Genomic DNA, 217,503 nt, shown 5'->3' with positions numbered 1-217,503 from the left:
ACCTGACTATCTGATTGTGTCTAGCCAGATCTATTATTTGCATTTATAAAGCCTTAATAGTTGAGGCTGGTGAACAACTGACTTCCTTCTTCTGCTCATCCTCTGCAAGAGACAGAAAACCTTTTAAGACTCAGGGTGAAGGTTTTGCTCAGTTCAAACCTCCAAAGAAAAATACATTTCTCCACAGAGCCACATTACCATTAAATGGTCTCTCTTTGTGCCCATTGTGTCATGTGCTAGCAGTTGTGTTAGGGGCAAATTAATTAACTTTGGGGGTTATAACTGATCCTTTAAAGGGTATAAATATCTGGGAGTTTACCAGTGGCAAATCTCCAAGGGGGCGAGGTGTGCCGTGCACCGGGCGCACGCCTGGGGGTGCAGAAAATTGCCCCCAGGCCCCTTCCCCTTTTCCCCTCCGACCTCCGCAGCACCCCCCACGGTGCCCCCATGGAGAACATTCAAGCAAGACCTGAAGGCAGTGGCGTACCTAGGCAAACTGGAGCCCTGGGCAAAACCTGAGTTTGGTGGGCCCCCCCCCCATAGGCGGCCACCCTCTCCCACCGTGACCAAACAATGATTTTTTCCACCAGGTCGTTTCAAAGTCACCATCACATTATAGAACCGTGGTGGCGAACCTTTGGCACTCCAGATGTTATGGACTACAATTCCCATCAGCCCCTGCCAGCATGACCATAGCTTTGTATCCCCTGGACAAAACTTCACAAAACCTGGGTGGTATCAGTAAGAGACTCTCCTGATGATACATCCCAGGTTTGGTGAAGTTTTGTTCAGGGGGTCCAAAGTTATGGACCCTCAAAGGTGTAGCCCCATCTCCAATTAGCTCCCATTGGAAACAATGGGGATGGGGCACCCCCTTTGGGAGTCCATAACTTTGGACTCCCTGAACCAAACCTCACCAAACCTGGGTGATAGCATCAGGAAAGCCTTCAGAAACATCCCTGAAATTTTGGTGCTGCTAGCCTAAAAGCTGCGCCCCCTGCAGGCCAGAAATGGAAAAAACACTGAAAATACAAAAAAAACCACAAATGAACCTGCATTTTTGGCGCCCACCACAAGGTGGCGCCCTGGGCAACTGCCCACTTTGTCCAATGGGAGGAACGCCTCTGCCTGAAGGCACTGAATATTGCATGGGAAGAGACTGAAACACTCGCCCAAGACCGGAAATGTGGAGAGCACTTGTTGCCTGATATGGGAGGATCTAACTAACTAGAACTACTTAGCATGGGAGGATCTAACTAACTAACTAGCCTCCAAGAAAGTGGAGAATTACAGCACAGGCAAGCAATGGTAAACCACTTCTGAATGTCTCTTGCCGGGGGGGGGGGGGGGCTCCATGAGTCAGCTGTGTCTTTACAGCAGAAAAACCAACAGGGCAGTCTTGAATAAATGTATACCCTTCTAAGCCCAATAAGAATGGAAAGGTGTAACTTTGTATAGGACTGCACTGTAAAAAGGATCTGTTGTCTCCTATAGAGAGAGAGAGAGAGAGAGAGAGAGAGAGAGAGAGAGAGTGTGTGTGTGTGTGTGTGTGTGTGTGTGTGTGTGTGTGTGTGTGTGAGCTATAAGGGAATGAGGAATACCGTAGTAAAGTTTACTCTATCATTGCTACTTCTGTGTTTTAGAATAAGAATGTGATTTTGACCTACTTCTTCCCTCTGGATCCAAACGTTTTTGAGTTAAGAATTTAGTATTGTGCATATTCCAATTCTATTTGTTTGCTGACATTTCAACCAACTGGACCCCTGTAGTTAAGCATTCTTTTGTATACCCATTCTGTCAGGCAGTTGTGCTATGTATAGATTAATCTGCATTCATACCTCTCAACTCACAGTGAGTAACCACATGTTTCTAAGAAATAAAACAGCAATAATAATCAAATAACTGCCTACACAAACATTTGTGAAACAAGTGAAGTAGCATCTAAAGGTTACCCATGTCTCCTTTTACAATTAAAATGAATTTATTAACATTAGCAATGGTACAAAAATAAATGTCAAATCACACTTTCAAATGGAAATGGTAAATCTTCCCGCTGCCAATTGCCATTTGTCACATACTTTAAAAACATACAACAAGACTGGGACATGCCATCTTGGTTTTGGTCCATTTATTCCTTCACCCTGTACTCTTTGCTGAAAGAAAATAACAAAAAAAAAGGATGGAGGCATACTAAGATCTGGTCATGTAGGAGGTTTTACTGTCTTACAAAAGCTGATGCTACAGGGTATGCCATTAATTCTTTTGGTACACCATCATGCCATGAGTTTCATTGTTTTAAAACCAGTTCAGATCTAGACAGATCCAAAGTATCTATTTCTGCAAAAAGAACCCATAGTATTTACATGGCATTAAAATTGTCTTTGATAGCACAGGTTGTGTAATATTGTAGTTTTATTGAGAAATAACAATTTAATAAGAGGCACTAGAATGTCTACTGAAAAAAGAGGATTATAATGCCTATAAACATTTATCCTGCACTAACCATCTGCTACGCATCATCATGGAGTACATGAAAGTGAGGGATATGCTCTGGTCCTTATCTTTAAAGTCAGTAGCTTACCCCCAGATGAATATGAGGTGAGATGAGTGGCTATTGAAGACAAAGGTCCGGGTTCAACTGAGGGTCAGCAGAAGGTGTGTGGATTTCCCCCTTATTTCCCACCACCAGTATGCCCTTTCAAACTCTTGAAAAATGGAATTTCTACGCAAAGTGCCATGTGTGATGAAGGAGGGCAGACATGCATGGCTTGCTGTCTACTTGGGTCTGACAACACCAAAAATCATCTTTCAAGAGATCAAAAGAAATTGCTGGATGAAACAGGGATGTGGGGAAAATCCATACTTTCCAGTGCCTTCTACTGATGGCTAGTTGCAACCAAGTAAGGATCTTTTTGGTGCTCCATTTGTGGAATTTCCTTCATACATCAGTTCATGAAGCAGCTACTTTGTTGAAATTTAGGCATTCCATTAATATTCTTTTCCCTGCCCTTGACCACATGTTTCTAAGAAATAAAAGGGGTGAACTGTGAATCCCCCCCATCTTTGCTTTTGTGTGTTTTGGATTTAGTGTAGTTGCTTTTTGTTTTGTACTTGTTTTCATTTCATATTGACTACATTTCATAGTATTTATTTATTGGATGGGGGTGAGCCACTGCAAGATGTTTTAAATGTTTTAAATTAATAAAATGTTTTAAATTAATAAAGCAGCAGAAACACCAGCAAGAGTGAAATCAACTTCAAGACTGAGAGATTCATTGCAAAATATGCCTTTTATAAAATGGAATAGAGAATGATCATCCGGAAAAACAAAAGAAGCTAGAGAGACTCTCATGAGAGAGATATCATGTCAGTCTTTCAAAAGAACAACAATAGAAAACTCTTCAAAGGCGTGGGTGAAGAAAGTGAGGGAAATACTTAAAGGTAACTTACAAGCAGCCACGTTCCAACTTGTTCCCTATTTCCTTTTATCAATTTAGGATAGTGAAACTATAAATTAATGTTAAAGCATGGCTGGTCTTGTCACCTGTTTCAGACCTTGATTCCATTGCCAATTCACTGTTGATGTGAGAACACACATCACCATAATTAAGAAGGTGATAATTATTGTCTTAATTTAAGGGATGTTGGAGGTATTAACAAAACTGCCTGCAATGGGTTATCAAATCAACAAAAGAACAAAGACTCTAAGGAATACTTGGAGAAATGGTTACCTTGGTTTAAATATTTGAAAGGGAAAAATAATCAAATAATTGAACTAATAGAATATTAACCAATAAATATAGAAATATAACATGGTAAAATTTACATTTGAAAGACTAACATAAACATAAATATATAATCAATTTTGATTTCATAGAAATTAAATTCTTATAAGTACAAGTACATTAAAGATAATTACACATACACACACACAAATTAACCTACTAACAAATTCTTCTTTCTTTACAGATGTGAAACAACTGAGGCCGTTTCCGCACGGGCGGAATATGGCAGCCTGGGGACAGCAAAAACGCCGTCCCCAGGCCGCCATTCGCACAGGGGGCGCAGCTGCATCGCAGCCGCACCGCCCTCGCGCTGCCCAACCGGCGCGAAGTCGGCGTTTCCGGAGTGCGCTGGGAAGCACACTTTCCCGGGAACGCCGGCTTGAAGCCGCTGCCGTGCGAACGGCAGCGGCTTCAAAGCGCCTCCCCCCCACTCCCTCCCTGCACTTACCTTGTCCCCGGGCCTCTGGTGCGTCGCCGGCTGGGGTTCGAATGCCCTGCCCCAGGACGCTTGGGAGCAGGCCAACAGGGCCGGAGCGCTGTCCTCAGGCCTCAGCGACGTGCCGGAGGCCCGGGGACATGCCGGGTCGGCCGGGCGACGGCCTGATATTTTAGCACTGTTTGATATAAATAACTGTTTGATATAAATACATGATTTATAAATAATGTTTATATCAACGTTTGATATAAATAACTGATATGTTTGATATAAATAACTGATTTTAACTATTAGATATTACGCAATAATGTAGTACAATAGTAGTGATAAATTTTTAAGGATAAACTATTAGAAGTTTGGGAGATGATATAATTAATTTTAGACTAATAAGCTGTAGGGGAGGTCAGGGGAGGGGTTAAGTGCAGAGAGTAGTTAGAAGTAAAGGAGGAGATGTTAGTACACTTTGCAGTAAGATATGATTTTATGTTGGTTTGTAGCTACATAAGATTTTCCAACTTATAGTATTGGTGGGGAAATGATACGTTTTGCCTTCACTAGTCTTGATAGTTGATAGAATTTTGATATAACGGAATGACTTAACGATGGTTTTCTTATTGTACATCTCCCTAATTTTTGATGAGAACTTATGTTTAGCTTCTAATTATTCTATATCACAATGTTTTGTTTTTGTTTTTATTGACCCCTTTTGTATTTTAATTTTGAAAACTAATAAAAATATTTTTTTAAAACTGCCTGCAATGCATCCTTTTCATTGAAACCACTGTGCTCAACTTAAATTTCCTTATGCTTGGTCTTATCACTCTCACCAAAATGAATAAATTTTCTTTAGCAGTGCAGAATATATTGTTTTTCCAGCTATAACTACAAGTTTTTCTGTTTTGCTGTCATGTCACAGCTGTCTTATGGTCAGCCCATAGAGTTTTCAAGGCAAGAGACATTCAGAGGTGGTTTATTATTGATTGCAGTGACGTACTGCTAATGGGGACATGGGCACCAGGCGCCCCACAACCATGGCCTCTGGGCGCATGCCGTTTTGTCATGAGGGAGGGGCACCAGGTGCCGGGTGTGGCAGGAACTATTGGTATTAGCCTGGGTGAAAGCAATTATATACACACACAAAACTGGTGGAAGGGTTTATTAAGAGGCTTAGTTGAAAACCCATTATAAACTAAGATAGGAATATCTTCTTGAGAGAAGAGTTCCAGTGTACCTGTGAGTCTGGGATGTTGGGATTTGCTTTAGTTTCCCTCAGTAGAGAGTTTATGTTTTAATTTGAGGTTTTTCTAACTGAGTGGGCTGTGTGAGGGTACTGTGTATAAGTATTAAGCCAGTGTTAGAACCCTGTATGTGAAGAAGCCAAAAGCCAGAACCATCTGTAAAGTTAAAGGAATTGTACAATATGTGAAACATCTAAAAGACTATAACATCTAAACTGAAATGAAATTGAATAATCCTATTAAGTGCTGTGTGGAGAAATAAACCTCTAAACCTCTGAGCCAGCTTCTTGTGTATAGTGTATATATATTTATCCTGTCTCCCGTCTTATTTGTCATATCAAAATCCATCTCAGAATAATTATTCTTTCTTTTCCCATCTCCTCTATCTTTTAATAAATCTTTAATCTATTCAAGTTTTAATCTTCTCAAGTATTTATTTTAGAGTGCCTTAGTGAGGGGTGTACCTGGAAAGGAATAAAGTCAATGGGCCTCCTCCACCTTCTGGGTGTGTTACAGGACTTAGAAGTGCTTTCAACCAAACACTACCATTTTCTGAAGTACCTCAGATCTGAAGGGGAAAAGGCAGAGAAACACTGATAGGACAAGTCAGTGAGTGGTTCCCTGCCTGAAAAAGATAAGGTGTGTGTTGGGGGTGGGTGGGTGGGTTTGACCATCTCAGAATGGTGGCAAGCACTGGGATATGTATAACACTAACTTCAGTATCCTTATTATAAATAAAGTTTTTTAAGTTGTGTGAGGAAAAGCAAATAAAACCTTTATCAGAGGTCACCTGATAAAACATAACTGTGAACCTAAGCAAAAGAAATTTTAAAAATACAAAGGCCATTTCTGCATGTAGTACTTATTTTGCAGCTGTTTGCTTTGCAGTGGGGTTTTCCTGTAGTTTTTGATTGCACAAAAATTATCCTCCTGCAACGTGTCCCTAGCCCAGGGGTAGGGAACCTGCGGCTCTCCAGATGTTCAGGAACTACAATTCCCATCAGCCTCTGTCAGCATGGCCAATTGGCCATGCTGGTAGGGGCTGATGGGAATTGTAGTTCCTGAACATCTGGAGAGCCGCAGGTTCCCTACCCCTGCCCTAGCCAATCCAATCCATCATTTTTCTCACCTGCTGCTTCCTTGTTGTTTCCGTGCAACCTCATTTGGAAAGGTTGCCTCCCACCTTTTTTTCATGCCATCTTTGGTCTAGCGTTAGTTTGCTAGATTTTGTCAATTTCTTGTCAATTTCAATGGTGTGATAGACCTTCAGCGTGAAGGGGAAAAAAGCCCTTCTGAAATGGTGGCCCAAAGAGTGGGAGGAAATGCTGTGCTATGCGGGAACCCATAGACAAGAGAAACATTTGTTCCAATATACAGCTTAATATAACTTTGTACATTAATACCAAAACATTAAAAAAAAACATGTGATAAGGACTGTAAATGCTCTAGAAGGAAGGGAATGGACCAGTGAATGAGGAAAAATTGGGCAGAAAAAAAGAAATGAGTCCAATCAAGATCCTGAAATCTTTGAGAATCCTGGGAGAGGTTCAGAGGTGGTGAGTGCAATTCTCAAAATACATCCCTCACAGTATCACTTACAAGCACCCATTTTTTAAAAATCCAGAACGCTGAAGTTTTCCTACAAATATTTGCCAATTTGAGTTGAAACTGCATCTAGCTACAATCCATTGTTTATAACCTAAATACATAAATCATTGACGAGATAATGAAAGCAAACTGAATGTTTTCAATGCTCCTGTGGTAAACGATATCACTACCAACAATCCCATTTCAGGTCTCCATCCATTCCCCAGGATGGGAAACATTTCCAGCACAGTCAGACAGGGAGACCAGGTGGTCAGACACCAAGGGATTCCCCATCTAGGGGTAAATAGGTCACATGACTACAGGGTTCAGAATGTCATTTTCCAGACTAGTTATCACAGTTCTTTGTTGGTCACTCATCACTCAGAATCACTGGGTTCAATCTATAATAAAGTCTGGTTACCAGTTACACTTTTGCACACATGTAAGTTCAGGATGCTTTCCCTTTCCCTGTTGTTGGGGGATGTTTGGTTTGAAGTCCTTGACTTTGGGGATCAAATAGTTAACATATGTAGCTTACCCTTTCTATTTCTCATGGAGACATAAGATCTATGCAGGGCAGAGGGGCTCTAAGTAATCCACTAGAAAGCCTGCTAGCTTTTTCTCATATATTACCAATATTACCTTTTGGGAATGAGGGGCAGAAATATGAAAAATTTAAAAAAAATTGTAAGGCAAAGTGAAATTTTCAGACCATTCTCTTGTAATTATGTTATAGATCAAAAGAAATAACAAATAAAGTTTCTCAAGATTTTTGAAATTTGGAGAACAGTAACATTCTAGAATTTCCCCTTTGTAGTCATGATGTTATATGATTAAAGATAGTATATAGTAGTGGTTCCGAGCATGGTGCTGACCAATGTGTTTTCTGGCACTGTTGTGGAACCTCTCAGCATTTGTATGATTGGACCTAGCTCTTATGGCAACCGTTTTATCATGGCATCCACCACCTGTTCCAAAAATTCTAATGGTGCCTACCAGTCCAAAAAGGTTGAGAATCCCTACTATACTGCATGGAATGCCAATTTGGGCAAATAGCAACTTAGTGTAAGTAAGAAGCTGTAGAACATGAAGTTATTATTTCAAATATCAAGTGATTTCCAAAACCTTTTGACCTCTGTTAGAGCAGTATTCTCAACCTTATGGATGTGCATAGTCTATATATACTTAATACATTATCTCACTCTGAACAGTGACAGGAAACAAAAGAACCCACTTCCTTGCATTTATTTTATAAAATATCTACAGCTCTCACAGATATCATTAGCCTTATCAGTCATCATTACGTTTTATACAGAAATATCTCTAACCCGTCAAACTACATTCTAATAAAAAGATAAAGGGCACCCAAGAAACGGCTACAATTCCATATCTATGTCTGGCCTTTACCTGCCAGGGAGATCTCTCAGGAGCCCCATTATTATGCTTCATCCTCTTTCGAGAAGGATGAGGTAAAATGTAAGAGACTACTCCTTTTTTTAACCACAAGAAGTTCCTTCTCATACAGGTATATCTTACATTGCATTTGCACAACGTCTGTCTCTGCATGCCATGCATTTATACTTCACCAAGCTAAATGGTATAAATAAGTAGCATAAAGGAAAGGGTAGGTATTTTCTGCTTTAGTTTGATTATTTCTTTCAACAGTATGAACCTTTACCTAGGGCCATAATGCAGTCTCTTTTAGTTTTAAAAGCACTTTGCTAATAGGGTGTTGTGTTCGATACAAGTCCAATGCCCCTTGGGCAGGCAGAAATTGTTGCATTGTATTTTTTTACACTGAAGTATCTGAGGCACTTACAGGCATATATGTAAACATTCCGAAAATGCTGACCCTATTCTAATGAAAGAAAAAAGGGTCAAGAGTATCTGAAAGCACCTAATACAGTTTCATAGGCAAACACTGATCTGAAACTGGAAAAGTGTGGATCTTCAAATATAAAATAGTTTACTACAAGCTGTTTCAAATCCAAACATGGAAAATATCTATTTTGATTTTTTAAAATTGTTCTAAGCCGGGGTTAAGGATTTTTTAAAATCTAACACTGAGGTTGTGAGACAATAGCCTAGATTATATGACCATTTATCAAATGGCAGTACAAAACAGAAGATTAAATACCAAGTTGGCTTAGTTACACTCTTCTTTCTTTTCAGAGTTTTAAGAATTACTGAAATGGCCCAGATGGTTCCATTATAAGGAATGTAATCAAGACAAGATTAATTATCTGACATGCTATGAAGTGTTAGCTTTTGGAAAAAATACCAGAGTGTTACTTCAGTTTAATTCAATTCATGTAACTTATTAGAGACATTTACTCACAGCAAAGAGGAAAATCAGCTACAACAGACTCCATGCTGTTCATTATATCACATTCTGCTTTAAAATAACCATACTAAAGAATAAAATAAAAATGATAGCTGAAGTTCTACACCTAAAATTCTTATATACACTCTGCCCTTCAATTTAACATTAGAATTACCGTATTACATTTATTTATAAAAAGAATGTATTAAAACATATGTGTACATCTGAAAAAGCAAAAAAATACGGTAGACAAATATAGAAATATTTGTTGGACAGATCAAGACAAACTGGGATAAATCAAAGGCCATTTCCATTACACAGGCAATATTTTTATTGTGTTTAATCCATCAATTGCAGCAACATTGTTATAAACTAAATGAATATCCAAAGGAACTTAAGTGTCAACAATTCTTCAAGAATGCTTATGTTCTAAGTTTGTCCTGGAAGGGAAAGATGAAAAAACAAACAAATCCCCAAACAAATATACAGTGGCATAAAGTCTCTTTTTATGGCCAATTTTCAATGCCTCCCTAAAGCATTAAGGCTACTGAGGCATATCACTGCAGATTATGTATCATCTCCTCTTTGGCAATGAGATGTGTTGTTTTGTTAACTAGAGACATCAGTGAATTGAGCTTGTGAGACCAGTCATTGAGTAGGTTATTTGGGTCCTTGGGTTTCTGAAAGTTGATAATTCCCGCCAGCCTATCTACTTTTGCATAGATGGTCTTATTCACCACTAAGTTGGATAAAAACTCCTCAGATTCCTGTAAAGCAAGTGAACAACACTAAATTAGGTACTTAAACTAAAATCCACACACCACAATTTAGTGCTTAGAAAAGACCAAAAGAGCTTCCTGCAATTCAGCCTCACAACCCATACTGTTATTAGTCCACATGAGTCTTGCAACCCCAGGAATAGACTCTTTCACATTTAGAAAGGATTCCTTGGAGCCCCTTCCAAAATATGGAACCACAGGAATATCTTCTACTCAGCACCTTCTGCTAATAAATCATGGGATTCAACTGATGCAATCTGAAGACCAAAATAACATGCTTGATGAAAATCAAATCCCACTGAAATAAAGAACATGATCCAGCCACTTCAGTTTTGCTAAACTATGTATCTGGTTGTTATATTAGACACAGTCCTTTATAATACTGACTCTGGCACTGAAATTAAATGGATGACATCAAACACAATCTGCCAAATAATAGTACAAGTCTAGAGAAATTTCTTGCATGATGCAAGCCTATGAGATGTACTAGCAAATTTTCAACATTTTGCTGAAGAAGTTAACATGTCCATCTATTAAGATAATCTTGTTGTATTAGGAAATTCAGAACCCACACATTTATTCCCATATTTCTAGATGCCCTGGAGACAAGGGGAGAATCAAGAACATTAATTGTATGTATAAAGGGAAAAGATTTAGACATAGGAGAAACAGGAAACAGAGAAGATGGGGTGGACACAGTGGATTGAGGGATGTACGGAATAAAGGTTCGTTTGATGAAGAGATACATGGAGTAGCTGTGGGTAACAACCTCCTAACTTAATAAAGTTAGTAAAGTTAAATTTTGCAGTGTCCACACCACCCTTTGTGATTGAGACCAGCAGACTTCAAGGCATTATTCTGAACTGTCATTGTTCACACTTTTTACCTCAAACAAAATTACCAGGGAAATCTTAGCACCACTTACATCAACCGATAAATCCAGGAGTTGTGCCATCCTCTTCATAGTAATTCTGGTATAATATTTTGCCATTATTCGAATATTCTAAAAATAAAAATTAGAATTTAAGACTGAGGTCAAGCAATCAAAATGTCTTCACAAACAAAAAGTAGTAAAAGAACCAGAATGTGCTTAGGCTCTGTAATGGTAAATAGCTTGAAAAAAGAAGTTATTTAATTTCAAGATTTCAGAAAATGCTTACAACATTTTCAGATTAATCATATTAACACCAGAGTTAGTAATTAGCTCACCAGAGAGATCCAAGTAAGGTTTATATACCCATAAACAAACACACACACAAAGCAGCCTCAATCCTCAGTGGGTTAAAAACTTATGAAAGTATTTATAAAGAAAAGTTGATATATGCAATACATCCAATTAAACTGGGCTTTAAAATTTGCTAGAATAATTTAGCTATGTTCGGACTTAAGCAAAGGTTTAACAGATTAACAAGGCAATACATAAGTTGTAATCAATCCTATTTAGGAAAAAACCCTTTGTGAATAGGATGAAAATAGCTACTAGTAACATTTCTCCCATTCTAATTAATGATCTTAAGCTTACATGCTCCACAACTCTGTTTTTCAAATCCTTCCATCGTTTTTCACCATCCTCTGTATAACCAAATACATCGGTTGCAGGGCTTTCTAGGGACCCTTCCCTCAATTCTTTTCCATATTCATCAACTAAGGCAGTCCAGCGCATCAACTCCATAGTAGTAAACAATTTTAAAAGATCTCTGTTAAAAAAACAAAACATTCTAAATTATACTATAAGATCCTGCATTTAAAATTTCTGCAGGCAGCATTAGTATATTTCTGTAACAGCTTCTTTCAACTACTTAATCTTCTTGAAGACAGACAATTAAATACTAATTCCCAGAAAGGAGTGCATCCACACAGTCTTTTATTTGCAATTTCATATGTATGCATACTGCAAAATATAAGCAGTATCAGTTCAGATGAAATGGTTATGCACAGAATTGTGAATGCCAGTTCTTACTTGTACATACAATAACAGAGTACAAACAGAGGCATTATGTCAAACACTGGAATGCTGACAGCTCAAATATATATATTTCAAAATATTTAAAATAAACTGTTTAGACATATTTAATCTCCATAAAGAATGCACATTTTTCACTTCATGTGACATTTGTCCACGGCCATTTTCTGGTACAGTCTCACACTAATCATGTTGTTATAACAGAATAGATGACTAGAGAAAAGTTACATACTTATACTTCGGGATGTCTTCTAATTTTTTATCACTGCTTATTCTATGCACCAGATCAGACTGTTCATTATCATAAGGTGATAGGATAACATAAAGAACCACACTCTTCAGTGCCTATTTGAAACACAGAGAAGAAATTTGATTGTGCAGGAAAAGAGTATTATTATTAGGCATACCAGAGTGAATCACAAAAGCAGCAAACCAAACTACCTTCGGTACTGTTTTGATATATTCTGGGGACTCCCCAGGTATGCAGAAATATGACTACATAAAACAAAACAAAAAACTCATCACCCTCCCCTCCCAACACTCTAGGACAAGGAAGAACAGAATGCTGAGAGCAGTTAAGCCTCATGAATGAGGAGGGAAGGTAAAAAACAGAGATCTCTTTAGAACAGGGGTCGGTAACCTTTACCACCCAAAGAGCCATTTGGACCTGTTTTCCATGGCCCCAAAGATCTACCGAACCGGTTCGGCCCCTCCACTCACCTTTCCTTCCAGCGCTGCTCTGGAGGGCCACGCCCACGCTACCCTCCGACCTCCAGGCAACGTGGAGCCACAGTATAAGGCTGAAAGAGCCGCATGTGGCTCCAGACAGAGCCACAGGTTGCAGACCCCTACTTTAGAACTTACAGAATCCTACAGAGAATATTTGGGTTTGAGGGGGACACAGCCAACTCATTTAGCGTCTCCTGTGATTTCTCGCAAGGCACCAGCTTGTTCCTTTTAGTAGCTCTACCTCTAGCAATTTCACACACCACATGACAATCAGGCTGGTTGGCATATTTACTGGACCAGGACTGCAATGTACAGTGGAACCTCGGTTTTCACTGCCTTCGGTTTTCATCCGTTTATTTTTTTTGTTTATTTTTTCAGTGAAAAATTTGTCTCGGTTTTCATCGATTTGCCCTGGTTTTCATCGATTTGCAGTAAGGTGCAGGGGTTTTGTGGAGAAAAATCACCCGGACAAAGCTGTTGCAGCCCATGTCTGCAACTTGTTTAATGACAATGTCTTGCCCCATTTCAGGCAAATCTTAAAGAGGCGTCAGAAACAGACCTCTTTGGACAGCTTTCTGGCGTGACATTGGTCCACTGGCTCTGAAGCTTGTCCTAGTGTTATTGTTTGTTACTGTTTTCAGCATTAAAGTTTATTCACCAAAAAAATGTGGTTTTGGTATGTTTTTTGGAGTGCCTAGAATGGATTAATCGGATTTACATTGATTCCTATGGAAAAGTTTGCCTCGGTTTTCATAGAGTATTTATCGGTTTCGGTTTTCATCGATTATTTTCGGATGGATTACCAATGAAAACTGAGGTTCCACTGTATTAGTACTTGATCAAATGCACACATAGTCAAAATTGACATGGCTGCAACTACAGAGAAAACTGCAAGCTTAAAGGCCTAATTAAGAAACTATCTTGTTATATTATTATTATTTGCATTTTACATTTTTGCATTTTGATCACACTTTTGCTGCAAGGACCTCAGGTCATGAGGTCAGCAGGGTCTGCCCTGATTACTATTTGGATGGGAGACCACACAAGGAAGTCCAGGGTTGCAATGCAGATGCAGGGAATGGCAAACCACCTCTTAACATATCTTGCTCAAAAACCCTAGAGTCACTGTAAGTCTCCTGTGACTTGATAGTACTTTCCACCACCACCCCCAGACTTTAGTACAGGAGTTGGAAACCCCAGAAAAGTATACACAAGGAATCTGGCAAAATATCTCATCTTCCTCCCTATTCTGAGGCAAAGGAAGGAGGAAGATGCAATTTCATCCAACACACCCCTTGTTAATGCAGTGTATGTTGGTAACAAGAATACCTCAACCCCAAAAGAGAACCAAAAGAGCTTCAGGCAAATGGTGAAAGATTCTGTTTACCTGTTGCCATTTGTTGCTTTCGGACTGAATGCAAGGAGTATCATAAATAGCTCTGTAGTGCTTACAAATGGAAAGATATGAACCTTCATGCTGATCCAGCTGAATCATTAAATTGTAGTATTTCAGTTTTGGTTTCTGAAATTTCGAAAAAAGTAATGTTAATGTAGACATAGTAAACTTGTCAAGCCTTTTCCGCAAGTGTTAACAGATCTATTTATAGCATATGAGTATAACAGCAAAAAAAAAAAAGGCACAAAACATACCTCTGTGTTTTCTTCCTGAAAAAATTTGGTGTTAATTTTCTTGCTAATAATTTGGGTTCGAATATAGTCTTTCACAGCCAGACAAAGCCTCATCTGTTCCAAGATGAATTCCACACGCTCTTTTTTTTCCATTGATCCATACGTTTCCACCTAAAATGCAAAACATATTCAATAAATTATATAGCTAACTTACCCATTTAAAAATCTTATACGTAAATCATAAGATGTGTCTTAGCAGTCTGTAAGCACTTGGAAGGGAATAATGTGATCACTGAAAATCAACGTGGGTTTCTCAAAGGCAAGACATGCCAGACTAATCTTATCTCTTTTTTTGATAGACAGACTTGGTAGATGAAGAAAACGCTGTGGACGTAGTATACCTTGATTTTAGTAAGCCCTTTGATACTCTTGCAAGTAAGCGGGAAAGATGTGGACTAGACAATGCAACTGTTAGATGGATTTGTAATTGGTTGACTGGCCGAACACAAAGAGTGCTCATCAATGGCTCATTTTCATCCTGGAGAGAAGTTTCTATCAATGACTTGGATAATGAAATAGAGGGCATGTTAATCAAATTTGAAGATTATACCAAATTAGGAGGGGTAGCTAATGTCCTGGAGGACAGGGGCAGGATTCAAAATGATCTGGATAGAGAGCTGGGCCAAAACTAACACAATGAATTTCAACAGAGATAAATGTAAGATTCTACACTTAGGCAGAAAAAAATGAAATGCACAGATATAGGATGGCTGACACCTGGCTTGACAACACCACATGTGAAAAGGATTTGGGAGTCTTAGTAGATCACAAACTGAACGTGAGTCAACAGTGTGCCAAGAAAGCCAATGAATTAGGAATATAGTGTCTAGATTGAGGGAAGTAACTGTACCACTCTACTCTGTACTGGTTAAACCTCACCTGTGTTCAGTTCTGGGCACCACAATTTAAGGATATTGACAAGCTGGAACATGTCCAGAGGAGGGCAACTAAAATGGTAAAAGTTCTGGAATCCATGCCCTACAAAGAGGGAGCTGGGGATGCTTAGTCTGAAAAAGCGAAGGTTAAGGGAGGACATGATAGCTATGTTTAAATATTTGAAGGGATGTCATGTTGAAGAGGGAACAAGCTTGTTTTCTGCTGCCTCAGAGACTAGGATGGGGACTAATGGATTCAAGGTGCAGGAAAAGAGATTCCACCTAAACATTAAAAAGAACTTTCTGACTGTCAGGGCTGTTCGACAGTGGAATTCACTGCCTCGGAGAGTGGTGGACTCCTTTGGAGGTTTTAAAACAGACTGGATTATCATATGTCAGGAGTACTTTGATTGTGTGTTCCTGCATGGCAGGGGGTTGGACTTGATGGCCCTTGTGGTCTCTTCCAACTTCTTGATTCTATGATAGCCAGGAGTTTTGCACCACAGAAATAAATCCTAAATTACTGTGCAATCTAGTTTCATACTTCAGTTAAGTAAACGTTTCATGTAACTTTGTGCATGGCTGTTCTCAGAGAAATTCATTAAAAGGCTTGGTGATTAAAATCCTCCCCAGAAGTTGGATTCTGGGCTGATGTAAGAGGGAGGACAAGAGAAAGTTGCACCAGCAGAACCACTAGTCTGGATCCAATCAACCTACCTGCTTACATTACATCCAGATTTCTGTAATGTGGAGAATACCAAACATCTGCTCAGTCATGAGTCCAATAAATGTTTCAAATTGCCAGTTATAATACTTTTGGGGCCTTATGAAATTTGATAGTGACCTCAGAATTTAAAGGTGTTTTACTAACTCTGTTGGAAAACTTTATTCCTCTCAATAAAAACACCTCTCGATAGACAATTGGTGGCTAACGAATAAAAGAACCCTTTCCAAACTGTTTTAATTGTTTGGAACTAAGCAATAAAACTAGGCAATAAAAGAAATGAAGTAAAATAATATCCAATTTTATCAGTTTCATAAATGTAATTCTGACTCCTGAGCAAACTCAAAGTTATAATATATGCTCTGAAAATTTGAAAAGTAAAAGCTGTGTTATCCAGTAATCATAAAGAATAGAACTGCTAGTCATGCAATTGTGCTTGATACTCAAGTTTCCTACTGTGCCCAATCTCTACCTAGAGGAATCCACAGCGATCAGGCCCCTCCAAAGGAACACCATGGTGACAGGTCCTATGCTTGACTGGACCCATCCACCTGAGCCATCTTGCACAAATGGTCCAACTGGCTGGGAGCCCTCCAGGAGAGTGGGCTCCCGAAAATTTGAGGCTGAGGAGAAAGGAGGCATTCAAGGATGACATTAGTTGGCATTGCCAGTTGCCAGAAATCTAGCTCTGGCTGCAGGAAGCTAGCTGGCCAGCAGAAGAGGTGAGAATGGGGCATATGTTATGTCTGAAGTGATCAGGGTGTGGTGGCTGAGAGGGAAGAACTTGCCCTGTGAGCTTTGTCAGCTTACTAAGTGTTCTGTATAATCAAGTGCTGGATAATAAACCTTTTTATTGTATATTGCAAGTTTCAGCACTAGAACAGAATCTATATCTGCAGATTGGGAAATATGAAGTATCTCCCTCATTATCTCTTTAAATCTGTATTGTACAAATCAGCTAAAGAAGCTTAACTTGTCCTAGATCTTGCCACATCTGCTCACAAATCTGTTTTCAGGTATCACTGTGAACAGAACTATGAAACTAGCAATCTTTGCTCCAGGTGGAAGCTAAGCTTCTGTATCACAGACAAACACTGTAGGTCATATCTGTTAATATATTATGAAAGACAACTGAAATGTAGTTTTTTGCCAAGTGGCCAAATGATAAAACTTTATGTAAAAACAGATACAACAGTCAGTACTTGTAATAATATTCTTCACTTTGTGTTAATAATTCCTGGACCAATACCTGAAGTTCTTGCAAAATTGAGGCAGCTTCTTTTACTTCACCGTTCTGTTCTTTTATGGTTGCAAGAGTCTTTGTCAGCCGAGCCCTCTCAATTTCAACATAGATCTGAAAAAATAAATAAATAGGTTTCCCGTATTTAAAGTGCTCAAGAGTACAGTGAGCTATATTAGAATGGTCCTTCATGCATAGTTAGAGCAGAGGCCTCCCCACAGGGATACAGAGCATCTTATAAATTGTATGGTCAGAAGAATCTGAAAGAATAATCGCGTATTGGGGTGACTGCTTGCTGACCCAGATGCATTTTCAAAATGCAAAGAAGGAAAATTAAGTCTGAAGAGACTGCCATTCAAGCTCTTACTACAAAATAAATTTACAATATGATCTTAAGCAGAGTTAAACTCTTCCAAGATTACTGACTTCAACAGGCTTAGAAGATTAAAACTTTGCTTAGGATGGTACAATTATTTATTCATCATTAGCCTACATGCTACATACACTACAAGCCACTAATATATGAATGTGAATAAACATTTAAAATGAGTATTCTCACTTCCAAAGGACTGTTCCATCTGTTGGTCTCCTAATTGAGGGCAAAAATGAATGGATCGCAACAGTTCATACAAGCTCTCTATTAGTTACAGCTCAGGAACCCTAAGCTATAATAAACACAAAAGCAAACCAAGGGCCAAAGATTATACAAGCACACTTTTCTTTGTCCTTATCGGAAATCTCCAATTAACTCTCCCTTATAAACAAACTGGTGGCTTGAAAGAGGCTCTACTGTCTCAAGGTAACTGTCTCAAGGTAACTGTGTGTGTATCCTAGGAATCAGTTCTAAGAATAACCAACTTCTCAGCTCTGGAACAGGGACAACTTTTACCTTTCCTTCTGTAACCATGCGCAGTGTGTCAATTAATCGCAATTTGATTGGGAGATCTGTGATCTCTTCAACATATGTGCAGCACTGCTGGACCATTTTAGCAACAGCCTAAAATGAAACACAACAATAACAAAATCCCATCATGTCACATCACAATCCTGCATAAATAGCATTTTTACTTATTGAAGTGTCAAACGGGTGTAATTTTTAAACAAAGTACCCATTCATACAAACATCTTTGCTGACATAAAACTGAGAAAACTTTATTTGAATCCAAAGAAGTGACCAGTAGAATCTGCTTCTATTTGGAGATGGAAATCACACAGAGCAGTCATAACTCATACTACACAAAATGGCAGAAATATTCCAACTGCTCTATTTTAGCAAGGCAGAAAAGTACAAAGTTTCACTAGCAATGATTGAATCTGCAGCACAAAAGCATAAAACTCGCCTATCTGCTAACTGCTTTAGAAGAATTGTGTTTGTTTCATGATTAATGGATAATATATTCAGAATTTCTGTAATAGCAAATCAGGCTTATTTAAATTTACTTGAAATAAATTTAAAATCTATCTAAGTTTAACGTACAGGTACCACATGTGGTGTTACTAAAAAACAACTATGAACACCATAAGATTTCTATATACCTGCCATTAGGAGGGCTTTCCCCAATGATACCAGTCTTTTGGTACCATGTAGGTACAGCTGCTACAGGAAATTTAAACATTCTTCAGGCAAGATGGCTTTTTGTTTAAACTGACAGAATACAGTAAAAATTGAAATTTTACAGTATTTCTGTTGGTATCATATTTCTCCAGCACTCAAGCAACAGTATTTAGTTGATGGAAACACACAATTCTTTCACCAAATGGCACCATCAATGCCAAATTCACTGCTGTGTGAAATATAGCTGAATGCTTCTTACAAACACAAGTTTCTGATACATAGTCTCATCTTTTTCCAAATGGAGCAAGCTTGCTGTAAACTGCCTCCACCTGCTGCACATTGCCTTCATTCTAGTCTTAAACTTTTCGCCATTATGTTTTTTCCTTGTCTTTTCATCCTTTCTCTGTTCATCTTATCCGAATGGGAGTCAATTTGTATATGTCATATCTTAATTTACAAAAATCTATGAAATCTTTAACGATATTATATTACTTCAAAAGGAGCTGCTGTATAGTACTGTGCTTTATAAACACTGTTTACAGTTGGTGACACAAATTCAATACCCCCTTCAAAAATTCAGTGAAAAATATTTCATTCTCTCTCCTTACCCTACTATAGAGTCCAACTGCACATACAGACATGACATTTTGCTGCTTGGAATTTTGCATTCAAACCACATCCTACATTGCTGAATACAGAACTCAATACAGAACTCAAGTGGATACATAATTGGAAGAAGGTGGAAAAGCTCTATGGTCTCATTCATTAACTGCCTTTTTCACCCAAAAGACACACAAGGCAATGAATTACCCATAAAAATCCACAATGATGCAACTGAGAGAAAAAATTATAAGGCATACTAGGCAACAGAGTCATTCACAGTCAGTTTTAAATATTCTTTCAAAAGAAAGACTTTCTAAAAATTTAGCCATGAAGTAACAATTTTGGCCTCTTAGGGGCTTGCTGCAGAGCCATAGTACTACTACAAAAATTATGTTTGGTTGGTTGCAGCAGAACAGGTTAAAGCTTAATCCATCGAGGACGGAGATCCTTTGGCTTGGCCATGGGGGCGAGGTTGGGAATTTCCAGCCGCTGGTGTGGGAGGGGGTCTCATTGGCGCCAACCTCCTCCGTTCGCAGCCTGGGGGTCCACCTGGATTTGTCTCTTTCAATGGAGACCCAGGTGGCCCATACAACCCGGGTTGCATTCTTCCATCTTCGTCAGGCCTGATGGTGGGCTCCCTTCCTCTCCCGCACTGACCTGGCCACGGTGATCCATGCAACAGTCACCTCCAGGTTGGACTATTGTAACTCACTCTACGCGGGCCTACCCTTGCATTTGATCCGGAAGCTACAGCTGGTCCAACATGCGGCGGCCCGCCTGCTCACAGGGGGCGCCTTTCGTGATCATATCCAACCTGTGCTGCGTCGCCTGCATTGGCTCCCAGTTGAGTTCCGGATCATCTTCAAGGTATGGGTGTTGACCTTTAAAAGGCCTTCACAGCGGTCTGGAGACCCTGCGTACCGCCGGGGACCGCGTACACCCCATATATGTCCCTTCCAGGCCTCTGCGCTCGGCAGAGGCCAATCTGCTGCTAGTCCCCGGCCCCTCCATGATGCGGCTGGCCTCCACTCGAGCCAGGGCTTTTACGGCCCTGGCCCCTGCCTGGTGGAACACCCTTCCTCCAGCTGTCCGGGCCCTGTGGGATCTTGGTGAGTTCCTCCACTGGGCTTTTGGAGTGTCCGGCCGCTGATGTGCCCCCTCCCTCCCCCCTCTACTCTAGTTCCTGTACTAGGGTCCCTTTACCACCTATAGGATCCCTTCGCCCCCCCCTTCGGGAAAGTTTTTAAAAATTGATTTTGTTGCCGACAAAAATGCCAATTTTGTTGCTGTTTTTATATGTTTATCGCTGTATTTATTTTAAATGGATTTGATTGTATGTTTTAAACTGTTGTTCACCGCCCAGAGCCCTTCGGGGGTAGGGCGGTATAAAAAAACCTCAAAAATAAATAAATAAATAAATAAATTATGTAAAGAGAAGGACATCCACAGGTCTTCAACTAGTACTAGAATCCCCATTATGTAATAGCCAACCCCCACAAACAACCTAAGGCAAAAAACCACAGGGCAAACCATAGGCTGCTTCTCGACCTTTTGGCTAAAATCAAGCGTAGCATATTCATAGGGCAAACATTCCAACAATCCAAAAAGGCTGGAAAAACTCCTGGCCTTCTACCAACTTATGACAATTCTATAAATGAGTACCCCATTGCTTTTAAAAAGCATTTCCAACCTTGACACTTTAATTCAACAGCAACATTTCCCTTGGGCATCCCACGTTTGAACACTGAACATAGTTCATATGTGCTTTTTCATACCAATATGAGATATACCAATATATGTCCCTATGATATCGACCATGTCTCAAAACCATTATGTGTGGCAACAGACAGCTAAATCACAAACCAAGAGCTTAAATTTCTCCAGTATGTGAAGTCCAAACATAATTTCAGATTGACCTTTTTTTTTTACTAGAGTAGTAAGGAACCAATGACATACGAAAAAAGAGGACATTGAGGAAGTTTATTATGGTTTCCTTAAGCAGCTTAATGATAAGGCAAGCAGTCATCTTGACACACACCCCTAGACTTTACATACTAATAGCCTTCTTGTTAACTGACACAGCTAGCCATCTTTTTAGAGACAGCAAGTAAAAAATAGCCAACCTATGTAACTGAGTAAACCAACTCTTCTAGACCACAGAACTGACAATAATTTCCTCAGGCACAGAAGGGGGAAAAAGAACAAATTAAAACTGAAATGTTCTTTGCATCTTGCACCAATATTAGATAAACAGAAGTGGGGGCCTGTAATGTCTTGTGGGAGACTCATTTTTCCTGTATCCCCCTCCTCCAATATTTCCTATTTCCCTCCTCCTGGCAGCCCCTATATCCTCTCCACTTTCTCATCTCTCATTCACACCAACCAATCTGCCTTTTATCTGCCAACCCATCTTCAGCAATATTATATTATATTATTTATTTCATTCTCCCCCTTTCTGTATGATGATATAACTGTTGTGGTCAATTGATCCATAAAACAACCTCATACAGCAGACAACAGTATCCAGTCAACAATAGCAAACAGGTCCATACATCAAAGGAACAAAGGGATGCCTAAGTCTAAGGTTACATAGACTTAGGAGCAAAATATTACAACAAAGGAACAGCTGCTTGAGATCTCTGGTTTTCAATTTTGAAAACCTCTGCCAATCAGGACTCAAAGCGGTTCATATCATTCTCCTTTCCTCCATTTTACCCTCACAACAACCTTGAGGGGTAGATTAGGCTCAGAATGTGTGACTGGTCCAAAGAGAGCATCATGGCGCAATCACGGCCTGAAAGTCTAACCACTACATATATTGGTTTTAATGATGTGTCTGCTGTGTATGTTGTGCAATATTAAGGTGTCTCGTGATTACTGCTAGACTGCATTGCCTACTCCAGGCTGGAGTTGCCAATTTTTAAATGCAGAACATATGATTTATAGTTGAAAGTGTATTTGTGAACTTTTGTGAACTTATCGACGCTAATTCTATAAACTACATTTCCCACATCACAGTTTGCAAGACAGTCAACGGCTTTCCGAGTTAAGTCAACCAAAATACACCTACTTTGGCTTTTTTGGATCAGATTTAACTATTATGTGAACAAAAATGGCTAATTATGTTGAAAGTACAAAATTCAATGGTACTGGCCATGAGAAACTAAAGCATCAGATATTTCAGCAATAACATACTGAAGCTTGTCTAATTAGGAAAAAAGAAGTGTCATTAGGATTGATCTCTCAAACAAGTTACACAGCTACGAAGGGTAGAAAAGAGGTCCTTCTTTTTCCAGCATCTGATAAGCTTAAGAAAATTTAAATGTCTCTCTAGCATTGCAGAAGATGCCATCTCCTAAAGTCATTTTAGCAGTATTCATAAAAGCAATCGCTATACTGATAAGTCCATAGTAGCAAGGCCAGAGTCATTTTTCCAGTCACCTCATTTGAAGAGGTCAAAGGGTGGGCAGATACACGGCAAAGGGGAAAATATGATTGCATATGTTCTAGATGCTAAAATTGACTACTGTAAGCAGCTTATGTGTAGAAAGTCACCCATCAGCAACTAGGTCACATTTGTTCAGGAAACTTAAGACACAAAATAGCCATACTAAAACAACGTAGGAAGATAATAACCTCATACTTCATTCTGTCAGAGATTTTACCAATAAAAATAAAACTGTGCCAAGAGAAAATTAAATATGGCACTACAAACATTTATGTGAGTTGATGTATTCCTAAACTGATTTTAAAATCAAAGCAATAAAACGATAAATAATTCAGCTTTCAGCCATGGAGCAAGAAGACTAACATAGAAGCGGTAATGCAATAACTAATAAGAGCTCTTAGTCCTCTAGCTCTAGGTACAAGCCAAAATACAGCTGCCAGTGGCAATCAGACTTTTAACCCTGGCAGCCAGCAGGAAAAACTTCTGGCTTTTTCTTCACCATATAATTTTAAAAGGTCCCCAACAACAAAGGAAAATATGCCAAGTGAGATGCAGCATCATTTTCATGGGTTGGAGGAGGGGAGTAATCACTGCACACAGAGGCTCCCATTTCCACCACCCTGTAAAATCCACTCATTGAGCATTAGATGTAAAAAGGATGCTTTCACTTTGCCCCTATCCAGCAGCAAGCCTTGCCTTAATGACTATTAGGACAAATGAGCTCTGGCAAGGGTAGCCAAAATTTCTGGACCATAGTTTTTTGGATCTTCCCTTTTCAGTGTAATCTTACCTGTTTTAATTGACTTCTTCTCTTTGACAGAAGAATAATATTTTCATTAAGGGCATCCCAATCTTTAGCTTCATAACACATTTTTACTACAGCAACCAAAATGCGAGATGTAGACACCATGTCAGAAGCCTAAAGAGAAAAACAAGTAATTTATTGTAGAACTCAGTACAGTTATATTGCTAACATTTCTGAACTGTAAAGAACACTATTTTAATCTAGAACAGGGATTCTTAGCAGGAGCCATAACCCCAGGGGATGAATCTAGGCAGGGATTTAAAACATCTGGAGGGGAACTTAACATGGAGTTGGCTGGTGGCCATCATTCAATGTATGCTGGAGATATCTGTATCATATGTTTATACCTTCAAAGCCCCCATATAAATATGACTTCCTTTTTAATTTTTTTCAGTTATGGCTTCAGCAGCATTTGATAATAATGTTGCACACTTGGTAGGGGATTAAAGGTTAAGAAAGGTTATTATTTGATAATAATGTTGCACACTTGGTAGGGGATTAAAGGTTCTTAACCTTTAATTGGCCATGCTGGCAAGGGCTGATGGGATTTGTAGTCCATGAACATCTGGAGAGCCACAGGTTGCAGACCCCTGGTCTAGAACAATTGCCATTATTGGATTTCCCCACCTCATTCATAAGGATGCCCCGGCAGGACAGAAAAAAGAGTTAATTGTTATCATTTCAACCTTCCAGAGAGGCTGCAAGTACAATAATATGGCTAAAAGGTATTCAAGGGTGATTAACTCCCATTACATGATCCTGGAATATAGAGAGAGTTGAACAGTCAAATACTTTTTTTAAAAAAAGGAAGAACAGTTACTTTGGGTATGTCACTTACAGTTCGGGTCTGTTTCTCCAACGACAGCAATGTCTCAATCGCTTCCTGAAGTCTTCCATCCTAAAATAAAAATCATATTGACCAAAATGAGAAACTTTTAAATTAGAGAATATCTAGCACTTCAAATTCAACAAGCATTTATCAAAGTGAGTTACAATTTGTCATCCTTGATTTAAATGTCTTAAAGGCACCTTGAGCAGCTGCACAGCAGAAAGGAGGGACACAATCTATATATATTAAAAGCTAACAGTGTTTTTGTTAGTGGTAGTACAACTCAGTAACTGTTGGGCCAATTCCTCTGAAAATTCCCAGCCACTATAGTCAGCCAGGTGAGAGTGTTTTTAGATGTTCACATACCTAAAATTTCACACCTGGCCCAGCTAAAACGCCTTTTTCCTGGTGCTCCATGGTGAAGGACATGCAGCTGCCTGTGTGTAACTGTCACCCTTAGAATGTTCACTCAGGCGGCCAGATATGAGCAGTGGAAACAGTACATAGGCAGTAACTCCAATGCAAGTGAAACACATACACACGAGGGAGAGGGAAGGGAGGGATTGGGAGGGAGGGGTGGCATGCAAGGGGAGAGAGTGAGGGAAAGGAAAGGGACAGAGGGGGAGGCATGCAAGGGAAGAGAAGTGAGGGAGGGAAGAGAGTGAGGGGCGACATGCAAGGGACGGGAGGGAGGGGCCAGGCACCCTAGATTCCCTGAATACTGCGGTTACAGTTAAGAAAACCAGGCACGCATTACTCATGAGTAAGCTCGGTAAAGCAACCGTGACATACTTTGCATGGCTGCGTCGTGCCCCTCAGAGGGTTTCCTCAGAAGCGACACCCATTGCCACCAACCAAACTTACTCCCAGGTAAAGTATCATGACCAGCCAGCCTAGATGTGTGGGAGGGGTGTTCTTCCATTCCCCGCCCCCCAAGGAATGTGGGCCCACACATCAATGACATTGCACAGTATCAGGCTGCGTGTTTGCATGAGCATGTACTGCTGCCCTTTGCAATTGATTTGCTGCTACTGTTCCTTTCCCATTTCACCACAATAAGCCATAGTAACGCGTGGCCAGGCCCTGCTAGTATTCCAAATAATAAAATCATTATCTCAACTGTACAAACCCAATTATGAACTAAAGATACTGGGTCTTCAGCTAATTCAATCATGACTAAGACCCATTGAAAACAAGGGGGGAGAAGTTAGTTGCAACCAACTTCTTCGATGGTATACGCCACTGATAGGGAACCTTTAACAGTCAAAGAGCCATTTGGACCCGTTTTCCATGGGAAAAGAAAACACTTGGAGCCGCAAATAATTTTTGACATTTAAAATGAAGATAACACTGTATATATTGGGGGTTTTTTTACCTTTTACTCTGTTCATTCTGAGAAGCGCATGGATGCGTCTGGCAAGGATGGGGCCAGCGGCTCGGCCTCGCCGGCTGCCGGGAAAGCGCCCGCCCCGTTCCAACGGGGCAGGCGAGAGGGGAAGCCCGCGGCGCGGCCCATCCGGCTGCGGGCAATTGGTGCGCCCGCCCTGCTGCCTGCCGGGCGGGCAAGGATGGGGCCAGCAGCTCGGCTCGTGGAGCTGCAGTGCAAGGGCAGAAGAGCCGCATGCGGCTCACGAGCCACAGGTTCCCTACCCCTGGTATACGCTGTATAAAAATTGCGGTCTTTTAATGGACATAAATAATCCTTAATTGAAGTTTGTTAAGTTATTTGCTCTACACCAGGTTTTTGGAGCAAGGTTTGGAAACTTGTCAGTACTGTCCGTCCAAATTAACAGTGGAAGTCTTAGTCTCTTCCTTTTTAAAAGGACAATTGGGTAATTTCTGCTGAGTTTCAGCAACCTTGCTGAGCAGCTCCTACCAAAAGCCTGCTCTCCCTGACAAGAAACAAACTGAGGAAAGTGGGTGATCCATCCTGGAGACAGGAAATCTGGAAGATGTTTAGTCTTACCTCCTTGATGGACAGATGGAAATCACCCACGTCAAGACGATCTCTCCCTCAGAGAGAGAACAGTAGGTTCTGAATGCTCAGGATTAATCCAGATCTGACGTCTTACTGATTTTGAGGAAATCGGTGTTTCCTCAAAAGGAGTTGTTGAATAGATTTTTAAGGAATTATCCCAAACAGTCTCAGAGGAGTACAATCTCACAGACTGGCACTGTAATAATGATACCTCCATCAAAAAATTTAAATCCTGAAGAGTATTCAGATATGGAAGAGATCATGGGAAAGAAACAGATTAATTCTGTTATAAGTAATCTGGTACACCAGACCCTTTCTGCTGACCTACTAAAAGTGGTATCTACCTGCTTTGGCTGTTACAGCTGCTACGGGGCGAGCTGTGGGGCTTGGGAGAGCTGGAGCAGGAGACAAAGCCCAAAACTGATTGGGAGATAAACCCCAGTTTGTGAGAGGCACAGCAGCAGCTGTATTGCTGCCTAGAGAGGGGGATTGCAGCCCTGGTCACCGTTTACATGGGACTGATTAGGGAAGTCCTGGATGAGCGACTGAGACCAGTGGCAGAGGTCTCGAATGTCCAACTAGCTGGTCGGACCTTCCTGTAATCTGGTTTTTTTCGACAACAACAACAGCTCTGCTCCCTGACTCAGCCACCCAGTGGTGAGAGAGGTGGGACGGCTGGGACTGGAGAGAAGTCTGGAGAGAAGTATAGTAGGTGCCGAGGGCTGCACCTCCTGAGTGAAATCCAACAGGAGAGTCTCGACCCCTTCTCTTCTACTGAATGCAACAACAGCAAATTCTGGATGGTTTTCTCTCTGCTGAGAGCACTGAGAGCCTCGTGATTCACTGTTCTCCCTATAAACTTGTAATCATTCAGGGACATCAGGAGTTGGTGGCAGCAGCTCCTGTTCGGTTTTCAGCAGTGACTCTCCTCAGACTGATGACTTCGTAATCTACACCCCTCAGGACTTTGCCTTTGTAATTTACACTCCCCCCAGGACTCTGCCTTGAAGCCGCTACCATCAGTCCCTCATGGCTGCAGCCCCCCCCCCCCCCGGTTAACCTATATCCTGAGGAATGAGGGCAGTGGGGATCAGGTTTTCCCTGCTTCATCCTTGGTGTTGATTAATGCCAGGTCCATTAATAATAAGACCATCCGGGACTATCTCGGGGCCCTGCAGGTGGACCTGGCTTGTGTCACCGAAACCTGGGTGCACGAAAGTGAGACGGTGGCGTTGGGTGAAGCCTCGCCTCCAGGCTTTGCGTGTATTCACCAATCTCGAACTCAGGACCGGGGCGCGCGCGGTGTAGCGATGTTCATCCAAGATTCGATCCCCTTCAGGGCTATCCCTGTCCCAAGGATCACCGGATTGGAGTGGGTGTCCTTGGAAAGGTTGGCTACTTCCTGGTGTACTGGTTGCCTAGCGCACCATGAGACAGAATGCTACCTCTGCTTTCTTTCGGTGGCTTCTTCGTGCGTTACAGATTTCCCTGAACTTATTGTCTTGGGTAAATTTCACTTATCCATAATGTGAATACTGCCCCTCATATTACCAGTAGCTGCTTGATCCGTGCCATGGTGGCGAACCTTTGGCATTCCAGATGTTATGGACTACAATTCCCATCAGCCCCTTCCAGTATGGCCAATTGGCCATGCTGGCAGGGCCTGATGGGAATTGTAGTCCATAACATCTGGAGTGCCAAAGGTTCGCCACCAGTGATCTAGTGTCATCCATGGTGACGCTAGGCCTCTCCTTGATAAACTCTGGCACCACCCATGAGGCTGGTCACGCTTACAGATTAATCCACGATTCAGGAGTTGTACTAGATTCTTATCCCCAAATTATTAAGCGCCACCCGTTCCAGCAGCTATACCTAGAAAGGTTCGGATGGGCTTGCCACGCCAACCCTGTCTAGGCGACAGGCTGATTCATGTCCGCCTGCGGAGACTTATGGATCCAATTGGATTCCTGAACGCTCTGCGGGATCCTGAGCCCCCTGGCACCCTTGATGAGCAGGTGGAGGACTAGAATTCCAGGCTCTCCGATGCCATCGAGGTGATTGCTCCCCAGCGTCCTCTGTGCCCCCGTTCTCGGCTGGCCCCATGGTATACTGTGGAGCTGCGCCAAATGAAACAGGAGCTCAGACGGCTAAAGCGAGTGTGGAGGAAGTCTCATGATGAGGCTGCGCGAACACCCTATGAGACGTTTATGAAAGTCTACGAGGACGAAGGCGACGAAAAGGGAGTACTTCTCGTCTTCTCTCGCGTCCGCTAGCTCCCGCCCAGCACAATTGTTTTGTGCAATTTGATTGCATACCTCTTTACCTGAGGGTTTGACAAATTCTCAATTGACTCTTAGCTGTGAGGGATTTATGAGCTTTTTTGCGGATAAAGTCATGTCGCTCCACCAGGACTTCCTGGCACTGTTGCTACAATTAGCGAACTGGAGGCTCTGTTGCTGTCTTCGAGTCCTTACTTGGACCGGTTTTCCCTACTCGCTGAGGCCAATGTTGACAGGGCTCTAGCTGCTGTTAGACCTACTACCTGTCCTCTGGATCCGTGCCCCTCCTAGCTGATTAAAGTGTGCCGGGAGAAGCTGCGACCCCACCTGTTGAATGTCATAATCTGCTCCCTGCTCTCCTTAAGGGTTTCACAGATTTGCTTAAATATCTATATGCCCTAGACCAGGGGTAGGGAACCTGAGGCTCTCCAGATGTTCAGGAACTACAATTCCCGTCAGCCTCTGTCAGCATGGCCAATTGGCCATGCTGGTAGGGGCTGATGGGAATTGTAGTTCCTGAACATCTGGAGAGCCGCAGGTTCCCTACCCCTGTCCTAGACTTATCATCTACATGAAGATGCTTGATTGAAATTAGAAGATATTTTACAGAATATTAAGTATGAATAGCTAGACACAGAAATAATTCTCTGGGTATATAAATGCCCACACAGGGTCAGACCATGTAACAATTAGTAATATGTTGGGATATGGTTTAGATGATGATGCACTGCACAAATGATCGTCTCAAAATAATAAGGTAAATAAATCCAGCCAAATTTTATTCTATTTGGTGTTTAAATATCAGCTATTTTGATTAAATGGGAGCTGTAATGACATATATCAAAGGGTTGGTTTACCTTTGTGTAAGATAGGGGAGCTAGCTATATAGATTGCATATTTGTGTCTCCTGTTTCATGGTCAAAACTGGCTTAATTCTCACTAGGTATCAGAGGAGAAAGTGATAATCTTCCTTTGAAATTGGTGCAACTCTCAATAATTGCCAAGTATAGAATAAAGGGCGCCCTCTTGGATAAGAGAGGCCTTCAATTAGTCCATAAAGCTGGACTTGGGAATTGGACATCTGGTTCTAGAGGAGGAATACTAAATGTTCGAAACCAAGTGAGAGAAAGTGATGGCAGCAGGGCAGCAATATTCTAGGATGTAGTGAACGATCTGAGACCACTACATTTTCTTCTAAATGTTCAGTAAACATCCTTCCAGACTCATACAAGACCATGGGGCAGATTGTATGGCAACAAATATAAAGTGGAAAAATATATTATCTAGGCACAACAGGAAACCTATAGTATATCTGAGGAAGCTGGTTTAGCTTTATTAACCCAGAGGACATGTGCATGTAAAGTTCCGCCAAGTCACAGCTTATTTATGGGTTTTCAAAGCAAGTGAACAGAAGTGGGTTTCCACTGGCTTCCTTCACAATATCTTCCTTGGTGGCCTACCATCCAAGAACCAACCTTGCTCAGCTTTCGAGATCTGAATTGCAGCCACTCAGAGGGCTCCTCTACCTCCCATTAAGAAGCAATGGGTAAACCTGACCTCTGTCTACCCATTACTTTCAATCGCAGGTAGATCAGGTCTACCCCATTACTTTCAATCACGACCTGTCCTCAACCCATTGCTTCTTAACAGATGCAATTCTTAGATGATGTCTCTGTAGCTATTAATATTTCTCATTTAAAACAACAAAACAGAAAAAATAACACGTGCACAGGATCACCAGGAAAAACAACTTTATTCATCAACTTCTTCAAGTGAAATGGCCTTCAGATGAGCTGTAAGCAGAGGAAACTCCTGAAGCTGACACAAAATGGTGGGCACGAGAACAGGACAAGGCAGGCCCTACGACCTCTATGGAGCATTCTACCACAAATAAGATTCAGAAGAAGTGGCAGATGAATTTGCAACTCTACTTAAATCTTTTAGTAGAAAAGGGTATAATGTTGTACATGAGATAGCCTCTCAATTTTTTCCTTCCTACTTTGGAATCAGATAAAGTTTTAGTCCTGTTCAGAAAGTGTCCTAGAAATATATATATGGACATCCCACAGAACTATGTAAATATTTTAAGTACTTGGCAACACATTTTAATGAACAACTTTAGTTGGAAAACTCACAAAGAGATGGCTAAAATTATGGTTTTACCAACTATCTAGCAAATATTTAAATTTTTCTAAGTCAAATAGCAGTTAGCCCTTAAAATCCACAAGAGAAATAACAGCTGCACAAATGTGTTTCAGGTCTGAGATTTTGGTAACAGGAAATATTGCCCTACTAGAACCTCTGCAAAACGGCTTCTTTAAAATGCTTCTATTAGCATCTCCTGGAACTCCGGCAGCTATTTTGAGAGCCAAAGCAGATCTCACCTGCACAGAATCTATAAATAAAAAAGATGTTCCAATACTAGTGGAAGTTAAATAATATGGTAGACTCTAGGTCAGTGATGGCGAACCTTTTCGAGACCGAGTGCCCAAATTGCAACCCAAAACCCACCAAGTGCCAAAGCCCAAATTGCAACCCAAAACACACAAAGCGCCATCATGGCAATTTAACCTGATGACAAGCGGCAGGACTGGTTGTAGTCCTGCGTGCACCCCAAGTCCCGCACGCACCGCTCTGCACCTCTCTAGCATCTCCGCCTCCTCTGCCCCCCACTCGGGCATCAGCCACCCAGAGTACAGGCACCAGGCCCACCAGCCAAGTCCTCCCTACTCACTGCGGGGCGTTGTGCCCAGCAACTCAGGCCAGCCTAGATGTGTGTGTGGGGATGGGGGGGGGGTAATGAACTCTATGCACGTGCCCACAGAGAGGGCTCTGAGTGCCACCTCTGGCACTCGTGCCATAGGTTTGCCATCACTGCTCTAGGTTACCAAGAAATGCCGGTTTGAGCAGCTGAGATTTGGGTGTGGCGTGGGAAGCTGAACCCATCTGCCATGTTAAAAAGAGACAACACTTACTATCCCCACAACCAGCTGTTTTTATTGCTGAGCTTTATAAAATCTTCAAAAGCAGATCCAAGTCATACAAACATGGATAAAAGAATAAATACCCACTGCTGATCTTATTATTATAGTTATTTTAAAAGATGTCTCTAGTTACTTATATGAAATCTCTTTTCCAAGTGGGAGGAAAGCATTTACAGAACTGAAGTTCCAATAGACGTTAAAAGTGTATTTGGAAGAATGTATCTACAAATCCCCATTAAAGAACAACTACCGTGTTTCCCTGAAAATAAAAAAGTCTTATATTAATTTTTGCTCCCAAAGATGCGCTATGTCTTATTTTCAGGGGATGTCTTATTTTTATGTGTTCTGTTCGTCGGGCATGCTTCCAAACAAAACCTTTGCTACGTCATACTTTCGGGGGATGCCTTATATTTCGCACTTCAGCAAAACTTCTACTACGTCTTATTTTCAGGGGATGTGTCATATTCGGGGAAACACGGTATGTACATATCAAACTAGTTGCACTGAAGATTTAACCCATTATATATTATATTTTCTATTATATTGTTCATTATATGATTCTCTAAGAGAGAAATGTTTGACTTCTTATCTCTCTCACTGAACTGGTTGATTATCACGGTTGATATAATTGTTTCTCTGCTGCCTGATATAGAAGTATTTCTTATCAGGTTGCACCATACACAATCACAGCAAAGAAAATCTGAGCCAGGTCTGTGAGAAAAGAGTCCCAAAATACAGTATTCATGCTTATGATTTTTATATTTCATTCATGAGTTTAATCTAACATGATTTTTAGCAACAATTGTAACATACCATAACAATAAAATGATTGCTTTTGCCCTAAAAATTGTCTTTCAGAGAGAAATAACTGCAGAGACTGTTTTAGGATATTTGCTTTTGCTATTACCAAACTGCCACATAGCTGGTTTATAACAATCTATTTTTTCTACACAAGGTAACCCATGCTATGAAACTTTTCGCTGTCAAATATGCTGACAACCAATGTTATGGATGCATTCAACAGGTGGCTAACAAAAGCCATGGTGGGGTCACATATGTACAATAGTAGTTTCTGCAGAAAGCAGAAAAATTCTACAGTGAGCTACTGCTCACATCTTGGGATTAGATTTATATGATGCAGAACGCTGTGAACAACAATTATGTGTAAATGAATTCAGTGAGGGTCTCCCCCCCCCAAAAGCATCAAATTACAGAAGACGAACTGATTAATTTTTCTTACACCTCTTATGGTCTCTTACCTACTTGAAAACTCCCTACCCGTGAATATGTCTAACGCCTTCTCTACCTCTTCCCAGTCTATTCCATCAAACAATTTTCATCCGGTCCATCCCATGAAGCTACTCTCCCTAAACAGGCCAAAGGATCAGGTCAATAAATAGTTGGTTACAGCCGAGAAGGACAAGTTCAGCCACTTGGATTTAGAGGGAGAAGGTGCCCTTCTCTCCCCCCCGCCCTTTTCTCAGGGGAGCATCTGAGGCACGGGCGGCGCCAACCACGCAGTCAGTAGCCTCAGTTTATATCACTCAAGCTGGTTTCCTGCCGCCCAGGGGTAAAGCTGCTTCCACCAAATGGACCACCCTGAGAGCACCCCCCTCTCCCGCGCATGGTTCGGCCCGCTCCGCGCTGCAGTGCCTGCGCCCTGACCGGGCGGCTGTTGTCTGCCGTGAATCAAGGGCTCGCGCGGCCTACGTTGGGCCGCACCATGACTCAGTCTCTTCCGTGGGGCCCGGCGCCTTACCTGGGCCATCTGCTCGCACTCGGGCAAACGCTGGTCCACGGTCGCGCTGTAATCCACTTCCATCTTCACAATGCGGCCATCGGCCCGCTCAGTACCGTCGTCCGCCATGGCGAGATCCCGACCAGGCTCGCGCCCCCCCGTCGGCCTCTCACGCGAACGCTCACTCAGGGAACCAGTCAGTCATGCAGACTCACCGGAACCGGAAACTGGCTGCTGCACGACGGCCCGCCCCACCCCGGCACTGGGATCAGGCACTGTAGTAGACACCCAAAGAAAAAGTGGCAATGATGCGCAAGAGAGACGAGCAGTGAGGGCTCCCCGCACTCCAAAGTGAAATAGAGTTCCTCCGCAGAAGAGGCACATCCAGGAGTTTCATGGTGACGGATCTTTATGTTCCATATATACATAGACATGCATGCATACATAAGCCTTTATTGGCATAAGATACAAAAAAAGAAATCAATAGAAAACAGCTATAGCAAAAAAGAAAGTAAAAAGGGTAAAAACATTAACAATTCATAATTTCAAGAAGAAAATTAGCAAATTAGCAAAATTTCAAGAAGAAAATTAGCAAATTAGCAAAATTTCAAGAAGAAAATTAGGAAATTAGCAAAATTAGAATGATACCTCAGGATTGTTCAACAAATATGGAATTTTGTAACAATCTGGTAAATGTAGGCAGTGCAATAAGATAGAATCCTTGTATTTCAGCCTGATTTTATCATATTTGGAACATTCAAATAGTGGATAAATATTCATGTTCCAATGATACAGGATACTTGTTGCAGGAGAAAGATGGGAAGAGAGGAGAAGATCTAAGTCCGTATTATTGGGCTTCTTGCTCATTTCCGGGCAGAAGGAAAGTACTTCACAGAAATGTCTGGTTTTTGTTCTTTACACATGCAATGCCCAGGTGCTTAAAAATAACTTCATGTATTTACATTCTCACTTTATGTTTTATGATACCAGCAGCACAGACAAGGTGAGTTGGTGGCATGGCTGAGCAGTGGTTCTAGCTGTAGCAGGTTTGCTCGTCCTCCAACATCCATTGTACCAGGTGGCCACCTGAGCTCATGGGGCAGTTATTGGAAAGGACTTCTTGGCCAGAGACCAACAAAATAAATGATGAGAAAGTCTGTGCGGTGTGCTATAGAATAAATGACAGAATAAACTATGAGGAAGTCAGTGCTGTGTGCTGTGGAGTTTATTTGAAACTTTTTCCCCGCCTGTACTGCACAAGCAGACAGCCACGTTCCTCACGAAATCTTTATAACCGAAATAATAATAATAGGAAAAGGGATGGGAATATCAGAAAAGCACATGTGGAGTTTGCCTCACATCAGTATAAGATGGTGACAATAGGAGATAACAGTATTCATCTTAATTTTCTCTTTTCATCATGTATTTCTTTTTAAGAAGTGATCTAGCTCCTTAAATTCTACATGTTGAACTGCACAAAAATTAATGTTACACTGCAGTTTTTTTGATACTGCACAAAATATTTCAGTTTCAGCACATTTGGACACCAAATTGGGATTATTTTCTCTCTCGGTGTGTATAACCTTATGCTTACCTACGCTGAATTTAGGCTAACTGGCCTTTAATTTCCTGGTTCCCCTCCGAACTTTTTTTTTTAATGTAATGTTTGCTACTCTTCAGTCTTATGGCACAGTGGCTGAATTTAATGATAAGTTAGATATATGAATTAGTAGATCAATAATCTCACATTTTAGTTCCATCTCTTGGGTACATACACCAGGACCTGGAGACTCACAATTCAATCAAGATGGGGGGCGCACCACACCATCTCCAAGGATGCTCCATGAAGTGTAAAAAGCAGCAGGGCAAAAAAATCCCGCTGCCACCCAGAACACTCCATTTGAAATAACGACTCCATTTGACATACCACATGTTATTGTGGCATAAGTAATCAGCCTGTGCGGGGGTGTTCCTGGGCCAAAAACTCCGTGGAAAGCCCAGTGGAAGCTGACTAAGGTCGGTTCTGCTCCCAGGAATTCCTCTAACTGGCACAGCCTTCAACCAGTGGACCTTTTCAGGTTTGAGCACTGTAAAGATGTGCAGTGCCCTCCTGCTGGCATGTTTGTTTGTTCCACTGGTGTAAGGGGGGCATAACTCCATTGTTGGTAAAATCTTTGGAAGGCTTTCAGGCAGCCAGGGATTTTCTGGTGTTTGCTGCTGCACCGCCTGGAGGCCTTTTGGAGGCAGTGTAGCAGTGGTGTTGTCCCCACCTTCCAGAGCCTTCTGAATTGGGCTGTTAGTAATTTAAATATTTTTTAGCGTAAAATAGGGTACTATTTGTGCTGATTTGTGTTGCACACCACCTTCCTTGCTGATGTGGAACTTGTACATCCTTCCTCAGGAGTTGTCTCCTGCTTCCATTTGACCTCCCTCACTGAACTCCCATGATCAGCTCCCCTGTTAGAAACCTTGTTCCAAAGCACTGGAAGCAAATTCTGGGAAACTTCCCATACACATTAACTTTCTGTTGGGCCCCTACTTTAAGGAATGGCCTGCCTGAGGAGATCAGGAAGGCTCCCATGCTTCTGTCAATCCATAAACAATGTAAAGCAGAAATGTTCGGGTGGGCATTTATATAAAGGTAATAGGGCTATATGATAATGAAATGTTTCAGGAATGTACTTGCCTGAAGAGAATGGAACTGTGGGTTATACCAGTGTGCATGATATATATTATTTGTTGGCTATGTGTATTCTCCTGCGCTCACTGCATTGTTTTCTACTTACATATACCATTTTCTGCATTGACATACCATGTCTAATATTTAATGTTTTGTTTCAGATTTCTGTAATCCTATTATATTGCTTACTAGTTGTTTCATCCTATTGACTGCTGTGTAATCCACCTTGAGTATCAGTGAGAAAAATGGGCTATTGAAGCAGTGGTTCAGAAAATAATTTTTACACTTTATACTAACCATATTAGCGAACTTAGTTTAATACATTATACATTCGATAGTGCTTAATAACTTGTGCTTGTGCTTAAACACAGATAGTTTATACAATATATAGTGAACAGTGAGATGTAACTTAAATCTCTACTTTGCTTTAATTGTAGTTCTTAAGAGTTTTAAAGTGTTTATTTGTAGAAGCAATCAATTGGTATTTTTATAGTATTGTTCTAACATAAGAGACTGCTACTCCCATCTTTCAAGCCATCTGACCAGGAATAAAGATGCCTTTATTGCCTGCCAATTGGGGAGGCCTGATGAGTGAATCACATCCTCCAAATGCTGAATTGCGGGCAGTATATTTGGCAACATGTCACATTGTTCCAACCTTTAAGGATACTTCATAGACTTTAGGTCTCTATTCCTTATTTTGGATAACATCTCCAGGTTCTTCCTGTGATAACACTGTGACACTGTGGCTAGTTTCCTGTTTTTATGGCATTCTTGGCCTTCACTAAGCAGTTGTTATTCTTTTGGGTGACAGGGCTGCCCTCAAGATGCCCAGGGAGCTCATTACCATAGTGTAATCCCCTGCTGTAGGTGCTAAATGCCCACCTCTTTTAGATCATGTGACCTGTGCGATGGTATGTGATGGGCTAAACCTGTATTTAAATGTAAAGGGTTGGATCAAAGTGATTTAATCATTGATGTACTAATGATTGATGAATGGGCAGCTATATAATGCAGAGCCTGAAATATATTCATTGTTTCTGTCTTGGTCAGAAAACCTGTTTTCGCTGCAGCCAAAATAAAATATTTTATTCACCTCTCATCCCTGGAGTCTCTAATTGGGTCTGGGGTCTCTGGGGACCTGATCCTGATTCACAAATTGTGATATTACTATTAATAAAATAAATAGATCTTTCAGGAAAGTGAATCTGGAAAGATGTGCAGCAAAGCCAGTAAAAATCTGGAAGGCTGTCAGAACTATGACAATGTCATGCTGAAACCAAAATAAAATCCACCGTGCTTTGCGGGAGGGGAGAACCATGGAAGCAACCCTAGTCATTGTATTTAAAACAAAGGGTTGGAGAGTTTCCTGGTTTTGTGCTCATCTTTGTTTTCCTCCACGTAATTTGGAATGTTGTAGTCACCAGTATGCATTAAAATACGACTAGGCATTCACACTAATAGTCCTTTCTATGTAAACAAAGGAGATAAAGTAAGTAAAGGAAACTCTGCTGTCCAGTCTTATAAATGTCAGGAATGTAACAGAACAGCTGGAATGCAACTGTAGATTGATTTTGCATGGTTCAATCAATTAATGTATCTGATCAAATCAAGTTTAATGCTTTTTGTTTTTTTACAAGAATCAATGAAACATGGAAGAGGGACTGAAAACTGGTTAGGGAGCATGTGGGCATTCAGTCCAACTGTCTGTGTGTCACGATTTGTTGTTTGTTTGCAAAATAGCTGAAAGAGAGCAAGAATGTATTGGTTCCTTAGCTTACTGACTTTCAGACACCAGAGAATGCAACATAGCTTAAACAAAGCAAACATTTAACACTATCTCAATAAACTGGTTCCTTAGCTTTCAGATCCGCTGCCATGTCAGTCTGATATTGGTATACCCAGCAATAGACTTTCTCTTCCCTTGCTTGCACCTGGAAAATCCAGATATAACTCAAGTTGCTTAAGTGTTTTATCTTTTTTTTCTCCTATGGCCACCCCTCTCCTTTCATGGAAAGGTCCTCTTTTTCCACTCCAGACAGTGCAAATTCAGTTATTTGCTCTTAAAGAATAAACATCATTTCTTTCTGTGGGGCTTTGTTACTGGCTGGCCTGTCCCTGCTCTTTGCAGAAAAGCTGTCTCAAAAGAGGGCCTAATTTGGGAATTAATACAGGCACTCACGGGGACCAAAATGGGTCTCATTTGTGTAAGTGTTCTTTAAAAATTAGTCTTTTTAAACTATTTGAATGGAATACAAACATATTAAATATCAATTGGAATTTATTGTGCTGATTGGAGTAGCATTCTTTTCGAATAGTATTCCTTTGGAACCCAAAATTGTATTGTTGTGCTACCTGAATGGAACAGTTGAAGTAATACATTCTAGAATCAGTTAGAAATTGGTTACCGGTATCTGCATTTATCTCTATAGCTGCGAATTGGGGCCGGGGGAGGCAGAATCTCCAGTGTCAGAATGACTGAGTTGTGTTTTCAGAATCAAGTTAATGACACAGTTAAATTATTTTTATTGGCATCCAATTGTGTACTGTGTACCACAGATCGATTTATAGAGAGCTTGGTTCTTGTTTGTTGCTTAATGTATTTTTCAACCTTTGTGAATTATGGTGCTTGTCTTGTTTATACTAAACGAATACCCAAAAGCATACTGAGGTCTGCACTTTACAGCAGAATCCCAAGCAGAGTTATACCTTTGTAAATCCACTGTGTTCTGCACAGTAAAAACAAATCTTTCTGTTTAAAGCCTGATTGTTTGGTATTATTTTCTTACCAGTCTTTATAAATGTAACTGGGCAGGGCCAGATACAGGCCAGATATGCTATATTGTATATGCTTATTAGAGGGGAAACAGTCTGAGCTGGCAGAAAACTGTATTGATCTGGTAATAGATATAAAACCAGTGTTTGTCATTGAAATAAATTTTACAATTTCCCCCCACAAAATTCAACAGTTATATCATTGTGTACCATATGTTTTTGGAAATTTCTATGGGTCATTAGTAAAGTTCTATTATTTTTGGTTGTCTTTTCTTTTCTTTTTTGCTACCTGGTGAATTGCAGGGCACAGAAGATTATGGAACCGGATACCCAAAAGCAGACATAGTAAATAAATATATGCTAATGTAGTGGTTGTTTAAATTCATAGATTTTGTAGAAAAACAAATTCATATGCAGTTGGGTTACAGTTGCAATACATAGCATAGAAACTCTGTTCTCATTAAGAAAATCAATGCTGATTTTTACAAAATCATGTATATCTATCTGTACTAAGTATTTGTAGAATAAGAACTGGTTTATGAGCATCAACACTGTGCAATTTTTCTAATCACAGAGTAGTTGCAATCTCATGCAAGTCTGTTCCTCTAACACTACAATGTTTAAGAGAGCAGGTGATGAACTAATTAATTTCATTTCTACCCAGCCTTTCTCTCCAATCATGCCCCAAAGTGGCTTATATTGTTCTCCATTTTTTCCTCATGACCCTGTGAGGTAGGTTAGGCTGAGAGAGTAAAACTGGTCTGAGGACACCCAGGCCCTTTCCGCACGGGCCATTAACAGCGGGTCCCCAGGCCGCCGTTTGCACAGGGGGCACAGCTGCGTCGCAGCCGCGCCGCCCTCGTGACTCGCTGCAGCCGAATCCACTGCCTTGGCGTTTCCCCAGTCTTCCGGAGGCGCGCTTGTTGGGGAAATGCCCGGTGCTCCTCGCTCCTGTGCTGTACCTTGTCGGGCCTCTGGCGCATCGCCGAGGCCTGGGGACACGCCCCCGTGCCCTGCGCTGCTGGAGCAGGTAAGCAGGGCCAGGGGGCGTGTCCCCAGGCCTCGGCGACGCGCTGGAGGCCCGGGGGCACGCTGGGTCGGCCAGGCGCCGGCGCTCCGCAGCGCCGGCTGCCCGGCTCCTTCTAGGACCGTCCATGTGAACGGTCCTAGCGTCGTCGGGTCAGCGTCGAGTACGCCGACCCGGCCACTTCCGCATTCGTGCGGAAACGGCCCCAGTGAGTTTTCATGGCACAGCTGGGGATTTGAAACTGGGTCTCCCAGATAATAGTCTGATACTCTTAACCACTGTAACACACTGGCTCTCGTGGCCAATTCTTTTGTCTCACTGTGCACAACACAGGTTGAGGGTTGCTTATTTGCTTTAGGGAGCTAATCCACTACAAATGCTAGTCATCGAAGCTCCTATTTCTGCATAGGGGCAGCACAGGGATCATGGAAGGGGCTTTGTTATGACATGATAATCTCTGCACCCTGTGGCTTGTGGAGGAAGCCAGCAGCTCCTAATTCTGGCAAAGTTTTGCCCCAATTAGGAACATATTAAGAAAATTCCCTCCTTGTTTTCGTGTACACACAAAACAGCTGAGTAGTATTTAAATGCCTTTGCCTCTCTATGGGATGCTGTGGTAGCTACTGTTGTGTAAGTATTTGCATGTTCCATGACAGTACAGGAGGATCAAGATGCTATTCTAGTATACATTTAGTCTGACTTATCATCATCTTCATCATCATTGTCATTATTATTAGATTATAAAAATGGAACATGAACTGGTTATTGAACAGGTATTTGTATGGTATTGTATTTTTGTTTGTTTGTTTTTTGCAGTCCAAGAATAACTTATTGTCACATGAAAAATGAACACAAACTGAAAATAGATTGCACAGCATACCACTAACATTCTTGCATCCAAGTTGTAGCTTTATTTCCTGTGTAGTGCTATGTTTAATTCAATTTATTTTATTTATCAATATTCCACCTTTCTCCCTCTAATATAATCAAGCCTAAAAAAACTAATAAATATAATAAAATTGCACAGATTTCTTTTTTTAGTTACCTAAAGTCATATTTTTTGTTATTAGTTCTAGAGAAGTTCATAAGCATTTTTTGCTTTAAATTTGTACTGGATTCAGTACAAAGATGGGCAGAAGAATGCAGCTAGTTTGAGAGGTTTATGTATTCACTAGATGGCAGTGTTTACCTGTTTGGACTCTGGATTGCAAACTCTTAAAATGCATATAAATAGATCAAAAATATTCAAATTAATCTGTGAAATAATTTAATGTTTAATACAGATGTTTTCATATTTTATGAAAGGACATTCAAAAGCCCTTGGTAGTGAGATGCAGTGCTGCTCTGGCGCCGCCCTGCCTCCTCCAAGAGGGCTTTCTAGCGGCATGGGGAACAAAAAATGTTTTTAAAAGCCCTCCGCTGCTGGTGGAAAGCCCTCCATAGGTCTTACAGGACTAACGTCACCAAAAGGGTTGTGTGAGTCCAAGGGCAAAGATGCCGCTGCACTCCCAGCCCTAAATTCTGGTTGAGAGCTGCCCCTGGGAATGCCCTGCGTTGGCCTGTCCCCAAGCTGGCATCCAATTAAGATGTCAGTGCAGCCCCACTGTAGCCCAGAGTTCCAAGTTTTGTGACGATGGGACTGAAGGTGGGCAGCTGCTGGTGCATCTGCCTCCTCCATCAAGGTAAGTGCCCTGGGAAGGGCAAACACACCAGTGCAAGGTTATGCCCTTTTGCTTGCCTCAGGTCTGCAAATATGTCAACATAACTGTTGTAATATTTACCTATTCTGTGAGTCATCTTTCAAACTTTTCCCAAAGGAATAGGTAAACACCATGGTTAGTAAGTTAGAATGATTATTAAGAATATGTTCTGAATAAAGTACTTAGTTTGGGTGTACGTGTATTTTCCCCACTCCCCCACAGCATTGTGATGTTTCTGTGTACCTGTTAAGTCCTTTGAATTCCCAGCTTTCATTTTTTAAAGTAAATTTCTAGTCCTTTTCATTATGGAGATATGCTATACCCCTTACATCTACTGTCCTTTTATCACCTTAGAAGCTAATTGATTTACAGATCTGGAGCAGCACAAAAAATGTTTGTTCTTCATTTTTTTAGAAGCAAAGGATAAAAGGAGTGAGACAAATTTTGCTACTGCCAAAGCAATCTTAGGATCATTATCTCTAAGTAAATGAAACAGAGATTCCAAAGTATAGGGAGGTTCCTGAACCACAGTAAGTGGCTTAATATAGTAATCCCTACAGAACATAGAATGATCTGTCAATCTTGTTAAAACCATAAGGGCAAATTCTATCAGAATTAGGCTTACTCAAAAATCATCCTTGAAAGACCAAAGAGCGGGGTGTCAAACTCATTTGTTTCGAGGACAGAAATGTGATTTGGTTGTGTGTGTGTGTGTGTGTGTGTGTGTGTGTGTGTGTGAGAGAGAGAGAGAGAGAGAGAGAGAGAGAGAGAGACACCACCCCACCATAGAGTGTCCCTCCACAACAAAAGGGGCTACAAGCTTTTTAAAAAAGCAATAAGAGGATGAAACACGATTATGCTATAATGGTATACATTGTCAATTTTAAAAAAGGAAACTGAAAAAGCCCCCGATGGCACAAGGAATGGCTGCCATAGGAGATTGAGGCAAGGAAACTGTGGAGAAGCCACTGTGCAATTGAGCAATTTCCTGTGTGGTGAATATCATTATTGCATGGATCTAGAATGGTATGATAAATTTTCCCTGTGCATTAGACAGGGAAACCAAAGATCCAGGAATCTTCAGCATCCTGCAGCTGTACTCATTTGATTGATCCAATTCTCCATTTGTGAAATGTCCCACATTTTGTTTAACTATGTTTTATATTTGGAGCAGGATTTTTGTTGTTGTGTCTGTTTCCATTGGCTGCATATTTGTTATAAGTATCTATGGGAAAAAGTAAGGTGAGACACTGGTATTCTGAGTCTGTGAACATATATTTATCTTTACATTTCTATAAATGTTAAACATGAAGGGAGGGGGGCAATCATGTCCTCAGTACTGAGTGATGGGGAATTGACCCCCCCCCACACACACACACACTCATTTTTCAGGTATAAGTCATTCTTCTGATGATGCTATTTTCATGGCAGGAAAAAGTACTGGGAAATTAAACTGTGGGGAGGGGGGAAACACACATCTCCATTCTAAAATGTATTTTGTTTCTTCAGCTCTTAGTATCTTTGACTAAGAACACAAGCTCAAAATGCATCAGGTAAATTTCTATAGTTAACCAATTTTCATTGGCACCTTTGGAAATTTCTAATTTTTTGGAGGTGGGGGAGGAGCTCACAGCCCAGAAACCATGAGTGTGAAACTATTATTGGTTTTTCTGATAATGGGGAATTTCTGTTTATGTTATTTATAGTCCGCCTTTCTCTCAGGGACTCAAGGCACAGAGTGAGTCTGTGCAATTAACAAAATGGGTCATTCAGAAACATGGGTCATTTCAGAAAAATGGGTCATTTCAGAAATCTGGAACCAACGAGAAATCTAAAAGATAGAACTGAAGCATAGCATATTATTCATGTGACTCATTAAGAAGTGCAAAAATTATATAATGTGATCCTATCTACAGTTAACTATACACAGCAGCATAGACCACAATATCTAATAATGTAGCCAAGTAAGCTTGTAAACAATTTTGCACAATACAACTCTATTTCCTGTACAAAAAAGCCCTTTTGTGTTGATTATATAAGCTCCAATTTCCCCCACATCTACCCTAATATTGTACAATATCAAAGATGCAAAACATGAAACTACATACTTCTATGAGACGTGAGGCAGAAAAAAACTGATCTGGCTTGTATAACAGAAACATGGCTGGAAGAAAATGATGTGTGGTATTTGGTAGGTGTGTCCCAGCAGGCTTCATGTGTAGGAGCGAGGAAACAAATCCAGTTCACCCGATAAGTATCCCTCACTTATGCGGAGAAGTGCAGAATAAAATCTGGTTCTCCAGATTAGAGTCTTCTGTTCTTAGCCACTACACCATGCTGGCTCTGTTGGTTTCTATTCATAGTTCTGATTCACATTTGTTGTGGATTTGAGCAGAGGTTATGTTTGTTGTTTAATTAGATTGGAAAGCACCCTGAGGCATCCAAGGTTGGGGGAGGCACTCAAACCACTGATGACTGGACAGTCCCAGAGGCCTGGTAGAAGTTAATTCCTCAGAGCTGAATATCAGTGCTTGAACCTTTGCAGTGTGAGGGGGTGGGGTTGATGGACAATATCTCTCTGCATACGTTGGCTACAGTTAATGAAAACTAGGCATGGCTTGTGGCTGTGTCAAGCTTAGAGCCAATGTGTGTTGGCCAAATCCTGGCAAACCCAGTGGGCTGACTGACACAGTGGGCTGACCCTCTTAGGAAGCTGACACAATTGGGGGGGGGGAGTTTAATGCATAGTTCAAATTGTAATTTTTTGGGGTGTGTGGATATGGAGCAAAAAGCCTGTAATTAACTTGTACAATGGCTACTCACCATCTTTGATGTGCCTGGAGGAATTTTATGGTTTCCAAACTTTACTGCTTCTTCAGGTGTGTTTCCTGCAAAAAGAAAATGTTGGGAAAGAAATGATTATGTTACTTTATTTTCTTTTTCTCTTTTGGTTTGACTGGGTTGTCATGTTCATGCATATTAATAGTCATGTAATTGCCAGTATTAGTCATTCTAGGATTCAATAAAGATTTCATAATATCGATAACCAAAACAATGCCATGTTTGTGGTTCATTAGCATGATTATGGATGATGATTAGGTGTATATTTGGATGATGAGTAATAAGCCTATGTGCTTATTCCCAACAAGAACAATACAATTGTCCCGAAGGGATTGTGATAACAAGGAAACATCCTCTCTCTAAGGATTAATTACCCAGACCTGCCAGTCAAGGTTTTGGCCTTAAGGAGAAAGAGTCTAAGTGGGTGTTGCTGGAACAGTTATAATTGCTTAATATGTTCTTGAAGTTGCTCCAACTTTTACACAAGCTTAGATCTTGACATCATGAAGACACTTTCCTTTAAAGCTGCATTCCGTTAGTTGGGAGACAGTAAGTTTTTGGTGTCTAGATTAGATGTTAAACTGATATGCAGTTCTAGATCATCTGTGATTCAATTCATGCCAGTTCTTCTAGTAGTCCTTCAGGTATGAGGCCATCTTTAGCAATAGATAATCGTTTTATTTTTGCTATCTTTGGGAGTTGTATTGAGAATATGTGGATAAATCTCCATATGAATCACTGAAAAGGTCTGTCTTGTCCCACAGCCCCATTCTTACTAGTAGTGTGTTAACTACTTAGCTTGTGGAAGGGTAGACATATGCTGGGTTTTATTCTTTTGAAGATGATCACCATGAAAGGAAACGTGCAGCATTAACAGCTGAGCATTTGACTTAAGGACTTGATGTCTGGGTCTAATTTTCCTTAGAATTGTATTTATTTTGCTGGAGTGTGGCTATGATTTCCTTAGTTTCTTTTGTTTTAAGTGAGATCATAATACCTTTATGGGTTTCTGTTCAGTTATTGCTGGTGTGTCTGCAGTTTCAGTCAGGACTTGGCCAGGAATTTAGGGTTTCAGACAGTTTGCACAATTAGAGACTGGCCCTGCTTACAGGATGCTGCTTTCCTTATTGCAATGCAAACCAAAGTTTCCATTGCTAAAGTAGAAGATATAACTGAACTATAAGTGTGTTATATTCTTGGTTTGTCTCATGTTGCACTAGTAATATTTAGTTATTCTGGGACACAAATTATTCCGTATGGATTTGTTCCCTAATCCATTTGAAAAAGCTTGTGCAACTGGGAATACTGAATCAAATGCCTTCAGTTCTATCTACACTGTCATACAACACAATGTGTTCATTAAGATGCTATATACAATTAAGATTTCTAGGACCTTGTTCTAGGACCTTGTTCACCTTCTTTTGGCTAAACATGGAATCTTAGCTGTCAAGAGGAGGGTATCAACATCCATTACTGTTGCTTGTTGGCATGGAGCATATTCATTCTTGTGATATTTGTAATTATTAGCAGGAAATGCAAGAGACATAGTACATAGGCAATGACTGATAAATATATCTGGGCAGAGCAAAATTTTTAGTAGTTTGCAGGGATCTGGGGCCTTTGAAGCTCTGTGTTGCTTTCCAAGTCTAGTAAAATACAATAAAATTACTAAGTGAAAATTTGAAAACATTCGAACACAGTGAAATACTTAAGAAAAATGTATCTACTCCAGTTTACTTGTTAACATGTGTGCTAAAAGTGAATGACAAGAGGCAGAGTAATGGCCTTTTCACTTGCAATTCTACTGAAGGTACTAAAGTATGACTGCTGTTCAAATTCAAGAGACTGTTTACATGAAAGGAGAAATGGGTGAAGGTGTGAAATCCTACTGCTCTCTGTCCTTCTGCATTTACTCAGGGCATAAGTTTCAGCGCAGAGAATTTGCTCTTTCTAAAAACCCATGCATATTTTCATGGCTTAATAAAATGGAATTAAAAACGCTAAGTGCTTGCAGAGTCTCCCTTTCCACATGGCAGTAGTGGCGACTGTGCTTCCAGAAGGCCGTTTTCCTTCCTTGCATTTTTCCTGCCCGAGTTGCCATCGAGTCCCACCCCACAGCAATACAGGGTACTATTTGCTCGGGGGTGGAGGGTGGGGGACGGGACCTGGTAATAGAAATAATACCGATGTACCATTATATGAATATGCCCAGTCAAAAAAGAAAACTCTAAAATAAGTCCCCGGGCGGCTGGCGCTCGAGCAGAGAGACACGCTGTTTTGTTTAAAAAGTCCCCTGCTTCCCCCTTGCCGCTTCCCCATTGGTCGCTCGGGGCCACCCTCCCCGCTGATGTCAGCCGCGCTCTCCCACCCTCGCGAAGGCGGCCACTGCAGCTGCGGCCACCAGACCCGAGCTGGCGGGGCAAGCCCAGCCCCCTGGAAGGCTCCGAGGTGGGCGGAGTAGCGGAGACTCAGCCCCGGGTCTTCCTGCGATGCCCAACGCAGAGCCCAGTCAGGCGGAGAGAGGCAGCCCGCGAGCCTTGTCGACCAGCCCGGGCGGGAAGGAAACGTTGCCAAGCCTTTTGTCTGCGGGAGGCAGCATCTCTGCTCGCTGGTGACAGCCCCATTGCGGGCTGCTGCCATCCGCGCTCCTTTTTGTCCAACGTCTTGGTAGTAGAACTGCAGGATTTTTTGGGAGGTCTGTTTGCTGAAATCCCATGACACCCGCGGGCTGACTTTGCACGCATCATGCTCTCGTTCGGCGCCTGAGACTCCTTTGTGCGAGGAAAAGCGATCACATGATCCCCGTTTGAAGGCGAAGACCGAAGGGATCGCGTGGGTTTTTCGTGTCTGTGGGGCAGCCCTCTCGATGGTGCCCGGGGGGCCGGTTTCTGCAGACGTCGCCGCCGAGCCCACCTTCTCCCGCGGGGGGCTGCCGTAGAAGGCGGGTTGGGTTGCATTTCGGTTTTGCCACATCCGGGGCGCAGAAAAAGCCTCACGTTTCTCCTCAGCGGCGGCTCGGCATTGAACGTGCAGGAATATGCTCATGAAGGAGTACCGGATCTGTATGCCTTTGACAGTTGAGGAGGTAAGCGAGGGCTTCCTCGAACCGTTTCTCCCCTGAATGCGACTCGAATGGAGTGGATAAAGGGCCTGTTTGTTTAATGGGGTTTCTGTGATTCACGCAAATATGTCTTTTTTTAAAAAAATACCTTTTTTTCAGCTAAGGGAATCATATTTCGCTTGTAGTACAAGGAAACAGTTCGTAAGTGAAAGCAAATACTCCGATTGACCGTGTCATCAAAAGTTATTCAGGTTTGTCAGACACATATGCAAACATACTTCTGAGGGGACTGATTTGAGTTGAAACGGGTTTTTTTTTACTCGACCGAAGAAAGCTTCAACATGAAAGCGTGCTTTGCATATCTCGACTTGTATTTTTGTAAATAAGCTCCTTCTGTAGTTTACCGGTAGATGTTTAATTTAAAAAAAAAGTTTCTTGGATATAAAGGAGCGTTCCCAAGTAGACTTGCTTTTTCCGCCAGTAAATTTCTTAATTTATCCATTCCAGTAATAAGATAGTTTGTTAATTTGTGTACATAACTGTATACATTACAAACCTTTAAAAAAAAAGGGGGGGGAAGTAAACAAATAAGCAACCGATTGAAGAGGGAGAAAACGTGAAACTGAATATATTGGTTGTAATTGATAATGTTTTTACTTGTAAAATCATGCAACAAGGTTAGGTATTATATTAGCAATGTTTTAATACATTCTTTATTGGGGAGAAGTTATACTGTTGATTGTATAGCGGCTCTTAGCCTCCCTTCTAGCAAGTGGAAAAGCCTTAAATTTTGAATATGAATCTCAGGGCGATACAAGATACTTCTTCAATGTAAATGAAGGCAACTCTCATAAAAGTTTTGTTTCTGCTTTATCTTTTGGCAATGCACAAAAGACATTTTAACATGTCTACAGTCCACAAGGGGGAGCTTTGAATACATTTTGATAGACCTTTAAATACATTTTTGATAGATCTTTGTTCTTCCTTTTGTCTTTCTATTCTTTATGCAAAATTCAACCAGTTATAAAACTGTTAATGGATTAGATTAGGTACTACCTAAAAAATTGCATATGTCACAATGTTCTTATATTGAAAAAAGATTTCTGTGCTGCCATGGCTTTGTGCTGTCGGTAGCAAAGTAGTACAATACACCGATGATAACATATTTTAACACAATAATAAGTGACAAAAATAAGATTTTAGTTCTCTGATGCAGTCTCTTTTACCTCTGTGCATAATTGTGGATAATCCTCCTTTAGTCCATCTGAAAGATAGTTGTGAATCAGTTGGTCCCTGCTGCATGTACGGGGTATTGTAAATGTGCATTAGTCTCTTTCCTTCTCTACACTCCCTCCCCACCAAACCAAAGCTCTGGAACTAAAAAGGGTCTTGCAAATACATCCACAGAAGTTACAAGGCCACAAAAATTGTTTCCTGCCTGCATACCAACATGTATCCATGTTAGCCATTTGTAGAATATCAGCAACCTGAAAGAAAAAGAAAACCCAACTATTTTTATCTCTAAATCTTTCCCTGCTTGGTGTAGTTGCACAACATATACACAGGTAAGTGGCTATTTACAAGCTTGGTTATATCACTTATAGTTAAGTGGAACAAAAATTGGAAATATAGCTAAATGTACAGGTTTTCTGAAAATAAAGGTCAGTTTGAGTATCTACTCAAGTTATGAATTTCCATATTCTGTTTCAAAGCTGCATTTCAAAGTCAAATGCAGAGTTGTTCCAGCAAAGATTTGGCAAGCATGCTGCTGTGTGGAATTGTAGAAACTATTTCCTTTCGTATTTCAAGAATGGTTTAGTGTTAAATGAACGTGCTTTGTATTTGCACTTTCCTTTCTTCTTTCTCTCCCACTTGAATTCCCATGTACATTTTAGTTTGTCAATAAACCATATTTTGCCATTATTTGAGGAATAGGCACATTATGTGTCGAATAAACCATGTTTTTTTTTAAAAAAACTCCAAACAACAATTAAACTATAATTTACAGATTACCAGGCAAACCTGCAGTTTGCCTGTTTTAAATATAATTGGCAAACAATGACTTGTAGATGAACAGGAAGCAGGAAAGAGGAATCCCAAGTGCGCAAGAGTTGTTCATGCAGTGTGAAGTCTTTTATCATTGTATCTTAGCACTGAGCCATTGTGTCCCAATTACATCAAAATAACAGTCATCTTCAAAATGACATTGGCAGTTTTCCTCAACTGACTTATGGGATTTCCTTCCTGGAAAATCAATGTTTTAAAAAAGGTCAATTCCCTTTTGTCATGTGCTGTGATTGAGTATTAAAAATAGAATGACTTTTTTTGTCTCTTGCAATTTTTGTGGAGCTAGAAGTTCAACAGCATAAGTTATCTTCCAGCACCATCAACTTTACATTCTTATGCATGTTGCCTGTTGCCCTTACCTCAGTGGTCAAAATAAAGAGAATGGTTCCTCCATTTACCCTATTGGAAAAGCATAGGTATATTGCATCAGTACACATGGATCTCCCAGTGGAGTCAGAAGTTGCCCTCTGGGGCCATTTCATGTCAGAAAAAAATGACATTGGGGAAGGCTAATATCTCCTGTCCCTTTCTACTTACTATGGGCTTAAAAAGGTCTAATTCCATTTCAGATTGCACTGTAAGACTGCAGCAAAAGAGACATATACATCTAATTTAAATCAGTGTGACTTTCTTCTAAGTGCACATGGTATGGCTATACATTAACCCTAACAAAGTCTTCCCATTTAATGTCTTCCTTTTTAGAAAGTTTTATTTATATACTAATAATAAAGCATTAACAAGTAAATGTTTTCAAACTTGAAGAGGATGCAGATTAAATAATGGGTTTTACTTTTTTAAAAGTTAGATATATTCTGGTCCCTTAAATAGCTTTAAATATAAGTGTTAAAGTAATACAAGCTAAGAAGCTGAAGTTTACACTCACAATTTCTTAAAACTAAATCCCATTATACCTATTTATATCTGTTTTCTTCCAAGAAATTCAGAGACATTTACATGATCCTGCGCAACCACCCTGTAAGTTAAATTCATCTGAAAGAAAATGACTGGCTTTAGGTCAGTTGGAATTCTGTTGTAGTCTAACACTTTAACCGCTACACCCCAATGGCTATAACAGACATTTATTTTCACTGTAAAAGAATGTACTGGGGCAAAATATGTAAGATTTGAGGAGAAGCATTGTTGATAAGCTGAAAGAGGTTGTGGCTAAGAAAATTATATATTGTATAGTAATTTCCTTTCTGTGTAATGAAGAAACATTGTTCTGCCCAGTAATTATGAGCCTTGCTTCTGGAAAGTTTTGGGCCCTTGTCTTCAAGTAAGTGATCTTGCTTGATGTCCTTACATTTGTGTAGAGAGAGTCAAGCAGAATACTTAATTGTTCCCTTAACTAAACATCTGAGATGTTTGGATTACTTTCCTGATGGTATAAAGACTCCGTTTAGATCCAGTCAGATATGATTTTTATTGCCATATTATGTGTGCTTGTTCAGTACAATTATTATAGAAAACTTGAGATTTGATTTTAATCAGTTGTTTAAATCACATTGATTTAAACGAGTCCCACCCTGTTACTTGTTTCTTGATGGTTTTGGAAATATTTTCCTCTTTTGGGACCATAGGCTAAATAATCTAGGTCTATCCTCTATTGATAGAGTGCCATGGTCCGACCACTATGCCCTGAAAGTCCGGATGGACCTGCCACAACACCCCCGTCTAGGCGACGGGCCGATTTACGCCCGCCCACGGAGACTCATGGATCCACTTGGTTTCCTGAATGCTCTTCGGGACCCTGAACCCACCGGCACACTCGATGAGCAGGTGGAGGACTGGAATGCCCGGCTCTCCGATGCCATCGATGTTGTCGCCCCCCGGCGTCCTCTACGTCCCCGCTCCCGACGCGCCCCGTGGTATACGGAGGAGTTGCGTCAGATGAAACGGGCGCTTAGACGACTAGAGCGAGTATGGAGGAAATCTCGTGACGAAGCTGCGCGAACATCTTTTAGGACGCTTATGAAAGCCTATGAGATGGCGACGAAGGAAGCGAAGAGGGCCTTCTTCTCCTCCTCTCTCGCGTCCGCTAGCTCTCGCCCGGCTCAATTGTTCCGTATAATCCGGTCACTGACCTCCCTGTCGGAGAGATCATCAAATTCCCAATTGGACATTAGCTGTAGAGGCCTTTATGAGCTTTTGCCCGGATAAGGTCGCGTCGCTCCGTCACGACCTTCCACCTACATTGACTACAATTAGTGAACTGGAGACTCCCTTGCCGTCTTCAGGCCCTTGTTTGGCCCAGTTTTCCCTGCTCCGTGAAACCGCTGTGCGACAGGACTTTAGCTGCTGTTAGACCTACTACCTGTCCTTCTGGATCCGTGCCCGTCTTGGCTTGTGAAAGCCTGCCGAAGCCGAGTTCACGGCCCCATCTGTTGAGTATCATCAATAACTCCCTTGAGCAAGGGGTTTTCGGATGGGCTGGAAGGAGGCAGTGGTCCGCCCACTCTTAAAAAGACCATCATTAGATCCTGGGGATCCTGGCCAATTACCGCCCGTCTCGAATCTTTTCGTTTCTGGGGAAGGTAATTGAGAGAATGGTGTTGGAGCAGCTTCAAGGTTTCCTGGATGACACATCGGCTTTCGACCCCTTCCAGTCCGGCTTCGTGCTGGGCATGGGGCGGAGACTGTTCTCGTCGCCGTCACAGATACGCTCCGTGATGCAGCTTGACCAGAGGCGGATCGGGCGCTGCTGGTATTGCTAGATCTTACCGCAGCGTTTGATGTGGTCGACCATGACCTTTTGGCCCAGCCTGGCTGCCTCCGGAGTCGCGGGGCACTGTCGCTTCAATGGATTGTCTCGTTCCTCCGCGGTATCAGCAAGTGAGGTGCGGGGATGAGGTCTCCAGGAAGTGCCAGCTTCACTGCGGTGTACCCAGGGGCATTATTATCGCTGTTATTTAACATCTATATGCGACCCCTTGCTCAGCTGGTACGGAGCTTTGGGCTGTCCTGTCATCAATATGCGGATGACACTCAGCTCATTCTGTTGATGGAGGGGCGGCCGCGCCCTGCAGCTCTACAGCACTGTTTGGAGGCGGTTGCTGGTTGGTTGCGACAGAGCAGGTTAAAAACTGAATCCATCGAAGACGGAGATCCTTTGGCTAGGCAGGCGAGAGGGGATGTTTCAGCCGCCGGTGTGGGAGGGGGTCACATTGACACCGACCCCTCCGTGCGCAACCTGGGGAGTCCACCTGGATTCGTCTCTATCAATGGAGACCCAGGTGGCCCATATAACCCGGGTGCTTTTTCCACCTTCGCCAGGCCCGGCGGTTGGCTTTCTCTCCCAGACCGACCTGGCCACAGTGATCCATGCAGCGGTCACCTCCAGATTAGACTATTGTAACTTCGGCTTCTACGCGGGCCTTCCCTATGCGCCTGATTCGGAGGTTAAAGCTGGTCCAAAATGCGGCTGCGCGTTTGCTTACAGGTACTGCCATCTGGGATCACATCCAACCTGTGCTACGCCAGCTGCACTGGCTCCCAGTGGAGTTCGAATCATCTTCAAAGGTGTTGGTATTGACCTTTAAGGCCCTACGCGGCCTGGGACCTTCGTATCTTCGGGACCGCATTACCCCTCATGTCCCAATACGGCCTCTTCGTTCTGCAGAGGCCAATCTACTGGTGGTCCCTGGCCCCTCGATGATCACGGGTTGGCCCCATCAGCGGGCCAGGGCTTTTACAGCCCTGGCCCCAGCCTGGTGGAGCAGCTCTTCCACCAGCTGTCCGGACCCTGCGGGACCTTATAGAGTTCCGCAGGGCCTGTAAAGGCGGGCTGTTCCACCGGGCCTTTGGAGGTACCAGCCGTTGATGGTGCCCCTTTTCCACCTTCTCCCACGGCCTTTATATCTGTGCCTCTGCCATCTTGGGACTTACTGCCCTTCCCTCTCTGATAGAGGGTCTGAAAATGAGATTACCGGATGCCATCTTAAAATTAGTTTAACTATTATATTTGGTTTTTATTATCGCTGCTTTTAAAGGTTTTAATTGTTTCAACTGTTTTATTGTATATTATCATTATTGTGCTGTACACCGCCCAGAGCCCCTAGGGGATGGGGCGGTCTAGAAATTTGAAAAATAAATAAATAAATAAATAAATAAATAATTCAGCAATGTTTTGAAACATCATCTTATACAGAAGGTGGTGGTAACTGTACAAAAACATAGTAAAATTATGAGGTCACTAATTAACTCTTGCTTTTGTTAGATTAATTATAGTCCTGCTGCTGTCCTTTAGTTTAAAAATGTTTATGAACAGATGACATTTGAACATTTATCATCGGCAGAGAATTCTTTATATGTTTGTTTTAAATGTCTCATATGAAGACATTTATATGCTTGTTTTAAAGTCTCATATGAAGGGGCTAAAGGGTGGAAATGTCAGACTTTCAATATTTGATTGCCATGGTGGTTTTGTGGTAAAGGTTTTCAATTAACTTAATTTTTAAAACATTCTTAAGTAGGGGAAATAATAACACTGAAGCTTTTGTAACATGCAACAGTAAAAGGCCCCATTGGTCTGTTCTTAAGGAAAATATTTTGCGCTGGGGTAATGGGAAGCAGACTTCCCTTAGCAGCTAGCATGAAGATTATATTAAATATGTCATTTGTGTTGGTCCAGCATACATTATCCTGCTTAATACCAAAGATATTAAGATTTGCAAAGCTGAAGCCGAGTGTTTGTAAATGCAGCAAGAGTTTTCAATGGGTTTTTTTTACTGTCTCGTTGTAGAAAAGGAGCAATTAATGTCTGTTTACAGTACAAACGATCCCCATGGCATAGTTTAGTATTGATTGTTATGGCATTTACTGAAACATCTGAGCATATATTTGCCCTCAGGATTTGACAGTTCCTGGATCTAGCACAAGTGCATGAAGCATGGAAGGAGGAAAAGATGTGTCACTTAATGCATTTCCCTTCTCTGCAAAGAAGCACAATGTTTCCTTCATTCCACACTTGTTCCCTATCTCTGTATCTCTCTTGCTTGTTTTCCATCTCTTCCTTATTCCAATTGTGCCACTGGAATCTTGTGAGAAATTGTATTAAGCACAGAATAGTTTTCAAGGGGGAGCAGTGAAATCATCACCAAAGTGGGCTCCTTCTCCTCAAGCCCATTTATGGAATCCACTTAATGAGCCCCTGCCAACTGCCATCCAGCTGCCAAGATGTGGATTGTGACAGTCTGAGGTCGCAGCTGGTAAGCCTGATTTGCCTTAAGATTTCCTAATAATGTGCAACACTGATTAAGAACAAGTTAGAGAACAGTATGGCATCTCCCACCCTTTGGTGGCACCAATTTATTTGCTTCAAAGTGAGCCGATTCTTGGGGATGCTTTGTGGCAAATTAAAGCTGTTTAGGATGATGTGAAGTCAGAGCTGATAGCACAGCTGTACTCTTTGAGAAGCAGTCAAAGTCCAAGTGTTGGATCTAAAGAACAGCAAACAGTTCTGATTGCAGAATTCATCTTTCCTGCCCCCTCTTCCTGGTGCATCCCCCAACATTCCAAACTTCTTTTGGATGTAACTGCCAAACCAAGAGATGCCAAAAAAAGGACATGTGAATTCCAGGAGAAAATTGGCAGCCTTCAGATCTTCACTCACAGAAGAAGCTGTATTTCCAAGGTTCTAGGGCAGGGGTCTTCAAACTATGGCCCTCCAGATGTTCAGAGACTACAATTCCCCTGAGCCCTACCACTTGGCCATGCTGGCAGGGGCTGATGGGAATTGTAGTCCATGAACATCTGGAGGGCCATAGTTTGAAGACCTAGGGGGTTTGAAGGGTGCCAGTCCTGAAAGTTTTGTAACGGGACTGGCTTGCATCTTGCTGTTAGTTGAAACAGCAAATAGAATGTGTATAGATGATACATTTAGACATACTGATGTTGTGGTTTGTTGCTACAGAAATGAGACTAGGAAGACCTCGGGTACATGTATTACCCACCTTTTGTCTGATTTGCTTTCATTAGAGTACTAAATCTTCAGTTTTCAAGCCCCACGAGGAAAGAGGGAGCTCATAAGCCGAGGGATTTCTTAGGTTCATCCCTGTAATGATAAATTCCAGTTTGTTGTTAACATTAGTCTGAATACACTGATGCTTTTTTTTAAATATCAGTTGTCTTTCTTCCAAGTTGACCTCCCATTTTGAAAAAAAAAAAGGAATTTAAAGGACATGGATCCCAAATTCTGCTGTTTCAGAGCTTAAACAAAACTTTGTGTCAAAGGGTCTCCTTGAGATCCGTTCCTGGCAGATTCCAAGTAGAAATATTAAAATAGTTCTGGGAAATGTATGCCACATACATTTTAGTTGTCGGACACCGCATATTATATATCTTGTATATCAGAATGCTGTACGGTGAATGGTTTAGCAGGTTTTAGTTATTAATTTAATAGAGCCTACATGTACCTTAATTATAATTCTATTTTGTCTATGTTTTAAATTGTGTTCTATCTGTTTTTTAATATGTTGTACACCGCTCAGAGCCCTCTGGGGAGAGGGCGATATATAAAATCAATAAATAATCATCATCATCATCTGATGAGCATTTTGGAGAAACTCCAGAAGACCCCCTTTATCTTGTAATGCTAGGCAGAGGTATCTACTTGTGTGTCAGGGAAGTAAAATGAATGGGCTTCAATGTGGGTGGGAGGTGATTGGGGCCACCTGGTTAGTCAGGTGTGCTCTAAATGGAGTCAAGGTGAACTGTTAACCTCACAGGTGGACTGTTAACCTCATAGATGGACTTTAACCTCATGTGCTGCAGCCCCAGAATAATGTTGGTTGCACTTGTGTGTAGTGTGAGGCGTTGTGATTTCATGTGTGGAATGTGGCAGTGGGAAAAGCACACAGTATCCTGAATGAGGGACTTAAGCATTTAAAGTGGAGAACGGAAAAGAATCCTTAAAAGTCGATGGCTTTGAGATGCTTTTAAATTAGAACAAAACCCCAAGTATGTCAGACTTGATAGAATTTATGGAAAGCATACCAATCTCAAAATACAGTTACATTTGTTTGAAAATTACATTGGATTTGGGGCCTAATAATTAATGAACATTCAGATTTGGAAGTTTGGAGGAGCAATAGTTTTTACATTTTGGGATTACAAAACCCTCACATTCATTTTAAGAGGGAAACAGGAGAGAAGTTTATTCTTTCAAAACAGTCCTGGATGGCTTCCATAAGTACCCAGTCCTTAAGGCATGGATGTGCAAATATTTTTAGGTGGAGGAAACCATCAAAAGGTCATTTCTCACCCTGGGAGGAATGAGATACCTTAAAGGGGACAGAGATTCGGGGATACTAAATTGCAGATACTATCTCTTCCTGGGAATGTCAGGAGAGGAGAAATGATCCACAAGAGAGTGGACAGAATAAATCCCCCGGAAGCCGGTGAATGAAGTTCTCTTAATGAGTCCATTTTGTGAGGATTGTTTTTACAGGGTCCATCTTGGTAGATACTGTCTGGATGATTGCCATTTGCCACATGGAACTAGCAAAGGGCTGGCAGTCTGGACAAAGACTCAACGATAATGCAAAGCTTTTAGAGTGTTATAACTTCTAAATGGAAAGACCCTGCCTTAGGTAAAGACCAGCTGGGACATATACGAGGCTGAAGGACAAATGACTGCATGTTTGCACTATTCCTTTGCATTTCTTGCTCAGCTCATTGCTGTGTTAGAGTATTTGTGTGGGATTTTCATTTTCAGTATATCCTTTTCTATTTTAAATGATGGTACTTCTCCCTACCCCATAAACCTCCACCATTCAAGCATTCTATATAAAATGGGCACCAGGAAAGGAGGGTGTTGGTTGCTAGATTGCTAACTCCATAGGAGTGCACAAGTGTGGTAAGCTGTCCATGTTGTAACCAGTAGTTGGGTACTCAAGCAGTAAGGATGGCTTTCACCTATTTGAGATTTCATGCTATGCCTTCAGCAATGTGAACAGTCTTGCCTCTCAGCTCCTTTGTATTTGTGGAGCTGCTGTGGTTGAAGATTTATTGCACTATGTTCTTGCTTTCCAAGGAGTAAATGCATCAATAGGTTGTTGCCCAAAAGGCCAGATTTGTCTAATAATTAAATTGTTGGGACTTGGGAGCATCACTGGGTTGAGACTCACTATGACCACTGAGTACTTAAACACCTTGGAGATCTGTGACAAACAATAGCACAACTTGTTTGCTTTTCTTGTGTGCTGCCTTGCTCTTCCTTTCAATTTCCTTCTTTAATGGAGTGCTATTCAAAACGTTGTGGTTTGCTGAAGCTCTAATTCACTGTGATGTCCAAATTCAGAGACCTCAGCAAATTGGAGTGTCTTTCATACAAACTGGAATTAAACTAATGTTTGAAATCCTGCCTTATGGGGGAAACAAATTCATTTTCTAAGCCGTCTGTATTTGGACACCATACAAACTGAAGCTTAACTAAACTGGAAAGTTTTGAACCAACCCCTGTGCACAAAGGAGAGGGGAACAGCAAGGGAGTACATAAGCATGACGAACAGCCTACACTCAAGCCTGTCATAGAGACTTTGATCTGCTAGCAGTTTCCAGGGACTGAGGGGATTTCTCTCCATGGAGTGCAACTTGCTTGCATCTGTTTTCATGCTGCAGCTTAAAATTTTCCTTGGAAAGCTGCTCCTGTGTCACGGGAGCCCATGCCCCAGAACTGAATTGGTCAGAGGTCTGCAGCAGGAGGAGTCATTGAAAATTATCCCCTCCCTTTCTATTGGTCATCCATTGGATCCACGCTAAGGATTGTACTGTGATCTCCAAAAACAAATATATAGTCCTAAGAGAACAGCTGTGTTAACCTCTCCCAGTGAAGATAAACTGAAATCTTTTAGCACCTTATTTGATTCCAGCATTAGATTTTATATGCCAAAGCTCACATCTTCACATGCAGTGGTTGGATCTGTTACATGAACTGGATCCAGAGAAAGAAAATTAGATTACTGCATGCTTCCAGAAAGAAATAACGCAAGATCTTGTAGTCTATGGCCGTTTCTGCACGACAACAGAAATGGCTGTCCACCGGCATAATTAATGCCAGTGGATGCATGAAACCGTTCGCACTGTCTCATGTGGGCAGCACCGAGGCTGCTGCAGAGGTGGCTCCATGCAGAGCTGGTAGCGGGTCATCCCATTCACCTACCTCTCCTCCCTGCACAGCTCTGGATGGCTGGAGGGACACGCCCACACTGCCCTCCGACCTCCAGGGGTCAGAGGGCAGCGTGGACATGTCCCTCCAGACGTCCAGAGCTTCGCATGGAGGAGAGGTAGGTGAACAGGAAACTGGAGGGGCCAATAGCGGTGCCCTCACACTGGTGCGGTTCGCACTGCACGGGCACAAAAAAGATGCTTTTGTAAAAAACTCACAAAGGGAGCTGTGCAAACTGCACCCCAGGGATGGCGTTTTTTCCATCCCTAGGACGCTGTTTTTCGGCTGTGCAGAAAAAGCCTACTGTATATACTCGTGTATAAGTCGACTCAAATATAAGTTGAGGCACCTAATTTTACTACAAAAAACTGGGAAAACATTGACTCGAGTATAAGTCTAGGGTGGGAAATGCAGCAGCTACTGGTAAATTTCAAAAATAAAAGTAGATATGGTTGGGCGTTATTTTGGTCTCTGCCACTGACCCCCCCCCCATCTCACCAATTCCAAGGTTTCTGCCACTGACCTCTCCATCCTGCAGCTTGTCCAGCTCACCCAGGTCGACTGGCTGTCACCCGCTGCCAAGAAGAAGGCAGAGGAAGAGAAAGCGGCTGAAAGGGGGAAGGCAGAGAAGAAGGCAGAGGAGAGCGAAGCAGAGGCATAAGAACATAAGAACATAAGAACAAGCCAGCTGGATCAGACCAAAGTCCATCTAGTCCAGCTCTCTGCTACTCGCAGTGGCCCACCAGGTGCCTTTGGGAGCTCACATGTAGGATGTGAACGCAATGGCCTTCTGCGGCTGTTGCTCCCGAGCACCTGGTCTGTTAAGGCATTTGCAATCTCAGATCAAGGAGGATCAAGATTGGTAGCCATAAATCGACCTCCATAAATCTGTCCAAGCCCCTTTTAAAGCTATCCAGGTTAGTGGCCATCACCACCTCCTGTGGCAGCATATTCCAAACACCAATCACACGTTGCGTGAAGAAGTGTTTCCTTTTATTAGTCCTAATTCTCCCCCCCAGCATTTTCAATGAATGCCCCCTGGTTCTAGTATTGTGAGAAAGAGAGAAAATTTCTCTCTGTCAACATTTTCTACCCCATGCATAATTTTGTAGACTTCAATCATATCCCCCCTCAGCCGCCTCCTCTCCAAACTAAAGAGTCCCAAACGCTGCAGCCTCTCCTCATAGGGAAGGTGCCCCAGTCCCTCAATCATCCTTGTTGCCCTTCTCTGCACTTTTTCTATCTCCTCAATATCCTTTGTGAGATGCGGCGACCAGAACTGGACACAGTACTCCAAGTGTGGTCGCACCACGGCTTTATATAAGGGCATGACAATCTTTGCAGTTTTATTAGCAATTCCTTTCTAATGATCCCCAGCATAGAGTTTGCCTTTTACAGCTGCCATGCATTGAGTTGACATTCCCATGGAACTATCAACTAAGACGCCTAAATCCCTTTCCTGGTCTGTGACTGATAGCACTGACCCCTGTAGTGTGTATGTGAAGTTTGGATTTTTTGCCCCTATGTGCATCACTTTACATTTTGCTACATTGAACTGCATTTGCCATTTCTGAGCCCACTCACCTAATTTATCAAGGTCCGCTTGGAGCTCTTCGCAATCCTTTGTGGTTCTCACCACCCTACATAATTTGGTATCATCTGCAAACTTGGCCACCACGCTACCCACCCCTACTTCCAGGTCATTTATGAATAGGTTAAAGAGCACTGGTCCCAAAACGGATCCTTGGGGGACACCACTCCCGACATTTCTCCATTGTGAGAACTTCCCATTTACACCCACTCTTTGTTTCCTGTTTCTCAACCAGTTTTTAATCCATAGGAGGACTTCCCCTCTTATTCCTTCATTGCTGAGTTTTCTCAACAGTCTCTGGTGAGGAACTTTGTCAAAAGCCTTTTGGAAATCCAAGTAGACAATGTCCACTGGTTCCCCCTTATCCACATGCCTGTTTACACCCTCAAAGAACTCCAGTAAGTTTGTAAGTTTGTAAGTGGAAAAGGCAGAGAAAGCAGCTGAAAGGGGGGAGGCAGAGAAGAAGGCAGAGGAGAGTGAAGCAGAGGCAGAGAAAGCGGCTAAAAGGAGGGAGGCAGAGAAGAAGGCAGGAGAGAGTGAAGACAGGAGAGGGGGAACGCCACACGAGAATTAAGGGGGACCCTCACTTGCCTATAAGTCGAAGGGGGCTTTTTTCAGGACAAAAATGTACAATATAATTTATATTGTAGTATTCCTCATTACTATGTATGGACGTGCAGGCTGACAGGAACAAAGTAGATTAATTTGAAATGTGAAGTTGAAAGGGAGTTTTACAGATTCCATGGACTGCCAAAAACACAAATTAATGGGCTCTAGATGAAAGCAAGACTGAACTCTCCCTAGAAGCTAAAATACCTAAATAAAAGCTATCCTACCTTGGTTACATTATGAGAAGATCATATAATAACGCTAAGAAAAGTTGAAGACAGTAGGAAGAACCTAGCAGAAATGGATTGATCCAATAAAGGAAGCTGCAACCTTCAGTCTCCAGGGCCTGAGCAAGGCTATTAAAGATATGATGTTTAGGAGGTCATTAATAGGGTTGCTTTAAGTCAGAAACAACTTGAAGGCATATAACACACACACAATTACAATTGGTGGGATGATTTAAGGTTGTTTTTTAAAAAAATGGCTGTCAGATCTATGGTGTGATTTGACTTCCAGGGAAAACCTGGACATGATGTCAAGTCTTCTCTAGGAATCAATGAAAACTGGGTTCACTAGATAATTCCTGGCAATTCTGAGAGAGGCATGACATTTCTTCCAAGGGTTTTGTGGAAGAAATTCATGCTGTTTCCAATGGCCACCCTAGTGTTCCCATCCCGCTGGTTCCCATGCCAGATCTGGCAACCCAAGGATGGTTTGATTGTTATCATGAGTTTTCAGAGTCTTTCATGTTAGTGTATCTTCTGAATTAGCATGTTCTTGATCCGAGCCATCATAGGTTACACTATGTACTAAATATAAGGAAGCTTGCTTGCTGCTTAAATGTGTGCTAAAGTGTTGCAATGCAGACATCAGTGACTGGTTTTGCAAATTACTTGCTCTGTTATTAGGAAATGAAGGTGTCAGTTCTATGTATCCCTCCCTCCCTGCACTGTTTTGTTGCAGTGTTTTGTCACTACTTCCTGATTCTTTATATAAAGAAATAGGGGGTTGGGAGGTTAATTTTGCTTTTTTAATTAGTGTCACAGAACATACAAAGTACTGTTTCTTCATTTCAAAAGTGAAGTCACACACCCATGGTGGTAGAAAGTGCTGTCTAGTCATATCCAATTTATTCTGACCCTGTAGAATTTTCAAGGCAAGAAGTGTTCAGAGTTGGTTTGCCATTGCCTGGCTCTGCACAGTGACCCTGGACATCCTTGGTGGTCTGCTATCTAAATATTTTCCAGAGCCGAACCTGCTTAGCAGCCAAGATCTGACAGGATCAGGTTCATCTAGCCATCCAGGCCAGAGCCAACCACCAATACATAAAGTTGAACAAACACAAAAAGCCAAACTTTTGAAAATGGCTGTGGAAACCAAACAGTAGTTGGCACTTGTGAAATTTGAAAACCCTGGAGAGATAAGGGGTTTGTCTTTTGGAGGTTTTCTGCTGAAAGAAAGGGGAGTGACTTTTGGAGATATTCCCCCCCCCATGCTGTTCCTAGGGGGTTTCCTGTCCCTTAGGAGCAGCATTCAAAAAGAATTTTGGGCTACAGCAGGAGCAGCAATGTGAGGGAAAATCTGCTATCCTGATGAAAATCCCTTCAATCAGAAATAATCTGTGAGAAGCATGCCGAGCTTTTTTTTCAAAAGATGTTAGGCATCAAACTTAAGCTCAGGGAAATAGCTTTGCCACCAGCTGTGGATTAATAATAACAATAACCATCAGAATAATGTGGAGAAGCCTTGCCACTTGGTAAACACCTCTGCCTGTGGCACCTTCTGTAATGACTCCCTATTTTGGACCATTGCATTTATATCTCTATTTAAAGGTTATAGATTTATAGCCCTTCCTCTTAACAGCTAAATTGCTGGTTGGATATTCTGCCTTGTTAGCTACCAATATCGCTAAATAGGCCCGTTCTCTAACCTCTCAGATAACAAGCTGCCCGTGTTGACCAAGTATGTTAATGCTGGAGATGGGAATTTCCATTATGCAACTGCTGAGTACAGCATATTTTCATGTTCTGATTGGATGTGACAGTTTCTGGGACATGAGTAAATGACTGCAAACATTGCTCTCAGTGAGTTGGATGCTATAACTCAGGTTTCCTCTTTTCTGCAAATGTTTGCTGTTCACTGCTTCAGACGAACAGTTTGCAGAAGCAAGAACAGAATGAAATGGATTTAGAAGCCAGTTGTGCTAACCGCAGCCCCTATTGTAATTGCTACATTGCTGAAATGTAATTTTGGATAACTCCATACCAACACTGCCTACTGGACTGGAGATTCCCCATGCCTCAGTGTCTGCAATCTTTGCCAGTATTCAGATTGCAACAAGAAGATGGAACTTTGTATTTACCACTTTTATAGGCACTACATAGCTTCACTTGCTATTGAAGAGTTTTTTTTGGAAGACTCGCTAGCTGCACTGCCTTGGATCTTTGTAAACTATCTTATATAAGTTCCATTAAGTTCAGAAAGTTATAATATGTATAATTGTGGATAATTGACTGTTCTTTATTAACTTCATCCTCACTAACAACTCATTTATAGGAAGTGGAAAACTTGTTTGTGAGGGGGGATCATATAGGGAGTGTGAACGTCTAAGGTTGTCTCCTACTTCCTTAACCTTAATTAAGAGGTTGCAATCCCATAAGTTTCAAAGGAAGGCTTATAGTCATCTTAGTTGTAACATTAAATATGCATGTGAATTCTGTGTTCATTTTATGTAAAATTTTGTAGCAGTTTTCAGGAGAAAACAGTAATCTACTGAAGAGCCTCTGAAGATGCCAGCCGCAGATACAGGTGAAATGTCAGGAGAAAATAGTACTGGAACACGACCATGCAATCTGGAAAACCCACAACATCCTAGTGATTCCAGCTGTGAAAGCCTTCGACAAAAACAGTAATATACAAATTCTGTACAGCTGGGGATATTTATCCTTCTTTTAAAAAGTAGTACAAATCTTCATAACTTGAGGAAGTAGTGGCTGGAATTAAAATGTACAAGGAGGACAGTGATCCCGAAAGCAAAGCTTTATATGGATTTGTCCTCCCTGCCCCTAAGAATCTTGACAGGCTTGGTTATCCAAACCAATCTGATCTTTTTGGAGTATTAGCTTGGGTTTACATCACAAGGCTTTTATGAGTGGATGACCTCAAAGTGACCTTGAAATGTACAAGCTAATAGCTCAGCTATTCATGACTATTACTAAACATGCCCCTAACAAGGTAGATTTGTTTATAGACTGTTGGTTATAACAGGAATGTGGAACTTGGAAAGCTGCTGTTTAATATGGAAAGAAAGTACCTATACGGTTTTCTACCGAAAGATGAGAGTAGAATTGTATATTAACGCGCCATTTCCTGGACCTTCTTTGTTCTAGAATGCTCCACTTGGATCCTAGTGCCTACCTAGTTCTGTCCCCAACGCACTAGGACCCAAGCGGAGCATTCTAGAACAAAGAAGGTCCAGGAAATAGTGGATTGATATACCATTCTACTCTCATCTTTTGGTGGAAAAAAGTGTAGTTTGTTTTTGCTTTAGATCCCTTAATGCTACTGTCACTCATGTCATGTATAGAGCAGGGATAAAAATAGTTTCTGTAGAGCAAATGTAGTCTCTGAATTGAATTTCCTGGAAATACCAAGCTGTACTGTGGAAGAAACATGAAAGAATGTTCTGTATTTATTGCATTGAGCAGAGGGAGATACTGCACTTTTAAAGAGGGAAGTTTAGTGTTAGTTACACAATCCCTTTGTATAAGGTGTATTAGTGGCTTTGTCAGTCCCAGATTATTGTTTTTCAGTTAATTAAATACCACTTTGGTAAAGCAGTATTCAAGGCATTTAATAATAAAGGTTGGCCCCAGCCATCTGTCAGTGAAAGATGTCAGTAGCTATGGATCTTCCCTACTCCCCCCCCCCCCGCTCCAGACTTTTCTGACTCCAAGAAAGCTGATTTCCAGGATTGTGGAAATTGTATGTAGTAATAGCCTTTTGAGTTTGACTGCACGGAGGACAGGAAGTGGTGAAATTGCTGTCTCTTGCCTCCTCCATTCTGTTTAGGAAATCTGTATTCCATCTTTCTAGTCAAACAATACTCAAGACATTACAATAACAAGAAAGGACAATATTACATTGCTTGATTTCATCATAGGTGATATTCGGTTTTTGGTTTAGTGGTGGGATAGAAGTCTTCCTGGAGTTTGAATTTCTAATAAATTATTTGGAGAAAATCATCTAAGATCCAGATCGTAAACAAATTTATTTGGAAGATAGTCCATTAGTCATAGAATTTACCTCCGAACAAGTGTGTGTCTAGGAGCAATATTAATAAGTTTAGCAAAGCTTTTTAAACATTCTTTCTTACACTTTCTCATGTATTGTTGTATATTGGTCTGATTCATGGTTTAATTAATCTGTAATTGGTGTGATTGGTTGATTGTGATCCACTTTACTAACAGTGGTTAGTTAGGGTCTGTCAAACCAGGAGCTGAAGCTATAGTTTTAAGGTGGTTTATTAATCAGACATAACCTTAGCTATTGTTTTTTTGTTATCATAAACATCCTGGCTTATTCCGACCTTAAACTTGGTTAGTTTCTTAGAACTACCTACCTGACTGATTACAGAGTGAAGACCATGAAACTAGCACTTGACAAGATAAACGTGGATCTTAGTGATGATACGCAAGCTGAATCCTGGTTTCAAAACCAACCCTGAATAGGAGTCTAGGAGGCAGCAACATGAGTGTGGGGCATGACGTCACTTCTATGGAAATCTGGAAGTGATGCCATTCTGGAAACTGCGGTTTTAGCATACAGCAATTTTTGTAAAGACATAATGACATTTATAGGTTTTCCCCAGAAGCTATGGAACACCAGAGTGGTGACTGTGATTTTTTTTTCTTCATTTTTTGTCCTGACAAGTAGCAGATAGTGGGGGTTGCTCGCAGGAGGAGAGAGAGACCTGGCAGCCCTAATCGTACCACATCGTATCTAAGGACAGGTGTAGTTATACTCTGGGGACTTTGTAGAGATTTAACTCTGTAAAAGACTAAAATAAAATGGAAATGAACTGCATGCCAATTGGAAAATGCAGATATGCTGTTTTTCCAGTTTATTTATACAAGCTTGTATATACATGTTAAAAGAAGCTAGCTGATGGCTGTAATATTTCAAACTGTTGTCTTGAAATAATGATAATGAGCCCTGAAAAAACCGGTGCCTACGACCTGGCAATCCTAATAGTCTGTAGGCCAATAGCCAAAAATTGAAATACTGGTATCAAGTAAGGTGGCAAAACTTCTTTATGTCTTTTTGAAAGGTGCATGTTTATGTTATACTTTGATATGATACCCTGTTCTGACTAGTAGCTTTTAATGATGACATCAAGATGGTCAAATACTATTTTTCCTACCTTTTCCAACTTGAACTATAACTCATTAAGCGAGTAATTAATTTCAATTTTAAAGCATCGTTGGAAAGCTAATAAATTCCCTTTAAAATTCAATGAAAATTGTTTCTATCTTTGCCTATACCTTTCATCACAAAAATGGTATTGAATAGAGGCATTATTGGTATTTGTTATTTATGAGGGACTTTATTAACTTTCCAGTAGTATTTTAATAATTGAAATTGGTTGCTTGGTTCATGAGTTGTAGCTTAAATGAGAAAAGGTAGAAAAATTGTCTTTAGCCTTCTTGATGACATCATTTTAAAAAGTTTAAGTTAAACATGGACACCTTTCAGAAAAAAACATAAAGAAGATTTACCACCTTACCTTATACTGACACCTTATATATATCTGATTTGGTCCACAGAGCATAATTCTGGCTCTCATGTTTTTATCTAGTGTAATGGATTTCCTGTAAATTAGCTACTATGCCCCAGGATTTTTCTTGCCTTACCTTACTGCACCAGGAAAGAAACAGAGGACAAAATATATGGCCTATTAACCTGTGCCCCCCCCCCTTCTCTAGGCCTGGATTTATAAGTGAGGTAACTTGACAGGCAAGAGATGATTTGCTTTGTAAAAAGTGAATAAGAATGAAGAAAAGCACACAGTTGAGGCAAATATTAACAATCAGCTGTTGTGGGGGTGTTAGGATTTAGCCAGTATATGCCTAAGGAAACACATTTTGTTATTTAGACATACTGTTGCACTCTGTTGCAACCAAGTTACACAACAGACTCAGCAAACAGTTTTACAGCAGCTGGCCTCGTTTTGTTTTCTGTTCCCCCTTTCCTTCCCTTTCCCTCATTTTCTTTCACCCTATTAAAGGATGATCCCCCCCCCCTTCTTAATCTGGTAATGAGTGAATCGCCGTTAGGGTGCCATTTTAGTTAATTTAAGCACACACACACATATGTATTGTATTGCACTTGTAAATCACCCTGAGCCCATCCTTTACTGGGAAATATATTTTTGCAGAGTCTTACATCCCTGTAGGCTATATACATTATCAGGCCTTCCATTTCTATAGTGGACTCTCTCAACACGTTGATCACTTCACACAAAAGTGTAGAAGAAGGTTTTATTTTTAATTTAAGGTTCTGAGGTTTTCCCCCCATCTAAAATCTGTGATGCATTGTAATCCTATGCAGAGTTACTACAGCTGAGCACCATTGGCTTCAAAGGATTTAGGGTGAAGTAACTCCTCGTAGAATTGCACTACCAGTTTTATTCAAACTAACTAGTCATTGGGAGTCTATAACTAATTTTAAGATAGTGTTACGTATTATTAAAATATCTATTCTAAAAGATTTTTATCCCAGATGAATAAATTTTTCAGGTTCTATTGAAACTAAATGTGAACAGGTTCAAATATGTGGAGTGTATTCCAACGTGTAGAAATCTGACATAACTCTGTGGACTACACTTGCCTTATTGTTTCGTTGCATTCTCCATTAGGATCATAAAACTATGACGTTCATTTTTAAGCTTAGCCTAGCTGTGATATAGCAATTAAAATATCAACAACCTCTTCTCTGTTACCAAAAAGAGCTTGTTGCAATGAAAAACTTAAGCTGAAGGCTTAACAAGTGAGAGTGGGGTGGGGGGTTACATGAGAGAGGAGCTGTGACAGCATTCACTCTAGAGCAGGGGTCCCCAAACTTTTTAAACAGGGGGCCAGTTCACTGTCCCTCAGACTGTTGGAGGGCTGGACTAAAAAAAACTATGAACAAATTCCTATGCACAAATGATTGTAAAATGTTTGATTTCACCTTTCAGCCTTTCTGTCATGGTCTATTTTTAGAACAGTGACCAAAGTATGTCAAGTACAGGGTGGGCTCCAAATATTGTTGGGGAGGCTGTGGAATACCTTCCCCTGTTAAAAAAAAACAAAACAGAACTTTCCCAATGAAGCATTCCATCTAACCCAGGATCAGGTATCTTCCTGGGTTCTTTCCTCCCTAGCAGCCAGCGAGCGATTCGCCAGCCTGGCTGATGCCAATGGGAGTGAGGTGGAACAGAAAGCCTGAGAGGAACACATGGAGTAGCCAAGAGGGAAGGGCGGAGCAGGTGTTGCCACATGTAAGCTTTCCAACTCTGGGTCAGAAAATTCATGGAGATTTGGGAGTGTAATCTGAGAAAGGCAGGGTTTGGGGTGGGGAGCCCACCGTCCAAAGTAGTCATTTTCTCTAGGAATTGATCTCTGTCACCTGGATGCAGCTGTAATTCTGGGATATCTCCAGGCCTCCCCTAGAGGTTGGCTACTCTTACATAGAGGTAGTATCCACAAATATGTCTCCTGCCTGTGATCAGCAATGTTTAGAAAGCAGCAACTCCAGTCACAGAAACAGAGCAGACCTGTGGGCATTGCCTTGTTGCATAGGCTGGTTGGGGAGAAAGGAGCCCAGGAGCCCAAGTGAGCCGATCTGGCAGACCCCGAAGGCCGCGGATATATCCAGAGCTCTGTTTTCCCTCCAGCAGACCCAACAGTCAAAGCCACAGAGACCCGTTCGCTGCCTACCAGCCGGTCTCGCAGGGTGGGAGGTGGCGATGGCCCTGTTTGCTTTCAGCTGGCCTTGTTGGCAGGGGCAGAGGTGGTTAACCCCATTCTCGGGTTGTGGGGGGCCTGACTGCAAGCACAACAACCCAGTGGGAAACCCTCCCGCGCCGCCAGACCCGCGCCTCACATCAATGGCCGTTGGGGCCGGTTCCTCCTCTCCCTCGAGCCCCCACTGCACATGAATGGAGCCATCGCTGCCATGCCTGGCGGGCCGGATAAATGCCTTCAGGGGGCCACATTTGGCCCCCGGGCCGTAGTTTGGGGACCCCTGCTCTAGAGGAAGGAACCAAAAGAAATTGCTGGACTTGTGAACCCAATAAAGGAGTTCTATGTATTAGCCTCTAGCTTCAGATACCTTTGGTGACTTCAGATTGTCTTATAAGTCTTCAGAATCTTTACTTTGTTGAAGTTTTGCCTGAGGCAAGGACTAATTTATTCTTCTGATTACTCTTTCACTGTACCTGTGTGTGCATTTGTCTGGGGACTCTCTCATTTAAGCCTATTAAAATGAAGCAGTTTACTTTTCTGAGTTAGTTTCCTGGGTAACCGGGTTGCCAACTTATAGACTGCTCCTTCCAGCTGGCTTTTGATATCAGTTTGATCATCACCAATTATCAGGTGATGTTATTTAGTTCTAAGCCATGAAAAGCTGCAAATTTCTGCATAGTTAAATTTTTGCTACAGGGACAAGACCCCCCCCCCCCCACACACACACAATTGGCAACCTTAAATACATCTGTTATAAGAAGATGTTGAAAGGAATTATCTGTTATGATTAACATGACCAGCAGACAGAATAGGAACCTGCTCATTCTTGGAGCTTCTTATGTTATTTTGTACTGACTATACTTGAATATTATAATATTTTATATACTTATACATGTGTGTGTATATATGTGTGTGTGTGTGTGTGTGCATGTATGTATGTTGTATATATACACATATATGTATATGTTGTATATATACACACACACATATATATATGTTGTATATATGTATGTTGTATATACACACACACATATATATATTCATATATAGTGAAGTAGGAGTTTTGTTTTATTTTATTTTATTTTATGATTTTACATTTTATGTTTTCATTATTACTGATTGTTTCCTGATTGCTTACTAGACCTATATGACAATCATTAAGTGCTGTACCTTATGATTCTTGACAAATGTATTTTTCTTTTATGTACACTGAGAGCATATGCACCGGAGACAAATTCCTTGTGTGTCCAATCACACTTGGCCAATAAAGACTCTATTCTATTCTGTTAAAATCCTCACCCATAATATGATTCCTGTATTTGCAACATTTACCCTTATTTATTCTTTCTTCAAACAGACACCCAATTTGGATTTTTCTAACTCTCACAGAAACCTATAATTAAAACCTTATATTTCAAGCACAACTTTCTTGGAGGTGCACTTGAACTCTGTTATAAGAACAGCCACAAGGCTTAGAGGACAATATGTTTCTGCAGTGGCTGAAACATTTAATGCTAATGTTTCTGGGCAGTTCTTGTATGCTGTAGGGGACTGAATTAGTGTAGAAACAGGTAATATAATGGACCATTATTAAGATTTGTACACAATATCCTGGGGATTCCGAGATATAAGGCAGGAATATTTTGAGAGCCAAGATTGCGAAGCAGAGGCTTGGTAGAATGGGTTTATTCTGAAAATTAGGCTCTTAAAATCGAACTTAAAATCAGATCTTCGTGGATTATTTCGGCTGAATCATCATATGAGTGGGACAAATACTTGGAATTCAGATTATTATGTTTGAGCATCTCCCATGATATGGTAGAAATTATAGGTAATTGTGAATTTAAAGATGTTTGCAGGATCTTAATCATAAGAATATGCTGATTAGAGCATGCTGAGCATGTTAATCTTTTTCCATTGATATTCTTTCCCTTGATAAAAATGCCAAACTACCTGTTTGAATTTTCTCTTCCAAAGTATAAAAAGGTATTTATGCTTGCACATTAGAACACCTTCCACTGGTGGTGTTGACAGGAAGTTTTAATGATATTCAGGAGGAGTCTCCAACCTGCAGCTGGCAGGCTGTATGCAGCCCCCAAGCTATTTCTGTGCAGACCTCCAACCTGCTTGTTTGCTGCTGTCAACCTCAAGGCATTTTCCCTCAGGCCGATGCTGTTCTTCCTGTCCCCTCCTTGCCAAAAACATAATAGCAACATTGTTTTTCTGGTCTCCGTGGTTCTTTCTGTCAGCCCCACCTTGGTCTTACCCTCCAAAGTAGCATTTTGACCATTCTGAGTGCTTTGCTAACCAGCAAAGCTCACGTACCTGTACAACTCAACTTTTTTACTCCCTCTCCATGTATTACCATGTCGATGGCTATATATATGCAAGGAAGATAAAGCAGCTTTGTGGAGGGGTATAGGAGATGCCTGTCCTGCTTTTACAAAAAAGGTGGGAAAAGGACAGTAAAATGACTGGCATTTCTGCTAAAATACGATACAAAATGTTTTGCATAGTGAACATTTCAAGACGCTCCACCTATCAAGGCTCCTCCAAGTGGTGCCCAAGGTTACTGATGACGTTTCTGCTTCAGGCAAAAGTATTCTTTCTTCTTCAACAAGAGCTGATTGCTCTGACTTCTTGCTTTGCATGCTTCTGCTTCTTCTCCCTCACCCACTCCAACAAGGAGTCTTCACATGCACCTGTGGTTGCAGAAGCCGGTGAGCGGCCCCTTGGGTTAAGTACTCTTTATTTAATTTCAAGGTCTCCCTTTCCCAGGCGAGCTTAGGGCAGCTCACAACCATATAAAACATTAATAGGTAAAATCAATAAAACAATAACTTCAGCATCATTTTAAAAACTGAAGGTTAAAACAACAACTGGCCCCAATAACAACATATCTCCACAAAACAGTATAACGGGTGAAGTCAAAGGAAATACAGAAACGGAAAGGAAGAGGGAAGAAAGAGACCACGTAGATGATTACCGTTGCTGTCCTCAACCATAGGCATGGTGGAACAACTCTTTCTTACAGGCCCTGCGAAACTGCAATAAATCTAATTTGACAGAGTGTTTTACCTGGCCAGAACTGGGATCAAAAAGGCTCTGGCTCTGGTTGAGTGTGTTCCAGTTCTCTGCGAGATGTAGTCAAGGGCAACAAGGAAGAGAAGTGGAGACAGAATGCAGCCTTGTCTGACCCCAGTGGTGGTTTCAGTGAAGTCTGTGCAGCCATCATCTGTCTTGATGCAATAGAGGGATCGTAGGTACAAGTCTTCGAAGATGGTGATGAAGGCTGCTGATGCTCTGTACAAATACAGGATCTGCCAGAGGGACTCTCGGTGAATGCTGTCAAAAGCTTTCTTAAAGGCGATGAAATTGATGGCCAGTGAGTGTTGCTATTCAATGCATTGCTCCATGATGTTTTGGAGCGTGAAGATTTGTTCACTGCAGGTCCTTCCACTGCAAAATCCAGCTTGTTCCTCTCTCAGGTATGGTCAAGGGCACTCTGCAGTCACCAGAGTAGGCTCATGCAGTATGCTTTCCCACGGACTGAGAGGAGTGTGATGCCCCACTAATTGGTGCATTCTGAAATATTGCCCTTCTTGAGGAACTTGAGTATGGCACTTCTTTGCCAATCTTCTGGGACCGTACCCCTTTGCCAGAAGTTGTTGAACAGTGACATCAGTGCTTCTGCCACTGCCTGCCCACCATATTTCATTATCTCTGGGGGTGTTTCATCCAACTCAGCTGCCTTGTTGTTCTTAAGAATTTTAATTGCAATCTTTACTTCTTCAATGGTAATCTCACCAGTGTTCACTCAGAGCTTCTCTTGGGCATCTTCTGAATTGAAGTCTTATGTGGTGGTCAGGCCTGGTTGGTTGAGGGTTTCTCAAAAGTGTTCGATTCACCTTTTGTTCTGCTCATCTTGGGTAATTTGGAGCTTTCCATTCTTGTTCCTAATCTGGACATTAGAGCTGTTCTTGGTTCCAGTCAGTTTACTGATGATACGGTAGAGGGTTTGGGGATCATTTTTTTCAACAGGGATTTGGGAGAAGGGTAGGCAAGGTTTCTTTCAGGAATACGTCTTCCATTTGCTACTGCTCCAGATTTTTATGTTTTCGTACTATTTATACATCACCATACTGATATTTATGGTGAACTGCAGTGTCTTTGTTGGCAACATTAAAAAAATTATACTCTGTATCCTTTCCATCTAACATATTAACTTTGAATAAATGCAGGAAGATGGGAGCCGGATACTGTGTCTTTGGCTGACCACTGTGGAACGAGGAACCCTCAGGGGAAGAGCAGGGCCAAGACAGCTCAGGCCAGGTTGAGAATCAACAAGGGCTGAGCCCAGAGCAGCTAGAGCCCCTGCAGGATGAACAGCAGGCTAGCCAGGACTCAGAACCCAAAGTTTCTGCAGAAGCAGGCCGCTCACCCAACCCTGCTCCAGCGGAGGTGCCTCAGGCAAGTAGCTCACCTGAGTCTGTTTGGTAGACAGTGCTGTAGAGAACTGCTGCAGGCTAGAAGGCAAAGTGCACAATTGCTGACTCAGAAAAACCACTTCCCTATATCACCACACCAGCCTAGTCACAACTAAGCAAGCATTTCATCCTCCTGCCTTGCTGAAGTTGAGGACCACCCCATAAACATAGTCTGCCTAAGTACATTTCTTGATGTGATGTTGCCCCATGAGTCAATAATAACCTAGTTCCAGTTTGCTGAAGTTACATGTATTAAATTTGTTAAAATAAATCTGTTTTGTGGCTCTTGTTGGCAACTTGAGTGTCTTGAGATAACACCCAAGAATGGCAAAGGTTTTTTTCTGAACTATCACAATCTTAACACCCCTGCTCCATTGACCCCTTCCTTGATACCCTCTTTCTCCAAGTGCACTAAGCAAAATCTGTCAGTCTCTAAATCTATTGATCTATCAATCCCTAGCCTGTTCCTTTTCACTATATTGTTGATTTCTTGTAGTACATATTAAGAAATGCCATGTATCACTTTTGTATTTTATAGCCTGCACATTTTTGAAACTAATTAAATTTTTAAATAACCCCACAGCTCTAATGATGAACAGACAATCCTGGCAACTAGAAGAGATTTTAAAAAATGGCAATATACTTAAGAGGGCCAGCTTAAGTAGCTCTCCTGTGCTGCAAACATACAGAACTATTGATATTTCAGTAATAACAAGCTAACTCCTCTATCAAACTTAGTAGCACTGTTAGGCACTTCTAGCTCTTCCAATTTTCACATTCATCAGTTGGGTTCATGCCAGCTCATTGTGTGCCTGCCAGAATAACTAGGTGGATCCCACTCAAACCACCTTAATAAATATTTTACTGTAGGATTACTGGCATAGTTTATCTAGCTGCGAATCATCGACTATTGTGCCAGGCTAGAAGTCCAACAGAACAGCCCTAAGCAAAATTTTAGTTCCCAATGACTGCTGTGAATATGGAAGGATATAAATCTGCTTCAGTCTGTGCTGCGTTATCTAGAAAGTAATACTAAGCAGGTCTACTCAGAAGTAAGTTCAATTTTATTTAGTGAGAAATAATTCCGGGGAAGTGTTCTGAGGATTGCAGTCTCTAGTCATGTATTGCCTAGACTTGCTTGTACTATGCATGGAAGATCATTCACATTGATGGGTCAGTGGAATGGCTTCCATTCACTTTGCCCAAAGTCATATGAAAACAAATCATATCATTTCCCTGACTCTGTGGGCCCCTGAGGTGCCCATGTCCCAGAAATGTTGTTCCCCTATTTAGAGGCTCTTGCACGTAGAGTAGTTTTTAGCTGGAAGGCCAGTGCTTTCTTCAGATGGATGAGAACTCTGAAGCCTTGTCAGCCATGATTTTGACAACTTCTTAACATGCATTTGTTTTTTACATCTTATATGTAAAATATCCTACTAAGGATAGGATTGTTTAGGGTTTTGGAGATCTGGCACCCCTGTCCTCTGTAAGCATCAGCTAATGTATCAAGCCAGCATCAAGTCTCATAGGTTCTGCTTTCTGTTGTGCAGGCCAAGGTCTCCAGCTTAGCCAGCTCAAATTGAATGCCAGATTGCTCTCCTTTGAAAATCTCAAAGACAAGAGAGATTCTGTCCAGGGATCAGAACAAAGAAAGTCATGTATATAGCACAATACCCATCTGACCATTATGGTCATCTTTGTAGGCCTTTCTTTGGGTGACAAACCCAGGAGAGCGCTTTATCAGGAACTAAAGCTTGAGAATACTCCACAGGGAGTTTCGTCTGTCCCCTTCTGTTGTCTCTTTTACCAGTAAGTGAACACTTTTGTTTGGCATGCCATCAGTGATCCCTCCTTCCTAACCAGTGTTTGTATATTTCATGTATATTTTGTCAGTTTTCAACTCTTTTTGAACTCTTTTTAAAATATTTTATGTATTTTTGGGAGGGGGGTTGATTTGTATGTATTTTTATTTTATTTGTACCCCACTCTTCCTAACAAAGTCAGGCTCAGGGCAGCTTTCAACAAGAGAGATGCACACTCACACAGCAAATACAATTTCAAAAACATAATTAAAATGATGGAATTTAACCTAACATAGGAGGGCACCTTGAACAATGGTTTTATAATATAATTTTATCATGTATCAATCAATGTTTATTTACAGCCTTAGGCCAGATATTATAACAAAATACAATAAGTATATTGTAAGCAGAAGAAAACAATAAAACAGTGCATTCAGAATATGTCATTCCTATTTGGAAGTTCCTAAAAACCTTTTGTAAAAACACCAGGCAAACTTAGCAACATTTATGGTTATCTTCTCATCAATCCCAGCTGTTAAAATTGAAATAATAGTGTTTCTATCTCTACTTAGAAATTTACCAAGGATAGGATTGATTAAAAAATCTTGTTCCTGTCTAATATTATTAGTCAAAGATAAGATGTACTTTGTTTCAAAGAGAACCATCATGACAAGAACAAAGGCAATCTTCATTGGATTCTTGTTACATCTCCCAACAAGTGTCTTCGTCGGAAGGGCATTATGCCTCATCAACATGAAACTTCTCCTCAGATTTATATTATCCAATCGACTCGCATATGTTGCCAGCTTTAAGTCATTCAAAACTTTGGAGTAAAAAAGACACAATTTAATTCTGTTTTTATCATGGTTTCTCTCCACATTTATTATTTACTATTTAATTATTAGTTTGGTTTGTTCACAGTCCATCACTGCCAAGGATTCACTACAGAACCCGTAGGTTCTCAACATTAATTCCATCAAGCCAGAATTTGTTGTGAACCAGACAAAGAAATAAATCATACGTATGTCTGCTCAGAATCCATTTCAGGACTATTCAGTGAAGTTTACTCCCTGGATGGTGTTCTTAGGACAGCACTGAAAATCCATGACAGGTTTGTCCTCTTATCTACAAAAATGGATTAAACTATGGTTTGTAGGCTTGCAGGCAAGAGGAAAACTGTTGTTGTGGGCACCCAAGACAAAGAATAATTAAATTAGAGACACATAATTTGAAGGCAGGTATACATAATTATATATGGCCAGAAAAGCCATCATGTTTGAGAGAAATATATCAGAAAGAAAAACATGTAATTATGAAAAGTTTATTTGGAATATTGATAAAGACACAAACATGTCAGCGTACCAACTTTACCTATAATGTCTTCTGTAGAAGCCTGTTGTAATGTGAATACCCAAAAGAATGACAATCTTATATTATGCAAATATATGCTTATCAATCAAGGGAAAAATTAAATTGTGGCAAGAAGTTAAAACTGGGAAAAATATTCAGTGGATGACATACTTCCAGATCACTTCAAGATTAAGGAGAAGTCTAAAAACAACAGGAGGCTGAGAGAAATGTCAGAATTAGAAAAAAAAACGATAAACAAAAACAACATTTACTGTGAAGAATCTATATGATATTACTGAACAGAAACTGAATGTCAAGTATATGATGAAAAGTATGCAAAACTAGTGTCTGAGCAGAGACCCAGTTTCTACATAGAACTTCAGTAATACTTAAAACAAACTTTTAAAACTGGTAAATCCTTAGCACGTAATTTAATGTACCTCCTTCAGCTTTTGTAGTGCTGGTAATAATGAACACAAACTCTCAGAAGAGGGCCAGTAGGACACCTGGAATATTCAGCCCTCATAGGTTGTTTTTGCTCTCCCCCCCCCCCCATTTCTTCTTGTTAATTTACAAGTCATATTTTTCTGCATACCTGGGGTGTTCTTGCATCATGTGTATGTAGCCCCATTCTGGCACTTCATGATTTGTGTGAGCCAAATATGAACTGATTCTTGGTGATGATGTAGGAAGGAAGGAAGGAAGGAAGGAAGGAAGGAAGGAAGGAAGGAAGGAAGGAAGGAATAAATAAATAAATAAATAAATAAATAAATAAATAAATAAATAAATAAAGGCTCAACTTCTTCGTCAACAACAGGCAAGAGCTCAAATTCACACCTGTTCAAACATGGGTAGGTGGTTGATTCCTGAACTAATTTCCATTTATATGTATGGATATCAGACTCCCCCTGATATCACTGCACAAATAAGGAGCTCCCTCTGCCTACCAGCTGGCTGGGCTTCCTCAAACTCAGTGGGGAGGCAGAGGGAGCTCCTTATTTGGGCATGCATATATATATATGCATGCCCAAATAAGGAGCTCCCTCTGCCTTTCGGCTTCCCACCCTCAGCTTATACGTGAGTCAATACGTTTTTCCAGGTTTTGGTAGTAAAATTAGGTGCCTTGGCTTATACACAGGTTGGCTTATACACGAGTATATACGGTATGTATATGTATGTATGTGTGTATATCCCGCCCATTCCCAGTCTGAACTACTTCTTTGGAGCTTTTTGAATTCTACACAGTGCTGCCACATTGTCATTTTTGATCCTTTATTTACTGACAGTTCATGTTTTGCTTGTGATTCCTGGTTGGCAGCACATATATGTCTTCGATTTAATTCCTTCTGACTCTTGGCTCATATTGGATAACCTCCTCTTTTCTTTTTGGTTGCAGAGCTAGCTATGCAGCAGTCATTGTTCTTCTTTCCCTCTCTTCTTCCACACCATTTTATACTAACACATTGTGATTACTATTCTGCAATGAAGTTGAGTTTTCTTGCCTGATAATTCACTTGACTGCAGTTTTGATTTTCCATTAACAAAAGGTAAATAAATTCCCACCCACTCTAGGTCTCAGCTTTATTGAAGACTTGGTACATCTCCAGCATCTTTCAATTTTAAGAGGAATTGTTGTACTCTTGGCAAAATAGATTAGTATCTGTTTGAATGACTTCCTTATTTAACCTTCAGGTTTTTTATAGGAAGTCTGTTGGGTTTTGTTCATTTAGGCAAAGGACGAATTAACTGTTGGGTTATGGATTTATGTGTGTTTTCTTCTTAGTAAATTCAAAATATTTCATAGCATTTGTTCACATAACAATAACTATAATTGTTCCTACAAAATGATGTGCAAATATACACTAGAGATTATTGTCATCTGTGGAGCTCCAGCTGGAAAAGCAAAGATCAATCAGTATATGTGCTTTTAAAGAATCAGACTTATGGTCTGTTTCCTTTTATTAGATTAGTTAGCAGCACATATTAAGTGTCTTAGATATAATTTGATTATTACCTAACATTCCAGTATGTTTTATTTAATTACTTTATAATCTTGCTCTGACAGTAATTTTGCAGCTATATTCAGCTCTGCGATTTGGTATTTGTGGAACGTCAGTTCTGGAAGACTTAACGCATTATGTCCTTTTTTGTTCCCTTTACTCAGAGCCTGGAGTCAAATTTCTTAACAAGTTTATTAACTGATTTTAATGATTCTTCAAATTTTGAATTGTTTTTTAATTTATCTGATACTGATTCTTTTATTACTTATACTTTTATTACTCTTTGCTTTGGATGCTATAAAGGATATGGGCTTGATTTGTAGTCAATGAGAGTAACAACTGTCCCAGACAATTGTAACAGATATTTTTAATGCTGATTTTTAAACTTGAATTTATGATGTATATATAGTTTTAAAAAATATGTTAGATTTATAATGTATATTTGTGAATTTATATGCATGTAGTTTACATTGTAATGGCCTATGGCTATAAAAAATAAATCAATGCTACTATTCCATATTTAAGAGTAGGAAAAATTGCCAGTACAAGTTTTGATTTCATTAAAAATCCAAATGTTAGGTTGAGTTAATTTTAATCTTCCATATGTGAATGACTCAGATCCCGATCCAGAAAAGTCCTGAGAAATTGTGTGGATTATAACTATTTTCATTTGTGAACTCACAATTTCTGATTTGGGACCTACCTTATACTCACATCATATGTCCTATTTCAGAAAGTTGGAAGGCTTATTTATGATATGGTATGGTATCTTTCTTGTTTAAAGATGGATTGAAGCAAATTGGAGCTTTTTGATGACCAGTTAATTTTCATTAATTGTGAAACTCAGGAGAGGTTATGTCTAGTTTTTAGTAATACAAACAAGCTTTGTTCATGTTCAGTGGCCCTCTTTCCCTACAAGCCCCAGACTATGCCCAGATCCAAACTAAGCCCTGCATAGTCCACATAACCTACCCTCCTTTAAAAACAGAAATTTCAGAAAGGTTTCTCAAGACCTTCAACTTTTGAGTTTTTATCGCTGAGCAGGATAAGCGCCCAAGTACATGATCGCAGGAACAGAATAGTTACCTCAGAAGGGCACTCCAAAGGGCTCTTTTCATCACCCCCACCAGAAAGGAAATCTGCCTCCCCAGATGCGAGCTGCACATTATGTGGCAAAAAGCCACATGTGGGTCCCGAGTCAGATTTGGCCACCCCATTCTAGAAGTAGATCCTGCAAGGTTTATCATTGTGGTTTCTGTGCAGTCCCATATTAGGGACTGTGTGTTAACAGGCTAGCCATTGAAAATAGTTTCAAAGCTTAAGGCTAGGAGTGCTCCTCCTCTATCTGACACTTTCCCACCAAAACTATCATATGACCAGGAGAAGGGGTAGTACCCCCTCGGTTCTCATTTTGCTGCTGCTCTTTTTCTTCTCACCTAAATATTGAAGCTGAGGAAACTTGCATTGAAAATAGGGTTTCTTAAAGTTATTCATAGCAATGTTTCACTAATTAGGTTAAAGCAAATTACATTTTGCATAGCTTTAAGATTCATGCTTTTCAATGTTTGTGTCACAATCCTTAAAGTCAGACCACTATACAAAAAAAAAGCACTATTTCCCCTTTGAGCTCGAGGACATCTGGGTGTTTTCCACTGACCAATCAGATGAGGCAGGAATAAATTAATTCTTTGCTTCCTAGTTGTGCTGGAACTCACCCACTTCTCCTCTAGTTCTGGAAACTCTGACAAGCAGTCTCATACCTTACATTAGGAAACAAAAACACTACTCTTTCCCTGAATTAACAGTTATCAGAAACTACAAAGGAAAGACCGTGCAAGGTAGCATAACTTCAAGAAGTAACCCAAATAAACTGGGGCTCATAAGAAACTAGGAAGTTTAACATGAACAAGAATTATATGATGCAGTTGCCTGATAACCTGAGAGGAAAAGGAAGACTTGGGAGGGTAGATGTCCTCTTCCGCTCAAAGGAGAAGGACCAATGGTCGTTTTCGTTTTGCTCTTGAGGACATCTGGGTAACCTCCTCTAGCAGTGTCACAATGGGTGGACTCATTTTCCTTATTCAGAATGTGTTCAAGCACCTTACAGCCAAACCTTGCATCTGCAGCGCCGGGAGACATTTGGCCTGACAAGCGTAGAAACTGATGACCATGTGGCTGCTTTGCAGATCTCTTCCCCCAAAGCATTGTTATTAAAAGCGGCTTTGGTGGAGGTATTGTGAACCGAGTGAGCCGTGATTCCTGCCCAATCTGACGGATCCTGAACTTCATAAGGCACTCTCAAAGTCACTTGCTAATTGTTTGAGAAGATAGTTTGGATTTTTAATTGTGTTTAGCTATTAAGATGAACAATACTTGCGATTTTCTGAAACCCTGAGTTCTGAGAGCAGCAGTGGCGTAGTGGTTAAGAGAAGGTGTACCGTAATCTGGAGGAACTGAGTTTGATTCCCCGCTTTGCCACCTGAGCTGTGGAGGTTTATCTGGGGAATTCAGATTAGCCTGTACACTCCCAACACACGCCAGCTGGGTGACCTTGGGATGACCTCACAGTTCTGCTGAGCGCTGTCAGCCTCACCTACCTCATAGGGTGTTGTGACGGGGGAAGGGAAAGGAGTTTGTAAGCCTGTTTGAGTCTCTTTACAGGAGAGAAAGGGGGGGATATCAATCCAACTTTTCTTCTTCTCCTCCTCCTGCTTCTGCTCCTCCTCCTCCTCAGAAACACCTTCAAGAAATGTCACGTATCAAGCTTGTGGCAGTATATCTCCTTGAGATTCTTATCCCTATGGAAGATGATTTAGAGAGATGTTTGAAATTGGCTCAAAGGGATGTCTGGTTAAGGCATGTAACATAGTATGCAATTTTCAGATGGGGAAATGGAGCTTAGTGGGTTTGTCTTTGGCACCTCCATAAATCAGGCACAAATTGTAGGGGCATATGTGACCCAAGACCTGGAGTTGGTCCACTACTGGTCTCTCAATCACTTTGCCATTTAAGGGCAGGTTAGAAACTGGGTGATAATAGGTCATACTTACAACTCTGAACATTTTCCAGGATCATTTTGCATTGGCTCTGCTTTCTTTTGAATCCAGTGACATTTGCATTTGATGACTATTCACACATGCTTTTTGTGAATTTCTACCCTTCCCTGACTCTATGTTCCACTTCTTTTTTCTGACTTTTCTCTCCTTTATTATAGTATTAGTTTTTGGGGAGTTTTTTTTTGATGCTAGCAAAGGTCCCATGTCAAGTTGGCAAAGAACTCATGTTCACATTGAGGATCTTAGTGGAGCTTATTTAAGCAAACCAAACCAGCTCTGTTAGAAGTCATATGATTCTTCATATTTTACAAACACTGCTACTCCCTTTTAGATTATTGTCAACAATGACTTGTAAAGAACATTTGTCTTTTTAAAAGTTCAGCATTCAAAGGCGATAGAATAAGATGATACAAAAAGACTTGTGGCTTGACTTGTTTTCTGAAAACAGCCAACTTTGTAATATGATTCAGCTCAAACAACCACACTGCTTCAGTACAACTAAGAATCTATTTTAAAAATAAAGAATGAAAACAGTGCTAGATAGGAATGAGTTTATGTTCTAATGTAGTGGGAGGATTTAACAACAGCATGTCTCCTTGTAAATCTGTAATTAGTTTGTAGCCAGAGTTTCAGGAAATGTGATTCTTTTGAATATTTCTTGAAATTTGATTATACTAGAGCGTGACAGATTAGGCTGTTATGGAGTTAATTTGCGTGGGTGCAGTTAGCCAGATCAACAGAACCACAGTAACAGCCAGCGTGCAACCTGATTGGCTGGGCTGTAATGGTATAGCTGGCAGACACAGATAGGGTGCGCTGTCTGCTATAAAAGTAGGAAGAAGCCTGTCAGCGAGGGGAGAGGGAATTGACAGTCTTGAAAGCAGACTGGGAGTCAGTGTCATAAAATGAGATTCCTGTCACTTCCTTAGAGTCAGTCTGAGATCTTGTCTAGTGGCAGTGAGGCCATTGAGAACAGAGAGAGGAAGGCTAGGTGGCCAGATTCCTCTAAGTCAGTGGTTCTCAACCTTCCTAATGCCGCGACCCTTTAATACAGTTCCTCATGTTGTGGTGATCCCCAACCATAACATTTATCCATTTTACAGATGGAGGAAACTGATGGAGAGAGTCTTAGGTGACTCCTGTGAAAGGGTCGTTCGACCCCCAAAGGGGTCGCAACCCACAGGTTGAGAACCGCTGCTGTAAGTGATCTCTGAGAGACTGAGAGGAAGGATCAGTGAATACTAGAGGCTAGAGGCCTAAGTTGATTGGAGAGGAAAGGGAAACCTATGACACGGAGACCCTCCTAAGCCAGTAAAATCCCTTTGGGGATAAGGGTGGGTGTTTAAGGGGTGGGTTCTGGACCGTGTGTGGAAAGTTTACCCTAAAGTCTGTACTGAAAAGCCATTCTTACTGAAACTGCTTGTAACTGTAGAAAGAAAGAAATCTGCCTAAGAAACCATTAACACTTGAGTGCCTCTCTGAACCATCATCCTGAGAAGTCTGTTAAATAAAAATCCAGTTTGTGTTTAAGCTTTCAAAAGCCTCTCTTTAGGTTCCAGTTATTTTACTGCAGTTTATGGTGGCAACATTTAAAAACTATATAGTTTGCCCTGACAGGATTTTCTGTTTAAAAGACCTGTGTGTGAGAGCTGAGTGCCTTAGGCCAACAAAGACAGCTACCCAAGTATCCACCCTCAGCAACAGGCTTCACTCCCTTTTTGGGGCCTCTGTCTTCCCTCAGGGAGTGGATGCTGTTACATAGGGCATAAAATTAGCACAATATTATGAGCCCTGTGGTACACACTGCAAAGCTGCAGTACTTCAGTCAAAGCTCTGCTCATGACCTGAGTTTGATCTTTATGGAAGTTGGTTACAGGTAGCTAGTTCCAGATTGACTCAGCCTTCCATTCTTCTGAGATTGATAAAATGAGTACCCCATTTGCTAGGGGTAAAGCATAGATCACTGGGGAAGGCAGTTGCAGACTGGCCCATAAAGTCTGCCTAGCAGATGTGACATCACCTCATTGGTCAGAAATGACCCAGTGCTTGTAAAGCAGTTAATTTCAATTAGATTAACAGCTAGCCTAAACAAAAAAAATTAATCATTTTTTTGAAAACTTGATTTAAAAAAATGCTGAGAAGTTAGTAAGCTAGTTATGACTTTTTAAAACTTCTTCAGGAAAATTGTCACAGCTTTGAGATTAATTCTATCCTTTCCTTCTTTTAAAATTGTTTTTACGATCTGTTTCTAGCCTGTTTTATGAATATGGTTTTAGAAAAAATAACAATAGATTACCTAAATCTTTTTTCCATCTTATGAACCATTTAGAATTAAAAGATCCGTGGAGAGAAACAGAAGGCGATCCAAAATGATTCATTTTCTATTCTCATGCCCACGAAAGTCATAGCAGAAGAGATATGATATGGGCATCAAAGGATTTAAGTAGACAAATCAAAAAATTGAGTCACGTACCTAGGATCTTGTCCAATCTCAATCCAATCCAATGGCAGATAAAGCTAAATGAAAGAAACAAAGAAACACATTAACAATTATATTTTGCAAAAGGAAGAGATTAAAAAGATACTTCAAAATGAAATGAATAAAATTTTCAACATAAATGACAATAGTGTAGAGGACGTAAAATAATCTGGGACACTAGTAAGGCCTTTGCAGGAGCCTTAATTATTCAACAAGATAAGAAACTTAAACAGAAAAGACAGAAATACATCAAACAACTTACAAATGATTTTAAAAAATTAGAACAACAACTTCAGAAAAGACCCGGTAACAAAAAAAATAATAAGCAAAATGAATAGAACTAAGACTTAAATAGAGAGCAGTTATACAGAAGTAATGGCTAGGAATTTAAGATTCTAAAAACAAAAACAGTTTCAGTGGGTGAACAAACAGGGTAAATGGTTAGCAAATAAACCTAGGAAACAAAGAGATAAGAGGATTATAAAAGCAAGAAGGAAAGAAGGAAAAATAATAACCAAGGAAAAAGAAATAGAAAAACATCTAGTAGATTATTATCAAGAGTTATACAGGGAAAACTCATAACTATCTAGCTGAGACAAATATACCAACCATAGAGAATCCACTATTGGAGGTGTTGAACAAGGATATAACCTAAATGGAAATTCACGAAGCCATTAAAAGACTTTAATAAGATAAATCCCCAGGACCTGATGGGCTATCAGATATCTATTATAAATTCCTACCAGAATTACTATCATTAAAATTAGAAGTGATATTCAATAATATACTTAAAGGGGAAGGTATACCACACTCATGGAAAGAAACATCAATAATATTGATCCCCAAGGAGGAGAAGGAGGTATTGGAACCAAACAATTTTAGACCTTTGTTAAATTTTAGATCTTTGTTAAATCTTGACTATAAAATATTCACAAGTATATTAGCATCAAGATTAAAAGAATATGTATTAAAACAGTCAAAGAGAACCAAGTGGGGTTTATAATGAAGAGATATTTGAGAAATAATATAAGAATAATTATTGATATTATTGAATATGCAGAAAAACATACAAATAATAAATTGCCATTGGTTGTTCTAGACGCCCAGAAAGCCTTTGACAATGTCAGTTGGACTTTCCTATTAAAATCACTAGAAATTAGAGGAATAGTTGGTTCTTTCTTAAAAGCCATCAAGGCAATATACAATATTCAAAGTGCTTCAATTAGAATAAATGGACATGACTTGATACCCTTCCAAATATCCAATGGTACACATCAAGGGTGCCCATTATCACCGTTACTGTTTATCTTGTATTTGGATATACTTATAAATAATATAGAGAAAGATAAAACAAGGAAGGGTTTAAAGATCAAGGACCAGTTGAACAAATATGAGGTATTTGTGGACGACTTGGTATTTATAATCAAAAACCCTTTAGTGAATCTTGGGAGAATGTGGAACAATTTGGGAATTTGGCAGGTTTGAAAATTAATTTTACTGTTAAACATGATAAAAACTGAAGTTGCAAAATGCCAAGAGGTAGCTAGATTTGTCGCTGTGAATAAGATTAAATACTAGGAATAAATTTGAGACAAGAGAAATAACAATTTGTTTGAAGAAAATTATCAAAAAACATGGAGTGAAATAAGGAAAGATTTAGAGATCTGGAAAAAATTGAATTTATCGATATTAGGGGAAATTGCAGCGATAAAAAATAATATATTGTCGAAGGCTTTCACGGCCGGAATCACTGGGGTGTTGTGTGGTTTCCGCGCTGTATGGTCGTGTTCTAGTAGCATTTTCTCCTGACGTTTCGCCTGCATCTGTGGCTGGCATCTTCAGAAATGTCAGGAGAAAATGCTACTAGAACATGACCATACAGCCCGGAAACCACACAACACCCCGAAAAAAAATAATGTTTTGCTGAAAATTATGTACCTATTCCAAAACTTGTCAATTCTCCTTTCTAAGATCCCACTAGAAAGTTGGAGAAAGTTCTTGACTACATTTATCTGGAATGGAAGGAGAAACAGAATAAAATACCTATGCTTATTGGAAAGAAAAGACAAAGAAGGATTTGTATTACCAGATCTAGAGCTTTATTGCGATCTTAATTAATTATTAATTATTATTAGATTAATATCTACAAAGATTAATTATGCTCTGGTCTGAATTAAGGAATGGATCGTGCTTAAAAATAAAAACCTGTTAGTTTTGGAAGGGATAAATCTGTACAAAGGTTGGCACGATTTCTTATGGCCCACAGAAAAGATAAAAATTTAAGCAATTTTAAGTCCCACTTAATGAGGAGAGCACTTGCACAGGTATGGTTCAAATATAAAATGTTTTTCTGTAATAAGACACCTCTTTGGATATCGAGACCTGAATCAGTCAGAATTACAGAATTTGCTGAGGAAGATCTGTGGTTGACATATAAAGACCTGTTAGAAATAATCAATAAAAGCATTAATTTAAAAGAACGGGAAGATATCAGAATATGGGAATCCTACTGTCATTGGTTTAGTTTTCTGCAGATTAGAGAAACATATACTAAGGATAAGAAACATGAATTTCAAATAAAGGAAAATGAATTTGAATCCAGATTATTAAAAGACAATCAAAAATTGATTAAAAAAACCCCTTATACCTTACTTCTAACATTCAAATTGGAACCTGAACAAGTAAAAGAAGTGATGGTTCAGTGGGCACAAGATTTGGGACGCAACATCTCTATGCAGGAATGGGAGGATTTCTGGAGGAGGTACACCAAATTTACAGCATTAACTAATTTGGTTGAAAATTTTCAAAGGTGTACCATAGATGGTACTACACACCAATAAATCTAAACAAGATGAAGGCTATTAAAACAGACCAATGCTGGAAACATAAGGGAGAAGTCGGTACCTACCTGCATATGTGGTGGAACTGTCCACTTGTGAGTGTTTTCTGGAATGCAATAATAAATGTAATGGAAAAGATCTTTAAACAAAAAATAGAGAGGAAAAAATAGAGAATTTTTTAATGTGTAATAGATGATAAATATATAAGAAAAATGATGTGTTATTCTTATATTTAATTGTAATGGCAAGATAGCAAAACACTGGAAATTACCATCTTCACCAAAGATAGAAGAATGGCAGAGAAGAATTTATCAAATCATGGATATTGATGACTTATCATGTAGATTAAAGAACCAGCTGAAAAGATTTCAAGAAACTTGGAAATGCTATAATGAATTTCTTAATTTTAGTTTATTGTAAGTTTCTGTTCAGGTATTTGACTGTTCTCAACTGGGAAGATATCCTGTAAAGTGAAAATTTTGCATATTTATCAATGAATATAATGGTACTCCATTTTTTGTAAGAAAGTGATTGTATAATATGAAATAGTTTTTTTCTCTTTAATAATGGTTGTTTTTAAATTTTCCTCAAGGAATATAAGTATATGAGACAGAGTCATTTCTAATGTACTGCACTGAAGGCAGGAGATTCATCTACCATCCTCTGTCCACTACCAAAGCATGCAAAAGAGAAAGCTTGGCACATGATAGATTTGAGAAGAGCTCTTAGGATATACATCCTGTGTATCAGTAAAATTGACTTTTTATTCATTCCCTTGACAGCCCCAAACCAGGGAAAGAAGGTATCTAGGGCCCCTTCCGCACACGCAGAATAATGTGTTTTCAAACCACTTTCACGACTGTTTACAAGTGGATTTTGCTATTCCGCACAGCTTCAAAGAGCATTGAAAGCAGTTTGAAAGTGCATTATTCTGCATGTGCGAAAGGAGCTTAGTTTAGCCGTAAGTGACAACATAAGATTGCATATTTCCCAAATCTATAAATTCAGTAGCCTTGCTGTTCCCACATGTATCACTGCTCATTCCATTAGCAGTGCAGCCACCAATGCCATCTCCAGTCATCAAACCGCAGTTGCAAAGTGATCATGTAGCCTTCCACTTTGATCTTTGTCAGGCACTACAAGATACTACAAGAACTCCTTTCTTCAGCAAATGCGATCTTTGGTGGGCGATTTTTACAGCATGTGCTGAATTATGAGTAACTTCCACCCAAAGACTGAAGGATGCTGCTTTTGGAAGTCCCTAACTACAAGATGTCCTCTCCCTCAAAGTGAGAATGGAACCTTGGAAACTTACCGTGAGGGTTCCTTCTGCTCTGAGGTAAGGAGAGAATCTTGCCCACCCAAAGAGTGAAGAAATGGTGGATGTGACAAGACTCTGAATTGCTGTAGAAATGAGAAGACAAGAATAAAGCATGACAGCAAGATGTACATGTTTTGACAGTTTGGAAAAGGAAAAGTCTGAGTTTGTCTTCTCTGTCAGAGACTGTTATTTTTGGCTACTGTCACTCTAATGCTTTCTTGCTATGATAGTGTTGTTTATTTTTAACCTTTTCCTGTTACTGTCCTAAGTTCATCATTTTTTTCCGGTCCTACTTACAGCTCAGAAAGTACTTAAACTGAGCCATGAGTTTCTGCCTGGGAGTCAGGAAGTGGAATGTTTTAGTCCTGCTTTCCTGAGTAGCTAGTGGGAAACACCCTCCTTGCCTCAGAGCAGAAGGAGCCCTCAAGATAAGTTTCCAGGTATTTCCCAACCTCACAACTGAATTTTTAAATAGGCTGGGAGCTCCTTCTCAGGAATTTCTGTATCATGTGTAAGACAGAGAGTAGAAGGCAAGAAGTGGGGCAGATAGAAGAGAAGGGAGTGTTAACAAAGGAGTTCAGAGAGACATGGGGTACTGCAAAGAATGCCTGTGCTATGGAATAGAAAAAGGGAATTAACAAAGAGGGGAAACAAACACACTTCAATTATAACAATAAAGTTTCATTGTAGTTACTTCAGCAGTGTAGCCTGCTGAGTTTAATGTAGATTTTAATTTTCTGGTGCATTTGAAGGATCATTGTAATCTGCTTTGAGTCCCTTTTTTTAGCAGAAAACGTTTGTTAGCATGTTTTAAATAAAAATGTTTTCTTGCCTTGTTAATTCATGTACTTGTTGAAAACTGCTGGTTATTACAAGCAGAATGTACTAAATACCCCATTCACAGCACAATCCTGTGGCTAATAATTTCAAAGTCCCATTGTAGTAAATGTAGTAAATGGAACTTACTCCCATGAAAGTATGCCTAGAGTAGCAAGCTTGGAAACATGAGAAAGAAAAATAAGTCTGGTCTACTGCTTGGTTGAATGAGTCAATTATTTTAATTCACTGCTAGAGTAGATCTAATAATGGTGAAATCTGTTTAGAAGGGTGGCAGATAGTAAATCAGTGCTGTAAGCTGTGACCTTAGATGTTCTGAAAAGCTTTCAGAAAACTGCTTATCTGTGAGAAGATCCTATTCATCTGGGAGTATGGTTAAAGGACATATACAAAGACATTGCATAATTGCATTGGTCATTGTAACAGAAATAGTACCATACTGGGAGAATGTTTGCAAATTCCACTGGGAAGATTCGTGTGATCAGATTGTGCTCATATGTGTCATTTAATCCTTCTCCAAGCTAGAAAAAGTTTAAAGGGCACTTCTGTAGCAAAATTGACTGTGTACAATGTAAGGAATCTCCAGATGATTCATTCCAGAATAACCATAATCACCATGGTCACACAGCAATTCTGTGATTTTCCAGTTACTTTTGTATAAAATTGCCTTGGCATTTTTGCAGTCTTCTAAATCATGCTGCATTCCATTTCTGTGATAGTAATTTATTCATCATGACAGTTAGTTAATGTCTTTTTCTTGTGAATTCTGTTTGGAAGTGAACTGATACAATATCTGAAGAACAATAAGTTCTTTTTCTCCTCTAAATGTTTTCCTCATTTATGGACTGAAGCATACTAAAACTTTAAAGATGTTGCCAAAAATCGTAGTCAGTGCATTTCAAGGCTTGATTCACTTTTGGGACAAACAGAAGAAATCCACCAGATTTCAATGGCACCAAAACTTTATTTGTAGAATCTCCTTGTCTGGAAGACTGAACTGCAAATCATTTTGAGTATCAATGGTGCCAGGAGATGGAGATCTATCATTTTTGCCTGAAACATTGCATTGAGGCAGATGATGGTGTTATCCAAACTGCACTAATCTGTCCTGTGATAAAGCAGTGCTTAGCAGCTGCTTGCTATCCATCCAGTGCAGTATCTGCAGCATGTGCTCAAGGCACTGATCTTGCAAGAGAATGAATCAAAAGGTCACCTGGTCCACCAAATAGAGTCAGGCAGCTGGTAGACTCCCCCAAATGCCAATAAGCCCTGTCCTCTGCCAAGGAGTGGGGAGAAACAGGCAAAGGGCTATGCTTACAGACCAGTGTAGGATTGAAAAGTGCCCCCCCCCCCACAGATGTTCTCCTGGAGAACTTTCCTGGAATCTTTTCACATTGTATGATGTGGGGATGGTGCTGGGAGACCATGGCTTGTCCCATTCCCACATAAATACAATGCTTGACTTGAGGATGGGAGGTGCCATTGCAGGGGTGACACCCAGCCTCAAGCAAGGAAAAAGGGGGTGAAGGTTTTGCTTCCTTGCTCTTGCTTACCCTTTGAGTAAGCAAAAGTGGAGTACCTGTTAGGGTTCTGAATGAGAGAGTTTATGGACTTTGTTCTCTTCCTTGGATGTTAGCACTGAATACTCACCTCATAATGCTAAGTGTCCTCTCTGTGTTTTTCCCACCACTGCCAAAGTTCTTTGCAAATGTGTGGGGGTTTAGAACATGTCTGCAATTCACAATATTACTGGCCAGCTAAGTGGCTGGTGGGTTCTTCAAGGGATAGATGGACAAAGTTCCTGTATTTTCTCTGCTGTGTCTCTGGTCAAGAGCTACAGGAACCTTTTCTGCCTTCTTGCTTCCTCTCTAGCATAAGGCAAAGATGGAAGTAAAGGGCGCCAGGCTTCTCACTGCAGTAGCCTGATTCAGTCAGACTGTGAGCATTCCAAAGGAGGGTCCCAGTCAGTGTGGCTAGCTGGCTCAGACTAGGCTCCTGCAGTGCAAATTCTGTGCAGCCTTTTCTTCCTTCACTGTCTTTCCTGACCACTTTCTGCAGCTCAGGTGAAAATGAGAGTGCCAGAGCTACTCTGCCTCATTTCAGGAAGACAGAGAGAACAAAATCGGTGAAGTAAAAGGTGCTCAGGTTTCCCACTGCAAAAGCCTGCTCTGAGCCAGTCAGTAGCATTATTAAACATCTATTTCACAAGTGGAGCAGGTTCCTTCACCGGAAGTCTATGTGCCTCCCATTTCCTTCTCATTCTCTCATCAGCTTGTGTAAAGCAACTTAGGAGAGAGAGTGAGATTGGCAAGGCACCCAGGGGAGAGCAAGTTGACCCAGAGAAAGGGAAATAAACCACCAACTCCACCTTGTGACCAGCTTCTTGTTTTCTTGCATGGCTGCAATGGCGATAATTGTACTCTCTTTTCCCTGCAACCAGCTTGCTCTCCTTCTAGCCTGGATGCTGGCTTGAGAGCACTTGAAGCTACAAAGAAGGGTGGGGGCTGTTGGAGAGGCTGATCCTTTTGCTTTTATCATAGCATGGGACTCAGGCTGGCTTGCAGCTTGCCTGTCCTCCAGTTCCTCTGGCTGCAGCTGTTTCAAGGTGTGAACCACCTGTCAAACACAAGCTTCATCAGGCAGTGGCCTTGACCACTTTCCTAGAACATGGGGTGGGTACCACATTGAGAAACTGTCCCCAGAAGAGCAATAGGTGGCATGTGAAAAAAGATGTATGTAGAACTCTAGCTATTGAATGTAATTGTTCTAATCAGATTTAAATCCTGAACTGAATGGCCCGGGCTAGAATGATCTTGTCAGATGTCAGAAGCTAAGCAGGGTCAGCTCTGATTAGTACTTGGATGGGAGACCACCAAGGAATACTAGAATCGTTATGCAGAGGAAGGCAATGGCAAGCCACTTTTATTAGTCTCTTGCATTGAAAATCCTATTGGGTTGCCATAAGGTGGCTGGGACTTGATGGCACTTTACACACACAATCAGATTTGGAACCTCCATAGCTGCTGTAAAATTAAATATTCGATTATAAAGCTTCAGTGTCTGATGCAGATAGTTTTTCTTAAACCCTAAATGCTAGTCACATAAAATTTTCTTCAGGTTTTGATCAGATTCCCAGGTACCGAAAATGATATATATCATGAGTCAAAAGCAAAAAGAACAACTCTAAGGGGGAAAAGGACAGCATACTTTATTTTGCTTATAAGCAAGAAGCACAGTGTGAATAACATAAATAAGTCTCTTGGTAGCATTAAGTTGCACAGCCAGCAATTAGTGAAGCAATCTCATTAACTTTGGAAGGGCATACCATATAGATATGCTGACCTGAGCAGTTTCTCCATTATATTCTTCAGCTGATATTAGCAGAACCATACCTTTTTTTAAAACAAAAGTCGTACTTTTCTGTTGTTTCAATGAACAAGTTATGAAACAAACTTCATTCTGAATTCAGCAGGGATTATTAAAGCAGAGCTCAGAGAAAGAAAGGCAGTGGCTCAGTGATTGAGCATCTACCGTTAATTGGCATTCAGAGGGTCCCTGAAAGACCTCTGTCTGAGACCCTGGAGAACCACTGCTAGTCTAAGACAATACTGACCTTGATGAACCAGTGGTGAGATTCAGTATAGGGCAGCTCCAAGTGTTCAAACCCATGAAAGTATTACAGTTCCTTTTGAGCAACTCTAGCAAAATCTGTTCTCTGAAAATTTCCTGTGGAGCGGACTCACGTTAGGAGCGGGAGCCGTGCGAATTTCCCCCCAACTTGGGTTTTATATCGTGGTTAGTCTTCGTTTATTGGCCCATGCAGAAGGGGACCAAGTCAGAATAAAACTGTATCATAATTAAAATCCTGGAAAGAAATTTAGATCTTGGACCTGCATATCTAAGGGACCACCTCTCCCCATATCGCCCTGCTAGGCCCCTCTGCTCCTCAGAGGCGGACCTTTTGGTGATCCCTGGCCCAAAAGTGGTCAGGCTGGCCTCCACAAGTGGTCAGGCTGACAGCCCTGGCCCCTACCTGGTGGAACAGGCTCCCAAGGGAGATCAGGGCCCTGCGGGACTTGCAAAGTTTCCGCAGGGCCTGTAAGATGGACCTGTTCTGGCAGGCTTTTGGCCAGCCTAGCTAATAACATCATACCATTACATCTGGCCTCCCGTGGGCACAGGGGTGGGAGGGGGAAGAGGAGTCTGACACTATCTGGTGCTTTTATTGGTTCCGTTTTTAATGCCTGGGTATTATCTTGTTATCTTGTGTTTTAAAGTTATGTTTTAACTTATGTTGTCCACCGTCCTGAGCCCTTTGGGGAAGGGCGGTTTACAAATTTAATTAATTAATTAATTAATTAATATAAATAATATGGCAATCTAATACATAATGTGGAAGAACCCTACCAAGATGTCCTCCTGCCAGGAGAAGGACCCCTCATGGTGAGTATCCAATGGTCTGTTCTCTCTTTGCTGCCATGGAGAGAGGACTGACTTCAGTTGAAGACTTCAATACAAGAGTTTTTCATTTCTTTTTATCTTCAGTGAAATGGGACTATTCAATATATGTTCAAAGTATGGAACGCTAATGGCTCAGAGTGATATGCATAATGAATGTCTTTTCTGCCTCAGTGAGATTCATGTCTTTAATGTAAAGGCAATTGATTTTTGTATTTAACTGTGGCATTTGAATTCTGTAGCTTTTGTCATTATGTAAGGAAAACAGTTCTTTTGGGGAGGATTTATTGAACTATTTATTTCAGAATTTTTAGTTACAAAATACTTCAGGAGTTTCTCAGAGCTCAGCAAGTCCGATGTCAGTTGCCTTGTCCCTTGGAGTAAATTTGTGTATTTCTTTAGCCTGAGCTGTCACTTTGGGAAACTATTTTTTGAAGATATATTAGCACAGTTGGTCTCACTGGAATCACAATCCATGATAAAGGAATGTGGTACATCCTTATTCTCTAAAAAAAGTGGTCTCTTACCCTCCTCCCAAAATTCCCTAATAGGGTAAATTCAAAAATAGTCTATAAAGTCTTATTTTTAATAGCATTAAGGGGGTTGTAGGTTGGTAGAAGGTCAAAACCATCCTCCAGCTAACAAGAGAATTAGATAGTGTCTCTATTGCTTCAGATCAATATTAGAATGATTTAACCGAATTAATTGGCTAACAAAGTGCATAATCTTTTCTTGTTTGACCATTGTCCATGGTTTATAGGAGACGATGCAATCTCAAGGGCTACTTTGTTGTTTCTCCAGAGCAAGTTATCCTCCGGGCTGCTTGTTATTACTTTCTGGCTGGGTGTGATTAATAATGTCTGTTTTTTGGGGCGGAGGGAGTAAGTGAGTAGAGTCTTCTGTTGGAGTTTGCAAAATTTCAGTTGCAATCTCTCCAATGACGTTTCCTATTAGGTCTTGTATGACATCTAGTTTATTTAAAATCTTGTTTATTTGTTGTAAAGCTTCCACAACAGTTTTAGCTGGGCGAAGGATTGGCCTCCCACTATGCTGAGAATCTCTGCTTTAGGAAATCCCCCAAGCCTTTCCAGTAATGGTGATTTTTGAGTGTCTGTTCTTAAAGGAAATGTCTGTCAAGAAGCAGGTTCCTCCCTTTCTTCTGTAGCCAGGGTACTCTCTTGCACCCGTAAAGTGTGAGGCTGCTGGAGCAAAGATACATCTTGTTCCTCAGTTTGTCCCAGCATATCAAGTGTATTAGTAGGTAAGGAAGTGAGCTCACTCACTAAATCATTGCTTAAAATCTCATCTATATTCAACTGTTTAGAGCAGGGGGCCTCAAACTTTTAAAACAGGGGGCCAGTTCACTGTCCCTCTGACCGTTGGAGGGCCGGACTATAAAAACTTCCACACACACCAGCTGGGTGACCTTGGGCTAGTCACAGCTTCTTGGAGCTCTCTCAGCCCCACCTACCTCACAGGGTGTTTGTTGTGAGGGGGGAAGGGCAAGGAGATTGTAAGCCCCTTGTAAGTCTCCTATAGGAGAGAAAGGGGGGATATAAATCCAAACTCCTCTTCTTCTTCATGTTGGTGGAAGGCGATGTCTGCCGCAGCCTGGGCGCCTCAGCCGTACCTGAAGCCATACGCCGGCAGAGCCAAGGGAACCGGGTGAGGAGCGGGAAGGGGCGGCTGGGGCGGCTGCTGCTGCTGAGGCGTGCCCACCCCGCTGCTGCTGTTGCTCCCACTGCTGGGCGGCTCCAGCAGGTTATTGTTCAGCGAAGAGGCGCCGCCGCCACCAGGCCTGGGGTTCCCATTGGGGCTCTTCAGGTCAGCCTCAGCCCCTGCGCCCCTGCCATTGCTCTCAGCCCTGTCCTACAGTTCCTTGCCCGGGGGACCGTTGCTCTCCGACGGCAGCGGCTGCTGTTGCTGCTTCTGCTGCTTCTCATCACCGCTTTGCCCCCCGCCTCCTCCGAGCAATCCCACGGCGGCTTGGCTTTCTTCAGGTGTGACGGGGCCGGGCGCCCAGGCTAGTGGCAGCCGCGGCGGGGGCCACCTGAGCAGCCATGATCCCCCCTCCCCACCCAGCCAACCCCTTCCTCCGCCTCGCCCGATCGACTGCCCTGCCTGGCCCGCCAGCCAGCACAAGGCCTCACTGCCTGCCTCCTCCTCCTCCTCCTCTGGGCGTTCACTCCCCGGCTCAAGCGGCGACCTCCTGGCTGCAACAGTGGCTCATTCCTCCCACGGCCACCAGGCCGACGAAGTGGGCGGGCGGAGAGGGGCGTGGAAAGTGAGCTGGGACAGCCGCGCACAGGACCTGGCCCCACTCTTTCTCCTGCCTCTCTCACTCAGTTGCAACCGGCAAAGAAAGGGAGGAGGAGGAGGAGGAGGAAAGGGGGAGGGGGGCAGGACCGGGCTCTCCTGGGGTGGGAGAGGAAGGAAAGGGAGAGAGAGAAGGGGGAGATCCGCTTCTCCCCAGCGGGCCGGATAAATGTTTTCTGTGGGCCACATTTGGCCCGCGGGCTGTAGTTTGGGGACCCCTGGTTTAGAGGCTTTAGAACAGGGATATATGGGAGAGTCCAGGTTAGAACTTTTTCAGATTCTTTTATTATTATATTTTTCATGATGTTTTCTTACAATAATTTTAGTACTCAACTGACATTGATAAGATTTTTCAGCAGCTCAGTTCACTAGTAATCTTTACTCTTTAGCAACGATCTGCAAATAGATTCTCGGGCTTTATAGACATCTGTTGCACTTATGCTAGCTGGATAGAACTGATTTAGAATTTTAATTTAAAATACAAGGTTGGACTGAAAGGATAACAAAAAGTTGCTTGTTGCTCCTGGAAGTAGATAAGAGAAGAAACCCTCAGCTGAAATGAGGAGCACATAGGTGTGCTAACTTCCTGCATTTCTTTCTGTGGACTGCAGTTGACGCATCTGAAGAAGTGAGATCTTATTCTTGAAAGCTTATACAGAAATAAACTTGTGCATTCTTAAAGATGCCATTTGATTTCTCTCATACTTTGCTGCAACAGACTAATATGGCTACATTTTTGAAAATATTGTCTCTGTGGAAGAGAATTGTTCATTTTCTCTCTTAGGAGGAGGACACTGTGAACTTTGGGTGATTCCTGACAATTGCTCTGGGAGGCAGGACCAACTTTAATGACTTCCTATCTCCCAGTTGGGAGTCATCTGGCTCATGTTGCTTCCTGCCTAGTTAAGGAAGTGCAGTTGCAGAGAAAAGCTCTTAGCAGTGGTTTCAATCCCCCCCCCTTTTTTACTTGCCTTTCCCATAGAGTGATTGAGACCTGGAGTTGAGTCTTCTAATCTATCTAGCCTGTCTCTATTCATACCTTCTTTTTATACCTCCATTCAGCTCTGCTGCTTGTTTTGTATTCAAGTCCTTTCTCTACTCCCCCTCCTTCCTCTTAGTGGCGTGCCACAAACCCCAGAGGCTTTGGAGGGACACAGAAGACAGAAAAGATTAATGTATTGTCGAAGGCTTTCACGGCCGGAATCACTTGGGTGCTGTGTGGTTTCCGGGCTGTATGGCCGTGTTCTAGCAGCATTCTCTCCTGACGTTTCGCCTGCATCTGTGGCTGGCATCTTCAAAGGATCTGATGTTGGGAAAGCAAGTGGAGTATATATATCTGTTGGAGTGTCCAGGGTGGGTGAAGAAACATTGTCTGTGAGTAACAAAGAAGGCAACCAGGTCAATAGTTGAGGGCATCTGAATAGAAGTATGAGTAACAATGAAGACTATAGCCTGGGAGTAACCCTGTAGATAGCAAGGTCACTGGTTCCACCAGTGCCACTGGTTCCACCAGACACTCCAACAGATATATACTCCACTTGCTTTCCCAACATCAGATCCTCTGAAGATGCCAGCCACAGATGCAGGCGAAATGTCAGGAGAGAATGCTGCTAGAACACGGCCATACAGCCCGGAAACCACACAGCACCCAAGAAAAGATTAACTTTTTTCTTGGAGAGCTATGTTCCTCATGGAGCCTGAGCAAGCCAAAAAAGTTGCAAACAAGAAGAACCAAAAAAACCCAATCCAGATGAATTCCTTGGCTGTCAGATCTTTAGTGGGGTAATGTACCCCTAGCAGACTGGTAGACTTTTTGTTCAACAAAGCTGATGGGAATTCTGAGGAGAGCCTTGAATGGAGCTGCAAAGAATGCATGTACACTCCTCTCCCAAGAAAAGAGGGGCTCTCTGACCTGCCAGTTCTACCCCTGAGAGCTACAATGGCATGCCAGGTTCCTCCATGGGATTCCCCTATCCAGACCCAAATGCTCCATTCCATGATTACCCTTGCCTATCCCTAGATAAGGTCCAACCACAGCTCCTCCTGTTGGGGCTTTTTCTCCTTATGGCCCTCCACCACTACTGCCACACCTACTAGGGGCCCAAGCAGCTCCCCCCCCCCGGGAATTGAAAGCCTCTCATCACAATCAGACCCTAAGAGGAGGAGTCCATAGCTGCTGAGCAACCCACACACTTGTTCAACATATAGGCTCATTCCGTACATGCAGAATAATGCACTTTCAAACTGCATTCAGTGCTCTTTGAAGCTGTGCGGAATAGCAAAATCTACTTGCAAACAGTTCTGAAAGTGGTTTGAAAACGCATTATTTTGCGTGTGCGGAAGGGGCCATAGATAGCTACCAGTCCCTATTATCTAAAGCCACCCTGGCCCCAGCTCTCACAGAAACTCTTGACTTCAGGTAGAATCCCTCAGGGAGTAAATCCAGGAAAACAAGGAATTTGTCCTAGGGCTCTTGCCTCAGAAAAGTCAGTTCCTTCCCCCAGTTTCTTTGAAAGTATGATGAAGAGAGATTGGCCCAAGCCTATATCTAACAGGCAATTCCTAACACACTGCCAAAAAAACCTTTATTCTTTGGCCCCTCACACACCCTAGTGGGTGCTCCAGTTACAACATTATAGTGACTACAAAAGTGCAATAGAGCATGCCAACTGCATTCTCAAGGCAATCTTCTTCCTGGCAGATGTCTCCCTTGACATGATAACCCTTGCATACCACTCTATGGCAGCTGCTTCTACTACCAGACATGCCATTTTGCTCTGCTCTTGGTAAGTGGATCTACACTCTAAGTCTACAGTAATGGTATACTAATTCCAGGAAGGAAGGCTATTTGGGAAACATTGTTACAAGATCCAGGTGAGACTAGGATTAAAAGAAGGTTATGTCCAGAAATCTGCAGAGGGATTGTAGTAGAACCTTCCCCTCTCATTCATTTTGTTCCCTCCACACCTTATCTTGGTCCGGAACAGATCAATGGTAGTCCCAGTAATCTAGCACCAGAGGCTCCTTTCAAAGGGACATTCACACCAATATATAATCCCAGTTTCAGTCGTTCAGGTTCAACAAGTCTGGTCAGCTGGCCAATCAAGGAACACCACAATTCCATCCACCCACCATGATTCCAGCCACCTTCTGGTGAGGGGCTGGCTACAGAGATTCCAAGCCCTGTGGCTTCAGTCTCAAGCATGTCAGTCCTCTCAAGTCTGGCCTGGTTCACTTGCTGGCCATCCTACAAGGAGATAATTCTTATACAATAAAGAAAAATAAAACCCCTTTCTTTGTTGCCAGGTGGCTGCTATAGCCATGTTAATTCCTTATGTCCCCTTACACAGACATCCTCATATTGTCCGCTTCATCAAAGGGTTTGTGAACATCATTCCTTTTGTGGTTCACAGATTCCTCTCATGGAAACTGCACATAGTTCTTTTGGCTCTTGCTAGACCTCTTTTTAAATGCCTAAGGAAACTTCCCCTTAAATGGCTCCACATGAAGACTCTTCCTCATGGTGCTGACTTCAGCTAAGAGAGTGTTAAATCTTACACCATGTGCAAGGGTCCTAAGATCTGCCATCTCAAGCCGTTTCATCCAGCAGTCAGACTAGGGAGGATTGCCATCAGATGACAGGTGAGTTGTGCAATGCATGGATCTGCCCTGCACGCCTCACCAGTGCTCCTGTGGCAGTGATCAATAAAGTTTGTGTCAGTATTGGATTATCTCCCCTTGCTGCCTCTCACTTGTCCTCTTGCCCCTGGGTCCACAAGTTGACCTTGTCTTGTTCACCATACATATTGATTTGTAATAGCAGAATATCACCTGAAGCATTGATACACCTTAATTGAAACACTTATTTTATCTGTGCAGCATGTCTTAGAACTGGACTGTATTTGAGTAATCCTACTGATATTATATGGCAATTTGAAGCTGAATCCACAAAGACAAAGGTCATGTGGCTGGATTGGAATGTCTAATTGGGAAATGCCAGTTGTCAACCATGGACGGTATGCAACTGACAGCTGCATCAGCCATCAATAGTTTGGGTGTGCTCCTGAATGCCTCCCTGACAATGGAGGCCCAGGTAGCTCATACCACTTGGGTGGCGATTTTCCATCTCGACCAGGCAAAGCAATTGGCACCCTATCTTTCCCTGGCCAACCTAGCCACTGTTATCCATGCAATGGTCATCTCTTCGCTATACTACCACAACTTGCTCTGTGCGGGTCTATCCTTGGATCTGCTTGAGATACTTCAGTTAGTCCAGAATGCAACAGCAAGGGTCCTTACAGGATCCTCATGGCAGATACATATTAAACCTTTGTTCCGCCAGCTGCACTGGCTTTGGGTGGATCACCAAATCAGATTCAAGATTCTTGTAGTAACGTACAAAGCCCTAACAGCCTGATATATCATACTTACGGGACTGTCTCTCTGGGTACGTCCCTCAAAGATCACTCCATTTAGTGAATACCAATCTACTGGTGATCCCTGGCCCAAAGGAAGTCCAACTGGTCTTGGTTAGTAGATGTTTTTAAATGTTTTATGGATATGATGTGAGCCATCCTGAGCCTGGAAGGTGATGGGAGTAAATAATAAATAAATAAAAAGATTCCCTGTTCTCTGAGCATACATTCTGAAGAACAGTCAGCAATATCACTGGAAAACTACATGGATTGTTTTCATGTCCACATTACCTAAGTTGCCTGTTCAGCCTGTGTACAGCTAGTTAATTATTTCCAAAATATGCTGTACAGCCAGATAAGGGATAGCAGCGGGTTGTGCGTACACGTTGTAGGCCCCAGCTTTTCTGGGGTGTGTACATTGAGTGTGCCTAAGGTGTTTTTTTTAATCTCTGTGAAGAAGTACCCTGAACAAAATGGGAACATCAACAAACATAGGTTGCTTAACAACAAACTGTGGTTATGTGAATTCGTAGAAATAAAAATAGTTTGAACTCTAAGGGAATTCTGTGTGTGTTAAGTGCTGTTAAGGCGCTTCCGTCATATGGCAACTCCCAAATGTCCTATTGTTAACAGCCTTGTTCTCGTCTTGTAAACTGAGGGCTATGGCTCCCTTTATTGAGTCAGCCCATCTCAGTGATACTATATATTTTATTGGTTCTGGAGGGTTTTCCGGGCTGTGTGGCTGTGGTCTGGTGGATTTTGTTCCTAATGTTTTGCCTGCATCTGTGGCTGGCATCTTCAGAGGTGTATCACAGAGAAAAGTCTGTTTCACGCTGTGTCTAGTGAGAAGGGAAAGTTTAGTGTGGTCCATGTCCCAGGGTTGGGAACCAATCATTAACTGTTTGGGTGGAACTTGCTATGCAGAGGTGTGGTTGAGTGCATTGTATTGTGGGAAGGGTTATCAGTCCATTTTTTAAGTACTGGGAGCCAGGCCCTGCTAATCTTCAAAGTCTCTTCTTTCTTATTGAAGTTGTCCTGGTGTTTGTGAATTTCAATGGCCTCTCAGTGCAGTCTGACATAGTAGGCTTCTGAATTGTCCAAAATTTCAGTGTTCTCAAATAAAATGTTATGTCCAGTTTTGTTTAACACATGTTCTGCAACTGCAGATTTTTCAGGATGGTTAAGCCGGCAGTGTCTTTCGTGTTCCTTAATATGGGTCTGAATGCTGCGTTTTGTGGTTCCTTTATAGACCTTTCCACAGCTACAGGGTATGGGATATACTCCTGCAGAAGTAAGGGGGTCTCTCTTGTCCTTTGCTGAGCGTAGCATCTGCTGTATTTTCCTGGTGGGTTTGAAAATGGTTTGTAGGTAATGCTTTTTCATCAGTTTCCCTATTTGATCTGTGATTCCTTTGATGTATGGTAGAAATATTTTTCCTGTGGTAGGCTGTTCCAGTTGAATCCGGCCGTGAAAGCCTTTGACAATATATATTTTATGTTTGAATCTATGAAGGCTCAAAATGTCAATGATAAAATGACTCATGTTTTCCAGGAGTCCATGATTGTAATCAGAGCCATTTGAAGGTGTTTTACCAATTCCAAGGAACGCACCCTCACCATCTTCTCTGCTTCACTTTTGCCCCTTGGGGGTAAAAAGAATTGTAATACATGTTCCTCATCCACTTACTCTTTCTCTTTCAATACTGGGTAGCAAACCACACACATACAGTAGAGGTCTCTGAAGTCTCATGAGATTCTTTCATTTCTCAAGAACTTGGCCATGCTTTTCAGCATCCCCTTCTTACATCCACCCAAGTAGTTACTTGAGGGTCATGGTGAGAGGAACAGCCTTGCTTGTGGGTTAAATACGCATGTACTTGGACAGTTTCAGAAGGTAGCCATGTTGGTCTGCAGTAGAACAATTAGATTTGAATCCATGGAAGGGAGCTTTGACTCTCAGAAGCTTATAGCCTGAAACTTGTTTTTCTACTGGATGTTGGGAGACCGTCTTGCTTGGGTTTTCATCACCTTCTCTCAAGGAGGCAGGGACAATTTCCGTTGGCCACGCCCACTAGCCTTGCTGACGTCGTCAAGCCCCAGTATCTTCCTGCCTTGAACAGGGAGTGCAGGCTTTTTTGTAGGCTCTTCAAAAAAAAAGAGAGAGAGAGAGAGAGAAAGACAGAGGATTTGTGTGTGTTTGTGCTTTACCTTTCCTCGTGTTGCCAAATTTACCTCACATCCTCCTCCCCCGTTCCCTCTGTGGTCTGTGAGGAGAGTTGAGGAGAAGAGAAAGAGCGGGAGTTCTTCCCGCCAACGGATCGTCATGGCATCGGCGCCATTTTCCCCGCCACGAGAGCGCTTCGTGCGCTCGATTGCGGAGAGCACCAGGGCGGCGGCAAGAACAGGCGGACCCTCCTCGCACAGCCGGAGGGCTGGGAGAGAGGTAGAGGCTACGGGGGCCCAGCGCAGCCGGCGGCTTGGCCAGTGGTCCCCCTCCAGAGACGACGCCCGCACCCGTGGCGTTCCGAGGCGCTCCTCCTCGGCCGGGCCGTTGCGTCGACGCCGCAGCCGTTCGGAGGGCCAAGAGTCAGGCGCGGCAGCGCAGGCCGCCTCTGAGGTGACGGATCGGCGGGAGGAGGCGGCGGCCTCCGGCAGCGGCCCTCAGCTTGACGGAGCGCTAGCAGCATCGGCGCTGGCGCGCAGGCAAGACCCCAGAGGGGAGGTGACTTTGGGCCCTGTTGTTAACCGGCCGGGAGCCAAATGGGCCAACTTCACTCCAGATCGTTTACTTTCCCTCATGAGAGAGTCGATCAGGGAGGAGGTGGGGCATTATTGCAGCCCCCTTCCCACTTCCAGGCGCCCATCTTCCAGGCACAGGGGCAGATCTAGGTCCCCTAGGAGGGCTACCAGAGACAGGCTGTGGCGGGAATCTTCCCCCAGCTCTGACTGGAGCGAGTGTTCTGAGGCAGAGGTAGACCTGGACTCTGATCACTTTTCAGAACCAGAATCACCCCAGACAGAGGCTTCTGAGCAGTCCCATAGGCTATTTAAGTCCGAGGATGTTTTCTTTCTATTATCCAAGACAATTTCTGCACTTGAATTGCATGATGAGGCAGATGCAGAGGACCCCAATGATGCTAGTAAGGCAAAGCCCATCAAGAGCTGTCCCAAGGGGTTGGCGGCTCTTCTGCGCAAGGATGAGGAATCCCAGAAATATTTCCCACTCCCAGAGCTCTTTGAACGGAAGTTCAGGAAGGAGTGGGTGGGCCGGCAAAAAACAAGGGTTTCCCCTGTTTTCAAGAAGCTCTATCTTTACACCAGACCACCTCACGCCACTCACTAGGACCCCATTGGTGGATGGGGTCTGCCTCAGCCCTGCATTCAGGGGCTTAGTATATAGAGATGGTGAGGGTTCAATTAAGGACCCATTAGAGAAAAAGACCACCTACTCCGCAGAGTCCATGAGGGCACGGGCTGTAATGTCGCCAAGATTTTGGGCCCCCGCGGCCACGGCAGCCAGAGCAGCCATAGTCTGCTTCAGCGTTTGCTGTACGCATTCCCCCCTGAAGATCAGGGTCTCAGGGAGGGGGGCGGAGCGAGTGTTAATGGCCACTTCCTTTCCTAGCGGCCACGCAACGCTGGGACGTTTCCTTAATTCACACGCACTATGGCTACTGCTTCGTGGTGCGCCCTCTTATTTGGCTTAAGCAGGGCAGGCTGATGTTTTGTCAAAGTCAGTGGTTTCTAGCTTCAACTTTCAGGCGGGCATACTTTGGCACAGAATTAGACCGTATTTTAGTAGAGACAAAAGATCACAAAAGTCAATGCCACTGGTGCTGCGAAGATAAGCTCCAGATTCACGCCAAGACAGCCCTTCGATCCTATCGTCCTCCCCATTTCAGTAGGGGAGGGAGAAGGCAACCCGGCAAAGTCAGTCGTCATTCCAAGAGACAGGACTTCAGGTCCCAGGGTAAACCCAACAAGGGTTTCCGTCCCGAGTCACGGTAACAAGGCCTGACTACTCAAGACATCCCCATAGGGGCGCTCTTTGGCCTTCCAGCCACAGGTGGCTAGGAGATCACGTGGACGCCTGGGTCAGGGGAGGTCGCCTCGTAGGGTACTTTCGTTAGAATTCAAGCTTTGGCCAAGGAGCCGTTTCATTCCCTCCCCATCAAGCGCCAACCCTATCAAGGCTTCCCAGTTGAGATTAGCAGTCCAGCACCTTTTGGTCATCCATGCCATTCAGCCTGTTCCTAGAACACCAGCGGTTCAGAGGGACTTATTCTCCATTTTCACAGTACCCAAGAAGAGCGGGGATACCAGGGCCATCTTGAATTTGAAAAGGGTCGACAGACACCTCAGGCGGTTCAAATTTGAATGGAAACGCCCGCCCACAGTGGAAGCAATCCAACGCCGAGATTTCTTAACCTCCTTGGACTTGTCCGAGGCGCACTTTACATGTGCCAATCCACCCAGCCCACCAACAGTACCTCAGGTTTTGCCATAGGCCACGACCATTTTCAATTGCCCTCCCCTTTGGGGTTAGCTACAGCCCCTCGGGTGTTCACAAAGGTTTTAGTGGCCCCCATAGCCCTTCTCAGGAGTCAGGGCATTCACTTACACCCGCATGCCTGGGCGACATCTTGATTCGATCAAGGTTGGAAGCTTCGCAAGACAAGATGTCCTCCAGGTACAACAAACTCTTCCGGACACGGGTTCGATCAATCAGGAAAGAGCTCCATGATCCCATCGATCAATGGAGCACCTAGGTCGCGATGGATAAACACCTCCACCTGCACGCTTATCGTGCCAGTGCGACTAAGCTCGGAAGATTCGGTCAGGCAGTTCTGCAGACCTTGGAGACGCAACAGCAGCAATCTTCTCCAGCTGGCGAAGTCTACTGGGCCTCCTACTCCCACGATGGACATGATATACAGTGGGCAGGGCCCATGCCAGGCCCCTTACAGGGTCTGCTTTCGCCACCCAGATAATCCTCAGGTTGGACAGGCAGATCCGCCTTCCTCGGCAGTCAGGATCAGTTTGAAGTGGTGGTTGCTCCTCGCAGCTAACGCCGGGAAGGTGTTCTCCATTCTGGAGCCGTGTCACATCTTCACAGATGCAAGTCCCCTAGGTTGGGGAGCCACCCTGGGGCCCCCCTTCACGTGCAGGGGTCTGGCCACAACACCGCCTTCCTCTTCAGACGCCAATCAACATCTTAGAAGTCAGAGCCGATCTTCTTAGCCTTGAAACGCTGCCAGGAGATTCTTCGACGGCATGTCATCATCCATACGGACAACATCTCCGGCGAGGTGTTATATCAACCATCAGGGAGGCTCCAGATCGCCGGACCTTCACAGAGAGGCATTCAAGATTCTTATTTGGGCAGAAGCGAATCTGGCCTCACTTCCGGGCGAGGAGCATGTTCGAGGTGTCTTGAATGTGGAAGCAGACTGGCTCAGCAGATCCAAGATCAGGGAGACGGAGTGGAGTCTGAAACGCCGGTGTTTCTTTCGATCACCAAGACATTCGGAATGCCGACGACAGATCTTTTATGCGTCTCAGGACAACGACAGGTTCCATCATTCCTGTCCAGATTTTTCCATCCTCAGGCGCTGGACACTAACGCTGCTTGTCCGCCTGCTGGCCGAACGGGTCTTCTGCACGCCTTCCTCCGCTCCCACTACTGTCCAGACTGCTGCACGAGTTCAGAGGGAACGAAGGTCATTGATTCTGGTGGCACCAATTGGCCTCACAGCCCTTGGTACTCAGTGATCCAGGAGCTGGTATCGCTTCCTCCTGGTACTTCCTGTAATGACAGATCTCCTAATTCAGGGCCCCACAGTACACCCAGACCCAGGTTTATTCAATCTGACCACGCGGCTATTGAGGGGAGCAGGCTAACAAGCAAGGGTTACTCCAGGGAGGTAGTGGACACCATGTTGGCGGCTAGAAGAGGGTCCAATGACAGGGGTTTATAACTCATCCTGGAAGGCCGGGCTGGTGTGAACGCAAGAAGCTGGACCCGATGGCACCTCTATTGGCTGACATTTTACACTTCCTCCAGGACGGATTTCAGAGTGGACTCCGTGAGTGCCACCCTTAGGGAGGCAGTTAGCAGCATTGGCTACGGTTATCCCTAAAGTACAGGGTAGTCCCCACTAGACATCCTGATGTGGTCAGTTTCCCTGAAGGGGGTTAAGTTGTCCCAGCCTCCCGTAGTCCATAGGTTCCCAACTTGGAGATTACACTTTCGGTATTGACGCCATCACTAGATCTCCCTTCTAAACCGCCCAGTCCATCCACCTTAGGTGGCTAAGAATGAAACTTCTCTTCTTAGTAGCTTATAACTTCGCCAGACGGTTTCGAGATCAGGGCACTTTCTGTCAACCCTCAATTTTGTCAATTTTTCCGGAGAAAGTGGTCCTTAAACTGGATCCGCCCTTCCGACCAAAGGTAGATTCCAGATTCCACCTTAGACAGAGGTGGTGCTCCCCAATTTTGCCCTGATCCAAAGCACCCCAGGAACGGCTCTGGCACCACTTGGATGTTCGCCGTTCCTTAAAGCTTTCCTTATTCGATCTGGAACCATTCAGGAAATCAGAATGCCTGTTTATTAATGTGGCCCCCCCTAGGTTGGGGAAGCTATGTCCACGGGCGGCTATAAGTTCTAACATCAAAACTTGTATCATAGAAGCCTATAAGGTTAGCCACCTTCCTGCCCGAGCCATTACCGGCTCATTCAACCAGAAGCCGCCATGGCTAATGCAGCCTTGGTGAAGCATGTACCCATTGAGGAGATACTCTGTCGAGCCACTTGGCGTCTCCTTCCTCTTTTGTCTGTCACTATCGCCTATCCTCCATTGATGCAGTCCATGCCTCTCAGACGTATTCTTGGAGCACATTGTGGGGACTAATTGGGCCCACCCTATATTTGGGGTACTGCTTTCGAAGTCTTCAGCAAGACGGTCTCCCAACATCCAGTAGAAATCCACCCATTGGTTACTTACGTGAAGGGGTCTTCTGCTGGATGATGGGAGACCGCCTTAATCCCACCCTGGTTTGGGTCTCCCCCACAATGTGCTCCGGTTCTTGTTCTTGTTCTTAGTTATACTTCGTTACCTTGAGCCTACTTTTTTGATCTTATAGTTAGTTGGCCACTGGGTGAGTTGGATGTCAGTGTCCCAGGTTAGGGCCTTGTTGGTATGTTTGTGTCGTTTGTACTATTGTTTGTGCAAGTCCTTCTGCAGCAGTCAGATACTGGGGCTTGACGACGTCAGCAAGGCTAGTGGGCGTGGCCAACGGAAATTGTCCCTGCCTCCTTGAGAGAAGGTGATGAAAACCCAAGCAAGACGGTCTCCCATCATCCAGCAGAAGACCCCTTCACGTAAGTAACCAATGGGTCGGTCTCTAAGGTGCTACTTGGTGTCAGATCTAATTGATGTCAATTATTTTGTCTGCTGCTTTTTACACATACTCTGATCTCACAGAATGATGTTGTATTATACTCTGCAGCCTGTAAAATATGCTGTGACAGATGGATTTTGGGTTGCCAGCTGCTGACCTTAGATGGGGTGACATTAATACCAGTACTAACTATTAGGAGCCTGCGGGTGATTCTGGATGCCGCCCATTCTATGGAGACCCAGATCAATAATACAGCTGAAGTGGCATTTTCCCATATTTGCCAGGCTAGGCAGCTGCTGTCCTACCTGTCTCTCCCTGATCTAGGCACAGAGAGCCATGCAGCAGTCACCTCCAGGTTAGACTACTGTAATTCGCTTTATGCAGGGCCACCCTTGGACCTGCTCTAGAAACTTCAGCTGGTCCAAAATCTAGCAGGCACCCCATGTAGAACACATATGCAAACATAGATCAGATACAAGGCTTTGGTAATAACCTTTAAAGGCCTAAGCGATCTGGGACCTTTGTACCTATGGGACCACCTCTCCCAATACACCCCCCAGTGTTACGATCTGCTGGTAATAATCTGCTGGTGGTCCTCAGCTCTAGTTGTCCTCTAGTTGTCCTCAAGTATCTAGTTCTCAATCAGAATCATAGCTTTTTTGGTTATGACCCCGGCCTGGTGGATTGCACTGTTAAGTGAGATGTGGACCCTTTGGGACTCCTTAGTTCTGCAGGGCCTGTAAGACAGAGATGTTCCACCAGGCCTATGGTTTAGGGTGTGACAGTTTCATCTTGCTTGCTTCCCTACCTCTACCCCTATTTTGTTTGCTGCTTTCAAATATTTATCTATTTATTTGTTGAATTTGATTAAGCTTTTTTCTGATTTCCTTATGCTTTTCTTGTGTTCCTTTTAATTTTCTGTTTTTCCCTTGCTATTTCCTTGACAGTGTAAATTTTATTGATGGCATCAAATATATTCAAAGTTAAAATGTTAGTGTCAATTGTTATTGATTTTTATATATATTGTTTTAACTATGGTTTGACCTGCCCAGAGCCCGACTATAGTTGGGAAATGGTAGACTATAAATCTGATAAATAAATGTGAAATTATATTTGATACATTGCAGAATTGCAGAATTAATGTTGAGAAAAAATCTAATCATTAGAACTTTGACTTCTTAAACACATAGGTACAGCCAACAATGGGTTGTCTTCTAGGATAACGATTTTATATCTGAGATGGTAATAAGGGGAATGGTAATTAATATCTCAGAAGAACTTTCTTTCTGCCAGAGCTATCAGCCAGAGAAAAACGAATTGTTGTATTGGGTTGAAAGTTGTTTCTTTGGATCTGTCTTCAAACTCTGAATAAAAAACGGTTATAGAATTGGTTCTGGTTACAGATTTGCACATTGCTTGCAGACAATGTATGAAGGGGGGGATGGCCAAATTCATTTAAAAAATCACTATGATTTACTCACCATAAGTTAATATTCCCCCCAAACAGGAATATTTTCACTAATATTTCATCCTTGGGAGTTTCATTTCTTTTTTGGGGACCATCTATGGACCTTGCAAAGGCACCAGAATATATTAGAATACTAATACCTACTTATTTGCATAATGTCTTGGAGTGAATGTTTCAGTTTTGGTTAAGTGTTTCTATTTATATAAAATACTCCTCCTCCCCATTTAGCTCCTGCCATTTCTTTCCCTTTGGGCAATGAGAATGAAAAGGACACCGTCAGCCTAGTTGAGGACCAGATTTATGACTGGTTAAAAATAGAGTTTTAGAAATGCTAAAGCCAATAGAAGCTAAACAAGGAAAAAGCACTAAATTTATCTATCTTTTTTGTGGTAGGATCAATTGCTTACATCACCAACCCTTCACCCTCCTAACTATTTTGGCAGGCTCAGGCAGCCTCCTAACTATACTAGACAGGTTTTCCCATCTTTTCTATGATTGAGCTGTTTTGATGGTAGCCTATGAGTTGTTTTATGCTCATCTGCTTAGCCTAGCAACTCCAGAAAAGTGAAGGGAGCGTCTTTTATCCATGGCAAATCCCCCTTTTCAATGCACCAGTGAGAACTGAGGCAGGTTCAAGAAACAAAATAAAAATGTATTGAACAAACTAGATGGGATCAGAAGATATTTTAGTGGATGGAAATCAAGTAGGCATTAATTTAGTGCAAACATCAGTTTTGACACAGGCACAGTTCTTAATCAAGCTTTATAAGTTTCTTTAGTTGCTTAGATGTTATGAGAGGTTCTTTACTTTAAAATGGTTCAGTTAGATGTTACTGGCTACTGGATTCATCATGACTTTAGGTTCTGTCAGGCTGGTACCCTTTCACATAACACACATACAGCCGTGACACTGTTAGCTACCCACACATAAATATCCCTCCTAAGGTAACTGTAGTAGAAACTAATATGCCAGATTGGGAATCTATCTGTGTGTATAATTCCCATTCTAACGGACTCTGGAATTCTGCTACACCTAGAAGACATATTCCTTTCCTTTTTATTTATAGTCACCTGTGGAAAGTTTCACTACTATTCTACCTTCAGCGTAAATAAAATCCCAGTTCTCCTTCCTGTCTGTGTATTCTCTGCTTTCAGCACATGCTGACACATTTGGTATATTTCAAGTCAGATTTACTCCCGGACTGAAATCCCCTCAGAGTAGATGTTTAATGCACCCTAATAATTAATTTGGCTTCCTTCTGGATTTTTTTTTAGTTTTCCATCAGTTCAATATTCCTCTTGTTATTAAGTAGAGTCAAGAGTCTCATATGTTGGAGCAAAATTCATAACTATGATTTGTCCTTTCATCTATCTCACCGTAATTAACAGGAACTTTGGGGCATAAATATGCTTGAAACTGTAAATTCCAAATCTGATTTCTAAATCATTGCAAACCATGGTTTATCGATTCAAACATTATGCCTGGCCATAAGCTTTTCTTTTTTAAAAACTAGAACAAACAAAAAAAGAAATGGTGCAATATCTGGATTGAGCATCTGCATTCCCTCTTTTCTGTCTGAGAAGTAGACAAGATAGGTCTTCTGAGGCATTTATTTAATAATCATGCATAGTATCTTTTAATGCCAGCCCAAATTTGGAATAATGGAGCATTTCTGTTTTTCCATCACAAAGTTTGGAGACTTGTTCCTTTTTTGACATGGTGTATTATTTTACCCTCATTGTTTCAGTCTTTAGTTTGTGATCATTGACCCTTTGTTTAGAGAAAGCCAGTGACATTCACATGTGGTCTTTTGTTTCCCACATTATTACTGCTGTTGTTTTTAAAGCACAATCCTTCTTGGTGCCAATTTTAATCTTTATTGTTCTGCATCTCAGTTCAACTACTTAGAGTGCTTTTGAATTTGATATCTTTCTAGCGGACATGTCATCATAAACAATGGATAGTGCTAGCACTTGGATGAACCTTTTTGCTTAGTTCTTTGCTGTACAGGGAGGGTAGATCTGGTTTGCGCAAGATACTGAGCCATCTATTGTTGGAATTTTAGTGTTCTTGAGAAATTTGCTTAATAAGTTGCAGCTGGCAGTGGTGAATAGGTTCTGAGCCAACAAGTGTATCTCTGTATATTTCACACATCTTAAGAAAGAAAAGTAGGGTGATACTATCAGAAATGTTTAGCACCGCTTCATTTGAGAGAACTGCCTTCTGGGAGATATACAGATATTATGGACCCGTGGAGAAGGCATAATTTCACAGATTCCTCAACTTTCAGCTCTCAGAAACGCTATAGAACAAGAACATGTTCAAGCACAGTCAAACGTATGCTGCCAAGATTGTGTCTTCCAGAATTTGCGCTACATAATCTCAATTCATTCTAACATTTTTGAGGATTGCTGGATCAATTTCACTGATTTATCCTTTTTCCTTTATCCATGTATAGTGTGAAAAGCACCTCTTGAGCCTCTTGGAATATGATTTCCATCATGGAAGAAAAGTCCATGTTTGGGGAATTTGTTTCCAAAGTTAAATCTAATGGCTTTCTAGCATAAGTAAATAGAGCTGTGCATTCAGATAAAGTCAAACCAAAAAGAAACCTGAAAAAAACCTGTTTCAATTGGGGGGAGGGGGGATTATTTCCAGCCAGGAAAGAAGTAGAAAAGTTGATCCTGACAAATGTTGAATTTTTCTGACATTGTTCAGGTTACCCCATAGCCTTAATGAAAATGGGAGGAATCCCCACCCCCCTTTTTCATGTTAGCTACCTACAAAGTTCACATGGACTCGAAGGCAGCAGGTGGCAGGGAGCTGAATGTTAGGATCAGCCTGGCTGGACCCAGCATTCAGCTTGGCATCACCATCTCTGAAGACCACATGGATTTCAGGAGTGGGGGAGGTGCAGAGCTGAATGATGGCTCAACTGAGCCAAGCCCAGCATTCAACTCTGGCACTCAGAATTTTTCGGGATCAGGTTTAAATAACCTGGAAAAATTCAAAAAACCCAATAAAGTCTACTCTGAGCAGTACCTCTCCAGAGTCTCAGGCAGAGGTCTTTCATATCAGCTTCTATGTGATCACCTGGAAATACTGGTTCTGAACTTGGAAACATCTCTGTGTGGAACATGTGTTCTGCTATTAAGACACTAAGGGTCAACTTATACATTAGGTGGTACACCTGCAATCAGATCTCCCATCATATTATTTTAATGTTAAAAACCAGCCAGGGAGAGAAACTGGTTTACTTTTGGGGCCATGGCATGAGTAGGGACGGAGTTTGCCTTTTCTCCCAGTGCTGTTTTCTCAAATAGAAGTCACTACCATTAACTTGGCAGGGAAAGAAGACAAGACCAATTCAGGTGCCCGTCTTTTTCCCTACGATTGCTCATAGCAACTGGCATTTGTGTGTGTGATTTCTATCAGAAAAACAGCATGGTAAGAAAGGTTATAACTTCCTTCTCACTGCACTTGAGCTCCAATCCAAAGTAGTTCCCATCCCCCAGCTGCTTTTAAATATGAAATATATTCCAGAAGAACTGTTAGCGTAATATTTGTAGTTCAATCCTTCATTTTAATTTAGTTTCTAAATGGACTTTTCCACATGTTCCACTCATTTCTGGCTTTCTTGGAATTAGTTTGGGCACAGTTCTTTGATCTGTCTGTCCTCCCACTATGTTTTCATAGTCATGGAGTCAGCTTATTTCCTTCCGTACTTGTTCTCAGTAATGAAGATTTTCAGGGGAGGGTGTTGTGGTCAATGATGGTGTCATCAATTGCATCATATCATCCCCCCTCCCAAAGAAAGCACTGTACTCTGGAGCACTGAAACAATAGGCTTAGAGGGTTCTCTGAATTCTCAGTTTTAGTGGGGGGTTTTTTAAAAAAAGTCTGCAGAGAGATATCTCTCTGCAACAGAAAGGACTAGTGACTTTTTTAAAAAGTCTCCAAAGCCTATCATAACGACACTTCAGCAATATACAGTGGAATCTCGGTTTTCATTGCCTTCGGTTTTCATCGGTTTCGGTTTTCATCGATTTTTTTCAGAGAAAAATTTGTCTCGGTTTTCATTGATTTGCCTTGGTTTTCATCGATTTGCAGTAAGGTGCAGGGGTTTGTGGAGAAAAATCACCCGGACAAAGCTATTGCAGGCTGTGTCTGCAACTTGTTTAATGACAATGTCTCACCCCATTTCAGACAAATCTTAAAGAGGCGTCAGAAACAGACCTCTTTGGACAGCTTTCTGGTGTGAAATTGGTCCACTGGCTCTGAAGCTGGTCCTAGTGTTATTGTTTGTTACTGTTTTCAGCATTAAACACTATGTTTATTCACCAAAAAATGTGTTTTTAGTATTTTTTTTGAGTGCCTAGAACAGATTAATTGGATTTACATTGATTCCTATGGAAAAATTTGCCTCGGTTTTCATCGGTTTCGGTTTTCATCTATTCTTTTCGGATGGATTACCAACGAAAACCGAGGTTCCACTGTACTGATATTTTGGTGCTGTTTTTAAAAAAGGGGGAAAAAAGAAATTACTCGTTTTCAGCATGGGGGGCAGAGAGAGTGGTTTGTCCCAATTGTCGAACAGTGGGATGGAGATGAGGTTGAGTAAGTGGGACCAAGAAAACAACAGAAATATTATGCACGAGATAAAAGCCAACCCATAATCAGCTTTTGGAAAAAGATCAAAGTAAAAGTGGTTTCAAAAGAACCAGGAAAAAACCAGGGGATCTCAAAACAAAGCGCACAGCCAGGGCGCCTTCCACACCGCAGGAGTCTCTGCCGGGCGTATGGAGCCTGCTCTCGCACGCTAAAGCATGCAAGCAGGCAAAGGGGAGGCCGGTAGACGGCAGGCGCTCCGCGACGAGCCGCTTCGCGCTTCGCCTTTCACTTCACGGTAGCCTCGCCGCTTCGGCGTTGCAGAGCCCGCTTCACGCTGCCCTCCGACCCCCTGGAGGTCGGAGGATTGTGGGCGGGCTGCGATGCCTCCGCAGGCGACGCAGGGAGGACACCGTGGAGTGGGTGGAGACGGGAGACAGCGCTTCCGGCGGTTCGCACTACACGTTAGGGAAGACGCCTCTCTCCCAACAACAACCCTTTAAAGGGTTGTTGTTTAGGCTGCCGATTACTTCCCCTGGGGAGGGAAGAAGAAATAGGTCGCCGCTGCTGCGCCAGCAGCGGGCGCCAGACGAAGCGCCTGGGGCTTTTGGCACCCCCAGGCCGTCATAAATGGGCCGTGCAGAAACGGCCAAAGTGAAACTGAAAGCAAAGTGAAAACTTCACAAACACTTCACAGAACTCCACACACTGCAGAAAGGCCCAACCTGCTTCATGAAATAGTGGTGGATATTCTTTTTGGTATTGCACAAGAAAATTATTTTGTGCTACCCAATATTTATAATGTTTTTTGTACCTAAAATTTATTACAATATTTATTCCTATAAGGCCATTTGAAAGCAACAGTGAATGCTCACACTTCTAAAACTGTTTCTTTTTGTACTAGTTTGTGATATGTATTGCAAAGCAGGAGATGGATAACTCCTAATTTGAGAGATATTTTGGCTCTGTTCCGTTGATTTCAAGTATATCAAGACTCAGAATGGATACTGTAAAGTATTTGCTCTCTGAAATCTGGCTCGGCAGTAAATAAAATTAATGGTGAGAAGTGAAAAATGAACAATTAATTTAGCATCCCTGGAACCTTTTAGGAGCGGAAACTTCTAATTGTGTATTCTCTTTGTGTCACAAGGAAACACAAGGCTAGCAACTGTAACCTTTAAAGAGCAGAGATTGAACAGCTGCATAAATTGTTAAATGTCACATAAAACATTGTTAAAGCAAAGTACAACCAGTTCTTTTCTTTAATCTGAGTTTATTTATAACATAAGAAAGGAAGATAAAAGTAGATTGTCTTCCCAGTTACAAGAAACAAGGGAAGGTGAAATCAATGAGTAAATCCATGTGCAGGGGAAGCAGCTGCCTCCCTCCCCTAATGATTCGCTGGCAGAAAGTAGGAGGCTGGTCACAAACAGGAGTGTTTATGTCCAATCATACATGTTGTTGTAGATAGTGTGTGGCCTAGGCAGGCCCACCATTCCTCCAGTAACAATTTGAAGTCTCAGCATTTCACTGTCATGGGAACTGGAGGTTTAAGCTAAACAGAGGACAACAGCAGTGGCAGTGACTGCAGTGTCAGGCTTCTGAGCGCCTTGCAAGAAGTCAGTTGAAGGCAGAATGTTCATTCGTGTGGGGTGGCCAGTGGAGCTCCTTGACTGAATTTGTTGACATACTGACTAGTAAATATTTCTAGTAATCCAGGAGAGCAAAGATAAAATATGCAAGTTACAAGTTTGAGGTTTCTAATTTATGGCCTGTTCTCAAACCACAGATTATAACATTCAGTTACATGACGTGAAACTGCTGAAGTGACTAAAGCTTTCAGTCATGTTTCCATTGTGTTATGCTATGACTAACACATATTGGCAGCTGTAAAGGCAAGTTTGCATGGAGGTGCTTTATTGCTCCCTTTGTAAACATGCTTGTTTTGTGATTTTTTACTTCAGGAGGTTGCCTGCTTAAGACTTAGTATGGTAAATCTCACAGAGGCCACAATTATGATGCATTTGTGAATGGAGAAAGCAAGATGTTACATGCTATCCCTGATTCCAGAACTTGCATACTGAGGAGGACAATCTGCACCCACAGTCTATACATGTACAAATGTGTGCACATAAATACTAAGTGCCAATGGAATCCTGCTTTTGTAGGATTCTGAAACATGAAAAAAAATCTCCATGCATGTACAATGGTACATTAATACCCTGTTTCCCGTAACATAAGACATCCCTTGAAAATAAGACATAGTAGAGGTTTTGCTGAAGTGCGAAATATAAGGCATCCCCCGAAAGTAAGACATAGCAAAGTTTTTGTTTGGAAGCATGCCCAACGAACAGAACACAGAAAAATAAGACATCCCCTGAAAATAAGACATAGCGCATCTTTGGGAGCAAAAATTAATATAAGACACTGTCTTATATGCAGACATTCACATAAACGCATTGCTGGGAGCAGAGGCAACCATGTGACCATGCTTCCCTCACAACTCAATGCATTCATCACAACACACTTAAAAAAAAGACTTACCGTATATACTCATGTATAAGTCAAATTTTCAGCACATTTTAATGCTGAAAAAGCTCCCCTTGACTTATATGCGGGTCATTAATTTTTTTTTGTGTTTTTACTTTGCCAGCCAGCAGGGGGTGCAGTTTTTATGCTAGCGGCACCAAAATTTGAGGGTACCCTCAGAAGAAACTCCTGATGATACTCAGCCAGGTTTGGTAAAGTTTGGTTTAGGGGGGGTCCAAAGCCATGGACCCCCCAAAGCTGAGGTGTGCTCCCCACTTCCCATTGTTTTCAATGGGAGCTATTAGTAGCAGATGTGGGGCTATCTCAGGGTCTGATAACTTTGGGATTCTTTCTGGACTCAACTTGCTCATTAAACCTGGCTGGTATCACTCTCAGGAGATACCAAGCCAGGTTTGGTGAAGTTTGGGTCAGGGGATCCCAAAGTTATTGACCCTCCCGTGCTGGGGTGCCCCATTCCCACTGCTTTACAATGGAAGCTAATAGTAAATTTTCCATTTCTGATAATATCCCTCTCTACCATCTAAGTTGGTTACATTTGGACATACAGATGATAAGGAATCCAGTTTTGAAGGATTTTTTAACTCTTGTAGTTTTTTAGCTTGGTTGCTGATTGAGCTGAAGGTTTTTGTACTTTCTAAAGTTATTGTTGAGACCATATTGTTCTTGTTGACCCTCTTTTCCACTTACAGAGCCAGTTTACTGTTTTTCTTTGAAATAGATATTCAGAAACATTTAACCTACTGATGCCAGGGCAGGGAGATTGCAGAGAAGCTGAATGAATTCTTTGCATCTGTCTTCACCCAAGAGGAGGTGAGGAACATTCCTGCACCTGAACCAAGCTTCTTAGGAGGCTTAACCGAGGAACTCAGCTAAGATAGTGGTAGACAAGGAAGAAGTTCTGGCAGCCATTGATAAACTAAATGTTACCAAATCCCCTGGCCCAGATTGCATTCACCCAAGAGTTCTTAAAAAGCTCAAGCATGAAATTGCTGATCTTCTCACTTTAATATGCAACTTATCTCTGAAATCAGGCTCCATCCCTGAAGACTGGAAGATGGCCAATGTCACACCAATCTTTAAGAAAGGATCTAGGGGGGACCCGGGAAATTACAGGCCAGTCAGTTTGACATCTGTTCCTGGTAAATTAGTAGAATCTTATCATTAAAGATAAAATTATTAAACATGTAGAAAAGCAAGACCTGCTGGAGAAAGAGAGTCAGCATGGCTTTCTTTTGCAGAGGCAAATCCTGTCTTACAAACTTACTAGAGTTCTTTTGAGGGTGTAAAACAGGCATGTGGACAGGGTGAACTGGTAGACATTGTCTACTTGATTTCCAAAAGTTGTTTTTGACAAAGTTCCTCACCAGAGACTGTTGAGAAAAAACTCAGCAATGAAGGAATAAGAGGGAAGTCCTCCTAATGGATTAAAAACTGGTTGAGAAACAGGAAACAAAGAGGGGGGGTAAATGGGAAGTTCTCACAATGGAGAGATGTCGGGAGTGGTGTCCCCCAAGGATCCGTTTTGGGACCAGTGCTCTTTAACCTATTCATAAATGACCTGGAAGTAGGGGTAGAAGCAGGGCTAAGTTTGCAGATGATACCAAATTATGTAGGGTGGTGGAGAACCACAAAGGATTGCTAAGAGCCCAAGCTGATCCTTGGTAAATTAGGTGAGTGGGCCCAGAAATGGCAAATGCAGTTCAATGTAGCAAAATGTAAAGTGATGCACATAGGGCAAAAATCCAAACTTCACATACACGCTTACAGGGTCAGTGCTATCGCCACAGACCAGGAAAGGGATTTAGGCGTCTTAGTTGATAGTTCCATGGAATGTCAACTCAATGCATGGCAGCTGTAAAAAAGGCAAACTCTATGCTGGGGATCATTAGAAAAGGAATTGCTAATAAAACTGCAAAGATTGTCATGCCTCATATAAAGCAGTGGTGCCACTAATAATTTGGAGTACTCAGTCCAGTTCCTTGGTCGCCGTGATCTCAAAAAAGGATATTGAGGAGATAGAAAAAGTGCAGAGAAGGGCAACAAGGATGATTAGGGACTGGAGCACCTTTCCCTATGAGGGAGAGGCTGCAGCGCTTTGGGATTCTTTAGTTTGGAGAGGAGGCTGGAGGGGGGGATATGATTGAAGTCTACAAAATTATGCATGGGTAGAAAATGTTGACAGAGAGAAATTTTTCCTTCTCACAAATACCAGAACCAGGGGCATACATTGAAAATTTGGGGAAACACTTTCTCACGAACGGTGATTGGTATTTGGAATATGCTGCCACAGGAGGTGGTGATGGCCACTCAATCTGGATAGCTTTAAAAGGGGCTTGGACAGATTTATGGAGGAGAAGCTCACTTTTATGGCTACCAATCTTGATCCTCCTTGATCTGAGATTGCAAATGCCTTAACAGTCCAGGTGATCGGGAGCAACAGCCGCAGAAGGCCATTGCGTTCACATCCTACATGTGAGCTCCCAAAGGCACCTGGTGGGCCACTGCGAGTAGCAGAGAGCTGGACTAGATGGACTTTGGTCTGATCCAGCTGGCTTGTTCTTATGTTCTTATGCCTCAATTAATGTAATTTTATTGGTATCTATTTTTATTTTTGAAATTTACCAGTAGCTGCTGCATTTCCCCACCCTCGACTTATACATGAGTCAATAAGTTTTCCCAGTTTTTTGTGGTAAAATTAGGTGCCTCGACTTATATGCGGGTCGACTTATACACGAGTATATACGGTATGTGTTCAAAGGAGTAATAGAAGTTTTACTTCTATTAATAGAAGTAATAGGAGTAATAGAAATTTTACTTCTATTAATAATAGATAGAATAATAATAGATAGAATAATCTAGAATTAGTAATAGACGTTTAAGGGCCTGGAACATAATAGGAACATATAAAGGGACATTTTTCTATAGGCAGTTGGCAATCCTAACCAGGATCTCTACTCAGTCTTGGTCTAACATGCTAAACATGAGTATACCAAACTCTACCCTCCATCCGTTCATTACATGCAAATATGTACAGGAATTTTGGGGTTTTAAATGGTTGTACAGTAAAACCACTGAGCTGTTGATCATATTATGATCTCCAGGGGACATGTAATAAAATGTAAACTGTTGCCCATTTTTGGTCATAGGAACTGGAGTCTTTCAGTTTTAGGGAGACATAACACAGCACCAACACCTGTGCAGAGATCTTTGCACATAGCATGCATAGAAAACTAGCATCTAATATTCTGTGTGCAGAAGAGCTAAGCCCATTGGAATCAGTAAAATAATTAGGAAGTAAATCTATATAGGATTACCCAAATAGTCTAGCAAAATAGAGAATGATGTAAGTGCTTTGGGTCTTCATTGGGAAGAGAAATGGGGTATAAATTAAGCCCTCTTGGTATTAGCCGGAAAAGCCGAAATGCTTTTTCCATCTTGGATTATTTGGCTTTGCCTGAATCCCCAGGGTTTTTCTAGCTTAGCTGTATCCAGATGCACAGCCCTAATTGCTATTGGGGATATCTATTAGTATTGCAAAGTTGCACAGTCATGAAAGCCTGCTATCACATGTAGCAAATGCATTCCAAGCAAGTATACTGCAACAAAAAAGTAAATCTTATATTTATTGAAGTATATTCAATTCACTTTCAAGTGTATACCAGTTAGAATTTTAATTTAAGGAATTAGATGTTTAGTTTAAGCCTGTCCTTTCCAACCAAAGTCAGGCTCAGGGCAGCTAACAACCAATAAAATACCCTAAATAAACATATGAAATGCTTATCAAAAGTTAAAAGTCAAGATAGCATCCCTAGAAAACTAATAGTGATGATAATTGAGGTGAGAGCAATCAGGGAAAGGGGTGAGGGAAACAGGAAAGGGAAAAAGGGAAAGATGGGGAGGGGAAGGAAGGAAAAGAAAAATGGTGGGGAAGGACAGGGTGGAATTATTACCTGTTCTCAACCATAGGGCTGGTGGAACATCTCAGTCCCACAGGCCCTGTGGAACAGCCAAATCCTGTGTGGTCTGGGTTTCATTTGATAGTGAGTTCCACCAGGCTGGTGCTAGAGCTGAGAAGTCTCATGTCCTGGTCAAGGACAATTGGGAACTTTTTAGGCCAGGGACCCCTAGAAGGTTGTTCTTGCTAATAATGATAATAAAGAGGGGCATAATAAAGTGAGGCTGTGCCATAGATACAGTGGTCCTGGCCATTTAAGGGTAAGGTCAACATCAAAACCTTGAGCCTGATCCGATGCTCAACTGAGAGCCAGTGCAGCTGGTGGAGCCCTGGTTGTATAGGCACTCTCTATGGGTAAGAACCCACACTCCAAATACAGGACCAGTTGAAGTTTCTGGAGCAACTTCAAGGGTAGCCCTGCATAGAAAGAGTTACAGTAGTCCAATTTGGAGGTGACCATTGCATGGTTCTCTAGGATAGGTAGAGTTTCAACTACTTGACCTGGTGAAGGTGGAACATTTAAAGGTGCTTAATTTCAGCTGAATCCCTTAGGGTGCTGTTTGTGGATGATGTATAACTATTTTTTTGGATGCAGAAAATTTTGTATGTACAGAGAAAGATGAAATCCCCATCTGTAGTCTGAAGGGGTGCAGTCTACAAATATCTTTGCCTCCTCATCTGCTGTTTGTGAAAAATAAGCCAATCAACCAGCCCTCAGCCAGCTGAACTTGTAAAGTGCAACATTCTGTTATGCATTATTTTTGTATGTTGCTATGTAACACAGATATCTGTGAAAGAAGAAAAAATGTTAGTAATTTGTTTTTGGAAAGAACTGTTGCTCAGAGCAGGAGCAAGGGTGATGCAATTTTGCTTTTTGCTTCTGAAATGAACACATTTAAAGCCAATATTGTACTATACATAATTCCCTTAATGGGAATTACAACATAATTCTTTGTTTGTTTTTCCATCCCAAAACACACTGATTTCAACGGATTACATTGCTAATGCCCCCTGACATTAGGTTCAAACTGATTTGATCAAATGGTTTTATTCAGTGTAGAGCAAAGAAATTCCATGTTCGGGTTTCATCCTGATTTGCTATTCAGAACACTTCCCATCTTGAAAATAATTTTAAAAGGCAGGACTTACTAATTGAAAATTCTGTTGTGTCAGGAAAGAACTATTATTATTATTATTATTATTGTTATTATTTTTAAATATTTAAGTACTATTATTATAATTTTATTTCTATACTGCCCATAACCTCTGTGCGAGGATAACAACAAATATAAAACAAAGTTGGCAAATTTGGCACGAGGCAGGTCACAGCAGGGAGGTTATTCCAAAGACCTGTGCTTGAAAGACCCCTCCTCTTATTGCCACCCTCCGAACCTCACGAGGGATTGGCACCCAAAGAAAGGCCTCAGAGGCAGAGCATAGTGTCTAAGTAGATTGAGGTCGGCAGACATTCTCTAACAGATATTGCAATCCCAAGCCTTGTAAGTCTTTATAAGTTAACTAGCACCTTGAGTTGGAACTGGAAGCATACAAGCAGTCAGTGCAAGCAGGCCAGAACTGGTCCTATATGTTTGGACCTCTGGGTCCCAGTTAGTAGTCTAGCAGTCACATTCTGAGCCATCTGTAGCATCCAAACTGTCTTCAAAGGCATTTATGTTTTTTAATCAGTAACTACACTGTAGAATGTGTTGTAATATAATCTGGAAATTACCAGTGCATAGATTACTGAAGCCAGGGGTCCAACTGGGCCACCAGATGAAGCTGACTGAAAGCACTCTGAGCCACCAAAGCCACCTGAGCCTTGAGTGACAAAGATTTGAGAGCATGCATGCATCTAGCCCTCTTTCTTGCCTCATCTCAGCCTGTATTCCTACTTACTTTAGGCAGTGAACTTTGCAAAATAGAGAATATGGCTGCTAAATATATAATTATGTTTCTGAATGAGGAATATACCATAGGAAGCAATTTTAAGAAGGCCTACTTTGAAGTAAGTCTCATTTTATGCAGTGCAGCTTACTCCCAGGAAAATGTCTATAGGATTGCTGCCGCATTCCAGTGCCAAATAGCTTGGACTGAAGACTAGAAATCATTTGCAATAACGATTCATTAAGATTATTACTAGCTAAAATATATTATTTATGTATTTTGTCAGTTTTTGCCTTAATGTGAGTTTCTGCAGCCAGGAATAGGATTACCACATTAATCAGAAAAGAAAATCCTTGGATGACTTGCTCTTGTGCCTTTAACAGCTACTTGGGACGCAAAAATCAGCAAATGGAGCTTTCCACCATAGGGAGTTGAATATCAACACCTGGTATTAGAGCTTTTCACAATTTAGGTTACATATACATATTGTATACATGTACAGTTGTTTATGTGAATGTCTGAATGCCCTTCATTCTAATACCCTGGAATATTCCAGGATCAAGATAATATATATGGATGTATGCACAATAAATTAACCCATAAGTGCAAATGATTATATACTGACTATGTGAAAGGAGGAATCTGCAGAAATTACAGTGTAGTTGCTGATTAAAAAACATAATTGCTCTGATCAATAATTGTTAGTAGAATTTGTGTATTTTATAAAGAACTAGCAGGGCCCGACCACGCGTTGCTGTGGCAATTGTCCTCATCACAGTCCGCAACCCACACAGATGTCCATGCAGGTCCAATGATCCCCAGCATAGCCTTTTGGGAGCAGCAGTGGCATAGTGGCTAAGAGCAGGTGCACTCTGATCTGGAGGAACCGGGTTTGATTCCCAGCTCTGCAGCTTGAGTTGTGGAGGCTTATCTGGGGAATTCAGATTAGCCTGTGCACTCCCACACACACCAGCTGTGTGACTTTGGGCTAGTCACAGCTTTTCGGAGCTCTCAGCCCCACCCACCTCACAGGGTGTTTGTTGTGAGGGGTGAAGGGCAAGGAGGTTGTAAGCCCCTTTGAGTCTCCTACAGGAGAGAAAGGGGGGATATAAATCCAAACTCCTCCTCTTCCTCTTCTTCTTTTTGTTCTTCTTTTGGGGTGGTCAATTGGAATCCCTCTTTCCCTTTTCAATTCACATTATTATATGGTGCTGTCTTGGTTTTTAGTATAAGGTAACCCTTTCCATTCCACAACGGAACTGTCCAGAGTGCGAATCCCGTTGTCCATGAGGCTGGCTGACACGCACAGTCCTGGCTTGGGTAAGGCAGAACTGGGGCAAGGAGGCTATCCCAGTCAGGCAGCAGAGGTAGGGTGGTGAGGCGCTCAGATCGAGGCCAGCTCCCTGGATTTTTAAAGGGCCATGTGCAAAAGAAGCTGAGCCAGTAGTGTTGGTTCGCCCCCACCTCCTAGAGGATTCTTCTTAGAAGAAAAAAGTGCAAACCCAGCTTCACTTTTAGTAAAAGAGAGCTGCAAAGGGCAAATATGGGTGAGGAAGTGGGTAAGTGGTGTTTGGATGTGAGGGAGGGCAGAGTGAGGTGTGTGAGGATGAGCTGGATGTGGATGAGAGTATGTGTGTTGTGTGATAGTAGGGGGTGAGGCACAGAGAGGGAAAGTTACCTACATGTGTGTGTAGAGGGGAACCCCACCTGACATCTCACACAGCAAAGTGTGTATGTGTTTCACTTCCACTCATATTACCTAACAGTATTACCTATTTACTGTTTTCACTGCTCATCTCTGGCCATCTGGCGCTACTACATTCTAATCCTCATACCTGCCAAGGCCTCCCTCAGGGCCACAGATAGGCTCGCAATCTAACATTCTAAGGGTGGACAGCTGTCAAACAGGAGCCAGCTAGCGAATGGTCAGCCAGGAAAAAAGACGCCTTTTACCTGGGCTCGGTATGGACTTTAGGCGACATTTGAAGGTCCCAATTTGCCCAAGCAACATGGCTTTCATCCATCCAGCCGTTTTATGCTAGCAGCAGCCAAGACCAACAAACGAATGGTTAGCTTTATATATATATAGATTATAGCAGTAAAATTAGGTTGTTTCTAAAACTATTTTAATTCAGCAAAGCACTTGCACCTAATTACACTTAAGGATATCTTTCTAGCCCTGAGTATGTAAACTAAATTTTATGTTACTTCAGGGATCTGTGATTGGATCACCTAATCTGTCATATCAGCTCAAAAAGTAGGTACAGGGAGAAGAATTTGGACTACAGCACTGGAGCAGAAGAATTTTGGTGGCATTTCCCTGAAAGAAATCCCCACCCTTTCCCTATACTGTTGCTAGATCCAAAAAGTAAAACTTATAGGCACATAAACTGTACCTGTATTTTTCCTCTGCTTGTAATAGGAGTTTGAGAGAATGGAATTTTCCCTGGGAAAATGGCATGGTGGAAGAGTTAACCCATACCCACCCCTCAACACACACACACACACACACACACACACACACACACACACACACACACACACACACACACACACACACACACACACACACACACACACAGCTATGGATGCCAGCCTCCAGGTGGGGTTTGGGGATCCCCTAGAATTACTGCTCATTTTTAGACTACAGAAATCAGATACTCTGGGGAAAATGGATGCTTCGGAGAGTGGACTCCATGGCATCATGCCCAGAGGTGGGATCCAACCAGTTCTCACCACTTCTAGAGAAGTGCAGGCTTACCAATTTTTCCTGAGTGCCGAGGTAGCGAGCTTGCTAAAGCAAACTTCCTGTCCACTAATAGGGACTGGAGGTGTGTGTGTATGGCAGTGCCACTGTTTGTATCCCACCACCATCGGAACCTATTATTAAAATTTTTGGATCCCACCACTGATTGTGCCCTGGCCCACCCCAGGCTCCATCCCTAAATCTCCAGGAGTTTCCTAAACTGTATCTGGCAACTCTACTCTCTCATCCTCCACCAGTAGCCAGGGGGGGATCTGGCAAGCCCACTTGGAGCTTAAGGTGCACATTAGGAGACCAAGTCACAAACCCAAAAGTAGGATTGCCAGATTCCAGCAGGGGTGGGGGCTTCCCATTTCCGGTCCATCTTCTTCTTGACTTGTTCAACCAGCCAGCAGGCCTAGTCCTCATTATGTACCTAGTAATATCTCCCCATTCCCCTCCCCTGCCGGTTGCCAGGGGCACCTGGCAATCCTACCCCAAAGTAGGATTGCCAACTTTGGCCTGGGGAATTCCTTTTGGTGGTGGTGCCTGTGCAGGGGAAAGTTTGGAGAGGTATTTATCCTAGGATCCATGTGAGGCTTTCCCACCCCTGAGAGAGACTCTCAGCCTTCTGCCATCATACCACCAAAGAGGGTGACTGGCCCACTGGCCTCAGAATTGGGAAGAAGTGAGGTTCCATCAACCAAGTATCCTTCCTTCCCCAGACTGGCTTCACTTTTACTCTCTATCTCTCTGTATCCAATCCCTCTCTACCTTCTCCACCTGGGAGCTTATAAAAGGAAAGGGAAACCTTTTTCCTGTTCTGCCTGCTTCCTGTCTCCCTATCCTGCTCTTTCCTCTTGCTGTTCAGAGCTGCCTTGCAGTCTCTCCCATCATGGGTCAAGTTGGGGCCAGGTCAGCTCCCAACACTACAGAGTCTTCCCTCTCAAAGCTGCTATTTTTCTCCAGGGTATTGATTTCTGTAGTCTGGAGAACAGTTGTAATTCTGGAAGAACTTTAGAACCTCCTGGAGATTGGCAACCATACTCCAAAGGAATATGTAATTTGGCCTCACCTAAACAATGTAAAATGGTAGAAAAAGTGTGTTGGTCTTAAAGGTGCCACTGGACTCAAACTTCCTTCTGCTGCTTCCACAGTTTTCAGAGGTGAAACTTCCACAGCTACCCACCTAAATGGAAAACAGTATTTCTGTTGCACTCTATCAACCATATCATTTCTTCAACAGATTTTTGTAAGCAGAATTTAATAAATGTTGTCTGATGTTCTGCACCTTTCTTTTTCCTTCAGATGTAGCTTGTATGCTTTGAATTCCTCCGAGCATAACTGACTGGCTCAGAAATGGTGTGCCAGAGAGTGATGATTTGATATGTTAATTCTTATATCAAAGGACTAGATAATCATTAAACAATTCAATCTGGAGCTTTCAGAAGTAAATGTCAGTCAAAGTAACTGTCCCCGTAGTGTTACCATGACACCAACCCTGCTGCAGTATTTATAAACATAAAGGATGAGGCTAGAGCTTGTTCATTTTATTAATTTCTAATTGCAGCCAGGTTTCCTAGCCCCATAGTCAATGGTAGGGTTGCCAACTCCCCAGAGAAGAAGTATCCAGTCCGTTAAATAGAGGCTTGATGGGAGGTTATTTACCAGGTGGTGTTATTTACTTGAATGTCATGAAAAGCTTCACCTGTCCATTTCCACACATTAAGCCTCTGTCAAAGGGACAAGGATTTTTTCTCTAGGCCTGTCGGCCGCTCTCTTCAGTAGAGTGATGTAATCAATAAGACCAGATCTCAAATGGCCTAAGCTAGTTAATGGCACTTCTAAGGGAAAGGACAAAAAAAGAGAGTAAAATATATAAGACTGTATTGAACAGGAAGGCAAAAACTATCAGTGAAGTGGTGATGGGTCAATTGTAGCTTCGTCAGCTTCATTAAGGGATGCTGGGATAAGGAACCGGATGGGCCTTCAGGAATAAAGTGGTTCGATCTATTCTTATCAATGGAGAACAAGGACTCCCCATTTGCTCGGCCATGCCAAAGATCAAATCCAAAAGCGCCGGCTTTGATATGTAAGTGTGGAGCCTGATACAACCTGCCAAGAAAGACACTCTGTCCACAGCCTGCGAGGAAGCACTCACATTGGCATAGATTATTTAAGTCCCTGAGAACTAACAGCGTGGGGAACTCCAAGGCCCTTCCTGATACTGCTTTTAGCAAGGTAACTGCTGCTGCTCTAGGCAGCTGATACACCAGCCAGATAGCCAAACAGTATCTCACACCAGACCAACATGATCAGTCCTGGAAATCTTTGGGATGTGAGTGCTCTGAAAAGTGGAATCCGCTTCCCAATGGAGTATCACTCACCTCGATTCCTGCCTGGCCTCTTTGTCTAGGGACTGGATAAAGGACCAAAAAACTCTGGGAGGGACACAACAGAAGTGGAAGCGCTGCTTATTTTGGAATGCCATAGTTCACATATCCTAAGCAGCAGAGGTCAGGAACTCATGCTCGCGAAATGAGTCAGAAACGGGCTCTTTACCCTCCTTCTTCTTGAGGTGCTGCTCCCTCGGCATGGCTGCCCCTCTTTCTGTGGAGAGGGAGAGAAAAGGTGCGCCTGGCCTCAGGCTCGGGCCATGCTGGCGCGCGTCCCCGCCTCCAACTGTGGATGCTGATGGACCTTCCTTCCACGGGCGCCCATGCAGGCTCAGGCTGGCCACTGTGGGAGCTGGTGATTCCTCCCCTGCAGGGAGTAGTTAGTAGCAGTCTCCCTGCCTGAGTTGGGCGCTGCTCTTTGCAGGGCAGGCACTCGCTCGCCTGAGCTGGGCCACTTTTTTCTCCTCCCTACACAGGGAGAAAAGCTGCTTCAGCTCAGGCCGGGTTGCTGCTGCTCGGGCCTCCTGCAGGGGAGGGGAGAAAAGAGGCATGCCCCAGCTCAGACCCGGGTCGCCTATGCATGTTCCTGGTTCCAACCGGGAGCTTTGATAGGGTTGGAGGGAGAGAAAAGTGAAGTTGGCTCATGCGATTCTTCAAGCAACACATCACTTTGGTGGAATAGCCGCTTCTCTGATACAAACGCCAGAAAAGGTAAAAAAAAAACAAAATAATGAGTAAGTGTTATCTTCATTTTAAATGTCAAAAAGTATTTGCGGCTCCATGCGTTTTCTTTCCCGTGGAAAATGGGTCCAAATGGCTCTTTGAATGTGAAAGGTTCCCGACCCCTGTCCTAAGGCATTCTAAGGACTCTGAGCCTTTTAAATAATTCCATTTTCCAGGTCTAACTCCAGGTCGAAGGCTCAAATAAAAATAGGAAGTTGCAATGGGACTTACCCAGTTGCCAGCTGTCTCAAAATTGTGATAGAATTCTGCTAAAATACTAACCATAAAATGTTGCTAAACTTCTGCAAAACAGGAGGAGCTCATATTTAAAATTCCCGCCACAGTACCATCTTGAATCTTACACAGCAGAATTCAAACACTGCACCTATAGCTATTCATTGAGAATCTGCTAGAAATGCAAAGTTATAATTTTCCTTTCTGTCTTTATTAAATACATTATTAGTTCTAAATAATAACTCTGTAGCATAATCTGCATTGAAATCAGTGGTAAAACTGTCATTGAATGATCTGTTTTACAATGTTATGTGCATAAAGCATCACTCCAGGTGAAAGGATCTACAAGTGCTTAAGTATTCTGCAATAACAAAGTTCCACTTGTGAATGCATTCGTTGTGTTACAAAGTCTACAGTGCAATTGGTAGAAACAGTATGAAAAAAATAATACACAGTTCACAAGGTTAATGTCACAGTGTAAACATCAGTTTTTTTGAAAAGCACTTGAGGCATAAGGACTATACTGTAACTCTTTGTTATTTGTAAAGAAATTATCTCAGCTATAAATCCACAGAGTACTTCCAGAAATGTGCCATGACCCGGCGTGGTGTAGTGGTTAAGATCAGCAGACTCTAATCTGGAAAACTGGGTTTGATTCCCCACTCCTCCACATGAGCAGCAGACACTAATCTGGTAAAGTATGTTTGATTCCCCAATCCTCCACCTGAAGTCTGCTGGGTGACCTTGGGCTAGACACAGTTCTCTCCTAACTCTCTCAGCCCCACCAACTTAACATAGTGTCTCTTGTGTGGAGTGGAATGGAAGGCAATTGTAAGATTTGAGACTCCTTAAAGATTAAGAAAAATGGGTTTTAAAAACCAATGGTCCTTCTCCTTCTCAAAAATTAACTGTGGTATACACTTGATATATAGCTTTTGCTGTTTATTTAGGATTTGTTTTTCAGAGCAGCTAAAATACAGCTGAAGCCTGCAGTAATAGAAGTATCTTATTTTATATATAATTTGCATGGTTTCAGTTAACATTACAGACCTGGAGTAACAGTGAAAGATTAATTTAACTGAGTTAAACTGAGATGGGAGTCAATTCTGAAAGTGATGAAATACAGCTTTCTGGCCAGTTATGCATGGCGAGGTTCCCATGGTTTTAAAAAGAATTGACCAGAGGTCTTTGTTTCAGGTCATGTTTGGCATTATTACCACTGCCTTGTTTGCAGTGGAGCAGGCATTACCCATCAATTGGCTTTTTGCTTGCATCCAAGGAGGGGCTCTCATGCATGCGTGCTTTAATTTTTAATATAATCTTTAATTTTTACCTTTAATCTTATCAGTAGACCAATATATCAGTCTATCAATCTACTGATGGATATAGCAACATAAAAAGGCAAACTATAAAAGAAAATCTTGAATACAACATCTGTCTACTTTGTCCAAACACTGATTGTCTTTTATAGTGGGAAGTGAGGAGGGAGTAATGGCGACATGCAAACTGTAAAAGGACAGTGTGAACTTGGCAATGTGAATTTCCTAAGCTCCCCTGGGTCACAGTCGTCTGTCTCCCAATGTCCTGTAAAGCCAAGCGTCGAGACCAACGGGGTTTTCCCAGTGTGGTCTGGAATCACTGATTGCTTGTGTATACAGTGGAACCTCGGTTTTCGTTGCCGTCGGTTTCAGTTTTCGTCGATTCTCTAAGCAAAAAATTTTGACTCGATTTTCATCACTTTCTTCAGTTTTTGTCGGTGCACACACGTTAATTTTGCGACAAAAACTGGCGACCCATACCTCTCCATTGCTTGCCAGTGGTTTCCTCGGTTTTTGTTGGTTTCGGTTTTTGCCAAGGTTTCCTGGACGAATTAACAACAAAAACCGAGGTTCCACTGTAAAAACTGCAAGACTGGAGACACCCCAGTCTGTTAATCAAATGTAGGGGAAAATTGGATGTTTGGACTGTTTGACTAGTCAGTCTTATTATGTTTACTTTTGTTAGTGTTAGTATTGATTTACTGATCTATCAATATGATTATTTATTTTTTAAGATAAAAAGATATGCAGGAGCAGGGAGGCCATGGGCAAAAAAAATGATATTGCAGGACAAAAAGTGGGAAATGGTCTGCAACAGGGAGGAGGGCAAGGGGGAAGCATGCAAAGCAGTGTGAAGGAGTGGCGGGAGGTAAGACTAGGAGGACTGGCTGTGGGCAGAGGGAAGAAGTCCTGGGCAAAGCTGTGCCCACTGGCAAATCTGTCCCGCTCTGGCAGTGAAGCAAAATTAAAATCATATACGTGGATTTGCTTGCAATGGAAAGAGTGAAAAGTGAAAACGGAGCTTGGGAAAATACAGTTGTACGAGAACTCTTGCCGTGGCAGACACTCATTTCCACCATGCATCAAACATCTTGTGCATAATAAGCCTCTGTAAATATGTACTATCTGCATGTGCAGTTTACAACTGATGTCTTCTTTGAAATTGTGCTTGGTCTTTTCTTCATAAATCACTTTTAATTATGCTAATTAGGATAAGGGTGCGGCTTTTGTGTGGTGGTATTCACTGGTACTAAGTACTGGCACCTTTGCGGGGGATGGGGGAGCTCTCCGAAATCCTGAGGGAAAAATTTGTGGAAATTGGTGCAACCCTCTGTTTTGATCATTGTTTACAAAGATTAATTCTTTCACCTCTCCTTTTGCTTTGTAGTACAGAATTGGACAGCTGTACATGATCAGTAAACATAGCCATGAACAAAGCGATCGTGGAGAAGGCGTAGAAGTGGTGCAAAATGAACCTTATGAAGATCCAAATCATGGGAACGGTCAGCTGACAGAAAAACGGGTTTATCTGAACAGGCAAGTGCTTCTGTAATCTTCCTCTAATATTATGTGTAGATGACTTTAATGTTTTTAGTAAACATATTCTTCTGCAGCTTGGCAGTTTCAAGAAAAGGGGGGACAGAAGACCACTATCACTTAAACACAATGGCACTTTCATTGATCACATGTTCCATTTAGAAACAGTGTGGCAGAGATTCAGTATACTAGAACTAATTACAGTATTTTCTTGAATTCCACTTAAGGCAAAGTTTTTTGAAATGCCTTATGTTTGACAACTTATCATTAATTAAATTTAGCAGTCTGCTTGTGTGGAACAGTCACTACAACCTAACCATTTCACATGCTAGGTATGCATGTGCTCCCTACTTCCTGAGAGATAAAAGGTTACAGCTGGGTTTGGCCTTACATTAACTTAGGAGCCCTGATTTTGCTAAAAATGATTTGAACATTTCAGAAACGGGAATATGATGATTCTGTGTATAGCATTTCTTTACCCATACATTAGTTTCAGGAATTCATTACTTAAAAGAAATTCAGTACAGAAATGGTATTGGCCAGAAATGACACATCAAGATGATTCATTAAGATAGATGAATCGTTAGGAAATGATTGGCAAATTTTTGAGCTGTCTCCCACAGAAATATCTCATTGTTTGCCTTCCATTCTTTCAAATGCCTGTTGGACTGCTAATTATATTTCACAGCCCAGTACAGTTTCAGTCTGATTTTGAAAGTACTGTGCTAATGCTTTGTTCCCTTTAAATCATTGAAATTGCTTAGGGGGTGAGTTAGCACTAAATTTGTCCCATTGTGCTCTGCAGATGGTCTGTCTATTAATTCCACACCTACTGCCTTGCCAGTCTTTTTAGTGCATTCAAAAAAAAGTAATTCTTTTCCCTCAGGTTACATTCTGCTTCTCAATGAACACTAAAACCTACCAGACTTCAGCATCTTTTATGGCTCAACTCAAACTGAATCCAAGTTTCAAATAACCCATCTTTATTTATAAAATGCAAGCCTAGCTAACTTCAACTGGCTTATCTCAGTTTGTTCTTAAGTTGTCAGGTCTAACCAGAGGTTTGAAAGTGCCGGATGGTTTTCAAACAGTGTTTTGACTGGGGTCTCTTTTGTCCTATTGATGCTCCTCAACGAGAAGAATAATTAATGTCAGGCAAGTTTATATGATAGAGACTTAAGGAAAATCTGGTATAACTGTGAACACAGCTACTTTTCTTCCTACAGTATTCAGACACAGAGGAAAGTGTTATGTGTTCTTTTCTGGGCAAGAGTGAGGCCTATATCAGACTTGGCCAATGCCTTGTGTGAATTAAATGTTAGCCTTAGTACATGCCCCAGAATTGTTAGTAATGTGAAAAGGTACTGTGGCAGATGTGTGGGGTTCCTCTGCAAACAAGCTGATGTGGATAGCGCTCCATGACAGATTTATCCATTGTTGCAAGCAAACCACTTTTCTTTGCACGCACTGATTATGTCCTCTGAACTAATCTGGGAATGTAACTCGCTTTTACCCCAATGGTCCAGAGCATAGAAAATGTGTAATAATGTGTAACATTTGTAGAAATGTTTTATGTATTATGATATAGCATATTTATTTACTGTATTTGTCAATGACTGTTATTAAAAACCAATTTTATATAACAACTCATTATCACATAGCTGGATCATCAAATGTTTGGAAACAACTAGTGACATCAAAAACATTAGAATGTTTATAGAAAAAACAAAGAACCAGTGGTAGACAGAATTGATGGCTAGAAAAAATATGGGCCAGTTAACATCAGAAGAGATATCTTCCAGGGTGACTCATTTTCACCTTTGTTATAATTGCAATGATTCCACTATCAGTAATTCTGAAGAAAACAAACCTTTGCTGTCAAACAATAAAAATACTTATAAAATTTCACACTTGCTGTGTATGGAAAATCAGAGAATGAAATCCAGTCATTGACAAATTATTATACACATATTTAGTGCAACTTTTACAGTGGAGTTTAGCATAGAGAAATGTGCTACAGTAACTATAAAACAAGGCTAAATTTACAGTCACAAAATTGAAATGCCAAATGGGCAGACCGTTAGGAACCATTAAGGTAAAACGTATAGATATCTGGGGATTTTACAGTCAGATAATATGAAGCACAAGCAAGTCAAAAAGGCTGTCAGTAATGAATATATTCAAAGACTTAGAAAACCACTGAAAATAAAATTAAATGGTAGAAACACAATTAAAGCCATTAACACCTGGGGTATAGCTGTTATACAATACACTGTTGGAATTATTAACTGGACACAAGGTGAACTGGATAGTATGGATTGAAAAACAAAAAAAACCTCATTACTATTCACTATACATTACACAATAGTAGTACCATTGACAGATTATATCAACCCTGTAGAATTGGAGGCAAAGGACTGTTGCAAATCAAACAAACTGTAGAAAGAGAAAAACGTGGCATAACTGATTATATAAAAGACAGTTGAGAACAGATGCTAATACAAGTTGTGGCGCTTCCCCTTCCCTCCCCGGGCCTTCAGGTGTGGGCTCCTTCCCTTCCTCCCTTTCCTGGGGGCTGACTTCCCCAGAGGTGTTCTCTTCCTGTTGGCCCGGAGGGCCAAGAAACAGTTTTGCCCCTTACAGGGCTCGCTGCGGGACGAGGGCTGCCCCGCTCTTCTGGTACCTCCAAACTTCACCTCACCCAGGCCAGTCCCCGGTGGCTTCCCTCCCTTGGACTGGCTGTAGTTCCTTCACTAGCAGCCAGTTGTAGTTAGGCCTGCAGTCTCGCCCTGGCCAGTTGCTTCACTGAGCCTTTGACTGCTTCTCCACAGCAAGCCAGCTCCCTGGCTTGTCCGCTCGTCCTCCTCCCTTCCTGAGATTTCTCTCTCCTTAGACAGTCCCTCTTCCCTTCCTGAGATTCCTCTCTCACTAAAACCGCTTCTTCCTCTTCCCTCCTCCTTCAACAGCCCGCTGCAGCGGCAGCTCCTGAGCTCTTGGGTTCCCTTCCTTAAATAATCTTTCTTGCTCCAAGGTCCTCCCCCTCCCCAGCTGCCGCCTCTCTGAGCTGAGCCAAGCCGGCTCAGCTGTGTTTCGGGCGCGGCCAGGTCTCTGCTCTTTCCCCACTTCCACATTCCTGGCTGCTGGCTGGATGCAAGGTCTCCCCGATGGCGACACGTCTCTTTCCCGATCGCTGGTAAGTCTGGGTGCGGGGAGGGAGGGGGCAGGCGTCCCAAATGCTGGGACTTCGCCCGCACCCGGACACAAGTTAAAACCAGAATTTATTGAAAGTATAAGAAATAAAATGTGAATATTGGCATAAAATGATAAAACCGCGAATAGTAAGCAAGCCAAAAAAAAGCACTGCGCGGTCAATTTCTGGGGAAGATTGAAAGGAAAGAGAACAAAGATAAAAATGGGTAATGGCTTATAACTGAAACATTCATGAATGAAACTGAAGGCTTGATTTTATCTGCTCAAGAACAAGCTATTAGAACAAATGCAATTAAAGCCATAATTGTAAAATCAGCAACTGGTTCAAAATGTAGATTGTGAAAAGTAGTGAAAGAAACAATAGAAACATACTAACCTCATGCAAGAAAATCGTACAAACTGATTGTAGACAACATCATAACACAGTTGTTAAAATGATTAACTGAACCATCTGTAAAATTATTATTTGACAACAAAAAAGAATCAGTGGGGAAACATTGTTGAAAAAATAGTTGAAAGTGAGCAGGTCAAAATATTGTGTGACTTCCAAATACAAACAAGTAAAGTACTATCGCATAATACACCAGACATAACAATAGTTGAAAAGAAAAAAGAGGTGGATAATTGATGTAGCAATACTTGGGGACAGCAGAGTTGAAGAAAAAGAACTGAAAAAGATGATGAAATACCAAGATTTGACAATGGAAGTTGAGACGTTAAGGCACAAACCAGCAGTTGTCCCAGTGATTGTCGGCACATTGGGTGCCATGCCAAAAAACCTTGGACATCACTTAAACCATCTACATAGTGACAAAATTTCCATCTGTCAAATCTCCATCTGTCAATTGCTTATATCTACACATATGCAACACCAATACATTACAACATTCTAAGTTCTTGGGAAGAACCCAGAGAGCATGAAGGCCAAAACTGGCTGAAGATTTGGCGGCTGTGATTTCATAAAATGATAATAGTAATAATGGGACATAGCCATACAGGTTAAGCCCCCATCATACAAAAACACAGGTCTTATGTAATAAAAAATGTGGGCTTTTAACAACCCTTGATGGAGATTCCAATATGGTAATGAGCAACCCCAGACACCGTGGGTCAACCCGATCACCCAGAAAGAATAACAGCCAAGTATTGAAAGCCAGGCTGGTGCCATAAAACTATAAACAATTCACAGTGTTCTGTTCTTATCACTGAGAAGTGTGAGAAGTCGCGATCCAAAAGCTATGGTTGGAGACCCGTTACCTGAGATGTATACTTAAAGATGGAAACATTGTGATGTATTGTGAAATCTATGGTCTGCAGTTGAATATTTGGAGTATAATTCAGTCATCAAGCCTTCTCAATTGGCAGGCAGCAAAGGCCTCTTTCTTCCTGTCCAGGTGCCTAGAAATGAGAGTGGGAGTCTTTTTCAGTAACATTCCACAAGCCTAACTAAGGCCGTTTCTGCACGGACAAAAGGAGCGACGCGATGACGTCGTAAATTGCGACGCCTCCGAAAAAAAGCATTCGCACAGACAGGCGGAGCTGCGGGCATCCACAGTCCCGCAGAAATGTGCCGGTTCGCACGGAGGCGCTGCGGAAGCGGCGTCTCGCCACTCTCCGTTGCGGCTGCGCACTTGCGAAGCTGCGCGATTGGCTGACGTGACTGCCCTGATGTCCTGCCCGTCCCCCATCAGTCATTGCCTCCCCTCCCAGCTACTGTCAGTCCCAGTGCATGTTACCTGTGAGACCAGAGTGTGTATGGGCAGCCACCATCTGCACAGGCGACATGGATCTGGGAAAGGTGCTTGCCCATGCAGGGAAATCACCAGGGACAAACGTGTGTGTGTGTGTGGGGGGGCGGTGACCAAGCTTGGCCTTTTGGCAGTCGCCATTGTTGAGAACGGCTCCGTGGCGGCAGTTCGCACGACCGCGCGGCCGGCAAGCGCCACATGTGGAAAAAAAGAGCTTCGCCGCTTTTTTTTGAATACAGCGTCTTCGCGGCCGATTATGCGTTGCTACGGGACGGGCGTGATTTGGCGCACCTCGGCCAGCTATGGCGTAGTTAACGCTCTCGCTCTGACGTTTCTTTTCCTGTTTCCACGACGTCATATTTCGCCCGTGCGGAAACGGCCTAAGGCCGTTTCCACACGGCCAGAGGCAGCAGCTTCCCACCGGCTTTGATGAAGCTGGTGGAGTGTTGAGACCGTTCACATGGTCCCGACGGAGCCACCCAGGGTGTTTGCGAGGGACTTACCTTGCATTTCTCTACAGCTCCAGGGGACTGGAAAGACACGCCCATGCTGCCCTCCAACCCTCGGGGTCACAGGGCAGCGTAGGCATGTCGTTCCAGCCACCTCAACGAGCGAGGTTTAAAAGCGGCGTCTTTGCACTGCTTTGGGGGGTTAAGGACGGCGCTGCTGCGATGCAGCAGTGCCTCCTGTGTGAACAGCACCCTAGGGACGGCGTTTTTTCCCATCCCTAGGGCGCTGTTATTTGGCCATGCGGAGTCAGCCTAAGATTATCTAAATTAGGTGCTTTCTACAAACAATCATCCCAAAAGCCTGCAATTCTAGCTGCATTTGCAGGCTGCCAACTGTATATTAAAGGTCTATTTTTTTCTGAACTGAGTTTATTCTTAGGGTTAGATAGTCTTACAAAATCAAACTGTATTATTCTTCTAACATCATTTATTCTATTTAAAAAATTAAAATAATTTTCCAAAATGTTATCTCATGGAGATCAATTAAAATAGTAGGAGATTTCCATGTGCCACCTGGAGGTTGGCAACCCTATTCAGGGTATGTGCCACTGGAGGCAGAGCCAACCATTTTCATGTCAGGGATAAAATTTATTCATAACTCTAATAGTAACTCTTCAACATTTCAGGCAGAAGCTTTGTTTAACAAGGTGTCTTTTCAATAAACATATTATTCAGAATTATTTTTCTGGCATATGTACAGCTTACTTGCAATCATACAGTGAAGATATTTGTGTTGTGGTGGCAGCTTTTGCCAGAGCAGCTGTTTAAAAATCAGCATAGCCAATTAGTGGTCAAAGAGAAGCCCTGCTGGGCAAAAGCCCCATCTGGCCCCATCCGCTTTCTAAAAACGCTTGGTAGGTACCATGGCACTCGTGGCCCATTTTGGGAACCCCCTGCTATGCTGCACAGATATGCAGAATGTCAGAATGCAAAGGCAAACATTGGATATCTAGTTCAATCTCCAGTTCCAAATTATAACATTTTGTATTTTAAGCATCCAAATGAAATGTCTGCCCATTCATTTAACTTTTCTGTCATTTGAAGTAATTGGTTCTTTTAGTAATCTGAGTGAACAGGTGAACAAAGGCTCACTCAGTTTTATATATCTTAAGAATAGATCTTCCACCCACAAATCAAAATACTATACATTTTCTTTAAGATAGTGAGGCGGTGTGATGCAGCGTTTAAAGTGTAGATCTGTGACCAGGATGATGCGGGCGTAAATTCCCACTCAGCTAGCAGACTCACTGGGTGACGTTGGACCAGTTGTTCTGTGTCATCTTCCTCTACCTCACATAGCTGTGAGGATAAAATAGAAGAACTGTGTACACTGTTCTGAACCCCTTGGATGGAGGAGATAACATGGCAGATAGGCTGAACATACCCAATTTCTCCAGCATTTCCTTGTAAGATTTACCACCAAGATTTTAATCATCATCATAGCCCCTCTATTATCTTTGCCAATCTTCCAAAATGCAGGAAACATTTATAGCTGAGGCTGGTCATGATTCATTTTTTCCCTCATCACTCATTTCACATGGGGAAAAATACAGTTACACAGTATGGAACATATGGGGAAAGATTTGTTGCAATATAAAGATAACATTTGGGATCCCTGGCAGGTTTGGAACATAGGCAGCAATATTATTATAATTCATCATTTACTATTTATACAGCATCTCAAAATTTACTAGGCACCGCAGAGTCAGTGGTATGGCCATTTAGACTCATAAAATGGAGAGGGAGCATTAGATGCTTAACATTACCAAGTAAATTCTGAGAACGCACCATAAAAATGACATTCACAGTCTAGACAGATTTATTTATGTCTTTTTCTGAATAGTAATAATTCATGAAAAATATATTTACACCACATTGCCAGTGCAAGGTTATTAGCTACTGTTTATCAAATAGAAAACAATGTTGCTGTGAAACAACATTCCCAATTAAATACAAAAAGAGCCTGATGTGTATACTCGCTAAACAACTGAGTCTTGGTTCAAACCACGCTAAGACAATATTGTATTTTAGATTATATAGTTTTACTAGTTTTGTTACTATATTACATATTGTCTTGTATAATAAGTTTCTACAATGCCAATAAAAGATATTTGGGGGGGAAAACACATGTTGCTGTCAAATGCAACTTTTTTCTTGGAATTCTGCACTTTTATTTCCTCCATTGGTTCCAGAAACATTTCTACTTCACTTTTCCTTTGTTGTTTTCATCAATGTTTTGCTTTTACTGCAGAGTTTATCCTGATACAGTTCTGAACCAGCTTCCCTTGAGCCTGTAATCATATTGATTTGGTTTATATTTCTCCACCTTACCAATCACCTGGCCCTTCTTTATGCCCCCGTGTAGTTGCTCAACCTCCCCTTCACTCATTTCCTCTTCCCCTGGTTGGCAATTTCTAATCATCCCACCCTCCATCTATTTCTCCCCTTGCATTTCAAATTTTTTGGGGGGATATGATTAGCAATAGAGTGCTGGTATGAATGGATGGGTGAGCCCTATACTATCTTCCCGTGGCCGGGGAATTGCAAGGGATTCACAAAGAACTTCTGGTCTTTCCCGTCAGTGCTGGAATCCATCTCATTACGTATCAGTATTAACTTCACATGAAAACAGTGCCAAAGACATGATAGGAATGCAAATGGGAACTCAGCCAAATATGGTGCAAATTCATGTAAACTTCCATGTGCTGCATATTGCAGGGCTGTACCATGCTGTATACTCTGAAATTTCATCAACTTCCCCCATTTTCCCCACCCTGCACAGTTTTGTTTTCTCAAGCAAACAACAACATGTTATTTGGGCTGTTTTATTTCTTTCGTGTGTGATAGTTCAATGGTGAGTATGTGCAAACAAAAGTGGACAAATGGACTGGGCCTCTGGATTTTTTCTTGGGAGGTGCAGATATTCAGAATAGTGGGTCACACATTGGCCTGTTGCCATTCTGAGCGATGGAGCGATGGAAGTGACAAGCTTCCTTTCCTGAAACTTCCCAGAATCACCTTGTGGCACCCAGGCTCCAATTGCAGTGGGTTGCAATGTTCTCCACCAATGGTAATATGTTTCTGAGGGCGGGAACTTTGGACACAGGGGTTTGCAATTTCTGAATGTTCTCCCAACACAGAGATGTTCCAACATGCAATAATATGGTGATTGGCTGAAAGTCCAGATCAGAGAATCTTAGGAACCAAGGAAGGAAGATTTTCAAAAAGAAAATGGTAACCACAGTGACCAATCAGAGCAAACAGAATGGACATTACACAAGCACATTAGCGATAATTCAGTAATGTGCTAAAGTACAGGAGTGTTTGTCTTCATGGTCTTGCTGAGTCATTCCAAATGAGACTGCTCATGCGCAAGTGTGCCACAGGAAGATTTGACATGGTTCTGTGGAGCTCTGCAGCTAAGAGTACTCCCCCTCCACTGGTGATGCTGTGGGAGCCTTTCCCACCCAAATGATCACATGACAAAGGGGAGGCGGAGCACTCTTCCTTCAGTTCTTTCTTTGCTGCCACTCTGAGAGGATTGTTTCTGTGTTGGCTCTTTCAATTGTCATTCTAAGGAAAAAAGATGGAAAATTGACTGCTTTGTTTTAAAAATGTGAGCAATGTATGGGCAAAATGCAAAAAATGACAGCCATGCCCTTTGTTTGATGTGCCTTGGGGAAGTCCATATAACAGCTTCATGTAAGGCCTGTTTACTTCTTACCGCCACGATGAGGTAGGAGAGAGTGGCCCGATTAAAGACTGTTTTGTGGGAGAAATCCCTGGGCTCTCAAACGTCTCAGGGGTAGAAAAACCATCTCGCTCCCCCTCAACAGTTTCCCTTTAGGGGCCCTCATAAACTGGGCCCACAGAGTTAGACAGGGCTGCTTTGGAACCTCTGGCTGCTGCTTCTGAAGCAAAGAAGAAATTCAGATCTACGCCAGGTGAGAGCTCCCCCCAAAAAGAACCTGGCAAAACCTTCTGCCCCCCCTCCCCCATTCTTTATCACAGAAGCATTAAGATCTGTGTCAACGCCTAAAAATTAAAAACTGAATTCTATGCTGAAGGGGTGCATAAATCTTCTGCCTATTTACTTTCCATCTAAATTTCTCCTATCCCCATCTCATCTCTTAATAATTTTTAATTCTGTTTATTGAATCTGCCTCAGTATTCTTGGTGCCTGGAAAAGGGGATTTGCCAAAAGTAAAATAATGGGCTTCTTCCACCTTCTGGGGAGCTATAAGACAGAGTTGTAGTGCTTTTAAATCACCTCACACTGCCATACCAAGCAGTTCAGTCACTGAGAAAAGCCAGGAAATCTGACCAGCCTGGTCAGAGCATTCCTATCCTCCCTCAGAAAGTTAAGAAGGTGAGGGGGTCCATCACAGCAAGTTTCAAAAAGTTATATTATGGTATGGAAAACTATTGTCTCAGGCCCCTTCCGGACATCCAGAATGATGCCCTTTCAATTCACTTTGCAGCTGGATTTTACTGCGTGGAATGGCAAAATCCACTTGCAAACAATTGTGATGCATGTGCGGAAGGGGCCTCACTGTGCCATGGAGGAAAACAGAGCTTACCATGACACGCCTCTGAAGATGCCAGCCATAGATGCAGGTGAAATGTTAAGAGCAAAATCTACCAGAACACAGCCACATAACCTGGAAAACCCGCAACAGCTATTTGTCTTATTACTTTTGAATTTAAAAAATAGTGATATGAAAAGCTGAGAGTAACAAGTTCTAGAAAGTGTGGCCATAGCTGTTAGACTTCTACAGTAAAAATAACAAGGAGCCTTATGACACCTTAAAGATGGACAGGTTTATTATGGCAAAGGCTGTAGTCCATTAAATCTTTAGCAACTAGAAATCTGTCTGTAAAGTGCTGCAAGATTCTTGTTGTTAGGTTGTGTAAGAAAATTAAGATTCACATAAAACAACATTTAACCAAACATAGTCATTTTAAAGTTCTATTTATTTCAGTGGGAGAGATTTAAGTACATGCCTAACTATCCATGAAAATCAACAGGATATTCTTTAACAATGCAGCTATATCAAGAATTACTCTAGTATCAGGCTGCTGAATTAGTGTGAGAAGTATTATCCTCACACACTTTTTTCACTTTTCAAAATACTAAACAGCCTCCCTTGCTCACATCAATCACCATAAGGCAGCAGAAGTAACCCAAAAAGTTGATGCTTTAGATAAAAAGATACCTTTGTTGTAAGAACCCTGAAGCGCTCGTTGTCACTGCTGCCCTGCCATCTTTACAATCATTTCTCCATACCAGCATGCAATTCCTGGAGATCATTCAGAACAGTGGTTCTCAACCTTCCTAATGCCATGACCCGTTAATACAGTTCCTCACATTGTGGTGACCCCCAACCATAAAATTGGTATATATAAAATATAAAAAGACTGTTTTCTGATGGTCTTAGGTGACCCCTGTGAAAGGGTTGTACCGACCCCCAAAGGGGTTGTGACCCCCAGGTTGAGAACCACTGATTCAGAAGATTTAAAAAAAGAGGCAATGTGTGAAGGGAGCACAATCGTTATTGGGGTGCTGCCACTTTGTAGATTATGATATGGAGTACTGAAGACAAGTTATAGTCTGGGCTGTTATATAATCACAATGTGAATACCAGGCCCATTTTTAGCCTTTTGCTCTTAGAAGTTGGTTTCCCTTGGTCATGATTTCCATAATTACAGGAGTCACTACATCTTCTATAAACATATACATTCTTTAAAGAAGTCATGTGGTTTTGGACTTTATCTTGTTATGCAAGATGTATCTTTCTCTTTGCAGCAAACTTCCAAGCTGGGCAAGAGCTGTTGTCCCAAAAATATTTTATGTAACTGAGAAGGCCTGGAATTACTATCCCTACACAATTACAGGTAAGCTTTTTGAGTCAAAATTTATGAAAAGGAGGGGTTTTTTTTGAGGATACTACTTCTATTTGTCCTTTAAAGCTCCATATCACAAGCATGAAAGCAGATCTTAAATTCTGCAGTACTTTTTGAAAAATTTATGTATTGAACCACTATGAGGTACCTCAGACCCTTGTAACAGAGAACATAGAAGTCTAAAGCTATATGAAAAAATGGCTACCTGAAATTAAGCCAAATGAGTTATTTCATTTTAATAGGATTCAGCTGTACTATGATTTTCGCTGATTTCCCAGACATTTCTAATGTAGAACTTCTTACTGATTAATTTTAAAAATCCTAGTGCCTGAACAGCAACATATCATGTGTGATTTGTATCTTAGCTTTCATTCCAGTTCCAATGTGTACTCCTAATCTAGATACTTTTGTATGAATCAGCTGTATAAGCATTTCCTCAGGACATATTCTTGAATGAGGCTACTCACTAGGTGCTAATCAGTAGTGCCTATAACTATAACTCATATGGCTGGTGCCACATATCACTCTTTAACAGGTGCAGCTGTCTAAACGGTGACACCATGGGAATCTCATCAAGCATCACTGCATTCAGAGAACTGTGAGACAAGCCCCAATCATCAAACAAATCTCCGCTCCTTTTCTCTTTCAGTATATCCCTTTTCCTCCTACATTCTACTACATTGGGAAATTCCCAGGGATGGCATGAAATCTGATCTGGGTGCACTCTGAAAATTTCCAGAAATCACCTATCTCTCATCTTGCGTGTTTCTTACCTGCACAGAGCAGAAACTTGCACATGTAGGACGATAGTTTTCACTGACTGCCTTCCACACTGCATCCTATGACATCCTATGAGCCTCAGGAGTGACTTTTCAAGAAGTGCAGAGGGTTTCCATGAAAAAGAAATAATCTGTTGCATTAGGAGGCTTCACTCATAGTTCTTTGGATCCAGTCCTTAACTCAAAGTAAGGGCCTTAGCTTATAGTAAACACTGGAACGTTCCAAGCCCTGCCTCAGGAGGAGCGGGGTGGGTGGAATATAAATAAATGAAACAAATTAAAACAGTTCCCCCTCCCCATGCAGACTCTTGCCCCACTGGCACATGAGTCCTGCAATCCTGAAATGAAGTTTCCCATGGTCAGAAATGGCTGCCGGGGGAGGGGGAAATGAGAAATATCTGCCACCCTTCTCACCTCCACTCCCCTGGGCAATGGTTGCACATGCACATTTTTCCTGTATGGCCAAAGATTATCCCAGACCAGAGACAGGATACAAAGAGGCAACAGAATTGTTTTGGCTCTGAAGAAGTGAATCTACAGGGGAAAAAAACGCTACCTGAGATGGCTCTGAGCATGCCATGACTAAATGCTGACAGCCTTTAGCCAGTCTATCCAGCATCCTCTCTCTTGCATTTTCTCTGAACATCTGTGTGGGATAAAACCAAGGAGGCCATCACTGTGTCTTCAGAGCTTACAGGAAGCAGGGACCTCCCACATTCTCTTTTCCTGGAAGCACCAAATAGATTTTGTCATGGGAGGTTTGGATATGTGAGGGCACGCTTCATCTACTAGTTTGTTTCTAGAGGGTATTGGTGGCCAGCTCCCTCTTTTATTTTATTTTTTTATTTTTTTATTTTTTTATTTATTCCACTTATATACCACCCTCCCCCGAGGGGCTTTCTGAACCAGACTATATGTTACAAAGTATCTGGGCACATGGAGCAGCAAAATTCATGAAATAACCCCCCAGCACAGTTTTTACATGAGAAAACTGTTTGGAGGGAGGCCAGAGCCCTTCCCCTCCCTGTGGCACCATCCCAAGCCCATTTGGGCTTTCTCTGTCTTTTAGAACCAGTTCCCACAGCTTCTGTGCAAAGGTAGTAAGCGTAGGAAAATAAGTGTAAACAAGTGGGAAAAATGTGATTTATAGTAAGCTCTCTGTGTCTGTTTCATTTCTATCCCATTCTTCTTCCAAGAAGCTCAGAGTGGTATATATGGTTCTCCCTTTCTCTTTTTATCTTCACAACAACCCTGAGAGAGTGGGTGATACCTACCTTAGGCTAGACTGAACTTTCAAACTTTACTTAGTGTTAGCAGGGCCAGAGACTCATCCTGTGAGTTTCATGGTTAAGTGAGGGTTTGAACCTGAGTTTTCCAAATCCTATTACAAAACTCCAATCACTTCAAACATTGGCTTTCTCCTTTCCTCGGTCATTACTTTAGAAGTTAAGAGAATCTGATAATTCCACATAAAACAACTATATTTATGGTGGGATAAGGGAATTGGGCAGAGATGTAGTCCATGTTCCCCAAACTAATGCTTGAGCAAGTTATCTCTGGTCCCAATTTACTCCTGCTAGCAACTGCTTTGGATGCAGTTCCAAAAATTCCTGCTCACTGAGAATGGGGCTAGACCCAGTCTCAGCCCAGTTCTCTTCTATTTTCAACTGTCTACTGTGATAAATAGTAGAAAACAGAGGGTTGAGGAATAAAGGATCCATTTGCTCTCTGCTGCTGCCTTGTAATTTGCTGCATGTTTCCATGTGTTCTCTGTTTAGTATACTGGCAAGACCACTGAGAGCCACCGTGGTCCTTCTGGGGTTCTCGTCATAGAACATCTAGACCCAACCCAAACATCAAGTGAACACAAATCTTATTATTTACCCAGCTCTTTGGACCGCCAGGGGTGACCAATACTCGCATACTTTGTCCCCCCCCCCAATCTACTCTCTATGCTGATGCAGCTCTTTAACAGTCTACTTTTTAAAAAGGCATACAGATTATAGAATATTAACCTTACTGAAAAATCTATGGAGTTTTTTTATTGATCCATATATAACAAAATGGTTTATCATAGTTGAATTGGGCAACAGTAATTAGGAACATATATGGAATGGTGGTTTCTTTTCTCTAAGGATTATGCCTAATTTACACTTTGTCTTACTTGGAGGAACAGTATTTGATGTTATATATTATACTATGAAAGCAGCATTCAATTTATGAATACAGCATCAGACTCCTGTATTTACTCAAAAGCAAAACTATTTTGAATGTAAGACAGTCCCTCTGAAAAAAGATTATTCATGAAAGTATTTATTATGATACATGACTTGTCTGTGAATTTAAGATGGCCCTGTTTTCTGGGTGGTACATGGTGGAGGCAACTATTCTTCCTTTTAGGGAAACAGGTTATAGGTTTTTAGCTGAATTTAACCTTACTTGCATCCTGTTAATTCTAAACATGATCCCCATCTATGGACAGAAAAGACGGATTTTTCTGCCCCAAGTTTGCAAAAAAAAAATCTGAAACTCAGAATAAATACATTGTGGAGGGGTTAGCTGCCCTAATTAATAGATTCATTTCCGGTACCCATTCAGAGGGTATTGTGGGGTTTCTTAGGCAACCACAATAGTTTTGCCAGCCTTCAAGCCTTGGTTTCTTCAGTAAGGAGAGGCAAAGGAGAGGGAGAAGGCCCCTTTCAGGGCTATTCTTTGTGTAACTTTGACCCAGCACCCACTTTCAACTCAACCTGCCTCACAGGGTTGTTGTGAGGATAAAATGGAGGTGAGGAAAATGATGTAAGCTGCTTGGGGTCCCCACTGGGGAGAAAGGTGGAATATAAATGAGGTAAATGATTGGTATTTTGCTGTAGATGGGGAGCAAATAGAAGGTAAGTTGGTGGGTGAAAATAAGGAAGCAGGAAAAGAGGAAATGGTATGAGCTGCCAGGAGAAGGTAATTAGGAAACAGAGGGGAGGAAATAGTGGGGGAAAGTGAAATGCCTCTCACAAATCCTTCGAGGACCCCTATGTATGGAATCGTAATCTAGAATATTCCTGTGATGAGGTAAAACTAGAACAATTAGAAATAAAGTAGAACTCTCTCCCCGCCTTTTATTGAACAAAGTTTTTTAGAGTATAAATAACTTCTTTTATGGGTAGTAGATCATTTGACCTTTCTTCTAACAAGAAAGCAGCCCACACCCCTCTTAAGATCATGGATCGATCTCCTGTCGCCATCCTTAGACTATCGATCCCATTTCTTTAGCAACTAGAAGTTGTAACAGGAATAAGAACATAAGAAAGAGCCTGCTGGATCAGACCAGAGTCCCTCTAGTCCACACTCTGCTACTTGCAGTGGCCCACCAGATGCCTTTGGGAGCTCACATGCAGGATGTGAAGCAATAGTCTTCTGCTGCTGCTGCTGCTGCTCCCGAGCATCTGGTCTACTAAGACATTTGCAATCTACTTCCTTGTATATCACTATCTTTGCTAGAATATCTCCTCTCACTTCTTCCCGTCACTAGCTGCAATGCAATTAGAAATTTTGCACTCCTGCAGTGTTCCATCCCATGGAGTCCATATTGTCCATACTGTCAAGCATCAGCACAATTTGTAATGCATCTTTGCATTTTAATTAAAGCAATGTGAGCAATAAAATAATGATGCCATTATTTTTCCTTTTCTTTCCTTTCCACTGGACAAACTTGGATCAGAATACACGGTGAGTTCTGCTTACTCTTTGTCATGTTAATTTATTTGGAGAGATGTTATAGTAAAGCCAACCCAGAGATTCCAAAATATTTTCTTTCATAGTAATACTAATGCTTAGAAGACAATTCCTTCTTTTGTATATCATTGAGGGAGAATGTTGCAGCTAATATTAGGAGAACTTTATCAGTTACTTAATGATCATTTCAAAAACTTGATATAGTTTCTTAAGCAGTCACTGTCATAAAAAGAAATGTTTATTTTAAAACGTAGCAGGGGGATAAAGTGCAGCTCATCGGTCATAATAGAGCACAGCATCTGGAAGAACTCCACCATCAGCAGATAAAATTAAAGGAATTTAGTCACAGAAAGGCAATAAAATAATTTTAAGATATTTAAGTATTTATTTGTTTGCAGCAATTTTTCTTGGCTTTTCAACTTAAAAGGAGGCTCCCATAGAGGCTTACAGCAATCCATAATCAATTCAAATGAAAACTGTAATTGATGCTTTGGGAAGGAGTTATAGTAAGATCTCAGTCCAGGAATCATAGAAGAATCCCTTGTTCTTCTACTGACCATACTGTGATAACAGCTTGTATGCCTCTTCCAGTGCCCAACAGTTTGTTTTGACAGTGTCCTAATTGTGGTAGATTTATTCTATTGCTGCTTGCGTTCTCCATTGATGCCTCCTACCCTTTGGAATGGACTTTCAGATATCATATTCCATCCCTCCCTGTCTTTAGGAGATAATGTAATTTGATATTGTTTTTGTGATTATAACACTGATTTCCCTCTTAGTCTTCTGTTTTCTAAACTGCGGAGTCCCAGACTCTTCAGCCTTTCCACATATGAAAAGATGTTTCAACCCAGTGGTGGGATTCAACGGGTTTGAACTGGTTCATTAGAACCAGTAGATAATTTTTTGTCTAGTTTGCAGAACTGGTAGTTATCCCCCAGCCTGGCCTCTGCCCCTCCCTTAAAACTCGGGGTCTTAAAGGGAAAGGACCTTAAAGGGAGCAGCAGTGGCGTAGTGGTTAAGAGCAGTTGTACTCTAATCTGGAGGAACCAGGTTTGATTCCCCGCTCTGCCGCTTGAGCTGTGGAGGCTTATCTGGTGAATTCAGATTAGCCTGTGCATTCCAACACATGCCAGCTGGGTGACCTTGGGCTAGTCACAGTTCTTCGGAGCTCTCTTAACCCCACCTACCTCACCAGGGTGTTTGTTGTTGGGGGGGGGGAGAAGGGAAAGGAGATTGTAAGCCCCTTTGAGTCTCCTTACAGGAGAGAAAGAAGGGATATAAATCCAAACTCGTCTTCTCTTCTTCTTCTAGAAAGAATTCTAAATGTTAATTACTAGGAAAAATGTAGTCTCATACCTGACACACAGGTTCTAACGCAACAGAACAGTGAAATCATGTTGTTTGTGAATTTCACTCTTTAGTAATATTGTCTTAAAATTCAAGGCTGAGCAAGCTTAAGCAGGTGTTATAAGTTATTGGAGAACATACAGAACAGTAAACTTTCTTCCAACATTGAGGTAATTCAAATTCAGTTCACATGCACATTTTTAGGCAAGGCTGAACTTTTTAATGTTGAAACAATTCAGAGAATGATTTTTGGCTTTCTCTAGTTTATACCTGTAGTTTTTCTCAGAACTGAAAATGGGATATTCCTATTGGAAGTAAAAATATGCTGATATCTTTTCAATTTGTGAGGCAGAAGGGAACATATGATTGTCTTGTGATTAGCTTGTTGAATCAAATCCATTTCAGCACCCTGTATTCCATATATAATATCAGAAGGCAGTTCAGGTGAGTTTTTAGTTGATTATTATTCTATCTGCCTCTAAGCAACTAAAGCAATACACCAAATAGGAGTAGACTATAGGGTGTATATATATTCAATAAGAGTCATCCTATGCTTATCGAAGACTGCCCTCTGATTCTCAATGATTAAATACAAATATGGGCATTATCTAAATTACATAACCAAGTTTACCCTAAGAAAAGCATTTGTCTTCTTCAGTTTTCAGCTAATACCATCTCCAGTTTTAGGTGGCAGATGCTGTAACATGGTACATAATCTGTTGATTTGTATATGTGGATGGGATGAGATTGAGAATGTGTGGCACTCTATAAAAAAGAGAGAGAAAAATAAAGGGAAATTTTACTGAAGAATGTCTAGGACGGCAGCCAGACTACTGAGAAGGAAATGATTATGATGATAATGAAATTTTTACTATACAGTATTTACAAAATTAATATTGAACAGCCTCATTCATGCTTGTGGAGTCTAAGTCTGTATCAATTATCAAAGAGCATACTTTTTCTGACCTAAATTGATCACTTAAGTGATCACTCACATGGAAAGGTGCTTTCAGATCCAATGAAAAAATAATCCTTTGATCAGTGCTGAGTGACTATTATATTTGTTTTCTTTTATAAGGAATGGAGAATGATGTCCTAGAGAATGATTTCATGAGGGAAATCAATCATACAGATGCTTATTCTATGCCAAATGAAATTCTTGTAATCGCTAGATATACAACAGTAGAACTCTACTTATTGAATTCTCCACATTTGACCTGCTGCTTTCTGATTAGTTTAGCAAAAATGTCTATCTGTTAAATCACGTCTACTTATTCATGTCACAGTCTGACAAATTGAAGTGCTGTTTGTGAACCAAAGTGCCACTGTGTAGAGGAATTTCTTTTCAGAATAAAAAATAAGAAGAATTCTCCAACTATTTCTCTCCCCCCCCCGCCCCCCCCAATGACTGCCTAACAGGCTGATAAAGCAGAACTTTCACAGATATCCCTGGAGTCTTTTGATGACTTCTGTATGTTGATTGTTAGAGGCAGAAATTGTTAATGGATGGTCTAGCAGTTTTAATAGTTCCGTGTTTTAAAATGTTTGTAATATAGTTTTTTTTTAAATCTGTTAGCTACCTTGGGTCCCAGTTGCCTGAAAAAAGGCAGGCTCATAAATGACTTTTAATTAATTAATGCAGTGTTATATGGTATTTTACAATGCAACCCTAACCAGAGTTACACACTCCAAAGTCCACTGAAATGAATGGACTTGAAAGGGTATAAATCTTTTTAGGATTGCTAATAAGCTGTACACGAAATCTTTTTAGAAATCCACATAGATTATTTTCCTGTTCATCTATTGCATCCTAACTATCTGGAACCATTCCCTGACTTTTTGTTTTATTTTATGCCTCTCAATTCTTACTATTTCCAGAACTCCCTTTTTGCAAGCTTCTGTTTTTAATGCATCCAATAATAAATTGATCAAGTCATCCATTAATTCCACAGTTTTAGTTCACAATGGTTAGATGCTTCTTGCTGTTCCATTTCGTAGAAAGTTTGCTATTAAACAATATGTATGCTGAACTTATTGTTCTTTGTCCCTTCTATCCTACCACCCCACCAAGCAAAGTTTTGAGCCTTCTACAAGCCTGAGGAGGCTTTCTCCAACTTAAGTGGCTGCTCCAGGCACTTCTTGCTGAAAGCTGCTTTGGCTGGATGGCTGGATGCATCACAGCGTCTTTACCCATTCTTGCCTTTTTCCTATCACATTCCAGTTATATTCCATGTGTCAGATATACCAGTAACTCTTCTTATGCCTCTCTTGATCTTTTTATTTATTATTTACTATGAATTAGTGAATCAATAACAGCAAGGCTAGGAAAAGCCAGGGTTGCATCAGATCACAATTCTCAAGGCTTCTGACAGAATTTTGCAACCTCTTCAATAGCACAAGATTTGCCTTGAAGTCAGAGTTCACAGATCAAAAACAAATTGGATCTGTTTGGAATATATTATGCAGCACATGGGACTTAACCCATTTTTTATTTAGCCGTTTTGAGAATCTGAAGTTTATTTTACAGTGACCATACAGCTTCATCCAGGAGTATTTTGGGATAATCTTCTAAATAATCAAAACTGAGTTTTCAGAAACAACCCATGATATAATCAAGCCTGTTCTGTTATTTTCTGCAGGTGGTTGTTTAAGGGAAACAGGAAAAAAAACTGTTTTGTTTATTAAACTATCCTTGAGTGCTGGTAGGGAGGGAAGATGTCATGATAAAGCTCAATCTTGTCAGATCTCAGAAGCTAAGCAGGGTTGGTATTTTGGAAGGGCAACCATCAAGGAAGACTTTGCATAGAAAAACAATGGCAAACCACCTTGGCTTCTCACTTGCCTTGAAAGACCGTTGCTGGAATCACCATGCTGCAACTTGACAGCACTTTATACACACAGAGGTGGTATGGTGTAGTGATGAGAATGTCATATTAAGATCTGGGCTCAGATCCCCATTCTTTCATGAAGTTTTTTCAGATGACACTTAGGTGGTTATTCTTTCTCAGCGTAACCTACTTCAAAGGGTGCTTGGGAAGGGTAAACAATGTAAGTTACCCTGAACTCTTTGGAGGAAGTATTTTTTACCCTGTCAGGCAGAAGTTTTCCATTGTCTTCCCTGGTCTTATACCTAAGATTGAGCTAGTGGAGATTTTGGTAAGTTTGGCATGTTAGCATTTGAACCTAAGATGTTATACATGCAAAGCCTTGGCCCAAAGAACTTGCATTCTGAAGAACAGATCTTCTTTTGATTCTTGTTGTCAGATTGCTACGCCTACTTCCATTGTCAAAACGAGTAGGTTTTGAGCATAGCTGTCTACCCATATGGTTCACTCCAGTATTGGGAACAGACTGTGTATTCTTGTATAGCCATATGCAGTTGATTAGAGTATTGCAGCAATATATTTTGTGCACAGTGCCTGGGTTTCACCCAGCATGAATAATGACAGTGATGAGGGAAAATAAGTTTTAAAAGTTCAAAATTAGCTAATTTTTGGTTATTTTGTTGTTTGTAGGCTAAAAAAAATTCCTTTTGGCTTTTTTGTGAGAATAAGATCAATAACTTCTAAAGTTTTACTGACCTCAGTAGTACAGGATCAGTTCAGTAGTAAAGGCACACAATTATTAAGCATTTACAATTATAGACACACAAATATATATATTTTTGTTCAGTGTCTAAAATACTGCATACACTCACAGTTAACTGGTACACGTTCAACCAAGGCTGAGAATGTCACAGAAAAAGGGAGCTAATGTGCTGCAGCAGCTAGAGTGCCAGACTAGAATCTGAGACATCCTGGTTCAAATGCACATTTTGCCATGAAAGCTCACAGGATGATGTTGGACCAGTCCCTCTTTTTCAGTTCAGACTACCTTACAGGGTTATTATGTTTAAGATATGCAAGAGGGGAGAACATTGATAAAAGCTGCTTTTATCCATTGTGGGGGAAGGTGGCATATGAATCTACGTGAACAAACAAATAAAAATATTTTCAGAGGATTGCTATGTCAGTTTGCAGTACAACAGCTAGATTACAGTCCAGTAGTATAACCAACAAGATGGGGCAGGGGGGCAGATATGAACATTTGAGAGGTGATGGAAACTTTGACTCTGAAAACTGATCCCTCCCCACCCCGCAATCTTGTTGGTCTCTAAGGTACTGCTGGACTGGAATTTATTTGAAAACCAAGCACCTGTAATGGCTGCATAAATTCCACAGGCAGCCACAAATTGGAGACTTCCAGGTTGAATTAAAATATATTCATATCCTTGAAAGTGGTGAAACTACTGAGAAAAAGATGTTGACACATCAAATGTGGCCTATTTAACTGGCCTATTTGGGGGAGGGGAACCCCAAAGTATGTTTGTACAGTTTCCCAAGGGGCAGATTTTATCAAGCTGTATAAAGTACTAAAAGTGGCTTGCCCCTTTGTGGATTATGAAGAAAAGTGGCCATCCCCAGGAATGCAGTTATGCAGAAAATATGACTTTGTAGCTTAAGCAAAATGGAAAAAAAACCCTTCAAAACCTGACATGATGAGGACAAAATGAAGGTTATTGCAGATACATTGATGGAATGTTGAAAGCATTAAGTTACTTGGCCACAATGCACATACCTTAGCAGTGCATTTTAATGTTGACTGTTATCTATATATATAAAAATCTATCAGTGCATTTTTCTGCTGACAGGTAATCTCCCAAACTACAAGACCGATTGGTTTGAAATTTTCACACAACGTCGCATTTGTGTCCGGCCAGGTTTCCATACTGTTTCCACACCTCCTGTTGTGTACATGTCACAACCGTGCCAGTTATTGTGTACATGCCACAGCTGTGACAGTTGGAACCACAGTTCTGTTCTGCAACAGCGCCATCTGCTGGCCGTCAAAGCAACACTCTCTGATACAAGAAGAAGAAGAGGAGTTTGGATTTATATCCCCCCTTTCTCTCCTGTAGGAGACTCAACGGGGCTTACAATCTCCTTGCCCTTCCCCCCCTCACAACAAACACCCTGTGAGGTAGGTGGGACTGAGAGAGCTCCGAGAAGCTGTGACTAGCCCAAGGTCACCCAGCTGGTGTGTGTGGGAGTGCACAGGCTAATCTGAATTCCCCAGATAAGCCTCCACACCTCAGGAGGCAGAGCTGGGAATCAAACCCGGTTCCTCCAGATCAGATGTACGAGCTCTTAACCTCCTACGCCACTGCTGCTCCAAGGGAAACAACCATGCCTTCCTTGAAAACCGCTGCCATCTGGAGTGAAAAAGATGGGGCCCGCCATCTGGACATGGCCCACCTACCCTAGTGGAGGAAGGGGAGAGGGTGAGGGAAGATCCGGGGGTTTGCTGGATTCCAAAGCGGCTCTGGGGAATTTGAACCTAGCGTGAAAGCGTCATAGCCTCCCAGCCAGTAATTTTAAGCTAGGTACTTCACCTGCAAGGGAAGGGAGTGAAAGAGAAAGGGCCCGCCACCTGGACATGACCCACCCACCCTAGCAGAGGAAGGAGAACATTAGGGAGGGACGGGGCGGGGTGCCATGCAAGGGAACGGGAGAGAGGGAGGGGAGTGAGGGGCCCCTCCCCTCCCCTCCCTTGCAAGCATTGTGCAATGACACATGTTCGAACCATTCGCTTCCCCTTTTCTTTCTTTTCCACTTCACCAGACTGAGCCACAGCAATGTGTGGCTGGGCCCGCTAGTTTGTTATAGATCCTGCCAGTATCAGTGGCAGCAACAAGAGGCAGGCTGTTATCAACTCTGCCCCCCCCCCCCCATACTCACACACTCACAGAAGTCTGTAAATGTAGATACCATAAACTGGCTGTCTTGGAAGGCAATTTCTCCACATTTGTACATCAAGTCACTGACTGGAGCACAGGGTACGTAGGGGAGAGGAAAAGTCTGGAAATAGTTTGTCCTCTTTACAAATCAAATTCAGGCTTTATGCTTAAAAATACAAATGATGTCTCAAGAATAATGTGTACCACCTCTATGGCCACCCTAATGTCAAATGCTTGTTTAGATGAGCAAAGCAGTGGTAACTTAATCCAGTGCAATCACAATGGTCTGAAACAGAGGACTTGCATCTGAGAGGTCAGCACCAGCATGCAGTGCTCTTCCCTCCTCTTGCAGCATATGATGCCCTTGCAACTTTCTTCAGGTAGTTCATGGCAGATAACACTCTTTGCAACCTCAGCCAATTATAGTCTCTTTCTCCAGTGGATGGCTGCAAGGGCTTAGCTCCTTCTGCCAGTGATAACAGCAACAATAAATTTGTTTTCAAGTGCACTGTAGAAGCCCATAACTTGGCAGAAACCTGGAAGGGCTTTGTATTTGACTTAAACATAATTAACTGCACTTGACTTAATAGAAATCCAAACCATTAATTGGATGGCACAGGAAAGCCTTTCATCCTCAAAGTCATCCTTCATGCCATGAAGAGATGTTATATAGATGAGGCATAAATAACTGCCAGTTCTGAAAAGTTTAGGTGAGGTTCTAATGGCTGTAGTGGTTGCAGGGAGCTATAAGCTGAACAGGCAATCTGGGATAAAGAGTGTGTAGTGCCGAGAGAAAGGCAGAGCCTGTGGTTGAAAGGTACAGTGTGTGGAGGCAATCCAAATAACCAGCTGGAAAAAGCAGAGAGCCAAATTGAAGACTAGTCTGGAAGCAGAAAGATGAGCCTTATGTTCTCTATTCTTTTCTCGTCAGTCTGGCTTTTCTTTTTTTAGGCACCAGGAGATAGGTGATTGCTCCTTTAGGTAACTATGCTTTTTTCACATAGGAAAGCATAGAAAAGCCCCAGCATATTCACTCACCTACAGTTTTAGTTCTCATATAAATTGTCTCAGTGAGTAAACTGGTGTAGCACATCTAAGAAAATAGCCCTGTGATGTGGGAGATCTGGCCTCTCTGGTGGCCTAGGGCATACCAATTTACTCACCCATATCCATCTGCATTATGGAGCTACCACTACTGCCTGCCATATATGGTTATTGTGAGGGATATGACAAAGATAATATACATGAAGTACTTTGAAAACTGAAGGCTTGATTTAAATGCTATCATTATTTCTATACACAAATTTCCAAATAACACAGAAATGTATGTTTTACATCATGTTATTTCTTCAATAAGTTATTATTTAAATTATTTATAACCTGGCTCATAATGTGACTTAATCCACTTCATCAGAAATCTGGTCTTTTATGAGCACAAGCTAGTTTTAGTTCTCTCAGAACTCCCTCAGCCCCACCTACCTCACAAGGTGTCTGTTGTGAGGCGACTAAGGGAAGGAGTTTATAAGCTGCTTTGAGACTCCTTATGATTGAGAAAAATAGGGTATAAATCCAAATGCTTCTTATTAAATCAGCAGAAAGTGTGCCTGGTATGATCAAAAAACACATCCACCATTTAATTTATCAAGGTTTTCCCTTATATTTAATTCTGAGTTCAGCTATTCAGTTTCTGCCATGATATGATTTCAGTAGAGCAGAACCCTCTCTTATTTATGATCAAACATTTGTACGAACACAAAGCTCAAATGGTTGAAAAGTGGAAACAAGATACTCTTTAGTGCAGAAGCTTGCTATACTATGTTTTGTGACTGTGCCTTTCCTACTCTGAAAAACAACTGGGTTTATTTTCATAAACCCCAAATAATTTCCAGTGATTCAGAATTATTGTTTCTGAATGGCAACGGAGAACGTCTCAAAATCTGTTTGCATTTGCTCCATTTGACACTGAAAGTAGCCGAAACAGTGCTTTTCTTGGTGGTGAACCACAGGTTCAGTTCAAATGAAGGGGTAAAGTGCTATTATCTGACTTAATATCCAGTATTTCTGTTTCAGAACACTGTAATCCCTTTTATCTACCTCAGATGCAATTACCATGGAAAGATTACTATTATAGTAGTCATCGTATGCTGACTGAAAAAAATGCCATGTGTTTTGGGTTCTGTGCCTTTTAGTTCTTTGGCACTTGTCTTGTCTTGCTGTTCTTGCATCTTATTGCTATGGCAACACTAATCAACTTTAACACTAAAAATAGCCCTTCAGATTTTTTAAAGAAGGCATCTATAGTGGATTTTTCATCTGCCGTTTTCTCTTCTCCCTCCCCGTGAATATTCATGAAGGCATCATAATTACACCCGTTATCTTTTTGCTGTAATGCGTGTCCCATTCCTACAGTTCATGGATAACAATAAAGGCACCCTTGTAAGCACCTTTCTCTCATTGTGATCACTACTTGAGCCTCTCATTGCACATTGCTGAAGGTTCTCTCTTGCCCCTTCCACACAGGACCAGGAGAGCAGGTTGCAGGCAGGATAAAGTAACCCACTCTCCTGCTGTCCCATGCGCATGCCTCCATGCAAGCAGCGAGTGGAGCCCACAGAAGCAATGCGGACTGCTGTCGTTTTTTTGCACGGAGGTGCATCTTTTAAAAAAACACCTCACCTCCCATCCTGTGTAGTTGTTCAGGGAGGACCTTTAAAAACAGGAAGCAATTGCTTCCCAGGGCAGCTGTTCACTTGTGAGCAGCTGCAATCTGTGTTACAACTAAAGAATCACAAATAGTGCAATTCTTGTGGGGGAACATGGAACGGACTCATGTTAGGAGCGGGATCCATGCGAAGTTCCCCACACACAAACACAGGTTTTATCCTGTGGTTAGCCTGGATTCATTGGCCCGCTCGGAAAGTGCCTCTATGTGCCGTATGCTGAATAGGGTATAGATAGTCAAAAATGTGGGTGGGGTAAGGTAGACATAAATCATTTTGCAGTTATACACTTCTTTTACATTTATGGGCACTAGAATTAAAATGTATTTGACTTCCACTCATTAGATCTGGGAGCAGAGTTACTATGGGAATTTTGAAAACTTCCTGGTTTGGTTCAAATATTTCCTTATCAATTTGGCCTGTCTGTGTGTGAGTGAAACTTGTGAATCTTTATTTTCATGCCATCTTCTGGTTCCTGGCACCAAACTTTCCCCAAAAGATGGATTCCTTTTTCAATATTATTTTTATGTGTCTCTAAATCAGCATTATGCATATAGTATTCATACAAATGTTTATAGTGTGCATATATTTGACAAGCAAAAAATGCCATAAGTGAAAATTAGGTTGATTCCCCACTGGTGGAATCCATCTAGGATAGCCCCTGCAGTTGTCCTGGAACTCCCCACAGCTCCTGTCTCAAACTCATGTTTGTTCCAGCTCTGCCCCTTCTTCCTATTGTTTTTTAAATCCACCAGGGCAAACACAGGATGAACCCAGTATCGTGGGGAATCCTAACCAGCCATGACTCTCCCGTTTGTGCCGTCAGCCAATCACAGCTAAATGTCTTAGGCATGCGCAGAACAGGAGACTCACGGCGAGCAGAAATGCGTTTTTTTTAAAAAATCTTCTTGCATACAAAGCCACGATCATACAACTAATAGGCACATGTTTATGCGCTGTTTCTAGCTATGTACAGCACTGCTTTGTGACGACATAGCTACGTAGCCGTTACATTAAAAAAACAAAAACAAAAAGGAACACACGTTCACGTTCCCATGCTAAAGCAACAGCCAATCGGGAATGGGGAGCAGAAGAGGCTCCGAGGTGATCCCGCACTCTGAGCACGGTTCCAACACGAGACCTCGGCTGCCGCGGGGAGTGACTCTGGGATCAACTAGGTACTGTAATTTAATGGTCCCAGTTCAATCCTAGAATGATTCGGCCCATTGGAAATTTACCACAATGCAGAAAATCAACATTGCACGTCACTTCAAGCATTACATGAAATCATGGTTTAATTAAGCTAACTATGATTAGTGGGGTTGTCTGAATACATTAATTAAATAGGCTTAATTGGGGTCTATTGAACAAATATATGAATGATATGAGACTGGTATGTTAACTATCAATAGTTTTAACTATGGTTTTGGGTGATCTTTGAAAATAGACATCCTGCTTTAATCCTGGTTTGAATTAAAATCTACAGTGATGCTCTTTTTGTCTATAGAGAGAAGGCAACCAAACTAGCATTTGTTAACAAAAACCAGGCTCTGAGCAGTCATCCATGAGCTGGATCCTGGTTTCACAATTTAATCATAGTTAAAGGAAGCTATTGTTTTGCAGGACGTCTGAACCAAGCCATGGGGGGAGGAGTGAAAAATGAAAGATGCAACCCTTTCTACCTGGGAAAGGGTTGTAGAGTGTCAATTTTTTTTGTAATCACAAATTTCTAAAAACCACCCCCAACTTCTTCCCAAAAGGTAAATGGCCCATATTTGAGACAGTGTGCTAGGAAATATTAGGAATAGTATTGTATTTATAGGCTGAACAGGTTGCCTGTATTTCCAGCTCTCATTTTTTTTAAAGATGGTCTCTAGTTCCTTCCCTTGTGGAGATATCTCTCTTCTTTATAGCCCTGCAAAGAAAGTGACTAGAAATGAAAGCTGGTGATTTAAGACAACCTGCTCAACCTATCATTATCATGCTATATCAACATAAGTAAGCACGAAAAATTTAAGGATGTGTGTGCTATGAGGCCACCCATGTTGCCCCCAATGACAACAATCTTCATTATGGAAAGCACATGTGTAAAAAAATTAAATGACTCCATAACCATGAAGTTGAAAGGGAGGGCAAATGAGCAGAAGAACCGTGCCTAAACCAATTCCAACACTTGCAGACAGTGGTCAAAGTAATCAGCATATGGAAAAGCTCTTAGTTACCCACATTTGTTTTCATTTTTTAGTTGGTTTTGTCTCAGGAAAGCTTTCCTGTCCAGGTAGGCCATATCTCTCCCTGCCATCTCCCTGCCATAACCTCCTTCAAGCGTCATCAGAATTCTCCTTTTCTAACTTGGGGGGAAACAGTCCATTTCCTTCCAAGATTTAAGAAGAATTTGAGCAGTCCTATTTCCCCTGCTTTTCTTTTTCTTCAGTTAATGCCCAACTGCCTTCAGTATTCCATGCCCCATCTTCCTTAAGCTGTGAAGAGGGATTCTTTTTTTAAATTTACAAAATTACATTTTTCTGTCCATGAAATGCAGACACTGTTATCTTGTCTATGGATGGTCCCATTTTTGTGATATGAACTTTGATAATAGAGGGAACAACCAGGGGCTCACAAGGAACTCAGGTGGAGAGAATTGGAAAATTTCATCCACACCCAAATCTTACTCCTCTAGGATTCTAGAGTTCTTTTGGGCTTGAGCAGGCCAGATTTTTTTTATAAGAGGTATTCAGCTGCTCTTAACATTCCATTCTTTCTGGAACATGTTCAGGCCTCGTCGTAGTGTTGGGTGGGGCGGGTTAAATTCCCTTTCCCAATTTATTTATGAGGTCAAGTTTTTCTTCATAAGTGGGGGACCATCTGAGAAGAAAACTTTGTGTTGTCTCTAGTTTGTTTTTTGGTTTTTTTGTGCTTTTGTGATTGTTCTGAACTACCAATTTTATTATTAGATATAGTAATGATGGATAGATGAAGTTGTGATACAGTTCACGGTTGCAACTGTTCTGATAAGTATTTTCTTTTCTTTGCAGTGTTCGTTTTTACCCAAATTCTCCATTCACATAGAGACAAAATATGAAGACAACAAAGGAAGCAATGATAATGTAAGTGTGACTTTAAAAAAATAAATGAGAAATATGTGTAAAGGCTTCTGTTAAAACAAACATCATGGATTTTTGCACTGAGCTGGTATTTAATCAGCCATACATGCATTTTCTAATAGTTGTATACAATTACTATGGAAAGGGGAATTATGTGCATTGTTCTTCTCAATGTGTGACTACTTGTCTCCCTGCTACACTAGCATATTTTAACACCAATGTATAATGTGAGTATGGTGCCAATTATTTTAATAGACATCGCTGGAAGACAGTAATGCCTCTGGACATGATGGAGAGTGAAGAGGATATCACCTTTTTTGACAAATTGCTGAGTGACAGCAGATTCAGAAGATAATTGTTTATCACCTACTGGTTTCTTTTTCAACAGAGAGCTACAGGAGCAGCTTGAATAATGAACAGATGTTTCCATACCCCTCCACTTAGGATATGTCTAAGGGTCAAACTGCATGTAACATGGATGTTCTGATGTTTGTTTCCATTCTATAAAGCAGCCATATTGGATATTATTTAGATCAGGGACAATGAAGGTTTAACCATTATTGATCCAAGTAGAACTGCTAAAGCATCTCCATGGTGGTGGGGAGGGGTGTCTATCAGAGAATGAGCATGAAAGGAAAATATTTTGTGGCCTGGCACTACAGTCTTGACTCAAATCAGCCCTCAAGCTGCTTTTTAAAATGTAAAGTTTCAGCTGAGAAATCCATATATCCCATATATCATGTAGTTTGTATAGCTGTGAGAACTGATTAAATAGCTTACAAACTAGAGTTGTGAAGCAATTGACAAGATCAGGATTCAGAATCTCTGTTAATGTTGTTGTTGTTAAAAATACTATAATTTGTATACCAGAAAAATAAGTCAAGTATTGTGTACAGAATTTAAAAATATAGCCTCCTGCCTGAAAGCATATAATCTCAGCTTGCTTTCTGTTGCATAAGTGGGTATTAGTGCCTGTAATAGAGCTTTAGAACAGAGCTTCCTGTTCTAATCTTACATTCAGATAACAAAGTCAGCCAGATCTTTAGATAATTAAACTCAGTGACTGGAGCTTTGAACAGGCAAGACAAATCTTTCAACAAACCTTTCAAAAAACCCAAAAATGATAAAAGGAGCCCTGTAGCTTTAAGCAACAGATTCCTTCAATGACTGTTGTTAGGCAGCCACTAAATTCCAGGCTTCAGTTTCTGTGAGTAAAGACAGGGGAAGGAAGCAGAACCCAGAACCCTGTAGTATTTCCTAGAATTGGCCTTTGAGAGAAGACTCACTGAAGCTAGGGTTGCCAGCTCCACACTAGGAAATTCCTGGAGATTTTGTGGTGAAGTATGAGGAGGGCAGGGTTTGGGGAGGAAAGAGACCTCAGGGTATAATGCCATAGAGTCCACCCTCCAAAGCAGCCATTTTCTCCAGGGTGACAGACTTCTGTTCAGTTGTAATTCCAGGGGATCTTCAGGTTCCTCCTGAGGTTGGCAGCCCTAGTCCTTGAAGTAACTTCTGGGTGATCTGGTATCCGACTTGCTGATTGCTACTGTTCAACAGCAGCCATCCTATGATAGTCAGTGAGATATAGTTGTTAGAAGGAGAGAAGCAGAGGACAGAGAATGGAGGAAAGTATCAAGGAGATGGATCAGCAGTGGAGAGACCAACAGACCTTCACAACCAGGAAGAGAAAGGCCATCTGACATGCCAAGCAGTGGAAACTGGCCAGCCTGGCTGGGGACAACCCCTGGAGAGAGGGGACCCCCTCCCCCTACCTTTTCCCCCAGGTTGGGTGGGCCATGACTAGATGACAGGTCCCCTCCCTTCCCCGCCCCCAGGGTGGGTCACGACCAGATGCCAGGGGCCTTCATCTCCCCCCTTTCCCCAGCCTGCCAAGGGGGCACTTCACAACAGAGTTAGTACAATCAACAAAATGAGACATTTAATGAATAATGTGTTAAAATCGTAGAAATCTGGAAGCAAACAGAAATCTAAAAGATAGAAGTGAAGCATAGCACAAGTATTAGCCTGACACATTAAGTAATGCAAAACTTACATAGGATCCCACTTACAGTAAAATATACACAGCAGTATAGACCACAGTCCCTAATTATTTATCCAAATAACATTGCGAATGTATTGTTGAAGGCTTTCACGGCCGGAATCACTGGGGTGTTGTGTGGTTTCCGGCCTGTATGGCCATGTTCTAGTAGCATTTTCTCCTGACGTTTCGCCTGTATCTGTGGCTGGCATCTTCAGTGGATAGCCTCTGAAGGATAGCTGTGGCTGGCATCTTCAGAGGATAGTTTGTAGAAAGCCAAGAGAGTGGAGACCTTCATTACCTCCTTGGACTGGCCATTCCATAAATTGCGGGGCTACAATGGAGAAAGTACACGTACAGAAAGCTGTTGGTATCACATATATGCTTCCTAAACCTATTTTAGAATAGTTAAGCCATTGGAGTCATATTTAGTTAGTTAAAAGTGTGCCAGGATACAGTATGATAATCCTTGCAAAGTTTCCTTATACTGAGCCAGCCCATTGGTCCACTTAAGCAGTTCCCAAGGGATGTGTGTCAAGTAGAGAATGTTCTTCCTACATTAGATCCTTTAATGGGAGATGCAAGAGATTAAACCTGGGACCTTTTACATTCAAAGAATGTGCTTACCACTGAATCATGGCACCCCCCCCCCCATAAGTTTTTTTTAATGTATAACCCCACCTCATGCATGAATCCAATTTATACCCACTGGTTTATAAACTAATTCATTAAGTGCTTCTCAAATAATTGTTCCCTCCCCCTGCCATATTCTTCTGTGTTATCTCTGTTGGCCCAAGAAAGCATGTTTCCCTGTTTGTGCTGATAAATGTAGAAAGGTTTGTATTTACTCTGAAGAAGTTGTTCCACAGTCATCAGAAGATTTTACCTCCAAGAGATGGTACTTCCATTATGGCCTTCAAAATATGTTTGCTTTTAGTACTGTGCATATTGATTACAAAAGCACTTTGGAGCCATCTGTCAAGCTAATATGGCACAAAGTGTAGAGGAACATTCAGCTTGCTCTGTGTTACTAGAGCTGTTCAAAAACGAAATGCTTCTTTCTGTGAGTTTTGATGTCATGTTTATTAATTTTGCTAAATATTTAAAATCCACTTGATTTTGAGAAATGATGCTAGTCATCATTGTAAATAATGGCCTTGATCAATGGAGCAGAAGGGAAGATAAAGTGCAAAACAAGCCTTGACCGCACTCACTTTTATTTTCCAAAGCATTGTCACTCTCTCTAACTTTGTCCTGATAATAAAGTCAGAGGTTTTTGAAAAATGGCTTATAAAGCATACAAGCTGATATTAATATGAATTTATCTAGATTTTTTGACAACACTGTTCATTTTGACTGATCCTCTTCCTAACTGTATGAGAAGAATCACACAAACACTTCAGTGTTTTGTTCACAGAGAATATGGAGTCTTTGCACTTTTCAATAATGTGAAAAATGATCTAGGCTATGTTCTGCCTTCTCATATAACCCTGGCTGAGGAAAAATGTGCATGAACCATGCTTGTGCCTTGCTCTCCCCCAGTCCCCACTGAGAGTTAAAGTTAAACATCAGCACTGGAGTTAGTCCTCCCTCGAAATTCTGAAATGGGATTATGTTGTGGTGCAAGATCTTAATCAGTGGGGGGAAATAACTCTGATTAACTCATGTATTGACACTTGTATGTTACAGATAACCAGAGTTAACATTTAAGTGTCATTCTTGGGGCAAGAAGGGAGGAGCAAGGTGCACATGCAACCCAAGCAATAAAGCAGGTTAATTCACTTTCTCCTTAACTATGGTTTTGAATGGAGCTCTGTTAACAGTCCATAATTTCCTCTGCCCCATAACTTCAGTAAAGTAAGACCCCCAAATGATTCCAAGAATGCACAGTTAATTTAACAGAAAAACTGGCCCCAGCATCCTGTACATCAAATTATGCTGCAGTGTTCCCAAACAGTGTGCTAAGAGTGTTGTCTTTGTCATGGATTCAGCAGCCAGTTCCAAATTCTTACAGCTGGAGTAAATGTATCATAGATTGGTTCCTTTAACCCCCCCCCCCCCGCATCTGCATCAGCTTGGCTGAAAACCCAATCACAACTGCTGAATGTTATTTCTCTTTTACTGGGTCACTATCCACTCACCATAAGCCGCGGGGTCACCTCTTTAAAAGCCACGGGGGTCCTGGACGCTCCCCACATCTCCGGCGCTCACTGCGCGGCTGCCAGGGATTTACCTCTCTCCCGCCTCCTGGCTACGCGGCAAATTAGCTCCGCTAAAAAGAGCAACTTTTTTAAAAACCCCGCGGGTGCTGCGGGGTTGTGGGGAACCTCGGCTGTTTGCGCGCGGCTGATTCGCTGTGACGCGCAGCTCACGGCCAATCAGGGAACAGGGGCGCCATCTTGTTAAGTGGGGGTGTCCCCGTCTAAAAGTCTTGGCGTAGTGATGGCGTAGACTGCGATGTCGACATCCAGTCGAAGTCCGCGTCTTCGCGTCTCAACTTGTTCAAAGCGGTGCCGAGCAAATGGAAAATGTCGGCGCCGGCGAATGAGGAAGTACAAAGAGGCGTGCGTCGCGAGCTGGCTTCTGCTTTCACTTCCAAACACTGCTGATGGCGTGTCTCCACAGAAAGCGCAGCCAGCGATTTACTGCTGACATCAGCATGTGCCGGCGTCTTAATAGAGGGCTGTTGCGCCTCTTTGATGGCGTTCGCACTCCGCTTCGTCGCGAACCTATCATAAACAACCTCTTCCCAGCCAATCACACTGGAGACCCGCCCTCAGCTGGCCGCCACTTTCTCGTAACTCATGACGCACACGTTCGACAGCCAATCGGAGCGCTCCATTCCCCTCATTGCAACGGAACTCCCGCTCTTTGCTGCCCGCGTTATTTCAAGAATTGCAAACGTGTGGGGAACAAATGTCTCCGTGGTCAGAAGCCACGGAGGCTTTTCATTGCGGGGTCGCAGCGGCGTTGCAGTTTAGTGAGGTAAGTGGGTAGTGGCCCATAGTTAGAAAGGAATGAGTACTTCGGTGAACTATCCTGGTTTAAATTTGAAAAGGCAACAATCCGAGAACAATCTTTGCCCTCTTGGTCTTCTGGAATCAGACATCATACCTGAAAGATAACAGCTTTTCATTGAACCATTTTTGGTGGCTTACAGAACTTTCCCCTAATTCTCCAGAGATTCCCATGACATCTCAATGGGTGGAGCCAATCCCAATATGGCAATTCCAAACATGACAGCATTTCAGAGCAAATTTCTAATGCACAGGTGTGGAAAGCTTTGCTGTTTTCTCAAAGTAAACCACCCCAATTTGTAATTTGCTCTGCAGTTGGAAAATATAATTACCTCTTTGTTTTTCCTGTAAAAGGCAAATAGCACATACCTTTCCCACTCAGAGCAAAGATGTGTATGTGTGCATGCAAGAAGTAGAAGAGGCACATAGAAAGGAGACTGGTGCTGACAGTTACCCAGCCAGGGAACAAAGGTGCCAGCATAGGAATACCTCCTTCTCCTTTGATTAAAAAAAAGAGGAGAGAAGCTACAGTGGAAGCTGGAATGGGAAGGATAAGAAAGTGATTACAATGACATTGCAACAGGGATGGAAAGCTGCTTGGAGAGTGACGCATTCCTCCTAAGTGACCTTCTGTCCTTCAAAAATCAACATTAAATCTATTAATATGTTTCCACCAAACATATTTGCTTGTTTGGCAAATAAATGTAGACGATTTTCCTCTGCTAATTTTCCCCCCAAATGACCTTGCCTGTCTACATTGATGACAGTTCACTAAGTTCCAAACCCAGACACTGCCTCACATATCATAAAACCAGATTGCTAACAGGCAGGTGGAGATGTAAGTGACAGGAACACCCACTGGCTTCTGTTTTAGCTGCATGATGAAAAGGGAGGTGGAGATGTAAGTGACAGGTAATGCTTCCCTTCCATTCTAAGATCCAGAAATATCCATTCTAAGATCCAGATGAAAGATCCATTCTAAGATCCAGATGCTTCCCTTCCATGCTAAGATCCAAAAATATATGAATCATTGCCAAGTTTCTTTCTTTCAGTCAGCTATCTTACAAGAGTTTTATTGAAAATAGAGAATGCCAAAGCAGGACTACCATCAAGAAGAAAAAAGTAATGACTACTTAGCTTTAGGGTAGACAATGAGGAAAGTGAAATTGTTGAAGACTTTCTATTATTTGGCTTTATCATCAATCAAAAGGGGAAATGCATCCAAAAAATCAGAAGGATACCGAGACTAGGAAGAGCAGTCACGAAGGAGGTGGAAAAATTTCTTCAGTTAATTCATGCCATAGTATTCCTGTTACTATGTATGGGTGTAAAAGCTGAACAATGAAGAAAGCTGACAGAAAGATTCCTTTGAAACGTGTTGGGAGACAGTGTTATGGATACCATGGACTTCCAAAAACACAAATAAGTGGGTTCTAAATCAAATCAAGCCTGAAATGTCCCTAAAAGCTAAAATTACTAAACTGAGGCTGTTATACTTTGGTCACACAATGAGAAGACAATAGTCATGGGAAAAAACAATGATTATAGGAAAGATTGAAGGCAGCAGGAAAAGAGGAAAACCCAACATGAGATGGATTAAGTCTATAAAGCAAGTCATGGCCCTCTGGCCCTTTCCGCACGGGCAAAATACGGCGACCCAGGGATGGCAAAAATGCCGTCCATGGGCTGCTGTTCCCTGGGCTGCTGTCCTGGCTGCCTGGGAGCGGCGTGAAGCCGCCACTGTAAACCTCACTTGTTGAGCGAGGTTTTTGCAAAGCGGCATCTTCCCATTGGTGCGGTGCAAATTGCACCACTGGGAAGATGCCACTTTTCCCGTCGCCTCCACTGACTTCTTCTTCCAGAGTCGCTCTGGAGGGCTGCAGAGACCCACCCTCGCTGCCCTCTGACCCCTGGAGGTCTCTGGGCAGTGAACAACATAAATCGCATATACAATAACCCTTAAATACATTAAAACAGCGATCAGTAAAACAGTGTCCGCAATAATACCTAAACTTTGGGCTTCTCTACTATCTACCTTCTTTTCTCTTACTGATAAAACTGGGAGGATGCCTGCAATCTGTATTAAGGCAGTAATTGTGCCTTTTTTAAAAAAGAAGATCCTGAAATACCAGGGAATTATAGACCTACAAGTCTCCTCCCTACTGTGGCCAAGGTTGATGCAACACTTTTTTTTTAATAAGCTTTCTTCATGGACTTGGAACAAACTGGTTTCTGCTGAGACAGATCTTTCCTGGATAACTGTGTTATCCTTGCCAATTTGGCATAGAAATACAGTGGTTCAGGCAGAAGAATTTGTTTTCAGCTTTTTTTTTTAATTTGAAGGGGGCTTTTGATTCTGTCCCCAGGATCTTCTTGTGAGATATACTGAATAAGATCTCAATGCGTAAGTGATTACTTTTTGTTATTCATAAATTATACTCTGCAATTAGCTGTCAAGTACATTATGATTTGCAGGGTGAATTAACCAGTAAGATTTCCACAGATCTGAGGGTTAAGCAGCAGTATATTCTGACTCACTAGCTTTTTAATTTATCTGGCACCTGTTCTGAGATTGATTGATGGCTACTTTCAAACATTTTGTCCCTTTCATATTCTACTACTTCTTTATGTTGATGATCCTGTGGTATTTTCCTTAACACAACTGGGCCTCAAGTGCTTATTGTCTGCTTTTGTGACTTATTGCTATTTATTATCTATTAATTTTGAACAATCCAAAATTATGTTTGTTTTTTCCCCTAAGACCTAGAAGTTTATGTGTTGGAGACTCAAGGGTTATGACTTGGAACAAGTAAAGCCGTTCAGATACCTGAGAATAAATACCTGAGAATAAATTGTTAATATAATAACAGATGGCTGACCCAACAAAAATATTCACTTAATTTGACCATATACATTTTGTCTGTTGTGGTACATTTCTTTTATCTTTCTGGTAACCCTGTCCCTGTTGCTATTCGTGTATTTAAGACTAAATCTGTAACACAGATATTGTATGGTATTCCCATTTGGAGAGAAGTCTGTAGAGAATGTCCAAACTATATTTCAGTGTCATGTCCTTAGTGTCCTAAACTGTGATGGATATGCATTGAAGTTCTGGCTATGCCTTTATTTTTTTACCTGATCATCCTAATTATGTGCACACTATGTTATCAGACTCCTACTAAATAAGTAGTCTTTGGAAAATTAATCCAATCAGCATTCCATTTGACTTGTCCCTTAAGTCAGGATTGGTGCATTAGAGACTGATGGATTTGTACTGATTACCAAACAGAACATATACCTCTATTGCAAATGGTAGAGTGACAGTTTATGGGGTTCATAGTGCCCATTTATTTGATCTTAAATCTGCATAAGTCCACAGACCTTTTATGTTTATCATGTTCAACATTCTGCCTTGAGCAGTCGTTTCGGATAGATTTCTGAGAATTTCTCATTAGGAGAGATACCATTCATGTAACGTTGGGGTTCCTGAATTTTTATCTCATGTCCTGTTATATTGTAGCCTTTATACTGAGTTGAGGAATTCCATAATTAGTTCACTCTTACACAAATTTCAGGGTTATCTAGACGAGTGGATGGTTTTATACCTTTAATCTAATTGGAACCCATACAATGCCAATCAAGTTGCTGAGTATTTCCTAGGTGCTGTGAGGATCTATGGGTCAATTGTGAATGATCATGAATAATTTCCTCTCTATTTTATTTAAGCTTATGACCATTTATCAGTCTGTTTTCTGAGGTGAATATTTGTGCTTACTGGCTATGGAGTACTTTAGCTTGTTATTATTTGTAATGAACAATAAAGTTGCTGTAGTGATGATGAATCTCTGTGTAAAGCCCTTAGAACAAACCATTCATGGCCACATAAATCTGGCCACATAGATCATGCCACAGTAGCATCAAGACTGCACTACTATAATTCATTCTACTTTGGCCTTCCCTTAAAATCAGTTTGGAAACTCCAATTGGTACAGAACGTTGTGGCTGTTATTTCTTCGTACACACACACCTGTTTCCTCCACTTAATTGGGTGGTGGTCACTTTAACCAAGCTCTTGTGGATAAAAGAGAACTGTCAAGGGATTATCTCTTAACAAATAGTGCCCATTGAGAAGCAGTCAGTGCCAGAAGCAACACTACATATTCATATCAGATCAGTTCTTCATTCAGAAGTCATATAATACCATGTTTTGTTCAACAAATGCTTAGTCTCTGATCTGTAGGTAACAAATTCCAGTTAGTGTGTAGACACTAATTAATCTGTTTCTTGCCTCCTCCCTTCTTCAAGAAGGAAAGACTTTCTCACTATACTGCCATCTATGCAGGTTGTAGCCACAAGGAACACTCATACCCAACAACCTGTGATTTGCAAATTAAGATGTCACAACAAACGTTAATAAACCAACTAAAAATCCTAGTCTGAAATTCTAGTTTGGTGCTGACCTACAGACACCAGTTTGTTCAGACATCTGCATTCAGACATCACAGCTAACCAAGGTGACATCAAAATGTATAAAACATGGTTAATCATGGGATCTTATTGGAAATTAAATAAGCTAAGAGTCAAAATGGCAGCCCAGTTGCTTATTAGTTTGCCTTTATGGTATTTATTAGGGTAACAGTTGATTAAAAAAAAAAACTAACTGGCACATATTGTGCTTTCAAGAGTACATTTTATTCTGATTTGAAAATTCCTCTTGTGATTTGGTCCCATGCATTTTATATTGCTTATATTACTAAACTATTACACTGGTTAAAAAAAAAAGTCCCCAAGCATCTCCCTAATTTCTTCTTTATTTCATAATATTTATTTGTCCTTTTTATAATTCTCATATTGTTAGGAATACAGAATGTCCTTGCCATTTGGTTTCTGTTCTTTGCCAATATAGACACACAGATTGGGAGTTTTATGTTTCTCTTCCGTGGGTTTTAAGCTGTTCTTTTAAAATTTTAAATATAAATATTGCAGCCTGATTGCAGATGTAATCAAATTATCTCTCTGTTAAATCCAAGAGCATTTCAGGGTATTTGGCTTCAAAAAACAAGGAGGAGGAGGAGGAGGAGAGTTGGGTTTATATTCCGCCCTTTCTCTCCTATAGGAGACTCAAAGGGGCTTACAAACTCCTTACCCTTCCCCCATACAACAAACACCCTGTTAGGTAGGTGGGGCTGAGAGGGCTCAGAAGAACTATGACTAGCCCAAGGTCACCCAGCTGGCATGTGTGGGAGTGAACAGGCTAATCTAATTCCCCAGATAAGCCTCCACAACTCAAGTAGCAGAGTGGGGAATCAAACATGGTTCCTCCAGATTACAGTACACCTGTTCTTAACCATTACGCCACTGCTGCTTCTTAGGTGTGAGTGATCATGTTCTGGAGTTTGTTATATAGTTCACGCTCTCTCTGTCTCTCTCACGCTTTCTCTCTCTGTCGCTCTCTCTTTCTCTCTGTCGCTCGCTCTCTGTCGCTCTTGCTCTCTCTTTCTCGCTTGCTTTTTCACTCTCTGGCTTTCTCTCTCTCTCGTTCTCATTTGCTCTCTCTTTCTGTCACTCTCTGTTGCCCTCTCCCTCTCTCTCGCACTCCCGCTCTCTCTCTTACTCTTTGTTGCCCCACCTACCTCACAGGGTGTTTGTTGTGAGGGGGGAAGGGCAAGGAGATTGTAAGCCCCTTTGAGTCTCCTGCAGGAGAGAAAGGGGGGATATAAATCCAAACTCTTCTTGTTGTTGTTTGCTCTTGCTCTGTCGCTCTCGCTCTTGCTCTTCTCTCTCTCTCTCTCTCTCTCTCTCATTCTCTAGTTGCCACTCTCTTGCTCTCTTTCGCTCTTGCTTGCTCTCTCTTTCTCATTCTCTCTCTCTCTCTCTGTCTCTGTCTCTCTCTGTCTCTTTCTCTCTCTCTCTCTGGGAAGAACCTTTGGGTCATCCAGGGGTTACTTTGGGCTGCACCCTTAACAATTAGAGGATGAATCTGCAGTTCTTAGCATTCCTGTAGATACAAGTGTGAAATAGGCATTCAGAGGAAGAGATGGAAATTCAGGTTTGCTTTTACTGTGCTTTACTTGGGCAGGTTTGATATTAATCCAAATTGGCTATTATTTCTGGCAATGCTTGGGAGAAATGCAAAGGAATAAGTGCAGGGAAAATAGTTGGCCTTAAATAAGTTATTGAGCCCTCTTTTTCAAATTACAATGCATTTATAAAAAGGCTGCAAATAATGTCATTATGTAAAGTAAGAATGTAAAGTAAGGCCGTTTCCGCACGGCCTTTTTATGGCGCCCTGGGAATGGTAAAAAAGCTGTTCCCAGGGAGCCATTCGCACAGGCGGCGCTGCTGCTAAGCAGCAGCGCCGACCTGCCGTCGCTCCCCCTCCCCCAGGGTGGCGTCAGGCCGCCCTGAAAAACAACCCTTTAAAGGGTTGTTTTTCCCGCAACAGCGTGTTCAGCCGGTCGCTTGATGCGAACAAGCACCGCCCGGAGAACCTTCGCTGTTTCAGATCCGACTCACCCCGTGTCCCCATCGTTGGCCTGCACTGGCCGTGAAGCCCCGCGCTGTCCTCCAGAACCCTGGAGGTTGGGGAGGCCTCCTCCTGAGGCAGCCCGCATACATGCGTGACGAGCGGCCTCCGCCCTCCGCGCCCGGCCAGAATTCTTGCCCGGCGTGGAAGTACTATCGGCGGCAACACGTCGGCAGGAAGCGGCCTAAGAATGAGCAAGGGGGACAGTTATGGAGCTTTCCCCACAAGTGCTGTGACAAAGCAATGTACCTGCTTCTATTTCCTTTAATTGTTAGGTTAATGGGAGATGCTTAAAAGTTGAACAATAGATCCTTCTGTCTCCCAGAATTAGGCAGAAAAGGGAAAGAATTGCCAGGATTGGGCTGCTGGATATAACACCATAAAATGTTTTGACAGGAGTAATAAAACATTTTGAAAGCATTTTAAAGTCATGTGACACTTAAAACAATTTTAAGTGTTATAACAGCTGTTAAACATCTTGAAAGCATTTTGAAAATGTCAAAATTTTTGTTTCTGCTGTGTGGCATGGCCCATTGCTGTGTTCAGATTTGTGAGTTGGGATATGTTCTATAATGTGATGGTGACTTTGAGACGACCTGGTGCAAAAAAACATTATTTGGTTGTAGTGGGAGAGGGTGGCCTTTGGTCATGGTGGGGGAGGACTGCTGCCCATATTGGGGGGGGGGGCAAAACTCAGATTTTGCCCCGAGCTCCATTTTCCCTAGCTACACCTCTGATAGAGATAGAGAGAGAAGAAGAGAAGAAGAGTTTGGATTTATATCCCCCCTTTCTCTCCTGTAGGAGACTCAAAGGGGCTTACAACATCCTTGCCCTTCGCCCCTCACAACAAACACCCTGTGAGGTGGGTGAGGCTGAGAGAGCTCCGAAAAGCTGTGACTAGCCCAAGGTCGCCCAGCTGGCATGTGTGGGAGTGTACAGGCTAATCTGAATTCCCCAGATAAGCCTCCACAACTCAAGCGGCAAAGTTGGGAATCAAACCCAGTTCCTCCAGATCAGAGAGATGGGAAATAATCTGTTATTTGGGTATGAACTTTAGTTTTACACTGGCTAAGATTTAAATTCTGAGCCAAGAAATGCTCAGTTTCTCACTCATCCCATCTGCAATCTGTGAATAATAATGCTGACCTACTCTGTAAAACCTTTATGAAGTTTGCTGCATTATGTTACATAAGATATCTTGCATACAACCATATCCCATTGCCTATATGTAAACCTGTGGGCATGATTAATGCAGCTACTTGGTTCCTGGCAGTTGGAGACACAATCTAATTCAATGGTGGAGGACATTCTTTGCATGCTGAATATTCATGTTCAGACTATTTTAATTTTGATGAAACGTGGGAGAATGTCTGTTTTGATGTTAACGGACCTGATTTCTGAAGAAGTGTAAGAGAAACAACTTTGAATCAGCAACTTGTCAGGTCAACTGGAGGCTTTAAGCTATGAAATACTTACAATGATTTCCAATGAACTTTTAAAATACCTGCAGAAGGATAGCTTAAGAAATGATAATCATATAGTAGACTTTGAAGTTAAAAAGTGTCTGTAGACAAGGAAGAAGTTCTGGCAGCCATTGATAAACTAAATGCTACCAAATCCCCTGGCCCAGATTGCATTCACCCAAGAGTTCTTAAAGAGCTGAAGCATGAAATTGCTGATGTTCTCACTTTAATATGCAACTTATCCTTGAAATCTGCCTCCATCCCTGAAGACTGGAAGATGGCCAATGTCACACCAATCTTTAAGAAAGGATCTAGGGGGGACCCGGGAAATTACAGGCCAGTCAGTTTGACATCTGTTCCTGGTAAATTAGTAGAATCTGTCATTAAAGATAAAATTATAAAACATGTACAAAAAGCAAAACCTGCTGAGAAAGAGTCAAGCATGAAAACTTTTTTTGCAGAGGCAAATCCTGTCTTACAAAACTTACTAGATTCTTTGAAAGGGATGTAAAATAGGCATGTGGATAAGGGGAACCAGTGGACCATTTGTCTACTTGGATTTCCAAAAGGCTTTTGACAAAGTTCTACCTCACCAGAGACTATTGAGAAAACTCAGCAATGAAGGAATAAGAGGGGAAGTCCTCCTATGGATTAAAAACTGGTTGAGAAACAGGAAGCAAGAGTGGAATTGTAAATGGGAAATTTCTCTCTCACAATGGAGAGTGTTGAGGGAGTGTGGTGTCCCCAAGGATCCAGTATTGTGACCAGTGCTCTTTAACCTATTCATAAATGACCTGGAAGTAGGGGTGGGTAAGCGTGGTGCTTGGCCAAGTTTGCAGATGATACCAAATTATGTAGAGGTGGTGCAGAAGCCACAAAGGATTGCGAAAGGGAGCTCCAAGCCCGGACCTTGATAAATTAGGTGAGAGTGGAGGCTAAGATTTAAAATGGCAAATGCAGTTCAATGTAGCTTAAAATGCAAAGTGATTACACATAGGGGCAAAAAAAATCCAAAACTTCACATACATGCTTCACAGGGGTCCAGTGCTATCCAGTCCTACCCAGACCAGGAAAGGGATTTGGAAACAGTGCTTAATTGATAGTTCCATGGGAATGTATCAACTCAATGCATGGCAGAAAGCTGTGAAAAAAGGCAAACTCTATGCTGGGGATGAGAATGGGAAAAGGAATTTGATAATAAAGAACTGCAAAAGAATTGTCATGCCCTATATATAGAAGCCGTGAGATGCGACCACGCACTTGGAGTACTGTATGTTCAGTTCTGAGGTCACCCACATCTCAAAAGGATATTGAAGAGATAGAAAAAAAAGTGCAGAGAAAGGGGCCTTGCAGGATGATTGAGGGACTGGAGCACCTTCCTTATGAGGAAAGGCTGCAGCGTTTGGGACTCTTTAGTTTGGAGAGGAGACGTCTGAGGGGGGATATGATTGAAGTCTATAAAATTATGCATGGGGTAGAAAATGTTGACAGAGAGAAGGCACTTTTCTCTCTTTCTCACAATACTAGAACCAAGGGGGCATTCATTGAAAATGCTGGGGGGAAGAATTAGGACTAATAAAAGGAAACACTTCTTCACGCAACGTGTGATTGGTGTTTGGAATATGCTGCCACAGGAGGTGGTGATGGCCACTAACCTGGATAGCTTTAAAAGGGGCTTGGACAGATTTATGGAGGAGAAGTCAATTTATGGCTACCAATCTTGATCCTCTTTGATCTGAGATTGCAAATGCCTTAACAGTCCAGGTGCTCGGGAGCAACAGCCGCAGAAGGCCATTGCTTTCACATCCTACATGTGAGCTCCCAAAGGCACCTGGTGGGCCACTGCGAGTAGCAGAGAGCTGGACTAGATGGACTCTGGTCTGATCCAGCTGGCTTGTTCTTATGTTCTTATGTAAAGAATATTTTTATTTAAGGTAATCAAGGAATGAGGTTTATATGTTTATATTGATGTATTATATATGGTTTGTGTATAAGCTGTGTAGTATATGTGTGACTTTAATATACAATTAAATTACTTGGATATCATCTGTTTTGTTGTTTGATTAATGTTACAAATATGATTTCTGGTTGATTAGTTCCATGTTCAGTCTCTGGCATCTCCAGTTTAAAGTGATCTCAGGCAACAGGTGATAGGAAATACCTTAGTTTGCTTGAGATCGTAGAGAATGACAATAGTGAGCTAAATGGATGTCATTGTGCCACTTAACGTATAATATTTCCAACTTTCAAGATATGTCCACTGTTAGTTAGCTAACTGGGTAACTAGTATAAATCAGTCATAGCTATCAATATGATAGAGAGTTGCTTACTTTTTTCTGGCTGGGTTCCCTGCCTTAACAGCTACACAAGTTGGACAAATTTGGCAGATGTTGTATTTCCTGGCAAATAGATACAATAAAAAAATTGACTGCTGAATTTCTGCTTGGAGATTCTCTTACCGTGAAAGGCCAAGTTTACTTTTATTACCAAGTAAATAATTTTACACAAAATGTTGTCTTGCTGTACTGTAGATAGGGTTGCCAAATCCTGCCTGGCAAATGGTGAGAGATGTTTGGAGGTGGATACAGGGGACAACAGTTGGCGTCCATGCACAATTATGTCACTTCCAGCACAATGTAGGAGTACCGGCATTACTGGGGGGGGGGGGGGGCTCTAGCACTTGCTCCCAAAATTCTACTACAGTTCAAGTCAAGGAACCTTTATTGGCATAGTAATAATACAGTGTTGAGTACATAAGGTTCATTCAGCTGAATAAGGAAAGAAAAAATTGGCATAAGATTATGGATATAAATTAAGAAGTATAAAATTAATTTTATACGTTAAAAAGAAGAGAAAAAAGGGAAAGGAAGGTATTGTTCAAATTTTGCTCCTGGAGCTCTGGCATATGTACAAGTCAAGAAATTTAGCAACTGCATCATTTACATCGCTGCTGGGATTGTCTTAATAAAAAGATAATCTGTTGTAAATTAGGCACGTGCTCTTTTTTGATCAACTGGGATGATAAACATTTGGTTCTGGGTACAGCATAAAGGGGACAGTAGAGTAGGATATGGTCTATGGAGTCTACACAGTCTCCATTGCACGTACATAGCCTTTGGTGTTAGGGAGTTTTGGTGAATCTCCCTGTTAATAAACTGATGGAAGAACATTGCAATGGGCCAATATCATTGCTCTTCATAATCTGAGCACAATTATTTGATGAAGGTATTCCCCCCCCCCCCCCCGCCCTATTTCCAATGTAAGGAATGCCCAGGGCAAGAGGAAAGCAAGACCTGGAGGCCTTTTCAGTTAGGGTTTGATGTTCCTGATCGAGCAACCTCCTTTTCAGTAATTGAAAAATCTCTTCGGATGAAAGCCTGGCTAAAGAGTCCAAGGAGTAACCTAACTTGATGATTTTAGATTCGATAATACCCCACCATTCAGATTAACAGAGAGTCTGAAGGGCTTTGTACATCAGAAAGTTGTACATCACAGTTGAAACAAAAGCACAGCCAATATTTGAATATGACAAGCCAGGCTCTTGTCTCTAAGAGGTGTTTCTATTAAAGTTTTGGGGAAAGTGATAGAGCTTTCCCCCTCCCCTTTGCAGTGTCAGCACTTCTACATTGCAACAGAAGTGACATCATCATACGCAGATGTCAATCACTACCGTCCTTTTGCTTGGCTGCTTCCACCTGCTAAACAGGTAAGCATCGGTAGGCAGAAGCAGGAATCACTGAGAGATTGCCCACCTGGGAACCCTAAAAGTTGATCATTTAAATGTGTGTTTTATTTTTAGACTAGTGTGATAATTATTAAATTAGGTTCCATTCCAATGGCAACTTTAAACAATTGCCCAAACTTCATCCTGTGGATGTGAGTACAAACATAGAGGCAGGTTTTCAAAAGGTCATTCCTGAGGCTTCAGGATGAGCATAACTGTGATATTTCATGGTAACTGAAACAGACTTTAATTATTTATTTCATTAATTTTATATACCACCCTTCCCCTCACAGGCTCAGGGAGACTACCAACATTTTATAAAACAGTCAAATCATATTTTAACAAAATTTAAAAGGCAGAGGAAAGCAACCAATGTCCATTTATACATACTCTACAACTTCACTATATCTAAAATAAATGTACCATTTCTGAAGGTATGGTCTCATATCATACATCAGGCAGAGACAGCAAAGGATGTGGCCCTGAGCTTTATGTATTTTGTGAATACAGGATAATACATATTCTTTAATACAGGGAGACAGGCATGGGTCCTTTATGTTCTCCGCTCCTACCTGGCACACATGATGCACAGGTCTGCCCTCTAGGTGCCTTTATCATCACTGTGACAACATATTGCCGTGTGGAGGGAGAGGAAGAAGTGGGCTAATCCGAGCATTAACAAAATGTAAATTTTATATCAAAACATACTAGTTGGGACCTTATGTTGTGCACTTTTTCATATATGTGCTTATCTTCTATAAATATGGTTTAAAAAATTGGGTTTCATGGGGAACCAAAGCATCAGATAAGATAGGAATCCATAGCTGGCATAATCGAGTTCTTTCACTACTAGAATAAGGCTAACTCTTCCCCTCTTGGAGCTTTTTCTCTTAAAGTGTTTATACATAATTTGCATGTTTGTGTTGTGAACACAAGAAATGGAAGTTGTATCAATAACATAACATTTATTTTCATTGTAGTCTCACTGAGACAAGACAGATTATATAAAATCAGTCAGTTCAATCAATAGATGGTACTAGATTATTTGTCTTCAGATTCTGTATTAAGTTACATATAAAAAATAAACCTATGGGTCTGCAAAGAACTTAATCTGTTGCTTTGAAAGCAATATCTTTGTCCTTTAAAATTAGTGCATAACACTGACTCTCAGGGTTGAGGAATTTTTTAATGAATGCATGACTGTTTAGAATGCTAAAAGTCTGTCTACTTTAATCCATGCAGATATTTGATAACGAAGCCAAAGATCTTGACAGAGAAGTCTGCTTTATTGATATTGCCTGTGATGAAATTCCTGAGCGATATTATAAAGAGTCTGAGGTAGGTGAAGTATTTTATGCTTTGGATTGGTTTTATGGTTGGCAGGCTGAGGGAAGGCCGTTGGGGGTGTACAGGGTCACATGTACTGTGACATCACTTCTAGAGAAAGCCCAGAAGTGACTGGGAATTGCTGGAAAGAGATTCCCAGAAATAAGGTCCAGGAAGAAGTGGTGGATGAATTTACAATTCTATTTAGAGCTTTTGGTGGAAAAGGGTATAGTTCCTAGAGTGGCCACCGAAGTGAATTTAGCCAAGATTGAGTCAGAGCAGGCAGCACGCATCTGTGAAGGGAACTCCTAGTCACACCCTTTTCCTTGTAACACTCTTCCTCATGGAATTTGCAGATCTGCCTACATTTTAGAAATAGATAAATAGATGATATGATGTACGAGAAAAGCCACTATAGGCAGAATGAAGTGTGAGATGCTATGGAGAGGCAAGGGTTGATTTTAAGATTGCAGAAGAATGGCTTAGGAAATCAGCTGCCACCTCCTCCAGATAACTTTAAGGAAAGGCATGGGGTTCTAAAGCCAGGCCTGTGATAGAAGCCCAAGTAGCAACTTGTCAATTAGCCAGCATTGATTCCAGGATTTCGAGCAAGATACTTAGACTCTGTGCTTGAGAAAAGCAGACTGTAGATACCATAAATAAAAAGGAAAAAGAAAAATTAATTACCCAAATTAAACAAGTGTGTACATTCTACTTTTTTGCACAATTTATTGAGCTTTTGCAAGAGGCCCAACCAATGGAAATGTTACTCAGCTAACCAATGGAATCCTTACTTGGTGCTTTTCTTATTGCTAAGATTTCATCTTGTTTTGCCCACCAGACTTTCGAATCTATATTTGTTGTTAGGTGGCTAAAAGTTTGCATTTGGGAGGATAAAAGTTGATATTTTCAAGGAAGCTGAATTCTGCACCCAGTGCCTCATTCTGCCCCCATATTTTGCTTACACAGAATCATGTACGAATGAATTTATGGAAAATTGCACATCACTAAGAACAATATATATATATATATATAAGTTGTCTTGTCTGGAGTGCTGTTTTATGTCCTTTTTTTAATGTGTTGCTTGTAGGACATTCTATTTTAATGTTACATTCTAGGTGAGCATCAGTAAATTAAAGGTCTTGGGCATGAATCAGTGTAATTTGAATGACAGAGTTGACATCCTTGCCCACCTCTTGCAATCTGGGGAAAGATTCAAAACACTACACAAAATGTAACTTGTTGGTCACAGTTTTTGTCTTCCTTGTCCAAACCACAGCAGTGTTGAAAAAAAGGTCCCACTGCTGCCTTAGAATAATAAAGCTACAATTCCCACCTTCTTAAGCTCCATGATTGATGGCAGTGAGTCCAGAAATTATGGAATTTGCTAATGCTGTGATTGAATCTAAAAGTGCCTCTGCAGTCCAAGGGACAGCAAAACTAGAAGAAAATTTCCCTGTTTAGTAGCACTTCAGTAACACTGTAAGAAGATCTTTCGTAAGACCTGTCTGTTGTCTGCTGTACATGGTCTGTTTCTTAACAGGGTTTCTCTTTGTGTGTGAAATGGTGGGAACTGCTTGCTGGAGACTTTTGAAACTATCCACGTAGCAGGTGGAAATAATAAGCCGCGTTTAAGCAAAAATCACGGAGCACAACAGTGGAGGATAAAAACTATAGCAATAGTGAATACCCTATATACTCGAGTATAAGTTGACCTGAATATAAGTCGAGGTTCCTAATTTTGCCCCAAAAAACTGGGAATACTTATTGACTCGAGTATAAGTCTAGGGTGGGAAATGTAGCAGCCAGTTCCCCCTGCCCACTTCCATCCGAGGCCCCGCGGGGTCTCCGATGGAAGTGGGCAGGGGATCTCTGCACCAGGCTTGGATCCAGGCTGGATTTGAGCCCAGCGCAGGGTGCAGCCTGGCCTGCTTCCCCTCCCCACCTCCATCCATGTTGTGTCATTTTGGTCCCCCCCCCCCATGTGGTGATTCCCGGTAGCTATGCCACTGGAGCGGAGCCTCCCCTCTCTTGCTGCAGGGGGTCCTTCAAAGCCTCCCTTCTCTCGCTGCCATGGTGGGAAGAGAGGGGGTTGGCAGGGCTGTCAAAGCCTTGACTTGAGTATAAGTCGAGGAGGGCTTTTTCAGCACAAAAAAGGTGCTGAAAAAGTCGACTTATATTGGAGTATATACAGTATGTCACTTTCATTTCAATTTCAAGCAAATACTTTAAGCCTAAGTAGAATTATTGCGGATTTTCTGTGAGATAATGGAGAGTACCTTCGTGCTTTTTAACTCTTTCCCTTTCACATATAAAGCACACGAACATTGGCTTCTTCATAGATTTCAGGCCAATAGCTTTGTCATGCACATTATAGATAACATTCTTGACCATATCCAATGGTGGGATTCAGCAAGTTTGCACCATTTCGGCAGAATTGGTTGTTAAAATGATGCTTGTAAACCACCACTGATTTCCATGTCCCTAGAAAAAGTTGTACATGCGTTCAAACAGAGATTCCTGTACCCATGCACACTTCCCTCTTTTCTTTCCTCTTGCCAATATCTAGCATGCTGTTGGCACACTGGACAGCAAATGTCAGTTTGAAATTCTTTGGTCTTCCCATTTTTTAAATCTTTGCTTGGCAACAAATATCAGCCATATCTCAATGGAACAATCATTAGGAGTTTAAATAAAAAACAGACGTTGTAATAGAGAACTTAGTGAATTTTCTTTCTGTGTTATGTTCATTAAGTAAATTTGTCCTCTGATTTAGAAGCAAACACAGATGATGAGATCCTTTGACTGAAAAGGCCATGGATTGTACTGGACACCTTTCACCTAGGAAGAATGCTCTGTCACAGAGCCGTACCTTGATCGATAGAAACTCTTCCTTTTTAGTCCACTTGGGCTATGATATGGCCCTCAAGTCAGTTAAACAAAGATTGTGGGATATTTCATCTGTGCATCTTTGAATGTACTCCAGCTCCATATGATCCCCTTCCTTCCTTAACATCAATTATGCTACATCTTTTTACTGTGCTGATTATCTAAAGAACTTAACAGTTGCCCATTATCGCTGGCTTTTTACCAAGCCAGATTAAATGTCTTTCCATACCAGTTCAGTCTGTGCACTTGTAACATTCAGAAGCCTGAAACCTTGTCACCCATTATTTTAACTTGCAATCACTATATACATGAACAACACAGGTAGATTTTTCCACTGTTGAAAGGGTTAAGCATAAATTCCATACAGCCTAGCATGAAATTCTTATTAGAGGATGAGAGTCCTCAAATCAACTTGACAATAGCAAAAATTTTAGCAGAGGTGTTTAGGAGAAAGAATCAGGGACTACTGGACACTGATTGTTTTCAATACTCAGATATTTATGAGTTGAATATTATCATTTTAATTGATTGTGTGGATTAATCTGATGTCTGGTTTGCATTTTGTGTTTTCTATTTTGTATGGGTCTATTGACTGCAAAGTTCTTAATTAAATGTAAACTCAGATGTAGTTGTTCCCTATTAAAAAGCAATATAGCAATGCAAATGTTTTGCCTAAAATAATTGTATCTAAGCATAATCACTTCAAAATGAGCAAGATCAAGCATACAGATGGAAGTCAATCAAGTAGTCTTAACATCAGATGTCAAGCTATATAAATTTAGAAATGCAGATGGTGACCAAGATCAAAAGCTGCTTAGAATCACACAGAGCCCAGATAAACTGTTATATTTTCTCATGAATAAGCTGTCCATCTGTTCTTCCCTGTATACATTCATGAAACTGCTTTATACTAAGAAAGCCCACTGATCTATCAAAAGTCAGTATTTCTACAGTAAAAGTGTATTGGGGCAGCATTTTAAGGCTCCCGGGCCTGGTTTTCTTTAATTTTGTAGGATTTGGGGAACATTGAGAAGGGGGAAAGGGTAACTGGACTCTCTGGTTTGACATTCATTGTGGTGGGCTTGCCATATTGGGCTGTGGTTCTTCTGGGATTTTCTGGTTTGATGTTGGTTCTATGGGGCTTATTGTTACTGTTTAAAAATTGTCAGCTTTTAGACAATCATTGCTATTGTGCATTTGGCTATTGGCTTCTTTGCCCTGAAGAAAGCATGGATTTTTTTCTGCCATAGGAAACAATGGAAACAAGTAGGATAGCTGAAGTCAACTTCTTCATGTACTTGTGGAACTGAACCCCTTGATCCAATTTGCTTAGAAGCTGGGTGATCTTTAATGGACACGCAGGACTAGAATCCCTACAACTGTGATGAAATTTGTTTGAAAAACAGCCACTCCCACCTTCCCTCCCCCCACCCCTGCATAAATGGTTGTCCAGAAGAAATACTGGACCTGAAAATTTTCATTATATACAAAACACACTCACACACCCAAATCCAAAATCCAACATGGTAACTGTGACCCAAATAATCCAGAATCCTGCCTTGAAAGCTGTTTCTGAAATCCAAATAATACCATTTTTTTCTAATTCATATGCTTAAGCTACAGCCAAATTCATTTCAATTTCAAAAGAGGTTTGCCATGCAGAACAGGGGGAAGGGAGATATGCTGTTAGAGAAAATCAAATCCTAAGGCTGGAAGCTGGCCATAATGTTAGGGACAGTGTAAATTCAATCTTTAATAGGAAGGATTTTAAAAAACAACTTGATTTTGTGCGCTGCTTCCATGCCATCATAGAAACATGTTGAAAACAGTGAGACCTACTCATACTGAACAGTCACAGGATTACAGCCAACATCTGTCTAGTTCAAAGCATAATAGTTGAGCAAGCACCATATTAACAACCATTTTTAACCACTTGTTTCAGAATTTCCCTTTCTTCACCTCAGTGCGTCTGCAGATATAATTTATGAGGGAAATTCATTCTGACAGAATAATTTTGCTAGCAAATGGCACAAATTACTCTGTGTTTTTAGTACTTTGTAATGCCAAGTGCAGGATGTTTTAAAAATAGCACTTTCAGTATCAAGTGAACAAAGCAGAAATACTGCTGCCTTGATGCTTGATTCACAGTTAGATATAAAGGAAAACTTGGAGCTGTGTGTAATTATTGTCTTTTGTTGGTGGTATGTATGTATTGAGAGGGGAGCAACTGTGCCCATTTGAATAATCTTTTTTTCCCCAAAATATTTTCTGACTACACTGAAGGATTTTTGAATTGGCATGGCTTTTCTGAATGAAATGAGCACTTATTTTGAAAAAAAAAGGAAATTGTGAATAATATTTACTATCAGCATGGCAGAGCTGACTGAAACATCAAAAGCAAACATCTGTCATTCATAGTAACGTTTCTGGCAGTTACTCATTGTGACTTTATTTTAGAAGGCAATGCTATGAAAAATTCACATCTACAAAAAAGCATCCACCAAACATTTCCTTCAACCCAACATAAATTTGGGTTCACATTTGAAGCAGAAGTCACTCCTACCTTTAATTGTGTACAGTGTCCCTGTGTTTCCATCCTATTAACATGGCTGTTAAGAGAACTGGAAAAATTTGAAAGCAGAAGAGTGGCAAACTGACATGCCCACTTTATCTTCCAGAACTACCCAAATATTGCTGCAACTAGCACAAGTGCGTTAGCTAGGGTTGCCAAGATCTCCAGACTTCAGAGATAGGTTCCCCTACAGAAAATGGCTGCTTTGGAGAATGTATGGTATTATACCCTAATCCTACTGAGGTCCCTCCCCTCCCAAAACTCCACCCTGTCTAGGCTCCACCCCCAGATCCCCAGGAATTTTTCAACCTAGCGCTGGCAATCCCAGCATTAGTCTCAAGCAACCAGAACTCTCCCCGAAACTGACTGCAGTTCATAGCAGCAAACTTGGCTGAAGGACGTTTAGGATATGTTAAGCTGGGGACAAAAGGATAGCCCACCACCTGCTCCTTTCCAACCTAAGAATCTCTCTTGATCCCTATTTCATGCCCACAAAAAGAACCACAGAGGGATCTCACTGATGTTGCTTCATAAAGCTGCTTAGCTGCGAAGGTTACAAGCCCAGGATCAGATGTTCAGGGGAATGGAGATGGCAGATCTGAGGTAGAAGATGGATTGCACCCCTTCAGACAGCATGTGGTGGATCATAGTTATGAGTGCTCCCATATGTTGAGCTTTTATGTTTAACAAACCATAGTCTGTTTTTTACTGTCATCTTAACAACTCCCTGGAACTAAAGGTACAGTCTTTGGGTCTCATCGAATTTAACAGGTTTGAGAAGTACAGTGGAACCTCGGTTTTCGTTGGTAATCCATCCGAAAAGAATCGATGAAAACCGAAACTGATGAAAACCGAGGCAAACTTTTCCATAGGAATCAATGTAAATCCAATTAATCGGTTCTAGGCACTCAAAAAAAAATACCAAAAACACATTTTTTTTTGGTGAATAAACATAGTGTTTAATGCTGAAAACAGTAACAAACAATAACACTACGACCAGCTTCAGAGCCAGTGGACCAATGTCGCACCAGAAAGCTGTCCAAAGAGGTCTGTTTCTGACGCCTCTTTAAGATTTGTCTGAAATGGGGCAAGACATTGTCATTAAACAAGTTGCAGACACAGCCTGCAACAGCTTTGTCCGGGTGATTTTTCTCCTCAAACCCTTGCATCTTACTGCAAATTGATGAAAACCGAGGCAAATCGATGAAAACTGAGACAAGTTTTTGCTGAAAAAATCGATGAAAACCAAAACCGATGAAAACTGAAGGCAATGAAAACCAAAGTTCCACTGTAACTTGAAATTTGTCTGATGGCACAGTACCTCAGGTACCTGGTCATAAATTAATATTAATTGGCAACAGCCATGGCCTTAAAATAATGGATAGGGTTTTCTTCTTTAGTTTCACCCATAAGGTTTCTAATCAGCTTCCTTCTCAATTAATAACTTCTATTGTTATATTTTATTGTTGTAGGCTGACTTGAGTGCCTGTTAGATGGAAGTGTGAGAAAATGAATTTAAAAAAAACAACCCTAAATGAACATGCTGTTTAGTGCCATTAGAGAAACTCATAGGCAGATTATGAAGTATTGACAGAAGAGGACACGTTTTAGAGACTGAAATGTAGAACTGTAAATACCCACAAAATATACATTTATTTCTCCTGGCTCACTGTAGTTTCTGGGCAAACTGTTGTGCATGCTTTTTTAGAGTAGAACAAGAAGTGTGTAGAAAAAAAGTTTCAGGCCATAATTCTTAAGACTAGTGTGCATCCTGTGTTGCACTCTCAGCAAAAATACAGAGATAAAATGGTGCTGGTTTCAGATTGCTTGGGACTTCTAGAAAGAAGAAACAAAATGGAAACCATCCAGCAGAAAATAATGGATCAAATGCCTATTTATCACCAAATATAGCCCTGCCAAGACCAAGAATCTGTAAGATAGGAATGCTCCCCTCCCAAAAAAGTAAGATTTCTTTCATTAGGTTGGTACAGTTTTCAAACTAGTGATGCTGGATTGGATCTTGTACCATGGTACTAAAATTCCCAGAAATGTACCCAAATGGTTGTATGTACACAGCGAATGTCTGACATAGAAATTGAACCGAGAACTAACACATCTAAATTCAGCACTTATTGTCATACTAAATCTAAGTCTGTTGGAAAATCTTAACCTATTTGGCCATGTGCATTGAAAACTTAGGACCAAACAGTGATGCAAGAGATCTATAATCACTTCTTTTTTTAAAGTTCAAGACAGTCTTGGGAGGAAGAAATAGAATTGGAGAAATGATCCAATGGAAGGAAGGTCACTTAGCTTTTTCCCTTCTTTCAAGCGCCATTTATTCATTCATTCATTCATTTATTTATTTAATAATCTGATTTATAAGATGCCCTTCCTCATGACAGGTTCAGGGCAGCTTACAGCAGGAATTCTTAATTAAAATCGCTGTCAGTTCTTATCATATCATATGTTATTTAATTTAACTTACTCCCCCAGCTGTTTCTTGCCCTTTGTGGAAAGTATACAGGCATCAGGGAAACATAAACATCCCCTCCATTAGTACCACTGTTCATGGATTGCTCCATGTCATGTCTGGTTTGATCCTGTTACAGTACTGTAGTTTGAGCCTGACATGGTCTCACACCAGATGCAGCTGACTTTAATAACAGATAACCTTTAATGGCATAGTACAAAGATTTAAAATAAAATACAAAAATATTTAAAAGACAAAATACGAAGCAAAATTAAATCTTGTTTATGACCATGCATAAAAACCTGGCCGTTTGCTCTAGAGCATCATGGGATTTGTTGTTTAACAGATAAACTGTCTTCTGGTCTGTCCAGCACTCTAAGCCCATCAATAAGGTTGAACGGAACTTTGTCTGGCCCGGTTATGAAGGGGGCAATAATACAAAACATGGTGTACAGTTTCTGCAGTTTTCAGCGTGCAGATGAGCAGCTGACTTATAGATGGAGCATGGGCACAGATACCAGTAGATACTGCTGGTCATTTTTTCTTATTTAGCTCACGTCACATAAATTGATGTTGCATAACTATGCCTTAATCCGATGGCTTGGGAGATCTTATTGTCTGTGCCAGTGCTTGACTTACATTATTGTAGCCAAAATAATTTCCTGCTTGTTACTAGCAAGGCCAAGCCCTTCCAGTTTGTGTTGCTTTTCTGTATTTTTGTGCTCCCAGTACAGATTTATCCTCTGACAGTTTTTCCCCTCATCAAAAAAAGTCTTTCTTTTATAGGATCCAAAATATTTCAAATCAGAGAAGACTGGGAGAGGCTTATTAAAAGAAGGCTGGAGAGAGACTCAGCAACCCATCATGTGTTCCTACAAGTTGGTGTCTGTAAAATTTGAAGTATGGGGACTTCAAACTCGAGTAGAACAGTTTGTTCACAAGGTGAGTGAAGGATGATGCCCCTGCACAGCTCTTTCACTGTCCTTATCTTGTGCATGATCAGAATATGCATAGGTCAGGGAGGTATGGCTGAATCTCATTTCAGTGTTTTTGGTTACATACTCTAAATGCTAAAGGAGTAACATAAAACATTTTCACTTATTGGGACTGGGAGTGCTAGTTACTCTCATTACACCCAAGACAGAAGCTTACATATGTAAAGTGTAACTACTTTACATTTTCCATTTCTATATGTGTTCAAGAAAGAGGGAGAACCTTGAGCTATGTATAGACTTTCTCAAGTTATCATTTATGCACTCAGAATGTTGCAAAAGTTGTTTATATTTCATAGGTGTCAAACTTGCGGCCATCCAGTTGTCATGGACTACAATTCCCATCATCCCCTGCCAGCATCATGCTGGCAGGGGATGATGGGAACTGTAGTCTGTAACATCTGGAGGGCCGTGAGTTTGATACCTGTGTTATATTTGATTCAAAAGCAGAAATTATTCGAGAGGAACAAAGTGGGAAAGGAACTGCAACAAGCTGTAACACAGCATGACGATCGGAGTAGTGTTAGAATGTGAATGTTGTTCATTTCCATTGTGTATGTGTTTCTTCCTTCTGATGCTTGGCAACCTGGTGTAGGCTCAGAGCCTTCCAATAACAACTGTGCAGTTGTTACAAAGAATTCTTCCATATCTCAAAGGCCTTAGAAGTAATTCCATCCATCTTTGAACCGTGCCTGAATTCTTGATAAGTTTCTGACCTGTTTTTTTTGGAGAACATTTTCTGAAGTGAGGACTGCCCAGGAATGTTATGCTTTCAAGGCAGCTCAAAACGAAAAAAATGTACACTTTTTCTTTAAAACAGTAGTTTTAGTTCAGCTCTCATGAGTAGATAAATGATCCTTTAAACATAACCCAAGCATGGAAATCAGAGTGTCAGGATGTATGTGGTTTGTTGGCTAATCATTTTATGTGTGTAGATGGGACTGATAAATAAAAAATAAAATAAATAAACAGGCCATGAAAGACAAAATTGTGCAAAGTGTGGGCTCCAGAACTGACATAAAAATGGTTGCTTCCCTGAGGCCCCTTCCACACATGCAGAATAATGCACTTTCAATCCACTTTCACAATTGTTTGCAAGTGGATTTTGCTATTCCACACAGCTGCAAAATGTATCAAACATGAACTGAAAGTGCATTATTCTGCATGTGTGGAAGGGGCCTTGGGATGATTTTGCATGTCAGAATTGCTCCATGACTTATCTGGGGAGCAAACCTGCTGCAGGGCTTCTCACCCTGCTTGTAGTTCCCCACTGCTCCCTGGCTCTTTCCTTCACTTGAATCAGAGCCAGTGAGGGAAGCCCTGAATGGTTCCCCAGAAGCCCAGGGCTTTCCCATAAGTACCGTTTGAACACCGCAAGCTCTTCCACAGTCTCTTTCACGCATTCGTGGGCAGCCTCAGTTTTCTGCGTTCGGATTGGCTGAATCTTGCTCCATTCCCCACACTTACTTTTACTGTTTTAGTTTTAAATGACTCTGAACACAAAACAGGTGCTGAGAATTGTCGCCCTCGCCCCACTCTAAAATCCTTGTGTGTGCGACGGGATCGCCATCCTCTACTCCCCTCTGTCTGAAATCCTTATGTGTGCAACGGGATCGCCATCCTCCACCCACCCCCTCCCCCGTCTTAAATCTACAATCCTTGCGTGTGCGAGAGAATCGCCACTGTCCCGTTCACAGCGCCTGCACACGCTGTTTTTCTGCCCAAGGTTTCTCCCTCCTTTCTAAAAACCAAGGTTTCTCCCTCTGGTTTTTTTTCACTGCAGGGGGGTAGGGGTGAGACACCGATTCTCAGCATCTGTCCATTGGTGGTGTGGGCCAGAGCGGCAAGGTGGGAAAATTGGCCCTGGTTTTGCTACAGAGGAGTTTTGCATGGCAGCAGAAGCCTCCAGAGCAACAAAGGGGAATTTCAAAAGAACCTCAACCTTTGTGGTTCAGGAAATTCATGGAGCAAAGCCAATGCTGCAGGGTGGCACCAGGGCAAAAACCTGGCAGCTATGCTGCAGCACTGGGGGCAGTTCAAAACTCCAAGTTGCATCGGGGCACTCCCTGTGCCAACAGAGGAGCAATTTCAGCATCTAAATCAGCCTTGGTGTCATTAAGTTCTATCTCTTTGATTTCAAGGATAAGAATACTTTATTCAACTTAGTAGTATAGAGACAATCTGGGCTTTTAATCTGCACATACATTTTTAGGTTTTTCTGGTTGTTTCTTCATTTGGTACATGAGAGCAAGTAGAGTAAGCCAGTAAAAAAGCACAGGAAAAAATGTAGTACTAGCCACAAGCCTTCATCTGTGACTTCAGCCTTAGTGACTTTCCTCTCAGTAGGGAGGCTCTCTCAGTTAAGGGATCTCTGGCAAATTGTTCTGGTGCCCATCCTTACCACTGTATCATTTTATAGCCAGTTGTTATTTAACTTAGTAAGCAGTATCAGACAAGTATAGCAATATGCATGCCTACAACCAGGACTATTTGTGGTATATGCAAGGAAATTCAATAGCAACGCATAGCACCTTTATGAATCTTCTTAGAATGCCCTCTCTAATTGGTTATAAGTCTGGCAGGATCAAGCCTTACCTTAATGATATCAAAATTGTATGCATGAATTACTTGCAGCGTCCCCTCCTATCTGTATATGTCTAATAGGAACGCAAATATCCAGATGAGTGTACTCTCTTGTTCTTCTGTCTTGTTCGTGTGTGCTTACTAACAATAGGATCACTTTTCAGAGACAGAACGTTTAGGATACATCCAAATGCTTTTAAAATGTATCAATTAAGGTAGAGCCTTGCCATTCAGAACATCTGTGGTCTTAAACCTAGTGCAAACAAATTGTAGAATATTGTCTCTGACTATTTCTTACAGAGGTTCCTTAACATTGTTCTCATTTACAGGTAGTCAGGGATATATTGCTGATTGGGCACCGACAGGCTTTTGCATGGGTTGATGAGTGGTACGGTAAGTAATTTGTTAATTAAAAATATACAAGTAGGAACCTGCAAGGACTTGTGGGAAGCATCTCATTTCTCCCTCCCCCACTATTTCTTTTCCTGAAAGCCCCCACAGCCTCTCCCTTTTTCCTGCTTCCTTCTCTCCTTCTAGGGTTGCTGATCTCCAGGTGAAGCCTGGAGAGCTCCTGGAATCACAATAGATCTCCCAATTACAGAAATCAGTCTCCAATTAGGGGTACAGTTTTAGCTTGAGAAATTCCTGGAGATTAGAGGTGGAACCTTGGAAGGGCAAGGTTTGGGGAGGGGAGTAACCTCACTGCCATAGAGTCCACCCTCCAAATAGCTGTTTTATCCAGGGGACTTGATCTCTGTCATTTGGAGATCAGTTGTAATTCTGGGTGATCTCCAGTCCCCACTTGGAGGCTAGCAACCTTGATTCCTATGGAGGAAGTGATTTCTTGGAGGAGTGGAATCTGTGACCTTCCTGAGGTCCTTCCTGGCCTCAAACCCCATTGTATCCAGGCATCATCCCTCAAATCTCCAGGTGTTTCATAAGCTGGAGTTGGTAACCCTATCTCCTTCCCACCATATAACCTACATGTATCTGCCCCTCTGCCTTAGCTTTCCCACTCTCTCTCCTCCACCAGCAGCCTCTACCTAGGAAAACTCTGGCCTGGTTGTGTGATGCCAACCACTGGGCCAGACCCACTGGCATTGTAGGGAATCCTCAAGAACTTGTGGGGTGGCACCTCACTTTCCCTTATATTTACCTCCCCACATTATTTCCTCTTTCCCTCCTCCTGGCAATCCCCATAACACCTCCCCTTTCCCTGCCTCAGTCTCTTTTTCTCAGCTGTTCACCTTTTATCTGCATCCCAACTTCAGCTGTATTTTATTTTATTTTATTTTAATTTATATCCCACCTGGAAACCAAAGCAGCTTACATAAGCAGCTTACATCAGCAGCTTACATCATTTTCTTCTCCTTTTAATCTGCACTGTGAGGTAGGTTAGGCTGAAAGTATGTGACTGACCCAAAATCACCCAGTGACCTTCTACAGCAAGATTTGCACTTGGGTCTCCCAGACCCTACTATAAAGTTCTTAACTACTACACCACACTGATTTTCATAGCTGAACTGTAGCAAGCCATTGAATAGTAAAAGCAGCCAAGCCTAGTTGAGTCATGCAAGTCAGTTGAAGGTTGAACAGTAGCAAGCAGCCAAGCCTGCTTAAGTCATGCAAGTCAGTTGGAGGTTGGAAGTCACCCAGAGGTTGCTTCCAGGCCTAGCGTTGCCAACCTCCAGGTGGGATCTGGAGATCTGCCAGAATTACAACTGAACTTCAGATGTTCTGTCCCCCCTGGAGAAAATGACTGTTTTGGAAAGTGAATGATGTGGCACTATATTCAGCTGAGACCTATCCCGTCCCCAAACCCTGCCCTCCTCAAACTCCATCATAACACTCCATCATAACACCAGGAATTTTACAACCTGGAGTTAGCAACCTTTGTCAGGCCTGGCCCCATTGAGTCAAAAGGCCAAAATAGATATGGAAAGAACCTTACCTTCTCCTCCATCTTTTTACTCACAGAAACTTAGCCTGGAATACTGTACTTGCTTATCAGCAGCCACTGAGGGAATTTGTTGCTTAAAGCCACATGTTCTCATTTTAATTTTTGGTTTTTTTCAACTCCAATGTATTTTTAAAAGATTTATTCGTTTTTTGCAAACCTGAGCCTTTTTTAGGTTTGCAGAAAGATCCGTTTTGCCTGTTCACAGCTCCAGTTATCAGATATAAGTATCATCAGATTTGTGGGAGCCTGTGGAACTTGTGGGGAGCATTCCATATCCTTTCAAGGGGAAAATCCCATCTCCATAAAATTAAGGTTCACAAAATGGGAGTGATCCATGAAATTGGAAGGGTTAAACAGGGATCTAAACTGGAGTTGGGTATAATGTCAAATCAGTATAAAGGGAGGTATGAGGCATTTGTACGTGAGCAAGATTGCTGCGGAGTCCAGCAAACATATAATGCTGAGGAGTCCAGCAAAACAAAAGTAGAGGTGATCCATGAAATTGGAAGGGTTAAACAGGGATCTAAACTGGAGTTGGGTATAATGTCAAATCAGTATAAAGGGAGGTATGAGGCATTTGTACGTGAGCAAGATTGCTGCGGAGTCCAGCAAACATATAATGCTGAGGAGTCCAGCAAACATTATATACTCCAAACTCTAAACTATGGGTCTATGTTGTATCTGTATCAGCCCATACTTTCAGCTTCCATATATTTAAACCTGTTAACTAAAAAAAATGAAAATACAATGTTATACCTACATATTAAAACGGAGGCCGTTTCCGCACGGCCTCCTTCCGCCCCCACGCCGCCAAAAGTGCGGGCGGCGTGGGGGCGGAAGCCCGTTCGCGATGCAAAGCATGCTGAACGGCTTAAGCGGAGGCCGGTATGCAGGCTGCTCCACACAGAGCCGCCTCTGCGTCACTCCGCTCCACGGTAACGTCCTCACCATTAAGCCTGCAGTTCGCGTCCACGCTGCCCGGCCAACATACCCTCTGACCCCTGGAGGTCGGAGGCCAGTGTGAAGCGAGCTGAAGCTGACGCCTCAAGCAGGCTTAATGCAGGAGGACAACGATAGTGAAGCGGAGATTTGAGACAAGCGTCTTCCCGGCGGCGGTTTGCACCCGTACGACGCGGAAAGGGCAGCTCCCTTTCAAACAAACAACCCGCTAAAGCGGGTTAGTTGTTTAGAAGCGACAGCGCCGCCTCTGGGGAGGGAAGAAGAGTCAATTCGCCCGCTGCCTCAGGGAAACCTTTTTTTGGCGCCCAGGTCAGCTTTTCTTCAAGGTAAATGGACGTCGCGCGGAAACGGCCTAAACAAATACAGTTTAAACCCCACTGATACTAAAGCACATACCTCCTGAAACAAATACCTTGGACGACAGTTCTAAGAATGAGTTCTGTGAATGTCATAGAGTGAGTCTGTGTATCAAAACTATACAATAAATATGCATTATATTTGGAAATACTTGATAAATTGGTCTCCACCATTCCCAGTGTTCCTAACTGTACTTTAGAAATGGCAAGAGGGGCTCACAATGGCTTGATTAAATAATCTGAAATTAATTCCAATAATTTATTAAAATGGGCTGGTGTGGTTCAGACATGCGAAAGAACTATTCAGTATCATTTCCTGAATTCTTCATTTGGCCCTTAGAGAATGTTACACCCTCTACTAACTCAAGTCATCTGCAGGATTTTCAATGAAAAGTATCTTGAGTATAACTACATGAATGTAAGTAGCAATAACTATCTTTACCTTTAAAACTAGGAAGATTTCAGAGAAAAGTTTTCTTTTTTTATGGCATAGGTTTTAAAAAACATGCAGTGACAGCCAAAAATCAAATAAACACAGGCTTTTCTCTTTTAGTTTCCTTAGAACAGTTCTGGAGAAGGAAAAAAAAAAAACTGCCCTGGGTTTAAATGAAAATTATCGCTTCCTTACATGGCATACCTCCTTCACCTCTGCAGAGATTTATGTCATGGTCTTTTTTCAACTCTGAATAAATATAGAAAATACAGGTATCAATAAATGTTAGCCCTGTGTTGTTTCTCTCGTGCATAACAATATATGCTAATCAGATATAAATAGGGAGAATTGGCAGAGCTTGGGTAGAGATTGAGCAAACTTTTTAATGTGTGTGTGGGCATTTGTGTTACTTTCAACTTACACTGACCCTGTGAGTTAATGTCTTCCAAAATCCTTTATCGTTAACAGCTTTTCTTGAGGCCATGGTTTCCTTTTTTTAGTCAGTCCATCTCATGCTGGATCTACCTCTTTTCCTGCTGCCTTGAAATTCTTGTAGCATTATTGTCTTCTCCAGTGACTCTTGTTGTCTCATAATGTAACCAATGTGCGATAGCCGCAGTTTAGTCATTTTAGCCTCTGCAAGAGTTTAGGCTTTGTTTAGATCTAGAACCCACTGATTTGTCTTTTTGACAGTCCACAGTATCCATAACACTCTCCTCCAACACCACATTTCAGAGTAATCTACTTTCTTCCTGTCAGCTTTCTTCATTGTCGTTGTCTTAATACAAATGAGTGTAATGAAGAACTTACCGGTATACCTTGTTTCAGTCCACAGTCAGGCTCCTTCTAGTCACTTTCCTTGTCACTTTATTTTTTCCAAGTATCTGCTGATGTCAGTACCAAACCTGCTTAAAAGCAGCCCCTCTACTCCTACAGTCCAGCTGGGAGTTTTGTTTCCACAGTTCAGTGGTGCAGAAATAAATCAGCAAAAGAACAAGCAGACTGAACATCCTAATTGATAAAGCAATGCTGTTTAACAAAGCATTGGTAGTAATGGGCTTATGGGACTCAAGAAAGCAGTTCCAATAACTAAAAGCAAGGGTTAAAATCAGAAAGTATTTTCACTGAAATACAGATGTTCACTTGGTGCACATTACAATGTACCTGGAGTTTCCTATACTAAACTGACACCCATATAGGAAAAAAAATATCCCTGTGTGAATCTACTCTCAGAAGTTTCCTTTCAGAATTGCCAGAGAAGATACCAGTAAATGTTTGTGTGTGTGTGGGGGGGGGGGGGGGGGGTGTATTAAAAAAGGGTAGTTATCAAATAAAGGTGTCCAAATAGACTTATACAACAAAACAAATAACCCCAGATAGCTGCAAATACAACAGCAGCAAGTGGAAAATTCAGAAGGGCTTGAACAATAGAGGTTAGCATTTTTAATCTTCAAAGCACTGATCACGCAGTAATCCTAACAGCCCATGAAATGAGGATTATTATCTGCATTTTTACAGACGGAAAAGTGAGAGGGAATGATTAGGTGACTTGATCAAAGGAAAAACAAATGTCAAAATCAGGATTAGCTGTTCTTAGAAAAAGTTAATTCAAGTATGCAAAGGTGAAGGTCTGTTTGGGACTGAGGACTAGCCTACCATGTTTCCCCGAAAATAAGACCTACCCGAAAAAATAAGCCCTCATAAGTGCGGATTTTTTTTCAGGATTTTTTGGAGGAGGAGCTTAAAAATATAAGCCCTACCTCCAAAAAATAAGCCTACCAGTAGTTACCAGATCAGGGGTGAAGAGATTGTGATCCAGCCCAGGCTGCCCTACAACAATGGGGATGCAGCTTGCATCACACGCGTGATGAGAGCCCGCTGTTGGGAATGCGAGGAGCCCACCATAGTAATTAATTGTGAAGGTGACCGTATTTCCCTAAAATAAAATTCTCCTACCCTGACCCTGAAATAAAGCCCTATTGCATCTTTTGGTGCAAAAATTCAATATAAGACCACAATGTCTTATTTTGAGGGAAACTTATGGCAGTACCTCCTTGGCTCACTGTGCTGTACCTTGAATGCATTCTAGAAAGGAAGAAAAAAATACATCATAAACGAAGCAAAAGTAGAAAACAAAAGTTACCATCTGAAGGCCTATTAGTTACCAGTTTAAACCAGAATTTAGGGAACCTCGCGGCTCTCCAGATGTTCAGGAACTACAATTCCCATCAGCCCCTACCAGCATGGCCAATTGGCCATGCTGACAGAGGCTGATGGGAATTGTAGTTCCTGAACATCTGGAGAGCCGCAGGTTCCCTACCCCTGATTTAAACCATGTAAATTCCACTGTAGGGAGGACTGCTGTTCCCAAATGTATAGGATTCCTAGGCCCCTTCCACACACATCGTTTTCCATATCTTATCTAATCTCAGTATGACTGGTTTCATTCTGGATTCTTCAAGGTTTACATGAGGCATATATTGGCACATTTTCTCCTCTTAGAACCTCCATAGACTGAACACGAATTTATCTTTCCGTTCACTTGATCCAGTTCTGAGCCCAATAGCAAAAAGCGGTCAAGCATCAAGTTTTGACTGTGCTTGAACACATGGAGGAATGTACCAAAACTGTTTCATACACATCACTAAGAAAATCCTTTTTTTTTTTGTATCTCTTGCAAATGTACAATGTTTGACCGTAGTTAAGTCGCGTATACATATGTTTCAGCCAACATACTATTTACATTTGAAATCTATTTTAACAAAAGCTGTTTTTGGCCTCAAGTATAAAAAAACCCCAAACAATATTTGTTACAAATGTCAAGCTAGATTTTCGTTTGAGTGTGCAAATCAGTTGATAGTGCCATTTGAATTCAATGTGAAGTAATGTACAGCTGCTAAGGATTTGGAGAAATGAGGAATCTCCTGCCTGGAGTGCAATATTGTGTACAAATCTCCATCCCTAAACTTGTCCACTTATAAGAATTGTTTGCTCAGTCACTTCCAGGTAAGTGTGCGTCAAATTTCATCCTAAGAGGGTATTTAGCTTTGCCACAAGGCAACATTATTTCATCATTTGTTATTAATTCAAATGTTATAAATTAAGAGCATGTATTGTGCCTGGAAAAAGTGCTTCTTATCATGCAATTAACAGTGCCTATGAGCTTCTTTCATTAAAGCTTAATGCTTCATTCTAACAGGGGGTGGGAATATTCACACTAAAATATGGTAATCTCTGGCTCAGAGAAATGAGCAGATTGTATTAGGGACTCATGTTACAACATGGTGAGAAACTGACATTCTAAACCTTAACCTATTTTTGTGGAATATATTACACATTTTCCTTTTTTTTACAACGTTTATGTGCCACCTTTCTGCCCTTACATGGTCCACCAAGGTGGCTAACCATTTAAAACATACATAATAAAAGTATGTTTTAAAACCATTAAAATAATACACCACCAAGCACACATTAAAACTATGTAGAAACCATAAAACATCAATGAAAACATCAGTTAGGAAGGAGGTATCGCTGAGCTATCACTGAGGGAATGGCAAACAAAACAAAAGTCTACTGGTGGGAGATAGCAACAAAAGAGGAGATAATCTAGATCTAACCAGGGCATGCACCACAATGGCCAGATCATATCTGCCTAGGAGTGGCTATAGCTGGCTAACCAATTGAAGCTGGTAAAAAAATACTCCTGACCACAGCTGACAGACACCTGCTTATCCAGCAGTAAGCCTGGGATCAAGAGCACCCCCAGACTGTGGATCTGTTCCTTAAGGAGAGTGCAATATTATCCAGAATGGGTGACACCTTAAATTTTGCATTAGAATATAAGATCCTTTTCTAACTGAGGGCTTTTCCACATTGTCAGTTTCCTTGTGTTCAAACTCCTATTTCTTGGGGGGAGGGGTCAATTCTGCATATGTCTTGCTCCTTCTAGTGGTAGATTTGATACAACAGACGATTAAATCCTGCCTAAACCCCTGCAGTTTTAAACAGCAGCTTTTTAATAAAGTTGTTTTGATGATGTCAAATCTACCAATAGAGGGAGCAAAACACGTGCAGAACTTATCCTCCCTCCCCCCAAAAAACAGAACCAGACAAAAGGAAACTAGCAATGTGGAAACAGTCAGAGAAGAGATAGGCAGCCCTTGAACAGTGAAGCTCCGTGTGTGCACTGGAGTCATTCAGAACTTTGGAACAGGTGCAATATTCACACAGTGCCAAATGTGTTGGTTATGTATAGTTCTATTAGCTAGTTCTAGAATACAAACTACAGGTGTGCCTAGCTGTATCTGGGCATAGCTTTCATAGAGTTTAAAACATCACATTAATTCATTGGTTCATCTGTACTCCACAATTAACCCATACAAATTTTGATTTACATAATCTCTGAAATAGAACTGTGTATGGTGCTAAAATAACAAAGTTATTGTAGAATCTTGTAGAATCTTACTGGAATCTTACTGTTGTAGAATCTTACTGGATAGTTCTTAACAAGGTAAGTAAATCCTTGAGCTGTTCCTTAATCTCCTCCAGGAAATCTTCTAAATTCATTTTAGAAGATGTTTGCCTCTAGTAAATACCTCTACCTCAGCACCTTTGCCTCACTGACTTCACAAAAACATCCCAGTTTCCAAGCTTCCTTATCCCAGTCTCCTTATTCTTTAATTTTCCTTCAACTTAACCTTCTTATACCTTCCTTGGCTGGTTTAATTACCTTTATCACCAACTGGTTGGCTTCCTGCTTTTTTTCCGCTAGAAAGATTATTTCTCCCTAGAGTCTTCCCTGTTATTAAATTCTGGATTGAATTAATAGAAAATCCCAACATCTTCAACTTTTTCAGATATGACTATGGAGGATGTTCGAGAATATGAGAGATCTATGCATGAAAAAACCAACATTAAAGTTTTCGATCAACATTCATCTACTGTGAATGAAATAGAGAGTCATGCCAAAGGAAGTGTATGTAGTGTCTTTAAAAATCTTGCCCATCATCTCCTGGTGTGAATAAAAACACTAATATGCTTTAGACGAAATTCTGCGCAACAGGGATTCCTGTAGGAAGAGGCTTCATCACCATAAATCATCATCTTGGAACTTTTTTTGCCCCATTTTTGCAATGAAATTGAAAGGGCAAACATCAGGATGCATAACTGGAATGTGTAACTGGAATGATGAACCCACCGTAGAAGCACACTCACTGCATTTTGTTCAGATACAGTTCAAATCTGTAAGGTCTTCCTGTTTACCACTAAAGTGAGCTGTGTATGTTTGTAATTGGTTAGCTACCTATAAAATCATGAGACCTGCTTCCCTTTACAAACAGTTTTTCAGCTTTGTGATATTTATTTTAAAAAATGACAAGAAACAGGCATTTTATCCATGTTGTATCTTTAAATAAAATTAAATGGTAAATAACCTTCCTCAAATGTGGAGAGAGCAGGTAAGACAGTTAATTGAAATAGTGTCCGTTTCACTGATTAGTATATCTGCCACAGGCATTCTGGATTAAAGATGTTTGAGCTTATCCCACTGATGAAATATGCACACAAGTCCTTTGGCGGGGGTGCATTTTATGCAACCTTAGATGAATTAATCACTCCCCAATGAAAACAAAATTATCAGGTTTGAGCATACCAGAAATGATTTTTTAATCCTTTGGGTGAACAGGCACATGGTTCTCCAAGATATATAGTAATGCAGCTCTTGAAGCCACAACCATTACAATCTACAGTCTTTTAGAACAAATCTGACAATGTATGTTCTAATACAGCCATTTTCCCCAGGTATATGTTCTTTTGTGCACACGGATCATCTCCCTGAACTGAAATGATTAACAACCTTGTGCACAAAGAATCATACGCTCAGTTTTGGCTTGAGTACTTCAGAGCTGTTGTGAGTGCCCAGCAGTGGCGTATCTGCCAGAGGAACATGGGGGGGTATCAATTGACCCTGAGCGCCACCCATAAGATCACGTGGGGGCACCTGGTGGGCCACAGCAGGCTCCTGGCCCACCCCTAAGCCTAGCCTCGCAAGGCTGCTTCTTCAGCCAGTGGAGGAGAGCAGTGGCGGTCCTGGGCAGCCTGGCAAGGCCGGGCCAAGAGGCAGGCGCCCAGCCCAGCCTCTGCTGGCTGAAGGAGCAGCTGGGCCAGGAGCCTACTGCAGGCCCCCTGGGGGGGGGTGCGAGGGCAGTAGGGGACCCCGGGCAGTGGGGAGGCCCTGGGCACCATTTCCCCCCGGTATGCCTCTGGCGCCCAAATTGCACTAACCAAATAGTAAAAAAGAAACTGGTAATGGATGCCTGCTCTGTCAATAATCCAGTTGACTATAGTGAATTTTATGTGAAAAGACAACTATTTGCATGGAGCACAGTGAAGCCATATGGCCTCATTTTGTGATATGATTGTTAGTTTCCATTACCTGTCCACTGTGTCCTTAATTCTCACGCTATTCTGCTACATTTATACATTGTGTATGTTTAGCTTCAGTCAGCCTTTAACATTGACACAAATGCAAATTGCTCTCTTCATAGTCTTTTCATGCAACCTCACACAAAATTGATCAGTGACAATCAGTGCAATGATAAGCAGAGTTACACCCTTCTAAAACCATTGACCAATTAATTTAGAAGGATGTAGCTCTGTTTAGCATTGCACTATGAAGCAATTATATGTTTGGATTTTGAGCCATTTGTCCATGGGTTGTTGTGGGTTTTCCATGTTGTATGGACATGTTGTGTGGACATTTTGCCTGCATCTGTGGCTGGCGTCTTCAGAGGATCACCAGCCACAGATGCAGGCAAAATGTCAGGAGAAAATGCTACTGGAACATGGCCATACAACCCAGAAAACCCACAGCAACCTAGTGATTCCGGCCGTGAAAGCCTTCGACAATACATTTGTCCATAGTTGACAGATAAAATTCAATTTTCACGAGGCTCTTAACAATCTATTTTATTTTCTGTGTACCCTTTGAGCTTCTAGTGAAACTGAAACCAATTTTGTTTGGGGAAACAAGCTGTGCCTAACAGTCAAAACGCCATCATAGCTTTGATCTAGGGTTGCCCAGCAGGGCAAACTTATTGGTGCCAGGGGGAGGCTAGGGGAGGCCCATGCCAGTGACATGGCAACATCACCAGTGTCATCACTGGTGCCTACGGGAAGTGATGTCAGCATGTCTCCAGTTTTAATATTTCAGCAAAGCTCTGGCACACTGATATCACTTCTGGTGCATGCCAAAAGTAATGTCGCCATGTCAGACTGTGGCTGCCAGCCTTCTCCCTTTTTTCAGCTATTTCCTGGCTAGTTGATCAGTGGGTGTGGGGGTAGCATCCCCTGTCTCCAGGAGGGGAGGGCTGGCAACCCTACTTTTACCTGAGGTCTAAAACGCTCAGGCAACCTTTTGTTCAACTCATCCTGAATTCTGAATTGGTAGAGGGAAAATAACCAACAGTTCTTTGGAATTTTGTAAAGGGAAAATTCTGGTGAACTAATTCTGCCCTCTGGTGGATATTTGCTGTGATAATTTTAGAATTTGAATGAAAGCCAAAGGTCTTTCACTGATAAAATGAGGAAATCTCTGCCGTGATTACACTTATATTTTGTAGTGTTCATTATTAAGTAGTATAATTCCTTCATTTTTATTCCACCAGTTGGATTCTAGCAAATTCATTGCTTTTGTAAATATATCAAGGAAAAATCAAGTTACTTTCTGCTCTCAGATCTTTCTAATTTAAACTGGGGTCATCTGTCATTAGTGAGTTTATTGTGATATGAGAAGATTGACCAGATGGAGTTTGGAATACCTTCCATATACTTCTGCTGGTTTGAAAGTTTAACATTCATGAAGAAATAAGATTTGTTTACTCCCAATAGAGATCAAATGTAGCAGAGGGTTGCCACCCAAAGAACTACAGAAAAGGAACACACTGACTTGAATTAGCTGATTTTCTTGCCCCCGCCCTCATATTGCAGTCCAAAATGCCCCCTGAAATGCTGCTCCCATGGGACAGGAGACTCCCTTGAACAGCATGAAGGGGTAATTGGATTATCTTGTGGAAAACTGGAATTGATAAAAATTGTTCCCCCATTCTAAGAATCCAAACCACTGGGAGACTAAGAAAATTATGTTTGTCAGACTGTTACCAGTACTTTCTTAGAATATACCTTCCTTTTAACATATTAAATTACAGATACCTTTTGCAGTTACAGTGCATCGCTTTTTCTCTATGAATATCTCTTACATAAAGAACTGTTATTTGAAATAAGGAACATGAGGCAAGCTTAGGTATGGATTGTACTATTTAACTTGTTGAGTAACATACTGGAATGCCCCTTCACACACAACGACACACTGAAAATCGGTCTGGCGGGGAGAGAAGATAGGGCAGAAAATTTCTTCATCATCTAATGATTTTCTACTGGAAGAGGATTTTTTAAAATATGGAGGAACATCCAGTGTTTTGAGATCTGACCTGCAGTCTGAAATGGAACATTCCAGACACAAGTAGAACAATAAATAAAATTACCCAATTGTACTTTTGAGATGTGTCAACATTCCAAGTGACTGAAGTGAGAAGAGATTTGGAGGCATCTATAAAGAATTAAGGATATAAAGGGTATTCTTTCTTAAAATGCATTATTTAGAATAATATGTATAGAAAAAAAATTATAGGCAGGATGCCTCAATAATTGTGCTTAGCACATGCTATAGAATATTTCTTTGTATTTTCTGGCATCCAGATCTTAAACTGTAACACTTTGCCTTCTAATCCATCATAATGTATCTATACAACCCATGTCAGGTATTTTTGTAAAGAACTGAAGCACATTTGCAAGAAACTTCCACTAGTTTAAGGGACCAGTAATAGAAATGAAGAAATAAGTTGTTAGTATCTGTTGGGCCTCATCCAGCTCTCATAGAAAAACAGAAATTGACAGAGCAGCCCATTATTGCATGTCTTAGTACTGGTGATCATGTGAGAAATGTTGTACAATAAACAGCGCACCCCTAAGCAGAGGTACACTTTTCTAAGTCCATTGAAGTCAGATATGTTAGTAAGGTATATTTAGAATTACGCTGTACATTACTCTATTTGACTGGCAGTTGTGAGAATGAGAAGAACTGTGTCTGAAATGTAGCACAACAAATTATAACGGCCATTTCTAAAAATGGTGACCCAAGCTTCCCTCGACTCTAGAGTTGTGATGTATTCATCCAGCCACTGGATTGAGACCTTTGGATTATCTTTTATACATACATTTTATAATGGAAATAAATTCATGCGTTGGTTCTAACGTTCATTTGTCTTTTTTTTTTCTCTTGAAGACATGACCATGAATGAAGTCCGAGAGTTTGAACGAGCAACTCAGGAAGCCACCAACAAGAAAATTGGGATCTTCCCTCCTGCAATATCAATCTCTAATGTCTCCCTCCCTTCTTCGATCCGCAGTGCTCCTTCTAGTGCACCATCTACGCCTCTTTCCACAGAGGCACCTGAATTCCTAGCACTTCCCAAAGACCGACAACGAAAAAAATCTGCCCCAGAAACTCTCACGCTGCCAGATCCAGATAAAAAAGGTCTTTAAATCCAGCATGTTTTGTTATGACACATCATGCCTGACAGAACAATATTTATAAAGCTTATAGCCATTTTTTCATTTAAACAAATTTGAGTAATCTAGAAGAATGACTCCCCTCTCCTCATCTTTTCCCTGCTAGGTAAATGCATGCAAGAACATAGGTCTTATGCTCTGATTCCCAAACTAAAGCTCTAAGCCATATGACAGATGTTGCTATCAACACAAAATTAAATAGCTTTCAAAAGCAAAATAAGCTCTTCATACCAGCTGTAGTAAATGCAGATAATTCTCATATGTAGAGAAACAGTATTTGTGACTGGAGATATAATAAAGCTGGCAAGGATATCTTGAAAGAATGAGGGACTATTTAGGGACAGGTTCAAAGGATATCATTTCTCATTTCAAGCCATTATATATCAATTTATAAAATGGCTGTCCAAGGCTGAGTCTACCTTAAATAAAATATTTAAACTTCTCTCTGAAAAACACTTGAAAATCTACAGTAATTACTCAGATTCTTGTTTTACTGACAATCTCAGGATTTGGAGTGTAGCTGATGCAAGTTTTAAGCTCTTCAAAATTAAAGAACCAGTCTGCTATTGCTCTGGTAGTAATTAATTATATTTTAAGTCCCTTGAACTATTTGTATATTGCACAAAATGTATGACTTATTTGTCATGCACAGTTATATAACTTTTCTATTTTAGTATTTACTAAAGTTTAGTTCCTTGTCATGGACAAACCATTACCTGATAGAATTTGGGCTAGCTGCTTCCTCTTTCCTCTGCAGAAGTGACAGAACCATTAAGATGATGTGACCCAAGCAGCTAATGGACCCAGAAGCTTTCCTGTTAGTGCTTGGGGATTTCACCACCTTCTGTTTATGATTCTGTTGAATCCAGCTTGCAGACTAGAATAGGAGATGGCCCAGATTAATGGCACAATCGCCCATAAGCACCCTCTCCCCCCAGACAGAGCCAAGCAGTCTCCTGGGTTTACTGGGGAAGTGATTGTAATAAAAAAAATGTGATGATGGCTAGAGAGCAGCTGGCAGAAAATTTGGAGCAAGAATAATTGAACAGAGCATAGTGCTCATATTAGAGCCTTTTCTGTGGCAATGATGATGGCAAAAAGGCAAGATTTCTCCACATCTACATGTAATTGTCCAGCTAAGCTGTTTGGTGTGGTGAGGAGGCTTTTACATCATAGCCCCAGGAATTGGATACTGACCAAAAGATCAATTTGCTGCTTACTTTGCACACAAAATCACTCAGATCCACTCTGGTTTGGATGTTGGTGTGATGCATGTTCAGACATTGTACCTTTGACACCAGTTTGTCCAGTTTATATGGATACTTTTCAGCCTGAGGATGTGGACAAGATCTTTGCAGAGATGAGTCCTACCACCTATGGTCTCAACCCTTGCCCTTCCTCTGTTCTGCCTTTGCTCAAGGAGGCAGTGATTAGATCTGTTTTGTAAAAGCCCTCCTTGGCCGATTACACAGGAGCCCACCATGGCATGCTGGCAACTCAACCAGCTCTACCGACGTACAAGGAAGTTGCTGGGCGCGGGGAGCAGAAGTGGTGCGCGGAACTTGCTGCATGCCTACTGTTCTTGCTCTCTGCTTTTCCCACAGAAAGCAAGAGCACTTCAGGCGCACACCTCATGCCGCAGCAGGGCAGAGAGGAGGAAAGCTCCCCCATTTGTAATCAGCCCTTAGGACTACTATGTTGGAGAACTTCTGGCCAGTCTCCAATCTTCCATTCTTGGGCAAAATGCTTGAGAGGGTGGCTGCTTCTCAGCTCTAGGGGTTCTTGGAAGAAACTGACCCATTTCAAATCAGGGTATGGAATAGAGACTGCTTGGGTCACTTTGGTTGATGACCTCTACCGAGAACCAGGGGAATGTGAGCCTGCTAATTCTGCTGGATCTCTCAACTGCCTTTGATATTATTAGCCATAGTATCCTACTGAGCCTCTTCTTGGCACTGGGACTGAGAGACTCAGTGCTATAGTGGTTGTAATTCTATCTGAAGGGGGCAATCTCAGAAGGTGGTGCTAGGGGATTCCTGTTGTGCCCCATGGCCATTGGCCTGTGGTGTTCCACGGGGTTCAGTCTTAGTCTTTACACCAATTAATATCTACATGAAGCTGCTGGGAGAGGTCATCAGGAGGTTTGGGCTGTGGTGTCACCAATATGTGGATGGTACCCAGCTCTATTTTTTCCACCTAATTCCAAGGATACAGTTGATGTAATAGTCCTTCAAGTCAGTAATTGTCTGGATGAGGGTGACCAAGCTGAAACGTAACCCTGACAAGACACAGGTTCTCTGGGTTACTAGAAAGTCAGATCAGAGACTTCAGATCTCTCCTAGCTTGGTCTTTTTCCTTGAAAAGTCAGATTTGCATCTTGGGAGTGCTACTTGATACAGCTGTCACCTTAGAAAACCAGGTTGCTACCATGGTTTTGAGAGTTTTTGCTCAGCTTCAGCTTGTGCATCAACTGCATCCATTCTTGAGTCAGTCAGATCTAGCCACAGTGACCTGTGCCTTCGCTACATCTAAACTGGACTATTGCTGTGTGCTGTACTTGGGGCTACCACTGAAGAGTATTCTGAAATGCAGTTAGTGCAGAGTACTTCATGTGGACTGTGGTTTGGGACAGCTAATCGGAACATGTGACTCCAATATTACAGCAATTACACAGGCTATTGATCGGGTCACAAGCCCAATTCAAGAGGTTGATTTTTACCTTTAACGCCCTACATGGTCTGGAACTGGGGTATCACAAGGGGTATCTGGAGGACTGTCTTCATATGTTCCTGTCTGGAAATTAAGGTCACAAGGAGAGGCCCTCATGACTGTCCCATCAATCAATGAAACTAATTTGGTAGGTTCACAAGAGGGCTTTTTCAGTGGCAGCTGCAAAATTAAATGGGATATAGAGCCCAGATGAGACAATAGTATCCAATGAACTTGCCATTATTCATTCATTGGTGATGGTGGAAAGTGCTGTCAAGTTACAATCGAAAATCCTTGGCGTTTTCAAGGCAAAATGTTCAGAGGTGGTTTGCCATTGCTGAGGAGCTTAAACAATGGGGGGCAGTGGGGCTCAAGCCTCCCCCTGAGATTTCCAAGTAGAGGCAATATCCCCTCTGGTAATTCCCAGCAGGCACAATCTCCGCCCCATAGCCCCCGCTCCCAAGGTTGCCAGGTTGCATCATACAACTGCTCAGGCTGCCAGGTTCTTTAGTTCAGTCAATCCTGTTTGTCCTTGTAGCAGCTTAATAAGTTCCTAGGAGTATTGGACTGCTTGATTTTATAAAGATAAGAGGAGGAGAGGAGCTTCAGTGGATAATACTGTCTGTGAAGAAACTATCTAGAGAAAGAAAGAGCATAAAAGAGGCAAGATCAATCCATCTAGGAATCAAGAGGCCTCAGAAGAATGTATTTCCTGTAGCCTGCAACAAACTCTGATGATGTATGCATAGCTGGATTAATTTTCAGTAGCACCTTAGAGACCAACAAGATTTTTAGGGTATGAGCTTTCAAGACTCAAGGGGGGGGGGGGTTGTTGGTATCTGACAAAGAAAGCATCTGCTCTCAAAATCTTATTCTCCAAAAATCTTGTTAGTCTGTAAGGTTCTACTGCAGAGGCGTATCTAGGCAAACTGGAGCCCAGGGACAAAACCTCAGGCTTGGCCCCTTCCGGCATGGAAGGTGGCCACCTTCCTTCATGCATGCTGACCCAAACAATGGCATTTTTTTTGCACCCAGCCTCACAAAACACCCCCCGCCCCCAACAAAACATACATGGCTCTCTCCCCACTACTTTCCTAATTGTGTTCTCACACCGACCCTGTTAGGTAGGCTGCTAGTCTTGAGAAGCGGCATGCAAACCAGTGCAAGGGAATTAACTCTTTAAGCATGTCAATCTCTCACCCACGTCACCCTCCGGAAGGTTTTACTCTAAAATTCCAAGCGTCCAGCAGCATCATCTTCAGTTCTGCTGCTGCTGCTGGCTCCCTGCTCCAGCTTGGCTCCTTTTTCCCTGTGCCTGCATTGGCACCCGGCTGCCAGGGGAGAAAGTGCTTCTGAGAAATACCACACTCTAATTCTAAAAGTGAATAAGGCACGCTGGGTCAGGGGAGGGAGGCCGGAGCTCCCCAGTCCTGCTCCTGGGAGCCCAGTGGGATTTCTCCCCCGTCCCCCTGGACACTCCAGGCCACCGTACAGAGTGGGCGGGGCTATGACAGGCACTGGGAGCAGTCAGCTGCTTCAGTGCCTGATTGCTGCTGTGTAGGAGGATGTTTTGGTGCCCCCTCCATGACCTCAATCGATGCGCCCGGGGACAAGGGGTACCCCATGTCCCTAGGCAAGGACGCCAGTGTTCTACTGGACTCGAAACTAGCTGTTCTACTCTATGAAAATCTCTGATGTAGGTAATGAGTGAGGAGTTATGGTTTTTGCCCTATTCTCACAGAATGGGATACTCAACTCAATTGTATTGTTACTGTGTTCTGGTAGCCCTGCCTTAGAGAAAGCAATGGTTCCCTATCTAGATGCGTGCTGTTTGCCCTCATGCAAGTTTGGCTAAGTTTGCCTTAGCAGCCATATTAGGAGCTAGGCAAGACCTTGCTTTGGAGAAGGTGAGATCAAGGCTCTGCTCAGGCTTTGCTAATGAGTGGCCAAACCTTCAGCAGGAGACTGATCCAGAGATGGGGCATCTGTATGACTACCCATTGAGATAGGGGCTTGCCAAGCCAGTCACACACCTTCCTCTACCAATTGTAAGTCTTCCTGAGTGCAAAATCTAACTACTATCAAGCAACCAGGTGAGCTGATTACCTTTTGCTGAACTTCCCTGAATGTCTCCTAGCCTACGAGCTTGCTCCAGGCTTGGGGGAAGCCTCTGCCCTACTAACCATTTTGTCCACCCTGCCTGAATGCAGTCTGGTTTTGTCACCTTTCTGGGAAGCTCCTCCCCCGCTTAACTCAGTCAGAGTCAGGAAATCCATAGATTCTCATCCTGGATTCACCTTGAATTCCTGGACCTTACACCTATGAAATTCTTTTGTTTTGGCTCCTATAATTATCACTGCTTTACCAGCCAAACCTGTGCAAGTCTCATCCACTCTGTTTGCACGGAGGCTGCTGACTCCATTTTTCTTTCTTTGGGTATTTGGGACATTTACTTGCCACACAGGAGCATCCATCAGTTTACCTTATTTTTTCCTTGGGATCTTTGGAAAGTCTTCCTAACGACCCTACTTTCAATCTGTGGATCCTCAAAACAGATAATGTACTGGAAGTTAAGGAGATTTTGGTATCCCGAGTTTTGCAGTGTTAGAGAAAATGACATTTTTTAAGGGCTTGGTGCTTCTGTACATGAGATGGAGATAAATATGAAAGGTGAGGTGATTCTGCTGTTCTGAACCCCACTTCAACAACAACAACAAAAATGCTCTTGTTGTTTTCAGGCCAGGGTAACTGAGAAACCAGTGTTTTCTATGTATTTTGAGATGCATTTGGAGATCTGTACTCAGTATGTGAACAGTATAGTTGTTAAGAGTGTCCGTCTAAGACTGGGGAGACCAGAGTTGAAATCCCATTTAGCAAGATCACTATGTGACTGTGAGCCAATCAGGCACTCTCAGCCTAGCCTACATCAACTGATAGTTGTGGGGAAAAGCGGGAGGGAGAAGTATTTCCTTTCATACATAAATGAAATATTTACTCTAATGGTCTCACGAAAGGAGTTTGTGACATCTTTCTTGTAGAGTCATCTTTCTCTGACTGAGATTCAGACTATTTTGAGTGAAAAATTATACTTTAAAAGCCACATGATTGTTGATGGCATATGTGGTTTTTGGAAATATAAATAATTTCATATTAATTTAATATAGATTACTAGATATGGACCTGGACCAGGTTCTACTCTATGTCCCCCTCCAGAAAGGGAGATGTCTATGCCCTTGCCACTGCCTGCCTCGGTGTCACACCGCTGGGCTTCCTTGGTGGTCTCCTATTCAAATACTAATCAGGACTGACCCTGCTTAGCGTCTGAGATCTGAGAAGATCAGGCTAGCCTGGGCTTTCCAGGTTAATTAACTAATGTTTATTAATTCAAGAAAAAAAAGTCAACAATAATTTGAAGATATCTCTTAAACACAAGAAAATGTGTAGGGAAATGGCAGATCCTGAGTCCAGTCACAGCTTCTATGAGAAATTCCCCGGTTTTTGAGCTGCCAACCACTTCCAGTGTGCAAGACAGCATCTTCAGGCACAAAACAAGTGGAACATAGAAAGACAAAATGAAGATGCAGACCCTTCACCTTGATCATTTCCTTCTCCTTTTTGTGCCTCTTCCCAATGTACTGCCAGAAACTCCTGTTTCCTAAAAATGCCAAGGAGGAACAGAATAAATAAGTTCCTTGAATGTTTTATTGCTTCTTCAGGTCTAGTCACAACCTCATGGGTTTATAACTCTCCAACTCTTGCCAGAAACAACAGGGAAGGAGGATGGAGAAAAGGTTGCAGAAGAAGAGTCAGCTGTGATAACATGAGAGAAAGTATTGAGTTCCGCAAACAAACCACTCCTAGGGGGATGGATAACTGGGTCCCTCACTTAACTGGGTCCCTCATATTCCCTGCATTAATTGGCCGTGCTGGCAGGGGCTGATGGGAATTGTAGTCCATAACATCTGGAGTGCCAAAGGTTCGCCACCACGGTGCTAGTGTGAGTTATAATTGTGCTGTGGTGTTTTATCAGCTAGGCAGTAAGTGTAACAAGGATTCCAAAGCTTTGTCTTAGTAGGCCTCCTCAAGTCAAAACCAAGGCTCTTTAGTAAACAGTGTCTGACATCCATACAGGCGAGTGGGCAGATTAATAGAAAATGAGGTACACATAGATTCATTATGCCTTTTAAGGTTCTCCAAAAAATGAGCCCTTCGAAATCCAAACCTTGGAGGAAGTTCTTCCACTTGCTTACAATATAATCAATCAACACCCCACACCAGATAGTTACTCTAGCTAACAGTAATTAGAAAGCTGGAACTGAGGGAACAATTGGTGAATGCACAAAACTGTGCTATGAGGTCAGAGAGGAGTTGTGCCTTCTTAGGGAAACACATTTCTCATGCTGAAAAATCTGCTGAATCAATGCTTACATTTCTGAAAAGGAGAACTTAACAAATCCCTCAAAAGCCATACCTCTTCAGATAAAACTGACATCAAAATACCCTTTGGTCAAATTCAGACCATGCAAGGACTAGTTCAGTTCTCACTGGAGATGATGTGACTATGGTTGCAGCCTAATGAATTTGAGGGTGGAGGGAGGAATACTTCACATAATTGACCAATCTACATTCAACAACTTAATAAATAAATCTCCAGTCCTGGTTTTACAGATCACAACAGTGTTTACAAGGTGATGAGAAGGTAATTTAGAGATCTTGCAGTGGTAAAGAAACAAAGACCTGTCAGCCTCTGAGCTGATTCTTTCATGTTAAGTAGATCTTAAGGGTTTGTTCATTCCTTAGCTATGGTAAGTAAAGGGAATGACAACAGGCAGCATTCCTTGATATACACTGGGAAAGAGATTAGATCTGACTGTCCTGTTTGTAGCATCACCCTTCAGTCTCAGGAATTAGTATCAGACAAGGGGTTAACTTCCCTTTGTCACCACTTAAAAAAAAATCAGGAGCCATTTTCTTTACAGATATGATTATCCAACCACTGTCCAATTACTGAATACATAATTTGTTCAAAACTTTATGTAATTCTTCACAATACTTTTGACAAATGCTTTAAACGGTTAACCCTTTCAAAGCTATATCAGACCTTTGATGTGAGTGGTGAACATGTCAGAAATCTTTGGCTGGAGTGAGATTGTACCTTTTTACCACCAGAGGCGTATAAAAGTGTAGATACAGATCTCAGGATTTTTAAACTATCTTTGCATAATGAAAAATAAAATTAGTGGATATATTTCTAGCAAGCATGGTAGCATGAACATGTGTGTTTAAAGGTATAAATGACTCAAGCCTTCCATTAATTTTCCAGTGACTCCTTATTTAAATATTAGATTAGATACTAAGGTGAATGTTTAGAGGTGTAGTGTTAGTAATGAAAGTGTGATGGGGGAGACAGAATACACTGTGTGGATGGAAGTTTCAGAAAGGACAACGTAATCCAGTAGTTTTGGATTCAGTAAGCATCCAACTTAGCTCTATGTCTTCTCTCAATTATTGTCCATGTTTTATTTTCCCTCACCTTTCTCAAAATCCTGATATCCTGTAACACTGTTGTAAAATCATTTTTCTTACTATCCCAAGCTTTTCTGAATACAAAACTACCCTAAATCTGCGTGTGGTCATAGAGAAAATGTGTGTACTACCCCTAGGTAAATTGTAACGATATCTCTATTTATACACAAATATATTAAGTTGTTCTTTTTCGGATATTTTGCACAAATCAATAGGACAAGACATTAAACAGTTTTGTTGTGTTGTTTTCCCCCTCACTTCATGTGGTATTGTGTTACTTTGACTTGAGAAATAAGATCAGGCATCTGTGTTAATTAAGAAATGGCCATTGTAAAAAAGATAGTGATTAAAAGACTGCATAGAACAAATGTGAAAAAGAGAAAGACAATCAGCAGGCCGTGGGAAAAAAAGCAGTGGTCTCTTCTTTGACACCACCGCCATTCAGTGTTGTAGCTGTAAGCATTTGTTCAGTTTAGGTATGCTGTCAAAATTTGGTGCTTAACAAATAGACACAAAACAGTTTTAATCTACTGCACCTCTAAATGATGGCTAGCACAATCTGCCTCCTTCTCCCTGTCTTTACACTGATGGGGAAAAGTCTGTTACATTTCCAGAGGACTGACTGATTGTATGTCCTATGCTTTTCAAGGACTGCACAAGAATTCTGAATCATTTTTCCTTCGTTGCTGTTGTCATTAAGCTATTGACAATGATTTATTTAATGGTTTTCATTGTCTTTTATGTCATATAATAATATCTGTTTTTTTTAAAAAAACTATTTCCAATGCAAGAGTAAATAAATCAAATTTCTAGCATATTTTTGTTGCACTAATATGTCTTTTATAAAAAGTGGCTGGGTTTCATGGCTGATTTGTCTCAATTTGTACAAAATCTGCTCTGTGTTTTTAGATGTTTTGTGAGGAGCAGACAGATGTCTGAACATTTTTATTATTTGTATTGCGGAACAAAGTCATTGTAGTTGGCATTATGTTTAAAGTGAAGTGCAGTAAAATTGAAATGTAATTACATTGCTATGGTGCAGTCCCTTTCCCCCTTACCATGACTGGAAAATTGTATATGTTGAAGCTCTGCCAGACCCATTAGGAAGTGGATTCTCTAAAGCCAATAGATGGTTACTATCTTTAATAAACTATTCCTGCCCTGAAGGTAGGTTTCCAAAATTGTCAGCACGGAAATCCCAGTCTTGACATTACTGTCCAGCAGAATATATTAATCAAGAATGGAAGAGTGTTCTTTTTTCTTTAAAGCTCCACTGTGACCCACTCCATACAGGCCTTAACAGCAGCAGTGCACCAGCATACTTGACTCTGGGGCTGTTTGCACACTTCAGTGCACACGGCCCCGGAGCCACTACCGCAGCTCCAGACAGAGGCACGCTGCTTTTTTAAAAAAAACTTACCTCCTCTTCCCTGCGTAGCTCTGCAGAGACAAGAGGACATGCCCCCGATGCCACAGGGGTTGGGGGCCAGGAGGCATGTCTCCTCGTCCTCACAGAGCTATGCAGGGAAGAGGAGGTAAGTTTTTTAAAAGTGGTGCACTGAAAAACGGCACCTTCCACCCGGTGCCATTTGCTCAGCACCGGGTGAACGCCACTGTTTTTTAAAAGACTCTCTCACAGAGCAAGTCTCAAAAACAGCAGCTCAGGGGGGAAGAGCGGAGCTGTCTTCCTTGGGAGGCAGCTGCCATGCAAATGGTGCCTCCATGATGGCATTTTTGCTGTTCCGGGAGTGCTGTTTATGGCCCAGGCGGAATCCACTAGAGAGAATCTCCATGAGGACTGATCTGTAAATCACACGCTTGCTGCAGGAAACACACAGCAATCAGGATTGCTGCATAAAGTGTAGACAACAAACATTCTCTTTAGAAACCAGGCCAGTAATACCTGATATCCTGCCTTTAACAAGAGCAAAGAGGAAAATGAGCCATGTTGTGATCCTCACTCGTGACACTCTTCAGTGGTGTTTCTCCAAAGAGACAGCGTGAGATTGCCATTTTCAGTCTCATTAGATTTTCCTTTTACTAGATGATGAGTAGGAGCCTGCAAGAACTTGTGGGAGGCATCTCATTTCCCCCTCACCCACTATTCATCTTCCCATTTCCTGAAAGCCTCTTTTCCTGCTTCCTTCTCTTCTTCCCACCCAAAAGCCAAGCTACAGTTAACTGCCTCTGATTCTTAACCTTTCCCTGCACTGCTTCCACCCCAGCAGCACCTATGTAGGAAAACAATGGCCCAGTTGTGTGGTGCCAGCCACTAGGCCCAGCTAAATTGCATGGTAGGGAACACTCAATGACTTGTGGGGTGGCACCTCACTCCATATCCCCATTCCCACACTATTTCCTCTTTCCATCCTGACAGCTTCCTTAAACCTCTCCCCACCTCATTCTCTCCTCAGCCATTCAGCATCCTGCGTTTTATCTTCCCCCCCATCTTCAGTTATTTTTATTGCTTATTTCATTTATTTCCTGCCTTTCTTCACAGTGGGGACCAAAGGAGCTTACATTAATCTTCTCGCCTCCTTTTTATCCTCACAGCCATCTTGAGAGGTAAGTTAGACTAAAAGTATGTAACTACCAAAATCACCTGGTGAGCTTCCACAGCAATCTGGGTCTCCAAGACCCTACTCTGAAGTTACACCACACCGGCTTTCATGGGGTGGCTGCTATTGAACAATAGCAAGCAGTCATGCTTAGGTGAGTCATACAAGTTCAGTGGTATCAAGTTATCCAGAGGTTGTTGCCCATGCCTGGTCCTAAGGAGGCTTCAACCAAAACAGCTCTGAAAAGGATGCTGGCCCTGCCTTTTACTCAGAAAGGGATCCAGGAATGCTGTGGTTGCCTAGCAACAGCCACCAAGGGAAACCATTTTTTAAAGCTATAGGTGCTCCTTTTTATTAACTGGGGATTTTTTAAAATCTCCCATGTATTTTTCTCAAGATTTCACATTTTTCTGCAAAAATGGGGTGTTTAGGCTTGTGGAAAGATTTTTCATGACCAGTTACAGCTCCAAGTACCAAATTAAAATATCCTCAGATTTGACCAATTTGGTTAACTTGTGGGGAGGGTGAATCCCTTCCCCCACTTTTGCTTCCTTCCCTCTTTCCCTTCTCTAACAATTTACTCCCTATTTTCCCTGACCCTTTTTCTGTGAATGTCCCCTTCCCTTCTGTATCAGCCTACCCCCTCTATTTCTCCCCACCTCCTGCTCTGACAATCCCACCATTCCTCTTCCTTCACTTATTCCCCTCTTACACTACTCCTTCTCCATCTCTTATCTCTTTCCCAAGTCTTCTTACTTTGTCTGTAAGTTATTTATGTCACTTTCTCTTTCTCCATCATGCCTAATGTCACTCCTCTCTTGTCTTTCTCCCTTCCCAGCCCCTATTAATCTTTCTCTCCCCCCACCCCATCACTTAGATCAGGGGTAGGGAACCTGCAGCTCTCCAGATGTTCAGGAACTACAATTCCCATCAGCCTCTGTCAGCATGGCCAATTGGCCATGCTGGTAGGGGCTGATGGGAATTGTAGTTCCTGAACATCTGGAGAGCCGCAGGTTCCCTACCCCTGACTTAGATCTTGCCTGCCATCCTTTTCTTCCAGGTCCCCCACACAGAGAGAGAGAGAGAGACACTGGCTGAACACCCTTGACTGTATTTTCTTTTATTTTTGGAAGTTCTCAGGCTGGTGGCTGTCTCCCCACCAATCCCCTGCCTTAAGCACATGAGTCTGGCTTTCTTGGAAGAAAATGTGCAATCACTAGCCACAATGGGAAAAGCCACACTGGTGATGGAAGAAGCTCCACCAAGCCCACCAGTGATGGAGGAAGCCCTCATCTTCTCATCCAGCTATTTGCTTCTTTGCAACTTTAATAGTAGTGGCAACTCTTCCCCCAGTTACCTGAAGCTTTGTCGTCTCAGGAGGCACATAGGAGCAGTGTAGGCACAGAGAGCACTACCACTTGGGGGGATTTACCTGCTTTTTTTTACATTCTTGAGATTTTTTTCTGCATACCTGGGCCCCGCCCCCAACTTTGGAGAAAAATCTCCTTTCTCTCAGCATGGCCCTAATCCACAGATTGAGACATCCGCAGATCTACCCACACTTGAGATATGGATATATAGGTAATGTTCAGTTTTTAATGGAAAATTGAAAACTTTTGTTAAGGGGAGAACCAAAAACAAATGATTTGTGGTTATCACAGAAGCAACATTCTTGTAATAATACTTTGTGACCTGCTGCACTAGAACTTTAAACATAATGCCATTTAAAATACATTGAATGTTTGCACTTCATATCTGCCAGTAATTGCAATAGGGGAGAGCACATGAACTTGTCAAGTGGAAGTTGCTAACTGTTGTTATTCAGACTTAATTTAGATGTCTTATGTTCCATAAAGGCTCGCAGTTAAACTGCTCTTGACTGTTTCCCCCCTCCCCCCAATTATGTAGACCGCATGATCTTTGAATTACAGTCTTCTCTACTTTTTGAATGTTACTTATAGAAATTAGTGTTTTATTTCTGCAGCAATCTTTGTGACTTTGAATGTTGTGTATTATAGAGTTTTTTGCTGTTAGGGTTAATGTTCATGTTGGTTAGATGAGCTAGTTCCAAGAAAGGAGGACCAAGTGCCCTGTTCCATTTAAAGGCTAAACGGAAGGATCTGAGTCTTATTGTTACCATCCACAACACTTCGTTGTTGCTTTGCAATTATTTATTATTGTTTTAAGATCTGCCTTTTTCTTACATTTTGTTGTAAATAAACTACCAAGCAATCTTTCCAAGACTGCCTGTATTCTTTCTGTGCATTCATGCAACAAGCTACATAAATTCAATTTTATGAATTTTTCCTCTTCAAATTCTCTTTATAGAATCCTGAAATGAGACAAGACCAGGTCTGCTGAATCATTATAAACTCCCAATTAATATGTTCATTGATACTTTTGCTGCTTCTGAGTAACAGCTAAAATGTTACATGGGTAATAATTCCAATGCCACTCCAGACTTCCTTGCAAATGCAGCTACAACTTCAACTTGTAATGGACCACTGGGGTGACCTTGTGATGGTTCTCAGCACAGCTCTAGGCACCTGAAGTCTATTGTCTGAGATCTTCTAGGATCAAGATCTCAGTCCTTGGAGCTTGTCTGGGAGAAAAGTTGTTAAAGCTCAGGAGGAGTTAAGAATAAGATCATTTCTCTTGACTGTATTTCATTTGATCATTTAAGAAACCCACATGGATTAGAATCAGGGCTGCCAACTTCCCAATGGAATCTGGTAATCTCTTGAAATTAGAATTCATCTTCAGATAACAGAAATCAGTTTCTCTGCAGAAAATGGCTGCTTTGGAGGACAGACTGTTTGGAAATGTGCCCCTCCCCAACCTCCCCTCTTTGCAGGCTCTAACCTCAAATCTCCAGGTATTTCCTAACCCTGAGTTGGCAACCCTAGTGAGAAGTCTGGAGGCTTTTTGTTTCCCAAAAAGTCATCTGAGATGGTTGACCATTTACAATTTTCCTTTGTGCCTCCTTGTTTATGCAAATACATTCTACAGTTCCATATGAATTGGAAAGGTATGTGACATTAGTGGAGAAACAGATCCAAACTAAATAAGAAGACAGCCACAGTTCCCCCCCACCCTTAGATTTATTCTGAAGGCCAACATGGATATTTACACAGCTTTAAATACAACCACTGATGCGTGGGGGGCTCTTTGATCACCAGTACCCCATCATGTGGACGGCCTCCAAGCCCTCAGGTAGGAGCAAAACTTCCTGCTCAGCTCAACAAATGCTTGTTCGTACACATCTTTCTTATCAGCCATGTAATCAATAATCTGTTGTGGACACATCAGCTTCTCTGCTTCCACGTGAGGAATTTTAAAGCCAAACTTCCTGCATAAGGCAGTCAGGTCGTCCCTCATTTTCTTACAAAGTAAGGTTGGGCAAGCTCTATGTTTTATACTGCTCCTGTGCTTTAAGATCTTTTCTTCCAGACAAACTGCAATCCCTAAGGAGAAAAGTGTTTGACCTGACAGATCATGGGAGGTAAAGCACAAGAATTACAGTTTGTCTTTGATGCAGTCATTTATAATAGAGCCAGCATGGTATAATTGGACTCTAATCTGGAGAGTCGGGTTTGATTCGCCATTCCTCCACATGAGCAGTGGACTTTTAAACTGGTGAATTGAGTTTGTTCC

General features: G+C 41.6%; 2 protein-coding genes across 4 annotated transcripts; one reads left to right on the top strand and one right to left on the bottom strand.

Annotated features, from left to right (window-relative positions):
- Positions 1-9,676: 9,676 nt before the first annotated feature.
- Positions 9,677-33,816, bottom strand: PSMD12 (proteasome 26S subunit, non-ATPase 12). The gene is made up of 11 exons (XM_048491692.1): positions 33,609-33,816; positions 24,618-24,677; positions 23,765-23,893; positions 18,258-18,365; positions 17,378-17,482; positions 14,491-14,640; positions 14,228-14,362; positions 12,344-12,456; positions 11,671-11,845; positions 11,074-11,151; positions 9,677-10,136 (listed from the first exon to the last, which is right to left on the bottom strand). The coding sequence occupies exons 1-11, from the start codon at positions 33,714-33,716 to the stop codon at positions 9,927-9,929; spliced, it is 1,371 nt and encodes a 456-aa protein (XP_048347649.1). The 5' UTR covers positions 33,717-33,816; the 3' UTR covers positions 9,677-9,926.
- Positions 33,817-33,840: 24 nt separating this feature from the next.
- PITPNC1 (phosphatidylinositol transfer protein cytoplasmic 1) lies at positions 33,841-203,509 on the top strand. 3 transcript variants are annotated; one of them, XM_048491696.1, is made up of 10 exons: positions 47,088-47,695; positions 131,143-131,291; positions 142,565-142,653; positions 147,157-147,164; positions 160,049-160,120; positions 178,128-178,223; positions 186,932-187,087; positions 190,050-190,113; positions 198,286-198,404; positions 202,770-202,896. In XM_048491696.1, exons 1-10 carry the CDS (start codon positions 47,648-47,650, stop codon positions 202,773-202,775), a joined length of 807 nt encoding a protein of 268 aa, XP_048347653.1. In that variant the 5' UTR covers positions 47,088-47,647; the 3' UTR covers positions 202,776-202,896. The 3 variants fall into 3 exon arrangements, with proteins under 3 accessions (XP_048347652.1, XP_048347653.1, XP_048347651.1); XM_048491695.1 differs by lacking the exons at positions 47,088-47,695; positions 198,286-198,404 and adding an exon at positions 33,841-33,985 and having other exon boundaries at positions 202,770-203,509; XM_048491694.1 differs by lacking the exon at positions 198,286-198,404 and having other exon boundaries at positions 47,091-47,695; positions 202,770-203,509.
- The last annotated feature ends 13,994 nt before the right edge of the window (positions 203,510-217,503 follow it).

The sequence above is a fragment of the Sphaerodactylus townsendi genome, linkage group LG03 (genome assembly GCF_021028975.2).
Source record: "Sphaerodactylus townsendi isolate TG3544 linkage group LG03, MPM_Stown_v2.3, whole genome shotgun sequence".
In the NCBI taxonomy this organism is placed as follows: Eukaryota; Metazoa; Chordata; class Lepidosauria; order Squamata; family Sphaerodactylidae; genus Sphaerodactylus; species Sphaerodactylus townsendi.
This window is presented reverse-complemented; position numbering and strand designations above follow the sequence as displayed.

Coding starts and splice junctions, on each gene's coding strand:
- PSMD12 (XM_048491692.1), bottom strand. CDS start 33,716: ATGGCGGACGACGGTACTGAGCGGGCCGATGGCCGCATTGTGAAGATG. Junction 14,363..14,490: donor TTCAGGAAGAAAACACAGAG/GTATGTTTTGTG, acceptor TCGAAATTTCAG/AAACCAAAACTGAAATACTA. Junction 12,457..14,227: donor AAAGCAACAAATGGCAACAG/GTAAACAGAATC, acceptor TGTTTCAAATAG/GCACTGAAGAGTGTGGTTCT.
- PITPNC1 (XM_048491694.1), top strand. CDS start 47,648: ATGCTCATGAAGGAGTACCGGATCTGTATGCCTTTGACAGTTGAGGAG. Junction 131,292..142,564: donor AAACGGGTTTATCTGAACAG/GCAAGTGCTTCT, acceptor TTCTCTTTGCAG/CAAACTTCCAAGCTGGGCAA. Junction 178,224..186,931: donor GATATTATAAAGAGTCTGAG/GTAGGTGAAGTA, acceptor TTTCTTTTATAG/GATCCAAAATATTTCAAATC.